The sequence below is a fragment of the Abramis brama genome (genome assembly GCF_963993115.1).
Source record: "Abramis brama genome assembly, chromosome: 17".
In the NCBI taxonomy this organism is placed as follows: domain Eukaryota; kingdom Metazoa; phylum Chordata; class Actinopteri; order Cypriniformes; family Leuciscidae; genus Abramis; species Abramis brama.
The window spans coordinates 18,614,602-18,886,494 of record NC_139979.1 but is presented as its reverse complement, the minus strand read 5'-3'; the positions used below and the strand labels follow the sequence as shown (position 1 = coordinate 18,886,494).

Genomic DNA, 271,893 nt, shown 5'->3' with positions numbered 1-271,893 from the left:
TTCTGACACATGTGCAAAGTTTCGTGAGTTTTCAAGCATGTTAAGGCCCTCAAAAAAGCTATTCACTTTGGAGAAGAAGAAGCACTTAATATCACCCACGAGTTTATATGTTGTGGCCACGACAAAACTAAGTGAACCGAACATGTCCCCTCCCGGTCACCGTAAGAACTGCAGATTTACAATTAAAAATATATATTATGCTTCACAGATGGATTTTTTTTAAAATTTTATTTATGTAATATGGGTTTAAAGTATAACACCTTTTGTCACATGAAAAACATATTCTGCATTTGATTTAAAACAATAATTATATTTATTTTTACCTTATATCTGCTATGAAATCATATTAATGAAAGCAAATAATTAAAAAAGTCCTTGGTTATTTATTTTGTCTGTGACGACCAGGATGTAACTTTGTTCTGATTGATCATATACAGTATATCTGCTTCACTGCTAAAAAGAGCAAAGCATCACTAATTAGGGCAATCTAATTGTTATGATTTTAAGTATGTTATGGAGTGTTAATCAACATAACTTAAACATTTCAAGGTTTCTTATTTTCTCCTTAAAAAAAAAAAAAAAAAAAAACCTGCTGCTGACAATGTAGACTCATATGTGGCATAGACTGGCAGAAGTCACATTCAGAAAGTATCCTAAATTTAAGATTCATACATTTTGATTATATAACATTTCAGTTTTAACATATAAACTAATAAATAATAAATAAACTTAATGCATATTTGTCATAAATCAAATAAGGAATAGTATTAATAAACGGAATGTATTTTAAATAAATTGTCAGGCTTGATTATCAATACAGAATTATACAAAGTTTGTGTTCATTCATAATTATTCACTGTTCCGTTTTAAAGGCAGCTTCATGGTGTTAACTGTAACTCGAGGAACAAGGAATGCAGGTGAAGATGCAGATCTAAGTGCAGGGGTTTATAATCCGAACAAAACACCAAACAACAACTGACAAGGAACAAAGGAAACACAAGGGCTGTTTATACACAATGGCTAACAAGACACACCTGGGAACAATCAGAGAACTAATCAACATGAAAACTACAAAAGGACCGCAAAGATGGCAGACAGAACAGGAAATAGGAAGTATAACAAAAGTTCAGGAACAACCACAAGAGAGCCTGACATTAACATTTAACTACATTAAGCATTTTCTGTTTACTTGTCTAGGTGAATCATTTAGCTTTAAATGACTGACTGAATAAAATATGACATGTCCCGATGTTGTTTCAGAAAAAAATATTTAAGAAAATACAAAAAAGCAAATGTCTTACCCGAATACTTGACAGTATATGTGGCTGAGGCCTTCAGTTGATTTCTCTGAGTAACCTGACATCTCCACTCTCTGTTGTGATCTTCATTCAGGAGTGTTGTAGTCAGAGTGCTGATACAGTGTGTTGAGGAGAAGAATATCTGATATCTGGAGTCTGTCATCAGATTCACACCAGTCTGATTCACCCAGATCATCTGAAGTCCCTCAGAACGGACCAAAGTCTCACAAGAGACTTCATATAAATACAACCGACAGGAGAGAGTCACAGAGCCTGATCTGATCTCAGTCTGTGAGGATGATGAAGAGACTGAAACAGAAAATTAGACAGAAATCACATGATATTTTTTGCACGAAATGTGAGTTTAAAGGGAGAATTGGGACATTTTTATAATTAATCATATAATCGTAAATTTACCATAAATAAAAAATTTTGTTGTCTTTGTTGTCCATTCACATATTTTTGGCAGGTGTAAAACCCATGATCTTCTTTTGATGTTCAGACCCCAGACACTCTCTCTGTGCTTCTTCTTTATCCCTAAAGCACAATCAGTTCAACTGCAGATGAACTGCTCTCTGTTAAAGTTCCATGTAGTTCATGTGCAGCCATAAAGAGCATTATTACAGGACAGACAGACATTTTCCTCAGATCTGCAGAAGACAAGAGTGTCAGTCAATCCACTGTACCTGAAAATGAACATTTGAATGATCATTATGTTATACACATCCAGAAATAAAACAGTATTACAAATGCCACAATGACTCTGAGATCATTAAATGAATGTTAGGAAGAATAAACTAAGCCTGCTCACTCCATACCAAAACCTTTTTTCACTAATTGAGCATATATAAACATATTTGTGAGAAATGAGCCGAGAATTATCAGTCCCAACAGACACATATGAAACTTATCAGCCATTCTATGTTCCATTTATCATCATCAGTTCCTCCTCTGCTTAGCTTCTTGTGATCACACAGGACGTTTTTACAAATTTTGTCTATGAGATGTGTGCTTCTTTAACAGGTTTATGATGATCATTTGTTTATTACACTGATAGAATTAACAGTGTCATGCAGACTCACAAAGATTAGTGTCCAGATCCTCACAGCTTCTACACTTGAGTTGTTGACAGAATTCAACTTGCTAAAAGAAAGAAGAGGAACTGTCAAAGGAATGATTCAGAATTCACACACCCAAGTCTAAATTGGGTTCAGAGATGACCACTGTTATGCAACAGTGTGTAACGAACCACATTAAGCAGTTGAATGTTTAGGTGATGTGTGTATTTGTTATCTGAGAAATGTAAATAACAGCAATGAATGTCTTCAAATTGTTCACTTAGTAGAACAAAACTCTGGACAGGTGTTTGCGTAATTCACTTTATATGATCCATTTTCTGTCATTTATGATTTTTAAATAATTGCTAGGCTACTTATTTTCTTAATGGCATTTCTGCATTTTCTTTCAGTTTGCCTCAGTTTGTTGCAAATATTCAGTCTGATAAGTGTGAAAAAGGTAGAAAATATAAACATACATATTAAATTACTCAAAATTAGTGGTTGACCGATATTGATATTTTTTTGATGGCCGATGCCAATATCTTAGAGAGCAGGGTGGCCGATGGCTAATATAAAGCTGATATATTTATCATTTATTTTTATTTGACTTAATATTTAATATATTAGAAATAAATATTTGAAAAAGAATAAATAAACAGACAATTGTAACGTCAACGGGTGGATGAAGAAGACGAAGGTCAAGCGAAGATACAAAATACTCAACATTTATTTCCATAGGCAAAAATCCAAACAAACACGAAACAGTGTGCAAGTGCACCAACAGAGTGCTAACCACACAAACAATAACCAGCAATGAAAAGGAGTGAGAGGGGAACTTAAATACACAGATAATGACAAAGACAACAGGTGACGGTGATGATGATGAGGAGCAGGTGCAGGTGATGATGACAGAGGATACTGGGAAGTGTAGTGAAGACACAGACGAAGACAGATGGTGAATGTGACAACAATATTTTAGATGGCAACTTCTTAATTCTGAATTTCTTGATTCTAAAGAAATTGTTAATAAATATGAATAAAAAGTAAGTAAACACTGTAACTAGGGCACTCATGCAGTAATATATATATATATATATATATATATATGAAGAGTTCAGATGCAAAAGCCTCTAAGTGCCATCTGAAATTTTCTTCTAGAATGATCATTTTTATCAAGCTTGTATATTTAAGTTCAGTAATTTCACTTAAATGACAATTAATAGGTAATTTTCATTGCCATTTAAGTGAAATTACTGAACTTAAATATACAAGCTTGATAAAAATGATCATTCTAGAAGAAAATTTCAGACGGCACTTAGAGGCTTTTGCATCTGAACTCTTCATATATATATTAAGAAGATCTTACTAAGTCTGCCAGGTTTGTGAAATGAAATGTTTTTTTTTATATATATATATTCAAAGATTTGGGTAACACTTTACAATAAGGTTCATTAGTTAACATTAGTTAATGTATTAACTAACATGTATTAACTAACATGAACTAACAGTGAGCAATACATTTGTTACTAGTTAATCTTTGTTAATGTTAGTTAATAAAAATACAGCTGTTCATTGTTTGTTTATGTTAGTTCACAGTACATTAACATATACAACCTTTGATTTTAATAATGTGTTAGTAAATGTTGAAACTAATATTAACTAAGATTAATAAATGCTTTAGAAGTATTGTTCATTCTTAGTTAACTAATGTTAACTAATGAACCTTATTGTAAAGTGTTACCCAGATTTGTTTAAATGATAATGCGTATTTGCTGATGGTAAATGAGAAAGTATTACAGTGTTTGCCTTTTTATGACAAATAATATAAAATCAAACATTGTAATACTTTGCATGCATTTACTGTTTACATTGTTTAACAGTTCTATCTAACAAAACAGAGACCATAAACTAATGAAGAAAATATAAAAGTCTGGCACGCCGCTTCTGACACATCGTCCAAGCAGAAAAACATATCGGCCGATGAATCAGTCTTGGCGATATATCGGTCGACCACTACCAATATTCATGGTCATTGGTCAGTGCACATTGTTGATTCAGTACAAATAGGCCTATACAGAATGATATAAGGGTCAGACAACTGAAAAGTTGAAATACATGAACATGTGACACACTTCTCCATTACAAACGTCAACAGTCAGCGAAACGCAGCTGTATAGTGAGATTCTAAACTCTTAGGTCAGATAAGAGGAAGGTTTGTTAGAAGGATTGTCGGAAGATTGTTCAAAAGAGAAAATGTGTCAAATGTGTCTGCTGGAAATTATAATTCTCTGTCCATTTTTAACAGGTAAAGAAATATTTTAAATATTTTTTTATCTGTATAATTGGAACAGCCATTTATTAAAAAATATTAAAAATGTTTTTTGGTTTTTTTTCTTACTTTGGCATAGAGTCTGGCTAGGATTTAGATTGAATTATTCATGTTATGATCTCGTATGCTGTTTGGTACATACTGTTTTATTATAGAATTCTCTGACAAATGCCAGTATGTTTTATTCTCACTTTCAGAAGTCTGAAGCATGTTTCAGAAGTCAGGTTTATGTTGAGGGGATAGTTTACTTAGATATGAAATTTCTGTCGTCCTTTACTCACTCTCATGTTGTTCCAAACCTGTATGATTCATAAAATATATTATTTCAAACTTATTTGTTGAAAAAGTTTTTTTTTTGGGACCCGTTTTGCATTAACAAAACAATTGAAACTGTTGAAAATATATTTTATGAAATGCAAACAGGTTTGAGAGCACATGAGTAATTAAGTGTTTTAAAGTGAACTGCTACATAAGATTATATTTCAGTGGTATTCACAATGTCGTTCATTTCATGCCTAAAACAGGACAAAAACATTCTCATTTGTGTCTCATTCAAGACATGCTTTGAATTTACAGACTCTTTTATCTGCTATGTCATTTAAGGTTAAATAATTAACCCAGCTTTTTTAATTTTCACTTTTAATATATTAATAAGTAAAATATGATTACTCAGATGTACTGTGTTTCAGGTATGACTGTAGCAGAAGAGACTCGTGTGTTCAGCAGTTCTGGTGAAAATGTCCGTCTGCCCTGTAATAATGCTCTCTCTGACTGCACATCGACTACATGGATCTATACCAGACTTTCAGAGACAGTTGAACTGATTGCTGGAGGGAAAAAGAAGAATAACATAGAGAGACATGAGAGACTGAGTCTGGGGTCTGACTGCTCTCTGAACATCAAGAAAGTCACACAAGAAGATTATGGGGTTTACAGCTGCCGACAATATGAGAATGATAAACAACAAGGAACTGATGCACCTGTTTATCTGCATGTTCTTCATGGTCAGTGTTTCTGTCATTTTTTAAATAATACCTTAAAACTCACATGTGTAATGAAAAGAGTGACGTCTGTAGTGTGATTTCTGGCTTATTTTCTGTTTCAGTCTCTTCATCATCCTCACAGACTGAGATCAGACCAGGCTCTGTGACTCTCTCCTGTCAGTTGTATTCATATGAAGTCTCTTGTGATACTTTGGTCCGTTCTGAGGGGCTTCAGCTGATCTGGGTGAATCAGGCTGGTGTGAATCTGATGACAGACTCCAGATATCAGATATTCTTCTCCTCAAAACACTGTTACAGCACTCTGACTACAACACTCCTGAATGAAGATCACAACAGAGAATGGAGATGTCAGGTTACTCAGAGAAATCAACTGAAGACCTCAGCCACATATACTGTCAAGTATCCAGGTAAATTGTTGTTATTTATAATGTTACTTATTTTTAACTTTGTATTGATCATCAAGAATAAAATAATTATATATTCAGTATAATGCATCTAAAAATTAATATTTTACAGCTCCAACAGAGACAAATACACTGACTCCAGTCACCAGCACAGAGACAACCACAACTGTAAATAAACCAGTAACTTCTACACAACCAGGTACATAATCAGCTGTTGAATGTTTTTTCATAAATGTACTGTACATGTATTTAAATGTTTTTGTATTTATGTTTTTCTCATTTGAATTGTTTCCAGTAGCTCCAGTAGTTCTCATTTAAGTGACTTTTTTAGTATGTAAATAACTCATTTTGCTTTGGAGATATTCGTGTACAGCTGATCACAAACATTGACCATGTTTAAAGGTTAACGCTTTTTTCTATCACTCATACAAAATAAATAGATAAAAACAACATGAAATTATTGTTATGTGAAAAGTAACTCTTTAATCATGTCAATCCAAACCAATCATGTCTGTGTTTACTAAAACACATTTAGGAAACATACAATGTACACTTTGTTTGCAAGTGTGTCAGTACTTGTGGTTTTTATATTTTTGTTTAAAATGACACAGTAATATATAGTAAAGGTTCTGCTGTTGTTTTCATCTGGATCTGAGTGTGTCACTCTATACTCTATATTGTCTCTCCTCTAGAGATTGTGATTGTTGGTGTTGTTGCTGCATTGGCTGTTCTCCTTCCTGCTGTTATTCTTTGGGTGGTTTGTAAAAAAAGAGGTGGTGAGTTTTACATTTTAGCTCATATTTTGTGACAACAGACAAAGTCCAAAACATCCAAAGAATTTAAAGACAATTTACAGACAAGCACAGTTTTATCATATAAATATTAATTTGGAAAGATGTGATGATAAAAATTTTGAAGTGGTAAACTTGAACTATATTTTGTGACACATGTAATTTCTGTGGTCATCATTCACTAACCCTGGTGTTTTTATGAACCTGTATGACTTTCTTCTGTGAAATGTAAGATTTTTTGAGAAATGTGTTTTTGTTTGTGTTTGTCCATACAATGGAAGTCAATGGTGACCAAAACTATTTGTTTACCAACATTCTTCAAAATGTCTTATTCTTTTTGTGTTCAGCATGACATTAGGGTGAGTTAATGATGACAGAATTTTCATTTTGAGGTCAATGAACCATTTAAAAAGACAAATATAAAGTTACTATTCACACAGCATTAGAATTTTTCTAAATAATTGTCAATATCAATTATCAGTCTGCAATAATTAATGACATGCTGTATTTTACTCTTGTTTTTGTGATAATTATTCCTCAGATATTAGAAGAGGGACTAATAACTCTGTGGTAAGTATCAAAATAGCAAAGACCCGTGATTTTTTTTTTTTTTTCGTCTATAAGCTTGGATAGACTGTCCAATATGTGTACTGTTTTCACTCACCTTAGATAAACGCAAAACTTAGAATATTGTTTCTTGTCTAAAGGTCACAAATATGAATAAATATAATGGAACCAATGATATCAACATCTCCATTCATCCTACGGCCAGCGCCAAAGTAAGTGACTCATATGATTCATCTTCCATAAGTGATTCATATCTGTGTATATTTGACAGTTTCTTCAGCCCATATTATCTCTCGTAATGTTAAGTATACTATAATGTACATTATAATTGTTACACAGCTACTCACCAACACTGCAGTGTAGGCCTACACAATCAGACTAGCAACAAGATGAACACTGCAATGATTAAAGAGGTGTGACATGGATTTTTTAAATTATTTTAAATATTCCTTGAGGTTCACTTATAGTGTTAATAAAGTTTTTGCACAAAAAAATAAGTATATATACATAAAAATGATTATTTTTAGTTCTCATTCTGACCAGGTCTAAAATGATAAATTTTTAGGGGCGGCTCTTTTAAGGCTTGTCATCAAACGGCCAATATGATTGGCTAACATCATTACATAGAACAAACATATAATCTTCCGACGCAATCCGGGACACCATTAAAATAAACCATCCACTTGTTACTGACGCAGGGTCCTGTACAGAGACGCAAACAAGCTGTTTAAACTGTACGCCTCAAGGCGAACGTTCTTACAGTCTTCCATTTGTCCTGTTGTCGACAGACTCAAGTGCGTGGAGTTTGTCAGAAACTCGACACACATCTGTACACTGTATCCAGTGTAGAGAGTGTCAGTGATTATCATGGGTTCTATTTGCTTTTAATATCAGCCGTTAAGCGACTGAATGCCAGTGGGCGGGGCTATGGAGCAATGATGCATAACTATTCGTCGATGTCTTACTCTGGGGCAAGTCATATGCAAATGGTATTTGTTTATGTGTCGTCACAAATCCCTTAATCTTCAAGCAAACCATTTTAAGCTTTAATAAATAAATGCTTTGTTTATAATGAGGAGGACGTTTTAAACTATGAAACTTGCAGGATGTTTTAATGGTACAAAAAATGGTGTCAAAAGATCAAGGCAAATTGGATTTCTCATGTCATGACCCCTTTAATCTCAAGTCCTCTGAGGCGCTACCATCATTAACTGAGACAAGATGATGGCAGCTGGATTTATATAAAACGAAAAAGCGATACTGATTTTACACAACAATTGGACACAACAAATGTGTAAAGAAAAAACTGAAGTGTCCCAACACTATCTTATTTGTGGAACTACTTTCATACGCCACAGATTCAGGATGCTGGCCTAATTTAGAAGATGTGTTCAATTCTAATTTGAATACGTCACATTTGAAATAGCACTGACGTCATGGGCTTTTTCTGAGAAGTTAAATAACATGAAGGCAGCACTGTTTCCTGATATACCCCTTTTCAATAATGAATAAGTTAATTATAAAATAAGAGTAACTTATTTTAGCCACAATATTTCCTGTTTTTCACAAGGTCACAACATAACACACCAAGCAGCAGAGGTGTTTCATTTCTCAATGAATCAGCATTTTGAATAAATCGCTTGAATAAATGATTCAATGACTCACTCAAAATGGCAAGTGTGTATATCTGCAGGTAGGAGTAATGAACATGCCGAAAGGTAGGGGGCGTGCCAAAAGGTCTTTACAATTGGTCCCGTAAACTGCCTGTTAGGGTGTGGGTGGGTTAGGAGGTTATTTCTGTTGTAGCATTGTGTAGGCTATCTTTCGGCACGCCATTACTCTGATCAGCAGTTATCCCTGTCTCGGACTCGTCACCCCCTACCTGCAAAACCTGCGATTTTAATGTAGCCTACAGAAAGAGTCACTGAAAATCCCCACCACTAACACAGACAAGCGAAGTAACACAATCATTAAAAGTCCTGTTACAAATATTAGATATTCACAAAACCTTTAGGTGAAAATGGCACATGACACAACATATTTTAAAATATTTGCAGCACATATTTAAAACATTTGCAGCACCTGCATAATAATTAGCCTATACTTTACAAAGTAGCCTAGTGATGGATTTTGTACTTTAGTTCACCGTGTTTCCACTGATGTTTAGGAGCAGAAAGACGTGACTTATGCGGAGATTGCCACATTCAGTAAAAACAAAAGCAAAAATAACAAGGTGGGTAAACACTTCTTTGTACTTCCATCAAGATCTCTCAAAACTGACAATATCTGTGATGTTCTTTCAGGTTCGTGATGATGATGATGATAAAGTGACTTACGCTTCCATCGGAGGAGCAACAGCTAGACCTCAGGATAACGGCAGTCAACTTTATGCCTCTGTGAACCAGAACCATCACAAATAACTGAATCAGTTATTAATTATACAAATACCTCATGATATCATGAGCAGAGAAATGCCTATAATTGACTTTGTTAACCTGTTGACGTGGTAAATACTGTTCCCTTTCAGTCGGTCACGTTCGACGCCGCGTGGCGTTGAACGTGACCGACTGAAAGAGTATGAGGGCTACCATACGTAACTGAGATGTTTGTCTTTCACATGTTAACAAACAAACTCAAGTAATCATATTTATTTGTAGGACTTAAAGGATTTTTATTTTTGTTGATCAAGAGAACAGTTTTAAATAATAAATCATTCCAAATCTTCCATTTTCTCTTGTTTGTTTGCACCTTCATTCTCCAGTAACTGTTTTTAATTAAAAATAGTCTTACTGTTTTAAGTACAACATCCTCATCCTCATCGAAAGTGTTCTACTCTGCAGAGCTGAAGAGGAAGCGCTTTGTTGTCAAATTCTGCACTGTCAGCCGATCATCTTTCCGGTGATTGCGTACTATGTATGGTACAATGGGGCTAAAGGCACACCCTAATAAAAATTTGCTTTTCACTACTCCCATAGTGTATGATTGCATAAAAACAATATGTATGATTTTATTGAACATTAATGAAGCAACAGATTTTGTGTGAAAATAAATCATAAAAGTGTTTTGTTTAAAAATCTTACAAATGTATGAGGTGGCAAGGTGGTCCTTTTACCACACAGATTTATTATCATGTTAATTATTGCGCCTTTAGCACCAACAGCAGGGGCTCCTTTTACCCCAAATGCCATGCTTTTACGCATTCTTCCGTTATTGAAAAATAACGCTTAGGCCTACTTTAATTACCTTGAACAAAACTGAAAACATCAATAATATTATAGATTCTCATTTTGCTACATAAATCTACATTAAAAAAAAAATAATAATAATAATAATAATAATTAAATATTAAATCCCAAATAGGTATCAGTCTGCTTTTACAGCCTCATTATGCTTATAATTTTACTCTTATAAACCAAACATTCTGGGAAAATGTCCTCAGAGGGCAGCATTTTTAAGCTTGAGACTGAAAGTGCAAGTGCTCCCTATTGGAGATTCCACATTCATAGTCAAAGACGGTTGCTAAGAAAAGTGCTGAGGTGAATTTTTGAGCCATCCAGTGGTTTAAAGGAAAATAAAGCCAAAAGCGCCTTTTACAACAGTGTGCCTTTAGCAGCCCTATGTACCCTGCAGTCAACAAAATTCTCATCACATAATTTACAAAAGTGTCAGATTCAATTCAGTCAAGTGAAACATTTGTCAGAATTTAAAAAAAATATTGGATGAATAGAAGCTTCAAATTCTGTTCTGCACGAAAAGTTGGAAGAACTGTATAGCTGATGTGTGAAGAAATCATGTTATTATAGATGAAGTGGAGGTTCAGTTAAGAGAAGTTTTTTTTTTCTCTCTAGTCATGACAAAGTTCAAATGGCACATTGTGATTTCATTGACTTCCAGGCACAACACATGTCTGGTTACAACTTCCTGTTCTCTGTAAAATCATGCAGTGTTTGGTGCAAAGACTGCTGGGTTCCTGTGACTCAACAACGAGATGTCTCCAAATATGGACATAACTAAATATGAGAGGACAAACACTTCTGAGAATAAGATACAAATGCAATAATTCATTATAATCAGACAACAAAAGAAGAATAAACAGCTGAGGTGACATTTGGGATATTGATACGTCTTTAATATGCAATTCGTTCTTAAAGGCGGCATTCATAGACAAACTCATTAAGTACAAACATTTTTACTTTACCGTATTCTCTTTTCACCACCAGCCAATGTCGTAAATTCAAGAAAGATTATCTTGGAAAAAAAGGAAGAAAATAATATATAAAAATATAAATAAAAATATTTCTTTATTCTATAAAATAAAATAAATCTTATTGCAATGAAATCTCTTTGTGTCTATTTATTTTATTTTATTTCGTGAATCTGGCCCCTGGGTCATTTTCTTTGATTCGGAGCGTCAGTGGGCACTAAGGAATGGATGTGGCAGTATCTGCTCATATTGCTCTCTTTGTCATGTTTTCTGCTGGAATCCGAGAATATGACACATATGTCAGCACCTAAACATCAATAGACACATAAACAAATATGGTACATGAGTAAGACAACTTATCTTACTCTGGCAACTTGACAACTTCTTGTCATTTTTTTTTATTGTATACAAGTGCTAGAGTATATAGGCAGTTAATTACCTTCATAAATTGGTTTAACCAAATAGACGACAAATAAGAAATAATACTTACATCAGAATAAACAGCCTCTTCTTTGTTATCTGTAAAATGTCACATCATAAAAATATTAGGCAAGATATAGCACATCCACATCTAGATCAATGCGTTATCTTGAAACTGTTAAGAAGAGTTCACTTTTGCTTCTGTTGTCATGAAGTGACTTTTTAATTGGAATTGTATTTTCTATAAAACATTTAATTTAGCCCTCATTTCATCATGCCCACCTTTGTTCAAAAGTTTGGAATAATTAAGATTACCAAGGCTGCGTTAATTAAATCAAATATACAATAAACAGTAATATTGTAAAATGTTTTATTTAAATATATTTTAAAATGCAATTTATTAAAGAAATCTTAATCTTCACAGCACTTCTACAGCAACCTGAAAGTGATGTGCACGTTTAAAGTTATATTGTTTGTATGTTATAAAATATTAAGAATTACAATAACCTACCGGCCTTTTTTGTATAAATCACCCACAGCATAGAAGCAAGAAGGAGAAGGGCTAATGCAGGAAATATAACAACCATCACTAAGGGAGAGACTACAGAAAAACACGTTCAGGGTCAGTTTTAATCCATCTTGTTATTTTGTACCCTACATATAGTGCATTTGGAAATGATGTACTTTCAGAGTGTGGAATATGTTTTGATGTATTGCTGAATTGAAACAAAAATCTTTTGAATTATTTGTATGTCTCAGCAGAATATTAAGCTAGAAACATTCTTTTTACAAATTGTATTTAATCTTTTTTTACAGTTACAGCTCTATAGACATGATTTTGTCTCCACAATCATTTTAATATTTATAAGATTTTAAGTCTCAAGCACACTGACGAACTTGTTTACAATTAGTTTTCACAAAGTTTGTAATCCACTCCGTCTCCTCAGAGAGAAATCAGTTATATTTATAGGGACTGATTTGAGAAGAAAAGTGTATGTGAGAAACACCGGTGTGAGAAAGACAGTGATTACCATGTGTTTGTGGTGTGTTTCTAGCTGAGGGATCCTCAGAGTTTGTGATGTGGACTGGAATCACTGGTGTCCTTGTACCAGCTTGAGCTGTACGAAAAGAGTGTTAGTTCAGATGCATCATACTGCAGAATATTACAATCATTAATAAAAGAAATGTGTTAACCTTAGTTATCATGATCTCACAATGCACAACAATTTTGTATGGCGTTTTTTGTTTGTTTGTTTAAATTCTCTTACTTTTTAAAATAAGTTATTATTAGTGTCCATATATTATTATCAATGATATATCATTCATTGTTAATTTAATTTTTCATAATACATTCATGTTAATTTATGCAATGTGAAATGTTAAAAATGTATTATACGTCGAAATTAACATTAACATTAATACATGCTGTAAAAGTAGGGTTGTGCATTGTCAGTTATTGCATTAACTAATGTTAAAGAATTGAACATTACCTAAAATTTAACAATTAAAGCACAATATGCTATATATGCTTTTATTTTTTTGTACAATTTTTGCACACTCTGTTTATCCTGGCTGAAAGATATTAATAGAATTTCCTACATTACTAAAGGCCTACTAAACTTTAGGGCCTACTACAACTGATATATGATGAGATGCAATATTGTTCCCACCTGAATACTTGACAGTATATGTGGCTGAGGTCTTCGTTTGATTTCTCTGAGTAACCTGACATCTCCACTCTCTGTTGTGATCTTCATTCAGGAGTTTTGTCGTCAGAGTGCTGTTACAGTGTGTTGAGAATAATATCTGATATCTGGAGTCTGTCATCAGATTCACACCAGCCTGATTCACCCAGATCAACTGAATTCCCTCCGTACGGAACAAAGAATCACAAGAGATTCCAGAATACAACCGACAGGAGAGAGTCACAGAGCCTGATCTGATCTCAGTCTGTGAGGATGATGAAGAGACTGAAACAGAAAATAAGACAGAAATCACATGACAGGCTTATTTTTTTCAGTAATCTGTAAGTGTAAATGGAGAATTTGGCATTTTTTAAATACAGTTTACATTATCCTACAATTACCGTGAAGAACATGCAGATAAACATGTCCATCAGTTCCTTGTTGTTGTCCGCAGCTGTAAAGCCCATAATCTTTTTGAGTGACTTTGCTGATGTTCAGAGAGCAGTCTGACCCCAGACTCAGTCTCTCATCTCTCTCTTTCAATGTCTCTAACCTGTCACGGTTCCATTTCCATATAGTTGTGCAGTCAGAAAGAGCATTATTACAGGGAAAACTGACATTTTCACCAGAACTGCAGAACACATGAGTCTCTTCTGCTCCACTCGTGCCTGCAACACAATACATTTGGGTGATCTTTATGCTATATATTAAATTTAAAAAAATTATTATTTTCCATAAGGGTTTTTTCCACAGATGTCTTATAGAGCATATAGAAATGTGTTTACCTGTGGGAAATGAGCAGAGAATTATCAATCCCAGCAGAAACATAAGACACTTATCAGCCATTTCCAGTTTCTGATATTCTCTTCCATTTAACATCATCAGCTCCCCTGCTTGTTATTTCCCAGGTTCAGAAAGACTCTTTCATTCAGTGATCACTAAAAAAATGTATCTGGTACTGTCAAAGACATGACCATGTAATTACATTACTCATGTAGTCACTCATCAGTTTTAACTTTTTTTTTTTTTTTTTTTTACAGTTTATGGTTGAACCAGTGTGATGAAACTTACATGTTGAGCAGTCACATGTTTCGAAACAGTGATTGAAATAACTCTGGAAAATGTCATCATGTTATAACTTTAAACATGCACATCACTTTCAGGTTGTAGAATTGCTGTTTAGATTAAGATTTCTTAAATAAATTACATTTTAAAATATATTAAAATAAAAAACAATTCTTTTAAATTCTAAAAATATTTCACAATATTACTGTTTATTGTATATTTGATTTAATTAATGCAGCCTTGGTAATCTTAATTATTCCAAACTTTTGAACAAAGGTGGGCATGATGAATAGCCTGACACACAAACTTAACAATCAGAACTGTAGAGTTGCTGCCGCCATGAATAAATAAATAGAACCTTTAAAACAATGATTCCAAAGTTCTTTATGGTACACATATAAATACAATAATGAATACAGTAAAAGAACAGATGAGAAATTAAGTTGCAACCAAGAAATTAAAGATAATTAAACATGTGAAATCATTAACAAAGTAAAGAGAAAAGAAAAAGGGCTCAATAAGTATTGCCACACACTTTTGGTTACTTGACACAAGAAACTACCAGGGTACATCTGACATTTCTGAGATAAATGTTTGTATTAGTTTAATTCGGATGATTACAGATTTGTTTTTACAGATGTTTTAAATATTTGTGTAGTTTAAATTCTCTGGCAAAAATGTAACTTGTTTTTTGTAAGAAAAATATGATATGTGATGATATGTGTGAAAACACCGACATTTCATTCTGTGACATTTATATACTGTAATGTCCCATTTTAGAATATTAAGTAAAATATCATTTGAATAGATGCTGAAATAATACAATACTTTATAAAAAATACAAAATATTGTTGTTTCAATTCAGCTCATACATCAAAACATATTCCACACTCTGAAAGTACATCATTTTTACAGTATTGCTTTTAAATTGTGTCTTTCTACTCTTTCACAACAAATATTAATAATATAACTGAATATAAAAGTTCCGTTCCTTCACATACAAATATATAATCCTGCCAATTACCAAACTGCTCATCTGCTCATAACATGAAGTTATGCAGCGATTTGAATAAAAGAATGTTTGCATCAAAGTTTATTTGCGAGGGGTATTTGTTTTCTACTTTTTCACAGAGGCATAAGTCCGTCCTGAGGTACATATTCTGTTCCTTTGATGGCAGCGTAAGTCACTGTGTCATTAGAATGATCCTGGAAGAACACCACAGATTTGTCAATCAGTGTGGAACTGCTATTAATACTTCATGTACTTCATTTATCTACAAATTCAGAGCTACATATCAACAGCATATGATGAAAGAACAAGTGAACGTGCTGATATCTACTCACATTGTATATTTGTACTTGGTTTTTACTGGAAGAAATAACCTCAGAATAGGTCACATCATCTGTCTGTTCCTAAACATCAGTGGAAACATGGCAAATCAGACATCTGTCACTACACTTAAAGTTTTAATAAACTTCATTAAAGAATAGACAAATAGACATATATAATGGATGAACTTCAAACTTAATGAAGTTTAAGTCATTTTGTTCACTCACATTGGCGTTTGGCATAGAAGGAATGGCCATGTTGATTGTTTCATAGGTCCCTTTATGTTCATTCACATCTTTGACCTTTAGATAACAAATAGTTATAAGCAATTGCATGGATTACAAACTTTATTGAACTTTAAAGACAGTAATCAAATCTAAATCATTGGCATTACTGAACTCACCACAGAGCTGTGAGTCTCTCTTTTATTATCTGAAAAAAAGTGATGAAAATGACTCGTGTAATAAAAACAGATAAAAACACAAAATGTTAAATGTTCCAGTGTTAATAACATTCAAATAAAAAAGGCAAGGATTTTATTGCACCTTTAAAATTGGTGACAAGATTTCACTTAAAGGGTTAGTTTAAACAGAAATGAAAATTCTGTCATTAATAACTCACCCTCATGTCGTTTCACACCTGTAGGACTTCCGATCATCTTCAGGACACAAATGAAGATATTTTTAATCAAATCTGAGCCAATTCTGTTCTCTCCAATGACAGCTACGCAACTATCACTTTGACGCTTCAAAAACTTCATAAAGAGATTGTAAAACTAATCCATATGAATTGAGCGGTTTAGGCCAAATTTTCTGGAGACACAATCACTTACAATATATGATGAACAGATTGAAATTAGGCTTTTATTCACATATAAACAGCTGACATAAACAGAAGCTCAACTGAACATGCTTGAACGTGCGAGAACAAAGCTCATTACTTTTTAGCTGTTATTTTATAATTACTGAGTGTTTACTTGTCTTTAATAATGCTTGAAATTTATATTAGTTAGGCTAGTTGTTCCTTCTTTAGCCTGTTGATTTTTGTTCAAGATATTCAGCTAAAATTAAATGTTTTACAATAAGACTAAATGTGAATATCTAAGTTTTTTTTTTTTTTACCTTATTGGAATCGAAATTAGGAATCAATAAGAATCTAAATCGGAATTGTTAAAATTCATACGATACCCAACCCTATGCGTGCCACAAGAATTAACCTCTTTAGTTCTTGTGGAAGTTCAAATGTGCTGCGTAACACATGAGAATAAACTTCATTGGTTCTCGCACATCAAGCGAACATGGTTGAGCTTCCGTTTATTATAACTGATGTATGAGCTGATGAATGTTTATATGTGAATAAAAGCCTAAGTAAATCTGTTTTGTCTTCAGAAAATTTGGACATAACCGTTCAATTTTTTACAATCTTTATGAACTTTTTGAAGCGTCAAAGTGGTAGTTGCGTAACTGCCAATAGAGGGACAGAAATTGCTCAGATTTTGTTAAAAATATCTTCATTTGTGTTTCAAAAATGAACGAAAGTCTTACGGGTTTGGAAAGACATGAGGGTGAGTAATTAGTGACAGAGTGTTCATATTTGTGTAAACTAACACTTTAATGGCACTTTGTGATTGATATTACAGGAATACACTTCTGTTCACTTCATAATTCATCATCCACATAATCCATGTGCTTCTATGATACATACAAATGATGGTTGTTTTATAATGATAAAGTGAGATCTGAACTATGATTTAATTATTATTATTATAAAAAGGAGGAAACAAGGAAACTCACAAGCTTTTTTTTTATAGATCACCCAGAAAACAGCAACAAGCACTGCTAATGCAGCAGCCACAGCAGAGATCACTATCGCTAAAGGAGAGAGGACATAGGGAAACATAGTCATGTACCGTACCATCTGTAATGATGGTTTCCTTAATCTTTTGCCTTGTCTTGCCCTGGTTCTGTGCTTTATGTTTCATTCATTTTTTCTGTCAACAAATGTCATCATCAAATGTCATGTGTCTTAATCGTCATCATCATCATCATGTACCGTGGTGGTTATGAGGTGCTGGTGTGTCTGAGGGATCCTCTTGATCTGTATAGAATGAGTGTTAGTTCAGATGCATCATGTTGTTAAATATATGATAATATTCATAATTTATACTGGACCATCACATTGGTTTGAATGTTTTGGGTTCAAATTACTTCTGTCCAAGTGAAAGAAGCTTTTGTAAACTTGGTTTGTTCTGATGATATTAATAGTGCTTGACATTAGGAGTGTCTATTAAAACTGATTTATAATATTGTTTTCTTACCTGAATACTTGACAGTATATGTGGCTGAGGTCTTCAGTTGATTTCTCTGAGTAACCTGACATCTCCACTCTCTGTTGTGATCTTCATTCAGGAGTGTTGTAGTCAGAGTGATGATACAGTGTGTTGAGGAGAAGAATATCTGATATCTGGAGTCTGTCATCAGATTCACACCAGCCTGATTCACCCAGATCATCTGATGTCCCTCAGAACGGACCAAAGTATCACAAGAGACTCCATATAAATACAACTGACAGGAGAGAGTCACAGAGCCTGATCTGATCTCAGTCTGTGAGGATGATGAAGAGACTGAAACAGAAAATAAATCACAGATTTCACACTTTTCATTATATGTGAGTTTTAAGGTATTATTAATAAATTACAGAAACACTGACCATGAAGAACATGCAGATAAACAGGTGCATCAGTTCCTTGTTGTTTATCATTCACATATTGTCGGCAGCTGTAAAGCCCATAATCTTCTTGTGTGACTTTCTTGATGTTCAGAGAGCAGTCAGACCCCAGACTCAGTCTCTCACGTCTCTCTGTGTCATTCCTCTTTTTCCCTCCAGTAATCAGTTCAACTGTCTCTGAAAGTCTGACATAGGTCCATGTAGTTGATGTGCAGTCAGAGAGAGCATTATTACAGGGCAGACGGACATTTTCACCAGAACTGCTGAACACATGAGTCTCTTCTGCTCCACTGGTACCACCTGAAGCACAAGTACGATCATTTGAGTGATCATTATGTTATAGAGCAAAACCACATAAACATCCTGGCATACAAAAAACATTTAAAATATAAATTCATATCAGAAAACAGTTTTTAGAGTTGTTAAAATCATCAACATAGTCTTAATATAAAAATAAATGTGCATCATATTTCTGCGTGACACTAAGTCTGCACTGTATTCAGGAACATGTACAAACACTAAGCAACTCAGAGACCATCGTGAATAACTGCAAGAAAAAACTAAGCTGATGTACCAAATCTTTTTCCAGACTAATTCCACTAAACAAGGATTTGTAATAGCATGTGTTGTAGAGGAAATACAGATTTCTTTACCTTTTAAAAATGGACAGAGAATAATCAGTTCCAGCAGAAACATATGACATTGAGCCATTTTCATTTTTAATTTCTGCCAGACTTCCTCTTCATTAAGTGGTCATAACTTTTTTTTAAACATCATCAGCTCCTCCTTTTATTCACTTCCTCTAAACCGACCATTTGAGTGTTTAAAACTACTACAGTTGCTATTGTGACGCTATGACTGTACATAATACAGAAGTGTTGCTTCACAATTCTCTTGTAAATATCAACTCAAATTAGATACTAATTTGCCTTTTCACTCATGCTTACAAGTAATTTACAGTACACATTCTGTAGTAACAGTCACTCAGAGGAACTCAGTTGTGCTCAGGGAGTTTCAGCCTACAGTTTTTATCATCACACTTCTCCAGAACAGAGCGTAGGCTGTTGTTGATTGTGAAATGTGTTCTTCAGTGTGAGAACTTTCAAACAGACCGACACAAATGTAATTATAGCAAACGAAAAAAATTAACTTGTTAAACTAACAATGATTTTTCTCATATTAAAAAACAATATTTCCAAGCATTGTCTGTAAAACAGGAAAAAGAAAAAACATTACTTTGTCACATATTCAACACTTCTCATGAATATAAATAAACTAATCTCATGATGTATTTTTCATAGTTTTATTTTTGTTGTCATCACTTTGTTCAGATTCGCCAAATGGAACAATAAAACCAAAATGGATAAACAGCTTGAAAATTCAATCTCAGCACAGAAGCTCCGTGTCTATATGAAGCACATGACAGAACCCTTTAAGGTTCTATATAGAACCTTTTCTTCTATAATGGCACAAGCCACTCGAGCAGGCAATAATGCTCAGTTAGTTGGGTATGTGTCCTGTGGCACAGGTAATGTTGCTACAACCAGTGTTGACTGTGTGCCGTTCAAAGCACTTTAAACTTCCCGAACATAAAATAACTTTAGTTTTACTGAACACTTAAAAGACAACTGTTGTTGATGTTTATATATATTTTTCTGTCAATTACATAATTATCTTTTTTTAAGCTAACAAGTATAAATAAGATTCACATAGCTTATCTCTGATTCATTTGAAATGTGATATTTTAACTGCTGGCTGTTTGTGACTCAATTTTCCATGAACTCACAATAAATACTATTTTTAGCCATGTGAAAACCAAGAATTACAACACAGGATGACATTTTTGGTCTTTGGAGAACTTTAATTCAAATTGCGACAAAAGTACAATTTTGTCTTTTTATAAACTTGTTGACCAACAAAAGCACATTTACACAGTAGCATACAATGACAATCACAAATCCATGAGTTAAAGAAAAAAGAAAAAAACTTGGATCTTCATTATCAAAACTACACATATAAAAGAAGAGCAAAAGATTGACTAAGCAAAACATTACAGATTGACATATGTATGTAAAAAAGAAATGACTGGTTGCAGTAAGGATTGCATAAACCATAGTGATAGATGCCATGGGCCCATTTGAGGTTTAAGGTGGAACTCTGTGAAGCAGGACAGCTGAAAACATGCGTACATACACTTTTTAATTACTTCAGTAAGTTCCTGAACAAATTTATCTTTGTTCAGTGTCTGCTCAGTTCTTATCAGTAGCACAGACCTTACTGGACAAATACAACTTGCAGGAGCTCCAACTACGTGTTCACTGGCACGTCTACAATAGGAGGTACCTTTAGTGCGTGTGTGTGTGTGTGTGTTACAGCAGTCGTCCTCTGCATTCTGTAGATCCACAGCAGCACAGAAGCTCCTTGCCCTCTACACTGCCAACTTCATAATTATAATCCCATGTCAGCTCCGTCCCTGCTCGGATTCGCCTGTAGAAACACACAGATTAATAAAAAAAAAATATATATTTACATGCAGCCAAATAATCTGTTAATATTTCAACTAATAGCTAAAGCAGTATGAAAAACCTTCATGTAAACACCTTATACTTTTCCACTGGTTGCACTGGTGTTACCAACTTTCTCAGTTGGTCGCACCAGCACATGATTTGGTCCCACTAAATTTTTTTTTTACAACATGGAATTAATCAATGCATGCTGATGAATAGTTGTCCTAATCTGCTTACCCTAGTTTTGCACTGATGTAAAAAGACTGACAGTGACACAAGACCTCAAGTTGGCAAAATGTTTTAATCTTTTAAATGAAAACCATTAAAAATAACTATCAAAAAAACACCATGTATGTTTTTTAATGTTTGATTGTATTTTATTTAGTACTGTCAATCGATTAAAACAATTAACTAGCATATTCGTGATTAATCACACTTAACATTAAAGTTTTTAATATATTTTTATATTGTAATAATTTCACATTTAATCTCCAAATTAATGTAGAAACAACATAAAGTAGGCCTATATTTTAAATATTTGATCTATTAGGTAGGAAATATACATAAATTGAATAGTTATCAAACACCTCTCAGACTTCACTATAATTTTCTGACTTTTTTTTTTTATTTCATTTTTTTTACATGAACGTATCACAGAAGCGGGTTTATTAGGCTGCTGTCACTTTAAGATCTGATGCATACAATGCGGATCTGGATCTGACAAGCATCCGATGCTGAGTTCATTTAACACTTTGCGTTCATTTAACGCTTTTTAACTAATTTAATACTGTGCTTACGAGGATACTCGACAAAGTGAACATTTTGGCATACTTTTGTGTGTTTTTGTCCGTTCAAGCGTGAAAGATAACTCAATGCGGCTGCGTGCTATCTGAAGCGGCATTCTGTGCGCATGAGTCCTGCGTGTGTGTGTGTGTGTGTTGTGTGTTGTGTGTATCACACAGAGAGGAGATTTACAGACAACACGCCGCCAGTACAGATTTAAGTTCTTATTTTTGCGTTTTATCGCGCTTGAATTGTTTATTAGCACTTGAATGAATGATAGTGTGATAAAATACTATAGAGCAGCCAATGGATGAAAGAAAAAATCTGATGCTGCATTAATTGTGTTAAATATTTTTAACGCGTTTAACTGAAAAAATTAATCGCATACGTTAATGTGTTCATTTTGACAGCCCTAATTTTTGTATAATCAAACATAAACATAATATGTATTTGTTATATTCCTTTGCTCACTTGGGTCCTCCCTGTCTGCACCTGTGTTCTCATCATCAGTTGTGTCTGAGGCTGTATGCTGGCTCGTTGGCTTGTAATTCCTGAATTCCTAATTGGCGCGTTTCACCATCAGTGTGCAATGCGCGTGAAGTGTACGTTCGTAAATAAATAAACTGCAAGTGTCTTGTGGAAGAACATTGTAGCCAGAGCTACTTCTGTCCGTTAATGTCTATGGCAGGGGTCTCCAACCTTTTTTCATTTGAGAGCTACTTTTTAAAAATGAAAGTGGACGAGAGCTACTCATGTAATACAATATTTAAATCATTAAATAATGTCTCATAACTCTCATATTAACAACTATCCAAACTGTTTTAGACCTAAAATAGTTTTTGTAGGCCTATGTCTGTCAAAAGAACAGAATCAGAGATTTAAAAAAAAAGTAAAATTGTACTTTGTATATTATACTGTAAAAACACCTAATTATAGTTGATTTTATAGTGCATGATAACTAGAGATGAAATGGCCTGAAAATTTCATTTCATAATTATAGTGACCAAAATGATCACGGTTATCACAGAATCCTGTTCAAAAAGTACTAATACTAATAAAATCAATTCACCAAGTTTTATGTTGAAAACCAGCAAATAACAAATAAACTTAGCATCAACATTAAAATAATAACATTAAAAATGATGGCCAGATTTTAAAGGAGTGTCTTGCAACATGTTATCTACTAACATGTACAAGTTCAAATAAAGTTTTGACAAAAAAAAGTTTTTATAAAAAGATAAACCTTGCATATTTCAGCCTTTAAATAATTTTTATAAAAAAAATGAGTCAAAAAAGATAAATTACTGACATTTACAATGCACATTAGCTTATCTTTTATTATTAATAGTAAAATTCGGTCCGATTTTCCTGTGGCGTCTGTCGTTGCTATGCAAGGTTCCACACCGTGCACTCTCCACAACGACAAAGAAGTTTTAATAGCTAATAGATTTCCACCACTGAAAAACGTTTGCTGTTGCTAAGCTCTGCTACCAGATTTATTTACGGAGAAGAAAAAAAACACCCGTAGTGTTTGGGTGCACCCCCATCCTTCATGTTGACTCGCTGCGCCTGGAAAAAATGAGCACGTCGCTTCAATTATTTGAAATAACGAACTTGAGCGCACAAAAGACGTGATATGTGAACGGCCCTTGGCGAGCTACCTCCAATCAGGCCACGAGCTACTAGTAGTTCGCGAGCGACGTGTTGGAGACCCCTGGTCTATGGTGAGTCACGCAGGCACTGGGCAACTCCGCAGCCGAGCCAACCCCGGGATAAAATAGTCAGAATATAAACACTTATTATAGGCGTACTGTAGTGATTCAGGATAAGTCAAAAACACGGTTTGGAAAATGGATTCATGATGTACTCGTTCATTTTGAACATAAGTTACGGACTGCAGCAGCTGCTGATACAATGGCGTTCTGTTGCGCATGCGTGAATTTAACTGAGTAGTACATGACCATGCACTCGCATATACAACCATTTTGGTCGCAGTCTGGAACCCTGTAAGAAGATCTGAAGAATATTTAAAATAAAAAATAACAAAAAATAAATAAATAGAAGAACTAAACTAAAACTAATGAATCTGACTACTTTTAAAATTGATTTAGAATATTAACATCAATAGTTTTTAATGACAAAAAAAATGCACATATATAGGATGTAAGAGGCATAAAAGCAAAATAATTTTATGTCTGATAACACAAATGGCCTGTATTAAAATTCTGTATAATTGTAATAAAAAAATATTAATAAAAACACTAGAAATTAAAATTCATAATTTGAAATGCTATATGTGAATTTAGCCATCACAACACTATAATGTACAGTATGAAAAATAGATATTCATTGAGATGTGCATTTAAATTATAAGTGTTTTTAAAGAGTAACTTTAAGTGAGCGTTAGATGACGACAACAGTAATATAAATGTGAAAATGGAGAAAATGAGCAGTACAATTTAAAATCCAATATCGGCCTATATCGATAAAAACAAACAAACTTCGGCTGATAACATATACATTAAATTATTTCTAATTTAAATGCACAAAAAACACTGATGTCATGCTCACTTGCTAGCAAAGAAGGCCACCCAGGGGAAGCGCAGATCATGAGTGTCCACAAACACATTCTGGACGAACAGATTAGGGCTGCAGCTATGCTGTGGGACAAAGACAGCAGAAGAGAGGATATAAACACAGCAGCTGTGAACTATCATCGAATTAAAAATCAAGTAAAGAATCCTTAGACTCCAATGAATAAATGCAAATGTCGAATATAAGTCTGTATCTGGAATTGTACTCACATTGAGGTAGCGTCCGAGGTTGCCTTCCAGTTTGGCATCAATGATATAACAGGATTCCTCCCCGTCAAAGAACAGGCGGGTGTTTCTATGGCCACCTTCACCCCCGCCACCTCCCTGTCCATGAGATGGGCCTGACCCACGAGATGGGCCTGACCCACCACCTCCCGCACCCCCTCCCCCCGTTTTCACCATCATACCGTGGGACTTCAAAGCAATGCCACGTGTGGACTTCACCGCCACCTGCCTCTTCACCACAGCTGAGAGAGAGACAGAGAGATCGAACAATGTTCTATATAATGGGTTGCAAACAGGGACTTCATGAATGTAAGACTATCTGACCTTCTAACTGAGCTTTCACAGCACACCTGCACAACAAGATGAGCATCTCATCTCATAATAAAGATGTAAAGGGTTAAAGAGGTTTTCTGCTCATCCACCACTACAACATGCAGATTCAGTCAGCTGACTGGAGGATGGCAACAGTTACACTGATATAATGTCCATGGATGATAGCAAGCAATTTGCCCTTTTCTTCCATCTCACCCTGAGTCTTTTTCTCTCTTTCCTTGTTGTCATCTGATCCTGAGCTGATAGTTTGCACATCATCACTGTCAGAGAGGGTCATCACATCCTAAACAAAAGACAGATAGAGATTGAGTGGGGGAGAGCGAGAGCGAGAGAGAGAATCAGAGTAAAACAGACAAACAGGAACAAAGAGACAGAAAAGGGAGACATTTCATGTGAAAAGTAAAATTGGAAACAGGATGCATGAAAAACTGCACTCACCTTCTTCTCCGTCTTAACTCCCTCCACCTTGACACTCGGATTCGCAGAAGTGGAGGATTGGCTGGTGAGCCAAGATGCTACTTTACTCTTCCCGGTCTCCTCTGGCATGGGAGGAGGCTTCCTCTCCTCGCCTGCAGAAACACTTAGCCCATCCTTACTGTCCTGACTCTCTACAGCAAAGAGAATGGTGGAAAAGTGAAATATTAAATAAAACATATTTGTATAATATATTAAATAATAAAAAATATATACTATGTGTGTCTTGAACAGTTAATAATAATAATAATAATTATTAACTGTTCAAGACGCATTCACCATAATATCTTGTATAATTTAACATAGTAATAACAATTATAATAAAACTAATAATACATATTAGACATTACATATTATAATAGGAATAATAATAAATATTAGAAATTTCACCACAAAATAAAATTGATTGCATTATATATTAAATAATATTATATCATCATCATCATCATCAGCATCATCATCAACTGTTCAAGACACATTTTACCACAAAAACAAAATACGTAATAATATTTTATAATTTAATATATAAAATAATATATGAAAACAATAATAAATAGTAGTAGTAGTAGTAGTAATAATAATAACTCAAGACATTTCACCACAGAAATAAAATAAATATTATATTGTATATGATATATATACACACATATGGCAAAAAAAACTATATAGGGCTGGGTATCGTTACAATTTTCTCGATACCGATACCTTGACTTCGATACCGGTTCCTGAATGATACTTTTTTCGATACCAATTTTATGAAAAAATAAATAAATAAATCAAATCAGTTTTAACATTACATTAACTCAAAAAATTTTTTTGATTTTATATTTTGAGTCTGTAAAAAAGCACCAATGCTAAAGTTTTCTCTGTATCCTAATCATTTAACAACATGTATTCTTTACTTCAAAGAGCTCGTTGTTTCTGCCTTAACTTAATGCACTGTTTAACAATGAAACTGAATGAAAATTGCATTGAAATGCATTACTTGCACACAGTCACCACCTCTGATAATAGATCACTCTAAACTGTAATTTAGGCATGTTTTTTTCTGTAAAGCTGCTTTGAAACTATATGCATTGTGAAAAATTCTATACAAATAAATGTGAATTTAATTAAATATAGGCTACTAGGGGGCGGGATATATGCCTCGCGCTAAGCACACAAAGCTTGCCGCAAAGCACTGGCAAAAGTAGCCTAATGATTATGAATGTATCAGTAAAAAATAGCAAGGAGACATCTTAGTTGTTTATTAGTAGTAACTGTTGTAAAAATCCTACATAGACCATGTTCTTGATAGGTTTTGTGACAATTTAAAAGACTCTCTCACACACACACACACACACACACACACACACACAAAACTTCTACCAAAGTCTGCCCTCTAGTGACCTGTCTTCTGTCTCAGTCTGAGGAGAGGGCAGATCGATTAAAACACTTGTGTGTTCTCACCTTCCTTCATTCCCTTGGCCTGTCTGCGGGTGGTGTAGCTCCTCCACACTGAGCTGGTGGTATAATATGTGTCTTTCACAAATGTGTCATCTGAGCTGTCACTTTCATCATTAGAGTCTTCGTCTTTGTCATCATCGCTGTCTTCAGATGAATCGTCTTGACCTAGTAAGTGGGTGAAAAACAAGAGTATTATATACATATTTTAACCTTCACCTGCTGGATCTACATTATAACAAACTTGTGCTCAAGCGCAAAGAAAAAGAAAAAAGAAAAAAAGTATACTACACTAAAATGCAATGCATCGAGTATCAGTTAATTTTTTTTAAACCAAATGCCATTTAAAAAAATATGCAATCTTTTAATGCAAAATACTTCAAAATACATAAAAAAATAAATAAAAAAAAGTGTGAACTGATCACATTCGTAGTTAATGATGAACTACACCTGCTAGGAGACCTGTGTGAACTTAAGAACTGACACACTAAATCACCTAGAGGCCAGGTTAGTTAAAAGTGTTTAGTGCAAAGGTGTCTCAGAATAGTGAAGTTAGAAAAGGCTGCCTTTTTGCTTTTAATGCAATGAAGACTATCCATCAATATGGCTTAATACTTTTGAGGGGCAAATACTTTGTTTGAGCTTCACCTTTACCATAGTCCAATTACTGAGTCGGACTTGGTTGGTGTCGTTACTTTTCCCCCCAATAACACAGATATAAGTAGTAGTGGAATAGTAGAACAAGCAGAATAGTCAGATGTGTGCATAGGTCTCTCACTTTTGCCGGTAGTGCTGCTGTTACGCTCCTCCATCTTGGTGGTGGATTTACCGTGATGGGAGGAAGCAGGTAGTTTAACCCTGCTCATGTCCACCCCGCTGCCCTCGCTGTCGGAGCAATGGGCCTCACTCTCGTAACCTTCTTTAAAGTTCTCCACACTCTCAATGTGATCTAGATTGGCAAAGTATTCATCGCCCATTTCCAAACCTTCTTTATCGGCAAAGTCATCAGTCAGGATTTTACCTGAAAGAGTAAGAAACAAATATTAATGTAAAACAATAAAAGGGAAAAGTTTAGGCAAGACTAAACACTGGAGTGTTGTTCTTTTAAATAAACTGAAGTCCAAGTGCGTTACCTGCATAGATACAAACAAAGGAGCCCTTGGCGATGTCATCAAGGCAACGAATGCCCCAGCCCTTATTCTGGGTCTTAAAGAGCTGCAGTCGGACCTGCAAACCGTGCTGAACCAGACGGTTAGTACACATCTGCGCATTACAGCGACACCGCTTATTGCATTCATAGATTCTGAGAATGTAAACAGAGAAAGAGAAAGGAAAGGAGAGACATTACAATCAAAAGGAGCTAGAAGACAGTAATGGCGCTTTTCCACTGCATGGTACGGTACGGCTCGGTTCGGTACGGCACGCTTTGGCGCTTTTCCACTGCATGGTACGGTACGGCTCGGTTCGGTACGGCTCACTTTTGGCGCATTTCCACTGCATGGTACGGTACGGTACGGCTCGCGTTAAATGGTACCACCTCTGTTGAGGTTCCAAGCGTACCGTACCGATACTAAAATGTGACGTGAAAACACTGCAGATCACTGATTGGTCAGACAGAATCATCACTACCAGCGTCATTGTATTTTCGACACGAGACACTAAACCCACTAGATTTAAATAGCCAGTAGACAACAGCCAGCGCTGTAGCGCCTGTTTTAAAAGTATTTGCTTTAAAAAAAAAAATGTAAAAAAAAGTATAAACTTCAAAAAAAGAAATGGCTGAATCGTGGTCAGTGGACGAGGTGCAGACGTTCCTCTCGTTGGTTGCCGAGGAGTGGATGGGGAAACACGGAATGAAAAATTCGCATTTAATATGATGATATCATGGCAGTAGAGACGGCAACTATAACGATCAGTCCCACCCACTTTGAAGCGGTACTAACTGCAGTGGAAAAGCAACCGAGCTAAAGCGAACCGAACCGTGCCGTACCGAGTCGAGTCGTACCACGCAGTGGAAAAGCGAAGCGAGCCGAACCGTTCCGCGCCGAGTCGAACCGTACCGAGCCGTACCATGCAGTGGAAAAGCGCCATAAGTTGAAATCAACATGAGAGGGTTGGTTATGAATCACTGACCCTGTGGGGAGACATTCTTCCAGTCTCTTGTGATGGTATCCAGCGTTGGCATTGATCTGACCACCTGGAGTACATCCTGTAGCCTGTAGAGTCAGTTGATGACACGAACACTTGGATCTACAAACAAGTAAAGGTACAGAACAAAAATCAGGTCTTAGATATGTACTCTTTGTATTCATTTTCAAGAACAAGTTTAAATTTTATGACTGTAAAAATGTAATGTGGTGTAACCAAGTAAAAAAAAAAAAAAAAAAAAAAATCTTTTCAAAGTTCTTGTTGAGTTGCACCACTTGACACTTTAGAGCCTGAACTAATCTTGTCCTGTGATAAAAAAAAAAGTCAAATTATCTGATGTTTTGTAGAGTTACTGACCTTGACATAAGTCATGAAGGTCTGCAAAGGTCTCTGATATAAATTCCTGTTTTATGTTTTTTCTTCATGTTGGTTGCACCACATGACTTTGATGTGGGCAGAGAAAGGTTTTTAGACTATTACACTATACGTAAACTTTGTACAAAAAAATTATTAGAAAAAGGACTTAATAATTGTATTTTATTTTTCTTGTTATATTGCTTGTAATAAATAGATTGAGAAATACTAAGAAGGGTAATGTCTAACTTAAAAAAAGGGAGAGGGTTGTGAAAAATGTCCCAGGTCGATAAAGACCCAAGATTGCGTTTAAGGGTTAAATGATTAGAAAAATCCAGCATACATCAACAGAAACAAGTCTGCTACCTGAAGGTTGAGTTATGAGATTTTTATTACAAATTATAAGGTCAAATAAAATTAAAATAGGAACTAATGCAAGGATGAATTAATCACAAAAAGATCAATAACATGCTTTTAGGAAATAGATGGGGTGAATTTTTCCGTCATGTTGACTTGATTACTTCTTAGAAAATATATTTTAAAAAATTAGGCCAAACTATTGTAAAGAGGTTTTGTTCTTCACCATGACATTTTTTGTAACTTATTTTGTTGAAAGTTAATCATTGATACTAACTTGTCTCTGCAGCCATCAGTGCAGTCACAGCCCACCAGGAAGTCTGAGCTGGTGTTAATATAGACTCCATCTGCTGGGATTCTCTCTTTACTGTAGGCCACATTGGGTGGAGGTGTGTTGTCAATCTCATTCACACAGGACAAGGGAATGTCTTCACGGCCACTTGTGATGTCCCGGATGAAGTAGAAAGGCCTCTGAGGTTGGAATCGGCGGTCAACCAACACATAGGGATCCAGACAGAACATCTCCAAGAAGATGAAGTCACAGAGTGTCTGGAAGAGGTAGCGCTGGATCTCTGCCATATTCCTCAGACTCAAGCCACATGGGGACTTGTAGATGACATGGAATGACATCTGAGCAAGAGAGGAAGATGGTTACTAAAAATTAATATTGATCATCATGCTCTTTAGATATTTGCAAAAACCATGGAAAAACACTTTTCAGTGTACCACTAGTCTGTAGTATAGTGAATCATGAACCATAGCTTGTCATATTTTGTCCTTATTCGCGCCGATTTCTGTTGAAATGACTGGACTTCGAACACAAAATATCACCGATAAGACATACAAACCTTGCGGTTAAGTCGTCTACGGCCTGTCATGCGCCGGAATTCATAGAGCAATGGCGTAAGAAGTGGGTTGCGTCCTCGGTGCAGGTTGTGATGAGTGGGCCGGATGCGCTTTAGACAGTCTGGAGTGCAGTTGTGTGTAAGGTAGAAGAGTCGGTCGTTTGGGGCCTGATACGATGGCTCCTGAGGAATACGCTCACTTGTGTAGGTCGACACGGTTGTCTGCAAATTATGGGTTGTTGGTGTGATTGGCGTTAACGTATGCACAGGTCCAGACTGCAGAAGAAAGAGCCTGCAAGTAAGAAAACAAGATGTTGGTACATAGTGCTTGTATACTTCTTATATTATAATCACTCTGCAAAAAAGGATTACAAAACTTTTTGGACCTTGTTTAACAGTATTTTACACCTGATCGGGCCACTGAAGACAACAATAACATACGGAAATGTTGACAAAGAGGCAAAAAAGGAAATGTGACATAGACAGTGTTTAGTATCTAAACAGATCACGGTAGTGACAAGTACCCAGTGTCTGGTTTATCACGCTAACCTGGAGGTATTGGGCTGCTGAACAGTGCCAATTAGTGCTTTGGGCTGGAGGTCAGGGGTCATGGCCTGACGAGGCTGCAGTGCAACTGGACCAGTGCTCTTCTTAGCCATTTGACTCTTTAAACTTGGACTCCTGAAATGGAAGAGAAAAAGATAAACATGGTTTAACACTTGGCAGTATTATGAAAGAATAGAAGCGCCTGAAGCACTCACTCTGTGCGGGAAGGCTGTGGGGGTCCGGCAGGCAGTGGCCGAGGTGGTGGGAGCTGCGGGGCTATAGGCCGACTGGCACCAGAAGTACTGTTGTCACTAGTGTACTGCACTACAGGACCCTTTGTCCTCAATGCTCCTAAAAACACATACACAGTTTTTAGTAAGATGTGAACTGGAAAATGAGTGCAGAGTAGGAACAGACCAGTAGATACTTAGATGTAATAAGAACTGTTCATGCATAAAATTAACAAGATCAAAATGGAAGCATAAATAGAAACACTAAATGCCTGTTCACACCAAGGACGATAACTATAATGAAAAACATATAGGCCTAGTTTCATAAATCATTCCAAATTTAGTCCTTGCCACAACTATAATGTTAATGGCACAATAATTTAGTTGGAATCACTTTCAGAATTATTTTTTCCAACTGATGGATGATAAAAAAATAATCGAGAGAAAATCAGAATCCATTCTGCTTTTAAGGGTTTGAGGATTTAAAGCGGCAGGCAACATCACAGCAGTGCATGCTTATAATAAACAGAACGTTATCATGCTATGTTATGGGCACTAATATAGTTATCGTTATCTTTAGTTATCGTTCTTGGTGTGAACGGGCCTTACGACTCCCTTAAAATGTAAAAGATGAACACATGTGGACAAACAGAAAGCAATCAGTTACCCATATTAGGCCGCTGTCTTTGTTGACCAGCCATTTTCTTCTCTTGACTGTTAGCGGTGTTCATTTTCAGATTAAACATGGGTTCTAGTCGTGTAGAACCACGATAAATCCACTCACTCCGCTTATCATCCTGCAACATTGAAAACAATATTTTTCATGCTCAAATGTCATTAAACACACAGCAACTCTGCACATGAACATAACTGGACATAAAGGACAATCAAAGAGATCTAGCAGCAAATGTATATTTTTTTAAATCTTTAACTATAACACTTCTAGTTGTATGTGGTGCCAAACTGACCAGGAAAAGCATTTTGACAAGGCTGCCATCCACTTCTTCCACACGGCTTTTCCACCATGTCCCCTCCCATTCCGTCTTTATAATTTGCCCTGGCTTCAGCAACACCATGGGCCTGTTAGGATACGACGTGATATACTCCTCAATGAAATCTCTGCATGATGCATCCTCAATATCCTCCCACGTCTTTTTCACTGAATCCAGGTTGAGAGAGAGAGAGAAATAGAGAGAATGATCCATTATTACAAATTATATCATGCAATTATTATTATTCATTATTATTATTATTTTACAAATAAATAAGTGTTTGACATTACTTAAAGTGAAGGCAAAAACATAAATTGCAGGAAATTGAAAAAAGAAAAACGTTTCTTACATGGTCTACAGATTGGGTAGAGCTCAGGCAGGCCCACATATGAGGCATAACCATCATCGAAAAAGATCAGGAACCTATAACAACATTCAGTCAGCATATTAGGTTGACCACTTGCAATGTCTTCTATCCAACAATCCCAAGGTCTTCTGTTCATCTTACCTCATACGGTTCTTACTGTTGGGCATCTCAGCGACTACGCCTGCATAGAGCCAGACTTGATTGCCATCCTTGTACCTGGCAACAACACGGGCACCAACAAACAGTCTTTCCAGTGTTGGGTGGTAGTCAAATGCCACATGGTTACCAGAGAGAAGACTCTTCCCTTTATTTTCAAACTTCACCTTGTACTTAAAATTGTTTCCTGTGAACAATTGATATCAAAAGAATGGATTAAGTGTTGAGATTCAATTTTAGCCTACTTAAAACACACACAGCAGTTGTGAAATGTACAGTACTATTCATTAATTTAATAAACTGCATACACTTACCCACTTGTTTGATGGCAACAAGTGTTCCACGATGCCATGTCTTGGTTCGTTTTTTACCCAAAAGTGTCATGTCGAGCTTGATGTTATCCTGTTTAATATTAGGGTTCGGTTGAGTGGGTGCGTTCCTTGGGCCTGAGGACATAAACACAGCTGGAACAGCCAGAGCACCGTGTGTTTGTGTGGAGGGGGCTTTAGCAGATGTGGTGATACCCGATGGGACTGTTCTGTTGACTGTCTGGGCCAGGTTCTGCACCTGCTGAGATGTTCTTTGAAGGGCAGCTGAAGCCTCCTTCAACTATAAATATAATCCAGGAAAGGAAACATCAACTAAAGCACCTGACAAATAACTTTATGAAGTACTAATAGTATAGCATTAAGGTGCGGTCACAATTTCACCAGATTTGTGCAAGCAAAAAAAGTGTCAAAAGTAGGTCATTTTCAAACCAAGCAGCTTTCTGTTGGTCAAAGTGGCGAATTTGCATGACCAACTTGAATCCAATGCAAAATCTACACCAAAACAGAAAATTCCTGATCATGTGAATTTTCGCCCATTAAAATTAACTGAAAAATGATAAATGTGACAGCACTAGGGTTGCGCGATTAATTGCAATGTACATGTAATCGCACTTAAATCGATTTGGCTTAATATCGCGATTTTGAAATCGCAAAGGCTGCGATTATTTGTTATGCGCAGCTTGTCAGTTATGTACGGCTCTGTAAACGCTGCTCCATCTTAAAGCACTGTGAGTTTGAGTCACTTATAACATGCATTTGAAAAAGCAACAAGCGTCAAACATCTTTCCAAACACGAGAATCATTTATGAACCTCTTGTCCAACAAAAGACAACATTTAATAACATGCATTTACTCCAAACTCACTTCATAACAACAGCTGAGCATCCTTCTGTGAGATGATGTGCCTTCTTACACAGAAGGCAGTCGTGTATTTATAAGTCATGTTTAATCAAAGCGTTTCAATCTTCTGTTTACTCAGCTACAGCGATAGGGATTTCCTGGCCGTTATTGTATCTGTGGTGGGGCATATTTAGCGTGTTTGCGTGAGCGCCCTCTGGTGTTCAGATGGAGCAGTATTTACTACCGATCAGCCGCACTCCACTGACAAGCTGCGCATAAGATAATCGCAGCCTTTGCCAAATCGTGTGCGGTTTTATTGCGATTAATCGTGCAGCCCTAGAACCACTTTAGAGTGGTTGGTCAAATTTCACATCTGTCTTACCGCTGGGTCCTTGGCTGGAGTTACAACCTTCTTGGGAGGAACCACTGTGGAGCAAAACAAACACACTTGTTACTGTACAATTTTTACATCTATAAAATAAAAAAATAAAAAACATCTAACTTACCACATCCCACAGCAATGACATCATCATCATCATCGTCGTCAATCTCAATGACCTCAGAAGTATTTGCCCCGCCTACACCCTCATCCTCTGAACTGCTCTCACGATACACTAGACCCATCTTACTGTACACGTCCTTCACCAGAGCTTCACACTGAACCACAGACCTGTAAAAAAAAAGATTTATGAACTGGATTACACTCAAACAGAGACCCACAGCAATTGATGGAGTGGAAACTTCCACCTGCTGAACTCGTGCAGTGTTTTTGATCAGCGTATCAGTTGCTGAAGTTGTTTACCACATGATATTTCGGCCAACGTTACTGGGAAGAATTTGTATATTGCAGTGAGTACTGTATTTTTCTCGAGAAACTTTTAAGAAACAGTTTGGTTGTTTGACTGAAGTCTCATTGTTGAGAAGACAAATTCTTTCTTTTCTTTTTACTCATAATCCACTGGTCCATTCTTTGATATTGTCTGCCCACTTTTTCCTTGGTCTCCCTCTCTTTCTTGTTCCTTCAACCGTGGCCTGGAGAACGGTTTTGGCCAGCCCTGAGAATCTGGTGACATGTCCATACCACTGCAGTTTCCTTCTTTTGACTGTTGCTATGAGTTCTTCATAAGGCCCAGCATGCTGTGCCTAATGGTGTTGCGTACTTCCTTGTTGGTCACATGGTCTTTGTAGCTTATGCCCAGAATTTTTCGAAAGCCTCGCATTTCCAAGGCCTGAATTTTCTTCACTAGCTCAGCCAGTGTCCACAATTCATGTGCATACAGAAAGATGGAGTTAACCAGAGCATGCATAAGTCTGAGCTTTAATCTAAGGGTGATGTCCTTGTCCCTCCATATTGGCTTCAGTCTTGCAAGTGCTGTTGTTCAGTTAGTTCATGCGTTCATGACCTCAAGGCTAGATTATTGTAATGCTCTACTGGTTGGTTGCCCTGCACGCTTAATAAACAAAGATGAGTTGGTCCAAAACACAGCAGCTAGAGTTCTCACTAGAACCAGAAAGTATGACCGTATTAGCCCCGTTCTGTCAACAGTGCATATAGTCCTTCACGTTTACTGCGATCTCAAAATTCTGGCCAGTTGATAATACCTAGAATATCAAACTCAACTGCAGGCGGTAGATCCCTCTCCTATTTAGCACCTAAACTTTGGAACAGTCTTCCTAACATTGTCCGGGAAGCAGACACACTCTGTCAGTTTAAATCTAGACTAAAAACGCATCTTTTACCTGGCATTCATATAGAACATTACACATTTCTATTATTCAAATCAGTTAAATGATTATTAGGCTGCATATATTAGGTCAGCCAGAACCGGGGACACTTCCTATAACACTTGATGTACTCGTTATAATATAAGAAGAATGGCATTTACGCTAATGTTAGTCTTTCCGAGGTTCACTGAAGTCAGCCGGATCTGGGCCATATCCAGTTCAGATGGAGGACCTGCGCCTAAACACGACTACAACGCATCCCTGAGGTGCCAGCCTCATCAGCCCTGTGAAGGCCTCATCGACATGACAGCCATCGGCACTGATCCTCAACAAACTCGTCTCCACACCGGCGTGATGACTCCGACTTCCAACCAGATGGAACTGGATAAATATTCTGATCCAATCTGACTTCTGACCTGTAATGCTGCCTGAATCATAATCATACACGGTTCGCTCGTTGGCCAGAGGAGAACTGGCCCAGACTGAGCCTGGTTTCTCTCAAGGTTTTTTTCTCCATTCTATCACCTGATGGAGTTTTGGTTCCTTGCCACTGTTGCCTTGGCTTTTGGCTTCCAATTAATGGGGACATTTAATATTCAACAATATTATTGATCTGCCTTACTTAAGGTGGACGATGACGCAATTTTCTTCTAGAAACAAACTTTGTTGTATTATTTTCATGTTATCACTGTGAAGCTGCTTTGATTCAATCTGTATTGTAAAAAGCGCTATATAAATAAAGGTGACTTGACTGTTGTAATCTGGGCTATCCTGGCCATCATTTCTGGTTTGGATCCCTCATCAAGCATCATTGTGCCAAGGTATTTGAACTAAGACACTGACTGAAGGCACTGGTTCTGGATGATTACTAGGGACAGTTTGTCATCAGTTTTGTCTCATCAATGCTAATTTCCATTCCATATTTGGAAGATGTCTAAACCAGGCGTTCCACAAAATGTATAAGAAACAGTTTAGCAGTTTGACAGTCTCATTATTGAGAAGACAAATACTGTGTTGATCTCAGTGCATAAACTCTCACACACTTTATACTTACTCTGAGGCATTAGAGCAAAGAGTGTCCATTTCAGAGACCTCCTTCTCCCTCTTCTCAACCCAGTCCTGCAGCTGCTCCAGCTGATCTTTCCTCTGCCGCACGGCCTCGCTGCCATCCACCTGCTCCTCAATCCACCTGCGCAGCTCGTCCAAAGACACCCCTAACTCCTCCTCCAACTCTGGATCCAACTCCATCTCTGAGCTCAAACTGGCATCCACCTCCATACCCTTGAAAGAAAAGGAGAACAGGCTAAAAATGTTGTAAAAGACTATCACATCATAAATCAAAGCAACATCTAAAAGGTGCATTCTGTAGTTCAGCTGGCAGACACTAGGATATAAATGTTCTCATTAATAAAGAGTTAGTTCACCCAAAAAGAAAAAAAGCTGTCATCATTTAATCACCCTCATGTCAGCTGAAACATGCAAGACTTTTGTTTATCTTTGAAAAATCAAATTAAAATAGTTTTTAAATGAAATCTGAGAGATTTCTGTCCATCCATTGACAGTCAATGGATTCGTTTTGCAATCTCTTTTTATGTAATTTTTGAAGCAACAAAATAGTAGTTGCGTAGACAGAAATCTCTCAGATTTAATTTTAAGTCATTAATAACAATTTATTTATTTTTTTCATTTCTGGGTGAAGTAACCATCCAACTATGAACCAACCATCCAGCAACCAACCAACTATGGATCAGACCTGCACATCACCTGAAAGAATTTCGGTACGTTTTTAGGGTGAATGTGGATAGATGTGCTGATCTGTGTCTGGTCAAAATTCAGTTTAGTTTAAAGACGTAAAGCCTAAACATTGACTACTCTGACTCACTTCAGCCCCTTGTATTAAAGTATACAGCTGTAATTTAAGGAAAGATAATGCAACTTAAGAAGCATTTCTGTGCCACATTTTCAGAATAAATTTGGCACCAGTCTATTTTCCCATGATTGTAATGAAATCACAATGAAATTGTAATGAAACATATCTGGACATGTAGATATCGTGGCTGTAAACGGAATATTAATTGATCTTCATCCAATAAGGTGAAAAGTCGTATTCAACATCAGAAATGGCCAGTAACGTTACTTCAACCACCATTCCTGCAAGTCAAGACCTCTAAACGGCGCGCAACACACGGATGAGAGGGCTAAACAGATCATTTCTCATAAAAAAGCCCAAAAATAGTACCGTGGTTTTCTTAAATCACCAAAATGTACAAAAAGATCAGTAATATGCAGAGTCAAGTTAGCTTCATTGAATTGTGCTGATGCTAACTGAGTTAGCTTACCTGCCCTAACGTGCCTGTGCCTCCAGCTCTTTGTTAATTTCTCCTTTCCCGTGTTTTAAATGGCCGGCTCACAAAGCGCAGGGCGTTTAAAGCTTTTTCCTATACCGCAGACATTTCGGTAATTTTGTTATTTTGACAAATTCCACGGTCATCGAGCACTCTTTAGGCACACCAAAAAACCTACGAATGTGTTTGGCTGATGGTGATCGTGCAAGCTGACCAATCGGCTTTTGCGTAACGAGTGAGTGGCAGTTGAAGTGATCAATTGCATGCAAGAAAACTCCAGAGCACGCCTCTACAATGCAACACGCCGTGAAAAATGCCCGCACTAGTGCTCTACAGGACTACAAAACACCGCACAAAGTGAATCAAATACAAATTGGCACCATAAAAACATTACAACTGAAATATCTATTAAAATAAATTATTAAAATACTGTCCACACCGAAACAGTATTAATAAGTACGAAACCACTTTTTCCAAACAAAAAGCCAGACCCTTCACTGAATCAATGTGCATGTTATTCTAAAACAAAACAAACGTTTATCGATTTTTTTTGTTACTAAGTTGGACTTAGTATTTTAATGTTTTACACTTAAAATAATTAATAGTGTACATTGGGGGAAAAAAAGTTAAAAATGACCACATCAGTTGCCTATTGCAGCGATAATGTTTAAATATTAATCGTTGGTTTGCCTAAGTGTAAATGTAACATTCCTGAAAAAGGATAGCTGTTAACTCAGTGAAGCCAAAGGTATACTGCCTCACAAAGGCAAAAGATCTTTTTGAGTGTGGAACTGAGAAAATTTACGTTAAAGGATTTTTTTGTCAAATTAATTATAGGTATGACACTGGAAATCTGTCAATTATGTTTTAGTAATGAAAATTATCTACATAAAAAAATCTTGAGCTCAAATTTGACCCCTATTTTGAAGTTACTGTGCTCTGCCTTTGTATTGTCTGCAAAAAGTGAGAAGTCATGCCAAGGCAAAAGGAAGCAACTTCCACATGATCAATATTTGGTTGCTGATCACCATTTACAAAATCGTTATAGTAACACCTGTATTGTGGTATTTAATGGTGTGAAAACATGGTGTGTTTGAGCATGTTTTGTGAGGTTGGGTCTGTAAAGCACTTTAGTCAACTTGTGTTGTTTTTAAACGTGCTTTAGAAATAAAATTGATTATTTTGGATGATTTACAATTACTTATAGCCATCTACTTATTGCTATCCTGTGCTTTGGTTGCATTCTGATGGCATTATTAATTAATTAGACGTGACAATACCTCCATAGCAGTAAAGATAATCTTCAATTGGTGTGCAGCAAAACTAACAGGTTGACTGCAGGTAGGTGACACTGAATAATTTCAATAAATACAAGATCAGCATATTTCTAATGAGAAAACATTAATTTAATTAATAATGGAATGCAAAGATATAACAAGATATAACAAATATGTAAAACAAACATATAACAACAAATCATGTACAAATTTAAAATGCATGGGATTGGAATAATAAATAATAAATCATGTATAAGAAAGTGAACTTGGAATCCTGTTCATTTCATGTTGTTTCATGGTGTTCTTACTCCTCATCCTCCACAACATTGCTCACAGTGAACACCAGAAAGCCATCCTTGTTTGGGGGCATAAAAGGACATGTTTTTTTGATTATGTCATTCTTCTTTGCCTCTTCAATCCCCCGGATCATGTGTTCTCAGGAGAGAGGGCACCTTCAGCTCGAACTTAGCCTGGAGGAAGTCCAACTCGGTAAAGTGAGCATCTACATGGGTTAGTTTGAAGAACAGGCTCCTGGAGCCACGTCGTAGCTGAATCACTGACATCTTGCCCAACTTTGGTGCAATCCTTCCAATTCAGCACATCAGCATTATTCATTTCAACCCCTTCTGCCTTACTCGAGTTTGAGGATTTTGTGTGTGTTGTGTCAAGCTCAAAGTCCTCCTCCAGGACGATTTCCTGCTCGACACCATGGTGAAAACGGTCAGCATTCATGAAAGTGTGTCCCTTTTCAAAGTATTCTACAGTGATATCCTCCATGGAGGTGGTATCACCATTAACAAGGCAGACCAGGGGAAATAGCAAGCACCAATTCTTATTTTGGGCAGAACAGTTGTCCACCCAGAAGATGCTGTGGCATATGTCCCTTTCTTTCTCTAGTCCAGTCACATAGGCCAAGGTGATCTCTGCTGCACTTTGCCCTGCCGCGCCCTCATGCCAGACCGCAGGAATGGTGTTTTTTTCTTTTTTTTTTTTCTTCTTGCGTACAGAGGCAAAGGCGTCATGGAATGCCACGATACGCTTTATGAAGATTGATGTTTTCAAAGGTCCACACTCTTCACTAATGTGTCCTCTGGCCAGTCTTTCTCCGCATCAGCCTTTATGCCCACGCCACCTCTGGCACTGCAAGCAGTCCATGTCATGGCCATCCCCATCATGGTCATTTTTAATGTGCTGATCCTGCAGTAGGCACTCCTTACATTCCTCCTCTCTTTGGTCTCTTCTGATCACCTCATTTCCTATCTCATTCCCCATCACAGAGAGGACCAGGCTGTCATTTGCTGGGTGGTAACCCAAAGTGACCAAGAAGAAAGTTTTACCAACCTGCTGTGGGACCTGATCTTCATTCTTTTGCCTGTAAACAAAGGGCCTGCCACGTTGCCGTTTATCCATCCACACAAAATTTTGCTGTTGGTAGCTGGCTGACACTGTGGAACATGAATGCACGTCTGTCTGTGTAGTCCTGTTCTAGATCTCTGTACGCCTCTTCTAACTAAATTTGTCTGTGCATTTTCTTCTGCATTTCTGGCCACATGGATCTCTCATTGGTGGGGGCTTTGGATGGAGTGACGGTGGGCTCTGGTAGTAGAGCTGTGGCTGGAGCGAGGCTGGGCTCTGGTGCTGGAAGTGGTGCTGTGGCTGGAGCGAAGGGAAACTCCATGAGAGCAACAAGCATGGTGTCAGGTGTGCTGCAGAACAGCTCATCAGAACCAAACTCCAGGAAACTATGGTGTCCGAATTCCAGACAACTGTCAAGAACTGTCCATGTTTTTGATTTGGGTGCTGGATCACAATCAATATCCCCACAATTAACTGAAATAAACAGAACAAATTTTAAATTGGAGACATGCATGGGAAAATAAACGGAACAAGAAATATTTTAACAATATTTGATTAACTAATGTCAACGTAATCAAATGAGGTAAATGCCTACCACTGTCCAGAATGCTCTTTTTTATTTTATTTTTTGCGGTGCTTCTGGACCACAGAACCACAGGCCACAAGGAACTGAAAGGAATGGAGCAAATTTAGCAATAATAAACTGATGTCATTCACGCCCTTGGAAATGGTATAACTGGTGTGAGATTTTCTGTAAGGTAGAGTCTCCTCGTGAGACTTTGATGCCTGACTCTACCGATGAAACTGCAAACTATTCTTCAGTAAATTTTTACCTATTTGATTGAACCTCACGACTCCTGGTCTTCTTTCATCATATCTGGTCCTGGGTCTTTAAGCTGTTCTCCCCTAACAATAGTTTACCATGATTTACCATGTTCTAACATGATTTACCAGTTTACCTTGATTTACCATAGTTTACCATGATTTACCATGTTCTAGCATAGTTTGCCATGATTTACCACGTTCTAGGATGATTTACTATGTTTTTAGTATGATTTACCACAATTTACCACATTGCAGTATGATTTACCATGTTTCTAGTATGATTTACCACGACTTACAACGTTCTAGCATGATTTACCATTTTGATTTACCAGTCAAAAGAACCAACCCCCATCTCTATACGATGTTTTGATGCAAAGATATAGACCTTGCTAAATGGTTGCTAGGGTACTCTGGTTGCTATGGGTTGAGTTGCTTGGGAGCTGCCAATGATGAAACTCCAAAGGCTGCTTGTCAGTATGAATGATATAAACCAACTCATATGCCTCGGTGACATTCAGAATGGAAGATATCCCTCTTTGAATTTTGGTTGCTAAGGGGGTCAACAATGGTTGCTAGGCGGGGCTAGGAAGTGCTGAGGTGATTCATGATTGGCTGTTTGCTGCCCCAAGTCAAACAAGCCCACCCTCATGTTTCTATGTAAATTCTATCCGGAGATATCCCTTTGATCTCTTTCAATGGAAGTCTATGGAACTTGTTGCTATGGTGCTCTAAATGGTTGCCAGGGCATGGCTGGATAGCTTCACAATGATCCTGACAGGCTGATTGGTTGTCTGAGTAAAATGAGCCGGCCCCCTTGTCTCTATGTCACTGTGATCCAGAGTTATGTTCAATTCAAAAACCAGTATGCAATTTACCATAGTAGGAGAAACACATGCGTTTCATGGGCCGACCTTCGCCATAGTATGTCTATGGGACAACTTTGGGCACCTCTTGCCACCCAGGTATACAACTTTTACACCATTGTGAGGTATGTTCTTACAGAGCCTGCCACCCTCTTCAAATGTGGTAAACCACATGTTTCTGCGTAATCCTCGCTCGGAGCTACAACTCGTCAAAGTTAATAATGAATTAATACTTAGCTAACGAGACGATACATATGGGTTCATGCATGTGAACAAGACCACACGATATTTACAATATTTATACGAAATGTTTTATCTAATCTAGGGCTGTCAGTAACAATTATTTTGGTAATCTAGTAATTGGTTGATTATTTTGACAACTAATGCGTTCCTTCTGTATTCTTAACGTTTTATTAGAAAAAAACACAGATTAATACCTTTATTTTGTTTTACTCATTTTAATGTAGCCTAGTTTATAATTATAATAATAATAATTACTCCAGTCTTCAGTCAGTCACTTGATTCATCATTTCACATTATTATCAATGTTGAAAACAGTTATTTAAATTTTATTTCAGGATTCTTTGATGAATAGAAAGTTCAAAAGAACAGCATTTATGTTCTGTAAATTTGAACAACAACAACAGTTTCCACTCATGTGTAAATAGATTTTTCAATGTCCTTATTTGCATCTAATACTATTTTGTTTATTATAGTCTTCTCACAATCACTACATTACAAGCAGTTAATTTATCAGACACTGATAATTATGTTAATTCTATTTTTAAAATGCAACGTACTGTAATAATCTATAAGCATATTTAACAATTGGTCGAAGGTGGATAATTGCAAAGTGTTTACGAGCAATTTGGTCTGGCCCGTAGATACAGTGGCTGTTTCTCAATACCAAGTACGCAAACTTCGGACTTGAGTCCTTGATAGTTCGGACTTGACAAGTTCGACTCAGGAGAACGAACTCCCGAGGACGGAAGGACTCAAGTCTGATAATTCTGCAAATGGAACAGCGGCGTACTTAATAGCGTCACTCAGCTCGCTCTGGCTACTCCGGTTATCTCTTTATGTATATTTAGGCTACAATAAAACAAAATATGTTATAAACCACCACTCTGCCTCTTTTCATTTTCATTAAAAAAAATCTTAAACATATTAATGGCCACACAAATGTGGTTCAGGCAACGCAATTGATTATCTGCACTGCATGTATTTATAACAACACGAAATATAAAACACAACCCTGACTCTTTGTTTTCATTTTAAAAATATGATACATAAAAAACATTATACTATTGATCATTAAAACTGACATTTAGCAAAAAGAGACAGGGTTGTGTCATTTTATTTTATTATGTATGTACATACAGTGAAGAGAATGTAGGCAACATGTATAATAAAATATTTTATATGTTTTAAATATATAAAATAAAATGACATAACGTTAACCTTTTTTGTTAAATGTCAGTTTTAATGATCAATAATAGCCATTATAAAAGTATAAGTAGCCTAAAAGGTATAAGAAGCTATACAATAATAAAGCAAACGATTCAGTCAAACATAAGACAGCTCTCTAGGCTACGTTAAAGTTAAATAGACTAAATATATAAAGCTATGAAACTTCACTTTGTCCTCAGCCAAAACGTTTTGCCAGGGAACAAATTATAGATTAATGAGACAAATAAAATAAATAAATAAATAAATCGCCTGTTAAATATACACAAGACGATTTATATCTCATGTTAAACCACTAGACTAGAGACATCCGAGCCAGCAGCAAACGTCAGCAGCACTAACCGAGGAAAGGCTGTTCTCGGCGGGGTACATGAGCACCGAGCGTCCGATTGCCTGGATCTCACAACTCCGAAAACGTCGATCAAATTTTCAAATAGGCGCTATCTTTATAAATAAACCAAAGACTGGAGCTTTAAACAACTAAATTCTCGCCTGAAAAACTCTTAAAACTACATTTCGTGACACAATAACAGCAGTATTTTTAAATTACGCGGGGTTTCTCCTCTGCTACTGACGGTTGCTGGTTGGTGTGAGATGCATTCTGGGATACCCGGCTGTCTCAAGTCCGCACAAGTCCAAGTGGTACTCGATGCAGAGCCAAATAGGAGGAGCTAGAGCTCCAGCTCTTCCCCTCGCTGGATTTAGTGGGCGGGGCCGCGCAGGCGCAGATTAACTTTCGCGATAAACACTACCAAGGAGTTACGTCACAAACAATCTTTTCACGCAGCGTTGCATTCCGGGAAGGCGCCACCATTTTATGTGGTAACGCTATCCGTTGCCATGGTGACTTCTACAGTGAGGCCGAGAGAAATAGCAAAAGAGAGAGAAAGAGCAGCTTGATATGCGTTTGCATTTTAGAGATACGAAACAGTTTCTTGGGAAGATATGGATTAGGAGGAAGCGTAAGGAAACGGGCTCTATCGGGAGAAACTAAATAATTATGCTAGGCAGCGTTATTTAGAGAAACTGCTTGTCACAAAATTGACAGCAGCAGCGACTACGAACACTCAGCATGATTTCAAAAGCTACATATTTCAGTGCCAGATCGCTTTTTATTTAACACAAATGAACAAAATGAATACTCTGTTAGTCAACAAGAGTTGTTTCATTTGTTATAGATATATCTGTACCGCGAACAGTTATAAAAAGAAAATTTTTTAATGACGTACGACTCGCATTGACAGAATGTAGGCTACGATCTGTCCGCTTACACGGCAGGTCCAAAATGCACATCTAATTCATATCAGATTTATTTCCACATATTTCCACATATAAATGACGCCTGAAACTTTCCTTTTTTACTGACACTGCCATTTCTGTTTTATTATTGGTAAGTCTGATACTTTTTTGCCATTTCTGTTTTCTTATTTTATATTTTAAGTCCGATAATGTTTTTGCTACTCCTGTTTAAGGCTGTGTTGTGCTGTTATGCAAGTATTATTCTCTTTTAGTTTTGTAGTTCTGTAAAGCACTTAGGTCAGTCAGTGGCTGTTATAAAATGTGCTGTAAATAAAATCAACTTGAACTTGAATCTACCAGTGGGGGTACTATGAAAATATATTATTTTCGCTGATGCGGGCTCCGCAGCAGACTTCTTCCCAAAAGTCAAAGCGGCATTATGTCACGAAAGTGCGGACTCAGAGGAAGACCGCGAGTGCTTAGGGTTTCATTTGGGACAGGGCCATACTTTCCGCAGCGCGAGTCTCCGCAGACTGCGTGCGCACCTCCCCAAACGGACGAGGCGTTTATAGTTGACGCGCTCGCCGTTGTACTATTCTTTGAAATGATAAGGGGCGACTCAAGTAATTGTCCTCTAAACCATCAGGAATCAGCAGTGAGAAGAAGAAAGCTATACACACGTGACAATGTTTATTTTATTACCACACTACAAAAAGAATCGTGTAAAACCCAGTAAACCCTGAGATTATTACTCGTGACAATAAAACAAAATATATGGATATGAGAATGTGTATACAATATAACTAAATTAACAATCTCTTACATATTTTCTAATTTCACTAAACATTTCATTAAGTTTCGTGAACATTTTTATTAAACATGGACCTTTATGTTAATTAAAAATACTTTTTATGCTATTGTATGCTCATTTTTTTTAAAAATGTAAGCAACTAGTTTAGACGTGCAAACTGGGTGCCGGTGTGGTGAGAAGTTCAAGCTCGGCCAGATGTGGCTCGAAGTCGTTCATCTTTGGATACGGAGCCATGAGCGCTGTTACAAAAAAGCCATGCACACCGCCAAGCGAAATGGGGTCTTGCGCACGACCGCCCACAGCGCAATGATGTAATTTTTGACTAGCTTGAGTGAGCACAGCCCAGGACCAGAGACAGAGAGGGTCGAAGAAAGCAGCGGAGCTTAAGTAGCGTTTTCTCTGAGTTCACTGTGTAGCCTGCTCCCTAAATCGTTCAGTTTAATTTTCCACATTTATTGTATGTCAGTATTAGTATTTGCTTTCAACCATGCACAAATAAAAATGTCACTGAACTTTTGCTGTGTAATTGTAACAATGAGCAGTGAGCACTCAAATACACCAAACCAACAATTACTAAAAACACACAAAACAAATGATTTTGCAGGGGCACTTTGCACTGTTCCCTGAATCGACGCGCTTATTCATTTGTGGATGTTAACTGAATCTGTAAGTCAGCTATGCTGTTTAGTTCTGAATATTATATTTCATTCTGGTGCTCTAAATGTTATCGCTACTGTGTAATAATAGATGCTATTCACCAACTAAACATATCGTATTCAATGCGTTCAGTCTCTTTCACGGGCATCATTTGTAGTAGCCTATTCACAAACTGTTTGCTAAAGCATTGCGTTTTCTCGGAGTTCATTGTGTGCTTTCTACCATGCACAAATAAAAATGTCACTGAACTTTTGCTGTGTAATTGTAACAATGAGCATTAAAACACACCAAACCAACAATTACTAAAAACACATACAAAAACTGATTTTGCACAGGCGTTTTGCACTATTTATTTAAATTCTAAAAAAATGTGATGATGCATTCCACAGCACGAATTGTGGCATGCCGTGAAAAAAAAAAAAACATGCATTCTTAATGGCCACATCTATAGGGTGATAAAGGTATAATGATTAGCATTGAATTATAAATATACTTCATTCTTTTGAAAATACCTAGACGAACAAAGATAAGCCATATATTGTAGAAATTGTATATTTTTTGTCTTCATGTTTCATCGTCAAAACAGCTCTATCTGTATATGTGTTTTATTCAGCTATAGCGATATCTGGATGCCTTTGTCCAAATAGGGATTAAAAAAACGGTTCATGGATTCACGTTTGATGAATGTGCCATTTCTGGTATTTTGCCAGTTAATCATCAGGCGTAAATTGCAAACAGTGATTTATTTATTTTTTACAAATCAAGCACTCAAATTTAATCGAGGAATCGTAACGGTCCTAGTCCCAAACATTAAGGTGTCCTGAAATGAGCATGTTGAAATCCAAGACAGATATCAGTCGTACCCTGTTAATCCTGCAGAGTCTGGTCTTTCCATTTCCCTCTTTTTTCCAACGCATTATTTGAGCCTGAGCTCTCTTTCCTCTCCGTGGCATCCTTTAAAATATGAAGAGATAAATACAAATTACACCCTGCCTATTTATACCTGCCAGATGAATAAACATGAGGCACGATTATCATAATGAGATGATGGCACTGAATAGTGAGCTCCACAATGCAGTTGTTACTAGTAGGAATAGCTATTGTAGAGCTCTCTAATTGAATTGTTACTAGTAAGAATTGAATTTGAGAGCTCTCTAATTAATTGTAATGTTCACTAGTCATAACTGAATTGTAGAGCTCTCTAATTTAATTATTACTAGTAAAAATGCGATTACGATGAGTAACACGGGGTACAATTTAAGATAATACGGCTTGCCATTCTATAGTCTATAAGGAATAACGTTAGCTGCTACCTGAGGGTTAAACACAAGAAAAACATATTAATGTTGTCTCTCCATCACTCCTCAAAATACTGTAAATGTCGTCAATGTACTGTAAATACCGTGCATGTACGACATGTACACAAAATACTGTAAATGTACGTCAAATGTCGTAAATGTAATCAATGCGTTATGCGTCACCTCATGCGTTAATATTTACCAAAAAAATGCTGCAAATATAGTGAAGCTGCCGTCTGGAACCCATTCAAACAGATTGTCAGCGAGCGTGGATTTGTGCTAACCGTTATGAACCACGTGACCGCAAAGCATGAAAACAAAGGATGTCAGCTCACTCTCGAGTTATACCAGTAATGCACTAATGGAACTCCCGTTATATTCAATAAAGCTTACTACAGCGCATAATCAATTTCTAACATACATTATATTTCCACGTTGTTTATGATTAGAGAATTCTGTCAGTGAGCGTGAACTGAAACCAGTTCTCACCGGATTTCTTCACCGGTGACTAATCTAACCGCCTTCGATTGGATGTTGCATTTTTAAACTCAGCAGAAACGCGTGTGATTGGCTACACGCTGCCCTTGATAGACATGAAGCGACTTGCATCAATCGATAATATTCACGCAGTATTTAAGGAATTGTAAGCTACACAAACAGCAAAACCCAAAGGACGTAATATCCATCAGGCACACACAAAATATAATTTTACGTTTTCACACAAAGATAGACGTGTGGCTAGCTGTAGACATCCCTTATGCATCACCATCTTTACAGAGAAAACTAGCTTCAGTGTAAACAAAAACGATATAAACTACAACTCGTATTATAATACGAATAATATTGCCTATATTTCATTCAAATAAAGAGCTACATTTGACATTACAAGGCTTTATAAAACAGCATATTTGACAACAACCATCTCCACTCACCTCAAGAGAATAATGCGGGGAAGTCAGAGAAGCTGTGTCTGAAACCGCTCACTCGTTCACTCATTCACTAATCCCTGCATAGTGAATGGCAGTTGAGTGCACTACATCAGCAAAGAGTGAACGAAAATGAGTGAGCGAATTCGGACGCTGACATAATTATCACGCGCCAGAGAGCTCGGACAATTTCGTCATAAACATTACCTACCCATCTTTAATATTTCCTTTTTTGGCTGTATGAATTGTATGTAACAATTGTATGTATGTATTTTTCACGTTTATTGCGTTATTTGATAATAAAAAAAAGATAATAAAAACACTTATCATATTTATTTACTTTTTACATTTATATGTGAAAATAAAAGAGATCAAAACACTACACAGCACATTTGTTTATTCAAATATAGATATAACGGTATATATATAAATAAATAACCAGGCATCTGGTCTTATAAATGATTGTTTTCTATCTCGCGTGCGCCGTTGCCATGGTGACATTTTTGTTTATTTTTCATTCGCGCTCTATCGCCTTATCGTGTTGGATTGTGGGAAATAGTGTCTCAGCAAGTGTACATCGGATGTACACTCAAATTCAGAGAGGATTGTGGGTAAAAGTAGTGAACGAATGTAGGGAATGATGTCGTTCACTCAGAATTCGGACACCACTACAAAATGGCCGACACCCTAAATAGTGCACTATATAGTGGATAGGGAGCGATTTCAGACACAGCTTCAGTCAGTCAGTCAGCAACTGATCCGTGAAGTCTCGCAGGCAATCAGCAGCGAGCTTTGATTGTACAACCAATAGAATCACATCTTCTAGTGATGGGTCGGTCAGAAACGATTCGTTCATTGTGAACAAATCTTTGTCTCGAAGGTGTCTGAAACCGCTCACTCGTTCACTCATTCACTAATCCCTACAGTGTATGGCGTTTGAGTGCACTATATCTGCAAGGAGATAACGAAACGAAGTGAAGTAGCGCAGCTGTGTCCGAAACCGCTCACTCGTTCACTAATCCCTATGGCATTTGCATATTATTACCTAAATAATATATTTTAATAATAAAAATAATATACTATATAATTTACCTTAAATATAATTTATTTAATTGTAAAATGCATCTATATAATATTGTCTCTATATTTTAATGTTTTATTCAAGTAATGATTAATAAAAATAAAAAAAGGTAGGAAAAAAAACTAAAACTAGCATGAAATAAATGTTAAAGCAGAAATAAGAAAGCTGTAAAGTAATCTGGTTTAATCTCGCTCGCACTTTCACGTGCGCTCAGTCCTCTCCGCATTGGATTTTGGTAAATAGTGCTTCAGTAATTGTACATCTAATGTAGGCTACACTCGAATTCAGAGAGGATTGTGGGTATAAAGTAGTGAACGAATGTAGGGAATGATATCATTGACTCAGAAGTCGGAAACCACTACAAAATGGCTAAAACCTGATATAGTGCACAATATAGTGGATGGGGAGTGGTTTCGAACACAGCTGTCAGAGAGTGATTCGATCATTTTGCAATCATCATCCTGCCTCATTCATGGGTCTACGTCAAACGGTGCGGGGGGAGTAGCGTGCCGAAGTTTAAGTAGCCTATGAGCAATAACAATAGTGTTGCCTTGCCTTTGGCAAGCACCACTAATAATAGGGCATGGAGGGAAATTTGAATTGGAAATCATATTTTATATATATCCAATACACGTAGGTCAATCAAACATTTGTTTTTATCAATAGGCTATTTGATTAATCAATGTCTATTTTAATAAATTAGGCACAGGCCTACAAGTTAATTCCACTGGTTAATCAAGGGTTAAGTTTACCATGATCTAATGACAGCTTTCTGACTGGTGGATTTGATTGGCCAATCTCAAAGGCTATGGCATGCAATAACGTGACTGTATTAAAGGGTTAGTTCCATAGATATCATATAATAAAGCTAGATGTCTCGTCCGCGCTGCTGGCCAATGGAGGTCGACGTCCGCACACGGCGGCCATCTTACCACAGGGTGCTCGCTCACTCGTAACATGGTGCATGTACTTTTAAATAACCATAACTTGCTCAATTTTCAACCGGTTTGGTTTGTTATAAACGTCAGAGTTGTAGTTATGACACTGCATATGAATAATTATAACAATGGACTTCCATATGAAAGAATTATAGCCACGTTAATAACATACAGAAACCAAACCGTTTGTAAATCCGTCAAGACTTCAGCGAGATAAGAGGATTTGTGTGCGTGCTGATAACTCACCTTAATTCACAGCTTCCCTGTGGTAAGATGGCCGCCGGTGATGCCGGAAGTGACACCGTAAGACATCTAGCCTTTATTACATGATATCTATGGTTAGTTCACCCAAAAATGAAAATTCTGTCAGTAGTTACTCACCCTCATGTTGTTCCAACCCCGTAAGACTTTCGTTCATCTTTGGAACACAAATTAAGATATTTTTGATGAAATCTGAGAGCTGTCTCACTCCTTCATAGGCTGCTAGGTAATTGCATCTGCCGGCTCAGAAAAGTAAAGACATTGTTAAAATAGTCCAAGTGACTACAGTGGCTCAACCTTAATGTTATCAATCGACGAGAATACTTTTTCTATACGAGACGAGAATACTTGTTTCGAAGATGAACGAAAGTCTTCTGAAGCGAAGCCATGCATTCGTGTAAGACAAATATCCGTAAAGTAAATATATTATAAATATACTATAAAGTAAAATAAGCTTACAGCCAAACGAACATACGGATTCTTAAATCTTAAGAATTTAATTAATTCTTAAATCTAAAACGCTTAAATCTTAAATCTAAAATGCAACTTGAATATGAATATTTTTCTTACACAAACGCATGGCTTCGCTACAGAAAGTCTTTATTAACCCCCCAGATCCATGTGGAGCACTTTTATGATTGATTGATGTACTTTTATGGACTTTTCTAAACAGAAACAACCATTCACTGACATCATAAAGCTTGGAAGAGCCAGGATTTTTTTTTAATATAACTCAGATTGTAATATAACTAAATTATTATATAATATATAATATATAATTTTTTTATATAACTCCGATTGTATTCATCTGAAAAAAGTATTGTATTCATCACTTACTCACCCTCATGTTGTTCCAAACCTGTATGAGTTTATTTATTCTGCTGAACACAAAAGAAGATATTTAGAAGAATGTCGGTAACTAGACAGTTGACGGTAGCCGTTGACTTCCATAGTATTTTTTTTCCTACTATGGAAGTCAATAGCTACCGTCAACTGTTTAATTACCGACATTCTTCTAAATATTATCGTTTGTGTTCAACAGATGTTGTGTTGCGCAGTTATTCTGAAGTTGCATTATAATATTATTACCTATAGATGTATTTACTGTAGTAACTATTATATCATTATAATATAATATTATCATTATAAGTAATTATTCTGAAAATCATAATAATATTTAGCAGTAATGTATCAATATAGATATTACAGTACAATACTGTATAATTAATTACAGCAGAAGCAGACCACATTTCAAAATACAGTAAAAATACAGTAAAGTACTGTTTTGTAGTTTACAGCTCTGATCTTGTGTACTGTAAACTAAATTACAGTACAGTTACTGTAAATCAAAATACAGTAACTTGCTGGCAACCATGCTGCCAGTACTGTACTGTAAAAATACAAGAAAACCGTTACCAGTGTAGGCTTTGGAGAGTAGAAGTGCAGTGTAGTTGCAAATTGCTTCAAGTTTTTGGAAAACACCTTTTCTTCTTTTGGATTCTCTGAAAGATCCAACGGGGAACATCATCCAGACTTTGAAGAAGAGAGGCACATTCAGTTTAAATCATAAGATTCTTCTGAAGCACTTTGATTACACCTTTTAAGGAAGAAACTCTTGCCTTTAGTCTCCTTGTTTGTTGCCTTTTCTCTCCTTGTCTGTTGCCTTTTCAACCTCAGCTTTTGGTGAGCTACACATAGCTTGTCCTTTACTTCATAAGTTTTCCTTTTATGTTTTTTTCACAGTGATCACTCAGAGAGCTGCTAGGCAGCTGTCCTGACATAATGTAAGAGTGACCTGATGCTGAGTGTGCTTGTTGAACGCTGCTACCCAAACCAACATCCTCATACACAATCACTGTCAGAGCAATGTCATCATGCACAACGTCCTGTGCAACAAAGGACTGTTAAGATGTGTCATCATGACATTGCTCTGATTGGCACTACTCCCATTGTCTACATATGCAACCTCCTCATTGCCATTTACAGCAAAAATAGGGATGCCACTTACCACCCTTAGTAATACTTGATAATGCTTACGAGCTCCCCCTTTGCGGTCGATATGCACCCTTGATGCGCACTTTTGCCGAGCCTGCACTATAGCTTGTCACCCAGTGATCAGCACTGTTATTCAACGAAATTGCCGTCAGTGAGTGGGATACGTCTTACAGATCCGTTTGCCAAAGCACCTTGTCAATGGTTGAAACGAAATGGCCACGCATCCAGTGGCCAAAGATATAGCTATAATTACCTGATCGGCACGCCAAGTGTATATACCCGGGAGAAGTTAAAAACGTACAAGTCTCTTGATGTGTACAACTTTGTTCTGTGTAGTCATGTCCAAGACAGATGGAATTGTACAAGGCCTGGGTTATTGTCAACAAGACAAACAACTGTATTATTACTGCAAACTGCACCTGTATGGCTGGGTATGTAACCAAAATAAGTTTACTATCTTAAATTTTCATTATTTACCCAATTCAGTCAGTGTCAGCAATTGAATCAAACAAAATTGAACAGCTTATTTGCTGAAATCATACAACTGTTATATGTATATGCATATACATATATACATTAATATACATTATACCATTTTGTGCAGGTTAGACGCATGATGCAGCCATGCTGCACTTATGTTTAAAGCTTAGCTGTGGGTCAGGATGGGAAAGACAGAGAAGTGTTGTACTTCAAGGGACAAATATGTGGATTCACACACCCAAGAGAGAGATGAAACCAGCCAGACTGAGTGAGATCGGCTTCAGAAAGGCAAAGAAGAAAGACACCCAAATGCAGCCAGTCAGAGTAAAGCGTAGAAAGAATGTAAAAGGCAGACACAATCTGAATGTAGACGAGATCAGGTCATGCCTTTTTAGTTGCAATATTGTACAAATAAAGCTTCTGAGGGTGTATGTACACAGGCTGTTCCAAGGTGTTTAGCTACACATTGGAACACAGAAATGTGTTTTTGCATCAACTTTTCAAGGCTTTGTTTACTTCCATTGCTGCAGAATTGTTAACTCATTACTTTATCCCTAAAAATTACATCTGAGTTTTGCTGATCTAAACTTTGTCTTTACCTTCTTTGATTATTCTGAAGCAATGGAAGTAACTGAAGCCTTGAAAGTTGATGCAAAAACACATTTCTACAGGTGTCCCAATCTGTGAAGACCTTGGAACAGCCTGTGTTAATACGTACATGTTGTTTTTAACTTCGGCGGTTTGCTGCTTACTTTTGTACCATTCACTGGACTTGAACTACTTATATTTTAATAAAACTACAATTGACTGGTAGTGTCATTAATGTAAAAACATAAGTTATAATCAGTGCCATGTAGGCTAACTATTAATGACAGATGTAACCAGCTTTGATTGCAATTTGTGTTAAAATAAGTTATCTAACATTTATTTTATTGTTTATTCAGAAATGACAGATGAAGACATTGCAGAACTGAAAGTCCTGGCACCTAATGCAGCTGAGCTTACTAGCATGGACTTCAGTGACACAGATTCCGCATCAGAAGAAGACCGGAGACCGGAGACCTGCCAGAGCCACTGGTAGCTCTGTATGATGCCAATCTGAGATGCCTCTGCCAAAATAAACTACAAGAGAGGAGTGAAGAGACCTTTGCAAAACTGGGGAAGGAGTTAACTAATAAGCAGTGTGTAAACCTTGAGCTTATGACAAAAAATCAGGCCGACTCTCAGAACTGGAAGGATAACAAGCACAACCCTACATTGTGTTTGCACTGTTGTAACCAAGAGCGCTAATACAAACCTTGTAAAACAGGTAATAGAGGTTACCAGGTACCAATCAAGTCAAGTGTAAATCACATAGCATGCCTCAACAGGCTTCACAAGACGATTCAGACATAACAAAAATGATCTGGTCTAACAAATTATCTTATTATCAAAAACGATGTGACATTCATTATCATTCTGCAATGTGATCCCAGTTAGCAACTAAATAAGGCAAAACGCAAAAGTTACAATATTTACCTCTCAAGTTTTGCATCACCTTTGTTTTTATTTCACACTGGGTTGAGTAAGAAAAGACAGAAGGGGCAAAGTCAGGACTATTGAAGTCCATGGATACCTCTCCTGTACAAAAATAAAAATAAAATAAAAAACTTAGCCTGAGTTTGTTATAACGTATTAGCCAAGTACTAACGTTACTAGCCAAACTTACGTGACTAGCTAGCCGTCAGGCTAACTACTAGCAAGACAACGTAACAAAATTGAAGGGAAGTTAGCTCAAACTTGTACATTCTGTGTTCTATTGTTAGATAAGCGTACAACTCATTATTTACTGTTATTTTGTTGTAAGCCAAACTGAGTGATGTGTCTGATTTAGCGTAACGTTAACTTACCTGATATGAAGTGGGAACTGCAGTCGAGCATTTTTAATATAATAATAATAACAATTTGTTACATTTATATAGCGCTTTTCAGGGTCCTCAAAGCACTTCACATATGGAAGGGGGGAATCTCCTCAACCACCACGAATGTGCAGCATCCACCTGGATGATGCGACGGCAGCCATACTGCGCCAGAACGCCCACCACCCACCAGCTTACTGGTGGAGAGGAGACAGTGATGAAGCCAATCAGTATATGGGGATGATTAGGAGGCCATGATGGACAGGGGCCAAGGGGCAAATTTGGCCAGGATGCCGGGGTTACACCCCTACTCTTTTTTGAAGGACATCCTGGGATTTTTAATAACCACAGAGAGTCAGGACCTCAGTTTAACGTCTCATCTGAAGGATGGTGCTCTTTGACAGTATAGTGTCCCCATCACTACACTGGGGCGTTAGGACCTACACAGACCACAGGGTGAGCACCCCCTACTGGCCTCACTAACACCTCTTCCAGCAGCAACTTGTTTTTTCTCAGGAGGTCTCCCATCCAGGTACTAACCAGGCTCAGCCCTGCTTAGCTTCAGTGAGCAACCAGTCTTGGGCTACAGGGTGATAATGGCTGCTAATTTTTAATTTGGTCCTCGTTCCAATCGGCTCTTCTGATGGCTTGTAACCAAAGACGTCTGCGGTTGGCATTAAAAGGAGTGCGAGTTGATGGTATTCGGTAAAACTTAAGACCACTGTTTACAGATTTCCGATTTTTGCATCCCACTGCACAAATTTTTTTTCCGGTCACTTTTGTAACCGACATGCGCAGTTGAACCTGCGTGACGTCGTGTGATAATTCTCAGTAGTCAGTACTACCAGTCAAAGTTTATTGTCTCCAAATATTAAGCATCTTTATGATTTTTCTGTAGGCAATTTAACATTTATTGCGGTATTTTTCAGTTCATTGCTGAGAAGCTGCACCCACCTGGAACACCTGAAAAAAGACAGTATGCATGTATTTATTCATTCATTTTTAAGGGAACATGACAATTTCAATTCTAAATGAACAAGAACTTCCGAGAGGAAGAAGAAAAAACAGGATAGGCCTACATTCATTCTACAACAAGAGGGGAAAGGAAAGACTAAAGACAATCTATTTAGTAGTCTCAAGGTTTTTTTTTCAGATTGATTTTGTTTACTTATCTTTTATCATTCAAATATGCACTGAAGGTAAGTATAAAGATGACAACTAGGCTACATATATTTGGTCCAGTGCAGAGGTCATTTTTAGGTTAAAATAAGTAGGGGATTATTTTAACACTTAATAGTTAACGTTATAGCAGTTGAAAGTTTTTTCTTTTGCTTTTTTTCTTGCTCTTACTTCTATTGAGTAAAATAAGTTGCTAACTTACCAGGCTTTTTTCCCATAGAACTTGAGACAGGGAAGTTCAAGGATTTCATTAATGTTAGATTTCTCTCTACATTAAGTATGACAGGAAAGAATGAAGTGATGAGCTCATCGAACGTAATAATAACGTTAATCCGTTTCCCAGGCGCTAGCATAAGTCCCACATCAAAACAAACAATATATTTCTACACTTTTGTGAATAATTACCTGTCAGGGTCTTTGGGAAAACGATGAAAGGCAAGATTTGTACTGTCACACTGACAGCTTTTTGCAGTGGATTACCGAACATTGTGTTATTTTATTCCACTTTGACTTCTTTCGTTGTCATTCTGTCTCGCATTTTCACTCCAAAATAGCAGCCGCGCTATACCGAAGCGCCACTGGTGGCAGTGGATGTTACCACAAAAAGCATAAGAGTTTTGCATTGGCTTCTTTTTTATTTATTTAACATTTTTATTTTATTGAATACACAATCTGAATACAACAAAATGGCATTAAGCAGTCTATATACAGAGAAAAAAGGCTCAACACAAAAAGGAAAAAACAATAATACAATTAAATAATAATAGTTATTAATTAAAAAACTACAACAGATTGTATAATACAAACAAATTATACAGTTTTATTGCAGTTTGGTTTTTCATTTTACTGAGGGCATCTGAAATGTATTTTAATCGTTTCTGAATATAATAAACAGGGGTATACATTTACAATTTTTAATTTATACATTTGTGTATAAAGTATTTTGCCAATAATATAATGTTATTGATCAGGTCAAATGAAACACAGTAATCATTGATTATTCCATGCATTATTATATTTGCCTCTTTGCTGACAGGCCAGTTTACGGTGACAGGATGCGACAGAGAGCAAGTTGCAACCGTTAAAGACGCAATTGTATGACGTGATAGTGTCTCAAAGCTTGTCTACTCTTGCTACACACTCAAAAGTATGTACTTTTTCTTCATAAACTCCGTCATAAACACATAAACACACAGACCCATATACTTTAATGCCATAGCTGTAAAAATCAGCTTTGACTTCCTCTTCCGGAGTGATATTGTTGAACTCTGCAAGTGGCTCGTGTGTGTGTGGTTATCATGGGCATAAACTCCATTTCGCTACTGTCACACGCAACAGGTACGTATTAAAAATACTGCGTCATAGTTTCACGACAACGACCGTTTGTGAAGCAGCTGGACACTTGCAAACAACGCATAAGAAATCAACGGCTCTCTTTTCAGTAGTATAGTTCTAACAGTATCTACATTTGCATGTGTACAGTGGAAAGACTTGTTTTTCTTCAGAGGTGACGCAAATGCTGTGCGCCGTCCTGGGTCACTCCGAGAATATTTGGCCAGGTAAACTAAAGTTTTAAGCTTCAACACATACATCAATACATTTATCGCTATGATTATATAATAAATATATATACGAATATATAATAATTATGATCATCATCACCTCATGAATATCAAGTTTGTTGTGTTATCAACGTTAGACGCTGCAGACTGCGGGTGTAGCTGTTTGGCTAGATACTTTAGCAAGACTACTATGTGACAGATTACTCTCATTATGGCGACCTGCGGATTTGTCAGTTTCTTGTAATTGCTGAACTACATTCTCTGTTGAAATAGGTGACCAAACTGTCGTGCAAAAGGCACCTAATATTTTTGGTTTAGTTAGCCTATGAAAAGATTACTGTAAAGTTCATATTTGTAAATTAAAAACGAGTGCACTGCCTGGTACTCCGAACATTCACAAATTAAATAGCAGCTGAGCAAAGCTACTGCATAAATGTAAAATGTCTTATTCCAAAGAACGTGTGTAATAGGATCTAACGTTATACATTTGATAGTCTAACTTACTTCCTGTAAGTAACCCCTGACTTGTATTTCCTCCTATTTAAAGTATTAGCTAAATTTAACTGATCACATTATACATTACATATCATTATACACACACACACACACACACACACACACACACACACACACACATATATATATATATATATATAAAGAGAATTATGTGGCATTTATATATATATTTTTTCCCACATGTTGATGCATTTGAACACATTACAGTTTTCTACATTATAAACAAGTGTTCAAATCTGTTCTAATGGAATGTCATGTAATGCAGGTATTTGTCATCTACATGGGAATGGGGGACATGAAGACACCAGATTTCGATGACCTACTGGCAGCGTTTGACATTCCAGACATTGATGCCAAAGAAGCAATTCAGTCTGACACTGATGGTAATCATAATGAACACAGTGGTGCTGTTGGAAAGGAGAGAAGTGGAAGTCCATGCCTAAGACCCCCAGACAGCCCTGAGGGTCCTCACAATGACCCCTCCATGGTCAGTGTGATTGTAAAAAACAGTGTACATTCTGATGACAAAACTGAAGAGGATATAACTGGAGACTTTCTTGGTGTAGATGCATCACATGAGTCTCCCCGGAAAGGTCCCAGAGAAGATGACCTGATGCCTTCAGATTCATTCATCTATAATGGACTCAAAACAATCTCAGATGAGGCTACAGAACCCTCTCAATCACCAACTCTAACCCAGATGCAGACCAATGGGCCACTTTGGTCTCTCTCTTCCTCTAGAGTAACTAATGATGACAACCATGATGGTACTTCTCCTAAACACCCTGCTAGCACTTTCTCCCCGCCTCAGTCTTTACCGCTGACTGATCCCCCCATCTTATCTTCACATTCAGTTAGTTCAAATTTCCCCCCCAGAGTTGATTGTGAGGCAGCACAACCATTAAATGGCACTTTGAGGGCAGGAGTCCGCCGCCATTTATCTGAAGATGAAGAATCTGAACCAGATCTCGGTAGCCCTGCACTCGTCATACAGGAGAGCCCGGATTCTCAGCTGTGCTCTGCTCCCAAGGTACCACGAATGCAGCGGTCACCTTTAAGTGTGTTTCAGCTGCCCTCTCCCTCGTCCCCTTCCTTACCAGTAAGTAACACTCAAATTGAGGAGCCCTCTGTCCAGCCTCCAACACTTCTACAAAGCAGTGTCAACCCAACATCAATGACCTCCAAAAATGATTTGCCGGCTGAAGAAAAAGACCTTGAGCACATAATTGAGGAGCGAGATTCTCCTGAGAGCCCTGAGCCAGAAATCCCTCAACCTTACATATCTCTGCCCTCAAATCAGCTCGGAGTCAATGAGCCAGAACAGAAGGAGAAAAGAGAAGAAGCCCCTCAAGATCAAGTTATTGACATGAGCGTAAGTGTGCAGGAGAAGAGCGGTCTTCACACAAAAAAAGATGATGATGATGGAGCTGAGGAGACGGAAGAGAAATCTACGGAGCCTCGTTTGGTAGATTCAGCCTCTGAAGATGTCACCAACTCAAGCAAGACCTCCGCCAAGCCTCTCAAAGTGAGAATCAAGACTGTCAAATCGTCTGCCGGTAACATCACACGTACGGTATCTAAAGTGGCTCCCAAAGGAGGGGCCTCCAAAGGTCCTGGTGGCTCCAAAGTTCAAACAGGGGCCCGTAAGTCAGTCCACAGGATTCAGAGATCTGGCGCTGCTCCTCAAGGACCACCTCAGGTGACAATGTTGCCCGTGTCCACCCTTCAGGATGCCAGCACAGCTATGTTATTTGCAGCCAGCAGGGCACAGAATCAACTGGCCACCACTCTCTCTGCCACTGCAGTCAACATCACTAGAACGTCAACCCTGCCATCTATCTCTTCATCCATGCCTGGGGCTAACATTCGCTCTCTGGCGCAGAAAACGATGAATGGGAACCCTGGGACAGCCAAACCAGCCTCCATTGTGAACAGCCCAGGAGCTGTGATCTCACGCAGCCAGTCTAGCCTCGTCGAGGCCTTCAACAAAATCCTCAACAGTAAGAATCCACTGCCAAGTTATCAGCCGGACCTCTCCACCATGCCTCCTCCTGAATGGGGTCTTCGATTGCCCTCAACGGGATATCGTTGCCTTGAGTGCGGGGATGCGTTTGCCCTGGAGCGCAGCTTGGCGAGGCACTATGATCGGCGCTCTATGAGGATTGAGGTGACCTGTAACCACTGCTCCAAACGCCTGGCCTTCTTTAATAAGTGCAGCCTGCTGCTCCACGCACGAGAGCACAAGGAGAAGGGACTGGTTATGCAGTGTTCGCACCTCGTCATGAGTCCTGTCAGTGTGGAGCAGATGATTGGCCAGCAGGAGACCGTGCCTATAGGTTTGTGTCTTTATCAGTGTATTTATAGATGCACTAGGAAAAGAAAAGTACTTATGTGACCTTTCCTCAAAAATTAAGAAATACAACCACTGGAAAAAACCACCCAGATTTTTGAATTTATAACAAACAAATTACAGATATGATGGAAAAAGGTTCTGTTCAATAGCTTAACATTCTGGCTTACGTACCACAAATAAATTAACTTACTTTTTATTTTATTGTATTAATGGCATGTCTTTTTATATATCTTTTTCTTTTTCTGAATTATTTGAGGCATGGACTTATTGACAATATTCCCCATCAAGCTGCTTCCAACTTTCTCAAATAGTGGTTGACAGATCAGCTTTGCAAGATGGAGCCTTGTCATTGACCTTTAAAAAAAAAAAAAAAAAAAAAAAAAAAATATATATATATATATATTCAATATAAATTTTCAATTGGATTGAGATCCAGATTGTTTGCTAGCCATGTCATCGGCCAATTCAGATTTGTGATTCATCACTGATTATCACTTTCATCCAATCATCCACACTCCGTGATTGCTTCTCTTTAGCCCACTGTAACTTTATTTTCTTTTGTTAAGGTGTTAGTGCTGGTTTTTGTTTGGATTTTCTATGCGTAAATCACATTTCATTCAGTTCTGTCACAAACATTGACTCCTGTTTCCAGGCATTTGTTTTGCATTTTCTATTGAGTTTTCTATCTTGAAACTTTGACATCTTCCTTGGTCTGCCTGTATGTTTTCCTTTTATAACCTTCCCATTTCGTTTATACTTGCACCAAATTTTAGACACAGCTGACTAGGAACAACCAACTTCTTTGGCCACACTGAAATTCCTTGTTGAAGGAGTTTTATCATCCTTTCCATTGTTTCAACTGACAACTCTCTTGTTGGGGCCATGTTTCTTTTCAATTAGCCAAGTCCAGCAGCTTGTTAAGGTGTGTAAGCACTCTCTTTTAAGCTGAATAATTAGCTTTTTTAGACTTAACCCGGTATTTGTTTTCGAAATGGAAATTAAAAGATGATTCCATAAATGTTTTCTCTGCTTGATCTGGAAGAAGACATGCCATTAATAAAAAATTGTCAGTTTGTTTGAGGGTTTCATCAAGCCAGAATGTTAAGCTATTGAATTTTATATTTTGTAATATATCTGTGATTTTGTTTATTTGCTATGATGTATAAAAGGATGGTGATATTCCATAATTTTTGCCAGTGGTTGTATTAATGTTTCTAGACACAAACCAACTAGACTTGTGAGTGAGTTAGTAAATACTTTAGGTTTGCACTTTGCATTGTGCAAATTTTGGATCAGGAATTTTCATAACAAGGAGGAACCACAGAAGAATATACTTAAGATATCAATTGAATGTATTTAACAGCAAAAAAACAGCATTCATAAGTTTGGGGTCAGTCAGATTTTTTCAAAATCGACAGTAAAGACATTTAAAATGTTACAATAGATTTATTTGATTTCATCAAAGATTCATAAGCATCACGGTTTCGACAAAAATATTAAGCAGGAACTGTTTTTAACATTAATAATAAATGTTTCTTGAGCACCAAATCAGTATTTTAGAATGATTTCTAAAGGATCAAGTGACACTGAAGACTGGAGATTTTTTTATCAAATAAATGCAGCCTTGGTGAGCCTAAGAGACTTTTAAAAACGTTTAAAAATCATACCACCTCCAAACTTTTGAATGGTAGCGTATATACCTGCTCTTATATTTTAGGAAATTAGTTCTTTGCAAAGGGATCATCATATTTCAGGGTCCTTGGTTTTGAACATTTTGAAAACCTGAATGATGTAATTTGCTTCTTAATTTGATCTTACCATGTGTCTGAACAAAACATTATATTTAAAAAACATTCCAGAAGTAAAAATAGACAAACTTATCGTCATGCTATAAGTATCAGTAGCCAGTGTGCACACAAGGATCAGAGAGCAGCGTAGAAATCAACCAATCACTGTCTCTGTCCACAGGGAATCTGTGCACTGCAAAACAAAGGACTTAAACGTTTAAGTGGAATAATTCAGCTGGGGCTTGTTCTCTCTGTACTCATTTTCAAAGGACTCTGAAACTCGGTGCATTGCTGGCTTATCCTTTAGGGAGATGAACTGTAAATGACATTAGGTTAACAGTGCTGTAGATAATTGACCAATAATCTAGAATAATATGTTAACCCATGTCCATTTCAGAATGATTTAGCTGATGTGTGTAGTATGTGCTTATTCTGTCTCTGTTACAGGTATGCTCTCTCCTGCTCTGCCTGCCCTTAAAGAAAGTGGTGGCCAACTGTCACAACCTTCTGATAACAGGTAACCACACACTGTCAGATCATGTTTATTTCGTTTTTATGCTTGAATTAATTAGAAATAAAAGAAAAAGTAGTCATTCAAATGAAATGAACTAAGACTGTGGGTGTTTGAGAGATTAAGATGCTGTTTGGTATTTTCAATGTTGTCAGCTGTCCAGAGTGTTGGAGTCCATTCAAAAGCATGGCAGAAATAGCAGCACACTTTCAAGAGGTGGATTCTGGTGTCACCGACATGGTGAGTGAGTGCATGTGTGTGTATCACGACTCGATTTGCATTTGCCCCTTTTAACACTTTCACAAAAAAAACGATTAATAATATATCTGATAATAATATTTACGAAATGATAACATTTTGATTTCTCTCTAGTGTTGTATGCAGTGTTCTCCTCCAATGCCACTGTGGAACTCATGCAGTGCTGCAGCTCACCGCCGGTTACATCAGCAGCTCCCTCCACTGGTTTGCCCTGAATGTGGTGTCATCTGTCAGCTTCATGACCTCAACACCCACCTGAGTCAAACCTGTCTGCACTACTCACGTCGCCTTGGATATAGGTATCCACACATAGTGGTAACATATACTAGTAAATCCCTTGTTTTATCCATTGGTTAATGAAGTAGCTATTTCCTCTTATCTGCAGATGTGCCTGTTGTCATTTGGTGTTTGGAGGAGTGAATAGTCTGAACGCTGTAAAGACTCACATGCAGACTGCTCACTGTGAGGTCTTCCATAAATGCCCTTCCTGCCCCATGGCTTTCAAGTCTTCCTCTGGTGCTGAAACCCACTGCACCTCCCAGCATCCTGAACTCCCTGAGACGGCTAGACAGTCCAAGTAAGTGTAAACTGTGTGTGTGTGTTGTGTGTGCGAGCGCCAGTGTTGGGAAAACCACATTGCAACTGCAGCCACGCCACAAGCTAGTCACTTAAAGTAGTTATTATCTACACTACAAGTTATTTAAGGGGATAATATATTTTATATATTAGCTCTAAATCTGAAAGCATCTAACTAAATATTAAAAGTTGCAAGGATTTAAACTGATGTACTGGAAAATGAGGTTAAGTTTAGTTAGTTACTCCCCGACACTAGCTTGTACATGTCTCCTTGATTCTTTCTTTAAAGTCGGCATGAAATGGGAGTTGAGATTAGTCTTTTCGTCTCTATTGTGACAACCGATTGAATCAGCTTCTGGAATGACAAAAATTTTAGGACCGGACTGGATTCGTCCTCGGGAATTGATTGGATCGTAGAAAGTTGGGAGTTGCTAACTAAATGGAGGCAGATCTGAATGTAATGTTGCAGTCAGTTGTGGAGTATACTTAGTCCCACCCTTCGCCAAGACATAATAAACTTTCCTTTATAATAAACACTGTAACATTCTTTTAAACAAGTTAAATTGTCAATTTTGATTTCATGGTGACTTTAAATGTTTGCATAGCTTTTTTTGAGGTGCTAATAACCTTTATTTTTTGTGACAGGGAGATCTATAAATGCGTGATGTGTCGGACTGTTTTTACCCAGAAGGCATTGCTCAGTGTCCATTTTGACACTCACTTAGTTAAGCAGAAGATGCACGTCTTTAAATGCCCTGACTGTAACAAGCTCTTCACGCAGAGAAGTTCCCTTCTTGAGCATGTTAAGGTTGGTTTTGTTCAGCTGAGACAAAAATGAGCTCCATTCATTGATTAAAAATGATAAATGTTTGACCATAATGTGTCTCTAGGACTCTCACAAGGACATTTATGACACATCGGCACAGAACAACTTGGTAAAGATGGATAGCTCAGATGGCGAGGAGTGGGAGCGGGATGAAGACAGAGGAAGAGCGTCAAGAGAGGATGGGAACACCGCTGCTCCACATATCCAGAGCTGGAGCTGTTCACAGTGCCAGAAGCGCTACAAAGAGAAAGAGAGCTACATCGCCCATATGTCCGAGCAGCATGGCAAGGTCAGGACGTCATCAAGGATGCATAGACAGAAGTTCAGATTACATACTTTGTCAAAAATGTAAAAAAATGTAATAATTTTTCCATATTTTATACATCATAAATTAATTATTTAAAAAAAAAGTCAGTAAAGATGCATTAAATTGGTCAAGTGACAGTAATGACATTTTATAATGTTACAAAAATACTTTTAAGTAAATGCTGTTTCTATTTCTTTCTAATTATTCCATTTATACTTTCTATTCATCAAAGAAACCTGAAAAAGAAGAATCACTGTTTACACAAAAATATTAAGTAGCTTTTTTTTTTTCATTATGATAACAATAAAAAATGTTCTTGATCGTCAAATCAGCATATTTGAATGATTTCTGAAGGATCATGTTACACTGAAGACTATATCAGTAGCCGCTTTCCGACTAAGTAGTTACAGGAACTTAGTTCTAGGAACTGTCCACTTCTAAACAGTTCTAAGAACTACTCTCCCCCAAACTCGGTTTTGCTGTTTGCGTTCGCACTGGCCAAGTGGCCATAGGAACTGGTAGGAGGGGTAAGGGAGTGACGCAAGCACGGTGACTTTTATTTTGGCGGCGCTGAGAACGCCAGAGCAAACAATGCTCGCATTCTCTGTGTTTATTAGTTAGCGATCTGTCTAACAGTACTGTTTAACATGTTATTAGACAGAACTGTTATAGAAAGTAGACAGTATATGAAAAAAAGGTTATTAGCCTATGCCGTGTGGTTGATGTCCAGTGTTGCTAGCTGGGCAGATAAACATAATCATGTTTGACTTGGTCCCCTCAAAGTTGCATTGGATTTTCTCTTCAGCATAAAGGTTTAGAGACCCATCTATCACTGTTTTCCATGTTTTATAGTTAGTTTATGGAGTAAATATATAGGCTATAATCTGTGTGTTTACATTCTAGCCGTTTTAAAAATGGCGGGTACTGGTGCTCCGCGTGCGTTCGGGCAATCAGCGAACACTAACGTCACGGGTAGTTCCTATAGTGCTGGTTTAGACCCTACTCTGAAGTAGGAGCTAAATTAGTTCCTCTAAATGGAGTTCCTAGAACTAAAATCGTTCCTAGTTCCTGCGGTGCGAACACGCCGACATCCGGGTACTTTAGCCAATAGTTCTAGGAACTGTGAAAAGGTTCCTCCGGTCGGAAAGTGGCTAATGTCTTAAGACTGAGTAATGATGCTGAAAATTCAGCTTTTACGTCACAGGAAAACATTGTTTTAAAATATATTAAAATAGAAAATAATATTATTTGATGAATAAATAATGTAACACGTAAGGTAAGGTGTCCTCTGTTAAATTTGAATGTTTTCTGATTTGTCCTGAACCAAATGAATGTATTAATGGTGTATAAAAACACATTGACTTTGTGACATTTTTGTTTGAAGGAGCTGAAGAAGTTTCCATGCACTCTTTGTGAAGGCTCCTTCTCATCATCCTCAAGTTTAAGACGCCACATTCGTGTCAAACACAAAGGAATCAAAAGAGCTTTTTATTGCCAGTGAGTATAAGACATATGTACCATAGCCCCATGAAGTATTTAGACACTTAAAATGTATGAATGTCTAGGAATTGCATGTAAAACAAAATCAAATATCAAGTGTCATTTGCAATCAAATTATGTTAGACCTTTTCTTACAACTACCATAATTTTTAAGTTTGGCTTAGTTCAGCAGTGCTCAGTTTCAGCAGTGTTTCTCTATTATTGATCACAGTTTCCTTTTATCCAGTATCCTTTTATCCAGGCATAAATAAACAATTTTGAGGTCCTTTAGAAGTTATTTACTGTTGTCTCTTGTTGTGAAGACTTTGTACAGGTGGGAAGAGGAGTTTCAGCAGTAAGCTGATTCTTGAGAAACATATCGAGGCTCAGCATGGTGGAGACAGACGAGCAGCCAAAAAAAGACAGGTAAGAGCTCAAATACACTGTCAGATGGACATAATATGTCCAAAACCATGACCACCTGACAGTAATTTTGTTTGCTGAGGGGTCACTGTGACATTTGTCTCTAGTAGGTGTTCCTACTGCTAGATACCGTAATGTTATTTGTGAATTGCGCAACTGGCCCAAGCTTTTTACCTCATTGTGTCGGTGTTCATTTGCATAAAGTTAAACTTTTCACAAATGTATCGAGTCTTTGGACACACTGTACCAACACTTAAAGGAATAGTTCACTTAAAAATGAAAATTATATATGTCTTCATTTACTCACCCTCAAGTTGTTTCAAACCTGTTGAACACAAAAGTAGATATTTTGAGGAATGTCAGTAACCAGACATTTGATGGACCCTGTTGACTTCCATAGTATTTTTTTTTTCCTACTATGGAAGTTAATGGGGTTAACTGTCTGGTTACAGTTGAAGAAATTCATACAGGTTTGAAACAACTCGAGGGTGAGTAAATGATGAAAGAATTTTAATTTTTAAATGAACTATTCCTTTTAGGCTCGTTCAAACCAAGGATGATAACTATTGTTGATAATGGCACAGAGAAACAATACCATTGGAATCACTTTCAGAATGATTTTTTCCAGCTGATGAACGATAAAAAACATTGACAGCCATTCAGAAACCATCCTGCTTTAAAGAGCTTGAGCATTTATAGTGGTATATGACATAACTGCTGTGTGAGCTTAAAATAAACATAAAATAAACAAAGAACATTATTGCGCATTGGTGTGGACGCTAATATTGTCATCATTATAGTTATCGTTCTTGATGTGAATGAGCTGTAAGGCTCATTGAAAGTGAATGGCTTCCTGTGGTTTTGTCACTGCAAGTCACTTTCAGTATTTTCAACTCTCAGGCAGTTCCTCAAATCACAGATGCAGCTGACAGCTCATCGGAGCACGATGGTGCTACTTTGGGCGTGGCCTCCGTTGAAGCAGAAAGCCAATTGGCTGAGAGCAGCCTGACCAGACATGGCAAAAGAGCTAAAGAGGTGCAGGAAGCCACGGGATTTCGCTGCATGCCGTGTGGTTTTACCACAGAGGACAGGGAGGAATTTCTCCAGCATATTGTCTGTCACCGTGACGGGGGAAGCACCTGTCAGTGTCAGCAGTGCGGGGCGTGTTTCGCATCCGCTTCCTCCCTCAGCAGGCATCTCTTCATCAGCCATCGCGTGCGGGATTCCCCCTCCGATCACACCGAGGCGTCTCCGGTCACTGGGTTAACTTCTGGACATGTGACCTCTGACTCTGCAGTTGCAGCAGGGTCCCCGGGGTCACCATCGAGTGTAGGGGGGACACAGGTAGAGGATGGGGAAGGTAAGCACACCTGTAAGGTGTGTAGACGTAACTTTAACAAACCTGCTGATCTTAATACACACTTCAGAACTCACGGCATGGCCTTCATCACCGCATACAAAACCGACAAACCAGCGTAGAGACAGGAAAGAATTAACATGAAGATGAAAACCTGAAACCTAGCAAGAACATGTCTGGGTCATATGCCACCCCAAAATCAAAAAACGTAAAATAAGAAATTATATTTTACATGAAGAAAAAGAAGACACTTTTTAATTTTGAGATTTTTTTTTTTTCATGATATTTATTTTTATTTTGTGACATTTTTATTTTTAATTTAGTAAAAGTTAAAAAAAAAAAGAAGATATTTTTTATTAAGTAATAGTTAAAAAAAAAGATGTTTAATTAATAATTTTTTTCAATTTATTTATATAATTTATAGGCCTTTATTTATGCTGATTTAAAATAAAAATTACAGCATCACAGTAACATAACACACAATAACAAATTATTCATTATTAAAATCTCAAAAGTAAAATGTCCAGATGCACGGTTTGGCAAAAAAAAAAAAAAAGTGCTTAATTTTTATGAAATCTTAGATTTATATATCTTTATGAAACATATAATTTCTTATGTATTTTTTCTTCGATTTTGATCGGGGTGAAATGTGAGCAGTGTTTTTGTGAGATTCAGCAGAAAGCGTGTGGTATGTATTAGTGGGCAATATAATAGAGAGTCTGCAGATTATTAACATTTAGGTTTGTCGCAGGGTTTTAACACTCCACATTCACAAACTAGACAAATACACTGCGTTGGGGCAAATCATGTTTGTAATAACATGTAGTTACTCTACAAGGCCAGTTTTGTCAAATCAAAACCGAAGGGAGCCTGTTCTCGAACAAGTAATCCATTAGAGGAGTGATTTAGGTTCGATCAACCTATAAAGTGATCAACAAGCTCTTAATTGATCTGAGAGGTTTGGAGAAAGGGCAAGACACTGAGCATGAGTCATGTCTTTGAGTTCTCAACATATTCAGAGGGTTATGTTTACCAGTCCTGCTATATTTCTGTGCCTACTGATTCCATTGTGCAAACAAAAAAAATGCTGTCCGTTTCTCTAATGCAAAATGCAGCTTACTATAAATAAAATACTGTAATTACTAACGGTTTAGCATAGCCAAATGATCCCTAATCAGGTGACTCCTTTGTGCTTGAATGATTATTTTTATGTTTAATGTCTGTATTTCTTCTATTTGTGTTTCCATAGATTCAAATCAGGAAACTTGCTGAATAGTTGCTGATCTTTAGAATGAGAACGAAATAAGTGCCTTCTTCATTTAGTCTTAAGATTCTTTAAGACAAGATTACACTTAAAGGCCTCAGATGATCGTTTCCTCACTGGAGGAATTTGTTGTGTGTGTGTGGAGTTAAACATTTATATTTTTATGTTTGTTCTGGAGTTATGTTTTATTGGTGCCTTACTCATTGTCTTCTGGTTTTCTTTTTAAAGATGATTAATATAGCTTTGTTGTAATGTAACCTCTTGCGTTCTCCTTTTTTTGGTTTTCATATCGATTTTGTTGAGACAAATAAAAACAAAAACAATAATGGCTAAATCATTTCTCAATGTCCTGTTATACTGTATATACACAACTGGGTAACACTTTACAATAAGGTTCATTAGTTAACTACATTAGTTAACATTAACTAATAATGAACTGCACTTATACAGCATTTGTTCATCTTTTTTAATGTTAATTTCAACATTTACTAATACTTTATTAAAATCTTGTTAACATTAGTTAATGCACTGTGAACTAACATGAACAAACAATGAACAGCTTTATTTTGATTAACTAACATTAACAAAGATTAACAAAAACAGTAGTAAATGTATTGCTCATTGTTAGTTCATGTTAGTTAATACATTTACTACTGTTTAATAAAGGAACCTTATTGTAAAGTGTTACCCACAACTGATAAAACTATAAATCACTTCACTTGGAAACTACTTACTGTAATACAGATATACATTTTAGCCCAGATTCCAGAGACATAAATCTGTGTATTATCATCTGAAATATTCAAAAGGATTAATTGAAATCTCATTTACTTTACTACTGTATTTACTACACTAAAGGCCCAAATCTTGCTTGCCTAACTGGAAATGTTGGTAATGTTTAAAATGTCATTTATTCCTGTGATACAAAGCTGGATTTTCAGCATCATTACTCCAGTCTTCAGTGTCACATGATCCTTCAGAAATCATTCTAATATGATGATGGTACTCAAGAAACATTTCATATTATTATCAGTTGAAAACAGTCATGCTGCTTTATATTTTTGTGGAAATATATATATATATTTTTTTTTCAGAATTATTTTATTAATAGAAAGTTCAAAAGAACAGCATTTATTTGAAATAGTTTCTTGTAACAATGTAAAAGTCTTTACAATTATAGCATTATTTGCTTTACTGTGATTATTGATTTAATGTGTGCTTGCTGAATAAAAGTATCAATTTCTTAAATAAAATAATAATAATACTACTGACCCCAAACTGAATGGTATGTATTATGGAATTTTGGAAGACCAAATGTTGTATCATTTCAGCCTGAGCTCTTTGACGATAAATGAGGCGTACTAGCCATTTTGAATAATTTTCATAACTTCCCTTTTAGCCGACGAGTGTACAAAGACAACGTAGGTGAGACAAATCACACAGTTTTGTGGCCTGTGCACCTGAAGTAAGGTTGGTATGAACTTAAAGTCATCAGAAGCAAACCGGTGAGTGTTACACCACCTGAGGGTGTGAAAATCTCTGGTTTGATTGTATTCAAATTTCACACTTGCTCTCTTTACAGATAAGACTTTTATTAACCTCATGTTGGGGTATAAATTATTCAAATTATGCTACCAAAGAACACAACCTCTAATACAAACATTTAACTGGAATTAAATTTTTTGATAACAAAACTACAATTTAATGAAGTATTCACAGTATTAAATATCTCATAGAATAATAACAAATCTGCATGTGAAAGATCTAAACAGCAGTATTATAAAATATAGTTTCTCTATAAAATACATTTAATGGGATAGACCCCAGCCTTATCAAGTTAAAATGTGCATTCAGTGACTACGTTTTAAATATAATTTTGAAATATAGCAATTCTTAAATGGCCAGATACTAATCTACTGGTTTACATGATCATGTGAATCTGCCATCTGACACATGCTATATCTGTGACCTTTGACCCTTCTTCTTAGAGAATGTATCTAAGTAATATCAGCACGATGGCCTGCATGAGGAGGGCACATCCTGTCATGCTCTCTACTGCTGCGCCTGGAGGAGGAAGAGAAACATATCTGTAAATTTAAGACTACAATTGTTTTTTATAATGAAAATGCAACTAAAAGATCCAAATGTAATCTTTATCTAGAAGATGTTCCCCCCTGGTTTCACAGACAAGGCTTAAGTCTAGTCCCAGACTAAAATGCATGTTTGAGCTGTTTTAACTGAAAGCAACTTGCACTGATATATCTTAAAATATATCAGCGCCATTGTTTTGTCTCAAGATGCACATCAGTAACGCACGTTTATAAAAGCTACTTAAATGTCCTATTTGAACTAAGCTTTAATCCTGGCTTAATCTAAGCCCTGTCTGTGAAACTAGGCCTTAAATTTTTTACTGGGTCACAATGTGTACATTCTTGACAACTATGACCAGCACAGGTTTTTCCAACCCATTCTAACAGGAAACCGTAACTATTTTACGAGGTGGTGATTTCGTATGATTTTTAAAAGAAAATCATGAAGGACCGCCCCTAAACTTACCCATCACTGGGGTTTAAACAGATCGTACATCAACATACGATTGACATTGTACAAATTTGCCACCGATTGAGCAAACCGTAAAATAGTTAAAAATTGCTGTGAGGTTGTGTTGGTTTTTCAAACAGGTTAAAACCTTCTCCTGTCACTCGCCTCCTTTTAGTGGCAGTGGGGCAGCTGGGACTGATCCACTGGAGTTTCCAGTGGGCACTTCAGCACGTGCAGTTTTCAGACCCACAGCTTCATCCAGTGCAGACTTTTGATCGACTCTCAGCCCTGCGCGCTGAGCCTCCGTGACCATGGCAGCATTTTCAGGACCCAAAGCCTTCAACTGGCTGACTGACATTGCCTGAACACAAATTATAACAGTAACTTCTTTGGGCGAATTCCAAATGCCGTTTTTGCAGCCTTGAAGGCCACTGAGGGAAGGGGATGCCATTTGAGGGGCATTTCAAACAAATGTGAACACCTTGAATCCCTTTCCACAAGTCCATTAGCAAAGGGTTATTTTATCGATTGCCTCCAAAATTGCTCACTCTAAACCGCTAAAAAAGTATGTTCTATATACTACTATTATATAGTAGGGACAAATGCGATTTAATGAGGAAATTACATTGTCATTCATTGCTCCCTTCACCAAGTGCATTCCAAACAGCTTCATTATGACACTCAAGTGCCCTGCTCACTCCAAAGTCCCTACTTCAAAGACTCTGCCCTTCAAAATGCATAGGGCAAAGGGATGCTCACTTCCTATTGGAATTCGCCCATTATTATTGGATGAGAGCTAACCCTGAACTGAATTGAGCTGGATGACACCACTGTTTTCTGCAGTGCTTTATAGCTGATTCGACTTTGTGTCATAATTGATGAATTTTGCAACATCGACACTGTTAATGAACTGAATTGAATCAACTGTGAACTGACTCAAGTGAATAACAGCACTATTGTCCTCTGTAAAGCTGCTTATAGCTGAATTGAACTCATTTTATAACACAGTTATTGAACTGAATTGAATCAGCACTGAACCAACTTCAGCTGAATAATGACACCATTGTCTTTTTAGAGTTGCTTTACAGCAGAAATTAAATTTTTCTCATTTTGATGAAATTTATTTTCCTGTTTATCACTGAAGCTGCTTTGAAACAATCTGTATTGTATAAAGTTGACTTGACTTAACTTACAGATCAACTCAAATGTGCAGTAAGCGATTTTCAAGAAACATTGTTGAACACTGTTGATATTTAAATAGAAAAATATAAGATTGCAAAAAAGAGAGAAAACTTACAGCTAATCGATCCGAGGGTATGAGAGGGATGGCGGACCGCTGAATGAATGGCAAGACGGATGAATTTAGACGTCCCAGCTCAACAGTGCTTAGACCAGCTAAAGAGACATTCAATGACAAAGGCAGTTCTTGTACTTTAAATGTAAACTATTTACATACACTGTAAAACATTTCTAACCCTCCCAAATCAAAAATTTCAAGTGACCGATAACATCTAAATTTTTCAATTGGCCCAAGTGAAATTCTTGTTGCAATAGTCTGTTAACATTGGCTCAATGAGAAATAATACGTCAGACTAATTGAAAAATTTAGATGTTATCGGTCACTTGAAATTTTTGACTTGGGGATGTAATTTTTTTTTACAGTGTATTAAACTTAAAGTAGTTGTCCTCACCAAGGATGTTGCCCATTTCACTAACTTGAGCTTCAGTCCAAGTTTCTGGCTTTCCAAATGCAGCCACTGCCTTTTCCTTAAGTCGCTCTCTAACGTTCAGAAGACAAGAAGTACGACCCACCGCCTCTACTGCCTCCCTGGTAAAGACACATATCACAGGGCATCCCAATGACCAGGTCTGTTTACAGAATTTGCTTAACAGTAGCTATGTTGTGCTGCAGTGTACATAAACAGTTGAAAATGAAAATATAGCCACAAATGTGCAAGTACCTAAAGCTGGTGGAATTGAGCTGATCAATCTGGGCAGGTTGAAGACCACAGATAAACTGTCCCAGTCCCATCATCTCCAGATGTCCTAGTCCAGCCACGCTGACTCCAGTCTCCCTTTCAAAAGCCTGCCAGATGGCTGTCCTCTGCAGAATCCATCACTTTCAGTATTAATGTTTGTTTTTCTGCTTTGCTTATTTTTGTTTTTGCATTTTTTGTATACATTTAATATATGCTAAATACCAATGAATAAATAAATACCATTCAAATGTTTAGGGTTGGTAAGATTTGTCAATGTTTTTGAAAAAAATCTTTCAAGGCTGCATTTATTTGATCAAAAATACAGTAATAACAGTAATATTGTGAAAAAAATATTACAATTTCAAATAACTGTTTTTCTGCATCATTACTCCAGTCTTCAGTGTCACACGATCCTTCAGAAATCATATTCCATATATGCTGATTTGGTGCTCTAACATTTCTTACTATGTACTTTTAAACTCAATGTTTAAAAGTAATGTGCTGCTTAATATTTTTGTGAAAACTGTGATACAATTTTTTGTTCATGATTATTTGATGAACAAGTTCATTTATTTGAAAAGGAAAAATGTGTACATTCACTTTTGATCAGTTTAATGCATCCTCAGTGAATACAAATACTAATTTCTTAATAACTTTTGAATGGTAGTGTAAATAAATAAATGCATATGCTTTTTTCATAGCATTTTTACCACGTTTTAAATATAAATTCTAGATGCTGTTTGGTGACTGAATGTGTGCTTGTTTGTATTACCTGTGTCTGGTTAAAGTTGCAGGCAGTCAGCATTTCCAGAGTGTCCAGTGAGGCGATGCTGAGGTTGCCCAGCTCTTCAGCACTGAAACCCTGGCAGATGCAGCCCAGTTGAGTAATCTGGGACTCATTCAACATGGACACATTGCCCCATGCCTGCAGTAAACAATAGAAACTGTCTTTGACCACTGCAGTCCAGATGTAAATGTTTTTTAGATTCTGTTGTTATGCATATATTAGAATGTAATATTTTTTTCTAGACTTTAGCAACCTTAAAGTGTAAGTGTGTGTGTGTGTGTGTGTGTGTGTGTGTGTGTGTGTGTGTGTGTGTGTGTGTGTGTGTGTGTGTGTGTACCTCCACAATTTTTGCTTTGAGTGCAGCCAGTTGTTCTGTGCTGTAGTTGTTTATCTCTCCTAATGTTGGCACGGCATCTTTAAAAGTCTGCATGGTCATTTTACTGAGCTGGGTGGGAGTCCAATATACATTCGCCTGTTTTAGGTCCTCAATATAAATGAGTGTAGGCTCTAGAGTAGACATCACTGTGAGAGAAACCACCGCTGCCAGAAAGATAAAATCATTTCCACTATTGGTTATTCTCGTAGAACAATATCATTAACTTTCTGGTTTCACAAAGACATTGTTTCTCTACCATTTTATGCACTTTCTGGCACACATACCTTCACGCTTCCTGCGATTTTGTAATGTGCTACTCGTTTTGAGCTCAAAAAGTTTGCGGCGAAGAGCAGAGAGATCAAGCCAAGAGCGGAATTCCTTTGGAGGAGGAACCACAGGCTGACTGGGTAAACTATCCATCAGATCTGACAGATATGACTTCAGCCAGCTCTGCAGGACAGAAGAGCAGGACGGAGGGGTAGATTGGTAAAAAAAAATAAAAAAAATATTATTTTGTAAGATTGTGGAGAAGTTTAACTGAAATAACATCTGCCAGTTATAAATAAAACATCTGTTATGGTATGTGGCACTAAAAGTGCCATTCATAATAAAATTAAGGAATCAATTATTAATTTATTTATATGTATTAAATGTAAATAAATAAATCACCTGTAAAATAAATAAATGAGATTCTTACTTTGGATGGCAGCTTTTCAACAGCAGTGTCATTAAGTAACAAAAGAGGACCAAGTGCCCTCATGTCCACCTCTGACCAGTAAGCAGGATCCCTTGTTTAAATGAAAAGACACATATATTATTAACACTAATGCAAAATGTCTAATTCCAGCACAGGTGTTGAATGATTTAAGGCTGGAAAAAGGTGGTGGTTTAATGTAAAGCTTTTATTTCCAGATGTTTAAAATGCTCTTGTCTTAAAGCCACAGGAGGCATAGCCTCTATAACAATGAAAAAAAAAAAAAAAAACAGCAGGGATCTGAGGTCTGAGGTTATGTGTGAGATTGTGGGTTGTGTGAACCCACTGTGGTTTGTGTGATGCTGTTACCCATATGTGCCTGTGAGCAGTCTGAACAGATGCTCTCTGTGCTGTTGTGGGATATACTGACAGGAGGCAAGAGCCTGCAGGGTGGAGTTCAGAGCCGCAGGGTTCAGAGAGGAGATCCAGGCTGGGTCTAACTCACACACCAGAGGGCCTAGAGTCAAAACCTCTGCTGCAGACAGAACAGAGACATTCCCCTTCTGCACAGAAACAGGATACAAATTAGGCTGCCTGCAGTAGTTCCTGTCAGGAACATATACAAGACTTACTTGCTTACATTTGATTATTCAATTTCTGTATGCCTGAATACTGTTGATCTACCTGAAAAACTTAAACTTAACTGTTTGTTTAATTTGTATCTTTGTTCTGTTACATTTATTTGTAGTTCGTTAATCTTATTTTATTATGGACAATTTACTTGTCTTTAATAATATTTGAACTTTATATTAGTCAGGATGGTTTTTGCTTTGGTATTGAAATTGGAATCGAGAATTGAGAAATTTCACTGGTATCTAAAATCTTGGTGTCATAACCTTATTACAAAGTTTTTAGTCAGAAGATTTATTTATTTTTGCTTTAATCCATGAAAAGCAGTGCAGTGAAATGCAAAATGCATTCTGTGTGAATGGCCCCTTAGTCTAGCAAATTATTCTTATTTTTTTATAGCAAGCTCACATTAAGTCTGACTTTATTCTGGTATTAACGCACACCATAAAATCAATTCATGATGGACAATTCCCACCCTACATTGTTCCTGGTTGAATATCCTGTTTTACTCAGAAATGCGTCACATTACAGCAGTGAAATGGGTTGCAAACAGCAACATGTGGGGTTTTTAGACATGAGAAGAGCGTGTGCGTGTATTACCAGGCAGCCAATGGCTCTTCTGGTAAGTGCGTAGCGTGCCGGAGAACTGTTTGGCAGAAAGGTCAGGTTCACTTGCATCATCTTCTCCATGAAAGCAGGACACACAGCATCTGAAAAGTTTTGAATCTTCTCCACTCTGAACGTGTCATGACCGCATGGATACGTGTGAGAGGGGAAAATGAAAGAAAAAGAATATCCTGCCTGTCTTAGCATATGATTTCAACTTAAATTGAATATTTAGTAAGAATTTAAATGTAAATGTATGTTAAATAGCGCTGTTCTGTTCTTACGGTAGATGGATGAGTAGCAGAGCTGGGATGGCCTGGAGCTCAGAGTTTTTAATGTCACTGAAATATCCTGGTCTCTGTTCCTCCAGACTTGCAAAAAGTTTTTGAGCTGCACAGCAAATCTGAGAATGAGAATCAATTTTTTATAGATCTGATCATGGAAAAGTGGCAAAGCTGATGCAAGAATGTGTGATGTTTACCTGAACCCTGGAGAGCCACGCGCAGGATTTGTTAAGTGTCTGTGCCATTTCCAAAGCATCAGTTCGATTGATTTTTCCAATCATTTCACAGGTGACACCTTGTACAGCCTGACCCAGCTTTCTGTTGAAAACACCGTGAGCTTGATCAAGATACTGCTTCTTATGTGGACAACATACATTTTTATTATTAAATATGTGTTTTATAAAAGACCAATTAAAAAATAAGAGGGATTTATTTTTATGTACAATGCCAGTTTCATAAAGCGGGATTTCAATTTATTTATTACCATTTTCATTTAGTTATTATTATTATTTTAAGATTTTCTCTCTCCCATTTAAAAATGATTCTTTAAGGGCTATGTAAAGTTAACTGTATCATGTTGCAATCATAAAGAGTCTTACCGTAATTCGCTAAGGTTGATCTTATTACCCAAAATCTTTTTCAAAAGGAAAGCCGACTACACAGAAAGGAATAAAATAGAGAAAAATGTATGGAATTGTAAAAGATTTGGATTTTTATGTGACTGTCTAGTTTGTGTACTTGAGCAGGAGTCCAGCCGTGTCCCTGGAGCTGGTCCACCGAGCTGAGGTTTGCCTTCTCCAGCGTGGACAGAGACAGAGAAGAGAGGAGAGAATCTGGCAAGCCTTTCACCAGTTCAGATGCGTTCACATCACGGCGGAACTGAGGAGTTGACAAAATCGAGAGAGAGAGAGAGAGAGAGAGAGAGAGAGAGAGAGAGAGACTCAAGGAAGAGCCATAACAACTTTAATTAATACTTTTGTGGTCACTTGCAGTTTGCAAACAATAGAGCTTTTCACACTTGAAATAGTTAACCCTGAGTCATTCTAAACCCCGGGTTAAACGAAATCCTGCCTTCACTTTTCACATTACCCATAATTAACTTGGGGTCAACAATTAAACCTGGGTATTCCTAAGATGTCTTTTCACACGGTTCCTTCCTCCGCGGTAATGGAGTGAGGCCGGTGGCGTGAATGGCCTCGAGGTCCGGAAGGATAAAACGAGGAGTGGCGACAGTAAAGGATGAGAGAGGACCAGGCCTGGGACTTTATGTTGTTGCTTTGTGTTATTTTCATTTTGGTGTTTGTTTATTTTATGATTAAAGTTTATGTTGAACATTTGCTGGTTCTCGCCTCCTTCTTCACTGAACCTTTAACCCATTTAATCCCAAATTTTTCCCAGACACGAAAATATCCAAATATCCCATGTGTCATTAGTATCCCTTTGAAACAATCAATCATAATTTTTAGAAATTTTCATGGAAAAGTGTGTGAAAAAGTGTGTTTTATGATCGGTCACAATTGTGACCGGTGGGATACTGTGTTGTATCAACCATTGGACAGACGGAATATAGGTCTATTTGACCTGTGCAGTGTGTTTGTGTGTGTGTTTCTGTGTGTGTGTGTGTGTGTGTGTGTGTTTTTGTTTATATTACATTGTGGGAACCAAATGTCCCCACAAGGATGGTAAAACCTGAGATCACCTCCATTAACCCATTTCCCTCACCTCCATGAGGGAAATGGGTTAATAAACATACTAAATTATATTTTTTTGAAAATGTAAAAATGCAGAAAGTTTTCTGTGATGGGTAGGTTTAGGGGTAGGGTTAGTGTAAGGGGACAGAATATACAGTTTGTACAGTATAAAGACCATTAAGTCTATGGAGAGTCCCCACAAAGATGTGTGCGCCTGTTTGTGTGTGTGTGTGTGTGTGTGTGTGTGTGTGTGTGTGTGTGTGTAAGAGTGTAAGAGTGTATAAAATCCTTATATCAAAGGCTAGTTATTATCACTTCTAAAAGTTCCAGCATTGCCTCTAAATGCGCTCTCATTGTAGTGTGAATATTTTACATATAAGCCTTATACTATCGGCTAGCAATATGAATACTGGGAGCACCGTTAGGAAAATTGAGGTTAAGACAAAAAACAACAACAATCATCAATGTATTTCAACATTGTAACTTTAGTGCAACTTACTTTAGTGCAACATTCATTTGAAAATGTTCATTTTTAGTGCAAAATTCATTTGAACAGATTCATTTTTATCCTTTGATCTGTCATGATTCCTGTCTTGTGTTCCCCTTGTCTTGTGTGGACTTGTTATTTCCTGTTCTGTGCCATGTTTTGTAGTCCTTTGTAGTTTTCTAGTTTATTAGTCTTCCCAGGTGTTTCTAATTAGCCACACCCCCTTGTTATCTTGTTTAGCTTGTTGGTCCCTGTGTATTTATAGCCCTTGTGTTTCACTTGTTACTTTGTCAGTTGTTGTACGTGTAATGGTTGTATCTCTCTGTGATTCCCAAGGTTTTGTTCTTTTGTTCTTTGAGTTCTGTGTTCTCTGTTTTGTGTTACTTTATTAAATCACCCTGCGTTTATATCCTCGTCTTCGTCTGTCTTCCTCAGCAACATTACATGAACACACTGAACATGAAGGTAAACATTTAGGATAGACCCATACACAAAAGAAATATATTTGAAATATATTTTTTGAATATATGCAAATATTCGAAATTGGCCCAATAAATATATTTTAGTTATATTTCAGAATATATTTCAAAATGATAAATATAAGTGAACAACAATGCAAATATATTTCAACATTGAAATATATTTGCATTGTTGTTCACTTATATTTATCATTTTGAAATATTACTAAAATATATTTATTGGGCCAATTTCGAATATTTGTATATATTCCAAAAATATATTTCAAATATATTGTGAAAACATATTTCAAATATATTTCTTTTGTGTATGGGCCTATGGGGAGGTAGCTGGCTGAACATGCTTTCAAGTATAGGCCTACACTGACTGACTGAACAACAAAATAAAATAGGTTGTAGAACAAAGAGCAAAGCAATGCCTTGAATGACTAAAAAATAACATCTTTTCCTGGAACATTTAGGACATTTTGATGGGAGGTTTTTTTTCAGCTTTTCTTCCTAGACTCCAAAGTACTGTTTGTTTGTAACTGTATGCAACCACTTTGTGTGTGTGTGTGTGTGTGTGTGGAAAGTTAGGTAGAATTAGTTAGCTAGCTAGTCTTTGTGTGTGTGTGTGTGTGTTTCTGTGTGTGTGTCTGTGTGTAAAATTAGGTAGAAAGTTAGGTAGCAGCAGAAAGTAAGGTAGAACAGTTAGCCTATGTGTATTAGCAAGTAGATACAATGGGTTATCCCACCGGTCACTATTGTTGCCGGTGACATGTTTGTGAGTTCTATGACCACATTAAACAAAGTTGAGTAATTGCAAATGCATATAAAAATACTAGACACCTTAAATATGATGTGTACCAAAAATCTATGTCCTATCTTTATGTTAACATACTTTACTAATCTTTTCTTTGGGAGCTTTCTTGCTGCCATCCTCTTCTTTTGGCGCAAACAGGAAGTAAACAGCTCTGGTCATGTGACAATTTACAGTAAACATGCGACACTGCACATATTTCATTGAGACCCTTTATTATTTCAATATCTGCTGGAAATGCATTGATAGATCATTCAGTAACATTTTTATAGCCTTAGAAATGAAAAAAAATGTTACGGTCACTATTGTGACTGGTGGGATTAAATGGGTGTTAACATTGCTACATCTGGTTTAATGTTCTTATTTGCATATTTGTGCTGTCAGTGTCACTGATTGGCCGAACGCTGAACGTGATATGTTTACATGAAGACTCAAGCATTGCGCATCCTCATAATATTGCAGACCGTACTGTACTATCAAGTTTATCCTGACTTTTTGGACTTGAAACGTAAGAATAAATCAATCTCTACTGTACTCCAATTGTAGAGTTTTCTGTCACCTTTTGACATATCTCCCCTCAAACGCTAAGTTTATACAACACACAGTGTTTCCATACCTGTCCAAAGCATGTGAATATGAGGTATAATATTGGTTGTCGGTTGCTATTAAGCATCTAATGATAACATTATAACACCGCATTATTTGGCAGTGCAGGGTCAACACCTCAAAAGTGCTAACCTTGCTCCGGAGCAGGGTTTCATAACCCTGGGTAAAAAGCTGTGCTAACCCCAGTTCTAAATTACAAGTGTAAAACATTGCTTTTACCTGGGATAAAAAGCAGTGTGTAGAATGAGGATAACCTGGGGTTAAGTGCAGTGTGAAAAGCCGTAATAAGAGTTTCTTTCTCCTTATCTTTTTCTGAACAAACTCATCTGATTCTTACCGCGTCCAGTAATGTTGCTCTCTGTAGGGAGGACATCTTCTCACTCATAGTTTCCAGGGCTTCATTTCCCAGCAGACCTTTTGCCTTCACATTCTTGAGGACGGCACTGGCCACCCCTCTCACCATCGAACCCAGAGACAGCAGCCTCTCACTACTTATATTCTACAAAAAAAAAAAACATTTTTGTGAAAACAATAAATGGGTGACTCAAGAAACAGAAAACAGATTGTATAAACTGAGCAGACAAATCAAACCTTAGTAGCTTCTAACAGTTTCTGAGCCAGAGTTTTAGCTTGAGCTGGGCTCCATTTGGCCTGGCTCAAGCTGCTGAAGATGTTGTTCAGGTCCTCAGGGGTGAAGCGGGACAGCTTGGAGAGTGGAAGAACAGACACAGAGGATCCCAGAGACTGGAGCATCTCAGGAGAGGAAGAACCATCATCTTTCTCCAGAATGTTCTGTACTAACTGCCTCTTCACCTGAGGGAGGGTTGAGTGGAATGACAATAAGATTACAGCTGCGCTACAAATATTTAGGAGCAGCAATGATTCAATAAAGTGGCAGTTCTGACCTTGTCTATTTCAGAGTTTTTACAGGCATCAATCTGAGACAGCAGTTTTCTACTAAGATTCAGATTCAGAGACATTGCGCCATCAAAAAAACAAGCCAGAGAGCCCAATCTGTGAAAACAGAAAGAAGTTGATGAAACAGGATTGAATATGTTTTGAAGATGTTCTTCCATATAGAGCAGTGGTTCTCAACCTTTTTTGGGCCAGCGCCCCCTATCCAATATCCAGGTCCCTGAACGCCCCCCACCCCCAAACTACTGAGCGAGCAGGAATGAGTGAGAGTTAAAAGATGAAATAAGTGCAAAATTGTCTTTTATTAATACAACTGAACTATACTCCACAGTGATTCATCCAAAAAACAAGTTATAAATTGCATTGACATAGCAATACCAGTATTTCTCACAGGATTTTGGTAAATCTGTGGTGAGTGGACCTCAGGCCTTCTAGGGGGGTTGGGGGGCATGCCCCCCCCGTAAGAAAATTTTGTGCATTTTAATGTTAAATTCATTAATTAATCCCATGACATTAATAGCCATATATTGTAAAACAAATGCACTGAAAAATAAAGGACGGTCATTAAAGTGGTAATGTTTGCACTTAGGTTTTATTACGCATTTAGGAGAGTATTGCAAGAAGCTGCTTACATTAACCTTACTTTCGAAAAATAAATAAATACAATCTTGATTTTTCATGAAAACTTATGTTAGAATTGTAGGCCTAAAATACCTTGGTATCAGCTTGTTTTCTTCAATGGTATAATTAATACAATTACAATTAATTTGGTTTGTTGTGATTAATTTGTGTTCATAATCAGTAAAAAAAATCTTCTAACAAGAATAAACACATATGAACAATTAAATTATTATTGTATTATTAATTATTTGTATATCTTGAAACTACCCAAGCAGTGTTTCCTGCTCAGATGTGACGGCGGAATGAATACATTACCAAAATGTGATTGCAGAATATATTTAAATTATCCATCAAATTGTCATTTTCTCCTTACTGTCTTGTGAGTTAACAATAATGCCTGACCAGTAAATTACTTGGTGAACAAAGAAAACATTTTGGCATTTGGGATTTGAATTAGTTAATGCCTAAAAATGTAAAAGTTTTACCTTATAAATAGAATATAGTTGAATTAATTTTAAAATTCGTCGCCAGAGTGAATGGGAACATGATTTATTGAAAATATTTGAAAAAATATAAGTGTTTCTTAAGTCAATACTTTTTAATGGCTTGTCAACTTTCCATTCCTCCGCTGCGTGATTCTAGTCAGCGCTGGATTCTCGGCACCACCGGATTGTTGTCAGCGCCAAACACATTATTGAGCACGTGAATGCTGATTCTTATCAGCGCTGGATTCTAGTCAGTGCTTGAGCGCTGGTCTATGACTGGAAAAATAATAGAGTCGCAAAAAACACACAAAAAACATGCCTAGTGCCTACCTACAACACTGACGGTGGACTTGCGGTCAGGACTAGAGCGGGTGCGGACGAATGTTTTTTTTTTGTTTGTTTTTTTGAGCGCTGCTGAGGTATTCTTTCACGCGCACCATAGATGCGCGTGCACACACAATATGGTATCACACTCTGCGCATATGTTTTACAAAATAATTTAACAAAAACATAGTCCTAACACTTTTTAAATAGCCCACTTACAGTGTTTATTACAACTACTAAATGCTTAAAATGAATAAAAGTAAATGAACAAAAATTTGCGTTACATATTTAAACTCGTGAACGCCCCCCATTAACACCTGAACGCCCCCCTTTCAAAAATATTGCTTCCAACGCCCCCCGTTGTTCTCTGAACGCCCCCGTTGAGAACCACTAATATAGAGTAAGGGAGAATCCATGGGCTAAAAAAAACAACTAAAAACATAATTGCGACTTGATATCTCACAATGTGACTTTATATTTTACAACTTTGTTTTAAACAATTGCGACATTTTATTTCACAGTGGGAATTTATATCTCACTTATATTTCATATGGGACTTTACATTCTCCAGCCACTTTATTGGGTACACCTGTTCGACTGCTTGCTCACACAAATATCTAATCAGCCAATCACATGGAAGCAGCCCAGTGCATTTAGGCATGTAGACATGGTAAAAAACGATCTGCTGAAGTTCAAACTGAGCATCAGAATGGGGAAGAAAGGAGATTTTAAGTCAATTTTAAGTCAGATTCGCATCAAGGATGTGCTATCATATCAATATGTACCAGAATTTCTGAGAATTTCAACTTCTTGAATCTATGTTATAAAGAATTAAGGAAGTTCTAAAGGCAAAAGGGGGTCCAACCCAGTACTAGTAAGGTGTACCTAATAAAGTGGCCAGTGACTATGTCTCACAATTGTGACTATGTTTATTACAAATGTGACTTTATATCTCACAATGTGACTTTATTTTGGTAATTGCAAGTTCATTTCACATTTCACAATGTGGCTTTATATTTTGAAACTACAACTTTGTTTCTCATAATTGTGACTTATATTTTATACATTTTATAACTTTTTATAACAAATTTAAACTTTTTTCTTGTTATTGTGACTTAATGTCACAATGGGACTTTCTGTATAGCAGTGCAACTAAATATTTCTTGTTATTGCAACTTTATTTCTCACAGTGTGACTGTCTCACAATAAGACTTTATTATTTTAAACTTTCGAGTTTTTAATCACACGGTTACTTTTTTATTTTTACCACGGAGCTGCAATGGCTTCCAGAAGAATCAGTGTATCACTTCTGTTAACTCGAATATCATTTACCAAAGACATTCACTTAACACACACACATGATGCAGATCCTAACCTGTCCACGTTTTGAGTGAAATTGTCACTGCTGGAACACTCTTGTTTCAAGCGTTGAAAAAGTGTCCGGCCCAGGGCGGGCTGTATGCCAATAACATTATGAAAAGATGGAGAGAAATCTGGAGTCCTGAAAAACTCACATAGCTGAGAAAGAGAAATATTATCATAGTCATTGAATTTGTTGAGTTATAGGTAGTTTTGGATTTAGATTATGTTAGTATGGCTGGCTCTGAGACACAAATACCATGGAACAATACATATAAGAGTTATGATATTGGTTTGCATGTCATGTCACAGATACGGACCTCTTCTTTAGGGATGGTCTTTACTTCTTCAAAAGGCAGCCGGGATAGGAAAGGCCCCATCATTGCCAACATCCTAGCCTTCAGCCAGAGAAGTCCAGGAGGACATGTACGGACTGCAGTTGAAGATAAAATAAGATAAAAAAAGAGACAGACAGACAAACGTTGAATGATTGCTTGCAAAGCACTCTCTAAGTAAAAAAAGAATGCAAACAAATAAAGAAATAAACAAAATAACTCAATAATATTAAAAATAATCAAATAACTAATTATAACAATTTTAATGTAATTAATAATTCTCCTCTCTTCATATATCTGTATTGTTTATCTTTGGTGTTTTCCACTCTTCTGTTTATGATCCACTGTATCATTGCAGTTCTCCATATAACTCTCTTATCTTTCCACCACACACTTTTCTGTCTCTCTATTTGCTGTATTTTCTTTCCCAATGTTCCTCTCTACCTCTTCAACAGTTTGCCATTCCATTCATTTTTTGTTTTCAGTTTTTTCATCCACTTTTCTCCAATTTACCATTCATTGCATGATGGCCAGTCGCTTCAGCACCAGGTCTGCTCATCATAGACACCCCATTGACTGATGAGCCATTTGCTACTTTAGTCAAGAGAATTGTTGAACAGATTATTTGTGTCTTAGATTAACCATACATTAATATTATATTATATTACATTATATTACATTACATTACATCAATCACATCACGTCACATTTATAATGATTCAAATCTGTTTTGATAAAAGCTTATACTCAAAACTTACTCATGGTAGGTTTTTCCATTGGTTTAGAAGGCAGGATGCTGGAGGCAGGTGCTTTCAGACTGCAGTTAAATTCATTTTGTGCAACTCTTTCTTTGACCCACCCTATAATCTCATTCCTCTGCTCCTCAGACAGAACGCTGAACATCTCACTAAAAACCTTCATCCTTGAGCATAATGAGGGAGGTGAGATGACAGACACAAACAGGGAAACAACATTTTGCATCAAAATTATAGATTAAGGTAAAGGTATGCCATAAATTCAGTCACTTGAGTTTAATAAAAAAGGAATAAACTTACATTTCAGCCAGGTGAGAGCTTTGTGAAAATGCTGGCAGAACAAAGCTAGATGGAGGCATTGTTTCTAAGAAAGGTTTAGCCGCCCATAAAAGCTTTGTTAGATCCTCTTTGTTGAGGGATGTTCCATTCTGCATAATGGCTAACCAGGAAAGAGGAGCCACGAATGCCCGCATTAAACAACGAGGGCTCTCCTGAGTGTGCAAATGTAAAAAAGAAGGTAGAGAAGGTATGTTAGTCCTTTTGCCTCCAAAGAAGGCAACAAATATGAGACACTGCCACATAGATAAGAGTTACCAAACTTAAAGATCAACTTAATTATCTCTAAATATATTTGGTCTTTTATATTATATTATATTATATTATATTATATTATATTATATTATATTATATTATATTATATTATGTTCTAGCACTAACCGTAGTGTTTCTCATGAGCTCAATCATATGGCCCATGTTGGTGCAATTCCGCATCTTCTCAGCAATGTCCTGATTTTATTGTAGATTTCCCATCAGGATGAACATAAAATAAAGGTAGAATAAAGATATATGGGTATGTTCCTGTATCTCTCTGTATGTAAGCATATGGCAAACAATGTCCCTATATCACTTACCTAAATATGAAAGAACCCTATGAATGGTTCACAAAGTGTCTTTTCTAAAGTTACAAAATGTTCTATTGTTGGGTTGCTAGGCTTTGGGTGAGAGTTAGTCTTGTAGTAACTAAGTGTCTTTAACATCAAATCAAGTAAATTGGAAGCCCCTTGTTAGAAAGCTACCATATGAGTGTGTTTGGAATAGTGAGAGTTACCCAGACTGGGGCCTTCTCATCTGCCGTGTCACTGGACCGATTGGAGCGAGGGATGGAGAAGGATGGAGGGAGTGAGGAGAGAAGCTCTACAAACATAGAGATGGGGCTCTGCATCATCTGGTTTTGGGTCTGTGCATATGAGCTGACAGATGAAAGGGAAAATATGTGGACGTTTTCCATGCGATGAAATGTGATCATTAGTATTCAAATACACCTGGCAATATATCATCAGTTCAGTGGCAGTCTACCTGTTCAGCGAATTGTTCATTACAGGCACATGGTAACCTAAAACAAAACAACCACATCATTTAACAAAAGACACAATTCATGACAGAGAAACACTCTCTCTTTATGACTGGAAACAAAGGAAAAAACATTTGAGAAACTTTAATTGCAGTCTGACTTCAAAATATCAAATTGCATTTATGATGAAAGATTAGTAGATAATGATGTCTAGATTAATACATTTTGTTCAGGGCGTGGGAGACCTCAAATGGAACTTCTTTTTTTTCCAGCTGAAATATGCAAATATGTCCTATACAGATTTCCTTGGGCACTTGCATTTGCATATGGTTTATGTAATATAGCTCTCTAGATAATTTATTGTATTAAGTACATGCAGGTGCAACACATAAGTCATTTTTATACCATGATTATTGTAAGGCCAAATGTGTTCAAACTAAGAGATAATGGCAAATGTGGCTGTATGCCTTCTGACATTTTACCTTTCTGGAAGCATGTGATCATCTGTCAAAAAATAAAATAAAACATAATTATTACATTATGAAACAATGTAAGTGGAAAGTGCAATTTGTTAGGAATAGACTTTTGTCCACTGTAGTGGACATTATATTTTAGTGAATTTCTCTGACATCATACATGTCACATGTCACATCCTGGGTGTCCTGTAAATAGCACATTCAGGACTTATCAGAGATACCACATGTTTGGAGGTTTCACCATGAAAACAACTTCTCCTTGGTCTTTAAAAATGTCTGACATTAATTTAGTGATCAAATGTAGAAAATATGATAATATATTGTAATTATAATTTAAATCGGACTACTTTTCAAATTGTATTTCATAAACCAACATCTCAGGAAAATGTTATGGGGTTTCAAATAAAAAAAATGACTTTCTGTTACAGAACAGGGCATTGATTTCATACGTGTCCACTGTAGAGGACATCAGGACTTAAATCATGTTTATCAGGCATTTTGGGAGACACAACAAGAGAATATGGAAATAAATTATACATCAATATTCCTATGAAATATTAGATATTATTATTAAAATGTTGCCAATTTATTACTCCAATTATTACACTTCTTTTTTCATTAAATGTTGCTCCAAGAACACATTAATGTGCAAATTAGATACAGTGTATAGATACATTGCATTGAATGGGAATATTAATTTATGGCCATTTTACCCACATATTGCATAAAGTAAAATGGTGTATCAATTCATTCCATTATATTTTTCATAACATAGTTGAGAATCATCTTTATACAAATTTTGGTAAAAAAAAATCCTGAAACCCCAAAATGTATTGATGATTAAAAAAAAAATCCCATTGTTTTTGCGTATACATATAATTTCATGTCATTTTATTTTTTAAACTGAGTCCTGATGTCCACTACAGAGGACATAGGATAACATATGAATAAAATAAAAGAAATTTCAAAAATGTTTTTTTTTTTAACCATTTGTTTCTTATGCTCTAAACAATGTGATGACATGAAAAAAAAACTAAATTCAAAAAACTTTTTTTTTCTGGGTCTCAGGAGGATAAATTATCACCACCTGTGTCTTGTTTAAATACTTATTTACCTTTGTATTGAATGCCCTCAGTTTCCTCAGCTCTCAGTTAAGTATTATCTTTGTTTCGCTTGTTAAATACTTGTGTTTTTGCCTTCTCCTGTTTGATATTTCAGTTAATAAAAATCCTCTCCTTGGCTTACCATATACAGTCACAGTGAATAGATTATTGGGCAGGGCATCTTTTCTAATCAAGCTGTAATTTTGTTAAATTGTGCAAAAAATGTAAAAAATATTATTTAATTGTGTCCGTTAAGGACATATAATATGCTAGCAATTAAATTAGCCTCAGCAAGACAAAACAGTCAGTGATTTTATTCCGAAAAATGTCATTTCTGGTTCAGAAAATAGTGTTTCAGTAGTGCCTATAGTTGAGGAAACACCTATTTACCCTACTATAGTGTTTTCAGTATGAGATGCAACCAATGATCTTGTGGTACTAAGTTACCAATTTCTTGGCCATTTCCCTGAAGTCTGCCGGTAGTTTGGGAAAGTCTACTGTTGACTGGTTGACAGGCATCACTGGTCCCATCACATTCTGGGATATTACTGTATAGAATAACAAAATGGTACACACAGAACATTTATGATGAAATTAATCACGTTTTGTTGCTCGTTGTACTCCAACAAGCTTATTAAATTTAAAAAGTGTGATACTATTCAACTAGTTTACCTGTCGCCCATTGTATGAGAAGAGAGAGGACCAAACCCTCTCTATAAAACCCCATCACGTTGTTCCCCGTTCTCTTTCTCCAGATGAGGCTCTATAGTCAATATTAATTTGGAAGATTCAATTAATTCATCGCATTGCAATGAACGCACACGAACATAATAATCATATTGGGTAATGCTCTTCTGCATATACTGTCTCTAGATATCAGTGACAGCTTTATTATCTGTAATGTCATCGGACGTAGGTGAATCACATGTAGACAATCCAGACATGATTACATGCAAAACAGTTCCATTCAGTTGCACTAATGTTTGCATAGAGCTTGTGTTATTTAAACATGCCAGAACAAAAATTAAACTGTAGATAGTTAAATCATTTATGTAATGCATAGGCGTGATATTTGAATAGCAATAAAATACATACAAAATAATAGGATAGAAAGTCACTGGGAATATTAACGGTACATTAAATGGAGATGATGAAATTATTTTATCATTTTAACACAAAAACCAGAACCATACCAGTCTCGTCCTGTTTTAAAGCATCCCTGTTGTAGGCTATATGTTGTTCTCACATAAACTTGGATATATGTTCCAGTGTCACTATGGTTTTTGTAGGCATGCCAACTGACTGCATGTATCGTTCTCACATCTACCTGTGAGGATTTGGGATGAGTGCTAGGATACTGGCAGTGTGAGATCACTCTCACTGGAATACAGCTTGAGAAAAACAGCCTTTACTTCTGACCCAGCTATACGACAAGGCAAATCAGTACAATTTTACCGATGATTGGGTTTCCTTTCATTTAAAAAGCTTATTTGTTTTGGCCCTAGAGTATTATGTTGCTCCAAAGAATATTTTAAATTAATGAACTTAGCCCAGATTTATATTTTGCTTTTTTTAGTCTGCCTCATAGTAAATTAACCATTTAAATTACTACATGTCTTTTCATACATTTTCCTTGTTATGTTTTCTCTCAAAGATTGCTCTTTAAAAAGGGTTTGTGTCTATTAAATACCCCTTCCTTAATTCTTAAACCTTAATAAAACATTGCAGTTAAAAAAGGGTTGCAAAATACCATAAAAGTGCACTTCATGTGGTTACATGTAAATTAACTGGAATTAATTAATCCAAAAATATTATTTGATATAACAGAATCATCCTGACTACATTAGGTTACACAAACAGTTATCTTTGGGGGTGTTAGAGCAAGTAAAAATAGACACTCAATAGATCCTGCTGTGTCTTTTTACAATGTACAAATGTACAATCATCTTTACAGATGTAGACATTTTAACAAATGTACTAAATATCTGACAATGCATATTTATCTGATCTGAAATGAGTCCTTCACAAGCTTTACTTAAAAAACAAACAAAAGCGATTTAAATAGTATTACCTCTTTCAATGAACATGGGCATCACCAATTTAAATTTAAAACTAGTGATTTAATTGTTCAATCATTATAATTATTTAATTACTAAAAGAAATAAGCTAAAGCAATAAATTGGTAACGAGGATGTTCAAGATGATAGGCTAAAACTGTGATGGAGGTACTCACTGTGAGAGATGATCTTGAGATCTTGAGACACAAGTTTAAACGGAGCTGACAGTCTGCAGCACAGGTGCACACTAGATTCGTTACAACATGATTTTCCACTCTCATGTCCTCTCAACCCCTCCCACCCCAGAATTTTGAAGACTATCTATTCAGGTGTGACAGCTATGAAATTGCATTTGCAAATTTGTGGGGTCCAGATTTGATTTTCCATCATCTGGCCATTTGTAAATAACTTAAAAGTGTGATTTTGAATAATCATCCACTAATAAAGCCACAAACTTCTCTTATAGCAGTTGAGATTATTATTTGAAATAGACTGAACGTATCTTTCTGCTTTTTAATTGCATGCTTAATTATATAGGTTTTTGGGGTTAATGAGTTTAATACTGTTTTAAAGTCAAATGTTACATTGAGAGGACAATTAGTGAATGAACAGTAACTTATTAGGTCCCTGGTGACTTGTTAAATCCAAAAAAAGAAACATGGTACTTGCACAATACTTCTCCCTTGCAGCCAAACTGTAAACTATAAAACAATCAAAACTGACCGAACAAATGTGAAAAACAGCACTAATTGGGAGTGCTAAGTTAAACTAGATACAAATTCAGGACAAATCCATGAAAAACTGAATGAAAACAAGTAGTTTAAAATGAGCATTTTATGCTAAAGATCAAGGTTATACGTAATATAAATAATTAGTGAGTAATTAGTGTCAGCCTCAGTATGTCTTGAAATACTTAAAGAACAGAAAGACTTGTTCAATTCAGCCCATTATGTCTCATCCCTGTGGACTCATTTAGAAAACAAGCCTGGACTGTCCTCTCCCCTGATACATTCACGCTAATTGTTGCTGATAACGAAGAGGTACAACAAAGATGCTTTCAAACACGGAGGGATTATGACGGGAACACATTTTTTCATTTTTTATTAAAAAACAAAAGTGTAACTTTTCACTTATTGTGGATATTCATTTGGGCCTGAATTTTCTCTGACAGTCCCGGGTCACTGAAATGATCTGGGGAAAAAAAGAGAAAGAGAGATATGCTGGCCTTAATTTACGAGTATAATTTAACATAATAATGATTAATATTTATTACAATTATTTATTATTATAAAAAACTAAGAAGTATTATGTATTTAATTGCATTAGCTCAAGGTAATTTTTTTGTTGTAGGCTAATATAAGTACAACATTTTTTCTTTGAAGAACAATAAATTATTCTATGTGAGAGACATATTTACATACTGAAAAAATCGAATATATAAAACAAAAACACTTTCTGAATGTTATGAGGAGATTATATCTTACAAAGTTATTTTCAAGAAATTATGCAAATGTGTCGGATAACAGATTAGGTTTATTACATGTGACAGTTGAATTATAAACAAATATACCTGCTGCAAATTCACGAATATCCGTAGGCCTTTTCAGAAACACATTCCTGTTAGAGAGAGAGAGAGAGAGAGAGAGAGAGAGAGGGGTGAATATAACAAAATGTGCTGTATCATGATCTTGATGAACATAAAGCAAAAACACTATACCTTAAGAAGTCACTCAGTAACATTTCCACCTCTGGATGAGATCTTAAATATTTTTCATTGGCTATCCTCGTCTTGATCTGGAGTAAGACATGTTAAATCACTTACACTTATTTGATTTCGAAACATTTGCTAACAGAAATCAATTATATTTCCCACACAGCTTATTTAATAAATCATATAGCAAGAGTATGACTCATGAAACTACTTCACGTATTCAGCTCCAATACAATTTGCAGACTCGACGTAAACAACTTTCAGCAGCAGAAAATGAAATACCTTGAAGTGATGCAGCTTCTCCTGCTGCTCGGGGCTTAAAGCGCCGATATCCAGTTTCTCCGGAGCGTTTCTCTCCGCCATGACAGCGTAACTTCTGCGCTGTGTTCCCAAGCACCTGATGTTGACGTGTGTCACGCATTCTGTTGCTAAGCAACACACTTCCACACTTTCATTCATTTTAATTCGAATCTAATTTAAATAATTATGCATTTAAAGAGTACTGAATAACAAGATGATGTATTTACCCTTTGTTTAACTTGTAACGTTAGCTACTACATAGCCCACAAACAAGAATTGATTGTTTAATATTTAAACTTGATTGTTCTAATTTGTTTGAACTTGCTAATATGTCTACGGTATTTTTTTGCGAGTAAATAAAAAATACATTAACGTTAATATAAACACACCGAGAGACTCGATGTTTTTCAGGATGACACGTCGCTTTTACAACACGTCATGGAAACAAACAATACAAAGTGGTGACTTGACAATGCTAAACTTTGATGCTTAGTTGATCTCTTCAGCTCACAAACTGAGACAGATATAATGCCATTGCCAACTGGTAAGTGATATTTTATTAGTTTATACATGCTATAGGTTACAATGCTTTATTATTTGTCTTTTGAAACCATCTCTAAATATATCTCTTGTTCATGTAACGTTAGGCAAGGTCGTTTAGTTATGGCTAAATGTAACTTACATTCATTCTAACTGAGACACATACTGAGTCGTGTTATAGTGTTATTGTCAATTCAAAGAAATGTTCTTGAATCTTGAAAGCACTTCTTGTTTACAGACACACACACACACACACACACGTATACAAATCCAAGCGTTGACATTAGTCTTGACGCGACAGATTCAGAGACTTGAGTAGGCTAAGAACAATTAGCAAAGTTTAATGGCAGTTTCAGAATAACCCAAGACACCGAGTAAATAATAGTTACAGAAAAAGACAACAGTAACAAATACGACAGTGGAAAAAATATTGCCCAGAACAACAGTAAAAGTGACCTCTTGTGGTGAATATTCCACACGTAACACAAACTGAAGAGGCACGGAACTAGTTTCCCATTCTGGGAGGAAATACAAACTTAAAACATTTATATTAGCCTTCATAATATAATATAATATAATATAATATAATATAATATAATATAATATAAAATTTTAATTACTCTCTCTAAAAAGTATTGCATCACTTTATTACTACTAATTACTTTCTAAATTCCATGCCAACCTTGACCAGTTGAACAATACAAGGATAGACATACTACTCTTTTAATTCTTGAACTGACCAAAGTATTTAAACGGAGAAGTTTACTTAACCCTAAAACAGGCAACGTGACCTGGGAGTCACATAGTTTTTGTCTTTTTTGGGGCATAAGAACGATTTTTTCATCAAATCCTTTTATCATTTAGGCACAGCCTGGTCTGTCTTGAGTATGCTGGTCACATGATTTGCTTCAAGTTTTTTGTGATAAATTAGTCAGCCTGACCTAAATCCAACATGGCTACCGGTGGTGCAGGACATTCAGATTTTGAGGAAGTAAATATATATTAAACTTACTTTTCTTCTGGAAAAATAATAATAATACTGCTAACATTAATTGTGAACATTGTCTTAAGGTGCTGAAGAAGAAAATTAATTAATATGTTGTTCATGTTGTTATTTAGCACGTTTTGAAATATATGTGACTCCTGAGTCACGTTGCCTGTTTAGGGTATAAAAAAGGGATTAAACCTAATTTTGACCATCTTTGTATTTTGAGTTTTAATTCACTATATTACAATTAAATCCTAATCTAATCATGACAAACTATATTGTTGGAAAGGTCTAAGACTCCTAAATAGATATTTTAGAACTGTTTTTAGTTACAGATTATGTAGGAACAGTAATAGAGGAATTTATGACAAGAGTGCACCTCAAAAAAATCTACATCATAACAGGAGTTCTGGCGTTTGTCACAAAAAGTCGATGCACACACTTTTAATAATTGAAACTTTGGTTTTCAGGCTAAAAGTTCATAATAAAACATATAATCTAGTTTAAGTCAATAAAAAATGATAAAATAATATTATCCTCTAAAAAGTATAATATATATATATATATATATATATTATCCTCTAAAATATAATATTATCTTTTGTATCGCCTTTTTTTTATTACATCACATATTTTAGTAGTTATCATAAATTAGGTATCATTTGAAAGCTTATAAACTCAGAATTCATCCTGTGAAAACCGTTTTGAAATTGGACTTGTGTTACCATAGAAACGGTAGTCTAAATTCTTTTATCTGGCTCCACCCCTTTTGGGCGTAATCATGTTTCATAATTTATGATCAAAACCTCTTAAGGTTCGATATTTTGTGACAGAAGTGATATTTGGACAGAAATGTATTAATTTGTTACAGCAGAATGCATACAATTAAATTCAGTGGAATGTGTGTCACCCGGTGGCTATTTTTGGTATTACGCCTAAACAAAATCTCATGGGAACTTCAAGTTTTGTGATATCAACTTCAAATTTGGAACACAACATGGTTAGATATATGGCTTTGATTTTATATTAATTTTAGAGTAAAAAATATTTTGTAAAATAGATACTTTCTCATACTTTCATTTTTTTCAAAAGTTCTTTCACTTCAGCAATAATCTGCTGAGTGTTTTCTTTAAAACAAGACCAAACTTAGGTCTATACCCAAAAGCATTCTTGAATTACAACTTAAATTACATTCAATTTAAGTTTGAATAGTGCATTTTAATGTCCATTCTCAAAAAGGGGGTGATAGTTAAGGGGTTAAAGTACCATTTTTATGGTAACGCAAGGTCCGATTTCAAAACAGTTTTCACAGGCTGAATCTTGAGTTCGTAAGCTTTCGAATGATATATAATTTGTCAACATTAGATCAGAGGAAGTATAGGATATAATTGTTTTAAACATGCAGTGGCAAGATGACGAAATGATTTTTTGCTAATCATTTTCCACTCTTGCCTGTTTAAGGGTTAAAAAAAAAAAGTATATATATATATATATGATTAGATGTTAAATTTGGACGTTAAATCCACTATTGTGTTACAGTATGCAATCACTTTATAAGTAACTAATTAAATTACTGAAAAATGATAAGTAATTCCTCACATTAATTTTTAAGGGAAAAGTAATAAATTACACCCAACACTGCATGGAACCATGCCAATGAAAGATCTCCTCCAATAATGGAACGTGCAAACACAGATTGCAGAGTGATACAAACGTGTTGAAAAGTCTATAGACCATTGTTGGTGGTATATAATATATTATACACAAACAACACTAAATATAATATAATATAATATAATATAATATAATATAATATAATATAATATAATATAAAAACTAATATAATATGATATAATAATAATATAACTAATATAATATAAAAACTAATATAATATGATATAATAATAATATAACTAATATAATATGATATAATAATAATAATAATAATATAGAGTTTATTACATGTATATATAGGATAATGTGTTATTATGACTCCACGTCATGTGTTGTTGTTTGTTGGGCAGGTACAGATGCCTCCTTAGGTTAATTTTCCTCAACCATGCTGGTTTTGTTCATCAGCTGAAGCTCTAGCATATTTTGCACTGCTAGGAATGTAAACAAGGTAATTTAGTTGTGTTTAGTTAATAAACAGATATCTTATAGTAAGTAGTTATTTAGTTTTTTTTATGCATTAATGTGTTAAATGGACCAACCTGTTTGTCCTCTAGATGGAGAATGCCAAAATGACAACGCCTATGACAAATGTGGTAGCAACAGCAATGGTACAATCTATAGAGAAGAAAAAACAAAATCACCAAAATATCAATTTATACAACACTACACACACAGGTTTCATGACACTTGATTTAAGATAAATGCTTTATGAAACTGCTGTTTTCAGAACAAATACACTCCATTGAAAAAGTCTTGTCTAATGGTCACATGCCAAAATAATAATGCTAATAACTATCTGATAATAATAATTATAATAATAATAGATATTATAAAGATTATATTAAAGATAATGATGCTACAAATACTGCTACCCCATCAGGTCATGTTTAATAGATTTTATTCAAATAATAATTTTTTTTACATGGTTTTACTTACAGCAAGGTCCCTGTTACGTCACCACTTGCAATACTATATTCCCTCCCCCATCTCCAGAACTCTAGTCTAGTTTCCACAACCTCTGTACCAACCTATTCTTGTTTAAACTTTGAAAAGGCTCCAAAGATTATTCATAGTTTAGTAAAGTTGTTTTTGGTCGTACTTGGATTTTGAGTTAGATATCTCTTAGATTTCTCTGTTACTGATTTTTGACACGGAACTGATTTTTTGGGAGTGGCTTTTAGTAAACTTGAGAGAACTTTAGATTAATTTTGTATTTCGTGGTTTCACAACCTTTACCTACAATAAGATGAGGAGAATTATTACTGATGTTATTCTCTTTTTGTGTGTGTGTGTGTGTGTGTGTGTGTGTGTGTGTGTGTGTGTGTGTGTGTGTGTGTGTGTGGAATTTATGAACCGAAGTCTGGTAAGAAACAGTGTGTATGTGATTTGCATTAAACTTGTTATGCAGGCATATTTTCATGGTAAAATGGTGATCACATCCTTATTTTCTCTAAGTTGGCAATGTCTTAGAGACCAGATTACCAGACTAACCAGACTATAGTCAAAATATTGCCTGTTCACTTTTTCCAAATGCTGGGTATATCATTTATTATGGATGTTTTATGGACTTTACTTACAATGTTGTCTCTTTGTTGAACCAGATGACAATGTATCTGTAAATATAATTATTTAAAAAAAATCATTACATGGATTTACAAAAGCTCGCTGTTACATACAGTTAAGCAGTACTATATGTATCCATACCACCATTTCTTGAATTTTTCAAATTCCTTCTTAGCAAAACAAAGGTACATTTGCTGTACAAAACTTTTAGGTTTTAGGTCATTTTTTTACTCAGTCATTTGTAGTATTGCAAAGGGTAGCCTACCTCTAGGTGGCAGAGATGTGTTAAAAACTGGCTTGTTGTCTGTAGAATTGGTACCTGATAATAACACACAGAATTGGATGCCATTGTAATCTTGTAATATTATTGTTGTATAGCTTCTGTTAGAGATATCAAAAAGAAGAACTACTCACAATAACATGCGAGCTCCCTGGTGTATTTCTACAAGATAATCAAAAAGCATTTGATTTGTGAATAAATATAATCCTCAAATATAAAACAGTAAAACTATTCTGAGTAGATAAATAAAATTGTTACTGAACTCACAGGACAAGTGACGTGGAATTGGACTGAAACTGGACAGTAATTGTAATTCACACGGATTCCTTGACGAGTTACATTTTTGAAGGGATGAGAAAAGTTTATTAAACTTCCATCCAGGACTGCTGTGAAGTTTTTCTAGGGGACAATTACAATCATAAACATGGTGAAACATTTTACACTATTTTCTTATTCTGACTGGTACAAGACAAGGCAAAACAAATTAATTTGTCAATCAGTGACAAATAATATCAGACAAAGCAAAGCCAATTAGATAATACATACAACAGGGCTGAAAGGTCCTGGTCCTAAAATATAGGCCTATTTAGCTCTACAGGTTATATATTGTCACATGAAACCTTTTGCCAGCCTAGTGTTTTATAAGTTGCCATTTGACCACAGTGGGTCTTTTCACAAGTAGCCTAATATCCATATTCAACTAAAAAAAAGCAAATGTAATCATCTTCAACAAAACTGAAAAGTTTGTCTCAAAATATTCTACAAAGTTTCTGAAATTGTCATTACCAAATCTACAACATTTAAAAATATATTTGATAAATAACCTCCAATTCAAACTTTTGTCATTGCACCCACAATGACAAAACGCACAAACAGGTGTTTAGAAAAGCAGCTGTGTGTTTTCTTGCTTATAAAAAATTAAAAGGTTACGAAGTGCCTTTCGCCCGTTGTGCCCTAAGTCTTGACATTTAATTTCTCTATTAAAAATAAAAATAAATTTCAGAATGGCCTGACAGATGAGAAATAAGTTTTGATATTTACATCAATGGTCCACTCAGCATCACACGCATCGTCTTGCACGTTCGAGGTCACGGCGTCGGGCAGGTCGAAGTCGTAGCCATCTCCTCTCTGCATTCCAACACAGGTTTCATCTGCTGCGACAAAATCCATCAAATTAGTCCAAAATATCGTATTTAAAACTAGTTTTGGAGTTAAGCGTCAACACATGTAGGCTACCCATTCAACTAAATCGACAGGTTGCTCAGAATGTCACATTTCTCTGACAAAATGCAAGTAGGCTATATTTTGGAAGATGACACAGGTAACGTCATATGAGAACTTTATTAACTCGTAAATGGCTCATTATACGCCTGTTTTCTTTTTCTTTTGCGGCACAAGTCAGGGATTTGTCATTATAAAATGCATTTTCGTTAACAACGATATCCTAGAAATAGAATTAAAATGGAAAATATAGCTATCTTACCTTCGAGTGATTTTCCCTCGATAAGAGGGAACCACGATACCAAAACAAGAAATAATAGAGCGAGCGACATGATAGACTGCATAGATATGGATAGACTGCTGCTGACTGAGCGTACCGAGTTTCCTGTATAGAGACAGAGCGCAACGCGTCATAATCTGACAAGTATAGGTCTCTGCAGGACAGTAATGGGAGTTACCAGATCAGTGGGCGAGGCCATAAAAAACGTTTTCCACTGATTTGCCCAAGTCACGGGTGGGGTCGGGTAAAGGACATAATTTTCATTGCATGATTTATAAACACCTACTAGTTTGAAAACACCCACAAATTTACCCCATACTCTAATCTGAAGACCACGCCCACCGGGGGGGGGGGGGGGGGGCAATCCATCCGTCTCCATTGACTTTGCATTGCGAGAGGCTGCCTCCTTGTCCTTGCCTCCCAGAAATAAATTTTTATAAGCTTCCGAGCAATAAAAGCCAGCCTTTAAGGAGACAAAAGTGGATGCAGGCAATAAGACGTGAAGCATCAGCAGGAAGGATGGGTAAATTGTGGGATCCTGACACTCAGTATGTCTACGTGTGCAGTAAACATTTTGTCACTGGTAAGTCAAATATCCAAATGTCAGTTTTATATATTATATTTATGTAAGCTAAGCTGTAGCATTTTTTACAATATCATGTTTTTCCAGTGGGCGTAGTTCTCAGAGTAGTTCGAGAACTAGTTGCGCTCTGTCTCAGTTGATCCACTTTTATGTCCTGAAACAACCGTTTTTTGGGGTCGGCAGCTTATAAAAATTTATTTCTGGGTTATTTAGCTTGTTTGCTGTACACCTTGTCTCATGTCTGTTCCTTTAAATGCAAATGAGCTGCTGCTTGAGGCACAGAAGGCGGAGCTTCAACAGCGTGCACTCACACAGACATGCACTGAAAATTTCAAAAACTTTTAGCCTTTTATGTCAAACCGGATTCAGACAATGATGGCGAAACTCAAGAAGAAGTGACAACATGTTGAATGCAACAGGACGTTTCCGATTTTAAATAATGGCTTGTCTCTGGTCATTGTCGCCTGTCAGTGATGTAATATCCGCGTTGTCCCTGGTTTCCGCTTGTACTGCCATAGTAACCATGGCGACAGACTTGGACTACTGCGTTACGTCTAGCGGCACACTCACGCTGTTGTTGTTTAGTTCAAACATTATGACAAGCATAGCCTAGAAATCTAGACGCACCCTAGCGGCAGCAAAATGTATTTTGCAGCCAGGGTAGTCTAGCAACTCTCCATTGACTTTCGAGCTGCAAAAACCTAAATTGGGTCAGGCCAATCACATCGTGTATAGAGTAGGCGGGGAGGGCTTAACATAATGACGGCAGAGTTGCGACGGTTCCTGCTACTTGAAAACAAAGAATGGCGGCTGCTGCTGGAGAACAGTCTGTCGAATCGTCTTTGGCCGCGACTCTGGAGGACTTGGAGTTAAGTTTTTCTTTGAGAAAAGAGCAAAGAACCTAAGTCATTCTTAAAAAAGGAAGATGTGTTCGTAGTTTTGCCGGCCAGATTCAAAAGTTGAATCTACCAACTAACGTTAGCTCTGCTGTTGGGAAAACGCTCTGGTTGGTTGAAGCGCTGTCCTATTGCGTGCAGAGGGAATTTGAAAGACAGCCGTTTATCCCGCCCCTCGGATTGAGCCGTGTCTATGGTGAGTTGCCAGACCTAACATCTTGATGTAGGTCTGGCTTGCCAGGCTATGACAAGCAGACTTTGGAACAAAAGGAGAAATAAAATGAGGATCAATATCAGCGTAGCGTTTTCGAGATGCCGAGAGCTCCACGTCCGCGACTAACTTGGACTTGACAGAGCTTTACGAGTCACGACTTGACAGAGACGCCACTCTTGCATGTCCTTTATTAGACAGGTGAGCAAATGTACATAAAACTAATCAATGTTATATAGCTCAACATGATGAAATGTTAGAATATGATCAGTATGTTATTCTAATGTCAATCTAGCTTACTGCTAGTCTCATACAGCCAACAAACTAACACATAGAATAACATTATAACTTTCAACACACTCAAATGCAGTTTAGTGTGATAGTGTAGACCAAGTGAAACAGCGCTGCGTTACCTCACAAGTTTCATTCGTCTAATAAACTGACCTGTATGAGTAGTAATTCAGCCCTTGCGGATAGTTCGGTATGAAATGTCCTTATTTCTTTATATCCGCGGGACTTGCGTGTGGTGCTGATATCCGTCTCTCATTAGCAATCGCACCCTGCTTCATAGCACAGTCATGATAAAAACATCAATGTATTCACTCATCCATAAACATTATTAGATCCATCAGTATAATGACAAGTTCCATTATTCCGTAGTTATAATAAAAACTAAAAAGGAACGAAATCTTAATGATCTTTAGACAGAAACAGAGACCTCCCAGTCACAAAAAAAGTTAAAGGCCTACTTTTGATGTTCTCTCTGATGCTGAAAAGAAGTTTAGATTATCAAACAAAAAAATACAAAATACATAGACTACAAGAACCATGGGCCAAGACATTTCTTTTAATAATATATTATTTGTTCTGATGAGGAAATAGCAGGCTAGAAATAGCCACTGACAAAAGATACAGTAATAAGCATTTTTTGTGTCACATCTCACATCATTTAACAGTTAAAGTCAGGGACATGCAGAGAGTTTCCCAGGGGCAGGGGCTCAAATGTAAAAAAAAGAAAAGAAATAAAAGGGAAATGTATATATGTAATATCACATTAATATATCACATTTTTGATCATTATTTTCATATATATATATATATAGGCCTATATTTATAATAAGTCATTTCACGTCGCCATCTTGCATGTTCTTGTCAGCCTACACTTCACATAATAGGCCTCTGTGGCACTTGGGCTTCATTAACTATGATAGTTTCATCAAATATTAAACGGTGTATCAATATCCATAAAAGTGAATCAAACACTACTTAATGCGACTTTTGGTGCCTCATGGTTTTGTGTAGTGCTTTGTAGTCAGTTTACAGAATATGTTACTTATTTTGGTTATAAAAGTTGTATTATTAGGCCTGTTTCTTCTGGCATGCAGAAAAAGTCACGGGGAAAAACAATCCCCGGACATAGTCAAAAAAAGAATGTAAATTTACAAAAGGAATAGAGAGATGGGAATCCAAATTGTTGTATGACACCAAATCCATTAAGCTTGTCTGGTCAAATGAAATCAGAACTAGTCACCCTTATCAGTCTCAGTCACACCAACGAATCGCCCAATCTATTTGACTAAACTTCTGATGCATAACTGGAAATCTAAATCTACTGGGGCGTGTCTTCTACTCAACCTCCAGTTTGCCAGGAAATAAAGCCACAGTCACAAGGACTGAAACAATGTTTCACGAGTTCACACTTGCATATAATTAGAGGGAGTAAAATTTGATGTGCTGTCCGGGTGGGGTGGGGGGGGGGGAACTCGGAATCTGGCCCGAACCCAGAGTACTCCCCCCGTATATAGAAGTGGTTAGAACTAAGTGTGGAGAAGGGGTGGTGGAGGGATGCTGATAAACCGGTAAGACTGCTGTATATATATACCTCTTATATCGTTGATTAACTAAATCAGAGGTCTTCAATCCTGCTCCTGGAGGGCCACTGTCCTGCAGAGTTTAGTTCCAACCTGCTTCAGCACACCTGCCTTTGAATATTCAAGCATTGTGAAGAGCTTGATGAGCTGATTCAGGTGTGTTTGATTAGGGTTGGAACTAAACTTTGCAGGACAGTGGCCCTCTAGGAGCAGGATTGAAGACCTCTGAACTAAATGCTCTCCACTCGTGTTAATTATCTGAACGTGCTCCTCCCGAACTTTGTTAATAAAACATCATGTTGTGAATATGAACTTCACATTTTGAAATCCAGTATTTAGTTGTTCATGTGAAACCGGTTATCTCTAGATATTTTAGAGAGTTTTGTTTCTGGTACTTTGTCAATTCACCTTAATTTATATAGCGCTTTTAACAATATAGATTGTTAAACAATAGATTGAACAATATACTTTACAGTGATAATAGGAAATTAAAGTAACAGAGATTGCTTTGGCTTTACAGCAGCACTAGAATAAACACCGTTCCAACAGAAAACCCTTAACGCGCTCAGGCCTGCTCATCCACACAACAACAGTGCATGGCGGCTCGAGAACACAAACCCCAAAATGGTTGCCAAGCCCTGAAAAAAACAACAACTTTGTTTGAGTTGAATGTGAAAGAAATGTTTTCAGACGTTTACCAGCAAGATATGGGAAATTATGATCTTGCCAACATCTGAAAGGATTCCCAATTAATCTAATTTAATAAAGAAATATAAATTGTACCTCACCATGGACAGAGATTGAGACGGCGCCGCTGCATGTCCTGCCATAGGCCTACCTCTCACTGCAGGAGGGCGTTATTCGATGTCGTCAGCATGAGATATCGGTTTATGAGATCGGCAAATTGAGAGATCGCCGATCCAGTCATTACAAGCAATTATTGGCCCGATAGCGATCGGTAGCCGATGCTCCAAACAGATGTGTACCGGGAGCATCAGACTAGAATGACTAGTAACAAAATGCATACTTAAAAGTTATTGTTGTGACATTTACCCACCCCTAAACATGACGTTGAACAAAACAAAATGTTCTTGGTTGTACTCTTCATGTCAGTCAGACGGCCTCTTCCTACCTATAAGTGGGCAAAGGTCTGACTATACAAGGTCATCATTTTAGCTGCGAAAGGTCAATTTGTGATAATTTATTCAGCTCTTTTATCAGACATAGGATCATTGCACTAGACAAGAACACCTGATTAAAACTTTAAGTACAATATCCATTTGAATGAGTCACAGTTGTTCATCATTGTTCATTCAATTATCATTTGTAGTGAATGTTTGCAAGGCAGATACAGCACTGAAAAAATTACTTCCTGCTTATAGAGAATGTTGATTCAAAGGGTTTCGTTTGTAACAGTCTGGAGGGCTACAAAATAACCCTCCAGGTCCTATATGAACCAATTTGATATCAAAGGCATATTAATAAAACAACAATTCATATACTTAAGATTCCTTACCACTGTTATTAAACCACAAATATCTCAAATCTGAACTTAAAATTTGAATAAAAAATATACAAAGTGCTGCACACTAATGTGATTTACAGATTACATTTCTGCAGACACCATTTTGTGTCATTAAGTGTTAAGTATTCTGCTTCAAGTTACGCATTTATGTTACTCATACACACATCGGCATACCCAGATATACACTCATATTACCTGGTCTATTATGCCATTATATGTCAAAGTAATCAGTGAAGTTTTAGCCCTGTGGCAGAATTTAAATATTGTGATTTGTTCTGTCAATATACTCAGGGCAAACACATTACTCAAATGAACTGTAATGTTTAATGAAACTACTTTAGATGTAAAAAAAAAAAAAAACTCTAATGAACTACAAAAGCAGATCAAAGGGAAACAAATCCTATTGAAGTCTGATGTATAAATATTTGTCTTTAACAATTTGCTGTTAAATAAATTGAAAAATGCAAAACATGCAAATGCAACACTGCAATAATTTTCTCAAATTGTTTGGTCATGCTACGTGTATGTGTGTGTGTCTGTGTGTCAGGGCAACTGGAAAGTACCTTCTGGCTGCATGGGGAATGTAGCAAAACTAAAGGATCTAAAGGAGGACATCCTGTTCTCCTACTTTACAAAATGTTAAATATCTTAGGACAGAAACAAAGACCTGATTCAAAGTCACAAACATTCATACTTCCATACTTTGTATGATATTAGACCTCTTTCAAAAAAAGGTACATTTAGGGAATGGTCTGTCAATTGTTACTGAATGCATTAAACAGAGAAATAATGTGCTGCACAGATTCTCCTGTCTATTTTTATATGCTGAGATATTGAGCAACTATAATAATAACAATAATAATAAACTTTATTTTTTATAGCACCTTTGAAAGTTACACCTCAAAGCGCTTCACAAAAATAAGAAAAAAATACAATAAAAATACAATAATATAAAATAAATGCATTCATAAAAGTGAAGTACATTCAGATATACAATACAAATAGTGTACAGAAAATACAAGTAAATGGTACAGAAAAAATAGTTAGAAATAATCATATAAAAGCTACCCTAAAATAGTATGTAGTCTGGCAATGTTTCAGATGATAAAAAAATTTTTTGACAGTATTCTGGACAAAAGTTAAATTAGCATCAAATATCACCCCTAATTTTTTATTTAGTTTGAAACTCTAAAATAGAGCCATCCACATTTAAGTCAAAGACCCAGCTTTACGTAGCTGGTGGGGTGAGCCACTGAGTATAACCTCAGTCTTTTTTTTATTTTTTAGACATCCATTTTTTTTTTCCAGAAAAACACTGAGACAGAAAGACAATAGCCATGTTATCATCAGGTTGTGAATGTAAATCTGTCTGTCATCTAGCCTAGAAATCTAGACGCACCCTAGCGGCAGCAAAAATTATTTTGCAGCAAGGGTAGTCTAGCAACTCTCCGTTGACTTTTGTGCTGGAAAAACCTAAATTGGGTCAGGCCAATCACGTCGTGTATAGAGTAGGCGGGGCGGGCTTAACATAATGACGACAGAGTTGCAACGGTACTTGAAAACAAAGAAGAGCTGCTGCTGGAGAACAGTCTTTCGAATCGGCTTTGGCCGCGACTCTGGAGGACTTGGAGTTAAGTTTTTCTTTGAGAAAAGAGCAAAGAATGGCACTTAAGTCATTCTTAAAAAATTTTGCCGGACAGATTCAATAGTTGAATCTATCAACTAATGTTAGCTCCGCTGTTGGGAAAACGCTCTGGTTGGTTGAAGCGCTGTCCTATTGCGTGCAGAGGGAATTTGAAAGACCACCGTTTATCCCGCCCCTCTGATTGAGCCGTGTCTATGGTGAGTTGCCAGACCTAACATCTTGATGTAGGTCTGGCTTGATGTAGGTCTGGCTTGCCAGGCTAGCTGTCATCTGCGTAAAAATAAAAGTTGAGGCCCAAAATCCCTGAGGAACACCAGATTTCACCACACCAACCTCAGACCTGCAACCACCCATATAACAACAAACTGCTTTCGATCTAAAAGGTAGGATTTAAACCAGTTTAGTGCAGAATCAGAAACACTGTTGCTCCGCTGTTGCTCCAATGTTAGCTCCGCTGTTGGGAAAACGCTCTGGTTGGTTGAAGCGCTGTCCTATTGCGTGCAGAGGGAATTTGAAAGACCACCGTTTATCCCGCCCCTCGGATTGAGCCGTGTCTATGGTGAGTTGCCAGACCTAACATCTTGATGTAGGTCTGGCTTGATGTAGGTCTGGCTTGCCAGGCTAGCTGTCATCTGCGTAAAAATAAAAGTTGAGGCCCAAAATCCCTGAGGAACATCAGATTTCACCACACCAACCTCAGACCTGCAACCACCCATATAGCAACAAACTGCTTTCGATCTAAAAGGTAGGATTTAAACCAGTTTAGTGCAGAATCAGAAACACCAAGTTGGTATAGCATCGACAATGGAAATGGCAGGTTTCATTTGTAAAACCACATTGCTTAGAGAATGAAAGTCCAGTGTAGAGAAATTTGAGTGAGAGAAAAATCTGAAGTACTGAAAGGAGAAACAGATGAATGACTTGTAGTGATAATTTATTTATATTTCTATAAGTCATTCATATAATGCATTTACGAATACACTCAATCTTTGAGCTGAAGAAATCAAGAAACCAATTACAAAGGTGAGCTGAAGTAGGGACATTTGAGAGACTGTCACATTTGAGCATTTTTTTTAACGGAATAAAACAATTGTCTAGGGTTTCTTTGATTATTTACAATTATCTTTGAAAAATAATCAGACCTGGCCGATACAATCTCAGACTTATATTATAGTAAGTTGTCTTCACGGGCCTGGTGTAAATTATTGGAAATGTTTGGTTCAGGAAATGTGCTACCAGGATGGTGTGTCCATTAAAACACAGGGGTCCAGTACTCAGTCCATACTCATTTATTGTAACAGATCAGCCATAGAGTAAAATAGGAATCAGATATAGAGTTGTATGTTTATTGTCAGGAATACATCAACTCTACAAAGGCTCTCATTAGGAGAGAAATAAAGGACAGTCTGCTTCCATTGCATATGGCACACATAGATATCATATATAAACGCTAGATGTCTTATGGCGCAGTCACTTCCGGCATCACCGTTCGGCCATCTTATGTCAGTGCTCTGTGCATTAAGGTGAGTGATCAGCATGCACACAAATCCTCATATCTCGCTGAAATATTGACGGATTTACAAACGGTTTGGTTTCTTACAAACGTTATTAACGTGGCTATAATTCCGAATGCTTGAACATGTATGTTATAATTTTTCATATGTATGCAGTGTATGTATGTAGTGTCATAACTACATCTCTGACGTTTATAACAAACCAAACCGTTTGAAAATCGGTAGAAAATTGGGCAAGTTATGGTTATTTAAAAGTATTTGCACCATTAAACGAGTGAGCGAGCGCACTGCCGCAAGATGGCCGCCACGTGCGGACGTCGACCTCCATTGGCCAGCAGCGCGCACGAGACATCTAGCCTTTATATATGATATCTATGATGGCACACACCAGCACACCAAACAATAGTGATTTATCAATCATTAAGTGCACCTGAGGAGACTTAGCTCCTCCCATGACTGGCTACGTCATGTGATCCATGGGAATTCTCAACACATGGTGATGAACATTGAACCCAGACGTATGCCACCTACGCTTCATTTTACGACAAGATGTCTTCATGGCACGCTGGTCTTCATTATACCAGGGAGCAGAACGTACAAAGGAAACAGATCGTTATTTTAAAGAAGCAACTGTCCTTGTAACTCACACACTGCAGAGAAAACTGCCAACTATGCAGAGAGTTCAGGCAAAATCAACATCATACATTGTATGACGTTACAGACAGTATGTTTCACAAACCTGGGGTTTACAGAAAATTCCTGGAAATGTATGGGTGTGAGTATTCTGGTATACTTCCAGCGTGAATGCTGAACGCTTGATTGTTGTTTTCTATGTGTGTCTTGTTGTGGCAAAAATTCATTAAACAATCATCAACTGCGTAAGAGACACTCTGAAATTCAAATGATCATTAAAAAGTATTTTATTCTTGCAGGAAGGCCCAGTTGCCACACAGAAGTCACCAGTACAGTCTGTGAAACAAGTGCGATGACGAGAGGGAGGGCAGAGGAGTCTTTATACTGCTTTCAAGGTCTTCTGCTTACAGGCCCTTATCTAAACAAGGAGAGGCTTCCCTGCTAGTTTTCTGATACTGCTAAGTTTGTTCTTACAAACTCACAAGTTCTAAATTGGGTGACCTCTGACCCTAGAAGTCAGAGGTCCCTTCTCATTCTGCCGCCTCCTGACGTCCCACCTGTTACCCAGCATTAAGAGAAACACATACACGTCAGTTTTACCACGTAGACCACGTATAGAAGGTCATTTCAATGTTTTACTGAAAGTCAATGAAAATCAATACGGCAAATCAATGAAAATCAAAATTTTCCATAACAGTCTCTACCTGGTGTACATACATCCGTGTGCAAACGCTTCCTCAGCTGCTCACTTAACAGATTCGGTGCTCTCTCACCTGATGCTCCAGAATTTGTTATGGGAGATTTTAACCATTGCCAGATACATAGGACTCTGAAAACATATGAGCAGTATATCACCTGTGCAACAACTATGAATAACACTACTATTGACTTGTGCCTTGGCTCAGTGCCCGGTGCTTTTAAATCCATGTCCAAGCCTGCCTTTGGTGCATCCTACCATAATAGTGTCCTCCTGATACCTACTTACAGATCCATCTGCAAGCGACAGGAGAAGATTGTTAAGACGGTGAAATGCTGGACTGAAAATAGCATTGCCAGCTTACAAGCATGCTTTGAATGCACAGACTGGGATGTGTTTTATAGTTCCTGCACTGATTTAAATGAACTTACACAAACTGTGTCATCTTATGTATCTTTCTGTGTAGACAGTAATATTCCATGTAAAAATATCACAATATTCCCTAACAACAAACCATGGGTCACTAAAGAACTAAAAAGTGTTCTGAATAAAAAGAAATGCATTTTTTATACAGGGAGTAGCCAGGAAAAGAAAGAAATCAATAGAGAAGTAAGAAATGGGATAAGGAAAGCTAAAATCATGTATAAGGATAAGATGGAGCACAAGTATAGTAGTGGGGATCTTCGTGCAGCTTGGAGGGGAATTAAAGCAATGTCCTCAGTTACTCAGGGAAGCGGAGACAGCAGGAAACCTATAACAATTAAGGGGATAAATGACGCTGATCTCCCGAATGCTTTTAACAATTTCTATTCTCGCTTTGAAAAATATGACCTTTCTAAAAATATTTCTTGTTTGGAAGAATCTTTAATGTCTCAAAATGATGTCACCATCAGTCAAGAGTGTGTCAGGGACCAGCTGAGTAAGGTCAATATAAGGAAGGCCCCTGGACCTGATCTTGTCTGTGGGCGGACACTGCGCTATTGTGCCGATCAGCTGAGCAGTGTCCTCTAGCACATCTTTCAGATGTCACTGGAGAGCAGTGTGGTTCCCACTCTTTGGAAATCCTCCTCACTAATTATGAAGGTATTTGAAAAAATCGTTAAAAACTTGGTGTTATCATCTGTAGAGGGTAGACTGGACCCCCTGCAATTTGCTCATCGAGCGGGGAGGGGAGTAGAGGATGCAAAGCTTTTTATCTTGAATAGTGTATATAAGCATTTAGACAAACCAAAATCCCATGCCAGGCTTCTATTTGCAGACTTTTCTTCAGCTTTTAATACAGTGCAACCATATATTTTAATAGACAAGCTGCTGTGTGATTTTAACTTGTCTCACCAACTTGTTTTATGGATTTTAGATTTTTTAACTGTTAGAGAGCAGAGGGTATTTGTAAATGGCCATTTATCAGATCCCTTATTGCTCTCTACAGGATTACCTCAAGGGTGTGTCCTTTCACCCCTTCTTTTTATCATGTACACAAATGGCTGCAGAGGCGCTCAGGAGAACAGCTATTTGGTGAAATTTTCCGATGTCACTACTCCAAGGTCCAGTACCTGACCATGGGAATGCTCTGACTGACTTTATCTCATGGTGTGATAACCATTGCCTTGATTTAAATGTATCTAAAACCAAAGAATTAATTATTGACTTTGGCCGAAATAGAGATACTGCTTCTGAGAGCATCATACATAATGTAAAGGTGGAAATTGTCTCATCATATAAATACTTGGGCACTGTTTTTGATGACCATCTTAAGTTTGATGTAAACAGCGCTGCCATCATGAAGCAGGGGCAACAGAGAATTCACCTTCTCCGCAAACTAAACTCTTTCTCTGTCACGCCGGTCATCCTGTGTAGATTTTACCAGTCTTTTATTGAGAGTCTTTTAAGTTTTTCTTCACAATCTGCTGGTTCCACAACTTGACAGTTAAAGACAGGAATAGCCTGAACAACATTGTAAAAATCTGTTCAAAAATTATCGATGTGAAACAGAGAGACCTTAATGTCTTCTGTAACCAACAAATAGTTCGGAAGGCAGTGAGTATCCTTGCCTCTCCGGGACATGCTTGCAGGTGAATTTTCTCTGTTGCCTTCTGGGCGTCGTTATGCGCTTTTTGTGTGTAAGACGAACCGCCATTCCAAATCTTTTATTCCTTCTGCGATCAAACTTTTAAACTCTGTGTAGGGCTCCTTGGGTTTTTTTTTTTTTAGAAGGGGAGGGAAGGAAGAGGAAAGGAAGAGAAAAAGAGGAAAAAAGTGCACATATTGATTAACAGTTGTATGTTGCGAATAATGTGTGTGATTTGTGTTATGTACTGTTGTATACATGCTGCTCTTAACAAATTGCCCCTTGTGGGATCAATAAAGTTGATTGAATTGAATTGAATTGAATTGAACCACATTCTGCTCCTGTGTGAACGTAGAAAAGTCACAACAGAAAGATCTGAAACAAAAACAGGTTTAAATGGATAGTTCACTACACACAAAAATCCTGCCATCATTTACTAACCCTTATGTCATGTCAGACTTTATGCTTATCTTTCTTGGGCTCCAATGTTGTACAGGTCCCAACATTTTTCATCTTTTTGTGTTCTGCAGAAGAAAGAAATGCATACAGGTTTGGACATTTTCGTGTTTTATTTTCAGAAATGCAGCTGGCGGTTCACTGGACTTGGAACCCTGACAGCAGTTTACTTCAGCGTGAATTTTTTCAAGTAAGATTATGCAACTCTGTTTTCTGAACTGTGGATTACTATGCTGTTTGGATAAAGAAAACCGAGGACTACGTGTCTGAAAATGGACACCAGCTTGGTAAGGCATGCATTTTATTGAACATTTGACTTGATAGACGAGTGTATTCAAGTATTCAACATCACAACAAATGTCTGCTAACAGGTCGGTGGATGTGTTAAGTTAAAAAAAAGGTTAAGCTCAATTGAAAAATACAAACTAAATGCATGATATTTATATTTGAAATGAGTATCATTATTCTGAAACATTTGTAGGATGCACTGTAAAAAAACACAGACAAAAAACAGCTGTTGAGCACTTACTTGACATTCTAAGTTCATGCTTTTTAAGATTTTAAGTTGCTCCTATACTAAATGGACTAAAATTGACCTTAATTTATTTATTTGATGTAATGTAAACTTTTTATACATTTGATAGTTAAACCGACTTTTAAAATAGTTTGTCTGACAAAATTGAAGTTGGATTTTTCAATCAAATATAATTCTCTAATATTCTGGTTAAAGTTGCACGCATTAAGCAATATCTTTGTACTTTATGTTGTAAGACAACAAAGCATTTACTTTGATTTGAGCCACTTGATTTTTTACTATGCTTTGATCTGTGTGGAAGAAAATAGTCAAGAGCATAGTGTCCGTAAAAGAGCATATGGCACTGTTTCCAGAAGGAAATAAAATAAAATATGTATATATGACACGTGTAGGATTTATGGCTTTTTTATTTTTTAGATAAAATTCAGATATGGAGAACCAATTGATGATATTGTGTGTTGAATGAGTTGGAGACCCCCTCACATTTGTATTTGTGATCATAGCTATCTGTTATTATGGGTTACTTGGCCCATGTTATAGGTGAGCGTTGATCTACTTTGGCATAGAAAATAGATCAAATTCAAAAGAATCATTGGTGCATGTTGATTCAGAGTTTTTTTTACCTTAAAGAGCGTGATGGATTGTAGGGCGATATAGAAGATCAGTTAAATACACAGGAGCTAAACCATTTAGGGCCTTATAGGTCAGTAGCAATACTTTGTAATTGAAATGGGACTGGTTACCTATTACCAGTGTAGAGATCATAAAATTGTTGTTATATGATGCTATTTTCTTGACCTGGTAAGAACTCTAGCAGTTGCATTTTGGACTAATTGCAGCTTGTTTATTAAGGATGCAGCAGTGCAGGACAACCAGCTAGTAATGCATTACCGTAATCCAGTCTAGAGGCCAAGAATGCATGAAACAGAATAGAAACAGGAACAGATAGCATTTTCTGTAGCTTAGCAATGTTTCTGAGGTGGAAGAAGGCTGTTTTTGTAACATATGAAATATGATTTTCGAAAGACAAGTTGCTGTCAAATATAACACCCATGTTTTTACTGTAGAGGATCAAGTAACAGTACATCCTTCTAAATGCAAATTGTAGATTCTGTGTACAAGTTTTTGATCCAATAAGTAATAGGCTACCTCAGTCTTATCTGAATTTAATAGAAGGAAATTACAGGTCAACCAATATATTATGTTTACCACACTCTGTCAACTTGGATAATCTGGTCCTGATGAAATAAAACTAAGTATCAACAGTGGACACTATTTCCATGTTTTCTTATAATATTACCAAGTGGCAGCATATATATTGAAAATAACAGAGGGCCTAACACAGATCCTTGCGGCACTCAATAATTTACTGATGTTATCTTTTACATCCCCTTGTTTAACCCCTTTTTAAACAGGTTTTTTCCCGTTTTAATGGACAAAATGGTAACGGTCTGATAAACTACTTTAATGACTGTCCCTGAATACCAGTGCAATCTTGTAGTCATTCTAAGAGTATCTTATGGTCTATAGTGTGGAAAACAGCACTAAGATCAAGTAAAACTTGTGTTGAGACACAGGCTTGGTCAGAAGCTAGAAGTATGTCATTTGTAACAGACGTTAATAATACTGAGAATAATAAGTTATATAATACTGAGAAGAGGCTCTTCTGCTACAGGTAACAACTCTTTCAGTAGTTTAGTGGGTATTGGATCTAATAAACACGTTGTTGGTTTAGATGCAATGATACATTTATTTAGCTCTTCCTGTCCTATAGTTGTAAAGCACTGCAACTACATAGTTTGACCAACTTGTAATGGAATACTCAGTTCAGGTGATGTCAGTTTATTTGTTAATCCAGCCACTGTACTAAACAAAAACCTTTGGTTATTTTCTATGAGTTTGCAGAGATGCTCATCTGGGACATGTGGGACATGCTGTCTTTCTACAAGATTCTAAAGACGTCTAAATGAGTTTGTTTCCATTTGCGCACTATAGATTTTGAGATTCTCTCTTGATAGCGTGAGTATTACTGTTGTACCATGGTGCAGTACATTTCTCTCCAACATTCTCTTCTCTCTAACCTAATCTGATGGGTGCAACAGTTTCTAATAGAGAAAATGGTGCCCATACTCCTAGTTATTTCCTCAAGTTCATTTGTGTGTTTGGGTGCACTGAGCGGCTGAGACAGATCATGCAGGTTATTTGTGAATCTTAGATTGGGATAATTGTTCTACATGGTTGATAACATCATGTGATATGGCAAATATCAGCAGTACGCAGCATGCACGTTACAAAGTGATGAGTGATATCATCACTTTGCTGTAGAATATCTATCAGTATGATTGGTTCCACGTGATATAATTAAATCTAGTGTCTAGTGACGTTTTGCTTGACCCCAAAGGAGTTTAGTAAATCTGTAAACGAAACCCATTAGCACATCATTTGCATTATCTATGTAAATGTTACATTTCAATCAATGCTTTTCACTCAAGTCTTCCAACAGACAGTCATAACAAAAATAAAAATAAAATCTTCCTACTTTATTTTTTGGTTAGTCAGGGATGTCACCGAATAATGTTTGCCCACTCACTGAAGGGGTGGATTCCTGAGCTCTTCTAGTCATAAGAACTAGATAATCTCTAATCAGTCATACTTTTCCAATGTCATTTAGACTACTCTACCTTTTTATGTAACTGACTTTAAAAAAAAATTCATGACTAACTTTTAATATTAGTCTAAGCATGTCTAAGGTTCATTATCATTAGTCAAATCATTAGTCTATGTTTGTGCAACCGGCCATGGAACCAAGTGAATTAATGTTCTACTTTAGAGAAGACTAGAGTGTTGTTTCGAAATTCACAATGTCAACACACATATTATATAATTTTTTTTAAATGTTTTTTAAATGCATTGTGGGTTCAGTAGAAGTACATTAAAACAAGTATTACAGCCCTCCTCGTCTGCTTATAGGGCTTGTTTCTTTTTTTCCTCTTTTTTTGCCATATAAATAAAAAGCCTGATTGATTGATATATATACCTGTTTGATTGATGAATAGTTAGGTCAACTTCCACACACACAAAGCAAAGAAAACATGTGTTTTGTTATTTATCACTGTGGACATATGTGGGTGGCTATTTGACACTTCCCATAGTGAAATTGTGTAGTAAAAATGATAGATGACTCAAGAAAAGTGACAAATGAACCTCCCTCAGAAGGCACTCCAAACAACAGTGCAAAGTTTAGTCACGAATTTGAGCATGTTTCCACTAATGAATTCTTTGCCTTGAGGAGAAAATAGAATAGGTGTGATCTGTACACAGGGTTATATTACAGTTCATTCCTCCTGCATCATTTCCTGTTCTGTGATTCCTGAGATATGAGGTGATCTTATACTGGCATGTGATTGGCTGTATGAATCAGCAGTAGACATGTTCTGTTGTTAACTTGGTAACTGACCAGAGCTTAAACATCACATGCTTTGGGAATTCCCTGCACTCCAGTGTGTTACTGTTGTGACAAAATATGAGGTACTGTATGTGCTGAGAATATCTGTTTCAGTATTAAAGGTATGTGATATTCCTTGCACAGACGATATAGATAAAACATGCATGTGGGGGTCATGGGAATAATACTTTTTGCAATCAACAAAAAGCACACCCTAGTAACGAGCTTTCTCCGAGAGGTGTGACGGCTGAATCCTCCTCGCCTTTGCCAAATGCCAAAATGGGACTTATCATCAGTGCAGTGCGCTGTCTGACCCCTTCGAGACGGCCGGATCGAGCGACTTGAAAGTGCTCTCTCTTGAAAGAGCTGCTGCTCGCGCTAGCGTGCGGGTGATTTATGCCCACTAGTCTGTCAGCAGTGTTTGTCTGCTGTTTGGCCCGGGGCCAGGCGATTGTATGATTAGGCTCACGCCCAGACACACACCTAAAGTGCTCTTAACGCCGTTCAGAGTGCAGGTTATACAATACACACGCGCGCTCTGCTCCCCCCAGCCAACCACTGATTCAGTATCACAGAGGCGCGCACTGGGCACAGGGAACGTTGCGTTCTTAGGTAGACAGAACTAACTAGCCAGTTTCGAACTTCGGAGCAGCTTTTCGTCTGCTTTGTGGGCGCTAAGAACGGCGGCCCGCTGTGAAAACTGAGAATGCCACACAGGATTGTGGAAGCTGTGCGTCTAGCTATGCTTCCCGAGGACTCAACTGCCCAATGGGAGTGCGTGCCCACTCCACCAGGAGTTTGGCATCTTCATGGGCCTGGGTTAAAGGTATGTCTATACAGGACATCTGCCTCGCGGCAGGCTGGTTGTCTCTTCTCAAAACACTTTTGCGAGATTTTACAACCTGGATATTCCCTCTTTTGCACCGCACGTTCTGTCCTTGCAAGAGAAGAAGGCTGAGTAGCTATTGAACGACCTACCCGGCGTGTGTTTCAACTAGGTCGTCTCTAGGCAGCGCTGCTGGAGGCCGAGGAGGCTGTGAATTCTCTTGCGCCCGTGAGTAACTTAATAGCCAACCACTAAGTAAACTACACACAATCATAAGTATTGTTCCCGTTTATTTCGAGGAAAAGGGTTTCCCCCATACGTAATGTCTCGTCCCTCCTCTCAGGGAACCACGGTTACGTCGAGCAACCGAGAGGTTTTCTGTGGATGAATGAAGACATCCTGAGTAAAGGGAGTGCCAAAAGTAGGTGTGCTCTGACAGACAGCTTTCGCGACCAATAATAAAGACCTTTTGGCACACCCCAACTTTTCGTCATGCCCATTACTTGCAGATACCCTAAATATGACATTGAAAACAACAAACTTAGTCGCTTTACATATCAGTCAGACAGCCTCTTCGTGAGCAGTCCTTGGCCAACTGAAGCGACTATAGAGCCTAGACCTTGCTGTATGAGTTCATACAACACTGTCAATGTCAACCACAGATATTTCAAATATGACTTTTCAATACAGATACAAACAAAGTGCTGTACTGTTATGTGCACATTCAGTTTCTGCAACACTAACCATGTTGTGTCATGAAGTATAATGTTACTCATTCATCATAATGTCATTCACACCCAGAATTGCAAGCCTATTACTTTGTCTGTTATGCCATTGCATAATACCCAATGCATAACACAATGCATAATTGCCATTGTCTTAATACTTGAACTATATCTTTAAGTATTTTGACAATAATTAGATATATGTCAAAGTAATCAGTTAAGTTTTAATGAACAAAAGCAGGTCATAAGAAAGGGAAATACTCAAAAGAAGGATCTGTAAAGCTGCTGTTGTAAAGCTATATGAATAATACTTGGATGATGATTTATCTGTTCTCCTCAAATTGATTGAGGATATTGATGATATTGTGTTGATTGAGCTTGATGACCTCAAATTACCACTTCAGTGTAAGAAAGACCCACCAGGGGTGTAGTTGTGAGCAGCTATCTGACATAAGTCACAGACTTGGCCCATGTTAGAGGCGAGTATTGATTTACTTTGTAAAATGATCTGAAGAAATAAATAAGTCATGTAGACATAAAAATTATCTTATGGAAACCACAGCAGGGGATTTCACAAAATGAATTGAGCATTATGTGTATGCTTGCAACTGAATGCATCAATAAATCACTAAATCTAAATGGCTTTAATTGACCATACTTTTCATTATCATATTAATTCACATTATATGACATATTTACAGGGCCGGCCCTGACCAATTTGCTGCCCTAGGCAAGTTTTTACCTGGTGCCCCATGCATCACAGCCCATTTCACCCCGTCATTGTGTTCATGATTATTTAGCCTATATATATATATATATATCTATTCCATAGATTAAATGAAGGAAGCATGAAGTGCTCTGAAAATGTCCTGGTAGACGGCTGCGTTGACTCTGGATTTAATAAAGCACAGTGGACCAAAGTCCTCTTTTCTGATGAGAGCAAATTTTGCATCTCATTTGGAAACCAAGGTCCCAGAGTCTGGAGGAAGAATGGAGAGGCACACAATCCAAGATGCTTGAAGTCCAGTGTGAAGTTTCCACAGTCTGTGTTGGTTTGGGGAGCCATGTCATCGGCTGGTGTTGGTCCACTGTGCTGTCCACTCAACACAGCTGTCTACCAGGACATTTTCAGAGCACTTCATGCTTCCTTCAGCAGACAAGCTTTATGGAGATGCTGACTTCATTTTCCAGCAGGATTTGCACCTGCCCACACTGCCAAAAGAACCAAAACCTGGTTCAATGACCATGGTATCACTGTGTAATTACTGTGTGATTTCATGTAATATTCTAATTTTCTGAAATCCTGTTTTCGTGGGTTTTATGAGCTGGAAGCCCAAATTATGTACAAATAAACAACTAAATACTTGAAATCGTTTAAGTTGTGGGCCCTGAATCTATAATCTATGGAAGTTTAACGTTTTGAATGGAATTATGGAAATAAATAAACTTTTCCATGATATTCAAATTTTTTGGAAAGGGTCTGTATATATATATATATATTATATACACACATTGCAGCCTAGACACAAATAGCAAGAGCATTATCTAGCATTCAAGTCAAGTCACCTTTATTTATATAGTGCTTTTTATAATACAGATTATTTCAAGGCAGCTTTACAGTGATAACAAATAATGCAAAAAAAGTTTGCTTCTCCTGTACAGCAGATCTAGAAGAAAATAGTGTCATAGTCCAGCTTAAGTAAGTTCAGTGATGGTTTATTTTTGTTGTAAATAAGTTATTATTTAGTTCATTCATATATAGCCACTATGGATAAAACAGTGATGTCATCGTCCAAATGTCTTGCACAAACTATTCATGGAGCACAAGCAAAAGTGTTTGTTTTCCAGTTGATGGTAGCAATCTTCCACTAAATGGCACTATGGCACGTTTCATGTTTTCACCATGAACGAAACTGAGAAATGTCTTCTTAAATGTGAATTTTACATAAAACATTGCTATTTTAATAAACCTGTATATAAATATCATTACTAATTTTGGCAACAAAAAAAAAAAAAGAAAGAAAGAAAAAAAGCCATATATCCCCCCCAAAACTGCACAAAGAGTAAAACATTAATTAAAAAAGTGATAGTAGGCCTAAATGCATCTAAAAAACTGACATGACTGACAAGACAGACATCACACTGTCTGGGGCCTCTGGAGAACTCAGAACAACTGCTAGCATAAAGTTTAAGGTAAAATAATTGCCATTAAATTATAGTATCTTACTACTATGCAATTAGATAAATTGTTCATTTATTCCATCACTTTACCTCTGTCTTTATCCCCTTTTATCCACTTCTCTTCTTTTTGACACTGTATCTATTGCAGACTATAATGCTAATTTATAATGTGTCATGTAAATTCGGCCATCCGTCACAATCAGGAAACTTTCACAGTGTCTTTTTTGCTTTATTTGGTAGTATTTCGAATGAATGGTTTTAAAATAGTATTAGTAAAAAAAAAAAAAATCACTCATTCACTCATTTTGGCGCCCCTATGGATGAGTGTCGCCCCTAGCATTTGCCTATTCCGCCTATGCCGCGGGCCGGCCCTGCATATTTACAATAGAAGAGCTATACAATATACATTTTAAGCTTTTATATTCAGTATTGGCGAGAGGAAATTACCCATATGAATAAATAAGGGGCATTTTTAACCAGCAGTATGAGTAACATCAAAATTAGGTCAAATTCAGAGTCTTACACTAGTATTGTGTAAATAACTCTGTAGTCATCATCTGCACATAAAATAATTTACATAATTATATCACATCTGTACCAATTACTTCACGGCCTATGTTGGGAGGGGTGCACTGTGCATCTGAAAAGCAATGTACTGTGTTAATATAAAGGAAGTTTCTAAGTTGACTTTTCGGTTATGCAGTACATTGTTGTTTTGAGTTAAAGGAAATGTCCGTAAAGGATAATTGTCCTCCTGGCAGAAAATTACCTTTTCCTTTTTTTTCTCTCTCTCTCTCACAGTGTGGGGGTTGCTGAAGAGAGTCTCAAATTTAATCATGTTTTCATTATCAAATAATTTTAAAATGTTTACTTTTTTGGTTGCTTTTTTAGATGATATGCAAAGATTATGTGCAGGAACTATCAATCCTGTAATGATCATTGCGGTTCACAATCAAGTTTGCAGCTACTATAAATAGCACATATTCTTCTTGAACAGAAGTTCAGGAAGTGTGGGTGTACTTCCTGTCTCTCTTTAACTCATGAGCCTGGGACGTGGCCATAAGAACAAATCATAATATAGTAAACGGAGCACACCTCTGACCAGAAAAAAAGGAGGATGATAAAATCAGTTCTTCTTTAGGAAAGACCAGAGAGTGATTTTAAACTTTCTCTCATCGGTCAATGCAAATATGGACAATATGGCAAACAAGATGGGAAAATGGTAAATGGATGCATTTTTTTTTAAACAGTAGTGTTTGCAAATGTTAGTCACTCTCACAATTGTGGCAAATGTGGAACTACACTGACTCTTTTCAAGCAAGCAGGATCCAGTAGAAGTTTGAAAAAAGTGTTACAGCCCTGCCCGTCTGGTCAATCATAATATTTCTATAGTTCTTTTAACATGTAGATAAAAAGTCTAGTTATGTGTCAAGTTATCAAAACCAACCAAACACCCTCAGGCCATTGTTGTGGCTATGACGTGCAAAGTTCCTTTCAAGGTGCAAAACTATTGACAAGATAGACTCACTTCCCTATTCGCATTAACTTGTGTAGCCATTTATCAAAACTTATTTCAAATATCATAAAAAATGTGATAAGCAAAAGTACAACAATCTTATTGTTTTTAATCTTATTGTGTCTGTTTTTTAAATGTTGTTTACAAACTTATTTGTATAGATAATATTTTGTGATGTCTTTTTCTGTGTTTTGGGGTTTGATATTTTATACTTATATTAAATTTTGCTTGTTCATATGTTGTGTAGCTCTTCATGGCTGTATTCTTAAGTGTGTTTTCATATTGTGTAAAGCACTTTGTGTGTTGTGGCTTTAAAAATGCTATATAAATATAATTTTACTAACTATTGCAAATGTTGTATTTGCTTCAAACTGCACAGTTTTGTTTCATAACAACATTATGTAAGAACTTAGAAAATGATAATGCAATAATGTTCTGGGTAAAAGGCATGAATAATTAGGTCAACACCAACATAGACAAAGCAAAAGAATCAGATGTTTTGAGATTTATGACTGTGGACATAAATGTGTAGGTATTTGACACTTCTCAGAAGCTAGAAAATATTTAATTATGTAATGGTGGAATAAAAGTAATGGATGACAAAAAATGGTGAGAAGAGTATTGAAGATGCACTATTTTATCACACCAAACAGGGGACATGTCTAAGGAAGTGTGATGAGCAAATAGTGGTGTGATTATTTATCTGCCATATAAGTGGCTGAAGTAACTGTCAGACCATCCTGCATCATTTCCTGAGGTGTGAGTGAGGTAATCTTACTGGCACATTATCAGTCAGACAGTCAAAAGCTTACAGCTGAAACCACGTGTACTTTGGAAAACCCCAGCATTTAAATCTACAGTGCAGCGATGTTTGTCTCTATTGCTGTTGCTACAAATACTAGGTGTGAAAGAATACCTGTTTTAGTACAAAATGTCTGTGACATTCCTTGCAGAAATGATACATAAAGCATGCTTGTGGGGTCATGGGAATATTACTCTGTACTAAAATGGCAAGTAAACTTTTACAATATTTTGGTCTTTTGTTGCTGCTGGTTACATAAACAAATGTTTCCTGGCAGGGTGATCATCTGATCAACAGTTTCCCGGCAAACATATGTGTGCAGATTCCTAAATATTGCAAAACAGCTAGCCAATGAACTGGAACTGGTGGTTTTAGCCAGCTCTGGTCATTTAAGTGTATAGAATATATCAGGCCATAAACTGGGTGTGCAGAATATACTGCCCTGTTTAATTACTTAAAAACATTAGTTAATGCATTAGGTATCATGAACTTACAATAAACAATACGTATAAGTATTGTAATTCTGTGATTTACGAGGATGTGAATGATTTTTACAAGTTGAAATCTCATAATTATAACATCGCGTCAACCCATGTCTACAATCCAATTAAGCCGTTCGAGAGGATTTATTAAAGGATCCTCGCTCATGACTCCTCAGGGAGCTTTCTCACTCCTCGTTCCTCACCTCATGGTGAAAAGAATTGAAATACCCTTCAAGATGATGGAGTTCGGTTGGTTTCTGGGTCACAGGTTGAAGGACGGAGGAGAAAACGTGGCAGCATCAATTTGAGTATTGAGAAGCACCCATACTATATAGAACGCACTTTTTTAACGGTTGCGAAGAACATTTAAATTCAATTGTAGTACCTACTCAGACAGTAGGCTATGCGATTTTGGACGCAGCGTTACTCCTGTTATAGAAGCTATCAACCTTATTAAAACTACCATCAGAATTATTATTATTATTTTTTACATTTTAATTAAACCTAATATTAATAAATGTTGTAAAAAATATTTCTCAAAACCTAATGCATTAACATTAACAAAAAAAAAACTTATTGGGTGCCAATTTTTTGAGATGTAAATAAATATTAATTTTGAAATGTTACATTCGAGATTAAATTCACTGTTCAGATGTGATTAACTGATTGAGACTGAGGGTATATTGTATTGACAGAGCATTGAATGAGCTGGAGACCTCAAAGACCACTTCAGTATCAGACAAACCCACCAGAAGCATATTTCTGAGCTCAGCTTTCTTTCAGATGACATAATGAGTTACAGACTCGGTCAGTGTTAAGGGTTAGTGAGTCATCAGGCAATACTCTTCTCAGCTGCACTCTTTTATCTTATCTGTGGTGTAGAAAAATAAATCAAATAAATCAGGCACAGGCAGTATTTTATTAACAGAAATCCAAGACAGAAGTGCTTAAAAAGGAATATACATCATTACAAAGAGTAAGTGATTCCATGCAATACAATAGCTAAGCAAATATTACTAAACATTATTCATGACACGTATAATGTTTTAAACAGACATTTGATACACATCTGATCAAATCTAGCAGTGCGGGTTTCCTTTCCTACAATGTGATAGTGAACACAGCATTAATATTTATAATAATTTAATTTGTTACATTTATATAGTGCTTTTCTGGGTACTCAAATCGCTTTACATATGGAAGGGGGAATCTCGTCAACCACCACCAATGGAGATGACACATGAATATACAGTACATCAATGGCTACAGTATAGGGAGGAAATAACTGTCAGAGAGCATTTTAGCCCATATAAAGAGCATTTTGATGCTCTCTTTATGGGCTATATAGCCCCACCCCCAACCATTCTAGATAATGTTAGTTATTGTATAGTTTTCAAACACACACATTCAAATTTGATGGCAGATCTGAAGCAGTGTTAATGCTAAGTGAATTTAACTAGTAATGCAATAGATGTGATGTGTACTCACTGGCACAGCATTTCATTTCATTTTGCTTCCACAGCAGAAATTAACAGAAATACTTGCCCTGGTCATACAGTTACTTTTATGCATTGCACACTATAGTGCTATGCAATCCACCAAGTTCTTTCAGACAAACCGATTGGACCAGTGATAGATATATTCATAATATGAATTATATAGTTACAAGTATTAAGTTATCCTATAAGTTAAATAGATTAAGTTACAATAAAATGTAGTTATGTATTTATAGTTATATATATATATATATATATATATATATATATATATATATATATATATATATATACAGTTATATATAACATGCCCATTTGCATAACGGACACAAAATAATTTTTTTATGATAAAATATGTTCAATATACATTGTTTTCATATGTGCACCTTATAAGTGGACACAAGCAGTATTTATATATAAATATATGGTTCAATGATATATAACTAAATAATATAATTACTTCATCATGTAGCTTCGTGTAGGTTTGCCTATCACAATTTCTCAACCGCAGTGTCTCAATCACAATTTACTTGACAAGAAACAAAATCCTTCAAACTATGCCAGCATAAATAGAATAATAGAACTAATACTATAAAATAGGGCCATAATATGGTTATGGCCTTGCTATATGAAAGATAAGAGTATAGTTATAAATGACTGAAGATGAAATGCCCAGGTGCAATGATGTGGCTTCTTCTGTGCTTAAATAAAAAGGAAAGGGAAAGCCTTTTAGAAACTGTAGTCACTGCAGTGCGTATTATAATTTACTGCTTAATATAATGTAGTTTATTTCAAAGGATAATAGATAATGATTTGGACTATTCATAAACATCGTTACTGCAGTATTTGACAAAATACCAATGATGCTACATACCAGAATCAAAGATTAGTGTGATCTGCACTGCCAGAAGAATATCCTCGCCTAAAAACACAGAATTACACAAATATTAAAAGACAAATATTACTCATAGCCATGTGTTTATCTTGTTCATGCCAGTTTTTAAGAGGACCTTACCTTTGTCTTTTCTGACGAAGCACAATGATGACAGTGACAGTCACCAACACCCCAAAAGCTCCAATCAGAACACCAATGCCCCAGTTAGGAAAACCCACTGGGAAAACAAACAAACATAAAGATACAACAGAGAGGTGTGAAAATATTAGAGCACTTTAAGATAAAGTACATAATTTACCAAGAAAAAAAATCAAAGGCAAAATATCTTCTTTCTTGCACAGAAGAAAAAGTCATACAGATTTGGAACTATTTGAGGGAGATAAAATGATGACTATTTTTAATTTTGGGTGAACTGTCATTTTAAAATATTTATCATTGTTTACACAAATACACACAAGGCTTTCATTAATTGCTTTGCTTGTAATAAAACAACCTCTGAAATCCCTGTGAAGAACCTTCAGCATATCAGTCAGGACCCAGAAGTAAAAATCTCATTCATTTTCTATATGGGAAGTTTAAAAAAAAACAAAAAAAGAAAAGAAAAAACAAAAACAAAAAAACTAACATATCAGAGATTAAGCAATAATATAAATGCTGTAGAAGATACAAGTGAGTGATTTTAGAGTGTTTTTTTTTTTAAAGAAAAAGTTTAATAGAGCCAAATTTTCGGTGAACAACTACATTTCCCACAAGCTCTTACTATGAAAAAGAGCATGTGCCAAAAATGCTCAGCAGTTACAGTCCACTACCATGAATCATTGTAAGCTACGTAATTATGTCAGTATGTCTATGCTCTTAAACTACATACATATTTGAATATTTAGCAATAACAAGTATTTGATACACTGCCAATTTTGCAGGTTTTCCTACTTACAAAGCATGTAGAGGTCTATAATTTCATATTAGGTATCATAGGTACACTTCAACTGTGAGTGACGGAATCTAAAACAAAAATCCCGAAAATCACTAAAATAATGAATTAATTATAATAAATAAAATAATTAATTTGCATTTTATTGCATGACATAAGTATTTGATCACCTACCAACCAGTAAGAATTCCAGCTCTCACAGACCTGTTAGTTTTTCTTTAAGAAGCCCTCCTGTTCTCCACTCATTACCTGTATTAATTGCACCTGTTTGAACTCGTTACCTGTATAAAATACACAGTGTCCACACACTCAATCAAACAGACTCCAACCTCTCCACAATGGCCAAGACCAGAGAGCTGTGTAAGGACATCAGGGATAACATTGTAGACCTGCACAAGGCTGGGATGGGCTACAGGACAATAGGCAAGCAGCTTGGTGAGAAGGCAACAACTGTTGGCGCAATTATTAGAAAATGAAAGAAGTTCAAGATGACAGTCAATCTTCCTCGGTCTGGGGCACCATGCAAGATCACACCTCGTGGGGCATCAATGATCATGAGGAAGGTGAGGGATCAGCCCAGAACTACACAGCAGGACCTGGTCAATGACCTGAAGAGAGCTGGGACCACAGTCTCAAAGAAAACCATTAGTAACATGGTTACATGTGCATCCATTAGTAACATGACTACGCTGTCATGGATAGACAAAAATCCTAAAATCCTGCGCTCAAGCCAGCACATGTCCAGGCCTGAAGTTTGCCAATAGCCACGTTTCCATTGCCCTTCAAATTGCACAAATTGAAATTGCGGATTGAAAATACGCCCAATGGAAACACGTCGATTTCGCAAAAACTTCGCATGAGGTGCTCGCATGAGGGTTTTTTCAGTTTTGGAAACAGTTTTTATGCACTTACAGGTCACCTGACGTAGATGACGCGGTATGTTTGGACAGAATAGAGACAGAGCTCTTTATTAAATTCATATATGACAAAAGAATTACAGGAATAATGGATTCTAAACCTCAAATAAATGCCACAATCAAGACCTCAAAGCAGATGTGAGGGAGAAACACCCAGAAACAACTCATACATGCCGCTCACAAGTATAAGGGTCGTTCCTTCCATTAATGCTTGGAAAATACACATAGGCCTACGTCTCCTTCGATTAATAATAATAGCTAGCCTAGTGCAGTGGCCGGGATATAGTACATAAATCTACCAATGTCCATTGCCATGGTTTTTGGATTTACTTATTGCGAGAAGAAGTTTTAGTCGCATAACATTGGTTAATGGAAACGCCGCCATTTCACAGACAACAACAAACATTTTGCGCAAATCTGTAATGGAAATGTGCCTAATGACCATCTGGATGATCCAGAGGAGGAATGGGAGAAGGTCATGTTGTCTGATGAGATAAAAATAGAGCTTTTTGGTCTAAACTCCACTTGCCGTGTTTGGAGGAGGAAGAAGAAGGATGAGTACAACCCCAAGAACACCATCCTAACCGTGAAGCATGGAGGTGGAAACATCATTCTTTGGGGATGCTTTTCTTCAAAGGGGACAGGACAACTGCACCGTATTGAGGGGAGGATGGATGGGGCCATGTATTTCGAGATCTTGGCCAACAACCTCCTTCCCTCAGTAAGAGCATTGAAGATGGGTCATGGCTGGGTCTTCCAGCATGACAACGACCAGAAACACACAGCCAGGGCAACTAAGGAGTGGCTCCGTAAGAAGCATCTCAAGGTCCTGGAGTGGCCTAGCCAGTCTCCAGACCTGAACCCAATAGAAAATCTTTGGAGGGAGCTGAAAGTCCGTATTGCCCAGTGACAGCCCCGAAACGTGAAGGATCTGGAGAAGGTCTGTATGGAGTAGTGGGCCAAAATCCCTGCTGCAGTGTGTGCAAACCTGGTCAAGAACTACAGGAAATGTATGATCTGTAACTGCAAACAAAGGTTTCTGTACCAAATACTAAGTTTTGCTTTTCTGATGTATGAAATACTTATGTCATGCAATAAAATGCAAATTAGTTACTTAAAAATAATACAATGTGATTTTCTGGATTTTTGTTTTAGATTCCGTCACTCACAGTTGAAGAGTAGCTATGATAAAAATTACAGACTTCTACACGCTTTGTAAGTAAGAAAACCTGCAAAATCGGCAGTGTATCAAATACTTGTTCTCCCCACTGTATTTATACGTTTTTTATTCAAGACTCTCATTCTCAATGGTTAGTTTGGTTCATAAACCTTTACAGATATTTCACAAATCCTTATAAAAAAAAATTCTACAGTTGCTGGAAAGCAGGAGGTCACTGTTGCAGTCCATTTTGCTCAAAGGATGGTGTTTGCTTGTGTTATCTTCACATTGTTTCACATGCTAAAGAACTTACAAAAAAATTACAACATGCATGTACATTCTGGTTTCTGAAACAGGATACTAGCTTGTTGCTATTTTGGACTACAGAAAATGTTTGAGTGTACAGTGGCAACACTTTATTTGAGCACTTTCATGTTAACAGCTTGATACAGATCAGCGCTATAACATAACATAAGCAGGTGACCTTACCTTCAGGAAGTGTTGTCGGAAGAGTGGCATCACCTGAAATACAATCATTTCACTCAGTGCACATACTAGGGCAATCTCAAGTTTTTTGTTCTTAGTCACGTGATATTACTATGAGCTAAACTGGGTGGGTGTACAGAAGATTAAACACCTGCTTCAACATTTATTGGTAAAAGAATCTGCACAGCATAAAACTATCATAAAACAAATCTGAGACAGAAAGTAATTTGATTTGTTATGGGAAACTGATCTACGTGTATGCTTGTATTGCAGACAGCAAATTCTTAAGAGAGTAAGAAGTATCCTATTGTCAAGGTAAACGGGCATGATTTAAGATTGTGTAGTCATAGTAGTAAATCAATTACTTACAAGAGCACTGCTGCTTTTCAATGATCTGCAAAATAAGTAAAAACAGAGTCCATAATGAAATCATATAGTGCAAATGTCAGTTCAGGTATGCAATTAAATTAATTTAAGGGCCTAGCAGAACATAATAATTAACAATATTAAAACAAATACATTGCCAGTGGGGCAGATGAGCAGACATTCAAGTTTTTCAGGGCAGGTCTGTAAGATGGCTGTGTTCGCTGTTGCCTCAACAACTGGTGGTATGCATTTTATAATTCCATTAGCATCAGAAAGTCCAGCCAGTTTTTCCTGATCAGGAGAGGGAGAGAGGATGGCATGACAAAAAATTTATACATTTGTTTTTACACTGAAGCTATGTGCAATGAATTGTTTATAACACACATTGTTGGGGAAAAAAAAAACACTAGTAACCATTTCATCTTTAGGTTTTAACTAACAACCCTAGTCATCCGAATTTCTGTTTGATTACTCATAAAATGTAGTCAGGTCTTAATTTAACTCACAGTTCTCACAATCTGACTTAACTAAGAACACAGAAACAATTGTATTTTGAGTCATTGTCTTGTTTCATCACCTAACCTCTCTAAAACTTAAAGGTCATCATGAACTGTTGTCCTGACATTCTCCTGTAAAATATGCAAGTGATTTCAAAGTGCCCTGAGGCACCATGCTTCATAATTGAAGAGGTATTGGTGTTGGTGTACAGTGCCCTTTTTTTCCTTTCAACTAAGTATTGTTCCAATTTCCAGCTTTTGTCTTAACTGTCCACAGAACATTTTTCCAGAAGCATTGATTTTGTGTGCCTTTATTTAAAGGGCAGGGCACCTGAGCAACCCACACTTCCAGCCTTATCTCCTGAATTGACTCCAATTATCTTGTGGAGAAGTCAGACAGACATTCACTTTTTCCTATAGTTGGCCTTTTTAATGATCACTCAATGTCTTCAATAAAATGTTCAATAGAAAGTATAATTGTTTGTGTGTTATTAGTTAAGTCAGATTGTGTTCATCTTTAATTGTGACTTGGATGAATATCAGACCACATTTTATGGGTAATCAATGCAGAAATCCAGATATTTTCAAAGGGTTCACAAACATATTCTTAGCACTGTATGTTTTCTTAAGACATAAAATATTTACATCTACAAGCCATTGGGTCTCGCAGTCACGGATGTCCTCCTTAACTTCATATGAAGCATTAAAGGAGAACTGTCCATCATCCAGTCTCCACCCTGTGCATTGCAGGACATCAGCTGCCTGTGATGACAGTATGATGCACAGAAGCACGGCCACAACTGAAAGAGGAAATGCACGAAACAATCAGGTTCATTTGAAAAACGTTACGAAAATGAACATACAGAAGATAACAACATATTTTAAGATTAATTTATACAGAGTGAGTAAATATTTAATAAAGCATTATCTGGAAAGTATTATTAAAATATTAGTTCGCTGGACAAGTTTGAAAACTCCTTGTCTAGAGAGCCCAATCTCTCAATTTTGACAAACACACACATTCATGTATTATCAGCAGATGACAAGAGCTAAATTACAGCTCAAGTGTTTACACCATAATCAAAGGTCTTTCATAAAGAGTAACACTCAGTCATAAAAGTTGACAAGCTTTGTCAAAAGCAGCTTTCATGCTAATCATATTTAAACATCATTTAATATGTGATCAACAAATATGAGATAAAGTTTTGACAAACGTGTCTGGCCATGACTAATGTTTAATCTTCACTCAAACCACACGATGAATAATACTTATCTTCCCTTAGTTTTAACCACACAAAATTCGGTTTGCTGCATGTTTGTCCCTCTGCTACAGCGTCAAAGTATACTTTCAGAAACCACTGGGCATCATTTCACTTGTACTTTGATAAATAAATAAATGACAGTATTGTTATATTTCAAAGTAATTCAATTCAATAATCCATTCTAACAGATTTCCCCCTTGTATATTCTGATATATAAAAGTAATTGTGCTGTACAATCTCCTGATTGTGCCAATGAGGTATACAGTAGATAAAATGGTCTGGTACAAGACACTGCAGTAAATAAATAATGGTTAATTTCAAATGAATAACTTTGTGTACATATTGGGCTGCATTTCCTTTAAAGCAAGTTGATAATAGAGATCATTGGTGACAGTTGTTCTACAATCAAATTAGGCTTATGATGCTTTTAGGAAATGCAGCCCTGTGTGTACACAAGCATAGTATTAGACAGCTTTTACTGAAGCCTGTAAGCCACAGAATCCACTGGGACATTGTTACTCATGGAACGGATACAAACAATTTAATCATTTTCATAGAAAAAACAATTTGTAGACAGATTCAATATCTTTGAATGATTTCCTAAGGACGTGGGAGGAAGAAACTGCCCATACAATTGGCTTTTAATTAGACAAACAAAATTGAGTTCAGTTACTTACTATGTAGCATGCTTGTTTGTACTAACATTTACTGTTATTTATAAAGTTAGGCTAATTAATAGTATAATGTCATATGTGAACTAGGAGAGTGTAAAAAACCCTAAATTGTATATAACCATATCTGCTTAATCAAATGTGGTTAAAAAAAAAAGAGGCAGAAATAACAGAAAAAAAACACAAATATTTTCTACTGCCCATGCTGCATTACATTAAAACCTAAATAATTATCTTCTTCTTTACACCTAATTAACTGTTACCAGGGGTGTAATAATACACTCATGTCACTAGCGATTTGATGCATGATATCACCTCTTCTCACGATCTCACAATTCAACAATTTCACAATATTTTAAAGTCAAGTAGAATTATATGTACATTTGATAAACAGTAAGCAAAATGTAATGTTCACTAAAATGCTAAATTTGGTATTACACCAGGAAGAATCATTCTTGATACTGCTTAGTTAAAAATACGGAATTATCCTCAATGTCTAAACTTTCATTTTGGGTGAACTATACACGATTTGCATTTTTGTATTGCAGTATATTTTGACAAAATACATTGTTACACCTCTAACTGTGTCCACTTTACTTTTTTTAAATGTACATTTTAATATAATTATTTTAATTTTGTCTGGACTATCCTTTTAATGCAAAAGTATGATAAAGTATAACTAATATTTCATTACATGCAGGGCTCCAGACTAACTTTTTGCCTTGGTTGCACTGGTGCACCTAAGTTTTTTATTTAGGTGCACCAGCACAAAATTTGGGCGCACCCAAATTTTTCCTCGGCTCGCATCACCTTTAACGCCACAATTTCAAGGTCACCTTTTTATCACACTCTATTCATATAGCCTATATCGTAATCGTGTAAATGATTTTAAACAAGAATAAGGTGTAGGTAAATACTTTTTTTTATTTGAAGCACAATTAAACTGTATATAAAAAAAAAAAATTTTAAATAAAAAAAAAGTTTAAAATGCTTACTGAGCTGCCAAACTAACTATTTTGAGTCTCTAGCTCAGCCGCGGTAGGCTCTACCTCCGTCTCTGAGTCGGATGCCATCTCCGACGAAGGACCAGGGTTTGGCATCTTACCAGGGACTGGGGAGACTGGTGGCTGAAGTAGCTCCATGTCTGGGCTGTTGACGGAGCATTGACCGGGGAGTAGCCTAGGGTTAGGCCTACACAGTGCTTTCATTTCAGGAAGGTCTAGTAACATACTGTTCAGGTAACGTTATGGTCTAAAAAGAAATCTAATAAAGTAATCAAATGTAAAATAACACTGCATAATTTATCATAAATAGATTAATGCTTATTAAAGCTGAAGTGATTCTTTCAAGAGCTTGTGAGTGATTTTTCTCTTGTTGTTTGATTCGCAGTAATGGCGCAATCGTCAGCATGTTTATTAGACTGCGGCCCCTTTAAGACCAAGTGCACCATATTCTCCCAACTATTTCCATAACTACGTCCATTTAAGACATAAACTGTTTTTAGTGAATCTCCATGCCGGTCATTTTGACATACTTTTGTGTACATTTGATAGTTTAGACCCGCACATGAAACCCAAAGTATAATTTGCTTGTCTCGGTCTGTTTTGGAGCGCGCGCCGCAGCTGCGAACAGCATCTCTTGCGCAGAGTTTTGTGCTTTTAATAGCTCTTTTAATTATTTAACGCGTCCTGCAATTTAGCAACAATAGCTAGACTGCATTTTACAACAATCACCGATCGTGCTGATTCTGTCGTTAAGTTTGAGTTTTGGGGAGGAATGACAGCGTAATGCTGCGAAGGGAATGTTGAATGTTTAATTCTGTCCTCCGTCGTCACTCATTAATCAGGGCTGTATTGTGCGAGCTGTGGCACCGCGAGAGAGAAGAGTGAAGCCTCTGTTCCCATGAGTGTGAGTTCCGTCAAAAGAGAACAAACGCTTAGTTTTTCCAACTCGTAACTGGGAGTACATCGTTTCCAGGCAACCTGCTGTAACCCGTGTTTTTCCAACCTTATACCAGTGAAAGTGCACTGGAACGGCAGTCAAACCCGTGACTTCCCACCCGTGAACTAGATCGATGTACTCCCAGTTACGAGTTGGAAAAACACGGGTTAGGTTGCCTGGAACGCGGCACAACTTTCCCCATCATGCATTCCTTTATCTGATGTCCTTCCCCATTTAAAGCTAAATTACTAACAAACGTTGCTAAACATCAACCTACGTAAAGTTACCACACCCACTCAAGACTCGTGACTGTCAATACTGCAATACAAAGCCGAACAAGCTTGCAACCTTTATATAGTCCGGTTATGGATGCGTACATAGGACTAACGTTACCACAACCATTTTGACTTCGAGAGAGTTATTTTAAATCCAACATGTTATTTTGTGGTAGCTACCGCAGACCTACAGATGAACATTTGTACATAGAAATGTAAGACAAATTAGTAATAATCAAAGAACCTACCGAGCAAAGCAGCACCTCTTGACATCTTGAAGGCTGAAAGTAAATTAAAAGCTGAAAGCTCCACTTCCTGATTTAACGAGAGAGAGAGAGAGATGTCCGGTTGCAGAGTGAGGCAATGAAGTTACGTGTTATGTCCAGTGCAGTGTTGCCAACTATTTTCAAAGGAAAGTAGCTAACGCCTCCCCTTAAAGTCGCTAAATGTCGCTAGATGACGTCAATTAGCATATTCATGACGTCATCGCGGCGTACTTGCGTTCTGCCTGCCTAATGTTTTTTCTCATTAAAATCATGCTCACATACTGTATTTTAGTATAACATAATAATATAATATAGCCGAATATCCAATAAAGCTGTTCTAATTTACTATATTTTTTTGTCAGACGAGTAGCTATTGAATGACTATTTTTTATATGTGTAAAATTATCTGAATTGAGAGAGTTCGGGTCCTGGGTGAAGTTGTGAACTAAAGCACTGTTAAAGTGAGTATGCAAGTGATAAGCACAAGAAAAGAAAGGAAAATAAAATGGTCAAACTAAATTCTTTAAATATAAAACAAAGTAATAAGTCCGTGAAACAACACTGCTCATTCACGTCTGTAAGCTGCCGTGCTGCTGCTCCTCTCTCAGCCATTCACTGAACAGGGTAGACGCAGAGAGAGGTGTGTGACGGCAGGGAGAAAGCAAAACTCGCGCTCGTAGGACTGTGCTGGCAACATTTAGAGGTTACTGAGGTTTGTCCAAAAAGTAGCTAGATTTGTCGCTAGTCGCTTTTTTGAAAAAATGTCGCTAAGGGGGTCTGAAAAGTCGCTAAAAATAGCGACAAAGGCGCTAAGTTGGCAACACTGGTCCAGTGTGTGTTGCCAACTATTTTTAAAAGGAAAGTAGCTAACGCCTCCCCTAAGTCAAGTGGCTAGATGACGCCATACATCAATTAGCATATTCATGACGTTATCGCGGCGTACTTTCGTTCTGCCTGCCTAATGTTTTTTCTCATTAAAATCATGCTCACATACAGTGGCGGTTCTACATTGAATTACACCCTGGGCGAGACCCCCTTTGAGCGCCGCCCCCCCTTCCCCCCCCCCCCCCCCCCCTTTGGACATAATTTTTCTTACCCCATTGACGGATTATGTTTTGCTTGTTTTAAGCAAAAACTCAATTTTAAGATATTAAGTCTTGTTTTCTGGGGAGATAAAAAAAAATCCCCTGAAAACAAGACTTAATAGCTTATGTCATTTTACCACTTTGTTAAAATAATGTTATGCATCTTTAAGAAATGTTTGATATTTGGACTGGAAACAAGACAAAAATACTAAGTAAGAAAAGCATTTTTTGCAGTGTAATTGTAATAACTGAACTTGTAACAGTTTTATTGCAAAGAACAATATTATGGTGAAATTAGATCTCGTGTTTGAGTTAAAACCGAATTATTGTTAAGCATAGCAAGAATCATAGGAAAAAGGCTAACAAATAAGAGTTATACCCACCAATTGCCCCTTCATGACATGGATACCGTAATCATACAAAGAAAACATAGTTGCATACCTTTATCTTTCGCTCGTTTCTAAATTGGGCACCTGATGGCTGTCGACCTTTCTTGTCCATCTCTTATTTGGCGCTTGCTTGACATCGACAATCAACAGATTTCCCCTGATCCCCCCCATACCAAATGACACTCACGAGTCACGACCAGAAGTCAAGACTAAACCAATTCACCTTGGTGGTGGTGACCAAGTAATCGTTTTGTATGACCTATTTTTATTAGCCATTCAGACCATTCAGAAAAACAAAAATGTGCAGGAAATATAGAGGCCTGTATTTATAATATTATGAATGAAATGTGCGTTATTTGGAAGAAAGTCGAGGTGTGACTGACTTAGATAACTATATGGATCCCCCTCCTTGTCCGTTCCATTTGGGAGAGACCCAGAGGTGAACTGTCATCCGCGCCCGCGCCTCCGCCGCGCCCCCTCCCTTTTCCCCTTCTCAAACAAACAGCTTTTGTGCACGGCATCTTCTTAGTAAGCAAAGGGCGCCTGCAGCTTCAGGGGGCGCAAATTTGCTAATTCCCCACACAGTGAAATGATAGATAATAGAAAACTGTTTCGCGGCGCAGATTTTTTTTTTTTTTTTTTTTTTTTTTTGTTGCTCGTGCCGGCGGCGCCGCCCCCCCCAAAATGCCGCCCCGGGCGATTGCCCGGTTCGCCCGTGCCTAAAACCGCTACTGCTCACATACTGTATTTTAATATAATATAATATAATATAGCCGAATGTCCAGTAAAGCTGTTCTCATTTACTATTTATTTTTTTTGTCAGACAATAGAACGAGTAGCTATTGAATGACTATTTTTTATATGTGTAAAATTATCTGAATTGAGAGAGTTGGGCACTGGGTGAACTAAAGCACTGTGCAGAGGTGGACAGTAACAAAGTACATTTACTTGAGTACTGTACTTAAGTACACTTTTTGGATCTGTACTTTACTTGAGTGTTATTTTTTCTGGAAACTTTTTACTTTAACTTCACTACATTTGAAAGACAAATATCGTACTTTTTACTCCACTACAATTCTGTCAAGGTCCTTGCGTAGAAAGTAACATCAGTCAGTGGATTATTTGGGTTGCAGGGGTTGCATTTTGGTTGGAAATGAAAGTCGGGTTGACGTCAGAACCCTGCATCTGATTGACATCAGAACCCGACGTCAGACTGACGTTGGATATTGATTGAAAATAAAAGTCGGGTTGACGTCAGAACCCGACTGATGTTGGTTTCTGACGTCAACCCGATTTTCATTTTCAACCACAATACAACGTCTGTCCAACGTTGGAGATCAACATCAATCTGACATTGGATTCTGACATAAACCTGATTTTCATTTTCAACGTTGGGTTTGGTCTTCTAAATGTTGACTTTTGTCACTTTTTTGGAGCACACTAGCTTATAGATAACAGTAAGGCTAACATATTCATACTAAAAGCCAAAAAACTTTAAATAGGGCAGTATTTGAGGGAACAGCCATTTGGGTGTCCGAAACCATTGTGGACGTTATTGAGTGCACTTATTCAATCTCACATTCAATCTCACATGTTCTAGAAATAAATTTGATATTGATATGAGGGTAGGTAGGCAGGCATAGATTCAGAGGCATACGGTACTTAAGTATTACATACAACAATGCAACAACAATAAAACAATGCATTGACATTTACATTTTACTTTTGATACTTAAGTATTTTTAAAAACCAGTACTTCTGTACTTTTACTTAAGTAAAAATAGGTTGATTTCATACGAACTTATAGCTTCTACAGGAGCAAAAACCTTCAATTCACAACCTCATAGCTCGTGGTCAGTCTACCTCGGATGGTTTAGACATTATGGCTGATAATCTAAATCCTTATCGAGAAATACTGTTGACCGGAAGTTCTGAATCCCTACTCCGCGTTCCGGAAGCAGGAAGTGTGACATAGGCCTATAGACAGTTCCGTATGCTTTGGAATTAAATTGCTCTTGCACGAGTTTAAAGGATTAGTTCACTTTCAAAACATTTTTTGCTGATAATTTTCTCACCCTGATGTCGTCCAAGATGACGTCTTTCTTTCTTCAGTCGAAAAGAAATAAAGGTTTTTGAGGAAAACATTCCAGGATTTTTCTACACAGGACTTCAATGGCAACCAACTATTCCAATGTTCAAAGAAGGTTCAAATGTCTGTCTCAATGCAGCTTCAAAGTCTCTACACAATCCCAATCGAGAAATAAGGGTCTTATCTAGGGAAACGCAGTCATTTTCTAAAAAATAATAATTATAATAATAATAATTATATATATATATATTTATTTTTTTACCACAAATGCCTGTCTTGCATCTCTGAGATGTGTCATCACGTTGGAAAGAAGACTTTAAAGCTGCATTGAGACGGACATGTGAACCTTCTTTGAACATTGGTATAGTTGGTTGCCATTGAAGTCCATTATATGGAGAAAAATCCTAGAATGTTTTCCTAAAAAAAACTTAATTTCTTTTCGACTAATGAAAGAAAGACATGGATATCTTGGATGACAGCGGGTTGAGTAAATTATCAGAAAAAGTTTAACTAATCCTTTAACATAAATTGAACATAGGCCTACTAGAGCTGATTAAACTGACTCTTATCTGTTTAAAGGACAAGTTCGGTATTTTACACTTAAAGCCCTGTTTACAGATCGTTTCTGATGAAATAGAACGGTTAAGTCCAAGTTTTTTTTTTGTGTGTGTTTGACAAAAACTACGATAAAACCTGTTGGAAAGCATCTTTTGCAGCGATTTTTGTGTGAGCATATCAGTGAACACCCCTGACCCCCTGAGTTTCACGTCTTTGTAAAAGAAAGTTTAATGCGTTTTTTGGAAGGATTGTTCCAGTGCCCATAGGCTGCCATTCTGTAGGTGGGGGGGAGAAGTGAAAGAAACCTAAAATTCTCGGAACAGCAGCATGTGTCCAAATTGTAATCTTAACCGTTCTATTTCATCAGAAACGATCTGTAAACAGGGCTTTAAGTGTAAAATACCGAACTTGTCCTTTAAGAACCGAAATGCTTGTTTTGGTATAGGCTACAGTAAAGCAAGCTGCAATCTGCATTAGTGCCAGGGTACTGATAATGTATTGCAAGAAACCATATCGCAATGTATTGTTTTATCAATTATTCGTCCCACCTCAACTAGAGTGTGGAGCAAGCACTAATATATATCCTTTTGGAATTGGGCTTTATTTTTTTGATGTCTTATTTTATGCCTGATTTGCTGATGATGACATTTTTTGACTGATATCAACAGCACTAATGAACAGCTAAATACACCACTGACAAACAAATCTTATGATACTTTTGAGACAAATGAACAACAAGCACACCCATAACAAAATCTTTTAATTGAAAGGCAACACAATGAGGGTTTATGCAAACCCAATCTAATATGTTCTGGCACTAATATTGTCTGTTCTGGGCTACTGCTGCATCATTACATCCAATAGAAAATCAGATCTCAGAAAGTGCCCCCAGCCACATAAAAAAAGTAGAATCTAATCCTTGTAGTTTTCCCCTCTGTCCACATCCCCTGTAGGTTTCACAGTCTTTGTAGAGAGAATTGCATTGAATGCAACAGGATATTAGATACGGAGTTCTGTAGGTCCTTCTATGCTCCTCTGAAAATGTGTTCCAGTTTACCACACCTGTTGACAAAAGAAGAGACGGCTTCATGTAAAACATGTTCAGATTTTTTTTTTTTTTTAATACGAAATGTTCTGGTAGCAGTGTTTCCTCACTATTCATTTTATAGTGGTGTGTCACCACAGCAAGAAAAATGTGAAATTAAAATAAACACTTATTGGGCCCTATTATGGAAGTAATTATTATATCATGATAATTAAAAAAAATTTAGCACTAGAACCTCGACTTGAATCTTAGGCCCAAACATGGACAGATAAAGGACAAATGAGGAATCGTCACTCAAAAGCACCACCGCTGCACAACAAATAATGAGGAAAGTCGTAAACTGGTATAGAAAACAATAAATTAGGCGACACCATGCATTTACATCTATTAGGTGCCATCTTACCGATGCATTTACATTTTAATAATAGCAAGTGATCACTCCAGGGCGATCTACTACTGTGTTGTGCTGCTGGCATCTGTGGGACAGTCAACGAGACAGACTGACAAGCTCAAAGTTCAAAATGCTTTGCTCTGCCCTTGCTGCAATGTAAAAAGCAGCAATATGACTTATACACTTCGATTTACACGGTTATCTCGGGAAAATTCTTTCCGTTGTCTCTGTACGAGCTGGCATCTTGCCGACAACATCTCGTTTTGAGTTTGACATATCGTGTGGTTCTGTGTGATTTGGACAACTTAAAGTTACACCCCCTTCAAATTACGCCCACTTCCTGTTACACCCCTCTCTTGCAGTCCGCAGACAGACCCATCTTGAGTGCGGCGGGGGTGCATTCTTATTATTATTAATTGGGCTTATTGGCGGTTCGCACTCTTAAAAAGAGCATTACCGCCATTTACTCTAGGTAATGGATCAGAGACATTATATCTCTACTCCCAGAACAATCAGGACTCGTGCTTTCAATGTTGCTGCGTGTTCAGCTCCTCCATCTACAGCACCAAGTCCATCACATTCTAGAGAGGGCATGCACACGTCCCCCTACTTACTCTGATTGGCCCGGTCGTCTTTCATAGGCATTCATGATAGGAAATGTGTTTGCAATGGCAAAAGAAATTAATTATGAAATGTTTATTCATGGTGGACGGTGAACACCAACCCTGCACTTAAGTTAAAGTCGAGAAACAGCAATGAAATATTATTCCAGTAAAAGAGAGGTTTCTAATGTGACACAAATAAGAAAGATCTTAGAGCTCAGTCTTAAATTATTATAAATAGGATCACACTTGATCTGATAATACGCCTGGATCATGGCTCATTTGAGCAGGACAAGACCAAATCAAGTGTTTATTGTTCACTTGACTTGCTTGTTTAATGCTGCAAGGCTGCAGTCGAATTCACAAATGAAACATTTGATGTTATTTGTGAACCAGTAGATTGAAAAGAATCGGCTCACTTAAACTCGATTTCTACACCTTAAAGGGGTCCTATGATGCTTTTTCACTTTTTCAACTTTAGTTAGTGTGTAATGTTGTTGTCTGAGCATAAAAAATATCTGCAAGGTTACAAAGCTCCAACTACAACGAATGACTCGTTTGGACTACAACACGTTTTTTTTCCAGGCTTTGTGAAGTGTTACTCATTTAAAAAATCTTCGCCCAGTGAGTCTTAGTCTTAGCTGCTGCTATGTCAAAGAGACACAGTTTTTTCCATCCCTTTTCCAAAACTCATTTGTTTGACTTTGAATTATTGTAGACTGTTCCCTTCACTCATAACACGTGCTATGTTTGGACTGTCACTCTGTGATGAGAATGAGAACCACGGTAGATGATAAGTTTGCTCTGCCTTTTTGTTATAATTTTGTTCTTACTTTTATTTGTAACGCTAAGAAAGAGTTAATACATCAAATGAGAGGAGCACGTTACCTGTGTACCTGCCATTAAACGTGTGAAATACAGACTTTTCACCTTCAAGCTCTTTCCATCCATAGATTTAACGAGAGTTATCCGGATCAAAGCGTTATAATGTGCACAAGGCAATCCACATTGTCTCGGCTTGAGGTTCAGTCATATTTGTTCATTAAAGGGATAGTTCACCCAAAAATATTTAATATACATATATATATATATATATATATATATATATATATATTATATTTTAATATAACTCCGATAATATTCGTCTGAAAAAGGAATGTCATATACACCTAGATGGCTTGAGGGTGAGTAAATCATGGTCTAATTTTCATTTTTGGGTGAACTATCCCTTTAATAACGTAGCCAGCGACTAGTCGAAGATTTGAAAATATTTTAAGTTTTTTTTTAAGCTATAAATGCGTTATAATGTTTGTTTAAATGTTGTCAATATTTCCAAGCATCTATATACAAAAATGAACATTTTGTATCTGTAAATGTAACATGCGTATTAACAATGAAATCAGGCTAAATGATCAAATCAATTCCGGAGGGATGTTTTTTTCTTTTTCGAGAACATTTAATTTGGAAATATTTCACAAAAGGGAAGAAAAGACAATCACAACTTCCATTTTATGCTGACTTTATATTATTTATTAATATCATGCTTTTTAATTTGGTCTTATAATAACTTTGTAGCCTCTTTTAGGGGTTTACATAAAAAAATCTGAGAGCAAGACATGACAAATAGGTACTTTATTTTTTATTGACATAGCAAGAATAACAGTATTTTAACAATGGTTATTGGTGACTTGCTATGGTAATATGTGACTAATGAATATGGCTTTGCACTGAACTCTCTTGCATGTCAGCAGAGGCTGTAATTGTTCTTAAGAGATATAATCAGTTGGATGGTTTCCCAGCTTTGTGGTTAGTCTGTTTTCTGTAAAAGAAGCATGACTAAATGTCACATGAGGTGGGTCCCTGATCCCTGTACCAAAGTACTGTCTTTTTTCAATATAACTAATTCACGCAGGTAGTGTTCAGACACTTTCAGGAAGACTACCATCATCCATTGTCAGTAAACACACACCTGTATGAAGAACAGAACTCCAGTGGCTGCCTTCTATTTCTTTTTATATTTTGTCATACCATAAAGGGATGTTTGGATTCCAATGTCAAAGAGACTGCAGGGTTGGTTTAATTCACTTGAGTCAGAGCCAGTTTCACCCAAGAAACTACCTATAGCCACACCCTAGAAATCATTCAGAGATCTATATTGCAACTTGACCCAGCCATTTCTCAACATAAAAGCATCATAACATTGGCATTGGCTCTTTTGACTTAAGAGTGTACTGAGGTAGCTTGTTGTCCTTTGGAGATCTCTAGGAGCCCCAGCCATTTTCAGTGCAAGAACATCAAAACATAGGGATAGGTTTGTTCACTTGGGTAGTGTACTGAGGCCCATTATTGAATACACAGCAAAGGGAAAATATAAGGTTGTGGTACACCCATGATGCAATCAATCACAAGACACACAAGAGACAATGTCATTTCAAAATAAAATCTGAAATAATGCTTCTTTTGACGGCAATGTTTGAATGTGTACACAGGATCTGAGCTTTACAGCAGATCAACGGTGATCGCTTTAGGGGCTATTCTTCGCAAAAATCAATCATTTGGTCTTGGAACACTTGGAATATTTGTACTTTTGGAATAAATTGTGACTGTAGATGTATCTGCCTGTTATATCCTTTGTTTCTTACACAAATGGTTAGATTTCGGGGTTGGGTTGCATGCTCAAAAATGTCAAAATAATGTCTAATCACACCCCAACATATTTCATATTGACAAAATTATACCAAAATATATCATTTCATCATGATGATAAAATTCCAATGCTCATTGCATCTGTGCATTGACGCCAAATGTTTCTCATTAAAAGCAAGTAAAAAATAGGCTACTAAAGGGGTACGCCAAGGGGTCCTGACCAAGCGTCCATGGGAGGAGTTGGGAGTGAGAATGTGTTGCCCCAGATGGTTCAGGTTTAAAGGCGTGGATGATTTTTGTGTTGACAGAGTGCATGTTCATGGTTTGTACTTATGTGACAAGTGGTATGAGTATGTGACAAGTGGTATGTGAAAGTATAGTTCCTAATTCATTATTTCATTTATAATAGTTATATTAATGTTCATATCAGAATGCATATTAAGTTTTGTCACTGTGTTAAAATTGGACGATGAGTAATATTAAGACATGGAATGCAGATAATGCTGATTCTTGTCTGTATGGGTTGATTATTCGTCATTGTGTTGGTATGCCTCGGGGTTTCAGGAGGATCGCGTTGGCGCTTCTCTTCCTCATTCAATACAGACGAGTGAAGGCGAGAGCTGCATGTGCGTTTCTTTAACCTTCTCCAGTTACTTTTCCCTTTCTTTTAAGGGCGCAACACTTACACACCAGAGAAAGTTAGGGTCGGTTAACGACCACACAGATAAATTATAATAGACTACATCACGCATGGTTCTGGTTTGATGATTGGAAAACTGGAATTATCTAAAGGTCCAACAACCTCCCCGAATGTCAGGTTTCTAGAAAAAAAAAAGCAGTTCAACAGCTGGCATCCATGGCATGAAAATCACTGTGGTTTCATGGCCACAGATTACAGTTAGCTTATGCCTGTCAGCCAGAAACCGCAGTGAACAAATCATTTTCTTAAATGCCTACCATGTTAATTCCTGCTTGTGGTTTGGTGAGATGGGGAGGGGTTGCAGGTGTTGGTTACAGTACCACAGCCAAAGTGAAGTGTTTGTAGTTTGTTTCTTTCATAAGTTCAGTCTGCCAAACCCTATTTGTAAAACCAAGTCAGGTGGGTTTACCTGACTGGGAGGTTGAATTAGTCAAATAAAACCAATCTGTAACTTTAGACAAATTCACACAAAAGCACACTTTAGGTCCTAACAGCATGATAATAGTAGTGCTTTAGAAACCACACAGACAGGCTTATTTATTGCAGTGTAAATGAAACGGACACATTCATTGTTGCTACCTGAATGTTGCCATTACAGGTTCTCACAGGTGGGTTCTCATGTGTCACATTCACTAACATTCCTAACTTATTTTTATTGGCACTCACAGCTGAATGGACAATAAATGTGCCATTTTTTCTAAAAAAAAAAAAAAAAAAAGTAAATTGTTTTATACTTTGTTTTACTTTACTAATGTTTTACCATTTTAAAATTCAAATGTAACTAGGCCTATTTATTAAATTCTGAACAACAAAATGAACCCACTACCATCCATGTTTGCAAAGCTATATCAAGTTTACATGCGTGTACTGCTGCTGTGTATGAGTATCCCTCAGTCGTATGCAGGCTCTTACATTATATTTTTGCAGAACATTCTAGAAAACACAACATATCATTTAGGCTGACAGAATATCTTTATATTTATATTGTTCAAATATTCTTTATATTTTAAGATTCTTAATATAATTTAGAATGAATAATGGACAATATACAAATAGGGAGTCAACTATGGTTGTAAATAACAAATAAAATCGATTCTCTGATGTCGGGTAATGGTTTATGATGCATGATCATCATTATGGTTGCATGATATGCAAGTAAAATAAAATATTTTATATAAAAAAATATATAAAATACTTTTTTATTTTGATATGATTTATTTTTATCATTTCCATGGCATTTCCCTAACATTCATGCGTCACTGCCCTGCTCACACCCGGGCTGTATCTCATCCAACATCCCGAGGTCAGGATGAACTCAAAGCAGCATTCAGAATGAAATGCATAATGGAAATAGATGACAAGTAGTGTCGTAGAAACACTTTTGGTTTCAAGTTTCAAGTAGCTTAAATTATTGTCTATAATTTTAGCCAACAATATTTAATGTTAAATTATGTTAGACTACTACACTCTTTGTAAAATATTTTGCTGTATTTGAACAAATCAGGGAATATATGATGTCCTTAGCTGTAGTGATATAAGCTCAGTGTACTGATATTAGCTGTACTGATATAAGCTAATTTCAAAAAATGAATATTTTAATAATAATATAGTTTTCTGACAGTAAAAACTTTGTCAACTCAGTTCAATTACATAGTCTCTGCAACACAATAGTGTTGCATGAGTGACTTTTATTGCTTTGATTTCTCAAATTTCTCAATGGAATAGAATAGAATAGAATAGAATAGAATAGAATAGAATAGAATAGAATAGAATAGAATAGAATAGAATAGAATAGAATAGAATAGAATAGAATAGAATAGAATGTATATACAATACAATATGGTAAGGATATACTTGTATTGAAATTCACTCCCCCTTCTGAAATATTTCTGTTATCACCCCGGCACTGCTTAATTGGCTGTTTGAAACATCAGTGCTTACAGTATGTCTTGTTATTAAGTTGGCTTGAGAGAGCCAACTTACTGAAATCCTATTTAAACGTATTATTATTCTTCTGAGCAGAACAAAATCTATATGTATCTCCTCCTAGAGGTTTAACTCTATATACTTCAAACTCGGCTCAGACACTCAGACTGTTCTGACTCAAGTTGCTTTATCTTTTCAGACTGATCGGACTTACGATTTTCCTAAAAATGACGATCTAAACTCGGAAAAACTCCCATTGACTTAACATTGTGGAATGTTTAGATTTTCAAACTCACCAACTGTCAAAAATTCAAATCTAAACTCCTTGAAGACTAAATCAAACTGCCATTCTATTTACTATAAGAGCCACTGAGACTCATTTAAACTAATAAACTCTAAACTCATACACTTATAAACTAATTAACTTATAAACTCATGAATTCATAGACTTATGAACTCTTAAACTCATAAATTAATAAACTCTGAACTCTTAAACTCATTTAAACTCTAAACTCATTTAAACTTATAAACTCTAAACTCAAAAACTCGTACACTTATAAACTCATCAATTTACATACTTATAAACTCTGAGTGTGCGTGTGTGTCTGAGTGTGTTTGTGTGTCTATCTATCCATCTAACTTATTTATCTATTTATCTATCATAAACTTCAAACTACTTTAAACTTCAAACCACTTTAAACTTCTTAAGTTTAAAGCTTCCAGCTCCCAAGCAACTCCATAGCAACCAAACTTGAGTACCCTAGCAACCGTTTTGCAAGACCTACAGTATATCTCTGTATCAGAACATCGTATAGAGATGAGGTTTGGCTCTTTTGACTCATGCTAGCAAACAGCACTTCTAACATGCTACACATGCTAGCAGTGAATAGCTACATGCTAATAGCGATTAGTTAAGTGTTAAATCATGCCAAGATCATGCTAAGAACTCTATAAAAACTCCATAGTAACATCTGTGACAACTACCAACCACCTAATAACACCATAGCAACCGCCCTGAACACCCTAGCAACCCCCTATAAATGCACTAGCAACCACCTAGCAACACCATAGTAACCACCCAGAAACCCTAGCAACCGCTTAGCAACACCCTAGCAACCGCCTAGCAACCACTCAGAATATCCTAGCAACCGCCTAGCAACACCAAAGCAACCACCCAGAACACCCTAGCAACCACCTAGCAACCACTTAGAACACCCTAGCAACCGCCTAGCAACACCCTAGCAACCACTCAGAATACCCTAGCAACACCATAGCAACCACCCAGAAACCCTAGCAACTGCCTAGCAACCACCTAGAACACCCTAGCAACCACCCAAAATACTTAAGCAACCACCTAGTAACACCATAGCAACCATCCAGAATACCATAGCAACCACCTAGCAACACCCTAGCAACCACCCAGAACACCCTAGCAAACGCCTAGCAACCATCTAGAATACCCCAGCTACCACCTATCAACAACCCAGAACACCTTAGCAACCCACTAGAAACACCCTAGCAACTTTTTAACTTTAAACTACTTTAAACTACTTTAAACTTTATACTACTTTAAACTTCAAACTAATTTAAACTTCATACTACTTTAAACTTCAAACTACTTTAAACTTTAAACTAAATGAAACTTCAAACTACTTTAAACTTCAAACTTTGTGGTCCAAACTTTCTCAAGCCAACTTAAAGTTTGTCTCAACAAACTTTTTAATCTAGTTTTTATTTTGAAATTGTACTGTTTGCAGTTGTTGGGTATAACAGTCTTTATTGAACCACAACTGGTCTAAAATTTTAGAAAATGTAAAAATGCTAAATATATTATTTTTTAAATAAAAAAAAAATCTAGGTCAAAAACAATACTTTGCAAACTTCTGTAGACCAGGTGGTTTTTATCATCACACAACAATGACACTGCATTTTACAAGAAGTCACCACGTTTATGCACATTTAAGCTGCAGCTAAACAGCATAAGAAAGATTGAATATTTCAAATCATAAAGACAGTGATCAGAAATACAAATATTTTGTCAATACTGAAATTATATATTTATTAAAAATGAATGAAATAACACAGATGTTGGATAATTAGTTTTATGAATTTTTGTTTTAATTGGCTTAATCCATTGTTCTTTTAGTGTGTGCAGTGAAGACACTATGCATTGTGGTAACCTTCACCGTAGGTGGAATAGACTGCTGTAGATAAAACTGAGTTTTGTGTACGTTCTACTTCCTAGAAATGGTTGCTCATTTCCGTGTTATGGAGCCCTGTACATGACATCTTGGTTTTGATTTAAGAATCGTTTCCACTACATGAACATGTGCATAATTTTCGTGCCACTTAATTTGCATCCATCGTTCTTTTACTGTGTGTAGTAATAAGAGACATCTATGACTGCTGTTTCTCATTACATTTTGTAACAGACACAAAGTTCTGAGAATTGAATGTCTCTTCTTTAGTTATTTCAGCATTCTAGAGCAAGCTCCATAATGAAAAGCATTTGGAAATAATTATACGGTAATAGATGGGCAATAATTTAAGTTGCTATGTGCTATATTTAATGATGACTTTTTTAACATTCATTTTTGGAACAATTTGTGGTTGAAATCTAAAACAAATGTTTATTAGCAGTTTTACAGCCTTTAAATACTTTGCTAACAACATTGAATCTCACACAGAATGACACTGAAAAATGTAAATTGATTGAAAGCAATCCTGGCCTGTCTAGATTGTCTGTTCTGGCTGAGTTTCCTTCCATCTCCAGACAAAAAAAGGAATCATTGTGGGTGTGTGCTATGCCTTAGGGCTTTTTTTCTTTTCCATTGGCCCTGCTTATTAGTCCTGAATTGTGTTTTTGTGTTGCATTGCCTGGGGCATGGGAGTCTTAAAACAATCTGTAGAATTTAAATTATGAAAAGCATACAGGGGCAAACAAATGCCGGCATCCGTTAGAGACTTATGGCCTGGTGCTGCTGGTTGGAAATTATGCCACTTGTCTCTGTGACCCTGAATGATTGCAAAATGAATGCATATCGTTCACAGTGAGATTAAGGCTGACTTTAATAGTATTCTAGCTCTTACTAATTATGATATACAAATATATTTGGTTGAAATAGTAAGTGTAGTATTTGAATCTAAATTCAGCACAAGCGCTTCTGTTTTGGTGCTGCACACCAACTCTTTCACTGTATTTAACTGTCAGACAGTGAGTGAAATTGGCAGTTGCAGCATCATTGAGGGGGAAATCGATGTTGGGCTGTTTGTGAATGCGTCTGAAGACACTTTTGGGTTTACACCTGGCATGAAAGTCAGTTGTAATTGTAGCTTTGGCAATGCATTGTACAAATGTAATGTGCATAAATCTACGTGTGAAATGGCTAAATGGTTGTTAAATAAACTGAATGTTGTGTACCGGAATGGATTCAGATCTGAATATGATTGGTTTTGGTTATGATTTAGTTTCAACCCTCCATCAAACTTAACTGCCTGTAGCTTTCTAGACTGCATCCGACAACTTAGGCAACCGACTTGCCTTGCTGCCCTATCAGGCAAAAACATTGTAGGCAGTGTTTGCGCACAAAGGTACCTCATGAAACTGATTTCGGAGAGACTTCATACATTAAGACATTTGTAAATGAGTAGTTTTACTTTTTTTATTTTTTATTTGATCGTGCTGTTTGCAGTGCTTCATGGGATTGTAGTTCTTTCCCTCACTAAGGCCGTTAAGTACACAGTCTTGTACCTTTGTCTTTTTGTCTGATTTTCAAAAACTTTTTTGCTCCAAATCAAAGTTTGTAGTGTTCTGATTCACCCCATAGCTGATTGGCTTGCTTCATAACTTATAACTCTTAACAAAGACTTTTAAAAAAATCCCATGGGAAAAATTAATAGGAAAAAAAAACACTTAGAGAACCAATTGCAGCTGAAAAAGGGGGCAGGGACAGTTGCACTCTATTCCTTCTACTCAGAACACGCACCAAGAAACTTATTTTTATAGCTTTTCATTGTTATGTTAACAAGATCACACATAGGGGTGAACAAAATCTGGCATATGCTGATAATTTGTCATTGGTGTGCTTTTAAGTTTTGATGACAAATGGCCCTTTCACCATTTTACAGAGCTCCACTTCAAGGAAGCAATAAGGAATAACTTCAAAACTTGTCCTGCATCCATCCACTTCAAATGTGAAAACAATGAGTCATCTCCAGTTAGCAGTTTTAATTGTTGGTTGCAGTTGTTTCAGTTTATGACCCTTGTGAGGGACCAAGCAGTCAATGAATGAGGGCCATAGAAATATGTTCCAAAAAATATATATTTTTACTAAATTCAAAAAATCATATACAAAGTTTAAAAAAAAAAGGAAACAAAGTCCGAATGATCAAAACAAATGTTTAGGCCTATAAAAGAGATCAACAGAACAAACTAAACTCAAACAACTGAGTATGTGTAAAGACAAACTGAACTGATCTCATTTGTTAAACATCAGGGACACGTTTATACAAACGGACTAGTCCACATTAACACAGAAAGGAAGACAAAAAACAACAACTTCACTAATACAACAAAATCAATACCAAGACCAGTTAAATAATTACACTTATTAAGTACATATTTTTAAACACAGATAATAAATCTAGGAAAAAGAACAAAAAATTAGAAAAGAAAATACCAACACAAACATTCAAGAACCGCTCACTGATGTGTGGCTGCATCGGGGCCATCACAACCCTATATGGTTGTACCAAGAGTGGTTTGTAAAACCAGTTTAACTACTTAAACATCATACATAACCATCAGCCTCCTGAGGTAGCAGTAGAAGCTTTAAGTACAAATACTGTATTAAGGATTTACCAGACAAACACGGTTAATAGGTAGAAATATCCACATTTCACAGATTTGCGATCAAGTTAATGAATGTTCAATGACAGAGCTGAATTAGCACATTTTCTTGTTTAATTAGATGTATAACATTTACACAACTTTCACTTCAGCCAACAAAGAACCAACAAAGATTGAAGTAAATATAAGCTTACAATTTACAGTTATGAAAGTTAGTTAGTTAGGCATGTTTTAGCTTACCTCAAGGGCATCCAAAATGTAGGTGTCTTTGTTTCCACAGTAGTTTCAATTTTTATATTTTTAGGTCAAACCGTTTGTGTGAGAAAACGAACAGTATTTATATCGTTTTTACCTCTTGTACACAACCACGTCCAAGTGATTTGAGGGTGCGTGCAGTTCCTGGTGTGTGACGTGTGCGCAGACTAAGCCAGAACACGCGCACACGTCACACACCAGGAAGCGCGCGCGCCCTCAGATCATTTGGACGTGGTTGTGTACAAGAGGTAAAAACTATATAAATACTGTTCGTTTTCTCACACAAACCGCTCGTTTCGTGTCTTAGGCCATCAATGTGTACTTACGATGGGGAATTGTTTAATTTGGACTTCTCTGTGCATGCTCTTTGAGGTGGTGACCATAGACATGCATTATATGACTGACAGACAAGAACGGTTTGACCTAAAAATATCAAAATTGAAACTACTGCGGAAACACAGACACCTACATCTTGGATGCTCTTGAGGTAAGCTAAAACATACCAAAATTGAACTTCAAAGTGAACTATCCCTTTAAGGGTTGTGGGTCTGTAATCATTTAAAGTCTTTGGGGGGCTATTCTTTGCAATAGGGACTATAGTTGACTTTTTCCATTAGTCAGGGACCTTCTGTTGGCACATAGATTGATTAAAAATATAATTAAAAATGGGACCTAGCTGTTCCGCACAACAAGAAAAAACACTACTGCCAATGTTGTCTGGGCCCGGACTTGTTTTGGCTTTGCAGTATTTAAAGGTGTTCACAACACTTTGTGCAGAGAAACAATAAGCTGGTTGGGGCAGGGACAGTAAAGACTGTTTCTTAATTTCTTTGCTAAAATCATATTTGTCAAATTTTGAATAAAATTGATTTAGTTCTTGGGCCAAGGATATGTCTGAGGTGAAGACTTCCAGTGTCACCTTTTTCTTTGTCTTATCATTTAGAGCCACCATTGTTTTAATACTGTCCCATGCTGAGCCTAGGAGGTTATTGCTCAGCTTGTGTTCCACTTTGAGTTTATAGTCCCCTTTAGCCCTTTTGATTTCACGTTTAATCTCCTGTGAATACTGTGTAATTCCTGAAGGTTATTTTGTCTGAATGCTAGCTTTTTCTTTTTCAACAAGTCTTTAAGTTGTTTTCTCACCCATGGCTTGTTATTAGGGTATATTTTGACAACTTTTTTAGGAATTACAGTGTCACAGTATGCAACCTATGAACTAACCACTTCAGTCAGTTTATCTATATCCCGTGAAGATTGGACAAACTCCTCCCACAGGGAGGAACTTCAACAAATGGTCCAAGCAGCCTTGCAGTGCCAGCGTAGCCTCCTCAGACCAGACCTTCACTTGCCTGGTATCCACTTTCCCCCTCTGAAGGCAAGTGCAATACGCTGGTACTGTATAAGATGGTGATCGGCAGAACCCAGGGGAGGCAGAGGGACAGATTTGTAGGCACCTTTGATGGAGCCATAACACTGATCAAGAATCTTCCCGTTTCTGGTTGGACAGGACACGTATTTATAAAAACATTTTAGAATTTTGTCCAAAGAACAGTGAATAAAATCACCTAAGATTAGGTGTGAGGCATCAGGGGACACTTTCTGAACAGTGCTATAGATTAATTCTAGGGCAGTGCTTTCGTTAGCCTTCGGGTGAATGTAAACAACAGTTACGAAGATCTGAGGGAATTCTCTGGTTAAATAGAAGGGGCACATGGAGACTGAGAGCAGTTCAATGTCTTTTGTACACAGCTTTTCTCTCACTAGCATTGTTTTTTTACCAGCGCTCATTTATGTACAGGCACACCCCGCACCCTCGCGACTTACCAGTGGTCGTTGCAACCCGATCCATGCGAAAAGAAGCACCAAAACCATCCAATGCAATGCCAGCATCCGAGTCCGCTTCTCCCAGCCATCAAACACCTATTTATCTAGCACAGGGATGGGCAACTTCGGTCCTGGAGGGCCACTGTCCCACAGAGTTTAGCTTCAGCCCTAATCAAACACACCTGAACGAGCTAATCAAGGTCCTCAGGATTACTAGAAAATTACAGGCAGGTGATTTTTTCAGGGTTGGAGCTAAACTCTGTAGGACAGTGGCCCTCCAGGACCGAAGTTGCCCATCCCTGATCTAGCAAATATTACTTCTAATCCACTTCATCTGGCTAAAGCAAACACCATGTGATCACCAGCCATCTTGGGACGAAATTGGGGAATGGCGGCCATGACGGGACGAGACTCGGTAATGGCGGCCATGACGGGTGGACTGGAGGGCATGTGGAGGGTGCTGGCTTAGGGTGAACTGGGGCGCCTACATGCTTCCGCATAAGGACTGAATTATAATTTTGATTGTCCTCATTATCTATATCAACAAAGAAACCAGAACCATTTAAATCGAGGACATAGTTAATAAAGTCTACGGACCTATAACAACCGCCAGGGGAAAGGAATCTAAATAAATTATCATCATCCAGTCCCATCCAGAAGCAGGCATTAATCATAGTATTAACCCAGCTCACCAGATGGGAAACATTCAGGAACTCCTCCACATACCGCTCCAAAGGCCATCTTTTCTGCTGGATCGTGAGGAGTCTGTCTTCAGCCATCTTTGTTGTTGGGTTTTTATTTTGGTCTTGCATGCTGTTACTGATTAGATGGCTGTAATCAAGCACATGACGAAGGAGATACTATAGGAGACTTTAATTCAATACAACAAGGAAACACACAACCACATAACACTGAGAACTGAAATAATACAAGACAAGGGACTGATTGAAACAGATGGCTGGGCAAACGAGATAATGGACACCTGAGCAGAATTTGGAACCATAGTGACAAACAGGGAGAGAAGGAGAACTGACTAACACAACACAGCTGAAACAAATGAACTAATGAAGACAGTGAACATGGAAATAAGTGTTGGGAAACTGAACAACATCAACATGGAAGAAAGTCCAAAAACAAACAGACATGTAACATTCAGCGCCTGAGACAAGATGATTGATTGATTGATTTATCAATTGATCTGACAGCAGAAGTTCTGGACTCTAGCAGATTCTATTGCCCAAGGACCATGGACATTTTATTGCCCAAGGATTGAGGACGTCTGACTGACATGTTAAGACACAAAGTTTGTTTTGTTCAGGATCATGTTTAGGGATGTGAAAATGCCATGTGTAGGTATCTGCAAGTTGAAGTAATGGCCATGAGGAAAGGTTGAGGCATGCCAAGAGGTAGGGGCGTGAATAACGGTCTTTATCATTGATTTTTCGATTAAAAGTTTTTTAAAATGTGGTCGATTCAAAATCGATTCTCAAACGCCACAAATCGATTTTTTTCCATATTTATTTATCTATTAGCCAGTATTAGTTTTCCTCCACTGTTCATAGGCTTGCAAACTCCATTTTATAGCTAATGCTGTGAGATTTTATGTTTGTTTTATCTTAATCATAAAATAACCTCAACTAGTGCTGCAAGATTAATCATATCGCAATCGCGATGTCAATCCTACGCAATTATATGATGCAAAATGCTGCGGTTTTATATGAAATAAACAAATTTGGGATGTTAACGCAATTAATGCAGCATCTGTTAATTTTGGTTATCCTTTGGCTAGTGTTACATGATCCCGCTCTTATTCATGCTAATGTTTTTAAACCATTCATGCGCGACAAGTAAAAAAAGAGCTCGCTGCCTGTGAATGTCCTGACTGTGACACACAGAAAGACTCGCGCTGATATCGTACGTGCGTACAATAAAGCCCAGAATACAGTTCTCTTTCGCGCTTGAACGAACAATAACACACACAATTATGCAAAAAAATATTTTTTGTCGAGTATGTTCATAACATAAGAGCAGTCTTATGATGAACGTGACTCGTGAGAGAATGAGGCGCGTGTGAGATCCGTGTCTCTCTCAGCAGCGGCTGGTCTTAAAGGGACAGAAGGCTACACAGTAGCGACTACTAATTACCTCTGTCGTTAAAATTAATCAAAGAACACTCACTGCTCTTGACTAAATAACTTTTGTAACTTTAATAAGGATTAGTCTATATATAATTTATAATTAATGCAGCGCAGACTGTTTGATAACTTTATTCAATTTCTGCATATGTCCTACCTGTTAGACAGGAAGGACACAGGTAAAAATGATATGCATTTTTTTTTTTTTTTTTTTATGGGTTTATGTGAGGATTGTCAACCTGTTTGATCAAGGCATGCGACTGTTCTGACTTGTCCAATTTTCAGCATACATTTTTCATCTTGCATCAAAATCCTGTCTATTCATTGTATGCATTTGAAATATAGAGTTGGGTTCTTTTTTAATGTACCCAAGTGTACCTAAAATAAATAGTTTAATATACAGGTTTGTAGCTCTTAATTTCTTTTTATTAATTAACCACTTGTAAATTTATGTTTTACTATTTTAAAGTATCTTTTATTATATCTTTTTTTATAAATATAGGATTTGTATTAAAGCTGCATTATGCATTATGCAGCTTTGCCGACTTCTTCGCTGTTTTCTCGCTTTTTGCTCGCGGGTTTCTCTATAGAGCTCCCCCTACAGCTTCGGAATAGATATTTGACAACACTGTCGTCAAAACTCGTTGGCTCGTCCCATCTTCTCCCGCTGGTCATGTGCATTTGTTTTCAAAGAACCCGGCGAATGCACGGAGCCATGTCCACTGAGGTATGTATAATACACAGAAGGCTAGCATATACATGTTTAGATAGTATATGTGTGCAGTGCCGTAAAGCAGTTTGTTACATCGCGAGACCTGATATCACGCGATACTTCCTGATGCTGCGGCCGAAAGGGTTTTTCGTCTCACAGGCGCTCGAGGGGTGCGAGAAGACCACCATTCAACCCGAAAACAGTCATATAACCATTCCAATGACTCCGATGCTGTTTGGTTAAGATAAAAAAGTTACTTAGTTCACCTTTAAATATATATTCATTGAGTCGAATTGAAATCTAATTTAGAATCAAAATCGAAAATTGAATCGAGAATCGAAATCGAATTTTAGAGCTTGCGAATCGAAATCGAATCGAATTGTAACATCTGAATCGATACCCAGTCCTAGTTAGGGTTAGTTTCTGTTGTAGCAATTAACCTTTCAGTATGCCTCCTTTCAGCACGCCCATTATTCCAACCTGCAGCTATCTGTCTCGAAAATGTAAAGTCGATGCACCCTCAATAACAGACAGGCGTGCAATTCATTCAAGAATGCCATTCAAGTTTACAGCAACAATGGTGCTGTGAACTTAACATACTTTTGAAAATCCAGTGTTTAGTTGATACTGATAAACACTCATTGTCACAGCTGTAAACACAACGGCCTTCTTCTTCCATAAGGGGGTTTGGCATCACAATGGCTTTGTGCGACACACGTTTGCTGGAAATCCAGAAGAATTCAGAATCAGATGACGACTTCAAAACTCCTGAAGTGTTTGCCATTTTGTGTGCCCCTTGCATCAAATGATCAGCCAACCAGTCCGTGGCTTACATTAATTGTCTTCCTGTTTAGGTTTCCTTGTGTCTCATTTTCAGTGTCTCAGAATTAGGATTTTAATAATTAATCCTAATTCTGATTCTAATTCTAATTCCTTTCTGCCAGTGACCCTTTATAACTGCTAATATCCAACATCTGACATAAATCATGTAATGTTAGTCTTTTTTTTTCTTCCTTGGAGTTAATTAATCTGCCATCAACTTTGAAATAATGCAGAGGCCAGCACTCTCTGCAACTTTTTTGCTGTTATCACATAAATTCATCAGTGTCTCTATAGCATCTAAAGCATTCTAAACTGTTCCAGTAAGCACATTCCTGTCCTTAGTTGTTTACCCTACTGTTAGTTATGTGCTCATATAGCTCACTGGGTGTGCCAGATGACATCCCCTTTGAAATGCTTTGAAACAACCTGTATTGTAAAAGTGACTTTTTTTTGTGAAAAATACAAATTAATTATATATAAGGAAAAGAAACCTTAGGGATCTTAAGACAGAAACAAAGACAAAAACACAAAAACAAAATACATAAGCACTTTTGTGTGACACATCTCTGCTTGTAGATGATGCCTAAAGAAAACGGTTATTCATTCATTTAAATTACAAGTAGCTTCTTTCTTTTGGTTTGGTTATACACCTCAAGGATGTGCCATTATGGTTAGTGGTTTCATAGTGATACAGAAAAAGGCTCAATTCTGCTCTTTTTATCAGACACAGGATTGTTGCTATAGACAAGAACATATGATCAGAACCTTAAATATATATTTTAATTAGTCATAGTTGGCTCATTGTTACTGAAGGCCTGGAAGGGAATTAAAAAGGACTTCCTGCTTGTAGGCCTAATCTGAATGAATGTTGATTCAAAGGATTTGCGTTTGTACAGCATACAGGGCTACAAAATAGCTCTCCAGATCCAATATATCAAATTACGTTGATATCTTGACAGCAATTCATTTGTTTGACACTGTTTATTAATATGTGTAAGCTATGTCATCATAGTGTAATGTTACTCTTTCATCATGATGTTGCTTATTCAGACACCCTGTAATACACTCAAAGTAATAACCTTGTCCATGTCATGCCATCATAAGTTACTATTAAACTTAATTGTTGAAATATCATAGGTAGAAATGGTAATTTGTCACTAATATATGTCAAAGTAATCAGTGAGGTGAAGGCCTTAAGGTGATTTTTGTTGGTGAATTAGTGGTGAAATTAACATTATTTAGTGTGAAATTCTGAGTTGGTAAACACATTTGCCCCTGTGATCTTTTTACTTTTTTCATATTTGCTACGTGTTTGTGCATGTGTGTATTCAAATGAATCTTGGAAAGTACCCGGGGAAGGGGGAGGTAACAAAACAAAATAAATGACAGCACTTTCACATCTTTCACAGTACTTTAACTACAATCTACTTACCTGAATAAAGTGTATGACCATTTAGCATATATATTGCCTTTTATCACATGGCATGAAAAAATGGATGATATACTATATGTAATAAATCCACCGAGGGCATCTGGCCAATCTTACATTCCAAAAATACAGTTAAAAACAAAGGTGCTTTTTTTGCATGTATGGTTCCATGAAGAACCGTTAACATTCACAGAACTTTTCCGTTGCCCAAATTGTTCTTTGGATTATTTAAAGGTACTGCAGACTAACAGGAATCTGTTCTTTAAGAAACTTTCACAGGTTCTTTAGGGAACCACAAATCATTTTCCATTATCTTAATAGCTTATTACATCTTTCTTTTGAAACATCTTTCAATGGCTAATGGTTGGTTAATGGTAGCTTAATGGTATTCATCCTTTTTCCCCCAGGCAGGGCTGGAGCTTAAGTGTGGAATGCATTCCAGTCAGATTATGCAAGTCTATCGCATTACAACAACAACACAGAACTACAAACAAGCAAAGGGAAGAAAAACAACTATATTTTGTTTTTCTGAACAGTGGATTACTGTACTTTTTGGATAAAGAGTTTTGTTTATTACGATTATGGACATGGACACTATAGCATGGTAAGACAGTATGCATTTTATTGAACATTTCACTTGACAATAGTGTATACAACTACTCAGTGTCACAACTAATGCCACGTCTGTGTGCTTTTAACAGGTTAATGATATATCTGTCTTTTTTAAGTTATACAGCTTACTTCAAATGCAACTAAATGCATGACATTACTTTTTGACTATAGAAAACAACAATCTTTATGAAGAACTTGCAGGATGTTTACATAATGCACACATAACTGCATTGCACTTTTTATGCTCAGATTATGTCAAGGTATATCTATTAGGTCCATAAAAGCCTATTTGGGTAAAATAGTAAAATTTCAACAACAAAAAAATCTGAAATGTACCAAAATGTAACTGGGCTAATATGCATTAAAGGGGCATTCCACCCATTTGAACATTGTTTTTTATTTAAAGTGGGTCATATATGTAGTCGAAATGTAAAATAAATTTTGAATTTGGTGCCTTCGTGACCGAGGAAAGACAAAAAATAACTTCAGGACGCATTTGTATGAAAGACAACAACTCCCACAATGCACCACATTGCACAGCTCCGCAAGCCACTCCCACTAATCCAGAAAGCGCATATCTGCCTATAAGAGAAATCACTCTTCCGTCTACAAGGCTAGCTACCACCAGAGCTTGAAATTCATTTCACACAAAATGTCTAGTTAGTTGGCGAACTCATTAGTGCATTACTCCTCGTTTGTATTTCTTTTGAAAAGGTGAATTATTGCATGGTACCTGGATGTTCAGTCAGAACATATGCGGTGCGAAACAAGGATAGTTCACAACACAAACGTCCGTGTCCTCGTCTGATTCAGAGATTTCGTCCAGGAGAAATTGTCATCTTTGAAATTCTTTGCCGCAGACGGACTCTATCTCTGTGTGGCTGAATAAACACAGTATAAGAAGTGCGCATTAAAGTCTTATCCATAAACTCTCTCTCTCTCTCTCTCTCTCTCCCTTTCATTATCATCAACATACACAGCGAAGTACACAAAACACTCGTTACAACTAACAGTAAACAAATATATACACCTTTTCAGTGGGTGCATAATAAACTGGTAAACCTTATATCCGTAAAATGAAGTATAAAGTGCGTGCTCTCACTTTCATTTCTGCCGTGGTCAGTCACATTAGGCCTGTCGCTCTGGAGACCGTAAGCTGGATCATGAACAGTACTGATCCATCCTCGAGTAACAACGACATCCAACAACAACACACCTCAATCGCTTAGGAGACATTCTTGTCTACAGCTGCTCAAGCGTCGAACAATGGCGGACTCTGTGTCCAGCTCACTCAGGGCGGGTTTATGCTCAAACTGCAGTGTCAATCAACAGTCGTGGGAGGGGCCTGTGCAAAGTGACGTCACATTGAGCCTGAATCTGAAAACAGCTTGTTCTGAGACAGTGCTTATGATTTATGGGGATTATAAAAAAGCACTAGGTGGATTTTTATCATTATAGGGTGGTTGTGTACACACACTGTCAACACACATTTACGTTCAAACACCATGTAAAAGTGAATTTCGCATAATAGGTGCCCTTTAAAATCATGGAAGGAAGGAATCTTATTATAAATTTAATAAGAATCTTATTATTTAAAATTATTATTATTAGGGTTTTTTTAACATGTAGCCTACATGAAAAGCTTGTGTGATGTTATATGTAATGTCAACATATACAACAGTTAGTTCCAGTCCTCAAATTTGAGCTGCATTACAAGAGTGCTGATATAAAGTCCAACAGCACTGGAACTTTTCACTTTTCACATGATTGGGCTATAGAACCTAGAAAAAGATGGTGCACTGAGTTCTCAGGGTAAAACTCAACACCCCCACACACAAGGTAAAGGAATCGGATGTCATGATACTTCTCGGAAGCCACAAATCACACATGCGCAGCACACAAGTCCATGCACAAGTCCATTTGTGGTGAAGGGGGAGGTGGAGTCTATGAAAATGATGGATGACTCAGCAAAATGGACAGAGGGTATTGCAGAGTCTTTTCCATGCACTTCAGCATGCCAAACATAGAAAAAGACAAACGAATCTCAGCCAGAAGGGGTTCTAAGAGTGGAGCTTTCCTAACGCCTTACTTGCTGAGAAAAGAGCTAGGAGAAAATAGAAAGTGGTGTGATTTTTTTTTCCTCTAGTATATGAGTGGCTGAAGTAATTCAATGCTCAAAACAATGCTCTTTCCTGCATGATATTTTGTTATACAAAAGCTGAGATGACACATGAGGTGATCTTACGGTATGCGATTGGCTCCAGCAGAAGAAAAGGCATCATTCATTTCTTTTGATTCTTGGTAACCTACAACTGTAACCTCTGAGAAGAGCTTTAACTTCATGTGCCCTGGGAAAACTTCATGAGCCCTTCTCTACAATGCAGTAATGTTTGTCTGTTTCTATTGCTGTGCTGAGTAAAGGTCTTTGAAATCTTTACATACATGCTGATAAATACGTGTGGGGTCATGGAAATAGTACTGTGTTACTAAAGGTCTAATTTTGGTAACATTTGGTAACAACTTCTGAAACTAGCATGCTCTGTCATTTAAGTATATATAGCAACTCAAACTTTAATGTAAAATGTTACCTTGTCAAATTGCTAAATGAGCTTGAAAGTTTGCATTTGAGATCAAATTCAGTGTTTAGAAATAGAGAACTGATTGACACAGGGTATTTTTTTGGTTTTCAGGGTTTTGTATTGGCAGGGTTTTAAATGAGCTTGAGATCTCAAAGAACACTTCAATGTCAGACAAACCCACCATGTGCATACTTATGAGCTTTCACCTGCAGTGCGAGTTTCACTTCAACAAATGGATAGCACATTGATATTCAATTGCTACAGTACAGACTAGTGGGAAGTACCAATGTAAAGTTTATCAGCAGATGACAGAGGGACCATTTCAATTCAACCCCTCCAACTTTAATCAAATTAAGTTAATGTATTTTCACAACATAGTTATTTGTTTTTTTATTATTTTTAACATGTTTATTGAGTCCAGGTTTTAAGCAGTGTCAATGCTGAGTGAATTTAACTACTGCATTAGATGTGATGTATACTCACTGGCTCAGCATTTCATTTCATTTTGCTTTCACAGCAGCAGTTAAAAAAAAAAAAACGTACCCAGGTTGTACAGTTTGCTCCCGCACTCCCAAGCCACAGTGCTGGTTGGTCCAACCCATCCCACAGATGAACACAAATAGAATATAAACAATGAAAATGATTTTAAAAAAGAAGCCTCTTGGAGTAAAAGTAATGAATGGCTGAAGATAAAACGGGCAGGTGAAATGGATGTAACTTCTCCATAGCAAAAAAATAAAATAATTAATGCCATGGCTGTAGGAAGGTAGTCACAGTTGTTTGATAATACAAATGATCAATTAATAAAAAAGATAATTATTTATTTTATTCAATCACATCATAATTGCAGTTTCACGAGTTTACACTTAGGCTACATGTAATAAAGTGGAGTAAAGATTATGCGTATTTGGCGTGCTGTCCGGGGGGAGGGCTCCAAGCTCCGAATTTTTGCCCGAACCCAGAGTACTCCCCCGGTTGTAGTAAGAGTAGTTAGGAGTAGAACTGAAGAGAAGGGGTGGTGGAGGGATGCTGTTAAACTGTCGACGAACGGAGGCAACGAAAGCCACAGCAGAACTGCAGCACACAGCAGTGTTTGTGAACGAATCTGCAGTTTTGAACGAATCATTAGAGTCAATGATTCAATGATTATTCATAAATATTAATTCATACAGCCACTTGCTTCATTTCTGAATGAATGACTCGATGACTCATCACCTACTGGCAGTTTTAATTTAATATTTAAAAGCATCACTTTGTTTTTACCATCATTGCATATTTCTCTATTGAACATTTATTATTAACATTTATTATTTAAAGCATTATTTATTTTATAAAGGTATTTGTAAAGGTAAAAAGGGGGCAAATATTGTCCCTTACTTAAAAAGGTGTGACTGAAGAGTGGGGGTACGCAGAAGGATGTTAAAAGCCTCATGGGGTACAACTCTAAAAAGTTTGAGAGCCACTGGGATTGGGTAAAAGAATAGAACAAAATAAACATCAACATCAAAGCACAATACATACCAAGGGCAGAAAGTAGGCCTAATGTTCAGAGGTCAAGTTAGGTTAAAGACACAAACAAAGAGGGATTCAAACAAATAGCATATCAATAACAATGTAGAATTTACAGACTGTGAGCTGAAGAGTAATATTCAGATAACAAAATTTGTTTTTGAAGGGGAGAAGGGTATATGTTTGACGGATGTCTTGAGGAAGAGCATTCCACAACCTCGGAGCCACTAAAAGACTCCCATGGTTACCAGACTTTTGAAACCGACTGAATATGACACAGCCCCACCTAAGATATTTTTCACCAGCCGCCACTGTTAAACACATACAAAAATTGCAGTAAATATTAAATTCCATTAAAAAAAAAAACTATATGCTATAGTTTGCAAACTAATGCTTAAACTAGAAAGGTGGCAGCTAGCCATTAAACTTCTTAGCTAACATACAATGTTATTTTCTCTTCTAGGCCAACATTAGCTACAACCAAAACAGATTTTCACATTAGTTAATTAATGTAAATGTAAACCAAGCGTTGCTCCTTGGTCCGTATTTTAACTCGACAATTCAATAATCTAACAAAGTCTGTAAAATGACTCGTTAGCGCTGTATACCGTGGTAATTAGTTCGTTACCGCCATGTTGACGAGTATAAACCGAGGGCTTGGAGCCAGAGGGGCGTAAGTGGCATTTTGGGAGAATATGAGTTATTGACAGAGCCGCCTTAACCTAATGTTAGGCCCCGGGGCTGAGAGGTTTTGTAGGCCCCCCATCCCCTCGATTTATAGAGTCTCATTTTAAAAAAGTGTAATAGCTTATCTAGGTAATCTACATCACAAAATGCATTAGTTTCTTTCGAGACCTACAACAGTGAGTTTTTTATATTGTTTTTAATTTTAATATTGTTATTAACATATCACTGAGCACATAAACACAAGAAACTTTATTTAACAGCCACACACTGCAACTAAATTTCAACTTTATGCAAATGAGAAGCGATTTTCGCGAGCGACAACCAATAGGAAAGAAGCCTTTCAATGGAGCTCAGCTCCCGTCACCGTCTCGAGTTCAGTGCAGGCAAGACAGAAGAGTTCAAGGGCGATTTCACTGTTTTATATGATTTGACTGTAACTAACCACAAACATGGATATAATAAAATGATGCATGGAAAAGAAACTTTCGACAGTCTCAGTGAGTTTAATTCATACATTTATAGTTCGAGTGTTGTAGTTTTATGATGCAAGTTTAGCACTGCTGCAGTTCATTTTACAGTTTATCCTGCATTATGTTGACTATTAGGGACAAGAAAATTTATTATTTGTCAAATTCGGATGACGTTTTAGTAATTTATGACAGTATGAGTGAGTTTAATTTGTAGATTGATCGATCGTTAATCTAGTAAATTATTTAATCCACTGAACACTGCTGTGTGGTAATATAAAAACACTCCCAACAGCATAGGCCTACTGTTTCTTTTGAGCCTAATTCCTAGTCAAATTAAAATGATATAGTTGTATAATATCACTTGTAATGTTGTTTTGTATAAATGTGGCCAGACGAGCAATCTAAACGCCTCATTCGCGCCGCGGGACCTCTAGACGCGCATAAACGCGTCTTTGCATTGACTTAACATTGAAATCACTCGCGCCAGACGCTCTATTCGCGTTTGGTGTGAACGCACCATAACAATAACATTAGAGCGACAGCACTACCAACGCCCACAAGCGACTAGCGACAAAATCTGACAAGTTAAAACAATATGACCTTTTCAGCTCATCATGAACCTGAACTTGGGAGGCCCCTGGGCTTCAGCCCAGGTAAGCCCGTGCATTAATGCGGCCTTGGTTATTGATATTAAAATAAAGGTCTCGATGAGCTCAATCCAATGGTGCCAAAAAGACCTATCTGAGATCAAACTGTATTGAATATAGCAACAAAACAATAAAGACCTAACACAAAAGTGTGAGTAATGTTTGGAGCCAGAAGGGCGTAAGTCCACACTTACGCCCTTCTGGCTCTGAAAAATACATGTAGGTGAGGGTATTCCTCACACATATGCAGAGTTCTACAATGCTCTGACAGTGGACAGAACTAAACAAACTAGTGAACAGAAAAGCAAATAAGACGCGACATGATTCTTTGGATGTGGTCAATGAATAGACTCACAGAGTAATTGAAATGGTTGAACAAAAAAGAAAAGTGAAATGAGTAAAAAGAACACGAGAAAACTGTCAATTGTATAGAGTATTTGAAAAAAAAAGAATGAATGTAATGAAATAAATTGAACAACTCATGAATTGCCAATCAGAAGTGTGTTTAGCAAGTTCAGTGACTTATTAGTATACAGCAAATTTTAAAAATACAGTAAGTATCTGTATGTGTTTGACGTCACAGAAAATTCCCATGATGCAATGGGAATCACAGTTATTTACTGTAAAGAGAAATAGTATAATACTGGGTGATTTAAAGTAAATAACTGTAGAAATTACAGAAAAGTCTAACAGTGTATCTGCCTTTCATAAAGAGCATCACCACAACTGTCAACAACTGACTCACTGGTAACCAGATTTCAACTGTTTAAACACATCTGCTAAATACTAAAATAAAGTAACAGCACATGGGCTCATCCTTTTGTATGAGAGTTTTTTTTCTTTTCTTGGTTGAAACCAGACCAACATTATTCAGAAATACCCCAGTTTACAGCATGTTTGTCCATCTGCTACACTGTAAGACTTTTGTAACTGGGAATCATTTCACCTGTACTTTGCAAATAAATACCTAATTAACTAAATTAATGAATACAATACCTAATTAACTAAACAAGAGAGAATCCGAATGAGGCCAAAAATACTATCTTAAAATAATGATAATTAATTGTCAAACTCTCATAAAACAAAATGACTAGAACATGGTTAGGCAGGTAACTGCTGTAGGGGTTAAACTTAGATTAGTTAATACTGTGTGTGCACCAGGAGTGGGAATCTTAAGGCACACCATGATCTGATCCGATTCTGATTTCAAAATATTTATTAATTATAATTCTTGATCTACATTTTTTATTTTTATTAACTCATGATTTCAGCAACTTTAAACATTACATATTTGTGCATTATTTAAATTACTTATATACTTATAAGCACTTTAAAAAATAAACTTGAGTATCTGAAAGTTTTCCATACAAGCACAGAGTGATGGACTTTTCTCTTTTTCTCAGCAGTATTGTTGTTTGATAATTACTGATGACATCATAAACAGCGGCAAGTTAAATAAGCTGCATTCACACTAACACAATATCAGATGTTTTATCATGTCCTTAAGACATAACTGTGTTTACATAAATTTTTCATCACAAAAGTGATTTTGAGGTGCAAGTGCATTTAACCTGCTTGTGATTGTCCTTGTATTTGAACTACGAAACTCGATGTAAGTTCTACAAACTCGAAACTGGACGCTAACTAACAGAAGACACTAGCCGGGTTTAAATCCCAGTTGTACAGGTGGGGCATGTTGTCACACGTTACAATGTGCCCCTATTAGAAATATGCTATTATATTCTATACTTTTATTAATTCTATTGAGAAAACATGAGAAAAAGGTGAATAAATACTGAGAGTCAATGTTCAGAAATTACTAATTATTTATTTGTTTTGCAATTATTCTGCTAATGACACGGTACAGAAGTTTATACCATTAGTCCCATATTCGTAATTGTGACCGCACAGTCTGTTTACAATGTCTACCAGTGTGTGTGTGTGTGTGTGTGTGTGTGTGTGTGTGTAGAGAGAGAAAGAGAGAGAGTATATTATTAGAATTACACTATTCTAATAATATAATAATAAGATATATGATAGGCCTATAAATATAACTATGCACTAGGAAAATACAAGCATCGGATTGGGACTCAGACTCTCTAAAGTAATCACATATAGGCTACAACATATTTAATTTCACCATGTGTTGAATTTTGGTGCTGATTGTGTTGAAATCTTATGGCAACCTGATGTAGCCACCTTTTCCCTGGGTCCCGTGACCCGTGTAAATTATGGGAGTGACTTCCACTTTAAACTGTAAACGATCAGTGACTACCAAAAAACTTTGATTCACTGTAATAATCATTTGCAAAAACTGGGTACAATGAGGTGACATTATTCATTTTACATTTATTATTATCCTGCTTTAGAAAAATTCAGTAAACACTGGCGATAGGGATTAGAAGCGGAAAAACAGGAGACACTGAAAAGACACCAGGAAAGAGAGATGCGTGAAGATTTGGAGAAAAGCGGGAGAGCAGAACACACACACCCACAAGAAAATAATCAGAAGGAATAGAACACAGAAGACTGAAAAGAGTTTTTGTCACATATTATTCTTGAGATACTAAATGTCACCTTAAAATACCAAGCATTACATTATTTTACTGAGACATACTTATTTTAAATTATTTGTTTCAGTCAAACCGGAAACGCCACCCTTATTTTAAAACACAGTATAGGCTCATTTGGAAAAAGGTGGAACAATTTTTTTTTTTATGAATTAAGAATGATAAATTCCAATTCGCTCTGTACACCCATAGAGTGACCATTCAATTTAGGATTAAGTATTTATACCTAAACTATATTAGCTTTTCTCTGCACAGAGAGATGGAGCTTCTGACATATCAAAGTTGGTTTTAAAAAAGGTTTTGCAGATTATTTAACCTTCTTGCTGCATTAGGACATTTTTGGTCATTTTCAGTTTAATTTCTTTGACCATTTTGGCTGTTTTAATGCAAATGGTATGTAATTTGGCAAAATTGTGCCTTTTTGGATAAATTGTAAAATTCTGATCCCATGTTGCATAATATGTATAACACACACTGTGTAGATCAAATAGGAACATAATGACCAAAAATGGCCCATTGAAACCCATTAAAACGTAGTTTAAAGCCGGGGCCGTCATACATGAATCATGACTTATGTTGAAACATCCTTTCATTTTTAAGCAAAAGCATTATATTTGCATTATATAGTGTATTCCACCAGATGACGTCACTACATACGTATTCCCTATGGGGGGAAATGCACTCTCTCTCTCTCTCTCTCTCTCTCTCTCTCTCTCTCTCTCTCTCTCTCTCTCTCTCTCTCTCTCTCTCTCTCTCTCTCTCTCTCTCTCTCTCTCTCTCTCTCTCTCTCTCTCTCTCTCTCTCTCTCTCTGTGTGTGTGTCGGTGGTGTAGGATGTGTGTGTAGGTGTGTATGTGTGTGTGTGCATTTAGCAAGAGAAAGCGCTCCTCACTGCAATGTTTTCTTTCGGTTAGATTCATGCATATTTTACACACAGACATGAACCTTTGACACAGCTTCGTTTTTTTTAGCAGTCTGTGTTTCAAAGTTAATTGATCATTTCTCACCTACGTAGAGGCACAAACACAGCCATGCAGTCAGTCCTTAGACAATAATAACACCATGCATCTTGCGGCAACACAAAGATGTAGCTGCGAGGGATTCAAAACAAAGTCTGCCTTTGTTTTGGATTAGAATAGTTGAGAAATCAGTGTTTATACAAGTGCGGTTGATGCAAAAGTTAAAATCCTGAAATTAAATAAATATTTGGTAGTTATGATGAGGACTGATGCTGGTTAACAGATTTAACTTAGTAAAAGTGGAAAATAATAATAATATATAATATTTTAGGCAGTGTTTAATATGTGACCATTTTTGGTCCTTAACGCGCAAAGTGTGATTTAAAAAAAAAAAAAATCTGACATAACACAAAAAATAAAAATGCGTAAAAATTAATGTTGCTGCTAATCATGGACATATACCAGGCTGTGATAATTCCCTCCCAAGAAATCCACCTATAAATATATAATAGTTTTATGGCAGTGTTTATAGTGGACATTTTTGTCCCTTGATGCACTCAACATTTTAATATTAGGACTTCCACAACTATTTTAGGGAGAGAAAGGAAACACATGACAGCACCTGATTTTTGTAACAATATTTCACATGAGTTCCAAGTTCTGATGCAACACAACAGGGAGATTTCTAGTCAGGGAGGTTTGTTACTGTACATCTGTTTGCAAATTCAACTGCTATAAGGGAGAAAAATAAATTAAGATAAGATGACCCTCATCTGCACCTGCATTCAAAATGCATTGTAAAATAATTTAAGTATGTAAAAATATAACAACAAGGCTCAAAACCTATTGTTGGGACTTGAATAGAATCAGTTATTATAAATCCCCATAATTCAATATAAACTTTACTATATGTAAAAAAAAAAATTTTTGCGTGGTCGATAGCATGCTTATACAGTAAGCACAGGGAACTTAGGGGATTTTCCTCTGACGCATGTGACCCATTTCTCTGAGAGAAATTAACAGCAGAGGTTAGTAATTGTCAACCCTAAGCTGATAGTTTAAATCATTCATCGCTGTACATAAAAGCTGCAGGATATGTGGTGGATCATGGAACACATGCAGAACATGTTTAACGTTCTGAAATAACCACAGCTTTATCTAGCTTCAGTTCATAATTCTAATTGCAAATAATTAGACTGTAATTCTTCAATTTGACAAAACAGACCAAATAAGAGCACCCATTCAATTAATGCGTTGAAATGAGATTGTGGCATCTATGAGCAAGAGGAAAATTAAAGGTGGGGGTACAATTTACTTATCCCAATATATAATATTCACTCTCATCAAAACCCCTGTTTTGCTCTCACACTGGTTTTAGGCGGTCTATGAAAGTATGCCTTTGGCACACAAAAACATCTTTCCAAATCAGCATGTTAGTAGTACTACTTCTCAATTCTCAGAAATCACATGCCAGTTTTAACACTGACAAACTATCACTGCAGCCAGTCAAGTAAAAAAATAAATAATCACACCACTTTGTTTTTCAACCACCGGAAAAGACTTTCTAAAGTTCTCAGAGTACAACAATAACAAAGCATCATACCACAACAGTCAAATGCAAAAACTTGTTAGTTGTGTGATTTGCAAAAAGTGAAGAAAATATGACATTATATACTTTATAGCACATTGAACAGTACATAAACTATGGACAAAAATTACATAAAGTTAATGTGTGTGCAGTCCAGGTGTTAATGTTGTGGGGACAAAATATCCCCATAATAATATTTATACCCATGATTTCTGGATCTTGTGGGGACATTTTTTTGGTCCCCATGAGAAAAACAGCTTATCATACTAAACTGTGTTTTTTTTTATGAAAAAATGTACAAGGGTACAATGTTTAAGGGTAGGGAATATAATATACAGTTTGCACATTATAAAAATCATTATGTCGATGGAAAGACCTCATAAACATGGAAACTACAGTTTACGTTTTACACCGTTGGAGTGAGGACAAAGTGAGTATGTGAGGATAAAGTGAGGATCTTTTGGCCAGTGGGGTTAAGACTTGTTTTTAAGGTTAGTGTAAGGGTTAGGAGATTAGGGATTGCATTATATTGTTAATGTCCTCGCAGAAATAGTCATACAAACGTGTGTCTGTGGTTCAGGTATACCCTTTTATGGGCTCAAAATGTCCCCACAAGATGGCAATATCTGAAATCCGTGGAATTTGTTTTGGTCCCCATTAGGAAAACAGCTTAAAAATCATACTTAGTGATGTTTTTTGAAAAGGTAAAAATGCAGATAGTTTTCTGTGATGGGTAGGTTTAGGGTTAAGGGACGGAATCTACAGTTTGTACAGTATAAAAATAATTATGTCAATGAAAAGTCAGCATAAAACATGAAAACCTTGTATGTACGTGTTTGTGTGTGTGTGTGCACGTGCGTGTGTGCATGAGTGTGTGTGTGTGTGCACGTGGGTGTGTGACATCTCTACTGCAGCAGATAAGTCAAGTCACTTATCCAAATCCATTAGCCTTAATCCCTCTAGAGAGTACTACAGTCTTCTCGATTTAACAGTATTTAAGGATTGATGATACACATTAACCTCTCAAAGGAGACTTAAGGACTGCTGCCTTAAAGGGATCATGACATAGATTTGTAAATGATTTTTGTATGTTCCTTGAGGTTCACTTTTAATGTAATTTTTTTCATATTACAGTTTTTTTTTAACTGCTTACACACATTTTCAAAACTTTGCCTCTTTTTTTTAAACTTTACATACAAATCCAGGAATTGCACACACAAAATGCTAACTGCCTCACATCTCTTGCAAAATAAACCACTGCATTCAAAATATCACAAACACATCTCAAAAGCAAATATTTGTCTTGCATTGCAAACACCTTTGCCATAATATTATATTTTGGATATATCATATACACACAGTTATTCAAAACCTAAAGCTCTTCTTTCATGAGCTTCTATGTACATTTCTGTACAAGATTGAAAGGAATTGGCACAAAGATGATGACTAATTCACTCAACCTTTGGCCTATTTATAGGCCTATTCAAAAGCCATGATTGGTTGGTGTTTGAGTAAGTAAAGCAATTTGCGCATGTGAGGAGATGCGATGTACACATGGCCAACACAAAAAAAGACAGAGCCATTTGTTCAAGCACAACACAAACAAAGAAACATTAAACAAAGACGAGACTGGCAGAACTTTCATAGGAGAACCCCGACACCATATGTGTTCTTATATATAGAGCATCATGTAAGAATGCCTGAAATTGATTGTGGTCTTATTTAAACTGGCTTCTTATTATTTACACTTTTGTTGTCCAAGTTGACATTACTTCCAGCATACAGAAGCTTACATAGCCAGTTGAACATCCCTCCTCAGATATGTTGTTCACTACTGGCCCAACCAGTTTTTTTCTCTAAAACAGATATTTCCTCATTTATTTCACTGTTACTGTAACAGCTATAAGCAACATTTGGAGAGGTGATTCCCCTGCTGCTTCTTTTAATTCATCCTCTTTCTTATAAATGGGTGTGACTGGGTCTGGCAATGATGTTTACCATTCCATTTTGTTTACATGTGTGTGATTCTGTTACCAAGGTTACAGTAAAGCTTTGACCCTGCATGCTGGGAGATTTTAACCACAATTCTTTTTTACTCATGTGCAGAAGTTATCTGATCATGACAATATGATAACATGGTAGGGTTGAATAACTTAGCTAGTACATTTTGCAGAAATGTAGTAAAATGAACAGAGATTATCCTGCTGAACAGTTTGTATACTTTTATATATCAGAAAGGGGGAAATCCTTTAAAATGTTGTTTGTCTTCAAAATATAACAATACTTTCTGACCATTATTATTATTATTATTATTAAGCTGTATCTTTTGCCTTATTTAGATGAACACTTTCTCTTGTTTAGTTACAGTTTTTCTGAATTGCTAAAACACATTTGTCAAAACCATCCCCCACTTTCTCATATCCTTAAATACAAAACCATCTTCAAACTACATTCAGAGAACATCTGACTCTTCTGGCAAAAGTGATCGTGTTGGCTCTAAGTCAAATAATCCTTTCAGATCATACATACAGCGGGTTAATAATAAACACTACAGATCATTCATTAGACACCACATCAAAAAATGGAGAACACAGAATCCAAAGCATGCAGTTACAGAAAAAAGTATATTGTAACGGTAAATAATTGCAAATAGTAAAATTAATTTTGCCATAATGTAGGCCTATATAGTAATCGCAACTTACAGTAATAAGGTGAATAAATTGTATATACGCACTGCCATATTATAATGAATATAGTAGGCCTGTCTGTATGTTCAGCACTTGCATACTGTAAAAATACAGTAACCCAACAGCAAAAGTCAAAAAGGTCAAAAAAAAAAAAAAAAAAAAAAAAAACTCTAAATGAAAAGCATGTTAGAGTACTCAGAAAAGTTGTGCTACTGCAAAATCAAGGTCAGTGAGAGATTCATTCTGACTCAGCATCATCATGTTGTGTGGCCTGAGGACTTATAAGCCTTATGCCAAAATTATTATTACAACTAAATTGTAGGTCATTAAATAAGAAAACCAAATAATTGTGTAGATGATTTGCTTCGTGTAACCAAACATCAGACATTAGGCCGAAGTATTTTTTTTTGCACACAGTGCCGCGACCAATCAATCACTCATTTACGACTGTCTGCCTGCACATTCACTGTCCTCGCGGCTGCTGCAACTTGTGCTCGCTTATCAATGCATATAAATTCGCGCCTAGGCCTACTGTATCTTTGTAGGCTACTATACGACACTCATAGTTTGATATAGGCCTGAGCTGAGCAGTTAAACTGCGCACTGTTCTTCAGAAAATACCAATAGTAATATTGAGATCCAAAGGCCTCACAACTTAAAAGGTGCCTGCAAATGAAATCATTGATGACGATTTGTTTACTTTTCTTCCTCAAGACACACGCTGAAAAAAATGATTCGTTGAATTTAATAAAAATGGTAAGTGGTTGCACACAATTGATTTTTAGCTATTTAAACAAATGCATTAAGTTGAACTAAAACTTAATGCATTTGTTTAAATGTAGCTAAAATTAATTGTGTGCAACCACTTACCATAAAAAATTATTAAATTCAACGAATCATTTTTTTTTTTTTCAGTAGAGAAAAGTCTATAAAAAGATTCGATTCGAATGAATTCATTCTGATTTTGCAATAATTGCTTTTGAATTCAATCTAAAAATGTAATTAATTATTTAATCAAATAATTTATTTAGGCTAATTGATTGAATTAAATCAACTAACTAACGTTTTAAAATGGGTCATGATTTTGACATTGGTGCGTTGGCCTATGTTCATTACAGACATGTTAATTTGGACAACATTAAGTTAAAGAGTGCTGACTGCACGTATCTTTTAAACACCTACCTCATGTTCTTACTCCATCCATAAATACACGTCCAAGAGTTTTCTTAATTCGTATAGCCTACTTTAACTTTTCAGTGAGGCTATTTTTAATGTGACCCATTTCAGATTAAAATAACAATTACAATAGGGACAATTCAGTTCACAGAATAGGCCAAGGTTTATATTTTTATTTAATTGATGGATTTAAATGATATAGGCTAGTTTACATGAGCACACACACACACAAACATGTGACCTCTGTAGATGTTGCACAGTAGGCCTATTTAACACGATTTAAAACGACCATATGCCTCACCAAGTAGCGCTTGTATAAGAAAGTAACAAAGTATTAATTTCCCACAGCTAAAGTGTTCAGCAATTAATATAAAAATAAATAAATATTTAGCCTAATTCTAAAGAAAAAAAAAAAACTATAGCCTGGCTGCGTCCAATATAGCCTACGGCAAGAAATCCCGAAGCCTCAGAACGCAGGCTCACACACACTCCCTTTGCAGTGCGTATTTTTATTTTGTCATTTCATCTGAATATCAACATTTTAAGATGTCAGCAATATGGACAATATGATGACATTTATTTGAATATCATTTTTTTGTGTCTTTTTGCAATGAGGGATTTGTGGATGTTTTTGGATTCGTGGCGTAAAAGTAACCGCATTTTGTTACTTTTTATTATTTTTAAATTGAATAATTGTTGTAATTAATGGGGTTATTATTCAGTAGTTTCATGAATTAGATGAAGCCTAATATTTCAGACATCTTCGCAGCTAAGAGAAATCATTCAATTTGATTTCATGGTGTTTCTATTATCTTCAATTAAAATATGGGAAATTAGAAAAGTAAATATTCATATGCCTACACATAATAATTAAAAGTCATAATAATTTTACCTTTCAAAATTGTAGGCTACCTTTACTAAATTGTCAAAATAACATTTTAAATAGAATAGCTCTAATAGGTTTAGTATTAAACATTAATGACACTAAAACAATATATAAATATTAATAAGAATTAGCATAAAGGGCAACTTATCCCTCCTTTAATATTTTAGGGGGCCAATTGATCGCTCTTTTTTGTGATAGCCTACAACAACTAAATTAGCAAATGTTTCAATTTATTTATTTTAAAATAACACATTGGCTGATGCATGCTAAACTTGCAGGGCCTAAATATGTTACAGTCTAAAAGTAAATCCACATTGTTCTTAATGGTTGCGAAGGACATTTAAATTCAATTGTAGTACCTACTCAGACAGTATGCGATTTTGGACGCAGCGTTACTCCCAGAACTGTGGTGGAGAAAAATAAATCAGGCACACATTGAAATGTTCTTATAGTATTTTATTAACAGAAATCCAAGACAGAAGTGCTTAAAAAGGAATACATCATTACAAAGAGTAAGTGATTGCAATACAATAGCTAAGCAAATATTACTAAACATTATTCATGACACGTATAATGTTTTAAACAGACATTTGATACACATCTGATTAAATCTAGTAGTGCCAGTTTCCTTTCCTACAATGTGATAGTGAACACAGCATTAATAATTATAATAATTTAATTTGTTACATTTATATAGCGCTTTTCTGGGTACTCAAATCGCTTTACATATGGAAGGGGGAATCTCATCAACCACCACCAATGGAGATGACACATGAATATACAGTACATTAATGGCTACAGTATAGGGAGGAAATAACTGTCAGCATATAGAGAGCATTTTAGCCCATATAAAGAGCATTTTGATGCTCTCTTTATGGGCTATATAGCCCCACCCCCAACCATTCTAGATAATGTTAGTTATTGTATAGTTTTCAAACACACACATTCAAATTTGATGGCAGATCTGAAGCAGTGTTAATGCTAAGTGAATTTAACTAGTAATGCAATAGATGTGATGTGTACTCACTGGCACAGCATTTCATTTCATTTTGCTTCCACAGCAGCAATTAACAGAAATACTTGCCCTGGTCATACAGTTACTTTTATGCACACTATAGTGCTATGCAATCCACCAAGTTCTTTCAGACAAACCGATTGGACCAGTGATAGATATATTCATAATATGAATTATATAGTTACATGTATTAAGTTATCCTATAAGTTAAATAGATTAAGTTACAATAAAATGTAGTTATGTATTTATAGTTATATATATATATATATATATATATATATATATTATATATATATATATATATATATATATATTATATATATTATATATATTATATATATATATATATATATATATATATATATATATATATATATATATTCAGTTATATATAACATGCCCGTTTGCATAACGGACACAAAATAATTTTTTTATGATAAAATATTTTCAATATACATTGTTTTCATATGTGCACCTTATAAGTGGACACAAGGAGTATTTATATAAATATATGGTTCAATGATATTTAACTAAATAATATAATTACTTCATCATGTAGCTTCGTGTAGGTTTGCCTATCACAATTTCTCAACCGCAGTGTCTCAATCACAATTTACTTGACAAGAAACAAAATCCTGCAAGCTATGAAGCCAGCATAAATAGAATAATAGAACTAATACTATAAAATAGGGCCATAATATGGTTATGGCCTTGCTATATGAAAGATAAGAGTATAGTTATAAATGACTGAAGATGAAATGCCCAGGTGCAATGATGTGACTTCTTCTGTGCTTAAATAAAAAGGAAAGGGAAAGCCTTTTAGAAACTGTAGTCACTGCAGTGCGTATCATAATTTACTGCTTAATATAATGTAGTTTATTTCAAAGGATAATAGATAATGATTTGGACTATTCATAAACATCGTTACTGCAGTATTTGACAAAATACCAATGATGCTACATACCAGAATCAAAGATTAATGCGATCTGTACTGCCAGAAGAATATCCTCGCCTAAAAACACAGAATTACACAAATATTAAAAGACAAATATTACTCATAGCCATGTGTTTATCTTGTTCATGCCAGTTTTTAAGAGGACCTTACCTTTGTCTTTTCTGACGAAGCACAATGATGACAGTGACAGTCACCAACACCCCAAAAGCTCCAACCAGAACACCAATGCCCCAGTTAGGAAAACCCACTGGGAAAACAAACAAACATAAAGATACAACAGAGAGGTGTGAGAATATTAGAGCACTTTAAGATAAAGTACATAATTTAACAAGAAAAAAAAAAAAATCAAAGGCAAAATATCTTCTTTCTTGCACAGAAGAAAAAGTCATACAGATTTGGAACTATTTGAGGGAGATAAAATGATGACTATTTTTAATTTTGGGTGAACTGTCATTTTAAAATATTTATCATTGTTTACACAAATACACACAAGGCTTTCATTAATTGCTTTGCTTGTAATAAAACAACCTCTGAAATCCCTGTGAAGAACCTTCAGCATATCAGTCAGGACCCAGAAGTAAAAATCTCATTCATTTTCTATATGGGAAGTTTTTAAAAAACAACAACAAAAAAAACACTAACATATATGAGATTAAGCAATAATATAAATGCTGTAGAAGATACAAGTGAGTGATTTTAGAGTGTTTTTTTTTTTTTTTTTTTAAAGAAAAAGTTTAATAGAGCCAAATTTTCGGTGAACAACTACATTTCCCACAAGCTCTTACTATGAAAAAGAGCATGTGCCAAAAATGCTCAGCATTTACAGTCCACTACCATGAATCATTGTAAGCTACGTAATTATGTCAGTATGTCTACGCTCTTAAACTACATACATATTTGAATATTTAGCAATATCTTCAAATATTCAGTGGGGAGAACAAGTATTTGATACACTGCCAATTTTGCAGGTTTTCCTACTTACAAAGCATGTAGAGGTCTGTAATTTTTATCATAGGTACACTTCAACTGTGAGAGACGGAATCTAAAACAAAAATCCAGAAAATCACTAAAATAATGAATTAATTATAATAAATAAAATAATTAATTTGCATTTTATTGCATGACATAAGTATTTGATCACCTACAAACCAGTAAGAATTCCAGCTCTCACAGCCCTGTTAGTTTTTCTTTAAGAAGCCCTCCTGTTCTCCACTCATTACCTGTATTAATTGCACCTGTTTTAACTTGTTACCTGTATAAAATACACCTGTCCACATACTCAATCAAAACAGACTCCAACCTCTCCACAATGGCCAAGACCAGAGAGCTGTATAAGGACATCAGGGATAAAATTGTAGACCTGCACAAGGCTGGGATGGGCTACAGGACAATAGGCAAGCAGCTTGGTGAGAAGGCAACAACTGTTGGCGCAATTATTAGAAAATGGAAGAAGTTCAAGATGACGGTCAATCTCCCTCGGTCTGGGGCACCATGCAAGATCACACCTCGTGGGGCATCAATGATCATGAGGAAGGTGAGGGATCAGCCCAGAACTACACGGCAGGACCTGGTCAATGACCTGAAGAGAGCTGGGACCACAGTCTCAAAGAAAACCATTAGTAACACACTACGCTGTCATGGATAGACAAAAAATCCTAAAATCCTGCGCTCAAGCCAGCGCATGTCCAGGCCTGAAGTTTGCCAATAGCCACGTTTCCATTGCCCTTCAAATTGCGCAAATTGAAATTGCGAATTGAAAATACGTCCAATGGAAACGCGTCGATTTTGCAAAAACTTCCAAAAAAGTTTTTACGCTCGCATGAGGTGGTTTTTCAGTTTTGGAAACAGTTTTTACGCATTTACAGGTCACCTGACGTAGATGACGTGGTATGTTTGCACAGAATAGAGACAGAGCTCTTTATTAAATTCATATACGACAAAAGAATTACAGGAATAATGGATTCTAAACCTCAAATAAATGCCACAATCAAGACCTCGAAGCAGATATGAGGGAGAAACACCCAGAAACACCTCATACATGCCGCTCACAAGTATAAGGGTCGTTCCTTCCATTAATGCTTGGAAAACACACATAGGCCTACGTCTCCTTCGATTAATAATAATAGCTAGTGCAGTGGCCGAGATAAAGTACATAAACCTACCAACGTCCGTTGCCATGATTTTTGGATTTACTTATCGCGAGAAGAAGTTTTAGTCGCATAACATCGGTTAATGGAAACGCCATCATTTCGCAAACAACAACAAACTTTTTGCGCAAATCTGTAATGGAAATGCGCCTAATGACCATCTGGATGATCCAGAGGAGGAATGGGAGAATGTCATGTTGTCTGATGAGACAAAAATAGAGCTTTTTGGTCTAAACTCCACTTGCCGTGTTTGGAGGAAGAAGAAGGATGAGTACAACCCCAAGAACACCATCCTAACCGTGAAGCATGGAGGTGGAAACATCATTCTTTGGGGATGCTTTTCTTCAAAGGGGACAAGACAACTGCACCGTATTGAGGGGAGGATGGATGGGGCCATGTATTTCGAGATCTTGGCCAGCAACCTCCTTCCCTCAGTAAGAGCATTGAAGATGGGTCGTGGCTGGGTCTTCCAGCATGACAACGACCCGAAACACACAGCCAGGGCAACTAAGGAGTGGCTCCGTAAGAAGCATCTCAAGGTCCTGGAGTGGCCTAGCCAGTGTCCAGACCTGAACCCAATAGAAAATCTTTGGAGGGAGCTGAAAGTCCGTATTGCCCAGTGACAGCCCCCAAACCTGAAGGATCTGGAGAAGGTCTGTATGGAGGAGTGGGCCAAAATCCCTGCTGCAGTGTGTGCAAACCTGGTCAAGAACTACAGGAAACGTATGATCTCTGTAATTGCAAACAAAGGTTTCTGTACCAAATATTAAGTTTTGCTTTTCTGATGTATGAAATACTTATGTCATGCAATAAAATGCAAATTAGTTACTTCAAAATCATACAATGTGATTTTCTGGATTTTTGTTTTAGATTCCGTCACTCACAGTTGAAGAGTAGCTATGATAAAAATTACAGACTTCTACACGCTTTGTAAGTGGGAAAACCTGCAAAATCGGCAGGGTATCAAATACTTGTTCTCCCCACTGTATTTATACGTAGTTTATGTTGTACCCTCGTTTTTTTATTCGAGACTCTCATTCTCAATGGTTAGTTTGGTTCATAAACCTTTACAGATATTTCACAAATCCTTATGAAAAAAATGTATAGGAAAAAAATTTCTACAGTTGCTGGAAAGCAGGAGGTCACTGTTGCAGTCCATTTTGCTCAAAGGATGGTGTTTGCTTGTGTTATCTTCACATTGTTTCACATGCTAAAGAACTTACAAAAAAATTACAACATGCATGTGTATTCTGGTTTCTGAAACAGGATACTAGCTTGTTGCTATTTTGGACTACAGAAAATGTTTGAGTGTACAGTGGCAACACTTTATTTGAGCACTTTCATGTTAACAGCTTGATACAGATCAGCGCTATAACATAACATAAGCAGGTGACCTTACCTTCAGGAAGTGTTGTCGGAGGAGTGGCATCACCTGAAATACAATAATTTCACTCAGTGCGCATACTAATGTGCATTCTGGTTTCTGAAACAGGATACTAGCTCTTTGGCCTAAAAAGGCCTATTTTGGACAACAGAAAATGTTTGACTGTACAGTGGCAACATTTTATTTGAGCTAGAACATAACATAAGCAGTTGACCTTACCTTCAGGAAGTGTTATCGGAGGAGTGGCATCACCTGAAATACAATAATTTCACTCAGTGCACATACTAGGGCAATCTCAAGTCTTTTGCTCTTAGTCACGTGATATTACTATGAGCTAAACTGGGTGTACAGAAGATTAAACACCTGCTTCAACATTTATTGGTAAAAGAATCTGTACAGCATAAAACTATCATAAAAGAAAATCTCAGACAGAAATGGGAAACTGATCTACGTGTATGCTTGTATTGCAGACAGCAAATTCTTAAGATAGTAAGAAGTATCCTATTGTCAAGGTAAACGGGCATGATTTAAGATTGTGTAGTCATAGTAGTAAATCAATTACTTACAAGAGCACTGCTGCTTTTCAATGATCTGCAAAATAAGTAAAAACAGAGTCCATAATGAAATCATAAAGTGCAAATGTCAGTTCAGTTATGCAATTAAATTAATTTAAGGGCCTAGCAAAACATAAAAATTAACCATATTAAAACAAATACATTTCCAGCGGGGCAGATGAGCAGACATTCAAGTTTTTCAGGGCAGGTCTGTAAGATGACTGTGTTCGCTGTTGCCTCAACAACTGGTGGTATGCATTTTATAATTCCATTAGCATCAGAAAGTCCAGCCAGTTTTTCCTGATCAGGAGAGAGAGAGAGGATGGCATGACAAAAAATGTATACATTTGTTTTTACACTGAAGCTATGTGCAATGAATTGTTTATAACACACGTTGGAAAAAAAACACTAGTAACCATTTCATCTTTAGGTTTTAACTAACAACCCTAGTCATCCGAATTTCTGTTTGATTACTCATAAAATGTAGTCAGGTCTTAATTTAACTCACAGTTCTCACAATCTGACTTAACTAAGAACACAGAAACAATTGTATTTTGAGTCATTGTCTTGTTTCATCACCTAACCTCTCTAAAACTTAAAGGTCATGAACTGTTGTCCTGACATTCTCCTGTAAAATATCATGCAAGTGATTTCAAAGTCCCCTGAGGCACCATGCTTCATAATTGAAGAGGTATTGGTGTTGGTGTACAGTGCCCTTTTTTCCTTTCAACTAAGTATTGTTCCAATTTCCAGCTTTTGTCTTAACTGTCCACAGAACATTTTCCCAGACTCATTGATTTTGTGTGCCTTTATTTAAAGGGCAGGGCACCTGAGCAACCCACACTTCCAGCCTTATCTCCTGAATTGACTCCAATTATCTTGTGGAGAAGTCAGACAGACATTCACTTTTTCCTATAGTTGGCCTTTTTAATGATCACTCAATGTCTTCAATAAAATGTTCAATATAAATTACAATTGTTTGTGTGTTATTAGTTAAGTCAGATTGTGTTCGTCTTTAATTGTGACTTGGATGAATATCAGACCACATTTTATGAGCAATCAATGCAGAAATCCAGATATTTTCAAAGGGTTCACAAACATATTCTTAGCACTGTATGTTTTTTTAAGACATAAAATATTTACATCTACAAGCCATTGGGTCTCGCAGTCACGGATGTCCTCCTTAACTTCATATGAAGCATTAAAGGAGAACTGTCCATCATCCAGTCTCCCCCCTGTGCATTGCAGGACATCAGCTGCCTGTGATGACGGTATGATGCACAGAAGCACGGCCACAACTGAAAGAGGACATGCACAAAACAATCAGGTTCATTAACACAGAATAACACACAAAAAGCCTATTCAAACTTTTTTTGAGGCCAATGACCCCCAATGTCATGATCCCCTGTTAAGAGCCCACTTTCTAAAATTTTAGAGATAACTACATATTTTAAGATTAATTTATACAGTGCGAGTAAAAATGGTGATGTTGAAAAAAACACTGGTATTTATGCGGTCATTGTAGTAGGCTATTTAATATTTAAGAAAGCATTATCTGGAAAATATTATTCAGGGGGGGACCGGATGAGGAGAAGGGAGGGTCGAGCTAGCCTCCGTTTTGTTTGACAATACTTCGAACGTCAACAAGAAGTGACGTCACCCAACATCGCTTAGAGCAATGGTTCCCAATTCCAGTCCTCGTGACCCACTGCTCTGCACATTTTGTATGTCTCCCTTATTTAACACACCTGAACCAGATCATCAGCTCATTAGGAGAGACTCCATGCACTGAACTGAGTGTGTCAGATAAGAGAGACATACAAAATGTGCAGAGCAGTGGGTCACGAGGACTGGAATTGGGAACCACTGGCTTAGAGCACCTTTAAAAACGTCTATAGATATAGAGGCTACACTCGTTCTGCTGTACCATTGCTCTCACGGAACAGATAGATTATATAGGCCCTATGCTTATGTGCCGTCAGATGAAATCCTGCAAGTGTCAGTGCTTTAACTCCGTCCATGCAATAAATGCACATCCTAGAATGAGCGCGGATTTCTAGCACATTGACTTGAACTTCTTAGGTAATATCTATGGTTTGACCCATTTGAGAGGCGGCCAAAATCAGAATTTAAAATGGACTGAATAAAGTTCTCCACAAACTTTTGCGATGCCACGCTGACTGACCGTGACTGACATTTATGCACATAAATCACTGTAAACACACACGCTCAGAGTAATATTGTAAGTGACTGTATAATACATTTTTAACTAGCAGAATAGTACAGAATCACGATGTACAGCCTCACTTGTAGCTATGTCTTTTAACTATTATAATATTTTGAAGGGCGAAAACCGGAACTTTAACTATTGGCTTTACATCTGTCACTACATATACATCTGTCGCGGTCGCACACTTAGGGGCGTGGTTTCAGCAACCAGGCACCACAGCTCCACCCACACCCACCTCTTTGCCCATTTTCTGTTATCCGGGAGTGACGTGCGATGATGACGCGCAGCTAAGATGGCGACGGCCGACTCCACCCTCTTTAGGCTTCAAAAATGCTCCTCAGAAACCTAGGGGTGATGTCTCGGACACTACGTCCATATTTTTTTTTTACAGTCTATGGTTTACTTTAGGCAAACGTGTCTGGCCATGACTAATATTTCATCTTCACTCAAACAACACGATGAATAATACTTATCTTTCCTCGGTTTTAACCACACATAATTCAGTTTGCTGCATGTTTGTCCCTCTGCTACAGCGTCAAAGTATACTTTCAGCAACCACTGGGGATCATTTCACTTGTACTTTGATAAATAAATAAATAAGTATTGTTATATTTCAAAGTAATTCCATTCAATAATCCATTCTAACAGATTTCCCCCTTGTATATTCTGATATATAAAAAGTAAATAAACCATTTCAGTTTCCTCCTGATTGTGCCAAAGAGGTATATAAAATGGTTTGGTACAAGACACTGCAGTAAATAATGGTTACATTCAAATGAATAACTTTGTGTAGATAGTCTGGGCTGCATTTTCTTAAAGTATCGTAAGCCTAAAATGATCATAGAGATCATTGGTGGCAGTTGTTCTAAAATCAAATTAGGCTTACGATGGTTTTGGGAAATGCAGCCCTGTGTGTACACAAACATAGTATTAGACAGCTTTTACTTAAGCCTGTAAGGCAAGCCACAGAATCCACTGGGACATTATTACTCATGGAATGGATACAAACAGTGTGATCATTTTCCTAGGATTTGTATACGGATCCAACATCTTTGAATGATTTCCTAAAGACGTGGGAGGAAGAAACTGCCCATATAATTGGCTTTTAATCAGACAAACATAACTGAGTTCTGTTACTTTGTGACAGTGTAAAATACCATAAACTGTATATAACCATATCTGCCGGTTCAAATGTGGTTTAAAAAGATGTTTCACAGAATATTTAACACACAGAGGCAGTATAAATGTTTTTACTCAAAACAGTAATGAGAAACAATAAATGATTTCTACTGTGCATGCTGCATTAAAAGTTTTTTCAGTAAACCTACATAATACTTCTTTACAGCTAATTAACTGTTACTAGGGGTGTAACAATACACTCATGTCACTAGAAGAATATTTTCCCAGATCAACTGAGATTATATGCTTTCCTAATAACTTTCCCCATCCTGCATTCCTTTATCTGATGTCCTTCACTATTTAAAGCTAATATTGCCACACCCCAGCCTACCCACTCAAAACTCGTGATTGCAAAACAAAGCCAAACCACCTTGTATGATGCAACACATGGGAAAAGGAAGTCCATATTAGGACTTCTACAGACATCTTAGGGAGAGAAAGGAAACATTACCTTTTTTTTAATCAACTTCACATGACATCTGATGCAACAAAAGAGGGGAATTTTTAAATTGAAGTATTCTGCTTGCAAATTCAACCACTCATAAAGGAGGGGGAAAATACATAATATTATTATATATTAAATTATAGATCTGTGCTATAAACTTAATATAGTAGGGACATTGTTTCTGTTAAAAAAATGAAAATCAATAAAGGCAAAGGAAACATAAACAGAGTAAGTATTATCACTTTGTTTCATACTTCATACAACCACAACTACTCTTACAGCAAAAAAAGATCTGAAAATCACTCACATGTTGAACTGCTTCTGATTGTCACACAATAGTTAACCAAGATAAACTGGTTATAATGATTACTGAAAAATTTATATCTTGAGAATTGAGAAAGCCTCACTTTTGTAGTAACATTAACCTTCGCTTGCACCTGCATTCAAAAAGCATTTTAATCATCCATTTTAATCTTTTGTGGTGGGGCCAGTGAAAAAATGTTGGTAGCGCAAGTAAAAAATGTGAATCACAGGCCAGTAGGGGGGACAAGATCACACAGAATACATGCAGGATTTTATGTTCTGAAATAGCAAATGCTTTACCTTCCGGTTCCTAATTCAAAAGTGCAAATATCCAGGGCTTGTATAACACTGCTTACAATTTTAATGGAGTAATAACCAAGTCTTTCAAACTTTTCTTAGATTTGACAGATTAGACCAAATAAGTGTTGAGAAGAGGAAAATGATACCCCAACTTCTCCTGCATATTATATTCACGTTCTGATGATAGTAACATGTATTATCAGCCACCCTAAATGAGAAAAAAACCTCTATCTCTTGCTCTGACATATGGTTTTGAGCGGGTCTTAGAATATGCCTTTGGCACACAAAAATATTTTCCCAGAACAGTATAGTGCTACGATTTTTAAAATCTCAGAAATCACAATAACTTATAACCCATCAACACCACACATACTATTATTGCAGCTGATTATGTCAAGGCAAAAATATCACCCCATGTTTGTTTTTTTTATCAACAAGAAATGACTATGTTCTCCTTGTTCACAAACAACAAACTAGTCAGTTGTTTGACTTCCACAAAGCAATTAAAATGTGATCTAATCTAGCATTATCATAAAAAAACATCAATTATGGGCAAAAATAACAAAACAAAAAATGTTGCTTCATTCAAGTCAGGGTAAACTATGTCAGGACAGGCCAACTGCAAGGATCAATTTAGCTTAATCAAATCTAGCTTTAATTCCTCGAGCTTACGGTATTAGTCTTTTTAGTGTTTGCAAGGCTACAGAACTTTCTGTCTTTGTGTGTTTGTCAGAAGGTCCAGGGCTGTGTTTCTCAAAAGCATCGTGAGCTGATCGTAGAGACCATGGGTGTTCTTGTTCTGCTATAACCAATGCAGACATGGTTTTATGTTTACATAGTGTTCTTTTAACCTAAAACCATGTAAACACATTGCATTAAAGCAAATACACAAAATAATGTTCTTTTTAGAACAATCATATAACAAACCTTTAACAAGTTCAAGCAAAAACTGTAGCAAAAGGATCATTTAAATGTTATTTTTCAGAATTTGGTGACCTTTAAAACAGTTTTTTTTTTTACAGCCATTCTGAGTGAAATCATTGTAATTAGGCTATTATAATTATTCTGTGCATTAATGTAATAATTTACAAAAAAGTATTTATTGTTATTATTATTATTATTATTATATCGGGTTCGGTTCTGATTATTATTATATTAATTAGGTTCGGGAGTATAGATAAAAGCCCGCCCGCACTGACAATTGATTGGTTGGGTCCTTACATGCGCTTCGTGAGGCACACACACGCAAGGTCTCTCGCTCCCTCTCTCTACGCATGCGCGCTCTTGCTCGCTCGCTCTAGATTCCGGGAGATTTTAACTAATTTGCGGGCATCAGGGAGCCGCGATCAACATGCGGGAGACTCCCGGAACTACCGGGAGACTTGGGATGTTTGCATTTATGATGTGAATAACCAGCATTTCTAAACAAAAGTTACGGTCACACATTAGGCTACAATGGTCACACAAAATCTGGTGTACTACCCTAGTAGGCTACTACCCATAGTTTTCCTCTGAAAACGTCACTGCACCAGGGGAGTTTCCAATAATTCCTTTCAACGCACGGTAAGACCGAATCAAATATACTGAACACAATACAAAACGACGCAACTTTCATTACAAGTGAAATTTTCTCGTGACATTAAGTGATATGTGGCGATGTCTAAGGATTAATATCAAACAAATAAGCAATAGTTAGGTGGACTTCGGTGTAGCATAAAAAAGAAAATGAAAAGATGTTTGTTTGTTTGTATGAATTAGCGAAGCCAAATCAATGAAACTGGACTGTTTCCACCTCGGAGTATAAAAAACAAAACAAAAAGAAGCCGCTACTTTTTAAAATCAGTGTGAATAAAACCGCATGTCAACCCATTCCTCCTACGTGTTATTTGGTGGCTACTTCAGACCTGCAGATGAAATTGTGTACATAGAAATGTAAAACAAATTAATAATCAAAGAACTTACCGAGCATACTTAAGGCTGCACGTTTATGACTTTTACTTCCTGAATCATTCAGCGAGAGTGAACCTATGGAACCTGCTGCCTGCAGCATGACTGAGGCGGGGGATCAGGGATGCATAATCACATCTGATTGGCTCGGTCGTCTTTCATACATGATAGGAAATGTGTTCGCAATAGCAAGAGAAATTAATTAATGTTTATACGTGGTGGACGGTCTACATAAACCATGTAGGCAGCCTACTTAAGTTAAAGGCTCTTTATCATTGGAAGCAGCAAAATCATGTGAGATGGATATCCGTTTGGTTCATAAAATCCTTAATGATGCTGCCCCACCCCCTTTAAAAACATGTAGCCTACAGCTACGCTCTGAACTAACAAACAGAGCGTTGAGGTCTGTATCCAGGGGTGATTGCAATGTACCCAAAATAAAGTCTGCCTTCTCTCAATCAGCCTTTTCCTATAAAGCCATCAAAGAATGGAATGGGCTTCCAGACAATTTAAAGAACAATGCAGATTTTTACAGCTTCTCACGGACAGTCAAAGACTGGCTTTTAGACCACCAGTCCTGTTCACACTAAAAGTAGCCTACCAGACGGGTATCTGGCCATCAGATGATACCCTCGTGGGTACCATTTGATGGCTTTTACACTGTATTGTGTTTTGTGTGTTATAAAAAATAAAAACTGTTGCAATTATATATTTAGCACCTTATAACATTGCAACTAGCTAATTTTGCACACAATTTGGTAATTTGCACTTTATATTTGTATATTGTACCTTCCCTGTTTTTTTTTCCCTACAATTTTTTTTTTAAATTGTATATATATATATGTTAATTGCCTTTACTATGTCATTTTAACTCTGTTATGTAATTTTAACTGTGTAGGACTACAGATGGAAATTAGCATAGTGCTAAATCTGGTGCAGCCATCTTTTTAATGTAACTGCACATTGTCCTGATATAAATAAACTAAACCTAAACCTAAAGTATAGTTAAATTTAAATATTACTCCCGTAAAAGAGAGGTAGCCTAATGCGCGGCACAAATAAGAAAGACGTTAGAGCTCAGTCTGACTTTTATGAAAAGGACCACACTTGATCTGAGAATATCATTACAACACCTGATCTTGGCTCATTTGAGCGGCGCAAGACCAAATCAAGTGCTAATTGTTCACTTGACTTGCTTAACTGCTGCAAGTTTAATATTATGGAACAGATTCACAAACGAAACATTTGATGTTATTTGTGAACCAGTAGATTGAAAAGAATCGGCTCAAAAGATTCGCTTTAGCTCGATTTCTACACTTTAAATGGGTCCTATTTTTTTTTTTTTCACTTTTTCATCTTTAGTTAGTGTGTAATGTTGCTGTTTGAGAATAAAAAAAATAAAAAAAGATCTGCAAGATTACAAAGCTCAAAGTCCACTCCAAAGTAACGTTAGAGGTCTACACGGAGCACCCGAGGACCCGGGATCCGAGGGGTCTTTTTAACATTTATTGTGTGTAGGCTAATAGTCGATCGGAGTCGGTGAACACCCGGCCGTGATCAGAGTCAGTCAGCACTGCTTGTGTGTTTTTTGTAACTTGCAACTTGTAAAATTAGGACAGGAAATAAGGTTTAAAAAACACAAATTGCACTAAAAAGCTCTTCAGGTTGCTCCAGGCAGCTAATGTGCAGTCTCAAGCGCCTCATGTTTCTATGACAACCAGAGCGGGACTTATTGCGCCAAGCCGCGCTTTACACTTCCCCAAACATTTCCTTACTAGTCTCCCATTTTTATAATATTATGAATGAACCGTCTTGTTTAATCTTAAAGTTTTGGTGGTCAGACTCGGCACATAGAGCACAGAGATGATAGCAAATAAAAAATGCTAACGTCAGCGGATATGGCACTGAACGAGCGATATAGTTCAAAAGGGCAAACAGTCAAAGTTATTATGCGAGTTAACTCGAGTCGAAATGCAAATCTGCAAAGTCGCATTTGTCATCTGTCACCGTGACATCAAGTGGACTTTTGAAGCTGAAATAATGAGTGGATTAAGCTTGGAATAACGAGAGGAATAACATGGATATAACAAGCAAAAACAGAGGATTGTAATGCATCACAGTCAGGTACAAGGAAGGGAGACGACGGCTACGTCGGTTCAGTGTAGCACATTACGGGTCTCTTCGGGTTCGGGCACGAATTGTTGGAACCGTGTAGACCTCTACTCAAAGGTAGATATTTTATTTAACAGAATACACAACCAAATACTGAAACGTGCTGCAAAATTTAACAAAACAACCAAATACAGAAACACGCTGCACAGACAACAACGGAATTGTTTCCAGGGGACCCCGAACCCGGCTTAATTTTTTATTTTCCATACAGAGATGACATGTTTGACATATATCTTTGTATACAATATACAAAATGTATTAACAATGTTCAATGTCATTAGAATACAAATGAGAAAAGAGTTAACAATGAGCTGAAAAAAAAAAAAAAAAAAAAGAGAGAGAGAAAAAGAACATGAGGGTAAGATATGAATCTATACATCAGTTACATTGTACAAATTGTATCATGCTTTTAAATAAGTTTCATAAGAAATGTTAGGTAATGCAGGGTCCAAAGATGAGAAGGCAAGTTTTAAAGTTGAGACACTCACACACAGATATATAATTTTTTGTATAAAATGTATATTTATTTACAACAGTTATGTTAAAGTCCGCGTGAACCGTTAGTTGCAAACGACTTTTCTCCAGTGTTATGACGTATTTCCCAGTGAAAAGGAATATTGAACAGAGGGCAGGGTTTTACTCTAGCGCACCTCCTCTCCATCTCTGCTCATAGCAGACTAACGTTAACGGTTTTAGGGGAGTGGTTAAGCGTTTCCCAACCCAAGCCGTCAAACCTACATCATCAGAGAAGGAACGCCATTCCAGACCGGAAGTAACTTTTCAGACTTTGATTAAAGATTACGACGGCAAACAATTTTTTTTCTGTGTATTAACTTGCACGGATTAATTTTTCACCACAAGACTAGTAATATGCGCTAACAAAGTAAATAGGGTCAATTTTGATTTCAGTTGGACTTTAACAGCAATAATATAAATTTCTAATTGTCGTAAGAACAGCTATTCAGCTGATGGACACCGTGCTGCGTTGTCATGGGAAATTACGCCAAGTGCGTTCCAAACGGCTACATATAATGGCACACAAGTGCCCTGCTCACTCCAAAGTCCCCACTTCAAGGTCTCTGCCCTTTGAAGGGAGTAGGGCATAGGGATGCTTATGAGCAATAAGCATGTCCCAGCCGGGTTCGTCCCTTATTGGAGTCCCCTGGAAACATTTCCGTTGTTGTCTGTGCTATTTGCAGCGCGTTTCTGTATTTGGTTTTGTTGTGAGTATTTGGAGCACACATGTGTTGTAAAACTGATGAAGATGTTTTCATAATTTGCGGGTGTTTTTTCTATTAAATTAACCATGTTTTTGTGATCGATTACTGTTTGTATTACCATAGTTTTCAGACAAATATGAATAAATGGTGTTTAACACATCTAAAATGTATAAGAAAATTACATTAAAAAAACATAACACTCTGAAACGTCCTGTGAAATCCGTGCTTGCAAAGTCAGTGCATGAAATCCGTTCTGGATGATCCTCTTGTTTGTTAACATTCTTAAAACAACACTAAGGAACTTTTCCTCTTCGGTCGCCCTACAGGTTGGAAGCGGAATTGTCCATTACCGCTGTCGTAAATAATTTCGCCGCCCGCAGCCTACTGTCGCACGCACACTCACTGTTTATCTAGCACCGGCTTTGGAATGAACGATGTCCACTGACGAGGTAGAGTATGTTGCATGATTTCATGAAAGTATGATGTATTGCGACATCAGAAATGAAGGACTATTGTAACGCTTGACGTAAAGCAAGTCAAATTTGTAGTTTTCTTATTTCTCATTCGAACTACAGAAACACGACCCGGTTTGGCAAACTTGCATGGTGTGGTTATAGCAGATATAGGGCTGCAAAGCGAATCCAGAACTGCGGCACTTAAGTCATTCTTAAAAAAGGAAGATGTGTTCGTAGTTTTGCCGGCCAGATTCAAAAGTTGAATCTATCAACTAACGTTAGCTCCGCTGTTGGGAAAACACTCTGGTTGGTTGAAGCGCTGTCCTATTGCATGCAGAGGGAATTTGAAAGACAGGCGTTTATCCCGCCCCTCAGATTGAGCCGTGTCTAGGTATGAGTTATATACCGTATATGTATGGTGAGTTGCCAGACCTAACATCTTGATGTAGGTCTGGCTTGCCAGGCTAGGGCATAGGACCCCTTTAAAATAATGAAGAACTGCATTTTTTCCTGAAATAAAGTGGAGGGAAAGTTTCATATTGTATGTAAGTATGATTTCACTTTTCTAACTTTAGTTAGTGTGTAAGATTGCTGTTTGAACATAAACAACATCTGCAAAGTTACAACGCTCAAAGTTCAAAGCAATGGGAGATATTTGCTTTTAAAGAAATTGTTTTTTAAGGACTACAACAAACGGCTGGTAGCGACTACACAACATTCTTCCTGGGTTAGTGACATCACTAACCCTAAAATTTACATAAACCCCGCCCCTGGGAAAACGCAGTCCATGTTGAGAAGAGGAAGAGTTGTTATAGTCAGCTCAAACTGTAGCATCCGTCTTTTCACATGCAATAGAAAGTCACTCTGTGCATCTCACAACAGTTCCTATACGAGCTATTTATAGATTATCATGACAGAATATGCTAATTGAAGATAGTTAACTCCACATCAGCAACATAAATTCATCAACTAACCATTCAGAGACGTCCTGTTGCATTCTACGTGTTGTCACTTCGTCTTGAGTCTCTCCATCTTTGTCTGTCTCCATTTAAACATAAAAGGCAGAACAGTTTCTGTCATTTTAGTGTGTGTCTGTGTGAGGTAATCGGAGCTGCTAACACACAGGAGCTCTTGAAACCCTGCCCTCTGTGTCGGGAGCAGCAGCATATTTGCATTTAAAGGGCCAGACACAAAACGTTGCGTTTTTGCTAACCCTCAAAAAGTGACAACTTTAACATGCTATATAAAAATATCTGTGGGGTATTTTGAGCTAAAACTTAACACACACACTCTGGGGACATCAGAGATGTATTTGACATCTTGTGAAAAGGGCATTATACCACCCCTTTAAAAATAACATGGCAGACACATTAGCCTGTTATGTAGAAGCAACCTACATAAGCTACATTATGTATTTGTTCATTAACGTCAGCGACTAGTCAAAGATTGGTAAATATTTAAAGTTTTTTTTTTAAGCTGTAAATGCGTAATGTTTTTTAAATGTTGTCAATACGTCCATATTGTACGTTTCAGCATCTATATACAAAAATTAACGTTTTGTATCTGTAAATGTTACATCCGTATTAACAATGAGATCAGGCTAAATGATCGAATCAGTTCTGGATAGAATTTTTTTTCTTTTTTCGAGAAGCCATTTAGCTCCAAAATGAGGCGTGAACAAGTTTAATATACCCTTTTTTATTGGGTAGGTTTAGGGGTTAGAATTTTTTGTAGCATAGCATTGTGTAGGAAATTAGCCCTGTAGAATTAGCCTGGCTCCGCCCTCGTACTTCCGCTCAATTTTCATTTTCCTTCAGTACTCCGTCTGGGTTTGCGGTATATTCGTGGGTTTTCTCCAACCAAATTTTTACCGGTCCAATCAGCGAACAGAGGGAGTGGCTGAGAACGATGACGTTGAGGTCGTGCAGTAGTTTGAGTTGTAGGGTTACGTCATGACCAAACGCTAGCGATTGGTTATGGCAGATCCAGAGTGGCTCTGGGCAGATCCAATAGTTTTAAACTTCAACAGAGTACCCGTCTTCAAGGAAGTTAACGCTTGTCAATGACAAATGAAATGTACGAGAGTCTGGTAGAACCAGGCTACTGTAGAATTGGCTGTGGGGCAGAGTTTGCGCTGAACTGGATTGGTGGAAAAAATCGTGCATGCGTGTCATGTGCCTATTTGCCAATGAGAGGAAGCCACACCCTATTTTCCCACCCCCATTTGGAGATCTCCAGGCTGCAGTTATACCCTTCTCTTTAATTTGGAAATATTTCACAATAGGTAAGAAAAGACTATCACAACTTCCGTTTCATGCTGACTTTAATATATTATTTATTAATATTATGCTTTTTACTTATAATTTAGCCTCTTATAGTGGTGTACTGTACATGAAAACATCTGAGCAAGCCATGGCCATTTTTTATTGACAAGAATAACAGTGTTTTAACAATGGTTATTGGTGATGTGCTATAATGGTAATATGTGGCTAATGAATATGTCTTTGCACTGAACTCTCTTGCATGTCAGCAGAGGCTGTAATTGTTCTCAAGAGATATAATCAGTTGGATGGTTTCCCAGCTTTGTGGTTAGTACTTGTAAAAGAAGCATGACTAAATGTCACATGAGGTGGGCCCCGTATCAAAGTAGTGTCTTTTTCAATGTTACTAATTCACAGGCAGTGTTCAGACAATTTCAAAATATGTTACAGCCAGTTTATCTTCCCTCTTCAGGAAGCTTACCATAATCCATTGCAGTAAACACACATCAGCAAATCAGTATTAAGAACAGAACTCCAGTTGCTGCCGTCTATTTCTTTTTATATTTTGTCATACACTCACATTGAAAATGGAGTAGAGGGATTTTTGAATTCCAATGTCATAGAGACTTTTATGGACTTGGTTGGTTTTATTAATTTGAGCCAGATTCACCCAAGAAACTACCTAGCCACAACCCAGCAACCATTCAAAGCACTATAGCAACACGACCCAGCTATTTCTAAACACAAAAGCATCATAGCAACATTGGGGTTGGCTCTTTTGACTTAAGAGTGTACTGAGGTAGTTTGTTGTCCCCTGGAGAGCCCCAGCCATTTTCAGTGCCAGAACATCAAAACATAGGGATAGGTTTGTTTCACTTTGGTAGTGTATTGAGGCCCATTGTTGTATACACAGCAAAGGGGAAATATAAGTTTGTGATGCAATTGATCACAAGACACACAAGAGACACTGCCATTTCACAGTAAAATCTGACATCACGCTGTGATGCAATGTTTGAATGTGTACACAGGATCTGAGCTTTACGGCGATTGACGGTGATTGCTTTTGGGTCTGTTCCTCACACAAATCAATAATTTGGCCTTGGAACACTTGGAATATTTGTACTTTTGGAATTAATTGTGACTGTAGATTTATCTGCCTGTTTTATCCTTTGTTTCATATTATATAATACACATATGGTTAGATTTAGGTGTGGGGTTGGGTTGGGTTACATGCTCAAATATGTCTAAATAATGTCTAAATCACACCCCAACATATTTCATAATGGCAAAATTATACCAAAGTATATAATTTCACCATGATGATAAAATTCCCATGCCCATGTTGTTCCAAACCTATATAATTTTTTGTCTAACTATCATCTTACATAAAAGATGATATTTTGAGAATTAAGTTAATTTATTATTTAATGCCCACTGACTTACACTGAGAGAATTTCTTTTTAATTAAAAAAAGATATAATAATAAATAAATATTTTTTTTCCCGCAGAAGACAGTCAGTCGTACAGTTTTGAAATGACTTGAGGGAGAGCATGACATAATGTAATTTGTTTGTTTTGTGTGAACTATAACTTTGTGTACTAATGTGCACCCCTAGTGAACATACAAATATGGTCCTTATTTAGACATATATTCTAATTAGATAAAATAACAACAGTAATCTTACCAACTAAATCTTTTTTTTTTTTTAAATTGGCAGGTAAAAGCAATCTGTAACTTTAGACAAATTCACACAAAAGCACACTTTAAATGTCCTAACAGCATTATAATAGCACAGTGCATTAGAAGCCACACAGACAGGCTTATTTAAATAAAATTAAAAAAGCTTTACTAATTTGTTTTACTTTACTAATGTTTTACTATTTTAAAATTCAAATTTAACTATTTATTAAATTCTGAACAACAAAATGTGCCCACTGCCATCCATATCCATGTTTGCAACAGCTTTATCAAGTTTCCATGCATGCACTGCTGCACCGTGTATGAGTATCCCTCAGTCGTGCGCTGGCTCTCACATGATATTTTTTTGGAACATTCTAGAAAACACCACATCATTTAGGCTAATGACAGGATATCTTTATAATCTTTATATTCTTAGAATATTCTTTATATTTTAAGATTCTTGAGAGACGATAGAATGAATAATGGACAGTGTACAAATAGGGAGTCCACTATGGTTGGAAATGACAAATAAAATTGATTTACTGAAGTCGGTTAATGGACACATGATATGCAAGTAAAATAAAATATTTCATCTTTTTTATTTTAAAGAGTTTTATTTTGATAATTTTCATGACAACCTAACATTCACGTGTCACGACCCTGCTCACACCCGCGCTGTATCTCATCCAACATCCCGAGGTCAGGATAATAAGGAGTGTCGCAGAAACACTTTTGGTTATAATAAGAATAAAGAAAAGATATCTTGATTTCCTTAGCTGTCCTGATATAAGCTAGTTATATAAATATAGTTTTATTACAGTAAAAACTTTGTCATCTTAGTTCAATTACATAGTCTCTTTGCAATAGTGTTGCATGAGTAGAGTAGAGTAGAGTAGAGTAGAGTAGAGTAGAGTAGAGTAGAGTAGAGTAGAGTAGAGTAGAGTAGAGTAGAGTAGAGTAGAGTAGAGTAGAGTAGAGTAGAGTAGAGTAGAGTAGAGTAGAGTAGAGTAGAGTAGAGTAGAGCCTACTGTATGAAATGTACAAACAATACAATATGGTCAGGAAATACTGGTACTGACATTCACCCCCCTTCTGAAATTTTTCTGTTATCACTTTTTACGTTCCACCCATAGGGGAAGTAATTAATGTTAACTAAAATATTAACAAAAGAAATGTTTGGCTCCAAAAGTTAGATACCAAAACCAACAGAAATGTGGTACAACAAGGTTTATTGGTGTAACACAAGTATAGGAAATGTTAAATAACTTCAGGAGTGGGAAAAGCCAAAAAAATAATAATAAACAAAATACCTCTAACTATTGGGACCCTACACTTATACCTTAAGGAAAGAAAAAGGAAAGAAACAACAAAATAGTTCCCTGACTCCCTCTCTACTTTAAAAAGGAGAAAAGCATAGCATTACAAAAATAAAAATGGCACCCTCTCCCTAGAACTTCCAAGTTTGTTCTATATACAATATTTACAAGAGAAACATTAGATAAACAGTTTAACAGTTTGGTTCAGCAACAAAAATTGTCTACATCAACGTAAGACTATTTATACAAACTTTTAGCAACAAAAATAAATAAAATGGGTAAGTTGTGAAATAAATCACAACTGAACAGCAGCAGCATGTACAGAAACAACAAACAAATCCAACCAGCAGAAAACAAGCCTCCTTTCAGTGGAGATCAGTGAGGCTTTATACTCTTCTTTTCCTTGAAGACCAATCCCAACCGAGCAGTCATCAGCAGAGGTGAGCACCCTCACCTGGTTTTACCTGCACAGAAGAAGGCAGAGAAACGACCACTACTGTTACCTAGTGGCCTGACACATAACATACAAAAATCTCAAATAAAATTACACCGTAGGACGTAACACACTCCAGCACTGCTAAATTGTCTGTTTGAAACATCAGCACATATGCCTTGCGTGTTATTTTTATTTTGCAAGTGTACTGTACGCGGTTGTTGGGTATAACAGTAATAATAATAAGAAGAATAAATTTAAGGAAAAATCAGTTGCCTTAAAATATTTAAGTTAAAGGTGCTGTATGTAGCTTTTTTACCAAAACGAATCCTTTTTTTATTGCCTGTGTGTGAAGGGGTTGTAATCTCACATTAAAATTATCCACTTTGCGGGTTTTGCTATTACCTCTGAAAGCAAGTATTCTTATTTTTATGTGAAGGTCCCGGGTCGGATTTACCGCCAGTGACGTCACCTGCATGCGCGCTCCCGAGCCTCTCGCCTCGTCTAGCCTACTGACTTTGCACTCAACAGCGACGACACTGCAACTTATGACATGGACTTATGACTTATGCAACTTATGACACGCCTGCTAACACTAAGAAACGACCTGGCCCAGCAAAACACCGACTCCAACACAAACTCCACATATTGAAAAAAAAAAAAAAAAAAAAATTCTGCTGAAGCTCGTATTAAAGGCCAGACGTGAATCGGATGAACTTAGGGTAAAAAACACGGATCAACATCGGCAGGGCATTTGAATCATAGAGAGAAACCTTATCTACAAACCTAGAATGTACATTTCCTGAAGAAAATGTGAAGTAGTGCTTGAAGAAAATGTGAAGTAGTGCTTGCAGTGGCAAAATTCGGCACGGTTGATAGGGTTCCATACTTATAATGGTAACATTACGAGCATGGAGCATTAGTTCAACGTCAAGCTGATAAAAGTTGCCTATTATTGTAACGTTGCAGTGGGAGTTTACCTGAGTTTCCAGCATGTTGTGGGATGCTTTCTCCAGTGTGTTGCGTGACGCGTCTCAGTCTGGCCGGTACACACAGTGCTCGCTCATAAACTCGAGCACGCGTAAGAGCACGCGCTTGTAAACTTATTGGTTGCAATCTGAAACATCACCGCTAGAGGTCGCTGAAAACTACATACAGCTCCTTTAAGAAATTTAAAGTTTATTTTGTACTCATACATTTTACTTGTTCTTAACTTGAAATGTTTGAGTACACTAATCCATACATTTAACTTAAAATGTTCATGTATTCTCAATGTGAACATTTTTGTTATAAACTTATAACAAGCTAGTTCAATAAATACTAACTTGTTAATTTGGTAACATGCTAACAATAGCATGGTATAGCACTTGCTGTATGAGTGCAGCAAAGTAAAGCATTAACATACTTGCTCTCAAACCTGTCACCATGACTGTAACTCTCCTAAAATCAGCATTAACAGAAATTCTTCTAAATTAGCATGACAAAACATTAATCACTATTAAATCTCCCACTTAACATTAATCTTGCAAAAAAAAAACAAACAAAAAAAAACATTATATTGCGCTTAATTTCAGCATTCCCATTCGAGAAATCCCAGCCCAGTTTCAGTTAAACTTCAGTTCGTCTAAATTAAAAGAAATAATTGCATAAAACTCAAAACAATGAAACTAAAATATATAAGTTCTATGAACCTGAAAGAAAAAGAAAGTGCTAAATACTCATAAAAGTTAATTTGACTGAACTAATTAGTTTAATTTAAGTTTGTCCTACTCAAACCAATTAATTATTTTGAGCGGGGTTTACAGAGTGGGCAATAATTTAAGTTGCTATGTGCTATGTTTAATGATGATTTTTTTTTTATCATTCTTTTTTGGAAGAATTTGTGGTTGAAATCAAACCAATGTTTATTAGCAGTTTTACAGCCTTTAATTACTTTGCTAATAACATTGAATCTCACACATAATGACATTTAGGGACATTTGACCCTAAACACAATACCTAAAATTTCAACACTTGTAATTTTCCTGTGAAAAGCAATCTTGGCCTGAGGCTGTCTGTTCTGGCTGAGTTTCCTTCCACCCAGCTCCCCTCTCTTTTCTTTCCATTTCCAGACCTAAAGGAATCCATTGTGGGTGTGTGCTATGCCTTAGGGCTTTTTTTCTTTTCCATTGGCCCTGCTTATTAGTCCTGAATTGTGTTTTTGTGTTGCGTTGCCTGGGGCATGGGAGTCTTTAAACAATCTGTAGAAAAATTATGAACAGCATTCAGGGGCAAACAAATGCCGGCATCCGTTGGAGACTTCTGGCCTGGTGCTGCTGGTTGGAAATTATGCCACATGTCTCTGTGACCCTGAAAATTAATGCATCTCGTTCACAGTGAGATATTCTAGTATACTGCTCTTACTAATTATGCCATACGAATAAATATGGTTGAAATAGTAAGTGTAGTATTTGAATCCAAATTCAGCTACAAGGCGTTTCTGTTTTGGTGCCGCACACACCAACTCTTTCACTGTATTTAACTGTCAGACAGTGAGTGAATCACTATTGGCAGTTGAAGGATCATTAAGGGGGAAATCGATGTTGGGCTGTTTGTGAATGCGTCTAAGGACACCTTTGGGTTTACAGACAAAGTTGGCATGAAAGTCAGTTGTAACTGACTTTGGCAATGCATTGTACAAATGTAAATGTACGTGTGAAATGGCTCAATGGTTGTTAAATAAACTGAATGTTGTATACCAGAATGGATTCAGATCTGAATATGATTGGCAGCAAAAGATGCACTTTCCTGAAAAGTTTGGTATCAACCCTCCATCAAACTTAACTGACTGTAGCTTTCAAGACTTCGCCTCGCTGCCCTATCAGGCAAAAACACTGGCAGTGAAACTCACGAAACTGATTTCGGAGAGACTTCTGAGGCAGCGTTTAATGATCTACAGCAAAATAGAGTGAGCTTTGGTGATGACTAAGTGAATATTTAATTACCACAACAGTAATTTCTCGCTAGAAATGACATCAAAAGCGGAAAACATTAATCAAAAACGTACATTTACACAAACTGACCACCAACTGCAACTTTCAGATGCCATCTTTATTTTTTAGCTGTCACAGAATGGAAAGCACTGGATTGTGTGATATCAAAGGCAGCGAAGGATACATCTATGCCGCCTTCAAAAATCGATCAGATGAAGGTATCTTAGGAGACAGAAAGTGAAGCTAACATTGGATTTGGACATGCCTTGATGCCTTCCTACCTTGGAATGCATCCTCTGAAGGCAGCATTTTTCAGTTCTCTTTCATATTCACTCAACGCTGCGGATAGCACAGTGGGATATCCTCTGGATGTGCCGATTGCCTGAAGCCCTATAGAATCACGCCAATTCATTGGCTGATGGCGCTCGCGCAAAGCTGGCTCTGCCCCGACGCTCTTACATCGTAGCATGACAAACGCGTGCGCGCCATCTTCTCCTCAGATTTCTCTGCCTTCACGAAGCGGTCACTTCTTGCCCTTCGTTCGGTTTTCCTGAGCCCAAATATTCTAATTCAACTACAGCTTTCGTCTCGACACTTCAGCGACTGGTATAAGTGGAACTCTGTTCTCCTTACAGTGAAGTGTCAGGGATTATCGACGCTGCTCTCCGCCATGCGTTCGTTTTATTTCGAATGACGAAAGTGTTCGCAGTAAGTGTGTTAAATGTATGGGTTTTTCGCATGCGCGTGAGGCTGTATTAGGGTTGTCAAAATGTAAATTTTGTGACAATCTCCTTCTCAAAACCCTCCGCTCTAGACTCGCTGTGTTTGAGAAGGAGTCATTTGTTCCCCCCGTCACGCTCCCGAGACTGCTGAGGCCTCTCGTGGATCTGTGACCTGGGGCTCGGATGTTGAGCTCGAGGATATTGAGTACGAGCAGACGGGCCTCGCCCTTTCTCTCCCTCCCTCCCTCTCCCGAGCACGCACGTGGCACGGTCGAATTCGCGCATGATTATTTATGCCCCAGCCCGGGAGCCCGCGATTCGGTTTCTTTTGGTCTGGATGACGTTATTTACACTGCAGCTTCCGACTCCGAGGATTTCGGGCCTGCTTTGACTGATGACGTCCGACTCCGAGGATTTCGGGCCTGCTTTGACTGATGACGTTATCCCGCCTAGCGGCCAGGACACGCGGCCTACTCCGGCCTACACGGAGCTTATTGACTTGTTGTCGCGCGCTACGGAGAAGCTCTCTATAGACTGGCCTGATGAGCCCCGCGAGTCTCAATCATCCAAACTCGACGAGAGGTTCCTTAGTGGCCCTAATTCTAGGCCAGAGCGAAGAAAGCTGCCCTTTTTCAGTGATCTGCATCATGAGATCTCCAGATCCTGGAAGCAGCCTTTCTCCGCACGCTTAACTAATGCAGCAGCCGCTGACTTCACCAACCTCGTTGGTTTTGTGGAGCAGGGTTATTCCGCTATTCCAGCGGTCGAGGACACGCTGGCTAACCACCTTACCCCGTCGTCTGCACCGTCCTGGAAGTCGCGTCCCCTCCTTCCTTCCAAGGCTTGTAGGACTATTTCCTCCCTTCTTGGGAAGTCTTACATCGCGGCTGGTCAGGCAGGCATGGCCCTGCATACCATGGCCATCCTTCAAGCCTACCAAGCGGACGTCTTGAAGGATATGGATGAAGGAGATGGACTGACGCCCGAAGCTGTCAAAGAGCTTCGCAAAGCCACAGATCTGGCCCTAAGAGCCACCAAACACACTGCTCGGGCTGTGGGTCGCTCTATGGCGGGCTCGGTTGCCGCAGAGCGCCACCTCTGGTTGAATCTTACGGAGATCCGAGACAGGGATAAGAGTTTTCTTCTGGACGCCCCTATTTCCCACTCCGGTCTTTTTGGGGAGGCAGTCAACACGGTGGTTGAGAACTTCCGCTAAATCTTAGTCGGCCGCGATCAGGCAGTTTATGCCTAGGAGGGTTAGAGTGCCAAGAGACTCCAACCCTGAAGAGACACCCAGCCCGGCGCAGGCGGAAGGAGACGCGTCTTGCTTTCTCCCCTCGCTCCCGGTGCACGCTACACTCGCCAATCGCTTCCTCGGAGGTACAGTTTGTTTTCCTCTGGAGCAGGCGGATCCAGTTGCTCCTATCCAGGCGGTGGTACCCCCCAGTACGTGTCAGGACGCCAAGCGCTCTCCTCCACGTTTAACCACGCCGCCCCATGGGAATCAGCGTGACACCCTACCTCAGGTATGTCCCTTGCACTGCAACACTCCTCTCCCTCTATCACATTTCTTTCAAGAATGGGAGCGTTTACCAGGGGTATCGCCTTGGATCCTCCGCACAGTTTGGCTCAGCTACACGCTTCAGTTTTGTCGCAACCCCCCCTGCTTCAACGGGGTCTTTCCTACTGTAGTCGACAGCGCCGCTCAGGCTTCTGTACTACAGCAGGAGATTTCATCCCTTCTGCTGAAGGGGGCGATAGAGGAGATTCCTTCGAGGGAAGTCGAACAGGGCTTCTACAGCCGTTACTTCCTGGTCCCGAAGAAGGGAGGCGGCCTGCTGCCGATACTAGATCTTCGCCGGTTGAATTTCTCTCTTTACAAAGGGAAATTCAAGATGTTGACGCTGAAGGCTATCATATCTCAAATCCGGCTGGGGGACTGGTTCGTGACAGTAGACCTCAAGGATGCTTATTTCCACATCCAGGTCGTACGGCGACACAGGAAATTTCTCAGGTTTGCCTTTGAAGAAAAGGCATACCAGTACAGGGTCCTCCCCTTTGGCCTCGCTGTAGTGCCAAGGACGTTCACAAAGTGTATGGATGCTGCTCTGGCCCCACTGCGGCTCCAGGGCATCCGTATTCTCAATTACCTGGATGATTGGCTCCTTTTAGCCCACTCCAGAGAGTTGGTGACTCACCACAGGCTCTCTCTATTAGCGAGTCATGCTTGGACTTCGCTCCTGGCCTGGTTAAGGTTACTTTGAGGCCGAGGTTAGGGTATGTACCTAAGGTACTTTCCACAGCATTCTGCTGTCAGGTTGTTAACCTTAACGCTTTCCACCCTCCTCCTTTTGCCTCTGAGGAAGAAAGGAAACTTAACTTGCTCTGCCCGGTCCGTTCTTTGAAGTTGTATGTAGATCTCTCAGGCGGTTGGAGGAAATCAAACCAGCTCTTGGTATGTTTTGGTGCTGGCCGCCGCGGGCTTGCCGCATCAAAACAGAGGATTTCCCACTGGGTTTCGGACGCTATTTCGCTGGCTTACGAGGTACGTGGTTTGCCTTCACCTCTTAGCATCAGAGCACATTCCACCAGAAGTGTGGCTTCCTCTCAAGCACTTTTTAGAGGGGTCCTCTTGGAAGACATTTGTGTGGCGGCAGGTTGGTCCTCTCCGCACACTTTTGTGAGATTCTATAATTTAGATCTTGACATGACTCCAGGTTCCCAGGTTCTATCAGCTTGAACCGATCATGGTTATTATTTGGTCTTGTACCAGTTATGGCAGCGCTTTAGCTTGGCGAGTTTGGTATTTCGTTCCCACTGCGCTATCCGCAGCGTTGAGTGAACCTATGAAAGAGAACGTCTCTGGTTACTTACGTAACCTATGTTCTCTGAATAGGGAACGAGACGCTGCGTTCGCTGCCAAGCTCCTCGCGCTGCCGACAGTTTTTCTTTTCGGCAGAGAAATCTGAGGAGAAGATGGCGCGCGTTTGTCATGCTATGACGTAAGAGCGTCGGGGCGGAGCCAGCTTTGCGTGAGCGCCATCAGCCATTGAATTGGCGTGATTCTATAGGGCTTCAGGCAATCGGCACATCCAGAGGATATCCCACTGCGCTATCCGCAGCGTCTCGTTCCCTATTCAGAGAACATAGGTTACGTAAGTAAGCAGAGACGTTTTCGTCCCTAGTAATCCTGAAGACATTGATTAGCTTGTTCAGGTGTGATTGATTAGGGTTGGAGCTAAACTCTGCAGGAAAGTGATTCTCGAGGGAAAGAGTTGCCCACCCCTGTGCTAAATGCATTGTCACAAGGACATGTGAGGTTCTAAAAATACATTTAATGCTGTGGTGTTGTAGGATGTAAAAGAATGAAAACAAAAAGCTAACTCTGAACGTCTGTATTTAATGTAGCAAACATCATTCAACAGGGCATTATCTTCAACTACCTTACTTCTTCATCTCTCACTCACACACTCAGTTCCTCTATTAGGATTTCACTGCCCTCTAGCGAACATACTCAGTATCACAATGATTCACAGAACACAACAAATGCATTACTATAATTTAATCTACATTAACACAGTTTTAATTAACAGAGAAAGTGATGTTATCATGAAGGCATAACTAGGCATTGCCAGAAAGAATTGAATTGGTTGTTGCTGTGTGCCATGCTATCTAAAGTAGCATTCTCACTACACAAAGAAGGATGGTATTTTTATTAGGGTTTTTGCAGGTTTTAAAAAGGTCTTTATAAGTCTTAAAGGGGTGGTATAATGCCCCTTTCACAAGATGTAAAATAAGTCTTTGATGTCCCCAGAGTGTGTATGTGAAGTTTTAGCTCAAAATACCCCACAGATATTTTTATATAGCAGGTTAAAATTGTCCATTTTTGAGGGTGAGCAAAAACACACCGTTTTGTGTCTGTTCCTTCAAATGCAAATGAGCTGCTGCTCCCAGCACAGAGGGCAGAGCTTCAACAGCTTGTGTCCTTTTACCTCACACAGACATGCACTGAAAATTTCAAAAACTTTTAGCCTTTTTTGTTCAAACCGGAGTCAGACAAAGATGGAGAGACTCAAGAAGTGACATGTAGAATGCAACAGGACGTTTCTTAATGGTTAGTTGATGAATATGTAGCTTATGTGTAGTTATCTTTTAGTCATTGATTAGCATATTCTGTCTTGATAATCTATAAATAGTGTTCCGGGGGAAGGGTTTATGTTAAATTTAGGGTTAGTGACGTCACTAACCTGGGAGGAATGTCGTGTAGTCCCTTCCAGCCATTTGTTGTAGGCTAGTCCTTAAAAAGTGATTTCTTTAAAAGCAAATATCTCCCTTTGAACTTTGAGCGTTGTAACTTTGCAGATGTTGTTTATGCTCAAACAGAAACATTACACACTAACTAAAGTTAAAAAAGTGAATCATAATCAACCACCCCTTTAATTCACCCATCTACAAATTAAAGGGATAGTTCACTTTGAAATTAAATTCTGGTATGTTTTAGCTTACCTCAAGGGCATCCAAGATGTAGGTGTCTTTGTTTCCGCAGTAGTTTCAATTTTGATATTTTTAGGTCAAACCGTTCTTGTCTGTCAGTCATATAATGCAGGTCTATGGTCACCACCTCAAAGAGCATGCACAGAGAAGTCCAAATTAAACAGTTCCCCATCGTAAGTACACATTGATGAAAAAAAAAATGTATAGGCCTATATTAGCCTGTATAAGGCCTGTATTTTTCTATTTCCCAGTATCTAAGCATTTTTGTCTTGTTTTGTAATACAAATATTTAAACATCCTTAAATCAAGATACTTTGCTTGAGATGCAAAATATAGAAATGAAGTTTAAACAAAATTAAGTTTACACTTAAAACAAAAAAAAATATCTGTCAATGGAGTATGGAAACTTGTTTTCCCTTTGAATTAAGTTGATTTTTCTGAGCCCATTGGTAGATAGTTGGTTTTGCTTTAATCATAAACTTATTTTTTATCAATTTCACAGAAAACAAGACAATTGCCAATTGACAATTAAATTGTCAAAACATTTTAGTAACTAAACTGAATTTTATTAGGTTTAGTGACAACATGTTACAATGTTTACATGGTTCAATTTCTGGTAAGCTACGCTTTTTTATTATTTCAATTCAATTATTGTGATTTGATATTGACTCATTTGGATAAATATTAGGTAGGCTACACAAGATAGGCATTCATTTTTCTCAAGAAAAAAACAACTCACCTAATGCTGTAAACATACAGAGAGCCCTATCAGCTGTCAGTATTATTTAAGGTTAAAAATAACACAAATTAAATATAATGGTTTTTTTATTATAATAACAACTTTATGTAATGATATAAGTAAAAATATAATAAATATGTAATATAGTACACATATTTAGCAAAATACTCTCTATAGCTCTTTTTTTCTAGCCAACTAACATGCCTATATTATGGAAATGGCTTTCCTGAGGTAAATGTTATGTGACATAATTGTTCTCCAGCTGTTTTATTGACCCCTTTGTTTGATTGATTGGTCGATATTATGTATGAGGAATATACATTTCGGTAAGTTGTACTGTATCTTTCAACATTGTTCATTTGTGTTTATTTACTATTTAGCTAGAGATGATCGGTTCACGTGCCGCTAGGGATCTGTCGCGTCACATTTACAAGCGCCAAAACGGTATTTATTGTTTGAATTTCGTAATAAAAGTGACAGAATCTGAGAGCGGAGATTTTTTTATATCATAAGTAACCTGCTCTGTCTAGTCTGTCGTTCTTCTAAAAGTGTCAATTGCGTGTGTCTCACGGTGAATGCGTGAGAGTTGGCAGCTATGTTGCCAGTGACCCTTTAGCCACAATAACTGCTAAAATCCAACATATGACATAAATAATGTAATGTTAGTATATATTTTTTTCTTGGAGTTAATTAATCTGCTATCAACTTTGAAATAACGCAGAGGCCAGCACTCTCTGCTCATCTTTTGCAGTTATCACAGAAATTCATTAGTGTCTCTATAGCATCTAAACCATTTTAAAACAAGCACATTCCTGTCCTTACTTGTTTACCCTACTGTTAGTTATGTGCTCATTTAGCTCACTGGGTGTGCCAGATGACATCCGTACATCTGAAACGTGCAGTGGTGCAGGGCTACTCTACGTGTCTAGTGACTTGATTCTTTTATCCAACAAATTAAATGAAACTTAACACTTAATATTCAACAATATTATTGATCTGCCTGCATTGACACCATTATATGAGAACTGAACTGAGCTGGATGATGACATCACTGTTTTCTCCAGTGCTGCTGTATAAATAAATGTTTTTACAATGGAAATGAATCAACACTTAACTTGGACAATGACACTATTTTCTAGATCTGCTGTACAGCCGAAACAAACTTTGTTGCATTATTTTCCTGTTATCACTGTAAAGTTGCTTTGAAACAATCTGTATTGTAAAAAGCTCTGATGTTAACATTATTTAGAGTGAAATTCTGAGTTGGTAAACACATTTGCCCCGGTGATCTTTTTCCTTATTTTTTTTTCATATTGGTCACGTCACGTGTGTGTGCGTGTGTCTTCAAAGAAATCTTGGAAAGTACCCGGGGAGGGGGGAGGTAACAAAACAAAACAAATATCTTGGAATCCTTCTATATAACAAACCTCAACAAACACGATGACATGTTCACATATGCTGTTTAACAACAATCTGCTTACCTGAATAAAATGTATAACCATTTAGCATATCTATTGACTTTTATCACATGGCATGGAAAAATTGATGATATAAATCCGCTGAGGGCAACTGGCCAACCTTACATTCCAAAAATACAATTAAAAATACAGGTGCTTTTTTGGCATGTATGGTTCCATGAAGGACCATTAACTTTCACATAACTTTTCTATTGCACAAATTGTTCTTTGTAGTGGAAAAAGGTTCTTTGGACTATTAAAATGTACTGCAGACTAACAGAAATCTGTTCTTTAAGAACCTCAGGTTCTTTAGTGAACCAGAAATGGTTTTCCATTATCTTAGCAAAGCTATATTAATAGCTTGTAAAAAACAGTTAATGTAGGTTAATGGTATTCACTGATTTCTTTTTCCTTTTTCCCCAGGGCAGGGGTGGAGTTTAAGTGTGGATTGCATTCCAGACCGGTTATGCAACACAGAACTGCAAACAAGCAAAGGGAAGAAAAACAACTATATTTTATTTTTCTGCACAGTGGATTACTATACATTTCAGATAAAGAGTTCTGTGGATTGCACTTATCTGAACATTATCTGAACATGGATACTATAGCATGGTAAGACAGTGTGCATTTTATTGAACATTTCACTTGACAATAGTGTATTCAACTACTCGGATTTTGCAACTAATGCCACGTCCGTGTGCTCTTAACAGGTTAATGATATATCTGTCTTTTTTAAGTTATACAGCTTACTTCAAATGCAAACTAAATGCATGACACTACTTTTTGACTATAGAAAACAACAACCTCTGTCTGCAATGTCTATGAAAAACTTGCAGGATGTTTTCATAATGCACACAGAACTGCATTGCACTTTTTATGGTCAGATTATGTCAAGGTATATCTATTAGGTGCATAAAAGCCTATTTGGGTACAAAGAAAAATATTGTAAAATGTTCATTACACAGTAATTTGGTTTATTAAAATCAGATCTTACAATATTTTATCCACATTTTCCAGAAATGTACCAAAATGTAACTGGCAAATATGCATTAGGTTAATGTGCAAAACCTTTTTTTTCTTTTCTTTTTGCCTTCAATGACAGGATAGAGGGACATCTTATAGTCACACATTTGCAAATTGAAAACACTCTCTTTGTACATTGATTTATGTTGTATAGGACAACAAAGAATTTTCTCTTTTTTGAGCTGCTTGATATCACTATGATTTGATCGGTATGGAAGGAATTAGTCAATGACTTTAAATGGTGTCCATTAAAGAGTAGATGGCATATTTTACAGTTCATTTCAGGAGGAACTTTGGCTTTTACAAAGCTGTAAAAGGTCAGATATGACTAACTCTTCCTGCTGTACACACATTCTCAACATTGGCATGGACAACAGTTGTTGATGGGAAGGGAGCTATATTAAAATTGCATTCTCTCCCTGAGGCAGAGAAGAGGGAAAAGAGGTGTGTGTGAGAGTGATGTTCTAATGCCACTTTCTGTCAGACTTCCTCTCTGACTCATGTGCTAGTAGCTGGTCATAAGACCAAATAATAATATATTATTATAGAATCAGTGAGCAGTTGTAATTCTTGCTTTGAATGGACATTTAAATGTGTTTGATAGTCATAATATTTCTACATCTGTACATGAAAACAGCACTGGGACTTTTCACTTTTCACACAATTGGGCTATAGAACCTAGACAATGTTCTCAGGGTAAAAGGAATAGTCAACACCCCCACACACAAGGCAAAGGAATCGGATGTCTTGATACTTCTCGGAAGCCACAAATTACACACATCTGCAGCACAAGAGCATGCACAGGCCAATTTGTGGTGAAGGGGAAAGTGGAGAAAAATGGATGACTCAGCAAAATGGACAGAGGGTATTGCAGAGTCTTTTCCATGCACTTCAGAGAAAACAAATGTCAGTCAGAAGGGGTTCTAACAGTGGAGCTTTCTTAACGCCTTACTTGTTGAGAAAAGAGCTAGGAGAAAATAGAAATTGGTGTGATTTTTTTCTCTCTGGCATATGTGTGTCTGAAGTAGCCTAACTAAGTTATTACAATTCACTCTTTCCTGCATGATATTTTGTTATACGATAGCTGAGGTGGCTCTTGATGGAATGCGATTGGCTCCAGCAGCAGTAAAGGCATCCTTCCTTTCTAGACAGTTTTTAATTCTTGGTAGATACAGCTGTGACCTCTGAGAAGAGCTTGAACTTCATGTGCCATCCTCTACAATGCAGTAATGTTTGTCTCTATTAATATGCTGAAGGAAAATAGCTGTTTCAGGACTAAAGGTCCTTGAAATCCCTTTGAAATCATGATGAAGAATACATGTGGGGTCATGGAAATAGTACTAAGTCACTAAAAGGTCATATTTAAAATAAGTTGATCTTTTGTTGCTGCTGGTAAACAGACCAATCATCTAATCAACACTTTCCCAGCAGACACATCTGTGAGAACTCAGGTTGTAAAACTAGCCAATATTGTATTGACAGGGTGTTAAATGAGCTGTCAAAGACCACTTCAATGTCAGACAACCCCACAGTGTGCATACTTGTGAGCTCAGCTGTCTGTCAGATAACATAATGAGTTACAGACTTGACTCACTTACAAGTATAAGTATAGCCATGTCAACAAGATAGGGACCATTTCAATTCAAGCCCTCCAACTTTACTCAAATGTAAGTTAATGTAGATTTACAACATTAGTTGTGTTTGTTTATTTTTTAACACGTTTATAATTGAGTCCATGTTTAAAGCAGTGTCAATGCAGAGTGGATTTAACTACTGCATTAGATGTGTGTACTCACTGGCACAGCATTTCATTTCATTTTCACAGCAGCAGTTTAAAAAACAAACAAACAGGGTTGTACAGTTTTTGCTCTAGCACTCCAAAGCCACAGTGCTGGTTAGTCCAGCACATCCCACATGCTCACTAAGTGCCATGCTACTTACCTAGTTCTATCCCACAAACCGACTGGACCACTAAAAAATAAATATATTAATAATACAAATAATAGAATTAATAATTTTAATTAAATACATAAGTTAAAGATAAAAAAAATGAAATTCACTTATGATAAAAACATTCAGTACACATTATTTTAGCCATCTGTGCACATTACAGGCAGACACATGTCGTATTAGATGACTAAAAATGACATAGTAAGTATATAAATGATTAAAAAGCCAAAAAAGATGGTTTCCTCATGACTTTAGATGGCTAACAAATGTGTTTTTCTTTAGACATAAAACACTTACATTGACAAGCCATTGTTTCTCACAGTCAATGACGTTCTCTTTAAAGTCATACAAAATATTAAAGAGAAATTGTCCATCATTCAGTCTCTTTCCTGTTCATTGCAAGACAACAGATGCACCTAATGTCAGTTTGATTCCCGAAAAGAATTTTATTAACTCTTTCATTCTGAAATTTTCCTCAGACCCTCAAGCGGTCTCCTTGGGGGTCCCCAGATCCATTTGAAACCCACTGGTCTAAAGAGAGCCAGATTCTCAATTTTGACATGTACAGGACAAACACATAGACACATTTGTGTAGTATCAGCAGATGACACAGGCTAAAAAGCTAAATTACAGCTTGGGTGTTTACATTATATCTGCATTTCATAAAGAGCATCACCACCAGTGTTAGCGTCATAATCCTTATACACTTAACATAGCAGCAGCCAAGGGAAGTTGCTCATTTTAAAACTAGGAACATCTGGCAACCACTGAAGGACAAATTCAAGAGCCACTCAATAGTAAACCATTAATTTGTCTCATATTTACCACTGAGCTACTTTCAAATTTCACAAGCTTTTGGCTGCCTCGTAGCTGGTGCTAATTCCCATCTGAGCCTAGCTGTGACATTAGGTGCTTTAGCTTATTTCACCTGTAGTAACTCTGCTCGTTGATGCCTGTTATTTTGGAGCATTTCGCTGCCTCCTCCTCCATAACTTTTTTCCTTTTGAGTCTGACCTTCTCAGCGCCACCTTTCCCTTTTCTTTTTGGCCTTTCCATCATTTAGACTCACTCACACACTGTCTGTTGAAGGTGCTCTAAGAGATGTCAAGCGTTTTTTAGGCCAAAACATTTTTTGTCACATCCAGCAAACATCTCCTCACTATCCGCTAGCTGCCTGTCCCCTAAACACACTGTAAAAAAACACAGTCTCTGTAGACAGCCCAGGCTCCACAAACGGCAAGAAAAACAAACTGGGCCAGCCTTGGCCACCAAACATAACAAACAGTGTTCCAGCCAATAACCGACAAGAATGATTTGGGGGTGGGGGTTGTGGGGTTAGTCCCCTATTTTAAAAGGTGAATAAATTTTTTTTTTTTTTAAGAATTAAGAATGATCATTTCCCATTCACTCTATAATGGTTACATCCATCAGGCATGTGATTGGCTAAGGACAAAAAAGCAGGAAAATATACTGAGATATATATATATATATATACAAATATATATAAGGATCATGTGATAGACCGGATGTCACATGCTGAAGACTGGAGTAATGATCCTGAAAATTCAGCTTTGCTTCACAGAAATAAATTATAATTTAAAGTATAATAAATTGAAAACCAATTATTTTAAATTGTAATAATATATCACAATATTAAAAAAAAAAAAATCAGTATTTTTGATCAAATAAATGCAGGCTTGATGAGCAGAAGAAACTTCTTTCAAAAACATTAAAAATAGTAATGTTTCCAAACTTTTGGCCTGTACTGTATTCCCCCCAAAACTGCACAACTGTAGGGTAAAACATTAATAAAAAAGTGATAATAAAAAATGCGTCTTAAAACTGACATGATTGTAACAAAATCACACAGTCTGGGGCCTCTGGAGAACTCAGTCAGAACAACTGCTAACATTAAGTTTAAGGTAAAAATAACTGCCATGAAATTATAGTATCTTACTCCTATGCAATTAGATAAACTGTTCATTCACTACATCACTTTACCTCTGTCTTTATCCCCTTTTATCCTCTTCTCTTCTTTTTGGCACTGTATCTATCGCAGACTATAATGCTCATTTATAATGTGTCACGTAAATTCGGCCATCCGTCACAATCAGGAAACTTTCACCGCGTCTAGAACTGGCGCGAGCTGCCAGGCCCGTTTCTACTAGCCTGTGTGTTAAGCGCCCTCAAAAAAAAGCAATGCTGTCTACATTGGATGCGGCGTCGCGCACGCTACACAACAAATTACCAACAACTGATCGCGCGCGCGCTCTGTTTCTGACGCACTTCAAGCACTCGCTGGGCGGGGAAAGATTGCATCTCTCTGCCATCTGTAACCATGTTGACGTGCCGCCCGGTGTGGCCGCGATTCGCGGCGATTGTGGTTCCGTCCCGGGTTACCATGGTGACGGCTGTGAGATCACAGGGGTCACAGGGACTGAACCAAATACATGGTTTACACATGGCCACTTCATGCGTTTTCTCAGATAGCCATCTGGTGATTTATCAAAACGATTCCATTTACACCTGGTCACATAAATGTGTTTTTGCAAAACGGATTTAACACACAATCATCATCACTAGAAGTAAAGAAACGAAATGATCTTACAAGGGCTGTTGCCGCTCTCTTATTCCGGTCTTTAATTTAGAAATTTTAGCGGATGATTAATAAAATGCAGCTCATATCTGTTGCTTTCGGTGACGTACACTCTGCAAATCTGCATATAGCGCGGGAATTGAAGATCGATTTAAGCGTCTGCGACTTACTTTCACTTTGATTTAATGAAGAAGCTCAGCTTCTCATCTGCGGTGATGCGTGTTGCAGTAGCGTCGTCATATTTTGCTGTAGCGTCGTCATCAACATTAGCCTATAACACGCTCTCACACGTTTATTTTTTTAAGCACTTTTGGGAGGAGTAAAATTTACATTTGTGGTTTCAACAACCAGATGCATTTACACTTGTCCAGTTTCGTCTGGAATGTGGCCCAGAACACCTCCTGTAGTGGTTTGAGCGATCCATGGAGCGATCGGATTCAAATCCGTCTCGAATGCGTTTCGGAGGGCATTTACACGGGCTGCGTTCGAAACCGCATACTCAATGAGTATGAGTATAACTCAGAGTAGGTACTTAATTTCAATAAGTACTTACTTAACGAGCGCTAAAAGAGTAGGTACTTTATAGCCAGATCTCGTTGAGTATGAATGCGAACCGGACATCTGCCATGTTGACGTTATCATGTGACCTACGACGCGTTATCACACGCGCAAAAACTTAAAAGATTTGAACGACACGTTTAATTAATCTATCTGTAAATATCTTGATGTTGATTAAACTTGCTCATTTTGTGGTCTTTTTGAAGAAACTGCTGCCCATTTATTTTGTGAATACATTTAGGGTTGATTTAAGTTCTTATATTTAACCCTACTAATGTGACCCACCGTTTTATCCTTAACGATATTATTTATTTTTATTACAAAAATCCCAAAGTTGTCATCTCTTGAATATGTTCATTTTTTTTATTTTATATCCAAACATTTTCATCCACAAGCAAAAGTGGTTAACTGCTTTATGTTTTCCTCTTTTTCTTGTTGAATTTAACTCTCGTTTCATCCCTCAGGCCTATAAATAACAAAAAAAATGCTTTTTTTAAAATGTATTATAATGAATTATTTAAGAAAATATATAAAGATATTCAACCTTGTAGGTTCTTTTTTCCTGTGTAAAAAATCTCATATTATGTATGCAAACCCATAATATATATATATATATATATATATATATATATATATATATATATATATATATACACACACACACACACCTCATAACATCAGTAACTCAACAGCCCTACCTAGAATGGTTTTCCTCAGCGTTTGTAATGTCTGCACAAAGGGCTGCTGTGCGAAGATTCGCCTTTGGAGAAAACTGTTGATTTTGTACTCGAAAAATTTAGAAAAGTAGGCTATCATTAATATTAAAAATTAATATTACCTCAGAATGAATTGCATTGCTATCCCACCCCAAAACATACAATAATAACAACGATAAATGCTGACCAATACTTAATTATATTACTTTTTACTGAAAATGATATAATTCAATAAAACAAACAAAATGTAATCTGTCATATGACATAGCTATGCATGATTGAATACACTCTAGATGTGTATATAATGAACATATCTACATTTTCTTTCAAACAATTAAATAAAACATTAACTAATTATATTTTATTTACTGACAACAATGAGAAATATTAATAAATTAGTAAAAGAATGAATGAAAGTCACTATCACACAATAAACAAATGCATATACAAGTCAACACATGAAAAAGCTTTATTCAAACTACAATCATGTATGTATAGGCTACAGGCGCTGAACCCCACATCCTTCTGCCATCAACACAGCGGTTCCCATTCTGCGGCTTTATTCTGATGAATCAGCTGACCGCCAGAGGTGAGCCGTTACTTCGTGCCGGAGGTTGTTGCATGATGTGTTGTGCTTCACAATCTGAGGCAATAAGGGCAGGTGGAGTGATGGAGGGTCTTGTAAGGACAGGTGGAAGGTCTCGTAAGGGCAGGTGGAGTGATGGAGGGACTCATCCATGGCACCATCTCCAGTATTCAGCTGGGCTCCTCATCCTCAGTGCTCACACCAGCCTGCTGACATTTCAGATCCTACAAAAATGCACAAACATAACACAAAAGCAGTAATTTCAACCGCACAATGTCATTTGATTTCAGTATTATTTAGAAGAAAAAAACGTTTTTTTCACAAATGCCGCCATCATCTTTCCCATCATAGGTCCTGCTCCATCTCAAAAAATCTGCAACAAATGCACAGAAATCAAGAATCAGAAAGGTGCTGTAATAGCTCTGTTTGAAATTACAATAATTAAAATAAACTACAACTTAATATTTAAATAGTTGTTGTTATTCATTTCTGTAGTATACTCACTCAAAGCCTTTGATGGCAGCATTCATCTTCATGAGCCACTCTCCACCGGATAAACACACATCTGTTAATCTGTCCCTGTAACATCCAGACCAGACTCACATTACCTCTGTGATGAGCTCAACACTACATTTACATGCTGAGGTTGTTTTAAGTTTTTATCCAACATAAATGTTCCACAATTTATCAACTACTAATGGACAAATAAAAAAAGATACCTTATGTTTAATTACTTTATAGATTTGTTCTACATAATAGCACACATTCATCACTCAGATGTCTATTTCATGTTGTGATATATCAAGATTTTCCTGTCAGATATAGACATTTAAAATAAGCGTCTTTAAGGTGTATGGTTTATGTAAATCCACTTTAGAGACGTAACTTACGTGTCCTTACTGGAGCTCCCCTGTTAGCTAACGTTATAGGCTACATAATAAAACGTGTTTTTACAGCAAAATCACAACTATACTTTACTGTGTAACGTCTTTACACCTTCAACAATTCAACAGTTTACAGTAGTTCAACACATGCGATTTTAACAAAAGGAACTGTGTTTACTCACATTTGAAAGCACCCGCATCGCTGATCTCTGCGATGTTTGATAATGACGTATCCTCTCGCGTGGCCTCCTGGGATAGAAGAGTATCCATCGGTTGAGCACTCGAAAATCTGGCCTGAAGCAGTAAGCCATCCGGGAACTTCTCGCCTACTCTTTTATGAATACTGATGTTTCGAACGTACTGCTTCCTTCACGTACTGTTTTCGCCTACTATATAGTAGGAAAGTAGGCATATTCGAACGCACTTAAGTCCGAATCTCGCGATAATTAGTACGTTACCCAGGTAATTCTCGCCTACTCTTTTGGATTCGTACATACTAAATAGTAGGGAAGTATGCGGTTTCGAACGCAGCAACGGTCTTTTCACGATCGGATAGCTATCCGATCACAGAAAACGCATGAAGTGGCCAGGTGTAAACAGCCCCATAGAGTTAGCATGCCATTTAGTATTAAGTATTTATACTTAAAACTATATTAGTTTTTCTCTGCACAGAGGAATGGAGCTTCTGACATATCAAATTTTGTAAAAAAAATAAATAAATAAAAGTTTCACAGAATATTTAATGCTGAAGCAATATAAATGTATTTAATTTTACACGGGAATTACAATCACGGGGGGGGGGGGGAATGATTTCTGTTGGAAAGGCGGAGCTTAGCGCACCTGTCAATCATCGTCCTGAGGTAAAATTAAGCTAGAGAGAGACTCGCACGGGACCGGGAGAAATAACCCTTATTTTGTGTGCTAAGTGTGCGTCTATTACTGATTGTGAGTATCCGTTTTAATCAGCAGACAATCATTATTAATCATAGTATTTCATTTCGAGGCAATTTCGTATTTGTCCACTGTTATGGAGGTAGTTTGAGTGAACAGTGTGAGAACTAAGATTCACGAGCTGTGTTTACAATATAATATCACAGTTGAGGATATTGTCAGCCTGTTCCGTATCTTTTTATTCATGTTACTATAATACTATACTTAATTATTTGTTAGTTCATTTGGGGAGTTCTGTATAGTGCGCTGTGTGATATTCATTGTCAGTTTATGGACACTTTCGGTTTCAACGTGCCGATTATGTTTACTTAAACAATAACAGCGCCAAATTACGTTGTATTGGTCAACGGAAAGTTATGTATATTATAACATTGTAAAATGCAATGCAATGTGATGTATAGTGTGATTTATTTTGATATAACAGTCAAGTCATGTTATGCTGATTATTTCTTTATTTATGTTTTATTGTAGAACCACACGTGGCTACATGCCCCACACAGACAAATGAATCCTCAGTGTTCAATAAACCCCTTTGATTGAATCAGACTGTCCTGATCCATTCCTGTGTTCTGATCGACGCACCAAGAGGCAGGCTAGAGACATTAGAACCACCCCAGAACACAATCCTAATTTAACTATTTAACAATTTCTATTATAGTGCATGTAGTGCAAATCATTCTTTTTTTTCTTTTTTTTTCCCTCGTGATTCCACATCTCCTTTTGTGTTCTTTGGAAAAAAGTCTAGCTGGTTTGGAACAATAGAGTAAGTAAATTATGACAGAACTGTATGTTTTGGCCTATATTAGGACTTCCACAACTATCTTGAGGAGAGAAAGGAAACAAAAGAAAGGAATTTTTTTAACAGTATTTCATGACTTTCAAGTTCTGATGCAACACAACAGGGAGATTTCCAGTCAGCTCTGTGGAGGTTACATCTATTTGCAGACCTACCATCTACCTGCATTCAAAATGCATTGCAAAATCATTTCACTCAGGGAATTTCCCTCTGACACATGTGACTCATTTATCTGAAAGAGAATGCACTTTTTTCACAAAACATACTTACAAACTTAACTAGTGATGTTACATTTGACACTGAGGGCCCTATCTTGCACCCAGCGCAATTGACCTATGACTAAGCCACGCCCCCTCCACTCACTCGGACAAACAGTCAACATTCGGTAACAGGCGCTGTGGCAGCTGTCACAGGAGGAGACATTTCACAGGAGGCAATTGATGATTTTTGGAGACAGAAAGATTATATATCATTTTAAGTCACCAAAAGGGCCTTAACTATGCATTGGAGGGTTATATTAATCATTTTATTTTGAGAAGGTCGATGAAAAGCTTCAGCTCCAGACAAAGATTTAACGTTGCAGGTCAGTGTAAACGTTATAGTTTGGTGCTATTTCGCTTCAAACGCTCGCTTTATATGCGCGTCCTATTCTCTTTGGAGGCGCAAATGGATTCAAAATGTTCAAGCGTCGAAGTAGACGCGATACGCGCGAATTTGACGCTCTATTCGCGTTTGGTGTGAACGCAGCATAATGAACAGGCTGCGATGTCAAGATTGCAATGCTGGAATGTGTGTGTCAGAGAGAGAGAGGCGCGGGCGCGGGCGCGATCGCGATCGAACAGTTGAAACATAAAAACATAAGTTACTCCATTTTGTTCATACAGGACATCATTAAAACTGCAAAGTGTTTAGCCTACTTATATTTGTGTAAAACACAACATTGTGCTTTTGTCAAACTGTAGCCTACATGCTGGAGCTTCTGCTTGTTCAGCTACAACTGTTGGGAGATAAAGTTCAAAAATTTATTTTGACCACCTGCAATTATTTAAGTTTTGTTTAATGTGTTGTTTGAACTGATAACACTTTTTTTCATATACAATTAATGATATAAATAATACTTTGTGGTAACTTACAGGAGGTCATGGTTCCTGTGCTTCGTTCCACTAAAGAATACAATGGGCCATCAATCCCTGTCAGAAAAAAAAAAAAAAAAAGACTGTCATCAGTTACATTTTTATATGTCTTCTAAACATTTTACAACAAATGTCACTTACCATCTGCAGTTTGGGAATAATATGCAGAGAACCAGCAATTTGATGTTGCTACAAAAGATGAAAAAGAGGTACTTTACCATCAGGTCAACTTCAACCATCATTCTATAGTACAAAAGTTATAATATTTTAAAATGTATTTTCTTTCCAACATGGAATACATTGTTGATTCTGATTTGTTACACTTTAATGTTATATTATATTATATATATATCTTTAATTATGTTTTGGTGAGATATGTCTTTATTTATCTAACAATTTCTTCTCTCTTGTGACTATTCTATATTACATAATCAGGTGATTGTCACATGACTTACCATTGCTGCATAAAATGACTCAGAGTGTGTTTGCTACCCACACCACAAAGAAAGGCTCATTAGTCTAAATGCGTCGATATGCGGCCATTTGAAAAATGTTTTTAATTGCCTAAGCCATGATGAAATAAAGGCTTTTAATATACATTTACTTAAACACTCGAGTGCCTTGGTTTGATACATTTTTATGAGTCAAATTCTTATCACTACATCAGAGCACCGGGATACGGATTGTACACCCCTTGAAGTGTTTTTTTGCACTCTTAACATTAACATCTTAACATTCAGGCTGCATTTCACTTCTCATTGCAACACAACCTCATCAATCATCTAAACACACCCATAAGACTTAAAATCGCCTAAATCTTTATACATTTAGCATTTAACATTCCCTTACTGACACACTGACATACTAATATCACATCTTACAATTGCAGAAGGAACATCTACTTTTAAAATCACTAATTTGAAGGAAAACATCTGCAAAACCAGCAAATGTTTGAGGGTTTGCAGTGTTGCTGATCCTGGTTTCTGTTTGAATAACTGCTCAGTTAGTCAAGGATAAATATATAACAGGAAGTATTATATAAACATATAAACTCTGTTCTGATGACAATATCAGTCATCACTTCCTTTCTCCTTTCCAATAAGCCATTGCTATGACAGTGACAATTCAACAGTGTTAAACTTTTCAGAACTACAGTTGAGGACTTACTTTGTCTGTTGATATTGCTCCTTCGTTTTTTGAAATAAAGAATCACACATATGATCAGTGTAATGAGGACACACAGAGACACTATTGTGACCATCACTACTGCTGTCAGATTAGTTGTCACTTCTGAACTCGCATCAATGTTGCCTTCAGTCTGGACAACAGAACTGTCAGCTGAGGTTGACACAAAAAAGAGCATATTAAATATCAGTTTAATTAGGATATTTTGATCAGACACACACACACACACACACACGCTATAGGTGCTTGTCTTACCTGTGTGACAGGTAGAACAAGTTGTGGAGAGTGTTTCCAGTTTTGTTGTCGAATGAGAGATCCCATAATCTATAATTAAATTTCAAACATTTTACGTAAAAAAAAAAAAAAAAAAATTAGGGTTAGATTTAACACTCCTTTTATAAACACAGCAGCCTATAATAGTAATTATTTTTGACTTTTTAGAGACTTTGTTAATGTTAATAACATTCTCAGAAGATATTTAGACAATAATAAAAATGTTAACCCATTTGTCTTATACAAAGTAGACTGTCAGTTTGTGCATTAGTGGTGAAGATTTTTCAGTGGCTCTTTCGGCATATTATAATTATGCCAATAGGTGGCGACAAGTGACTCTTTGAATTATTCTCACAAATAATTAGTTTAAACTGATTCATTTTGGAATCTGTTGCTCAGTGATGCAATAGTTAATTCTGCTTTGAGCTTGTTTGGCACTATTTTCATTGGTGGAGCAAAATTATACCACCTGGCCTTTTTGTGGTTAAAATTTTAGTTAGTAAAATCTAAATTAACTTGTTTATTGATGTTTGTCATGTAAAAGCAACATCACGGTCGTGCCATTGATATAAATGTTAGCGTTGCTGTGTTATCCGGAACAACAGCACTTGCCTGCATGATATTGATTAATTAGATTAAATTCTAAAATTTTGGATTGAAAACACACCTTTTATTACCAGCTTCACCTCATAGCAGGTTTTTTCACTCACTCTGCACCGATACCATAATCCATCAGTGTTTACTGCATCCCTTATAAGCAGAGATCCATTCCCTAGTATTCTCGCTCTCTCATACAGAGGCTTCGGGTCTCTCTCTGTGCTGTTTGAGGGCTTGTGTGGAGGGCGATATTGGTCTATCTTTTTTGATTTGTCACCAGTAACGATTGTCCAAGTTACTTGATCAGTTCTGTTTTGCAGTGGATGTTCAGAGCATGGCAGCAACACTGACGTCTTTGGCGTTGCATGAACAGAGTCCAAAGTTTTACATTCTGAAACCAGAGAAACACATTAGCATTCATATTATATATGTAAATGGCTCTCCAATGAGGATTATTAGCTTGATTGAAAAAATTGCATTCTTACTTATGACACTCAGGTTAAATTGAGTAGCTTTAAGGCAGTCCCCATCATTGTAGACCTGACAGTCATAATGTCCTTTATCGGATGAACTGATGTCTTTCAGGTAAAGTGTAACATTTCCAGCATCATTTCTCACAGACCATCTCTGATGCTCTAATGCTGGAGAGTTGTTTGAATACTTTAGGATGTCTTTAACCGGGTCGGTTCTGCGTAGTTTCACTGTCAGAGACTCCAGCGGATGGGTTGTGGTTAGGCAAGAAATAGACATATTGTCGCCCGGAAGAGAGTTTATGTTTAACTGATGGACCTGCTCGCATGGTCTCGCCGTCTGAGCTAAAGGGAAATTAAAAAGAGAAACGAGACATCCTGAGAGAACTGATACATGGATAGGAAACCACCACAGGGTTTATAGTAAAAAAAATCATTTTCTGAAATGATCCTTTTTATTACCAGTGTATAAAAATCCATAAATTGATTTGGAAACACTTTAAAATATAGTTCCATTTGTTAACTACATTTGTCAACATGAACCAACAATGAAAAATACTTCTAAAGTAATTATTAATATTAGTAAATGATCATTTAAACATTTACTAATACATCAAAAAAAGCATTTTTTTTAAGTTATTTCTGTTAATATTACTTAATGGACCAGAGGTAACAATGAAAATATGTTTATTTTTATTTTTTAAATCAACTATCATTAATAAAGATGAATAAATAATGTAACAAATGTATAGTTCATTGTTAATGTTAGAAAACGCATTAACTAATGCTAACTTATAGAACCTAAATGTAAAGTATTTCCATTGACTTTTAGATAAGTCTTTGCACACCAAACAATGTTTATTAAAAAAACAAAAAGACTGTCCTCAGTAAATAATTTTCTTGCTTTAAATTTTTACATACTAGCTAGAACAGAAGCTGTTTGTTAGCACAAATAAAATTTCCAAATAATTAACCATTATGTAGCCTGAATGACACTGATCATATGCATGTCACACCTATGCTGCCTTTACACACCCAATTGATATTATGCATATCTCTATGTTTGCATATTTATATGTTGGTAAAAGGAATTTGACTTCATATAATGATTCTTACCTTTGCATTCCAATAAAGCTGATATTAGAAGATAAATAATTTGGAAATATGAAGGCTGATAACTCCCCATCATACACAGATGCTCACTGCAGGACATCTGAACTCTATATGAGCTTCACTTTCACAAAGCTGTTTTCAGTTGCTCTAAATTTAGTGCAGAAGTAAATAAGATATAATCATGTGCTCATATAGAGGCCTTCAGTGAGAGTCTGTGTCTGATAGGGAGTTTTGCTTACAGAAAAAAATACAAACTTTTGATTTGATCAGTGCTTGATGCAAATTCTATTTCAAATAAATAATACAATGTATTGTATATAAATCATTCTCATTTACTTTGGGACAAGAACTGTAAAAAAAAAAAAAAAAGTTTTGTAGTGGTGCACAGATAAAGTTTTGTAGATATAGATGAGAAAAGGCAGCCTGGTATAAAAAAAAAAAACACACAAAAAAAAACAGAGATAATCTGTCCAATACAGGATTATCAGAAAACTACTGTATGCACTGTAGGAAATGAGTTACTTCAGTTACTTTACATTAATCCACTTTGATATCATACATCTAAGTAAACAACAATACACCATGGGCTGGTAAACTAAGAGCAAATAAAATTAATTAATGTCATTGGTTTTTAGGCGTGATGGAACACAAACATTTATCTTGTTTCTTAAGCTGTCAGTTAACAAGTAACATTTTGGTAGAAACAGAAAACTGGTTGTGCTTTCATCTGAAAAAAATACACAGTAGTTGCATAACAAAAGACAGAATTCCACAGTACAATTGATTCAGAAATGCGCTGCTATTTTATAACGCAAAATGACATTTGCTAGTTGGCAATGAACTTGAAGCTATTTTTTTAAGTTCATTGTTTGTATAGAAATGTAGTGATTGAAGTAACTGAAATATAAATGTCTTTATTGTGTTATGTATAACATTTTATAGTTTAGATGTCCTGATAGACCACAACCAGCTTACTGCAGAAAAGCTGAATATGAGCACAAGCCACAAGAACTTTTACCTTCACACAGTTGTTTGAGTGTGAAAGCAGGAAATGTAATCTGTGCAAAATGTCAGAGAATATGCAATTTTGGACACATTTCTACCAGAAAGACTCGGAAAACGAGATGATATCACAATAACATTTATTAATTAATAGACCAGAAAATGAAAACAGAAATATTGAAATATTAAACAATATAATAGTGCATAATTTTTTCAACTGTACTCTTGTCAAACTGCAACGCAGCTAGAAGCTAACGTTAGGCTAACGTTACATTAGAGATGTTAAAGATAACGTTCAAATACGTTGTTGACTTACCTTAAAACAGATGTAGACATCCTTGTTTAATTTATCCACGTTTAGATGGTGTTGTGGTCTAAGTTACCGCATAAATTAATCCAGAGCAGACACTTATCTCGGTTGAGATGTGGCTTGGGAAAGGGTAAAAAAAATACACACCGTCGCCCAGCCTCTCAGGATACCTAGTGTTGGAGTTGAATGTACCCCATGCACACCGTTTGACCATTTTAAACTTAAAATGACAAGAAAAAACAGATAAAAACGAATGAAAACTGACTAACTGCAATGCATTTCAATGGACGTGGAAGCAGAGAATGTCCGAGTGCATTGGGTTAGCTATGCGCACTGTGATTGGCTCATCGCGTTTGGGGGCGTGGCTTAGCCATAGGTCAATTGACTTTGTACAGCGACGCATGTATCATTCCTATTTTGCACCCGCGCAAAGCGGACTTTTCCCTCCACAGACGCACGTCGGTTAACTAAGAAATACACTTGCGCTCCCCGGGGCGGTTCAGCGCAAAGAGGAGGCGTGTTCCGGCGCAAACGTTCCCTCATGCTATTTTGCAGGTTTAGAAAACAATTCCGCCACTGACCGAAAAAACCTGTTTAACCCTCTGATGGTCTTTATTTATGTCTACACTCTGGGTTTTGGGGTCTCTAGAGACCCCAGAAAATAACATTTAATTTTGTAACAAGATAATAGTTTTTTTTTTTTACAAATGTAATTTTATTCTGTTTGTTAATGTTTTTACTCAACATTTGTGCAGTTTTTGGAGAATTTATGATATTTTTTAAATTTCTATAAATAAATTAATAAATAAATATTTAAATAGCCTTTTTACAAAAAAACAGCATTTGATGTAAAATTCACTTTATAAAAGACCCAGATTTCTAACTTTCATTCATGGGGATAACATGGATGATTTTAAATGGTTTAATGTAACATTTTTGCCCATTTTTTGGAAAATGCAGTTTTAAAATAAAAAATAATAATTTTAACCACTAGATGGCTATAGAGCTCCAGTATATGCTATTTGCTATTAGACTACCTGAAAGATATCTTTTCACAAGTTGGATTCAGTTGGATTCATATCTAAATATTATAAAATCACAATTATAACAAAAATAAAATATTTTTGTCAAAGTTTAGCATTTTTTTGTACCAAAAAACCCCCCAGTTTTTCAATAATGTTACATTATGATTAGAATCAAACCTGAACAAAATGTTACAAAGAGAAATGTTGGAGTCTTAAGATTTTATCATTTATTTCAATCATTTATTTTTAATCTAATTCTAGATTCTAGACACACACAATTGCGTGTGTGTGTGTGTGTGTGTGTGTGTGTCTGAGAGATAAAGAGAGAGAGAGTGTGTGAGTACACATTGTCGATGTGCCAGTGTCACCACACCACTTTATATTTGAAGTGGTTTAGCATTTTGGATGATTTTATTTGACAAATTATAGCCTTACAAATGTTCCTGTGTGTGTGTGTGTGTGTGTGTGTGTGTGTGTGTGTGTGTGTGTGTGTTTACATTTTCAATGTGTCAGTGTCACCAATTTATTTTTGTGGTGGTACTGCATTTTGGATGATTTTATTTGACAAATTATAGCCTTACAAATGTTCCTGTGTGTGTGTGTGTGTGTGTGTGTGTGTGTGTGTGTGCGTGTGTGTGTGTGTGTGTGTGAGAGAGAGTGTGCGAGTACACATTGTCGGTGTCAGTGTCACCACTTTATATTTGTGTTGGTTCTGCATTTTGGATGATTTTATTTGACAAATTATAGCCTTACAAATGTGTGTGTGTGTGTGTGTGTGTGTGTGTGTGTGTGTGTGTGTGTGTGTGTGTGTGTGTGTGTGTGTGTGTGAGTACACATTGTCGATGTCAGTGTGACCACTTTATATTTGTGTTGGTTCTGCATTTTGGATGATTTTATTTGACAAATTATAGCCTTACAAATGTGTGTGTGTGTGTGTGTGTGTGTGTGTGTGTGTGTGTGTGTGTGTGTGTGCGTGTGTACATTTTCAATGTGTCAGTGTCACCAATTTATTTTTGTGGTGGTATTGCATTTTGGATGATTTTATTTTACAAATGATAAGAGAACAGTTTTTATAGTCTCAAAAATGTATTCCTCTATATGTGTGTGTGTGTGTGTGTGTGTGTGTGTGTGTGTGTACACGTGTTGTGAGCAATATAATTTAGCATTGTGGATGTTTTTTGCATTGGTGGAAGTGTGCCACTTTATTTGTGCCATTTCTGTCGATGTGTTCTGCGTTGTTTCTGATTTTGATGATGAATTTTGTCTATTTTGATTGCGACCACGAGTGTCACAATTTTTGTCACGCTAACATAAAAACAGATATCATTCCACTTTATTTTTTTTTTTGTAGATCTAGAAAGTGTTGAGAGCCGTAGAAGGTTTCATACCATTTGGACAAAGGGAACATTTTTTTTAATTTGAGCAAAAGTCATTTGGGGTCCCAAAAGACCCCATAAACCATCAGAGGGTTAAAGTCAGTGGTGCGTTGCACATGTTATTCATATGCTATTTAAGGGCCATAATCAATGTAGCGTGTGCACAACGCGCATACACTTTGATTCTCTCATCTACACACAGACGCAGCAGTTATCATTTTTGCAAATCATACACGATAGATAGATAGATAGATAGATAGATAGATAGATAGATAGATAGATAGATAGATAGATAGATAGATAGACAGTTTATTATAAAAGCATACATAGCTTACACATTTACCCAAATTATCATACGCCTGTTTAACCGAAGTTAATTTGGGTGTGTTTCTCCATCCCCTTCGTCCCTGACGAGAACGTCGGTCTCCTCGGCTGTGAACCGCTCCTCGCGTGCGCCTGGCAAATCCGCCGTTATAATAGGAATCCGATAGAACAGTGGTTCCCAAACTTTTAACAGGCATGTACCCCCTGAGACATTATAGATCTTCCGGAGTACCCCCAACACCACCAATTGTTAACAAGTTTTTTTAATTTTTATTAATATTTATTTTTATCAATTTTGTCGAGAATAGTGAATAGAATCATAAACATAGGCCTACAAATCTCTTCAAAAGTCAACATATGATACAAATGTGCTGAATATAATGATTTTAAACAGATATGCACCCAATCTCACACACAATAGGCCTACAACACATATCCAACATCTCATTAAAGCTATTGTTAACTTTTCACATACTGATAAGTATTGCTTTTCACATATGATAACATTGTATATTTTCTTAACTTCTCTGCTGTAAAATAATAATAAAAAAGAGAACACATTAACAATAGTAAACTAAATAGTAAACAGTAAACTAAATTGTAAACCACACAGAATAGGCCTACCACCTCTCACATCACCAGTTTAATCAATGTGAGGGATGTGCCTGGATGTTCTTACATAATGCAGCGATGTTAGGCCGAATTGGGGACAGTTTCAGTCTTAGATCATTTTCCACAAACAGTCTGCTCTGTACCTATACTTGGTCTTAAGAAATAGAACCGACGCCTTTTTTTCACGCGACACGCAAGCGTGTTGGAAGCGTTTCCAGACAAAATAGAGTAGGAAAATATGTTTATGTTATATATGTTGACGGCAAAAAAGGGTATATAATATATTTCGTTCTGTATTGACAGGTGCAGTATTTGAAAATCGATAATATTTTTTTACATTACATTTATATTTGCATTTATGTCAAACCCTAGACACTTTCAAACATCAAAATGACATTTATTAATATGTATTCGTGTCAAAATGACATATAAACATCTTTTCCTACTCTATTTTGCCTGGAAACGCTTCCAACACGCTTGCGTGTCGCGTGAAAAATAGGCGTCGGTCCTATTTCTAGCATGCACGCGTTTTCCGCGCGGCTCGAGCCGCGCCTGAGACACGTGTGTCACGCAGGCAGTGTGCAAACTCTAACCTGTTAACATGGGAGCCGAAATAAAAACGGACACGCCACGCAGCTGAGACGCTCACGCCACACAGCCAGTGTGTCGCCGGCCTTAGATCTTTTTTCGCATACCCCCTGAAATCAGTCCACGTACCCCTGGGGGTACGCATACCCCAGTTTGACAACCGTGGCGATAGAACAAGCGCACCTAGCCTCATATATACATACTACTGTATGACCTTAAAATAATAAATATATGGTAAATACTTGATTGATCAATTACATTGTTGACGTTTTAACACACTGCAGTAGGTTCTGATTACGTCATAAAAGTTTAAACATGCATACACGCACACAATGACCTATTACATAATACGTTACACAAAATACATTATTTTATGAAATCTGTATGACATGACATCTTTGCAACTTTGAAAATAATTATTGATAAACGTTCAAATGACACCAATTTATTTAATTAATGTATTATTTATAAATATCTAAACTTGCAAAAATTTTGCCTCTTGCAAAAATGGTGCAAAAGCAAATCCATGCATTTTAATTTTCTTCATGAAAGTTGGTGATTGCTGTGTTTGTCTTTTTTTAAGATACAGATGTTGAAAGACAACAGTTTGGAGTCATTGTAGTCCAGTCAGAAGATAACGGTAAGTAATTGGTCTCTTTTTGGTAAGAGCAGTTGAATTTATGAATTAGCTCTCTGAGTAAGAATTGTTTCATTTTTTTTTTTTTCAGATTGGCCAGAAAGATGAAGCACAGAGAGAACTTGGACAGTTTTTGTGCTCTGTGAAAGTGATGGTCTAAGCACTCCCCTGGACATCAGCATTGTCATTGATGGTATTGAGGTTTTACATGAGTTGTCCTCAGTTGCATCTGCTTGTGCCATGATGTTTGGAATCACGTACTGAGAACTTGAGGTATCCTGAAGTACTTAAATATACCTTTGAGGCCTTTCAAAAAATTGTCATGGATATAGCAAAGATGCGAATGGATTTTAAAGGGTTAATTCATCCAAAAATTAAAATTCTGTCAGTATTTACTCACCCTCATGTTGTTCCAACCCTGTAAGACTTTCGTTCATCTTCTAGACGTGTTCACGAGAGCAACACAAGATGCCGCAGATGGGTCTCGATGTAGTGTTTAAAATGGTTCTAAAGTGTGCATTTACTGGATGTCCGAATCGTGAGAAACCAACGACAAAACGTATAAGTGCCTTGCCAATGCTGCTAAATGAATGGCTTACCTTTCAGTCTTTCCCATCAAATGATCATGAGCGTCATCTTCTCAGTTCTCGCGCATGTGTTGTGGCGCTCTCGTGAACTCACTCAGACCCAAACTCAAGAAAATTAATAGTTGAATAAAGTCGTAATTTTTGTTTGTTTTTTTGTGCACAAAAAGTATTCTCGTCGCTTGATAAACTTAAGGTTGAGCCACTGTAGTCACTTGGACTATTTTAACGATGTCTTTATTAACTTGTCTTGGTCGGCAGAATGAAATTACCTAGCAACCTATGAAGGAGTGAGACAGCTCTCAGATTTCATCAAAAATATTTTAATTTGGTGAACTAACCCTTTAAATGTTCCTGCATGTCATGTCTTTTAAGGAGCTTTCAATGTTGATTTGTTTCAATGTTTTTTTTTCAATGAATTGATGTTACACTGGATGATTTATCAATGCCATATGAAGGGCTTTTCAATGTTTTCTGTTACATTCCTAAATTTAATGCAAGATAATCTGAAATGTCGAGTGACAATTTTACTGTAGCAAATGGAATTGATGTATACATTTATTGATGGAAGTTTTTTTTTTTGTTTTTTTTACAAAATGAATGTATTTTGACGGTTTTACATTGTTGACGGTTTTATTATTGAATGTATTTTTATTTATTTATTAAGTCATGCACTAAAACGGTTTCAGTATTGACTTTTGTAAATCAAATGAATTCTTCATCAAATGTTTTTAGAACAAGTGGAAATTCTGGTTTCTGTGAGTTTGTTGGAAGATTGCACTAAATAAAAAGTTAAATGTTTGATTCCAGAGTGTAAAAGGCTCATTTTTTCAGACAAAAAAATCGGTGATATTTCATGTTTGTAATTTTGTTTTGTGTTTATTTTGATATTTAATATATACAAGTTTTAAAAACTTAAGTTTAAAGTTAATCCAAATAATAATTTATATTTTAATGCTAATTAAACAAATCTCTTTGGTTGAAAGAGTATTTTTACTTTCAGTTGACTATGGAAATGTGATTTGAGTAAATGAATTTTTTTAAGTTGAGATAAAGTAAACCGATTACTTGTAACAAGTTGAAGTAATTTTTTTACTTTGATCCAACGACTCATTTTTTTCAGTGTAGGATCCATTTGCGACATTAGCCTACCATAGTATTTAATAGTAATATTGAGTGATATTGTTATTGTATATGGTCTAAAGAAAGTATAAAATAAAGATGTTTTCTTTCTTTGACTTTCAGGTTTTGTTATGATAAGACTTGAATTGTAACTGATATATGCATATGACGCTGATATTATGCATTTTAATGAATAAAGACAACATGAATTTAATTATAAATATTTGTATGTTGTTTAATTAAAATAAAACATTTAGTGTTGTCAACTGCTGTGTGCTTAATGATGATGATACTTATAGTCAACAGAACGTGTTAAAGGGACCATCAAAATAAAGTGAAACCAATATTTTTAATGAATTAAATATGTATTAAATTACAATTAAGTTTTTAGTGTAATCTTAAATGTATTTTTTTGCGGCCTGCAATGACTAGTATTTTGCAGCTAATAGAGATATTCATGCTTTTTTTTCCTACAGTAAAGCACAGTCCACAAACAATGCAGTCCTACTGTAGACTACCTTTACTAGCGATGTAACACCAAATTTATTCACAAGACCAACGCGCTAATATTCCACAAGAAACTGACTGTCATAAAACTTTGAACTGCGTGCACTGCACACTCTCATCTCATCCCTATTCCCACATTTGTAGTAATGACACTAACGCAAACCGGAAATTTCGCGATAGTATAAATTATATTTTTGGGGAAATTGAATCAGGAATAGGGAAATCACTGTACGCGGATGACGGAGCAATATTGAAAAGAGGGAGGAACCTGCAGTAGTAAAGTTAAAGGGACACTCCACCCATTTGCATTAAGCTTTGCATTGTTAGAAACCCAGTCATACTATTGAATGGTCGTGCAACACTCTCTCATTTCCCCCTGAGACGGGAGAAATCCGTTATTTACCTCTTACACTTCCTCCCACAATGACGCAAAAATCGTCATTTTGCGTCATTGTAGGAGGAAGTGTAAGAGGGGGGGATTTCTGTTGAGACTACAGACACTCGTTCCTCATCTTTCCCAGGGGGCGGGAACCGCTCACGCTACAGACCTATTACAGATCAGTGGGTGGGACTTTACTCTCTGAAACTGAAAGCAATATCCTCCATCTTGTTTGAAGCTAAGCTAACAGGCGCTGTGGAGACAGATGTAAAGTTATGACAATAGCGGAGGAGAGTGCTCAATATGATATAGAAGAAGAGGATTTCGGAAGTCTGATGCTTGAATCAGGTGTTTGTGGCTACCTTTACAAGCCGCATTATAGCGAAGAGCAGCCGAGGCAGAAGACCTGCCTGCCGCGGACGAGGAGCCCAGACTGGCTCGAGTTAGGGCGGACTGGTGGCGCCGGTGATCTCACTATGCACCTACGAACCGCTACGAACACAGAGATAGAGTCCGTCTGCGGCAAAGAATTTAAACGATGACAATTTCTCCTGGACGAAATCTCTGAATCAGACGAGGACACGGACGTTTGTGTTGTGAACTATCCTAGTTTCGCACCGCATATGTTCTGACTGAACATCCAGGTACCATGCAATAATTCACCTTTTCGAAAGAAATACAAACGAGGAGTAATGCACTAATGAGTTCGTCAACTAACTAGACATTTTGTGTGAAATGAATTTCAAGCTCTGGTGGTAGCTAGCCTTGTAGACGGAAGAGTGATTTCTCTTATAGGCAGATATGCGCTTTCTGGATTAGTGGGAGTGGCTTGCGGAGCTGTGCAATGTGGTGCATTGTGGGAGTTGTTGTCTTTCATACAAATGCGTCCTGAAGTTATTTTTTGTCTTTCCTCGGTCACGAAGGCACCAAATTCAAAATTTATTTTACATTTCGACTACATATATGACCCACTTTAAATAAAAAACAATGTTCAAATGGGTGGAATGCCCCTTTAATGTGTTGAGGTGCTTAGCAGGAGTGCAATGGGGTGCTACAAGGCATTCTCTTAAAAGGGTATACTGTGCATTAATTAGGTCATCAATTGATAATTGTAGAATATGGTTCAGCATCAACCTCACTGCTTACTAAGGTAGAGGTGATTCAAAACCAAGCTCTTAGAATTTGTTGTGGAGCTTTTAGAACCTCTCCTGTGACAGCTTTGTAGGTAGAAATGGGTAAAATGGCACTTGACATTCGTGAAATTCAGCTAAAAATGGTATATTGGACTGGAATTAAAGGTCATTTTACAAGTCATCCTGTCAAAAAAATATTGGAAAACTGCTGGGAATATGACAAGACCTATCTGAATAGCTTTGGCTGGACAGTATGCAAGCAGGCTCAACAAATAGGTATCATAATATCAATATAAACCCCACAGTGGCTCTGCCAGTCTATCCACCTTGGCTCTTCTCTATGCCGACAGTTGATCTGCAAATAAATGAAAAACAGAAATGTTCCAAAATAGATAATGAAACAGTATTTAAATACTGAACAGGCTACTTAATTTTTTTGCAAATTTATACGGTTCAAAAGAATGGGCGTACAGCCGCTGCAATGTATATTCCTCACTTTAAATATAAATCTGCAAAAAGAACTGCTAACAATATATCAGTATATGCAACAGAGATGGTCACTATTCAGATAGCCTTACAGTGTATGAAGAAATCCAACCTACAACAGTAGTAATCTGTTCAGATTCATATAACGCACTTACAAGTATATTGAATGGAAAATCAGAATCTAGGCAAGATATATTAATAGAAGTACTACAAAGTATGTATAGAATCTGCCAAATGAGAATTAGAGTAGAATTTTCATGTTGGAGTGAAGGGAAACGGGGAGGTGGACAAGGTAGTTAAACAGGCTAAATAAATAAATTTAGACATACACATACCTTTGTGTAAATCAGAAATGAAAGGGTTAAAGGGTTAGTTCACCCAAAAATGAAAATTCTGTCAGTAATTACTCACCCTCATGTTGTTCCAACCCCGTAAGACCTTCGTTCATCTTCGGAACACAAATTAAGATATTTTTGATTAAATCTGAGAGCTGGATCACTCCTCCATAGGCTTCTAAGACATTATAACTTGCTGGCCCAGAAAATGTATTAAAGACATCGTTAATATAGTCCAAGTGACTACAGTGGCTCAATCTTAAGTTTATAAAGCGACGAGAATACTTTTTGTGCGCAAAAAAAAACGTTTAATTTCCTTCTCTCTGGGCCTCGAGTTTTTTCACGTAGTATAACTGCGCAGTGCATCTGTGTTGTACGTCACACGTAGGCTCACTATTGGCCGACGCTGGTCATGTGTGTGATGCCTGTGACGTGCAACACAGACGCGCTGCGCTAAAACACTATGTGAAATAACTCGAGGCCCACAGAGATGTTTAGGGGGTGATTTCAGATTCAGCCATGGTCTTATTATTGGGAGATATGATGGTCTGTGGCTCTACCATTGGAAAAAGTGTAACGGCTAACTCAAAAGCATTTTTTAATATTTTATTCTACAGTGGGAAAAATTATTTTTGTTGAGACGGAGTTCAATTTGATTGGTAAAAGCCCTATAGTGACTTATTCTAATTGAATGCATTGATAAATATATTTTCTAGATATTAGATATTAGGTAGAAAAAATTGTCATGAGAATCAATTTAAGGGGGCATATACAAATATGCTGATTTAAGTAACAGCTTACAGAACACTGATGGGAATATTGGTTCAGAATAAACAATATTTACAGCACAAAAACTATAAACTTTACTGAATGTATAGTTATTGCACTATAACAGTATTTGAAAAGGGTGGAGATTTAATTATAATATTAGGTCAATGTACATGAGTGAGTAGCCGCTGCGTGAGGAAAGGGAGTCGCCGTGTGAGAGTTATAAAACAATGATTAGTTTTCTGTCTATAAATGTATCCAATTGTGGGAAATTCTACACCGTTCTGTGAAGGGACATGTGAGCGGTGTGTCGTCAAGACTCTGCATGACAGTCTTAGCCAGAAAGGGGGATCCCCAGAGTAGCCTACAAGACTGTTTCAAAAAGGGAAAGTCCAGCCGGTGTGTTGAAGGGATGAGCCCCAGCTAAGGACCCCAGTAGTATGCCTGATCTAAAGCTGTTCTTGTGATTCTTAATGTAATCAATCAAAAACGCCTGTGTTGCGGAAGCTAGTTATTTTAGTCGATAAAGTTTTAATATGGATGTTTTTCTTACACGAATGCATCGCTTCACTTCAGAAGGCCTTTATTAACCCGCCAGAGCCGTGTGAAGCACTTTTATCATGGATGGATGTGCTTTGATGTACTTCCAAAAAAAACCATTCACTCCCATTATAAAGCATGGAAGAGCCAGAATGTTTTTAAATATAACTCTGATTGTACTCGTCTGAAAGAAGAATGTCATATACATCTAGGATGGCTTCAGGGTGAGTAAATCATGGGCTAATATTCATTTTTGGGTGAACTATCCCTGTATTTGTGTTTTGCATAATCTAGCAGTCCATGTAGTTCTTTATGTAAATAAGCAACCATATAGCAACATGACTTAGCCATATGTTGACACAAAATCTCGAGATGGAGCCACAGCCGGAGCCACAGGCATTTTTCAGTACTAGAACATTAAAACTTACAGATAGTGGCCCTCATTTATCAATCTTGCGTAGAAACGGGCGTATATATTGGCGTAAGATTATGCTTACACTCTTCTCATCGCCTGATTTATGAAGCTGTGCGTACCTTTGAAATCCAGGTGTACGCAATACCTGCTCTTGATAAATGCCGCGGCTGAAATCGATCGTCATTAGAATAACACGCCCCTATATATTCAAGTCTCCGCTTCCCCCACGCCCTCATTTTACGCCATGGACACACGGAAGACGGCAAAGAAGAGAAACTTCTTTGAGAAAGAGAAAGCGAAACCAGGGAAGTGGAAAGAAACAAAATTGATTTCTAGATTTTTATTATTAATGACGCTTATTGTTATTTAGAAGAAGAATGTCGTTATTATTATTATTTGTATTATTATTATTATTTAAAATAAGAAGAATGGCATTTTTATTATTTTGTCAGTCTGAATTATTTTTTTGGTCATTGAAAGCCTTTCATTACTAAACCCAGTCCGTGCACACCTGCCGGGCCTAACCCTGGCCTAACCATCGTTTCAATAGTACAACGGCGAGCGCGTCGAGTATAAACGCCTCGTCCGTTTGGGGAGGTGCGCGCGCAGTCTGCGGAGACTCGCGCTGCGGAGCCAGGCGAAAGTATAAACAAGGCTTGAAACGTCAGGTAAAGCGCACAGGCTCGCAACTTAAGGAATACATATGCCTACAATTCAAATGCTTTGGTAAATCCACACAAATTAAACATTGAAGTCCATGTTGCACAAAAATAAACACTGAAGTTTATAATTACTATGTTGTTGTTTTTTTTACAGTGGGTCATAATATATTATATCTTTTAGTTTGTCAGTGCGTTTTGTGGTGTTAGGAATTGTTTTTCTGCGCATTCCCGCACTCAAAACGTGCGTACACCACCTCCTGAGCTGGCGTAGGATTTGAGCGTGCCGTACGCCAACGTCCATATTGATAAATCTCAAAGTCACCGTGGTTTTGGGTGTATGCTGGAAATTTGGTGTACGCACTTTTGATAAATGAGGGCCAGTGTGTTTCACTTGGGGCAGTGTAAAAGTAATGAAACCAGCTTTATGCACTGTGGCATGAAAAATAGCTGTGGTTTCAGAACAGCTCCTGTTCACTAAGCAAATCTGTCAGCCCAGGAACCAGTGTCACAGTCATGTTCAGTCTGTTTTAGGTTCTTGGACTTTCTGTTTTGTTTACATTCATCATGTGTGTTCTTTGTTTTAGTTTCCCGCCACTCATCAGTAACCATGGACACTAACACCAATCATCACAGCTATTTGTCTTTTAGTTAGCCTAATCTTTTAGTTCCTCCTTGTGCACTTTTCAGTTGTCTGGTATTATTTGTGTCTCGTGTTAGCACGCTGTTTAGCACTGTGGCGGTCTGCTTGGATCATTCTAATAAACCATGTGTGCTATATTCCTCATCTTCATTGAACCTAAGTGTTATACACACAGCAAGTAATTTACATTTAAGCTTCACTTAACTCCTCTTGTGATTCACTTTAAAACTGTAATCATGTGGCTTTATGGTTAAAGCACCCTCTTTACAGTACCGCAGCAAAAGTGTGAGGTGTTTGAAGTGTGCCTCTATCATAATTCTAGTCCTTGGCACTGTTTCTCTTGGTGAAACCAGAACATGAGCCCCACAGGATAAGCACATTTAGATTTTTTTTACCACCAGCAGTTATGTTTAATGTTCACACTCGCAGATATAATTTTAATAAACAAATCAGCTATAAGAAAGATAGTTGGATTTTAGTGCAAGGCATTTTGAATTTTTGCATTTCTCAGCACTTCAAAAGAAAGGAAAACAGTTTTAAAGTGTAAAACCAAGGAAGTAATTTCACACGGCATGGAAGGTCTTATCAGATTTTATTAACAGAAATCCCTTTAACAAGACAACTAGATAACAGTGGCAAAAGATTGTACAATATAGCCTACTATATTTGAAAAACATTGTGATTAAATGTAAAAATAGACATTCAAGATAAGTATAAGTATGCATCTCAAAACGCAATGGCAGCTGATAAACTTTTATCATTATAGATCAATATCATATTATTACACATAATATGACAAATATCTTCCTTTCATTTTCTTTAAGTTACGATATTCATTATAGACAAATCAATAGTACCCAATATATTGAGTATATACTTTATCAGATATAGCTTGGCACACAGCAACACAATCATTTCGATTAATTTTGGGTATACATACATGACTACTGTGAGTATTTTAATGTATGACAGTTCACTTTCAGAAAAAAAAACAAACAACAGCAATAACTTGTAAAGTTATACCTTATCTAGCCCTTAAGATACTAAAATTCACTGTTTAGGGGCAGATAATGAGTTTACTGTCCCAGTGACAAGCTTGCTATAAGGTTTAGATGCCTTAGACAACAATTTTCTCTGGATTAAATTAGTAATGCATTAGACGTGTGTACTCACTGGCACAGCATTTCATTGCATTTTGCTTCCACAGCGGCAATTCAAATACGGGCCCTGGTTGTACAGTTACTTTGCTCCCACAAAGTCTAGACTTAAAGGATTAGTTCACTTTCAAAAAAATGTTAGCTGATAATTTACTCACCCCGATGTCATCCCAGATATCCATGTCTTTCTTTCTTCAGTCGAAAAGAAATGAAGGTTTTTGAGGAAAACATTCCAGGATTTTTCTACACAGAATGGACTTCAATGGCAACCAACTATTCCAATGTTCAAAGAAGGTTCAAATGTCTGTCTCAATGCAGCTTCAAAGTCTTTACACGATCCCAGTCGAGAATTAAGGGTCTTATCTAGCGAAACGATCTGTCATTTTCAAAAAAATAAAAAAAATAAAATAAAATGCCCGTCTTGTATCATCTCTGAGATGCATCATTACGTCATCACGTTGGAAAGGTCACGAAAAAAATAAACATAAAAATAAATTAAAACAAAGATGTCGGACGATTTTGAAGTTGGAGGAGAAAATGAGATGACATTTTTCGTCCTTCCCTACCTTTTTGAACTGGAGTACACAGACAAATAACTTAGATAGATGACGTGACGCGTGACCTTTCCAACGTGATGACGCAATGCGTGGCACATCTCAGAGATGGTACACGACAAGCATTTGTGGTTAAAAAGTATATATATATATATATTTTTTTTTTTTGAAAATTACCGATCGCTTAGCTAGATAAGACCCTTAATTCTCGACTGGGATCGTGTACTTTGAAGCTGCATTGAGACAGACATTTGATTTGAACCTTCTTTGAACATTGGAATAGTTGGTTGCAATTGAAGTCCATTCTGTGTAGAAAAATCCTGGATGTTTTCCTCAAAAACCTTAATTTCTTTTCGACTGAAGAAAGAAAGACATGGATATCTTAGATGACATCGGGGTGAGTATCAGCAAAACATTTTTTTTTAAAGTGAACTACTCCTTTAAGAGGGGGTTTACAATGACAAAACAAACAGACATCATTCAAGATTGTGATTTCTGGTGAAAAAGTTTGTTTATGCTTATCTGCTAACACTTTGTTTTGATTCTGCCAAACAGACATTCTACTGACTGTAAGTAACTTTGCAAGTACATGTCAACTTATTCTAACCCTACCGGTCTTCTAATTCTATATAAAAAAATAAAAAAAATAAAAAAATTGTAAACATGCATACTAAACATACAGCTGTATGACTTGACAGCTGTATGACTGCTTTTGATAACCAGAACTTGGATTTATGATGCATTTTTTTTATCTTAATTTGCTACATTTAATCCCGAAAATGTACTTTTATAATAAATACATTTTCAAAAACACACACTCTGGTAATGTAATAAAACGTAATACAAATTTGATATTTTTTCACTAATAACAGTGTCATCACCATCTGAATAGGAAATTAATTTACTTAATATAGGCTAGCCTCAGTGGTGAGCGATGGTGACTTCTTTAAACAGGTATGCTGAGTACCCCCCTCCGCCATACGTATTACCAACATTACACCTCAAATGATAAGGGATTTTATAGTGTTAATATTAATTAGCGAGTCCACAAACTCATTTTCTCAAATTGTTTGTGTATGCAGAGCATTCACAGCTTAAAATCCTGACCTTGGCCGTTGGGGGCGAGTAGATGTAAACTGTTGTGCTGATAAAGTCTTGTAAACGTGCAGTCGAGTACAAAAGACCAACAGCCAAAGTCAGGATTTTCATTAAATATGAACCCTTTTTTACATTTCCAGGTTTCTCAGAAGCGGTTGGGAAGTCATAATAGTTGGGTAAACATCTAGAGCAGAGAGACTACATTATTTTCCCCCATTTTCTCAAATAGAAAAAGAAAAACTGCACAATTGTGTTTTTGAAAAGAGGGAAAAAACAGAAAGATTGATAACGGCACTCAGAAAATAGAAAGATGTCTATTTTACTGTCACTCCCATAGACGCTGTATTAGAAAATCCTCACAGCAGCGTTAGTTTATTGTAATTTCACGCAAAGGTAAAGGATTGTGTTATAAATGTATAATGTAATTAAATGTACATCTTAGCAGAATTTACTATGCTTTACAATGTTCATTTTTATAAAAAATATCCTTTTGAGGTCCTAAAAAGAAAGAAGGGCATACGGCATTAGAACAACAGCAAGGTGAGTAAATGATTAGCCTACTTAATTTTCATTAGAGGGTGAACTATTCTTTTAAAGTACAGTACATTTGGATTAAAAGACAAACACAAACCCCTACAATCTATAAAGATGAGATGCTAAAAGCTACTAAAATAATGGAATGCGTGAATGAATAAATGAGTGGAAATAAAGAAAATGGGCTACAGCAAGTAGTGATCATGTCTTGCAGGGCCAGTCTCTCTGGAGCAAGGTGGGGTGCTTTGCCTGAAGGCACAAAGCATTAATCTCACACCACACCATCACTGAATCTATTTGCCCTGTAGTAAAAAAAAGGCACACTGAACTGTAATGGTCTTTATTTCTTCTAATCAGATATAAGTAGGCCTACAACATAACCCTTACATATCATACCCAACTCACCTTTTTTTATTTCTGAAACAGCGACACAAAATGGCAATCAATGCACCTGCACCAACAATCCCAATTAATCCCAATAAAGCAATCCCCCACAGGAGTAAACCTGCCAAATATGCAAATAAAAAGATAGCAAAAGATAAGGGTAGTTAGGATTTAGAACCTAATCAGCAAGGTGAATTAACATCAAAACATTACAGACTAAACCTGCTTTTACCGTGGTCAATATGGTTGCCATCTTGTTCTTCTTGGGGGTCATGTGCTGGTGAATGTTTATCTGTAACTTTAGATAAATACAATCAAAAGCATAATTTATACAGGCTAAATTAAAAAAGTATTAGTTTCTAGAGCATGTATGGTGAGGATGCATTATGCTTACCGGTATAATTGATATTACAGATGCACTGTAAAAGAAGAAAATATATATTTTTAATGGCATAACAATGAAGCACACTGCATTTAGAGCCACACAAACAAGTGTGCAGCATATTTATTGGTGTGTAAATTAAAAACACATTCATTGCCCCTACCATGCCACAGTTAAGTTGCCATTGCAGGTTCTCGCAGACACGGACTGTCAGGTTCTCAGATGTCACATTAACTACAATTGATAACCCCTGTCCACCGGCTTTCGGGGTTGAATCGACAATAAACGTCCCATTCTAAACAACAACAACAGGAAACTGAGGAATTACAAAACATTTGATTGTTTTAAAACTAAAAATGTATGTATTAAATCCAGAACAGCAAACAACCTGAAAGTACCATCCTTGTTCATGTTCTTGTTCTTTGCAACTTGTAAAGCATGTGATGTTCGATGGCACGGTGTATGCGAATCCCTTGGACGAGCGCAGACTCTCGCATGCTATTTCCTGATTTGCAGGGCAATCTGATCCGAAATAGGAGATTCCATTTAATTACACGAGTCACTACATAATTCTTCTAATTTAAAATGAATTTAATGATTCATCAGTGATGTTGAAACTACGTAATGATCAATGTACGAACTACGGAGTTCACCGCGCATGTTATAGAACAAAAAAGTGGAAAAACTCTTACCGTTAGATCCCGCAGACTTTGGAAGTAAAAGAACAAATACAAATAGTAGGTCCATCTTGACACCGGCCATCGGATGGATCGTTGCTGTCACGATTCAGTCTGTTCCACCTGCTCTATCGCGCCTCCCAAACTATGCAGAAGGAGCAAAGGGAGATGCAGCGAGCAGTATTTGAAGGACGTGGGCAGTCTTTCCTGTAACTTGAGCCACTAGCAGTCCAATCAGCACCCTTCGCTTGCTCAGCCTCACAGCTGGAGGGAGAAAAGATTGCGCAACTAAAATAAAAAGAAACTGTTGGTAGTAGGCTAACAGTGAGTTTGTTTCATACATTGATAGTTTGTGTTGTTAATTATATGATGCAGTGAGCTGTTTAGCACTGTTGTAGTTATTACAGTTTCTCTTGCATTATGTTGGTTATTGACAAGCAATTGATTAGGCTATTTGTAAAATTCGAATTATGTTTTATTAATTTCTGATTGTATGACGTATGAGTGAGTTTAATTCGTTGATTGAACGTTGCTCTGGTTAATGAGTTAATGCACTGAGCACTGCTGTGGTTTATATCATCATAACAATTTTAACAGCAGAATGCTACGTTTAATTATTTTAAGTCAAATTAGAATGGGATCTTATTTTTCCAGGCAATAGGCCTACTGTAGTTTATTATTTGAGATTGCATTTTCTAAAGATATGTCCAGACCAGACGTGCAGTCTACCAATAGAGATCCTGAGTCCCATACACTGTAAATTATTTAGGCCTACATGATTAATGATAACATATGTTTTTACATTGCTTTAATTCATCAAAATAAGTTAAACAATTTTCAACGTTTTTTATAAAGATTCAACTTTTTTTAATATAAAAATGTTTAATTCAGTTTAAGTTAAAATGACTTCAACATCCAAGTAAAAAAAATAAGGCAGCATTTTTATTTTTAGGCTAGTTTGCTTTTCTTGATTAAGAAGACAAAAATCCTTTAAGTGTATTTTATTAAAATATAATATAATTAGGCTACACTACAATTCGAATGAATTCATTCTGAATTTGCAACAATTGCTTTTGAATTAAATCTAAAAATGTAATCAGGAATTAAATCAAGTCTAACCAAAATGTTTAAATGGGCCATGATTTTGACATCGGTGAGGACATTCATTACGGACATACATTTTACAACATTAAGTTAAAGAGGGCAAACTTTTTCATTCAATTTAACTGTGCAAGTATGTTTTAAACTTACCTCACTCCATCCATAAATGCACGTCCAAGAGCGCAGTTTTCTATCGTATTTACTTTACTCAGGTATTGTCAATGTGACCCATGTCAGATGTGACCTAAATTAAAATTACAATTAGGGACAATTTCGTCCGAATGGTCCGTACTAAATTCTGTGCAAAAATGGAACCTTGAAATGTCCCCCAGTTCGTAACCGTGCGTGATTGAAATATTAACGATGAATGATGTCGTTGGCGAAATAAGGTAGGCCTATTAGGCCTATAAGATGAGTGCACGACGACCAAAACTTCGATAGGCTATACATTAAAAAGTAAAATCGGGTCAGCAATCCATCATTCAATCAAATGCATCGTCATCTCAGTCGGAAGCTTGTTTCCGCCATAATGAAAAATGAATAAGGTCATTGCAAAATAAAAATATCAAAACAAAACAAAATAAAAACTTTTATCTCACAATTCTGCATAGGCTACATTGCAATTGCGATTCTGAGAAGAAAAAAAGAAGAAGTAATTTTCCCCCTTAGAAATGGGCTTTATAACTCGCAATTGCGAGTTTGGCCTATATCTCACAAATCTGAGAAAAGAATTTCGAGATAAAAAGTAGCAATTATATATATATATATATATATATATATATATATATATATATATATATATATATATATATATATATAAACAAGCTTCCATATTCAAAATATGGTAGGCTATTGTCCTATAAATTGGCCTTCTGTTATTAGGCTACAAACCTTTTTTAGTTCACAGAATTAGCCAGGCATATTTTCAATTCGTAATTGATGGATTTAAATGGCATAGATTACAAGTGAGCACACAAACCCTCTGTCTTTAGTAGGAAGGCCATAGACATAAAAAGAAGGCCATAGACATAAAAAGAAGACTATAAGCACAGCACCGGAGAGTGAAGCTTCTTCAACACCGTGTGACCAATGAGCAATGGAGCCCGGGACGGGACATGACTTCACTCTGGGCCTACAGCATTATATGGCAAGCCATTTTAGCTTAAATTGTACCCAGCGTTACTCGTCGTAATTGCATTTTTACTAAGGCAGTGAGAGTGGTATAGTGGGATTACAGAGATGATTGAGAGTTGGCACAACAAATGTATGAACAAATGGAAGCACAAATTCCTGCTAGAAGAAGTGGGTTGGCTGTGACTGGGAAAAATGCCAGAAGAGAAAGCCCTGCTAGGCATGAATCACTATGGCATCATAATAAACAGTTTGCTGATGTCATAAGAGTATGCCATGCATTCCTCTACACTGCTACACAAACAATGGTGATAACATCAGAAAATTATTCAGTTCGGTTGCCAATCATTTCCATCCATTTGGAAGTAGCCCTTACATCCATGCATACAGAGACATTTTGTATTTATTTGAAACATCACAACCATCAGGCGCTAAGAAGACAACACAAAATCATCAACTAGATTTAAGTAGCCATTTTGATTAGCCAATTGATTTATAAAAAATAAAAAAAAGATGACCTTATAACAAAAAATATTTAAGTGTCTGTGCAAAATATGGTTTTCAAAAATATAAGCTTAATGAGACGTATACAATAACAGGCCTTTGTACAATAAGTTAATACATGTCACATTTATAAAGCATTACATTCAAAACCCCCTTGAATAATCAATAAATGTTAAAGACATGCATTTAGGGAATTTACATCCAGTGACAGTGAATTCTCCAATTATTAGGTGGGTCATTGTTGCAGGTATACAGTAGCAGGATTATTTTCATCAGCCTTTTTGGACAGATGCTGTTGCTGTTGCCAGGTATTAGTCATGGTGTAGTTTAAAGATCTCTATAAAACTGTTTATCGATCCCACGTTATAGATGTCCTTGCATTAATGTACTTAACACACACAAATTGGTATGTAGGCCTACAATATACCTATTTTATTCATGTGGTCTTGTTTATTTATATAGCCTATCACTGCTAAAAACAACAGAGGTTGTTAAAAGAAAAAAAAAAATAGCACATGATAAAGACAAACTCAAATGGTGGATTTTATAAGTAATTAAAAAAGTTTATATTGGTTACCGTCTTTGTCTTCTGAAAAAGTGTGATTTCCTGGGATGGAGTCATGTGTAGCTAGATGTTTTACTTTAAACAAACACACACAAATGCACACCTTATTTATACTGAAAAACTTATACAAAAAGGAGCTATGCTACTTACAATTTATATCACTGCACAATGCATCTTTTCCATATAGTGAAAGTAAATGGTTACAAAGACTGTCATTCTGCCTGTAACATCTCCTTTCATGTTCAACTAAAGAAATAAAATCATACTGTTCTACTAGAGCAGAGCAGAGATACGAGACTACTAGAGCATTTATGGTGTGTGGTGCTTACCTGTATAATTGATAATACAGTGAAACTGTTAACAGAACAAAAATAATTAGAACCTGTATGATATTGGAGTCTATGCACTGCATTTATTTACTCAGCATGTATCTTATTCTTATAATACAATAGTATTCTTATAATCTTATTATTATAATACACTCAGACAGATTTGTTGCTATTACCTGAATGTTGTCACAGTGGATTTGCCACTGAAGGCTTGCACAAGTGCTCAGTGTCAGGTTCTGAGGAGTCACAGCCACAACTGATCCTAACTTCTCCCCATCAGTAGTTGAATCAACAATAAACGTTCCATTCTATGCACAAAAGAAAAACGGAATGATTACCAAAAAGAAAAAGAAAAACTTAAATAGCCTATATTTGTAATATATTAATTTGTTAATTGTCCCTCATGACATTCTATGAAAGTGTACTTGGAGAAAAAACAGAAAAAAAAGTCCATACATTTTGCCATTCCCATAAATGTATATCTGTGCTTTCATGGTTTCAAAATTCATGATAATTCATTAAAATCACATTTAGTTCCGTACCTCAGTAATCCCTCAACCCTGTTACACACATCATTCTCCCCCCATAAAAATAATGAACTGATCCTAGACATCAAAAACAGGAAGTCTTCTAGACAACATTGTGTGCAGACACAGGCAAGTTACCACCTTCTTTTAAAGCTATTTATACTGTGGTTGTCAAGCTCATCGAAAAAAAACAAAAAACAAAACACTGACACACACACACACACACACACACACACACACACACATATATATAAAAAAGCACACAAATTATGTTTTATTTTGATGACCTATTCAGACCTATTCTATATATTATATAATGTATAATATATAGGCCTACTATGTTATTGTTGTTTGTCCTGCAGTCGGGTTAATAAAAGACTGTTGTCTTTCTTTTATAATGAAATGCAGTGCTTATAGAAAATCTTACAGTGAGGTTTTGAGTAAAAAACAACTATTTATCCCGTTACCATCTTCAACCCTGTTACCGTCTCATCCCCGTCACACATTTTTTTTTTTTTTTTTTTACGTTTATGAAAAAGTAATTTAATGTTTGTTGAACTCAGTCTGAAATGTTCAGAGCAATCATAAGAATACTGATTTTATTTCAAATTCTGAATTCTTTCAAAATTGGTTGCGTTCACAAAAAGAGCCCATTTCAGGCTTTAGTATAGCATAAGTGTGAAATTTTATGTAACTTTTATATTTGCAATTACTGAATTAGTGTGAGGGAATTCTGGTTAATAGGAAAATGTTGATTTTATTACACATATATTTTATAATCATATTCAGAGAGCTCTCATAGTGTCCATAACGGGGTTGAAGAGGGCCCTATCATACACCCGGCGCAATGCAGCGCCAAGCGCGATGCAAGTGTGTTTCGCTAGTTTCAGCCCAATGCAGTTATCATTTTCACGTCCTGCGCCACGTTGTTCAATAGCAAATGCATTTGCGCCCATTTGTGCGCCAATGGGCGTGCTGGTCTGAAAACGAGGTGTGTTTAGTCTGTGTGTGTCTGTCTGTTTGTGTACGCTTGTGTGTGTGTGTGTGTGTGTGTGTGTGTAGTATCCTGGTATATTCCCTACATTGTGGGGACATGTCTCCACATGGATAATAATAATATTAGCAGAAAATCTTTTGTAAAAACAAAGATGATAACAGCACTGTAAGTGCATTTCAGCCTGTCAACCTTCATGAAAACATGACATCTCAAACATATACAGTAGTAGTACATTAAAGTTTTTTTTGTGCTTGGCGGACTTGTTTTGCTGTTGCACCCGCGTCTCGCAAATGACACGGCAATCTAAAAACGCTGCGCTCAAGTTAAAAGAACTTCCCATTCCACTTCCACAGACGCATCCTTTATGAACAGCCGATTAGGACTAGCGATGTGTGTTCGATGCTATGGTCCTTCATTGAGCGCATCATAGGACAGCGGTTAATCGCCTCAACAACTTCTTAACGCCTTACTTGTTGAGAAAAGAGCTAGGAGAAAATAAAAGTGGTGTGATTTTTTTTCTCTGCCACATGAGTGGCTGAAGTAATTCAATGCTCAAAACAATGCTCTTTCCTGCATGATATTTTGTTATACGATATGAGGTGACACATGAGGTGATCTTACTCGTATGCGATTGGCTCCAGCAGCAGTAAAGGCATCCTTCCTATCTAGATAGTTTTTGATTATTGGTATCTGTAACCTCTGAGAAGAGCTTGAACTTCATGTGCCCTGGGAAAACTTCATGAGCCCTTCTCTACAATGCAGTAATGGTTGTCTGTCTCTATTACTGTGCTGAGTAAAGGTCTTTGAAATCCCTTTCATACATGCTGAAGAATACATGTGGGGTCATGGAAGTAGTACTATGTCACTAAAAGGTCAAATTTTGGTAACATTTAACAACTGCTGGTAAACTCAAACTTTAATGTAAAATGTTACCTTGTCAAATTGCTAAATGAGCTTGAAAGTTTGCATTTGAGATCAAATTCAGTGTTCAGATATTGAGAACTGATTGACACAGGGTATTTTGTATTGACAGGGTGTTAAATGAGCTGGAGACCTCAAAGACCACTTCAATGTCAGACAAACCCACCGTGTGCATACTTGTGAGCTCAGCTGACTGTCAGATAACATAATGAGTTACAGACTTGACTCACTAACATCTAAAATGTGCCATCACCAGTCAATACACCATCACAGTTCTGCTCTTGTCTTCTAAGCTTCTGAACTACTTTGTAAATATTATCTCTGCTGTATAGAGAAATCAAGCAGCTACTTATCAAGTTGTTTTTAGAATTTTATTACTAGAAATCCCCATCAATATTCTAAACATAGACAGCAGGGGTTTTGCGTGCTTTCAAGACAGAACCCATTATAAAGAGTAAAGTGATGCAGTGCATAATGCTTTCACTTAAGATGCAAACCTCAATAAATCTAGCAGTGCCAGTTTCACTTCAACATTGATATAAATGATTTGCTACAGCACAGACTAGCGGGAAGTACCCATGTAAACAAGAGGAGTACTTTATCAGCAGATGACAGAGGGACCATTTCAATTCAACCCCTCCAATTTTAATCAAATTAAGTTAATGTATTTTCACAACATTAGTTATAATGTTGGGTTGTACAGTTTGCTCCCGCACTCCAAAGCCACAGTGCTGGTTAGTCCAACACATCCCACAGATAAGTTTATGCTCACAAGTGCCATACTACTCACCTAGTTCTATCCCACAAACCGACTGGACCACTATATAATAATACAAATAGTATAATTAATAACTTAAATTAAATACATAAGTTAAAGATTTTTAAAAAATTAAATAAATTTAAATTAACTTATGATAAAAACATTTTCAGTACACATTATTTTAGCCTTCTGTGCACATTATAGACACGTCATATTTATATATTAATATGGTTCTATAATTTATAACTAAATAGGTTAGTGTACAAGTCATAATGATCATTTAATTAAAAAGACAAACACAGAATCCTCCCAGCTATAAAGCCCTGACATGCTAAATGTAGCTTGTAATATGACTTTTTTTGGTCCCCATAAGGAAATCCGCTTATCACTAAACTGTGTTTTTCTATGTAAAAATGTAGATGGTTTTCTGTGAGGGTTGTGTTTAAGGGTATAGGGGTAGGGTTAGGGAATATAATTTACAGTTTACACATTATAAAAATCATTATGTCGATGGAAAGACCTCATAAACATGGAAACACAACGTGTGTGCGTGTATTGTATGTGTCTACAGTTTACGTTTTACACCATCGGAGTGAGGACAAAGTGAGGATCTTTTGGCCAGTGGGGTTAGGTTAAGGTTAGGGTAAAGGTTAGGCACTTAGTAGAGGCTAGGGATTGCATTTTATCGTTAATGTCCTCTCACAGAAATAGTCATACAAACGTGTGTCTGTGGTTTAGGTAGGCTATACCCTGTTATGGGCTCAAAATGTCTCCACAAGATGGCAATATCTGAAATCCTTGTCCTTGTGGGGACTTTTTTTTTGGGTCCCCATTAGGAAAACAGTTTAATCATACTAAGTGTGATACTTAATGTAACATACTTAATGTTTTTTGAAAAGGTAAAAATGCGGATCGTTTTCTGTAATGGGTAGGTTTAGGGTTAAGGGACAGAATCTACAGTTTATAAAAAATATATTATAAATTATTATTATGTTATTAAAAATAATTATGTCTATGAAAAGTCAGCATAAAATATGAAAACCGTGTGTGTGTGTACGTACGTGTGTGTATGCATGCGTGTGGGTGTGTGTGGTTCTGTGTGTGTGTGCGCACGTGGGTGTGTGTGCGTGGGTGTGTGTGTTTGACAGCTCTACTGCAGCAGATAAGTCAAGTCACTTATCCAAATCCATTAGCCTTAATCCCTCTAGAGAGTACTACAGTCTTCTCGATTTAACAGTATTAAAGGATTGATGATTCACATTAACCTCTCAAAGGAGACTTAAGGACTGCTGCCTTAAAGGGATCATGACAGATTTGTAAATGATTTTGTATGTTCCTTGAGGTTCACTTTTAATGTAATTTTTTTTTCATATTACAGTTTTTTTTCCAACTGCTTACTGATTTTCAAAACTTTGCCTCTTTTTTTCAAAACTTTACACACAAATCCAAGAATTGCACACACAAAATGCTAAATGCCTCGCAAAATGAAGCAATGCAATCTCTTGCAAAATGAAGCACTGCATTCAAAATATCACAAACACATCTCAAAAGCAAACATTTGTCTTGGTTTGCAAACACCTTTGCCATAATATTATATTTTGGATATATCATATACACACAGTTATTCAAAACCTAAAGCTCTTCTTTCATGAGCTTCTATGTACATTTCTGTACAAGATTGAAAGTTTTTGGCTGAGAGATGTTGAAAAATTCACGGTAAACACAAAAGCAAGATTGAAACCAAACTATTTTTTTTTTTACTGTAAGCATTTGTGGTTGTGAATTACAGTATTACACAGTACGAAAAACCTATAACTCGACCTTTGGCCGATTTATAGGCCTATTTTAAAGCCATGATTGGTTGGTGTTAAGTAAAGCAATTAGTGTTTGCACATGTGAGGAGTTAGTGTGAGGCACTGATGAATTAGTGTGGCATTTTGGTTGTGTTTGAAAAAGGAAATCAAGATACTTCCTGTTAGATTTTTGTGTGTTACATAGAGAATTGTGTGTTGTGGTTTACAAAAAGTGTTCTATGAAATCGAAGGCCAATGACCACATCCGACGAGATTAAGTGCGCATTCGATCAATTTACTATCCCGTGAGGCCACAGGAGGGGATTTATGAATGGAAGTGAAGCAATGCAACTGACACTGGTAGGTAGGTCACGTGAAAAAAACAACTAACAGCTGGATGTAGTATGTCCAAATTTCATTCATACGACATGTATGTAACAGGTCATGTCACAGAAGAAAATCCAGAAATGTAAGCAATCTTTGCATACTGAACCATGATAGATATATGGCTTGTATTACAGAAGGTGTCTGATGTCGTTCTTTGATCACAGTATCTATCTCACAGAGTCTCTTACTTTTACTTGTAGATTCGAATTTCAAAGTCAGAATCAGAACAGATTTTTTATTTGTTTTCTCAAAAAAAATTTTTTGGTGTAGCAGTTGTGATGTTAGACATCACATAAGAAATATAAGTACAAACATGCAATACAAATAACTTGAAAATAAATAGAAATGTAATCACTGTAAATGTACATAAATGTGAATATTTAAAGTCAATGAGATTTATAAAAAATAAATAAATAAAAATCAGTGATGATGTAGGTTACATGTCACAGATCTATGAGAGAGAACTCAAGTGCAGAATGAGTGTTAACAGGTTTTATTGACAAGACAAGAGATGGTGGGCGAGGAGGTGATAACGGTCCAAACAATAGGCAGTGGACAATGCACAATGACAGGCAAGTTGAGAGAGTGGCCCTGAGACCAGCCCAAGGTGAACAGACTGGTGTTCTGTGGTAGATGTGCAACACAAGGCCAATGGATGCAGCAAGAGTCAGACAGGATCACACAGCACACGTAGATGGACTCACAGGGCACTATCAGTCACTGCACCGGTCTTGCTGCTTGGTAGAGAGAGAGGAAGCAGCCAGAGAAGCTCAGCTTGCAGGGCTGGAACAAACAGGGAACACAGCAGACACAAGACAAGGTATCAAGCCACTATCCACAACTGGAACCATGAGCAAGAAGTAACAGGTAGCACAACACACTCAGTGACAACGAACTGGCAAAACATGGGTGAGCAAACTTAGACAAGGAACAGGTGAGCACACTCAGACAAACGAAGACTAATCAATGACTACACAAGAGGGCGTGGCAATTGGAAACAAGGAGGCATGAACAGAGGACCACATGGCCAATACAAAGAAAGACAGAGCCATTTGTTCAAGCACAACACAAAGCATTAAACAAAGACAAGACTGGCATAATTGTCAGAGGAGAACCCTGAAACTACAGATGTGTTCTTATATATAGAGCATCATGTAAGAATGCCTGAAATTGATTGTGATCTTATTTAAACAGGCTTCTCATTATTTTACCACACTTTTGTTGTCCAAGTTGGCATTACTTCCAGCATACAGAAGCTTACATAGCCAGCCAGTTGAACATCCCTCCTCAGATATGTTGTTCACCACTGGCCCAACCTACACTAAGACCCAACACTAATATTTTAGTGCACATGCCTAAATAACCAAGAATTCGCCCTGTCAGATATTTCCTCATTCATTTAACTCTACTGTAACGGTGATAAGCAACTTTTGGAGAGGTGATTCCCCTGCCACTTCTTTGCATTCATCCTCTTTCTTATGAATGGGTGTGACTGGGTCTGGCAATGGTGTTTAACATACTAATTTGTTTACGTGTGTATGATTCTGTTACCATGGTTACAGTAAATCTTTGACCCTGCATGCTGGGAGAATTCTTTTTTACTCATGTGCAGACGTTATCTGATCATGACAACTATGAAGACATGGTAGGGTTGAATAACTTCTGTTAGCTAGTACATTTTGTAGAAATGTAGTAAAATGAACAGAGATTATCCTGCTGAACGGTTAGCCCAGCATGAATTTGGTCTAAGCTGGTTCATGGTACTGATCTAGTATAAAAGTAAAAAAATATGGTAAACCAGCATGATCTAGTTAAGAATGTCTTGTCCAGAGATCTCTTTTCTTAAACAGTCATTGCAAGCAAATTCTCCTTTTTGCTTTGATGCTTTTCATAAGAGGGAAAGGAAAATCATACTGACTTTATTTGAGCCATTGTTCAGGCAAATTCACCACCAAATTTATAAGAAACAAATTATCCACTTATGACCAAACCTGGAGGAAACTTTTTATTGGCTTTTATATATCAGAATATAAAGGGGAAAATCCTCTACAATGTTGTGTTTGTCTTCAAAATATAACAATACTTTCTGACCATTATTATTATTTTTGAGCTATATCTTTTGCCTTATTTAGATTAACACTTTCTCTTGTTTTGTTACAGTTTTTTCTGAATTGCTAAAACACATTTCTCGAAACCATCCCCACTTTCTCAAAACCTTAAATACAAAGCCATATATTCAAACTACATTCAGAGAACATCTGACTCCTCTGGCAAAATCAAACAATTGCCTCAAAACCATTTTATGTGCTCTAAGTCAAATAATCCTTTCAGATCATACACACAGCGGATTAATATTAAACACTACAGTTCATAAATTAGACACTACATTAAAAAAAATGGAGAACACAGAATCCAAAGCATGCAGTTACAGAAAAAAAAGTATATTGTAACAGTAAATAATTGTAAACCTTAAAATTAATTTTGCCATAATGTAAAAAAAGTATAGTAATCGCAACTTACAGTAATAAGGTGAATAAATTTTATACTGTATGCACTGCCATAGTATTGTAATGAATATAGTAGGCCTGTATGTATGTTCAGCACTTGCATACTGTAAAAATACAGTAACCCAACTCCAAGAGCCAAAAAGGTTAAAAAACTCTAAATGAAAAGCATGTTAGAGTACTCAGAAAAGTTGTGCTACTGCAAAATCAAGTCAGTGAGAGATTCATTCTGACTCAGCATCATCATGTTGTGCCTGGCCTGAGGACTTTAAATCAAGTCAGTGAGAGATTCATTCTGACTCAGCATCATCATGTTGTGCCTGGCCTGAGGACTTTGTTCACATCACATTTGCCTGCCTGTGTTTAGCGTCACTGCATCACAGTGCAATATGTGTTTTAGTGAGTGAGAATGTGTTTAGAGTTTTGCAAATAGAGTGCATGAGATTTGCAAATGGTGTCTTAACATGTGAACTTGTTTTATGTTTACAGAAAGACTGATTTTTTCCGACAAATTGGTTTAGGCTATTGAATTTGGTTCAGAGAATGGTTTAGCAACTGTATTGTAAACTGTTTTGTAACTGTATTACTTTTTTTTTTCTCGATTGCTTAATCACATTTCTTGAAACTATGCCTCCTTTTGTCAATTCATACTATTAAAAAAACCCTCCTTTTGGCAATCAGGTGTCATTTTACTGCTCTATGTCTATGGAACCCCTAAAGGGACCTGGTGGTGGAAAAAAGGTTTTTTTCCAAATCTTTTGCGTTCCCCCGAGAGACTTTGCGTTCCCTCGCAAAACTTTTGCGTTCCCTCGCAAAGATATTTGCGTTCCCACGCAAAACCTGTTGTGAGCTCGGACAGCACTTCCTGTTTAATGTCCCGCTGGCAGTGTTTCAGAGCTCCGTACGTTAATGGAGCGTTTCATAGTGTTGGGACTTGGACTCAAATATAAAGAAATGCAGTCAGTGCTTAACTCAAGGAGTTTAGTGAAGTTAGCAATATTCACATAGGCTATTCAAACTTCCCTATTCTTGAGCTAAACATTGTTAAAACACAAACGACACCTTTACAATCACAGTAAGCTAGACAACGAGCTACAACCCAATTCTCATCAAAACAAGCTTTTATAATATAGGCTAAATGGATCTCTATGAGCAGGCGACTGAGAGACAAGTTCGAAGGGACCGTCTGCAAAGTGCAATATAACTCAAAAAACGACTACAGCATCAACTCATAGTCAAAAATACAAAAATAGTCATTAACTTCAATGTTACAAAATGTAGTGCCACCCAATTCAGCTTACACATCAATGGTGACCCACTGGTCATACTACACTGCTTTTGCACATTTTATATTATGAAAAATATTCAATAACTTCACTGTAACACACCAAATTTCGTTCACACATCACTTCTCTAATGTTGGTTATGCAACACTTATTTTGGGAAGTAGCCAAATTGCGCATAAAAAATTAGTAGGCCTATATTCTTTACACAAATTATATTGGTACCGTACGCAGCTAACATAATAGTTAACCAGAGGTTTTGCATTATATTTGCTTACTAAATTTGATGGCATTACACTGTATAACAGTATTATTTAATAATATAATATAAAATGTGCAGAAGGGTTTTGGGATTTGTACTTTGCAGACGGCCCTTATTTGGACTTGTCTCTCATTCTGCTGGTTAGAGACAAATTTATATTATAAAGGTTGTTTTGAGCAGAATTGGGTTGTAGCTCATTGTCTAGGTTACTGTGATTTGTAAATAGGTGTCGTTTGTGTTTTAACAACGTTTAGCTCAAGAATATTGATCCGGGAAGTTCGAATAGCCTATGTGAATTGCCAACTTCACTGAACTCCTTGAGTAGCCTAAAGCACTGACCGCATTTCTTTATATTTGAGTCCAAGTTCAAACAAACGCTCCATTAACGTACGGAGCTCTGAAACACTGCAAGCGGGACATTACAGTTTTTTTCAATTGTTTAAGCACAATTTTGAAAACAGGGCCCGGTTTGTCAAAACACTACACACAATTAGCACAACACACACATTTCATATGACTTCAATCTTTTTGAACCAGTTACACACTGCTGTTGCTAACCTAAAACACTTTTAGCAAGTCTAATTCTCAGTGATTAGAGTACTGTAAATGAAGTACACAGAGAAAGTGCAACTATACAATAGTTCACCAAACACTACACAAGACCAATGCTGCAGACTGAGGAAAATATCACTTATTTCTCTCCATATACCCAAATCAGTCAACATGTCAACATGGAGAATCACAACAAAACATGTCCCAATTTTCATGCTACAGTAGTGTGCATAACACTGTTAGCTCAGCAAACAACAGACAAACGTAAAATACTGTATCCAGTACAGGTTACAATTACAGTAAACAACAACAACAACCATAAAAAAAATAATCTGAAAAAAACTGACAATATTGTACAGAAAATACTACAGTAAACATACTATACATTATCTCTTCGCCTAGCTGGATCTGGCCAGAGAATTTCATCAACATCAAAAGCAATATCCTCATTAGAAAGACAACGCGGGAAGAACCGTCTTGAATGTCGAATCCATCCTTGCACAGCTGCGGCGTCGACTTGGTCACAGGTGTCCTCCATGGCCTGAATGAGGGGTACCTGAGCCTGGAGATCGTAAACCTTCCACCGCCATGCAGAGAAAAACTCTTCGATGGGGTTTAGAAACGGAGAGTATGGTGGAAGGTATAGTACTGTCAACTGTGGATGGTGTTGAAACCAGTTCTGGACCAAAGCAGAGCGGTGCCACATTGGGACACATTGTCCCAGATGACAGTGTATTGCATCTGGTGAATTTCATTACCTGCTGGTGCATTTCATTACCTGCTGTGACGATGTGGTGCAATCGGTCCAAAAATGCGAGAATGTGAGGTGTGTTGTAAGGGCCCATTTTGGCATGACAGAGGAGAACCCCATGCTGTGAAATGGCAGCGCAAAGGGTGATGTTACCCCCACGTTGCCCTGGGACATTGATTATAGCCCTGTGGCCAATGATACTTCTGCCTCTCCTTCTTGCTTTTGTGAGGTTGAACCCTGCCTCATCAATATATATATGAATTCATGCAGGATTTCCTCAGCATCCATCTGCAAAACTCTCTGAAATACAGTGAAAAACAAGACTGTGTAGTTCAGGATAGGTCTAGTGTACAGTCAATGTAAAACAGTCATGTGTGCAGTATGCAACATCACAGCGCTAAAGTGAACAATACAAACCTCCACATGCCACAGTCGTTTGACCCTCTCTGAATTCCGCTCAAAAGGCACTCGATAAAGTTGTTTCATTTGAACCTGATGTCTTTTCAGGATGCGTGCCAGTGTTGACTGAGAGACCTGATGGACATTATTGAAAATGGCATGGTCACCGATAATGTTTGCTTTTAGTTCTCTGAGCCTGATAGCATTATTGGCCAAAACCATGTTTATTATCTCTCTCTCTTGTTCTTGCGTGAATATGGGCCCCCTTCCTCCTTGTCGTTCCCGACCCTCAATCCTATGTAGAGAATAATACATGTAACTTACTGTACAATGTCACAGGAAGGGGTATCACAAGTGCTGATATGGTGCATACAATAAGCGGCTGATTACTGTAACTGTAGACAGATCTTCTTTTACCTGTTTTCCTGTCGAAAAGTCCTTATGACAGATCCCACTGTATATCTGCTAAGATTTGGCTGAACTCTCAGTCCAGCCTCCCTCAGCGTCAATCCGTGGTTCACAACACGGTCCACTAGTGTTGCACGAATGTCATTTGATAAGTTTGGTCCTCTTCTTCTTTGTGCACGTTCTCCTCTTGCTTTGTTGTGGCAAATTCATAGTTCTTGGTTCAGGTCACAAAGAAGTTTCTCAGAGTCGAGGTTCCAGGTCAGAAGAATTAACTTTATTGTACAAACAATAAAGGAGAAGCCAGCTGGTCATCTGAAGTTACAGTATCCAGCACCCATTTTTTTATACCTTTTTCATATCATCAGGTCTCCAATGGATACCCTCAAATCTATCTCTTCCCTTCTGTCACGCCTGGTGACCTTGACACAATTAGCTCTATTGGTCAAACATCCCAAAACCTCACATAATGGTGTTCTGTTTCATACAGTATTTTGACACTTTGCATTTCTTATGCATACTAGGTATTTTTCCATTCTCTCATCCTTTTCAGACCTATTTTTTCATGCTTGTCATTTTCATTGCATCATACTTAGACATGAATCAAGGGAAAATTCTTCAACAGCTTCAGGTCTTCCTCGACCTCTGGCTCGGCCTCTTCCTCTACCTCTACCTCCTTCTCCTCCTCTGTGTACTCCTCCTCTTACCCTCACTCTTCTTCTCACTCCTTCCATTTTGGTTGAAGGCAGGTGAACCTACCTGCTGCATTTTTATAGCGCTTAAACCTGATTGGTGTGTCTACAATTTAGCAGTCATGTGTTAGTGCACCTGATGGCTGTGTTCAACAGATTGGCTCATAGGTGTGGTAATTTGACAGTCAGTGCTTTGGAATTGCAAGGAAGTGACATCATGATATACTTCTGTGTCTGATGTATACAAGTGTGTTTAGTGTTTTGCAAATCACTGTGTAATGTTTTGCAAATAGTGTGAAGCTGACAATGTGCTTACAGTTGTGCAAATCTAGCCTTGTGTTTTGCTCCTTGAGAGTAAGGTTTTGCTAATTGTGGGAAAAGTTTAATTTTAGTGTGTAAGCAATCATAAAAAAACTGTAAACAGGAACTGTCTGTCCGAGCTCAAAACAGGTTTTGCGTGGGAAAGCAAATATCTTTGCGAGGGAACGCAAAAGTTTTGCAAGGGAATGCAAAGTTTATCGGGGGAACGCAAAGGTTTTGCAGGGAACGCAAAATATTTGGAAAACAATTTTTTCTCCCATCCTAATTTTTTTTCCACCACCTTTAGGGGCTCCGTACTACTTCTATTACAGTATACAGCATAAATTCAACAATAAGCTTAAAGAAAAGTTTATTTTCATTACACTACTGTAAAGAGGTCTTGCAGTAGATGAAAAGCACTAGAAAAGAAAAGTTGAAATAATTGAACATGGACTTGCAATTGCAATACAATATACTGTCAATTACAGTACGGTAAATATTAATAATTAAATCAGCATCCTCTGCCAAATTGCATTTCAGTACTGATAATGACTATTTGCCATACTAGTAATCTTCTGACAAGACTAAGTACTTCGCTAAATCAGTTTGACAATTACAACTTTAAGGGTGTACAAGATGTGCTACAGTATTTACTGTATATAGAATAGTTAAAGTTCTCTCATCTAAAGTACTGCTACTGTGTACTGCAATTATACTGTATGTGTTAAGTATAAAACCCCCTGGAGATGCAGACCAACTTCCCTCATGATCATTCCTGCACAAGAACATGGTCAACTATAGTGCTTTGTATAATGTCCTTTGACCACGTCCCCTTCATTTTTCTTTTTCTCTCTTCATCTTTATTTTTGACTCCCACCTGGATTCATTTTCCAAAGCACATAATCCCCCATGGCCCTATTTATATTGTCCTGAGATTCTGATTGGTGTGTCATCAATTTTGCTACTTAATGTTCACACATGGTTTAATGTGTGCTATTTGAGTTCACAGTGTGACACTTGAGGTAATAATATTATGTGTTTGTGTTTTCTGAATGAGAGCATGGTTAAACCTGTGCAAAATGAGGGCCTTTTTGTGTAGAGTTTTGCAGAAAGTGTTGAGAAAATTTGAATGTGTGTGAAAACAGGTGAAATGTGTTTAACGTTTTGAGAAACGTGTCTTTGTTTCTAGAAATGAATGAATGGTTTTGGAAATTGGATAACTGAACCAGTTATAGTGTGTCAGCAATCGAGAAAAACTGTAATGCATTTTGTTAATTGGATATTTATTAGCAAAGTACTGGTGAAATTATTCCCATTTACAAAAGTCTTTCAGTGTTGCAAAGGGACAAACTGGGGTTTGATTTCTAAAAAATGTTGGTCTGGTTAAAACCAGGAAAGAGCAAAGTATATCAGTATTTGGTTTGGGTGAAAATTAATTGTCATGGCTAAAAAAAAACCCTTCTCAGACTAAAGGATGAGCCCATTTGTGCTGTTACATTTAACAGAGTACTTAGCTGACATGTCTAAATAGTTAAAATCTGGTAAACAGTGAATTAGTTTTTGACAAAGCTTGTCAATTATTTGTAGCAATTCTGGTGATGCTCTTTATGAAAGGCAGACGTTTATGGTGTAAACACCCAAGCTGTAATTTAGCTTTATTAGTAAAATGAGCTAGCTGTTGGTAGAGGGGCATATGCTTTGTCCATTTGATGTTTTATTTACCAAGTACAAGGAAATATAATTGTGTTAGACCATTCACCTCTGACTACACCTGTGCTTGTGATTTGCTATAACAGAGTGTAGAATCTAACAGTTTCTGTTAGAAAGCCAGAACATGAGCCCCACAGGATAAACACATTTTATTTTTTAATGTTCACAGATATATTTTAAATAACTAAATCAGCTAGAAGAAAGATAGTTAGATAGTGTAAGGCTTTTTGAATTTCTGCATTTCTCAGCACTTCAAAAGAAAGGAAAACATTAAAGTTTTAAGATGTAAAACCAAGCAAGTAACTTTACAAGGCATGGAAGGTCTTATCAGATTTTATTGACAAAAATCACTTTAACAAGACAGATCGTAAAGGGCAAACAATATACAAAAGATATACAACAATATACTAACATATTTAAAAAAAAAATGTAATTTGATGTAAAAATGCATTCAAGATAAGTAGAATGTTTACAACTGATGACAAAAATGTGACTAATATTGCATAATTCTCGAGGTGCTAATTTTATCTCATAACACAATGGCAGCTGACAGTAATTATGACAATTATTGATATCATATTATATTAATTAATATCATATTATTACACATAATACGACAAAATGTTACATCATCCTTTTATTTTCTTTAAGTTATGATATTCAGTATAGACAAATCGGTAGCACTTAATATTACAGTCCTGTTCCCCATGAACATACTATGTACTTATTATAGTAATTGCAATAACTGGGTAATAACTAGCCTGAACCTACCCAAGCTTAACACATGTAATCACCATGCATTTCTCAGTACTTTCATAGGTAGGCACACTGTAAGTACACGTAAGTGCATGTACTGTAAAATAAAGTGCAACCGACAATAGTACCCAATATGTTGAGTATATGAGTATACTTGATTAGATATAGCTTGGCACACAGCAACACAACCATTTTGATTAATTTTGGGTATACATACAGTACTGTCTGTATATTTTTATTTTATATGACAGTTCGCTTTCAGAAAAAACTCAAACAGCAGTACCCTGTAAAGTACAACTTTATACCATATCTATAGCCCTTAAGGTACTCATATCTGTTTAGGGGCAGACAATGAGTGTAATGTCCCAGTGACTAGCTTGCTATAAGGTTAGGTGACTTCTAATTAACAATTTTCTGCAGATTAAATTAGTAATGCATTAGACGTGTGTACTCACTGGCACAGCATTTCATTGCATTTTGCTTCCACAGCGGCAATTCAAATACTTGTTACTTTGCTCCCACAAACCCTAGACTTATGAGTGGGTTTACACTGACAAAACAAACAAACATCATTCAATTTAATTGAGATTGTGATTTCTGGTGGAAAAGTGTATGCAAATGAACAGTGTGATGACAATGCTACCAACGGGGACACAGAAAGCTGTCTGCCCCCTGAAACAAATGGATACAACAGTAAAGTAAGACCACCAATGAGAATATCTTAAGTGCCCTAAATGCGGTCAGTGTGAACTTGGATTATTATTGTATGACAATTTGGATTATGACTGTGTGCCATGCTACATGCAGTTTGAGCTTTGTAAAAAGTTATACAAAACTGATACAATTTTTTTTTTAACAACATACTAAGTATATACCCCCTTGACAAATATGTCTTGCTTGAATTTTTTTTAAAACTTAATTTGCAAAAAAAAGAACAGAAACACATTTTCAAAAATACACTCTGATGATGTAATGAAATGTAATTCAAATTTGATGAATCTCACTAATATCACTCATGTATCATCATCACCTGAATAGGAAATTAATTTACTTGATATAGAATATATCAGTGGTGAGCGATGGTGACTTCTTTAAACAGGTATACCGAGTATCCCCCCCTACCCCCAATACTCATTACAAAACTTTATTATGTAAGCTTTATATTAAATGATAAAGGATTTTATAGCCATTTATAGTGTTAATATTAATTAGCAAGTCTACAAACTCATTCTCTCAAATTGCAGCTTATAAGGGACTGCACACCCCTGGTATGTATAGTGTGTATATGATAGATCTATATAAATGTTACTTCAACATTATCAAAATTTGTTTTAGATAGGCCTGATACAATTTCTTTATTTTACTGTCATAGCCTCTATGGTCCTGCCTCTACGGTCCTGGATAGTTCACCCTATAATGAAAATTAACTCATCATTACTCACCCTGTTGTTGTTCTAATGCAGTAGGCTGTGCTTTTCTTTCTTTTTTTTTTTTAAGTCCTGCTCGCGCTCGTCCATATAATGGCAGTGAATAGCGACCAGCATCAACCTTTTTTTAAAAAGACGCAAAAGTATCACAGAATGGTCCCATGCGACATTTGTCATATATTCCAAGTTTTCTAGGAGTATACCGATATGAAATGTAGGCCTGGTTTCACAGACAGGGCTTAGAGTAAACCAGGATTAGGCCTTAGTTCAATTAGGACATTTAAGTAGCTTTTATAAACGTGCCTTAGAAAACTGGTGTGGTGAATTACTGGTGTGAATCTTGAGACAAAAGACAGCTAAAATATGTATTTTAGTCAGGGACTAGACTTCAGCCTTGTTTAATCATGCAATCATGCACTTGGTCTTCCATGACCGACTGTGTGTTTTTGAGACTATAAGCAACAGTTCACTCTGACTCGTCCAGAAAAAGAATACAAGTAAGAAATCATGATTGATAAAAAAAAAAAAAAAAAAAAAAACATCACTACAAGAAATACAAAAAAAGTATCCATGTACTTTCTTCAATTAGTTAAATATCTCTAGACCGGAACTCTGTTTGATGACAGTCAAAATGACAGTTACAGATGTAAACGCAATTAACTTCTTGGTGTGACAAACACAACAGTTCTATTAACCTCAGAGAAGTAAGTACATGGATTGTATTCTGTGACGCATTTTTATTAATCTTGATTTCACACAACTTGTGTACTTTTATGGGGCAAGTAGATGTAAACTGTACTTATAGAGACTCGCGAACGTATAGTCAAGCACGGAAGACCAACACTCAAAGTCAGGATTATCATTAAATAATACATTACTTTTCGGGGGTTTTTCACCAAAGCATATTGTATACTCTTAGACCATTCTGTGATAGTGTTGCGTCTTTTTAAAAAAGCTTGACACTGGTCGCTATTCACTGACATTTTATGGATGAGTGTTACTTTACGTTACTTAACGAGTTTTTATAAAAATCCTCCTGTGGTCCTAAAAAGAAAGGACAACAGCAGGGTAAATGTTAACTTAATTTTCATTCTAGAGTGAACTATCCTTTTAAGGTTACATTGGGATTAAAAGACAAACAAAGTCATACAATCTATAAAGATAAGATGCTAAAAGCTACTAAAACAATGGAATGCTATATTTGTGAAAATGATACAAGAAATGAATTAGTGGAAATAAAGAACTTGGAGTACATAGTGAATATTTTGGTCATTTAGTGCTTTTTACAATGTGACTTACAGAACATGTATTAGGCCTACAGGGTCAGTCTCTCTGGAGCAAGCTGCGGTGCTTTGCTTGAAGGCTTTGCTTGAAGTATTAACCACTACATCTTATGGCTGGGCGGTATGACGGTATATATCATTACCACGGTATAAAGTCTGAAGGGTAAAAATCCAAAACAGTTCACGTCTGTGTAAGAGCAATTCAATATCAATATTTTTTGCAAGTACGGATAGTGTGCGGGAGTTCTTTGTTTTTTATTTTACTTGACCTACATGGTCTTTTTTTTCCCACGCACCCATCACCTGCAGATGTGCAATGGTGTTTGCGCTCTGATTGTTACTGTGACATAAAATTAGTCATACCGTGAAACAATTTTGGTCATACCGCCCATCCATCTACACTACACTACATCATTTCGTTTCGAGTCACTGAAGCAATTACACAAGTAGCAAAAAAATGCAGAAGTCTCTCTGTGAAAATAAAACATGCATTATATGACTGAACTGTAATGGTCTTTATTTCTTCCAATGAGACAGAACGACTACATCACCCTTAGGCTACATTTATATCAAGCTTTGTTAAGGCACTCACCTTTTTTTATTTCTGAAATAGCCAAACAAAATGATAAATGGCACCAACAATCCACCAACAATCAAAGCAATCCCCCACGGAGGTAAACCTGCTGAATATACATGTAAAGAGATAGCAAAAGATAAGGGTTTAGAGTGAATAAATAGCCAGGCGAATTAAAATAAAAACTTTACAGACTAAAACCACTGCTTTTACCGTTGTAATTATGGTTGTCATCTTGTTCTTCTTTGGGGTCATGTGCTGGTGAATGTGAATGTTTCTTATCTGTAACTTTAGATTTATACATCAAAAGCACAATTTATATACACTACAATAAGTATTAGTTTCTAGAGCATGTATGGTGTTGATATTAATCATGCTTACCGGTGTAACTGATGGTACACTTACACTGTAACAGAAGAGAAATGTTATTTTAGAACCTCGCCTGTTCTAATGGCATAACAATGAAGCCACAGAAAAGTATGCAGCGTATTAATTTAGTTTGTAAATGAAATGAAATGAAATAATGACACATTCATTGCTCCTACCGTGTCACAGTCAAGTTGCCATTGCAGGTTCTCGCAGACACTGAGTGTGAGATTCTTAAATGTCACATCTTGTACACATGGTAATCTCTTTCCACTTGCATTCGGTGTTGAATCGACAATAAATGTCCCATTCTATACAAAAAAAACAGCAAACTGAGGAGTTACAAAAACATTTGACTTTTTAAAAATGAAAAATGTATAGATTGAATCTAGAGCAGCAAACGACCTCGAAGTACCATCCTTGTTCCATCCAATTTTCAAAGCATGTGATGTTCGATGGCACAGTGTATGTGAATCCAGTGGACGAACGCAGACTCTCGCATGATATTTCCTGATTTGCAGGGCAATCTGATCCGAAATAAAAGATTCCATTTAATTACACGGCATCATTCTTTAAAATTCTTCTATGATTCATTAGTGAGGCTGAAACGTTACGTGATGATCAATGCACGGAGTTTGCCACGCATGTTAACAACAAATACATGTTTGTTAGTGGAAAAACTCTTACTGTTAGATCCCACGAACTCTGCAACAAAAAGAACAAATAAGCCTAAAAGTAGCATTGTCTTGACAAACCGCTGATTTTACGAATGTCTGTCTGTTCCAACCGGTCGCGCGCCTCCTGACCTGAACTCACTCACTCACTCAAAAAAGCAGGGGCTTTGAATGTAAGCCAATCCAGGACGAGGAAGCGAATGGGAAGTTATGCCGCGTTCCAGGCAACCTGTAACCCGTGTTTTTCCAACCTTATACCCGTGAAAGTGCACTGGAACGGCAGTCGAACCCGTGACTTCTCACCCGTGAACAATTATTTTGCGTTTGTAAAGGATATAGCGCGCCGGATGCCACAGCAGAACAGCGGGTTGAAGGCGGCGACGGTAGAGCCGGCGTCCTCAAACTGCGAAGCAGGTGCTGATCCGCTGAAGGCTTTTCGACGGCGTGTAGCTTTATTCCGGAGGTCAGCGAAGTGGAGATTCGCTGAAGAAGTTAAATTTAGATTTATATGGCTCGAGATGGGCGCTTTATAGCCTTCGGCCGCGCCCATTCTTCCAAGTAACGGTGCGTGTCCACTACAGCGGCAAAAGTCCGCTCAGTGCCGCTGGCAACGCTGTAACGCCTCCGCTTTGGGGTGTGTCTGTTGCGAGTGTGTTTAACATTTAATCCCACCGGTCACAATAGTGACCGTAAAAAAATGTTTCATTTCTAAGGCTATAAAAATGTTACTGAATGATCTATCAATGCATTTCCAGCAGATATTGAAATAATAAAGGGTCTCAATGAAATATGTGCAGTGTCGCATGTTTACTGTAAATTGTCACATGACCAGAGCTGTTTACTTCCTGTTTGCGCCAAGAGAAAAGGATGGCAGCAAGAAAGCTCCCAAAGAAAAGGGTGGTAAAGTATGTTAACATAAAGATAGGACATAGATTTTTGGTACATATCATGTTTAAGGTGTCTAGTATTGATATATGCATTTGCAATTACTCAACTTTGTTTAATGTGGTCATAGCATTCACAAACATGTCAACGGCAACAATAGTGACCGGTGGGATAACCCATTGTATCTACATACTAATACACATAGGCTAACTGTTCTACCTTACTTTCTACCTAATTTTACACACACACACACACACACACACACACACACACACACGCGGTCACATCTGATCTCCACACAGACACAGACACACACACACAGACACACACACACACACACACACACACACACACACACACACACACACACGGTCACGTCTCCTGTGATGTCTGATCTCCACAGACACACACACACACACACACATACACAGAAACACACCCACCCACCCACACACACACACACACACACACACACACACACACACACACACACACACACACACATGGTCACGTCTTCTCTGATGTCTGATCTCCACACACACACAGACACACACAGAGAAACACACACACACACACAAACACACATACACAAACACACACAGACACACACTCAGACATGGTCACGTCTCCTCAGATGTCTGATCTCCCCACACACACACACTCACACACACACAGACACAAAAAAACACACAAAAAAAAACACACAAACACACTGCATAGGTCAAATAGACCTATATTAAATCAATACAATGGTTGATACAACACAGTATCCCACCGGTCACAATTGTGACCGATCATAAAACACACTTTTTCACACACTTTTCCATGAAAATTTCAAAAAATTATGACTGATTGTTTCAAAGGGATACTAATGACACATGATTTGGATATTTTTGTGTCTGGGAAAAATTTGGGATTAAATGGGTTAATCTAAGTTTTTTACAACACACACACAGTATAATTATTAGAGATGCACGTGATTACATTTAGAAATAGACCAACTTTGTTTCCAAATGCACCAAACAAAGATCCTTTCAATTGTATAAACTTTTATAAAACCAGCCAGTATAATCACAATAAACACATCCAAAATGAAATATTTACATATATATAACAACTGCAAAGCATCTAATTTGTAAAGAAAATGATTTACGCACTAAATCCAGCATAAACTCCGGCACAATTTGCATATTTTTAAAATCTCAAGACAGACGTCACATCCCGAACCTCACAACAATTGGATGCCGACCGCGTTTTTCGCTTGATATTTGCATAAAGTCGAGAACTGCCCAACCTTTTGACGCTCTCGGTCGCTCTCAACGCTTTCTCTGGTCCGCTGTCAATCCCAAAATGCACTGCGCGAGCGTGAAGCTCGACTTCCATAGGAATGAATTGAAAACGCTCGCTCCGCTCCGCTCGCACCGCGCCAGTGGACACGCACCGTCAGTGTCCTCATTGGTTCGCGCATCTGAGCCGCCTCGCCAAAGGTTCGTGCAGTTGCCGCAGCACAGCCTGAGCCAATGACCGCTCTGTCCGTTCATTCGTGTATGCTGTGCAGCTGCACGGCATTTTAAAGATTTGCTTCAATATTCTCGAGAAAAGGAGTTTTCCCATAGCGTAAGCTAGCTTACGCAATACGAGAGACGTAAGCTCTGTTTTTCCAACCTTATAGGCTACCCGTGAAAGTGCACTGGAACGGCAGTCAACCCCGTGACTTCCCACCCGTGAACTCGTACTAGATCGATGTACTCCCAGTTACGAGTTGGAAAAACACGGGTTACAGGTTGCCTGGAACGCGGCATTAGTCACTTGTTTGGACCTTTTTTACAGTCTATGGTTTGGACAGGCAACTGTGTGGTCGTCCTTATTGTCACCCATCATACGCTCAACACTGCAAATGTAATGAGACAATATATATTTTTTAGCATGGGTTTATAAATATGCGCGAATAGAGATCTCCCGCTCATCAATTCTTATTGCTCGTTCTTTACGGGATTGCGACCGCTTTTGATAGGCTAAATATTTATAGTTTTTCTTGTAAAATATTCTTTTCTTTTTTCTTTTTTTTTCTATTAAAAGAGGCATCGTATAAATGTCATGCTTTTTAGTAACGCACTGAAAAACGATTTGAAGATTTGAAGGCAGCATTTTCAAAAATATGTTTGACGCAATATATAGGCTATTAGTTTACTTCCTCAAGAGTCAAGACACGAGAAAAGAAGGCTACAGGCCTAGCCTATATATAAAAATCCTTTAAGTGTATTTTATTCAAATGGTTTAATTTCAATACGATTCGAATAAAGCAATTCTGATTTTGCAATTATTGCTTTTGAATTCAATATGAAAATTTAATTAATTAGGCCATTTAATTTAATGATTTATTTAGGCTAAATGAATGAATTAAATCAACTCTAACTAAAGTTTTTAAAAATGGGTCATGATTTTGACATTGGTGCGTAGGCCTACGTTCAAGGAGGGCTAACTTACTTCAACTGTGCATATTTTAAACTACCCATGTTCTTACTCCATCCATAAATGCAAGTCCAAGAGTTTTCTTTATTTCGTACAGCCTACTTTAACTTTTTAGGTAGGCTATTTTTTATTTGACCCATGTCAAATTAAAATAACAATTACAATAGGACAATTCAGTTAACAGAATTAGCCGGCCAATGTTTATATTTTCATTTTAATTGATGGATTTAAATGACACGTGAACACACACACACACACACAGTGTGACCTCCGTCTATAGTAGGCCTAATATAATATGCACCGTGTGATCGATCTAAAGATAAAACTGAGGCGAATATGACTACACATGCAGGCGAGCACACACACACACACACACTGTGTAATATAATATGCACCGTGTGATCGATCTAGATAAAACTGAGGCGAATACACATGCACGCGAGCAGCGAGCACACACACACACACACACACACACACAAATAAACGGAAGCCTCTGTCCTGCCTTGACATTGAAGTGCTGCTTAATTCCGGCTACCACGTAGGTTATGCATGCAGATTTATTGATTTCATTATCAGAGTTTTACCTGTTTGTCCTGTAGATGTTGCACAGTAGGCTAACAGAAAGACGTTATTATGAACAATGTCTTATTTTATAACTTTCTTTCTTGTCGTCTTCCCCGCAGAGTGTAGGTCTAAGGCCTACGCTAAAAGCTAAAATTAAAAATAAAACACTGAAAAACAAATGAAACAGAATTGTAAAGTGGAAACGAAATAAAAATAGCCTAAACTAGATTAGGCCTACATGTTTATAATAAAAAAGAAAACTTAATGAAAGTAACAATTAAAGCTATAGCCAAACTGAACGGTTTTTTACCACCCGAACACGAAAACGACCACGTACCTCACCAAGTAGCGCTTAACTGTATGAAAGAAAGTAACAGATAAACGTATTAATTTCCCATAAATAAAGTGTTCAACAACAATAATAAAAAAGTCTTATTTAGCCTAATTCTAAAAAAAAAAAAAAAAAAAAAAGCTCAGAACGCTATATGCTCACACACACACACACACACACACACACACACACACATCACAGTCATTTCATCTGAATATCAACATTTTTGAGATGTCAGCGAAACATTTTTTATGTTAATTGATCTAATTTTGTGTCTCTGGACAATATGATGACATTTATTTGAATATCAACGTTTTTTGTGTCGTTGCAATGAGGCATTTGTGGACACATCAATGTTTTTGGATTCGTGGCGTAAATGTTACAGCATTTTGTTATTTGTTATTATTTTTAAATTAAATAGTTATTGTAATTAATGTATTGTAATTATTCAATAGTTCCATGAATTAGATGTAGACTACATTTCAGACATCCTCCTCGCTTTATAAAGAGATTTGATTTCACGTGTTTCTATTATGACATAGCCTATCTTCAATTAAAATATGGGAAATTAAAATTAAATAATCGTATGCCTGTACATAAGTCATAATAATTTTACCTTTCAAAATTGTACCTTTACTAAATTGTCAAAATAACATTTAAATAGAATAGCTCTAATAGATTTAATATTTAACATTAATGACACTATAATAATATATTAATAAGAATAGCCTAAGTGTTAACATTCTGTAAATGTTTATGGGGGGTGGGCTTCTTACTCTATAGGGATTTTACATGTTGTATAACAACTAAATTAGCAAATGTTTATATGTATTTATGTTAAAATAACACATTGGATGATGCATCTTCATCCTGCACATGCTAAACTTGCAGGGCCTAAATATGTTACAGTTTAACAGTTTAAAAAATCCACATTGTTCTTAAAGGGATACTCCACTTTAAAATTAAAATTCTGTCATCATATAGGCTACTCACCCTCATGCTGCATGAATTTCTTTCTTCTTCTGAACAGAAAGGAAGATATTTAGAAGAATATCAGTAACCAGACAGTTTCTGGTCTCATTGACTTCCATAGTAGGAAAAAAATATATACTATGGAAGTCAATGAGACCAGAAACTGTCTGGTTACTGATATTCTTCTAAATATCTAATAAACATGAGGGTTTACCTAATTTTAGTGTTCTTGTTACATATGTAATGTACTTACCATACTAGTACTTAACCCTTAACCAAACCCTAATCCTACCCTAACCCTTTATACAGTAGCTATATGTTGTTAATTCATATTTAAATAAATTGTTCTGAATGACTGCAAAACATTATATCATTCAATATTTTGTGTGCTTTGAGTACAAAACGGTTTAAACTATTTTATATTTAGTTTTGTGTTCTCTGAGTACAAAAATAGTTTAAACTATTTTAATATTTAGTTTTAGGGCCAAAATATATTGACATGGTTGTTAGGTACAGACAACTTGCGAATCAAGCCAACAGAACAACAGTGTTGTTTCCCAATCTTTATTGTGATTTTTTTATTTTTTTTATTTTTACTGGTCCAGATTAATTATTTTATTTATAATGTGAGCTATGTTGCTAAAGAAAATATATAACACATTTGAAATTATGGACAAATGTGAATACAGAACCAGCTGTAATATTAACTTTTAGTTTGAACTCTTGTAAAATCACAGTTTAAATTGATTGTTAGACTCCATGTTGTATATTATGAATTATTTTGAACTAATAAGTCAGATGTATAATAAAGTGGCTATAAAACTCAGTGTATTGAGCAATGCTCTGCATGAATCAATGTTTTGAACGAGCCATTTCAAATGCTACTCATAATACAAATCTTTTGTCGCCACCTAGTGAGATATCAATGTAACATTATATCACTGAAAAATCCCCACCACTCATACACGCTGCTGACCAACCCGTTCTCATCTCAGGGCGTCATATAAGCAGAGAATGTCTAATAGGAAGAAGAATTGGCACTCTCTGCTTACTTCCGGTTTCTGGACTGGCTGCAGTAACACGTCTCTGTCCATGCGGGGGCGCTCGCAGGCGAGTGCAGAATGAATGGAGGTCTATGGCGAAATACCCCTCAAAATCCACTTTTCTCAGGATATAATTTTTTGTCTAGTAATTTGAATGTTGTATTCGAAAGGAGATGCAAAGAAATTACACATTGATTTAGATTTGTTAGATTTTTTAGAGTCACTTATTTGCTTTAAAAAGTCTTTTAAAATGTCAATGACGTCATACACATCGTACGACCAGACATACAGCTTTACGGCAATCCTTCAGTCACTTTGGTGCTTTCGCGCTCTGCACTTTCTTTTCACTCGAGGCATCGACAACACAGCTGACACAGGTAAATACACGTGCTAGAAGAGTTTTTGTTTTGTTTGTTTCTGGTCCCGCTTCGGATGCCACGATGCCATCAAGCGGTATCTCTGGTCGTAATCAGTCCTTCACCAACCAATCAGCGTTCATTAGCAGAATGCTAGCGTGTTATGGGCAACAACAACTCAACCTGTAAGAAATCGAAAGGACATAAGTACTCGTTCATTCAACTTTCGACCTATAACCCATGTTGAACTTGCAAAACCTACAATAAAATCTGAGATTTCTCAACGGCAATCGGGTGAAAGATACACATTTAGCCGTATAGCCCCATAGACTCCCATTCAGTCTGCACTCGCCCGCGATCACCTCCAGTGGAATTCTAATGGAACTGCAACCAAGATCTACAATGGGGCTAATAGGGAGTGCCAAGGCTCTCCGTAGACGGGCTCTGATATAAGGCCGTTTTGTCACGTCCTTCGGCGTTTTCTGCCCACGCATATAGCACCCTTTTGCGTATAGATGACACGCACATGGCTTTCAACCAACTTCAATGTAAAACCATCCGCGATGTAATTACACGCTCAGGGCTTTGCCAGTCGTCAATTCACCTCAACATTGACCGACTGCACAGACTAAAGACGTTTTCAGCAACGACTAATGTTTGCTCTATGATTAGGATTGCCTACACCTAATATAGGAGGTCATTGTTTTCCATTATTTATCTTTCAAGAGGAGTCTATTTGCCATTTTCAACACCCTTATCGTCTGTGAGAGACGCTCGCGGCTTAACCCAACATTATGAAGCTGCAGACTCAGAGCCTGCATCTACAGTCCCGCACCCAGAATCCCGCATTCTCAGACCCCTCGTTTTTCGAGACAGCGCCTCCTGCTGTTCGGAAGATCGTATAACACCCTTATCCAAATGCCATTGAAAACATTAGGATGCAATATTACGGTCTCTTTTTATTTAAAGTTATCCAAATAAATATTTGCGTTCCCTGCTTAAAGAGCAACTTGCAGGTTAGAAGACCCAACAAGTCAATGTATAGAAAAATAATGTAGGAACTAGATTTTCTTTAAAAAAAAATTATAAATATGCTACAGTGGCTTCTGGAGTCGTTTTTGTGAGAAAATTTTACTTCCGCATCTGAAAATGGGCGTGACGGGCGAGAGTCGTGACGTAGCACGAGGGAGAGCGGTCGATTCAAACAACAGGGAAATATGGATTGCAATGACATTTCGGACGCTGAGGAAATTGTTTACGGACCACAGCCATACAATTATGAGCCTGCTAGGCTGCCAAGAGAGCAGGGACAGGCCAGGATTAATGTTAGACAGAACATATTGGAACTTACAATAACAGAAACTAAGCTTTGATCAGGCGTTTGTCATGCTCATTAATATCCGCCCAGACTAACGTTACGTGATATAACTTCCCAGCAAGCAATAGCCGTCTTTTCAACGTCTGGGTTAAATATAGACCCGATATAGTCCGGCTATGTGTAACCCACTTTTAGCCCAAATAACATTTAATCTGGATAAATGTATTTCTTTCCAAAATAACTTGTGAGATGTATGATATTCCATCATGTAAGCAAAGTCTACTGTGATTACAAGTTGTTTGGTTTGCTTTATTTTACATGTTATATGTGTAGGCTGTGCGTAGCCACGATTTAGCTCGTATTCAGACCCGGCTATGCGTAACCCACTTTTAGCCCAAATAATATTTAATCTGGATAAATGTATTTTTTTCCAAAATAACTTGTGAGATGTATGATATTCCATCATGTAAGCAAAGTCTACTGTGATTACAAGTTGTTTGGTTTGCTTTATTTTACATGTTATATGTGTAGGCTATGCGTAGCCACGATTTAGCTCATATTCAGACCCGGCTATTGTAGCCCACTTTTAGTCAAAACTGATTAATTGTAGTTTTTTGCCAGGCAGTGCATGAGATGGTTGATATTGCATCATGTTCGCATTGGTAATGATATCTACAAGGTTCAATGTGTCATTTCAAGACATGGTCGATCTGTAGTCACGATTTAGCTCTGAATTGGACGGGCTATATGCGGTCTGCTTTAGCCCACCTGGCGAAATGAAGGCAATCTAGTCTACGTACGGCTTGGCTATAGCCCTGATTCAGACCAGCGATATAGTATAAGAATATTAGTCTTAAAAATGTTTTCGCTCACACATCTTAATGTTTGCTGTCACACATAAACATAACATTTATACATAATCTACGATATGGCTGTCTATCATTTCAAATTAAATCAAATGCAATGGCATTTCTCAACCGCTAGATGGCACAATCGAAACACTACTGAGACACCACTACTGGGACTACTGGCATTGCGTGACTAGATCACTTTAGCCAGATCTCGCGATACACATTTCCTCCATTTTCAATTTTATTTTACACGAGGCCGCTGTCGGAGAGCAACGGGCGAGCGACACTCTGAAAGCCTTCAAATTTCTACTTCGATCTTGTAAGTATGCGTGTTATTTTTGTTATGTTTATTGTTTAAAATAGTTAGTTGTTATAATGTGTAGACCGTGACATTTTAACATTACCATTGCAGAGTAAGCCTACTATTTTTCTCCAACAAGTTAACGTTACCTGCACGTGTTATTGCAACTGTGCCCTTAATCTAAAATGTATCTAAATTCAAGGTGGTAAGCATGAAACTATGAAACTTATTTTATTTTTAAAATGAGAAGTTTCATGAAACTATGA

The 271,893-nt window shown here is 36.8% G+C and overlaps 12 protein-coding genes and 2 long non-coding RNA genes across 36 annotated transcripts; 3 read left to right on the top strand and 11 right to left on the bottom strand.

Annotated features, from left to right (window-relative positions):
* Positions 1-3,744: 3,744 nt before the first annotated feature.
* On the top strand, positions 3,745-10,178 carry LOC311067733 (uncharacterized protein). The gene is made up of 9 exons (XM_084089780.1): positions 3,745-4,661; positions 5,375-5,689; positions 5,791-6,096; positions 6,206-6,292; positions 6,786-6,869; positions 7,426-7,454; positions 7,592-7,663; positions 9,619-9,684; positions 9,755-10,178. Exons 1-9 carry the CDS (start codon positions 4,610-4,612, stop codon positions 9,869-9,871), a joined length of 1,128 nt encoding a protein of 375 aa, XP_083945906.1. The 5' UTR covers positions 3,745-4,609; the 3' UTR covers positions 9,872-10,178.
* On the bottom strand, positions 5,864-19,631 carry LOC311067735 (uncharacterized protein). Of its 3 annotated transcripts, none has more exons than XR_014603274.1 (9): positions 19,536-19,631; positions 18,865-19,182; positions 13,746-14,045; positions 13,107-13,193; positions 12,587-12,676; positions 12,146-12,174; positions 11,650-11,962; positions 9,788-9,845; positions 5,864-6,005 (listed from the first exon to the last, which is right to left on the bottom strand). XR_014603274.1 is itself a non-coding variant. In XM_084089783.1 (9 exons), exons 1-9 carry the CDS (start codon positions 19,597-19,599, stop codon positions 15,951-15,953), a joined length of 1,065 nt encoding a protein of 354 aa, XP_083945909.1. In that variant the 5' UTR covers positions 19,600-19,631; the 3' UTR covers positions 15,185-15,950. The 3 variants fall into 3 exon arrangements, 2 of the variants coding, with proteins under 2 accessions (XP_083945909.1, XP_083945910.1); XM_084089783.1 differs by lacking the exons at positions 5,864-6,005; positions 9,788-9,845; positions 11,650-11,962; ... (2 more) ...; positions 13,107-13,193; positions 13,746-14,045 and adding exons at positions 15,185-16,031; positions 16,170-16,238; positions 16,383-16,457; ... (2 more) ...; positions 18,208-18,252; positions 18,473-18,778; XM_084089784.1 differs by lacking the exons at positions 5,864-6,005; positions 9,788-9,845; positions 11,650-11,962; ... (2 more) ...; positions 13,107-13,193; positions 13,746-14,045 and adding exons at positions 15,185-16,031; positions 16,170-16,238; positions 16,383-16,457; ... (2 more) ...; positions 18,212-18,252; positions 18,473-18,778.
* A 1,091-nt stretch (positions 19,632-20,722) lies between these two features.
* Positions 20,723-49,264, bottom strand: setdb1b (SET domain bifurcated histone lysine methyltransferase 1b). Of its 3 annotated transcripts, none has more exons than XM_084088806.1 (23): positions 49,201-49,264; positions 47,834-47,924; positions 37,185-37,411; positions 34,912-35,075; positions 34,788-34,831; positions 33,551-33,845; positions 33,222-33,423; positions 33,063-33,136; positions 32,690-32,880; positions 32,389-32,518; positions 31,707-31,842; positions 31,495-31,626; positions 30,949-31,237; positions 30,378-30,730; positions 29,375-29,491; positions 28,375-28,544; positions 28,020-28,262; positions 27,248-27,409; positions 25,763-25,932; positions 25,520-25,607; positions 24,977-25,233; positions 24,744-24,832; positions 20,723-21,369 (listed from the first exon to the last, which is right to left on the bottom strand). In XM_084088806.1, the coding sequence occupies exons 2-23, from the start codon at positions 47,921-47,923 to the stop codon at positions 21,252-21,254; spliced, it is 3,741 nt and encodes a 1,246-aa protein (XP_083944932.1). In that variant the 5' UTR covers position 47,924; positions 49,201-49,264; the 3' UTR covers positions 20,723-21,251. The 3 variants fall into 3 exon arrangements, with proteins under 3 accessions (XP_083944932.1, XP_083944933.1, XP_083944934.1); XM_084088807.1 differs by lacking the exon at positions 49,201-49,264 and adding an exon at positions 48,471-48,735; XM_084088808.1 differs by lacking the exons at positions 47,834-47,924; positions 49,201-49,264 and adding an exon at positions 38,470-38,698.
* Positions 49,265-58,235: 8,971 nt separating this feature from the next.
* Positions 58,236-70,579, top strand: znf687a (zinc finger protein 687a). 5 transcript variants are annotated; one of them, XM_084088299.1, is made up of 13 exons: positions 58,236-58,364; positions 58,509-58,585; positions 59,370-61,440; positions 63,692-63,761; positions 63,911-63,995; positions 64,128-64,312; positions 64,399-64,590; positions 65,235-65,397; positions 65,480-65,704; positions 67,107-67,219; positions 67,525-67,627; positions 68,525-68,984; positions 70,231-70,579. In XM_084088299.1, the coding sequence occupies exons 3-13, from the start codon at positions 59,385-59,387 to the stop codon at positions 70,251-70,253; spliced, it is 3,675 nt and encodes a 1,224-aa protein (XP_083944425.1). In that variant the 5' UTR covers positions 58,236-58,364; positions 58,509-58,585; positions 59,370-59,384; the 3' UTR covers positions 70,254-70,579. The 5 variants fall into 5 exon arrangements, with proteins under 5 accessions (XP_083944425.1, XP_083944423.1, XP_083944424.1 ...); XM_084088297.1 differs by having other exon boundaries at positions 58,237-58,364; positions 68,525-70,579; XM_084088298.1 differs by lacking the exon at positions 58,236-58,364 and having other exon boundaries at positions 58,378-58,585.
* Positions 70,580-71,823: 1,244 nt separating this feature from the next.
* Positions 71,824-92,255, bottom strand: otoa (otoancorin). Of its 2 annotated transcripts, none has more exons than XM_084089430.1 (29): positions 90,598-92,255; positions 90,373-90,473; positions 88,829-88,850; positions 88,352-88,388; positions 88,104-88,245; positions 87,713-87,781; positions 87,296-87,486; positions 86,999-87,162; positions 86,754-86,834; positions 86,226-86,338; positions 85,922-86,064; positions 83,107-83,215; positions 82,793-83,014; positions 82,539-82,700; positions 78,881-79,021; positions 78,742-78,797; positions 78,340-78,460; positions 78,143-78,261; positions 77,853-77,988; positions 76,992-77,185; positions 76,626-76,716; positions 76,213-76,378; positions 75,890-76,092; positions 75,538-75,690; positions 74,748-74,890; positions 74,478-74,614; positions 74,084-74,181; positions 72,952-73,147; positions 71,824-72,309 (listed from the first exon to the last, which is right to left on the bottom strand). In XM_084089430.1, exons 1-29 carry the CDS (start codon positions 90,650-90,652, stop codon positions 72,230-72,232), a joined length of 3,645 nt encoding a protein of 1,214 aa, XP_083945556.1. In that variant the 5' UTR covers positions 90,653-92,255; the 3' UTR covers positions 71,824-72,229. The 2 variants fall into 2 exon arrangements, with proteins under 2 accessions (XP_083945556.1, XP_083945557.1); XM_084089431.1 differs by having other exon boundaries at positions 86,754-86,831.
* Positions 92,256-92,475: 220 nt separating this feature from the next.
* On the bottom strand, positions 92,476-94,164 carry riiad1 (regulatory subunit of type II PKA R-subunit domain containing 1). The gene is made up of 4 exons (XM_084089779.1): positions 93,976-94,164; positions 93,700-93,776; positions 93,553-93,599; positions 92,476-93,173 (listed from the first exon to the last, which is right to left on the bottom strand). The coding sequence occupies exons 1-4, from the start codon at positions 94,150-94,152 to the stop codon at positions 93,109-93,111; spliced, it is 366 nt and encodes a 121-aa protein (XP_083945905.1). The 5' UTR covers positions 94,153-94,164; the 3' UTR covers positions 92,476-93,108.
* A 257-nt stretch (positions 94,165-94,421) lies between these two features.
* LOC311067730 lies at positions 94,422-228,612 on the top strand. 3 transcript variants are annotated; one of them, XR_014603269.1, is made up of 6 exons: positions 94,422-94,537; positions 112,761-112,925; positions 158,177-158,373; positions 206,943-207,131; positions 227,171-227,227; positions 227,316-228,612. It is a non-coding gene; the product is annotated as an uncharacterized lncRNA (long non-coding RNA). The 3 variants fall into 3 exon arrangements; XR_014603270.1 differs by lacking the exons at positions 94,422-94,537; positions 112,761-112,925; positions 158,177-158,373 and adding an exon at positions 185,911-186,213; XR_014603271.1 differs by lacking the exons at positions 94,422-94,537; positions 112,761-112,925; positions 158,177-158,373 and adding an exon at positions 188,501-188,826.
* Positions 97,495-100,611, bottom strand: LOC311067509 (uncharacterized protein). 3 transcript variants are annotated; one of them, XM_084089420.1, is made up of 8 exons: positions 100,522-100,611; positions 100,080-100,189; positions 99,306-99,437; positions 99,173-99,200; positions 99,024-99,077; positions 98,773-98,808; positions 97,735-97,810; positions 97,495-97,626 (listed from the first exon to the last, which is right to left on the bottom strand). In XM_084089420.1, exons 1-7 carry the CDS (start codon positions 100,601-100,603, stop codon positions 97,746-97,748), a joined length of 507 nt encoding a protein of 168 aa, XP_083945546.1. In that variant the 5' UTR covers positions 100,604-100,611; the 3' UTR covers positions 97,495-97,626; positions 97,735-97,745. The 3 variants fall into 3 exon arrangements, with proteins under 3 accessions (XP_083945546.1, XP_083945544.1, XP_083945545.1); XM_084089418.1 differs by having other exon boundaries at positions 100,080-100,192; positions 100,522-100,609; XM_084089419.1 differs by having other exon boundaries at positions 97,501-97,623; positions 100,080-100,192; positions 100,522-100,609.
* On the bottom strand, positions 123,816-134,439 carry LOC311067728 (uncharacterized protein). 4 transcript variants are annotated; one of them, XM_084089778.1, is made up of 8 exons: positions 134,295-134,439; positions 130,543-130,697; positions 129,554-129,691; positions 129,404-129,428; positions 129,038-129,070; positions 125,662-125,758; positions 125,521-125,568; positions 123,816-124,021 (listed from the first exon to the last, which is right to left on the bottom strand). In XM_084089778.1, exons 1-7 carry the CDS (start codon positions 134,317-134,319, stop codon positions 125,526-125,528), a joined length of 516 nt encoding a protein of 171 aa, XP_083945904.1. In that variant the 5' UTR covers positions 134,320-134,439; the 3' UTR covers positions 123,816-124,021; positions 125,521-125,525. The 4 variants fall into 4 exon arrangements, with proteins under 4 accessions (XP_083945904.1, XP_083945901.1, XP_083945903.1 ...); XM_084089775.1 differs by lacking the exon at positions 123,816-124,021 and adding an exon at positions 124,946-125,347; XM_084089777.1 differs by lacking the exon at positions 123,816-124,021 and adding an exon at positions 124,946-125,342.
* On the bottom strand, positions 175,547-188,235 carry LOC311067726 (uncharacterized protein). 3 transcript variants are annotated; one of them, XM_084089771.1, is made up of 9 exons: positions 186,613-188,235; positions 181,337-181,491; positions 180,356-180,493; positions 180,206-180,230; positions 179,859-179,891; positions 179,655-179,687; positions 176,259-176,355; positions 176,118-176,165; positions 175,547-175,944 (listed from the first exon to the last, which is right to left on the bottom strand). In XM_084089771.1, exons 1-8 carry the CDS (start codon positions 186,698-186,700, stop codon positions 176,123-176,125), a joined length of 612 nt encoding a protein of 203 aa, XP_083945897.1. In that variant the 5' UTR covers positions 186,701-188,235; the 3' UTR covers positions 175,547-175,944; positions 176,118-176,122. The 3 variants fall into 3 exon arrangements, with proteins under 3 accessions (XP_083945897.1, XP_083945898.1, XP_083945896.1); XM_084089772.1 differs by having other exon boundaries at positions 175,547-175,939; XM_084089770.1 differs by having other exon boundaries at positions 175,549-175,936.
* LOC311067723 (uncharacterized protein) lies at positions 213,816-227,221 on the bottom strand. Of its 4 annotated transcripts, none has more exons than XM_084089763.1 (10): positions 221,354-227,221; positions 220,253-220,582; positions 219,838-220,158; positions 219,153-219,221; positions 218,880-219,050; positions 217,854-217,901; positions 217,713-217,769; positions 215,015-217,576; positions 214,453-214,527; positions 213,816-214,321 (listed from the first exon to the last, which is right to left on the bottom strand). In XM_084089763.1, exons 1-8 carry the CDS (start codon positions 221,448-221,450, stop codon positions 217,497-217,499), a joined length of 1,173 nt encoding a protein of 390 aa, XP_083945889.1. In that variant the 5' UTR covers positions 221,451-227,221; the 3' UTR covers positions 213,816-214,321; positions 214,453-214,527; positions 215,015-217,496. The 4 variants fall into 4 exon arrangements, with proteins under 4 accessions (XP_083945889.1, XP_083945891.1, XP_083945892.1 ...); XM_084089765.1 differs by having other exon boundaries at positions 215,015-215,081; XM_084089766.1 differs by having other exon boundaries at positions 222,669-227,221.
* Positions 228,613-235,175: 6,563 nt separating the features above from the next.
* On the bottom strand, positions 235,176-241,331 carry LOC311067923 (uncharacterized protein). The gene is made up of 7 exons (XM_084090064.1): positions 239,597-241,331; positions 239,293-239,426; positions 239,068-239,199; positions 238,917-238,941; positions 238,755-238,820; positions 238,544-238,643; positions 235,176-238,440 (listed from the first exon to the last, which is right to left on the bottom strand). The coding sequence occupies exons 1-7, from the start codon at positions 239,664-239,666 to the stop codon at positions 238,410-238,412; spliced, it is 558 nt and encodes a 185-aa protein (XP_083946190.1). The 5' UTR covers positions 239,667-241,331; the 3' UTR covers positions 235,176-238,409.
* Positions 241,332-241,971: 640 nt separating this feature from the next.
* LOC311067319 lies at positions 241,972-243,967 on the bottom strand. The gene is made up of 3 exons (XR_014603208.1): positions 243,388-243,967; positions 243,212-243,236; positions 241,972-242,957 (listed from the first exon to the last, which is right to left on the bottom strand). It is a non-coding gene; the product is annotated as an uncharacterized lncRNA (long non-coding RNA).
* A 13,804-nt stretch (positions 243,968-257,771) lies between these two features.
* Positions 257,772-263,665, bottom strand: LOC311067727 (uncharacterized protein). Of its 2 annotated transcripts, none has more exons than XM_084089773.1 (7): positions 262,548-263,665; positions 262,266-262,387; positions 262,040-262,171; positions 261,876-261,900; positions 261,708-261,782; positions 261,513-261,603; positions 257,772-261,391 (listed from the first exon to the last, which is right to left on the bottom strand). In XM_084089773.1, exons 1-7 carry the CDS (start codon positions 262,600-262,602, stop codon positions 261,322-261,324), a joined length of 570 nt encoding a protein of 189 aa, XP_083945899.1. In that variant the 5' UTR covers positions 262,603-263,665; the 3' UTR covers positions 257,772-261,321. The 2 variants fall into 2 exon arrangements, with proteins under 2 accessions (XP_083945899.1, XP_083945900.1); XM_084089774.1 differs by having other exon boundaries at positions 261,513-261,600; positions 262,548-263,664.
* Positions 263,666-271,893: the final 8,228 nt, after the last annotated feature.

Excerpts from the sequence above, each read along its gene's own strand:
- LOC311067727 (XM_084089773.1), bottom strand. The coding sequence starts at position 262,602 with ATGCTACTTTTAGGCTTATTTGTTCTTTTTGTTGCAGAGTTCGTGGGA. Across the intron at positions 261,783-261,875 it reads GTGTACCATCAGTTACACCG|TTACAGATAAGAAACATTCA; the intron begins GTAAGCATGATT and ends ATAAATCTAAAG. Across the intron at positions 261,392-261,512 it reads TATTTCAGAAATAAAAAAAG|AGAGACTTCTGCATTTTTTT; the intron begins GTGAGTGCCTTA and ends TTATTTTCACAG.
- LOC311067726 (XM_084089771.1), bottom strand. The coding sequence starts at position 186,700 with ATGCTGCAGGCAGCAGGTTCCATAGGTTCACTCTCGCTGAATGATTCA. Across the intron at positions 180,494-181,336 it reads AGACCCAATGGCTTGTAGAT|GAAAAACTGGCTGGACTTTC; the intron begins GTAAATATTTTA and ends TCTCCTGATCAG. Across the intron at positions 180,231-180,355 it reads TCATCTGCCCCGCTGGAAAT|ATCATTGAAAAGCAGCAGTG; the intron begins GTATTTGTTTTA and ends CTTATTTTGCAG.
- setdb1b (XM_084088806.1), bottom strand. The coding sequence starts at position 47,923 with ATGCCACGGAGAGGAAAGAGAGCTCAGGCTCAAATAATGCGTTGGAAA. Across the intron at positions 33,137-33,221 it reads AACAGTAAGAACCGTATGAG|GTTCCTGATCTTTTTCGATG; the intron begins GTAAGATGAACA and ends ATGTTGTTATAG. Across the intron at positions 32,881-33,062 it reads CTACCCAATCTGTAGACCAT|TGAAAAAGACGTGGGAGGAT; the intron begins GTAAGAAACGTT and ends ACCTGGATTCAG.
- LOC311067923 (XM_084090064.1), bottom strand. The coding sequence starts at position 239,666 with ATGGCCGGTGTCAAGATGGACCTACTATTTGTATTTGTTCTTTTACTT. Across the intron at positions 238,942-239,067 it reads GGCAACTTAACTGTGGCATG|TGCATCTGTAATATCAATTA; the intron begins GTAGGGGCAATG and ends CTTCTTTTACAG. Across the intron at positions 238,821-238,916 it reads CTGTAATATCAATTATACCG|TTACAGATAAACATTCACCA; the intron begins GTAAGCATAATG and ends ATTTATCTAAAG.
- LOC311067735 (XM_084089783.1), bottom strand. The coding sequence starts at position 19,599 with ATGAAAATGGCTCAATGTCATATGTTTCTGCTGGAACTGATTATTCTC. Across the intron at positions 16,588-17,948 it reads GATCTATAAAAAAAAAGCTT|ATAATAAAAGAGAGACTCAC; the intron begins GTGAGTTTCCTT and ends ACTTTTTTTCAG. Across the intron at positions 16,239-16,382 it reads CTTCTATGCCAAACGCCAAT|GAACAGACAGATGATGTGAC; the intron begins GTGAGTGAACAA and ends ACTGATGTTTAG.
- LOC311067509 (XM_084089418.1), bottom strand. The coding sequence starts at position 100,603 with ATGCAGTCTATCATGTCGCTCGCTCTATTATTTCTTGTTTTGGTATCG. Across the intron at positions 99,201-99,305 it reads AATTCCACGTCACTTGTCCT|AAATACACCAGGGAGCTCGC; the intron begins GTGAGTTCAGTA and ends ATTATCTTGTAG. Across the intron at positions 97,811-98,772 it reads TTCAACAAAGAGACAACATT|ATTGTACCATTGCTGTTGCT; the intron begins GTAAGTAAAGTC and ends TCTTCTCTATAG.
- znf687a (XM_084088297.1), top strand. The coding sequence starts at position 59,385 with ATGGGAATGGGGGACATGAAGACACCAGATTTCGATGACCTACTGGCA. Across the intron at positions 63,996-64,127 it reads ATTCTGGTGTCACCGACATG|TGTTGTATGCAGTGTTCTCC; the intron begins GTGAGTGAGTGC and ends ATTTCTCTCTAG. Across the intron at positions 67,628-68,524 it reads GAGCAGCCAAAAAAAGACAG|GCAGTTCCTCAAATCACAGA; the intron begins GTAAGAGCTCAA and ends TTCAACTCTCAG.
- LOC311067723 (XM_084089763.1), bottom strand. The coding sequence starts at position 221,450 with ATGTCCTGCAGTGAGCATCTGTGTATGATGGGGAGTTATCAGCCTTCA. Across the intron at positions 220,583-221,353 it reads AGCTTTATTGGAATGCAAAG|CTCAGACGGCGAGACCATGC; the intron begins GTAAGAATCATT and ends ATTTCCCTTTAG. Across the intron at positions 219,222-219,837 it reads GGTGAAGCTGGTAATAAAAG|ATTATGGGATCTCTCATTCG; the intron begins GTGTGTTTTCAA and ends ATTTAATTATAG.
- LOC311067733 (XM_084089780.1), top strand. The coding sequence starts at position 4,610 with ATGTGTCAAATGTGTCTGCTGGAAATTATAATTCTCTGTCCATTTTTA. Across the intron at positions 6,293-6,785 it reads AGTAACTTCTACACAACCAG|AGATTGTGATTGTTGGTGTT; the intron begins GTACATAATCAG and ends TCTCTCCTCTAG. Across the intron at positions 9,685-9,754 it reads ACAAAAGCAAAAATAACAAG|GTTCGTGATGATGATGATGA; the intron begins GTGGGTAAACAC and ends ATGTTCTTTCAG.
- otoa (XM_084089430.1), bottom strand. The coding sequence starts at position 90,652 with ATGGGGTTTTATAGAGAGGGTTTGGTCCTCTCTCTTCTCATACAATGG. Across the intron at positions 87,487-87,712 it reads AGCTCATGAGAAACACTACG|GAGAGCCCTCGTTGTTTAAT; the intron begins GTTAGTGCTAGA and ends TTGCACACTCAG. Across the intron at positions 72,310-72,951 it reads CCCACTGCCACTAAAAGGAG|GCGCAGCAGTAGAGAGCATG; the intron begins GCGAGTGACAGG and ends TTCCTCCTCCAG.
- riiad1 (XM_084089779.1), bottom strand. The coding sequence starts at position 94,152 with ATGAATGAAAGTGTGGAAGTGTGTTGCTTAGCAACAGAATGCGTGACA. Across the intron at positions 93,777-93,975 it reads AGAAGCTGCATCACTTCAAG|ATCAAGACGAGGATAGCCAA; the intron begins GTATTTCATTTT and ends GTCTTACTCCAG. Across the intron at positions 93,174-93,552 it reads TATTCGTGAATTTGCAGCAG|ATCATTTCAGTGACCCGGGA; the intron begins GTATATTTGTTT and ends TTTTTTCCCCAG.
- LOC311067728 (XM_084089778.1), bottom strand. The coding sequence starts at position 134,319 with ATGTCAAGAGGTGCTGCTTTGCTCG. Across the intron at positions 130,698-134,294 it reads AAGAGGTGCTGCTTTGCTCG|TTGTGGCCGTGCTTCTGTGC; the intron begins GTAGGTTCTTTG and ends TTCCTCTTTCAG. Across the intron at positions 125,569-125,661 it reads CTTCGTCAGAAAAGACAAAG|GCGAGGATATTCTTCTGGCA; the intron begins GTAAGGTCCTCT and ends CTGTGTTTTTAG.